We start from the raw sequence: 288358 nt of genomic DNA, 5'->3' as shown, positions 1-288358 counted from the left end.
GTACATGTTTTACTGAGAATGTCAGACTTCATTCTCACATGACTGAGAAAGATAATGTACATTTACAGAAAATATGCTCTCAGTTTAGCTTATAGATCACCTTCCAAACCTCTGTGGGAAAAGCATGAGAAAATAGTTTTCTCTCAAACATGATTCATGATATCCCAGCAGAAGGCTTTTTCACATGGTAAAATCACCTTAGAACACACCAGAATTCCTAAAATGAGTATGGTACCATCAACAAATGATTTATAATGTAACTAAAGTCCTAAAACCCTCTATTAACTACAATGCTTTTTAATGAGGTGCTATCATGTATATTGGTCCCAAGATGGCTGCCAACCCTTCTTGGATGAAGTGCTGACAGCCAATCAGATCAGATGTGTGGGTAGGCTCCGCCCAGATATATATGTGTTTTTGAAGTTAATTTTCATAAACACCACTGGAGCAATTTTCACCAAACATAGCAAAGGCACATCTGCATACCAGTCCCTACAATTTTGCAAAGTTTGGCGTTATTCCGTTCAACGGTTCGGGCTGTAGACTTGTCAGACCGTCCTATGGAAATTAACATGGGGAAAACACGTTTTGGAACCCCCCTTTTTTCTCAGCCCCCACATCACGAATCCCCCCGAAAATTTCAGGAAAGGAGCGGAGCGGAGCTGGCCAAAATTTTGGAAAATTACACGCAAATTCCTCAACCGGCGCCAAAGTTATTCCCAATAGAATGTTGCGGATTTCCTATGGTAGCTAATCCTAACTATATATACCTACTGGCTATCGCCAGTAGGTAATATATATATATATATATTATATATATATATATATATATATATATATATATATATATATATATATATATATCCGTAACTCCAATCCACCTCCTGCCGCTCCGCTTTACTCCCGGGTGCCTCCTCAACGCGCGGTGGAGCGCGTAATATATTATGAACACACAGTTCCCATCCGTGAAAACTGCTTCGCAAATAAGGACACTCTAGCCCAGTCTCTCGATCTCCGCTAGTTCATAATATATAATATATATATATATATATATATATATATATATATATATATATATATATATATATATATATATTAGACCTGGCATCTTTGGCGTGGTTTCCCCTGTCTTGCTGTCTTGCTTCTACTTCCTGTATTTTTGATGCTGTGCTCGATTTAGTTTTTGCTGATTTATATGCTTTGGGCACGTTGCCACTGCTGATCAGTGTCAAAGTGCAAGTGCTCCCTGAGTAAATTGTAAGTGTAATTGGTCATCCATGATTGGCATATTTGTATTACCAAGAAGTCCCTAGCAAGGTGCACTGAGTGTGCCAGGGCTGGTAATTCAAATGCTACTAGAGGGCTTGCACTGATTGTGCCACCCACATGAGTAGCCCTAAAATGGTGTCTCAGGCCTGCCACCGCAGTGCCTGTGTACAGTCTGTGGACTGCCCTGTCAACCTGGCCAGTGTCTCCACTGACCAGACCCTTCACTTTCTATAAACATTGGACACCCCTATGGAAGGCCCAAGGTACCCCACTGGGCAGGGTGCAGTGTATGTGAAAGGTAGAGCATGTACTAGTGCAGGTGACATGCTCTGGTAGTGATTACAGACATTTTCGTTTTTCACTATTGTAAGGCTATGTTGCAAAAACCACAGTTGATGGACAGAATGCAGAACAATGTCATACATTCACCCCAGTACAGAGATCTAGGCCTAAATCCATTGTTTTTTTGCACTCCACACCACCCCAGTTCAGACATGGCAATATGCAAATCAGTCTGACCCTGTGCCTCATGGGAACAGTCCAGCCCGAACTGCCAAGCCATGCCTTCCCTGGACCGGAAACAAGCTTCCGAGGACCGGTTTCTGGCATTCCAGCCGTCTTCAGCCCAGCTTGCTTGAATCCAGTGGTGTGGAGAGCATGGGACTCACGTCTGAGCATACCCATCCCACTCGGGGTGACAAATGCAAAAACCACAGTTGATGGACAGAATGCAGAACAATGTCATACATTCACCCCAGTACAGAGATCTGGGCCTAAATCCATCGTTATTTTGCACTCCACACCACCCCATTTCAGACATGACCATATGCAAATCAGTCTGACCCTGTGCCTCATGGGAACAGTCCAGCCCGAACTGCCAAGCCATGCCTTCCCTGGACCAGAAACAAGCTTCCGAGGACCGGTTTCCGGCATTCCAGCCGTCTTCAGCCCGGCTTGCTTGAATCCAGTGGTGTGGAGAGCATGGGGCTCACGTCTGAGTATACCCATCCCACTCAGGGTGACAAATGCAAAAACCACAGTTGATGGACAGAATGCCCATAGGCTCTCATGGGGAATGCTGTGTACAATGGTTACCTGCATATCTTCCCATAGGAGCAAGATAGGACATAAAAATCTGGTATCCCTAAACTCAGAATTTAATAACACATCTTTTAGGAAAGGTGGTTTTTAAATGCTGTGTTTGAGAACAGCACTTTCTAGAAAGTGGCTGTTCTCTTGTCTGACCTTTCTGTGTGCCTTGGCCTGTTTGCGAATTGACTGTCTGGTTTGTGAGAGGCAGGGGCTGGGTGGCTGCCAGCGGCTGAGTGGGACATCCCTTGGCTGCAAAGCTCCATCTGCATCTAGAGTGGTGGGAGGGGGTAGCACCTGGGCCTGAATATGGCTGTGCCTGCCTTCCACAATGCTGGCTCCACCTCCTGCTGGGCGGCTGACGACCCTGCCCCTCTCTCTGAAAGGAAAGGAGAAGCTAGGAAAACAAAGTGCTCAAGGAACACCCAGAACTGGTTCAGACCGGGCTCATAGCCCTCCTGCACAAAGGGAACAAAGACTTTTAGGGGTATAAGTATAGGACCACAGACTACAGAAAATTAGATCATCTTGGAATCAAGAAGGAACCTGTGGTAAATAAAATTACCTGGTAAAGTTCAATAAAATAGCTTAATCAAAATAAGAGACACAGAGTCCGTGGCATCTGAGTTTTAAGGGGTTTTATTCCATAAAATGGAATTAGTATGGTCCGGACCAGGATATCATGTTCCTTTCACCACTGGGGTTCAGGAAGGGACAGAGCAATGCTTTATTAACAAAGTACAATATTTATAGTTCATTCATGCAGAAGGCGTAACAGCTGAGAAGAGAGATAAGAATGCATGTACGTAATACAAAAGGGCGGTACAATAGGCGTGCATGAAGGCGTGAACAGGAACGTCATTTAACATGATGTCACAAGTAGGCGGATCCATGAGTGAATCCGGCAGTGTCAGCAGAAATACTTGGCAGAGATGCGTGCGCAGCAGTATGACGTGTAATGTACGTGTAACTTGAGGGGTGAAGGGGGACTTGACATTTAGCCCTACAGTGGAGACAGAAGTCTGGATGTCAGATCAACCTAATCCCAAATCGTATCTAATATCTCATGTTTAAGGAACTATTTTATCTGGAAGGGAAAGGTCTCTCGGACAAGAGGCTATTCTGTACTGACTGTGAATACGTGTATGAGCGTCTACGTGTCTGCATGAGATGCGAGGGGTGTGAGGGAGGGCATGGGCCTACCATGGAAACAGAGCCATGAATTACTTGCATAGAGACAGTGAGGCCAAGCCCTTTACTCTGCAGCTGGAAGGATGTTGACATGAAGCTACTAGACAAGAATGTATTTTCGAGGAGTGGAGCAGATAACTCGAAGGTTGAATACAGTCTTGGCAGGCAACAGGCTGAGCCGAGCACCGGGAGCCGCGCAAGAAGTAAGACAGAGGTCACGGGTACAGATGCAGGCTCAGGTTTGAGATTCAGAGTCAGAAGGCAGGAAGAGGCTCGATGGCAGATTTTCAGGGCCTACTTCGCCAGAGCTGAAAAACGTGTAGAGTATACCACAAAAAGACGTTGGCATAGCATATTTAGAAACTGAATATTCAATCCGTTCATGGCGGATCTGAAGGAGAACATGTTTACGTTGGACGCAAATGTATTTGCGTCTTCATAGCTGGCACAGGAGGGAAGTTACATGCACTTCAGATTAGTACATGGAGTCGGTGGGGTCTAAGATAGGGGACACAATCGATCATAAAATTTATATTACCTCATTCCCTCCTTGTCCCCTACGGACCCTTCATGATGTATCGATCTGCATGAACCGATCAATCTGTTCATGTAACATCATTTGCTCTTCTTTCTTCTTTTGACGTTTTGAATTTGGATGCGGAATACATGATGTGGCGCACAGGCCGCAAATCGCCGGTCCACATTGTAAACACAGGCAGCAACTGAATACTATGAGAAGGCCAATGCCTAGGAAGGATAGGATCTTCCATCCCCAAGCGGTCAACGTTGTCCAGAACCAACCGGACCAAGTCCAGGTGCCTGGATTCTGATGTATCAGACTTGCAATCTTATGGAGACGGGATATGGCTTGATATACTGACGGAGCATTTTGAAGAACAACAAGTCTTATAGCAGACTGTTCCTGCGTTAAGTTGCCTAGAGCGGAAGTAGTTTCGTTCACTACTGCTTCAAGTGTTCTGGTCAGTTTTCGTATCAATTTACTATTTGTTACAGTGCCTAAGTAGGGGAAAAAACCTTTATTGAAATCTGTGTATTGCTCCCATGCCGTTTCAGTGTAGTCGACAATCGGGAGATCTCTTCGGAGTCTATTGTTTACTAGATTGGTATTTCTGTGATAATCAGGAGGAGCTAGGAAAACAGGTGGCAGAAGGAATGCAATGTAACAGGTACCATCCCAATCTGGAGGCAATCGTATGTATGCGGTATGGCCACAGACAAAGTAGGAATGACGTGTAGCTCTAAACGTGGATTTGCCTTGATCACTGAATTCGATCACAGTAGTACATTTACTATGACCTAAGTGTATGGAACCATTCTTTCTGATACATAATTCACCTTTGACTGGTAACACTGACATAGCAGGCAATACTGGTGCGGCTTCGGACTCAACAGTTAGAATCATGAGGTTAATTGTGTAATTACCTAGTCCATATACTTCATTTTCTAAATCAGTTCCTGTTCTAGTGGGAAGTCCCTTCTTGTCAGGGTAACAGACTTTAAGTAGAACTGAGTTCAGGTTTCCCCAAACCCAATTCCCATTGTAGACAGCAATGTCGGAATCTAGGGAATTAATCAATCTAAACCATGCCCCACAGGAGCCATTGTGAGTGAACGGGTACGGAAAGAGGGGCAGAACTCCCTTGTATTTCTGGTAGGGAGGGAGTCGGCCACATATCCAGCAGTTTGTAGCATTGCTAGTCTGATGGGAGTGATGTAACATACTAATGAATGTGTTGTTGCGCAGCGCAAGTCTGTAAGGTAGCTCGTGAGGAGGTAATTCGCTAAAAGAATGTTCGGCAGTGACATTGTAATCAGATTGTGCACGCTTGAAAATAGGGTAGTACATATATAATAATATACTTGCAGTAATAATAAGAAGGCTTAGAAAAAACATAATTAATAATGTCACTATACAGTGACTACGAAGTGATTTACAATATGCACGTTTCTTTATTTGTCTCTGTCTATCTCTCTCTCTATCTCGGTCTAGGGGATACATGTCAGAAACTAATTTAACCGATTCACCTAGGGGAGGACTTAAACAATTAAACTGTCTGACTTGCTAGACCGTAATTTGGATTAATTTTACTGAGGCAGAGTTCTTCTAGAAAAGGGGATTTTGAGTCACTGGGGTCATTGTCATTTTTGGTCAAAATTAAAGTTCCAAATTGTCCATAGAATCGCCATCCTTCACGTCCTTGATAGCAGTCCTCGTGGTGTGTAGCACAAGCTTCGGCGTCCTCCAATGCGGCTTAAGGGGGCTTGATCGGTCCAAAGTTCCGCTCATAGATAACATCTCCAGGGACTATGGCAGGCTCCTGGACTTGGGTGTTGTCAGGGAGGGCGGCGGCAACCTGTGAATGAAGAGAGAGTAGTGCAGATATCAAGGAAGCTAGGTAATCTGTCAGCATGTTATTGTCAACATCAGATATTTTATTTTAGGCATAGGCGTACCCCTAATTTCGTTTTAAGTGTCTGATTATGGCTTTCTACAAGGCCTGCTACAGTATAATCTGGGACTGGGTACGCTTCTGTCCATGAACACACTAATTTGTTCATTTGGATATAATCCATCTGAAGGAACTCAAAAGGGTGGTCAGGAGGATGGAATCCACCTTGTTCCACCGGAATGCCTTTACCTGGGTTGAACTGACAACAGATCATGCAAGTACGCACTTTCTGTTTTGCTGCTGCTCGTAAATGTTTATTGAACCAAAGGTTTTGAATACTGTCTAACATGGCTTTTTCTCCTAAATGTACAGGACTATGTGCTGTGGTAATAATAACTTGAAGCATAGAGTCGGGGAGAAACCATGTGGCTTTTCCCTTCGTCATCCATCCCTGTTCTGTCTGGATCCCTCCTAGTTCAGTCCATTTCTTCATTTCGTCTGGTGTAGCATGTGTCTGTATGTCAATTACATCTAGGGCGGGATCCTTAACTGTCATGCAATGAGTTGGCGTCGGGACTATTGTCTTTGTCAAGTCAGGTGTGTGAGTCTGTGCTGTAAGCTTGGCTGTTCGGTCTGCCAGGTCATTACCCTGGGAAATGGTGTCAGTAACTTTAATATGTGCTTTACACTTCATAATGGCTATTGCTGTAGGCAAATGTATTGCTTCTAACAGAGCTTGAATGAGAGGACCGTGCTGGATCTTGGCACCGTGTGAAGTTAAAAAACCTCGTTCTTGCCAGAGGACTCCGAAGTCGTGTACAACTCCGAATGCATAACGGGAATCTGTGTATATGTTAACTTTCTTGTTCTTGGCTAAAATACAGGCTTGGGTCAGAGCAATGAGCTCTGCTGCTTGGGCTGACAGGGTGTCAATACGATGTGTTTCTATGACATCAGTTTCTGTTGTTACTGCATATGCAGCCACTAACTCTCCTGTACTTGTTCTCATACATGAACCATCCACATAAAGTGTCAGGTCTGGATCTGGTAATGCGGTGTCTGTCAAGTCTTGTCTGGGTTTCGTCGTGATGGTAACAACTTCAACACAATCATGTGCCAAAGGGTCTGTCATATTTAATGGCAAAAGTGTAGCTGGATTCAATGTGTTACAGCGTCTGATTTCTGTGTGTGGCTGAAATAATGTCAATTCATAACCTGTCAGTCGTGCTATAGTCAAATGGGAAAATAAATAAAAAATAAAAAAGCATAAAATGTTTACTGTGACATGGAGTCGCTTAAAACTGGCGCTTGACATAAAGCTTTCTTTAATTCGTCAAAAGCCTGTGTATGTTATTTCTGTGTGCAGTCCAAGGGAGGACAGTCGATGACGCTGCCTCCTGTGTTGTCAACTGTATAAGTGGCTTGGCTAGAAATGCATACTGAGGGATCCATTGTCTGCAATAAGAAGTGAGGCCTAAAAAGGCCCGTACCTCCTTTTGTGTTCTGGGCTGTGATATATTTACAATTAACTGGATACGGTCGGGTGTTAGCTGTCTACCCTCCTTGGAAAGCAAGTGTTGTACACCACTTGCTTTACACAGAAAGTGCAAGACTGTCAGAGATGCAATGTCACAGTCTGGTACTGATCCTGCTGTAATTAGAATGACGTTTATGTTGGTAGGCATGTAAACACCGTCTAGCTGTCTGTAGTGTCTGACTGTAAATGCTAGGGATCACTGTCATAAATCCAAAGCAAAGCTTCCTGCCAATTATCCTGTTTACAATACTGAGGGAAAAACTATTCATTTGCAAGCATGCTCTTATCTGCAGTCAATGAAGCTTTTAGTGCTGACTGTGAGGAAGAGCAACTTGACCCCTCCCTTACATAAACCTTACTTGCGGCTCATCAAGTTTTTTCCTCTAGAGCTGAGAACAGCTGCCAAGTTACTGAAGAGAGTGTTTGCAAGCATCCTTTATCTTCATGCGAAGGGAGCCTGAGTCAGTTGGAGGAGTGTAGCCCTCCCTTACATAAACATTCCTTGCGCGGAACGAAATTGGATGTTGGCCAATGATGACACTGGTCGGTGATTCTGTCGCTGGGAGCTATGCTAACTTCAAGGTCGAAAAACACATTCCTTGTAACTCAAAACAAAATCTGTTCCCAGGCCAGACCACTATTTCTCAAACTAACTGAAGGAAATTTAAAACGTGATGTAAAACATCCTAAATCAGTAATTAATAAAGACATATTTTTTTGGCTTTGTAATTCAGACACATGCTGGCATTTTAAGATAATTCTGTTACAATGTACTGTTACTTAAAAGTTCCACTTTCTAAAAAAAACACTTTTGTCTAACTAATGCAGCTAGAAGGCAAGACATTTGAAACATGGGCATTTATTTAGCATGCAGATTAACACACAAAAAGGGGACAATTTGATTCTGAAAAAACGAATTATCATGGACTGTTGAGTCTAATATTTCTAGATGAGAAAATATTTCTCTGCACCTATCAATTGAAATTTCTCCACTAAATGTTTCATCTGAAACCTCCTGTGTGAGCATTACAGTCTAACTGACCTCTGAATCAGACATAATAAATCCTATGTTCAAATGCTGGTGGACATATATCAGGCAGCATGTTTAAAAAAAAAGTTTGCATTATATAACAAAGAAGTCAAAATTTAGTGTGTAAGCCTTTCTATTCTACCTATTAAAAGGGCCAGATTCATACCTTTTCAAAAAGGCCATGTTTTCTAATTTTAGTGGGGACTGTTCTCTGCACACATCAGTTGAAGCAGCCTGTCAAAGTACATAGGTCAGTCTTAAAACTAAATGCAAATCAAACTAATGTAGGGGACACAGATAAGAATGGGGGAGACATAGCAATGCAGTAAGATGGTAGTGTATTATAGCTATCAAAAAGGGCCATGTTCATTAATTTCCCAGATAGCCATTTTCCTAATTGAGTGGGATAACTGTCACACGCTTATTCTAAAGGGCAGCTTGCATTGGGTTTATTCTGTAGAAACATTCCTATTTAAAAAACACACTGTTCTATTACACTAATAAAAACGCATACTATGAAGGGTCTGATTTATTTTTTCTTGTCAACCCTGAAAACATCTAAGCACCCTCTGTGCAAAACCCTTATCTCAATTCGACTGGTCTATTTACAACTTTACCGTCCTCTAAGCTAAACACATCATATCAAGTATTCCAAGACAAAACCCTTCACAAAAACACTCCTTTACCCTCCATGCAACATTTTACCATTCAATCTGCAAACTGAATACGCCCATTGGATAACATGGCAAATCGCACCCCCGCACAAAACATGCTTTTTCCACCACTTCCACAGCTCGGATCCTTTTCAAATTTTGCATCACAGTAGTCCAAGCTATTCCCTAAATCCTCACCAAAAAGCAACCGAATCCCTCCACTGGAACGGGTACGAATTTCCGCTCAAAAACACGCCCCCCCCGCAAACACCAAAAAACGCTAAAATTCCTCAACACCTTGTCAAAACAAATACTGCCTTCTCAATCCAAGAAATTAACCCTTTTTCAAAACATTTTCTCCAAGCACTTGAAAGAGATCCAGCTCTCTCCTGACTGACGTAATGATAACATGCTCTGTACAAGCCATATCCACATGGCGCTATTCACAAGCCATATTTACAAGAAAGTCAACAAGTCCAAAAATGACATGCTCTTCACAAGGCATATTTACAAGGCGAAATGCACAAGGAACACAACAAGTCTAAATGAGAATATGCTCCTCACAAGCCATATTTACAAGGAGCTATTTACAAGAAACTACACAAATCTTCCTAGTCTTAGTGAAATCACGAGCATTGAACCCTTTCCTGGTTCTGGATCATATATACAGTGGGGAATTGCTACATCTTCCACGACCTGCTGAAACTGTTGGAGCTGGTCTGCTAATAGGGGCGGAGGGAAATCTGCGTTTACGTAGTCCGGTGCGGGCTCTTCTAGATAGGTGAAAATAAAAGCCTCTGATGCTGTCGGCTTCTTTCTACATACTCTAAAGGTACAGGTGCCATTCGCGACTTACGGGGGGTTTCTGAGGGGGTCACTTTTAGCTAGTTCTTCTGAGGGGACCAGTAACAACGGCATTTCTTTCTCTATCAGCCTGTTCTGCCTTGACCTTGTCTAGTTCTCTCTGCTTGATGAATTTCTTTTTCTGTACGTCTATGTGATTCTTAACGCCATAATTCTATGTGGTACATAAAGTGCCCTGGAGTGTCCCTAAGTGGAACAGGCACTGCTTCTTCTAGAATCCCTTTTCTAGTTCCTATCTGTCTTAATTTACTGAACAGCGGCATTTTCGGACTTAATACTCAACACTTTATACTTACTTGAACTTGAACACAATGATTACAATATACACAGTAATGCAGATCAAACAATCACTCATACCACGACATAAAAACACATTTAAACATTTCGAACAGAAAACCACATATTAACTAGTAACATTTACTTGATGTACTGCTAAACAGCACAGATACACTGCTAAACAGTGCAGACTGGAATTCTTGATGCACTGCTAAACAGTACAGATACACTGCTAAACAGTGCAGACTGGATCTGTGTACCCAAACCCATCTTTACCGGATGCATAGTAACACACCCGTCTAGATACTCCCCCAGCAACGGTACTCACCGGGAAGCACAGAAAACGGAAGGCCTCAGAAACTGGACTGGACTGGACTGAACCCTGGACTGGACTCGACTCGCGACGTAGATACTTCGGAACTTCGGAACTGGTGGGCCTCAAGACACCTCGGACCTTGCACTCTCTCGGCTAGACTCGGGTTGGGATCCTCCGCACTCCTCACCGCCTCGTCTGGGTGTCGATCGCAGTCTCGGTCACCTCCATTGGCCTGAGGGAGATTACAGGAAATCCTGCGGATGCGCATGAGTGTCCGTCCGGCTGTGGCAGGGAACCAGGCCTGCAACGCACCGCCGGCGAGTAAGGTGGGGGAGGGTCCCCGACGGGGAGCCAATTTATGTGGTAAATAAAATTACCTGGTAAAGTTCAATAAAATAGCTTAATCAAAATAAGAGACACAGAGTCGGTGGCATCTGAGTTTTAAGGGGTTTTATTCCATAAAATGGAATTAGTATGGTCCGGACCAGGATATCATGTTCCTTTCACCACTGGGGTTCAGGAAGGGACAGAGCAATGCTTTATTAACAAAGTACAATATTTATAGTTCATTCATGCAGAAGGCGTAACAGCTGAGAAGAGAGATAAGAATGCATGTACGTAATACAAAAGGGCGGTACAATAGGCGTGCATGAAGGCGTGAACAGGAACGTCATTTAACATGATGTCACAAGTAGGCGGATCCATGAGTGAATCCGGCAGTGTCAGCAGAAATACTTGGCAGAGATGCGTGCGCAGCAGTATGACGTGTAATGTACGTGTAACTTGAGGGGTGAAGGGGGACTTGACATTTAGCCCTACAGTGGAGACAGAAGTCTGGATGTCAGATCAACCTAATCCCAAATCGTATCTAATATCTCATGTTTAAGGAACTATTTTATCTGGAAGGGAAAGGTCTCTCGGACAAGAGGCTATTCTGTACTGACTGTGAATACGTGTATGAGCGTCTACGTGTCTGCATGAGATGCGAGGGGTGCGAGGGAGGGCATGGGCCTACCATGGAAACAGAGCCATGAATTACTTGCATAGAGACAGTGAGGCCAAGCCCTTTACTCTGCAGCTGGAAGGATGTTGACATGAAGCTACTAGACAAGAATGTATTTTCGAGGAGTGGAGCAGATAACTCGAAGGTTGAATACAGTCTTGGCAGGCAACAGGCTGAGCCGAGCACCGGGAGCCGCGCAAGAAGTAAGACAGAGGTCACGGGTACAGATGCAGGCTCAGGTTTGAGATTCAGAGTCAGAAGGCAGGAAGAGGCTCGATGGCAGATTTTCAGGGCCTACTTCGCCAGAGCTGAAAAACGTGTAGAGTATACCACAAAAAGACGTTGGCATAGCATATTTAGAAACTGAATATTCAATCCGTTCATGGCGGATCTGAAGGAGAACATGTTTACGTTGGACGCAAATGTATTTGCGTCTTCATAGCTGGCACAGGAGGGAAGTTACATGCACTTCAGATTAGTACATGGAGTCGGTGGGGTCTAAGATAGGGGACACAATCGATCATAAAATTTATATTACCTCAAACCTCTGCCAAGGAGAAAGCTGGAAGACTGAAAAGGAAGGACTGTCCTGTTGTGTGTTTGTGAGCTGACCTGCAGTTGATTTGCTGCCAAAGAGAGGGGAAGGACTTTGCTTTGTGCTGTGGCCCCTTGCTTGAACAGATCTCCAAGGGCCTGAGTAGAGCTGGCTCCCTGTTAAGAATGAACAAAAGGACTTCACCCCCAACTTCCCCCCTGAGCTCTACTGAGAGAGTTCTGTCCTTTCTAGAGTGCTTGGGCCAGTTGTGGTGCCTCTGGAAGTTGTACCTGTTGTTGGGAAGCTGGATAAGAAGAAACTAAAGACAATCTGCAAAAGTTCATGCATCGCTCGCTTGCGGAGCGCATACCCGTCAGTGCAAGGAAATTCCCGCTGTCAAGATCGAGATCATCGCAGCGCCTGTTGCCGCTGCAAGAACCGACACATCCTTCGCTTGCGGAACACATCGCTCCTGTGCGGGAAGAGTACCATCGCTGCAAGTATCGTCGCAGAGCCTGTCGTCACTGGGTGAGATTGTCGCACCGCTTGCTTGCGGACCCCATCACGTCACTGCGAGAGTCGTCGCAGAGCCCTCGCATCGAAGGGCTGCGAGAGGAGAAGATCGACGCTGCGCTGCTCATCGCCGCCGCACCTGAGATCGTCACCGTACCGAAGATCATCGCATTGTACCTTTGCGAGACACTTCCTACGAAACCTACGCACCGGAATCCATACAAGGTATCGCATCCCTCCCCATACAGACCGGAGTCACCGCAACACGCCCGCTGCGTCCAGCGGGGTTGTTGCATCGCCTCCCCAGAGTCTCAGGAGTGACGCATCGCTTGTTTTTCAACGCTGCAGCTGTTACTTGGAACTTTTGTCGGATCTAAAGGTACTTTTGGCTAAACGGGACGCAACTGTGGATTATTTTAACGCAACCTTAAGAACTCTTTTGAAATCATATTCTTGAACTGTGTATGTTGGATTTTTGTCGTTTTGGTCTTGTTTAGTTTAGATTAAATACTGTAATTTTTCTAAACTGGTGTGTAGTCCATTTGTGGTGTTTTCACTGTCTTACTGTGAGTGTTGGTACAAATACTTTACACATTGCCTTTGATAAGCCTGTCTGCTCGTGCCAAGCTACGAAGCGGGTGAGCAGGGGTTATCTAAAGAGTGAATCCCCCTTACCCTGACTAGAGGCCAGGGTCCCTATTTGTCACAATTACCTACCTGTGCCAACTAGAGACCCTGAAATATAACTATATATTAAAAAAATATATACATATATATATATATTGTGTCCGCCAACTTTTTTAAGAGTTTTTTTTATGAATGATTTTAATGATTATGCAATCAATTATTCCCTTAACATAATGTTGGTGTGTTTTTTCTATTGTAAATACTGCTCATGTATTGACACAAAAACTGTTTACTATGTCTATTACTTTGCATTTGAAACCACCAATCATGTCTCACTATTCGTTGCACTTGCACTTTAAATAGTTTGTGTCCCTCCCTTTACGTCATGTGATCAAGGCCTCTGAGAAGGCCAAACGTTATGCTGGTGGCGATTATTGAATTCAAATAAATATTTATTCACCTCAGCCTGGGTCAACTTTCGTTTTCTGGACCGGTGGTACCTGGTGGCTACGTGGGTACGCTGGTTCATGTGGGACGAGTGCAAGTTGTATCTACACGACCTTTCCTGGCTTCTACGGTCTTCAGGTTGACCCCTACTTCCTTGTGGGTGACGTGGCAGGAAGCTGTTTCTTTCGGTGCTCCGGAAGACAAAGAAACACCGGTGAGGAGTAGCTGCGCCAGCCCCTGGACCCCGTAATTCAACCCTGCATAGCCTAAAAATGAGCACCGAGTGACGGACGTCCGGACTTTGGTCCGGTGCTCGCTGAGGTGTCAGTGCGGGGCGTACGTGGAGAGTCCGGTGAAGGAGTTGAGCTTCTCAGACAAACAACGCCATTTGGTTCTTCGGCTGTCTGGTGGGGGTGAGCAAGCATTTCTGCATATTATTCAATCGCCATGTCAGCCAATGCGTTAAGGGGCAGAGAGAAGGCAGCTCTTGACATGTTTGATGACTTCCCGGTGGGGGAGCTGACAACCACGGGCCAACCTGTTTCAGAGCAACAAACAAGCAATAGCCTTAAAGACACTTTTAAAAAACTTGAGAAAGTGATGAGATGAGAACAATCTAAATGGTGGGAGCACCGCTCTCTCAGCAGATACCTGGAGGTGGGGCGCATTCCCAGGGGCTTGCGCATTATGCTGGCGCCATCATATGAACAACCTGATCCCAATATGCTCAATGAGTGGGCGCAATTCAATTTGGATTCATCACGAAAGCTAGTAACCATCCTTGTGAAGTACGCAGAAAGTGATCGCGCACTCCTACAACAGCAGATAGATGCCCTTAATACTGAAATCCTCGAGTTGGAAAAAGGATCTGAAGCAGAGTCTAAAAAGCTAAGAGAGAACATGACTGCTAGGTTGCTCAAAGAGGAAGACATAATAAAAAAACGTAAAACTTTCAAATTCCAACGGGACAAATCTGATTACCAACACGACCGTGTATTCACGTTCGCAAAATAATATGACGCCATCAAAGTGGCAAATACCGGTGGCAAGGCAAGCACATCTTCGGTAGGGTCAGCAGGAACATCGGCCATAAGTCTGCTTTCTTCAGCATCTGAATTCAGTTCGCCTGCGGAAAGTGGGTCGGACACGGACAATGGCAAAACAAACCCGAAGTTGGGGTTTACCAAGTTCTCGCTGGGACAGGAGGTAAACTGTCTTCTGCAAGATCGGCGAGCTACACTCCATCCAAGAATCCAAAACCCACAGGTCAACAAGAGCGCAATCGCAAGCGGTGGCAACGACACAAAGCAAGCCGGAGGTGAGCAAACAAAGAAGAAATATTTCCCGAAGAAAAGATGGAACAAAAAGAAGTAATTGGGGCGGATACGGAGAAAGCTCACAAATTGGGGGGTCCAGCAGTGATCAATCTTACCCCCATTGTGCTCAACGAATCTGATGTCCGGATTTTATCATTAGGTCTCTCTTATTGTCCAGCAAATAACTTTAACCATGCACAAACAAGAATAGAACTATTCAAGTTTATTCTGAAGCTCAAGCTCAAAAAACATTTCTTGAATAACCGTTTCCTGACTAATCCAAGATCTATTCCACGGGATCCATCAACTGTGGGATCAGTGGCCAGGGATGTGGGATTACTCCAGGATCTAACTGCCTTACAAGACGAAGGGGCACTTACAGCGTCACAAGATGAACCTGTTGTGTACAATGCACCTGGATTGACAAAATTTAAACCAAAGTCAACATTTTCACCATTGACGTTACATGACAATCTTGGCATTTTTTACGACCTTACCATTGCAGGGATTAAGCAGCTACACGTTTCTACCTTGAAAATAAAACGTAAAAACAGTATTCACAATAACCAATACAATAACTTGGTAAGGAAAATACAAGCTGACAATTCAATCATTGTACACCAGGCCGACAAAGGGGGCAATGTCGTGCTGTGGCCACGAACCTTGTACCTAGAAGAGGAGGCATATTTACAACTTCATGACACTTCCTGTTACAAACGTTGTGAACTCACTGACATAAGACAGGCTCAGAATGAATTGGGGAACCTGTTAGTTAGCTGGAAAAGTACGGGCCTCTTGAGTCTTGACGTGTTCAAGTTTTTGAAAAAAGACTTTCCAGTTATGCCGGTATTCTACTTAATCCCCAAAATTCACAAGGACTCCCACAAGCCACCAGGCAGACCCATCATTTCTGCCAGGGATGGTCTGTTGGAGAATGTCACAAAATACATTGACTTTTTTCTCCAAGACTTTGTTACTGCTCTGCCATCATATGTACAAGACTCTAACGATTTCTTAAGAAAATTGGAATCTGTAGAATGGCAACCTGGGTACTGGTTAATTACACTTGATGTATCGTCGTTATATACCAGTATCAGACATTGTGACGGGTTAAGGGCTACACAATATTTCTTGGACAATAGGTCGATTCAGTTTGTTGAGCACAACAGGATGTTGATGACGATGACCTCCTTCTGCTTGAATAACAACTATTTTCAGTTCAACAGCCAATGTTTCCAGCAGATCTGGGGTGTGGCCATGGGGGCCTGTTTCTCTCCTAGTTATGCCTGTTTGCACATGAGCTACTGGGAGAGGCAGGTCCTCATGGGGTCGCACCATCTGGTCATGTCAGAGCAGATAGTTCAATGGTATCGCTACATTGATGATATCTTTTTAATTTGGCGCGGTACCGAACAGGAGGCCTTAGATTTCATCATGCAGCTTAATACCAGCACTGTTAACCTGGAATTTACCCACCATATGAGTCAGGAGAGTGTGTGTTTCCTAGATGTTCGGGTCCTAGTCAGCAACAACAAACTACAAACCACACTGTTTCGCAAACCCACTGCTGGCAACACTGTTCTCCACGCGAGAAGTCATCAACCGGCCCACCTGATCCGCAGCATCCCCTTTGGGAGATGCTGCGAATCAGACGCATTTGCAGCACGGAAGAACAGTGCAGACAGGCTCAGGATAACAGCAAGGCACGTTTTTTAGCCAGGGGTTATTCATTGACAATAATAGATTCTGCGATCAGAAAGGTCAATGCTATGCCAAGGGAGGTTGCCTTACAACCACGGAAGGGCGTAATACAGGAGACTGATGATACCATTCAATCAGTCAGACTGGTATTGACATTTAATCAGCAATTCCAGGCATTGCGTAAGATCGTGTCGAAAAACTGGAATCTTGTCAATAATGACCCAATCATAGGCCACCTTATGCCACCAAAACCCAATATCTCTTATAAAAGGGTATTTTCATTAAGGGAAGCATTGGTCAAATCCAGCCCTGAGGTGGTTACAGTTACCCCTTGGTTCAAAGCAATTAAGGGTTTTAAAAAATGTTCGTCTTGCAAAGCCTGTCAACATGGCATTAACAAAACCCAATACCTGACTCCTTTCTCTGAGATTCCCCGTCTGATCTCCAAACAACTCACGTACAAAACGGAGTATGCAGTTTATGTGCTGGAGTGTCCGTGTGCCCTGCAGTATGTGGGTAGCTCCAAGTTGCAGGTGCACAAAAGGATACTCCAGCACATCAGGCCAATTAACACTGAGGACCCTTCTTACCCAGTGGCGCGTCATTTCAAGGAACATCATGGCAAACAAAGTCACCTTCTAAAATATTTTGCCATTGACGCGATTCCACCCTTACGCAGAGGTGGTAACCGGGAGGCAAGGTTGCGGGCCCTAGAAACTAAATATATCCTTGATCTGGATACTAGGTCTCCCATGGGTCTTAACACCAGTGTTGATTTTCATACACATCTATAATCTCGATTTTGCCTTGAAGTGCCCGCTTTCAGGTTGCCACATTACCAGCAGCAAGTGCACAATTAAAACTGTATCCCGCTTTTTAGCCGTGGTTGTTTCATGACAGGACCCTGTTTTTAAGGCTCCCAGGGATCAGTACAGGCATAGTCAAGCCGTTCTAAATAACTGAAAATTCCAGCTGGCTAATTGTTGCAATTGATCCGTGGTTGTCAAGATTATTTCATTAAAACATGAAAGTGTACCCCGGGTTGACCATCATAGGTTTTTTTTTTTTCATTACAACACTTGAAGTTTATGTGTTTACACTTTTCACACTTACACCTTCTTCTCTTGTTTCATTTTATTTTACTTTACTTACATGAGTTGGTGGGAAAGCGGGGATTTAAGCCCCTTGGTTACTATAAAAGTCTATATAGTTCATAGTCTGGTGTCTAGTACATAATAGATATGAGCATACAATTTTACCCACTTGGGTTTTATCCTTATTGTTTTTACATAGGCATCACCATGACATTTATTAAATAGCGGAAACACAGTGAAACTTTATTATAGAGTTTGTGACAATGTACAGTATTGTTTTTGTCTTATGATAACAATTATTGTGTCCACCAACTTTTTTAAGGGTTTTTATGAATGATTTTAATGATTATGAAATCAAATATTCCCTTAACATAATGTTGGTGTGTTTTTTCTATTGTAAATACTGCTCATGTATTGACACAAAAACTGTTTACTATGTCTATTACTTTGCATCTGATACCACCAATCATGTCTCACTATTCGTTGCACTTGCACTTTAAATAGTTTGTGTCCCTCCCTTTATGTCATGTGATCAAGGCCTCTGAGAAGGCCGAAACGTTATGCTGGTGGCGATTATTGAATTCAAATAAATATTTATTCACCTCAGCCTGAGTCAACTTTCGTTTTCTGGACCGGTGGTACCTGGTGGCTACGTGGGTACGCTGGTTCGTGTGGGACGAGTGCGAGTTATATATATATATATATACAAAATGGCCCCGAGTATGAGCCGGCCAAAATGTACTGTGCAGGGTTGAAGGTCTAGATGACCCTGGAAAGGGAAGAGGGTACTTACAGATAGCACTATATTTAAATCTGTTCTAGACTTGAGGACTCTATGGTCCAGTTGAAGGCAAGGAGCCGAAACGCATAGACCATCCGTTTTTTGATGCACTTTTATTTTGCACATGGTGTGTAAATAAATCAAGTGAGAAACTACCTGTTGCTGTGCCGTGTCTTCATCTGCGGGAATCGTGGGGAGAAGAAGCTGAAGGAAAATTTGGCATGTGCACTGGAACGCGCAACACAGGCACTCTTGGAAGAGGTGAAGTGGTCGAGAAAAGTAATTGTAAATCCAGTGAGCTCGAAGCTGAGGAAAGACGACCGACGCCTCTGCTGTAAGCCGGGAGCTCCGTGATACAAGCGCTGTGGAAGACTCGCAGTGAAAAGAAGGTTGCGGGAAGATTGGAAAGGTGAAGGACTCGAGGGTGAGTGAACCGGCAGGGGGGTGTGTCAGTTTCACTCTACTCTGTAGCGCGGCGGAGGCGGCGTTCGGATGGGGTGAGGAGACAGCCTCCCGTCGGCGAACCAGCCTTCGGGGACGGTAGCCGGGGTGTAGCGGGAAGATATACGTCTGGGGATTGATTCCTCTCTGTCACGTAATGCTCGCCTCACAATCTGCGACCCGGCGAACACCCGCGGCAAAGCGGGACAACATCAGAAAAACACCCGGAGGGGGAGCCGAGAAACTACATCATCGGTGAAATCTTACATCCCTTAAAGGGGCCGTGCAGCATATCAGGAACTGAATGAACACAGGGTGTTCAGTAGGAGCAACAGACACTCTGGGGGTCAGCGAACTTTGCTATAAGGGAGCTGATCATCCTCGAAAATTCACAAATAAAGACACACCTGGCAATAAAAACGGTGCATCAATAAGAAGTTAATAAAGTCAACCGTGCACAGTCAAAAAATGGCAGATAAATCCAGGAATCGCCAATTAAGGGCGAGCGAGTTATTGAATGATGATAATCCCCCTACAACAACTGCTGAAACTAAAGGGGATGGAGGAGAAAAAACAAAGGAGAGAACAATTGTGAACATAGTGAGAGAATTGCAAATACAGCGAATCCAAGAAATAAATAAGTGGTGGGAAAAAACAACACTAGAAAAATACATTGAATATAAGAGAATCCCGCGAGGATTGAGGATCCTCCTAATGCCAACTTTAAATGACTTGGACATGGATTTAATCAAACTATGGCAAACAGACACAAATGAATGCTCCTTCAAATTAATGAGAACTTTAATCATCCATGCCGAAAGGAAATTAGAGAAAATCACGAATATAATAACGGCATTAGAATCTGAACTTGCAGATATCCCCACATCGGAAGAAAATAAAGAAATCATTGAGAACATGGAAAAGAAGGTGGCAAAACACGAAATGGAGGTGGAGAAACGAAAGGCCAACAAATTCACCAGAGACAGGCTGGATTATATGAATGGGCGAATTTATACATTCGCACGCAAATACGACACCCTGAGAACCAGGAGAGAGGAACTGTGTGTGTACTCTCACGCTTGCTAAGAAAATCTCCAAGGACTGGAAGAGTGCCAGTCTCCTGCTGAAGTCACAGGGCTAAAGGACTTCATCTGCTTAAAGTGCTATTTGCTGGAACCTGTGAATCCGGCACCTCTGAAAGAGCCAGCAACCTCGACGCCGGCAAAAAATAAAGAAGCACTGCAGGATTCCCCCCAGCAAACAGCACACTGGCAGAAGGGGTAGGCAAGTCCTCAGATCAGCAGGCCTCTTGTCCTTGGTTACAGGGTTCCTTGTCAGAAGTGATCTAAATTCTTGGTTCAGGGGTCCTTCTCTTATACCCCTTCTCTGCTTTGATCCCTTTGTCCATGCAGGGGAATTTCCCAACATCCTGGGTCTGTTGTGGGTGGAGCCAGGCAGTAGCACCTGGCCTATTCATTGCGCAGGGCTGGGTCCTCAGACGCCCAGCAGGAGGTGGAGCCAGCATTGTACCAGGCAGGGCAGGCTATCAACAACTATTCTCCCCCTACTCTCAACGCAAATGTCCCACTCATCCCACACTGACTCATCCAGACCTCTTGGAGCCACCCAGCTCCTGTCACACACACGCAAGACCAGCAGAAACCAGAAATGGTTAGACAAGAAAATAGACACTTTCTAAAAGTGCTATTTTCGAACCCAGAGTCCAAAAACCATCCACACCAACGGATGCGCAATTAAACCCCGAGTTCAGGGATACCAAACTCAACATTGCACCATGCTCCCCGAGCCAGCTAGGATCATTGCATTAATAATCCCGGCGACCCATTCTAACTAATGGAGAGCAGGCTACCTCGCAATAGTGAAGAACGAAGATGGCGGTTGTTCACTATCAGGACATGCCAACTTGGTCAGGCGTGTCCTACCTCACACTTACAATGCACCCTGCCCGTGGGCCTACCATAGGGGTGACTAATATGGAGTCAAGGGAAGGTTTGAGGGGCTGGCAAGTAGGTATACTTGCGCAGCCGGCGTGACAGCACGAGGCTGCACGTGGGTCTCGCAATGACCGACCCGGAGACATTCTTTTACGAGGCCGCTCCTGTGGGTGGCACAACACGTGCTGCAAGCCCACGAGCGGCATTGGTATTTACAAGCCCCGGGACTCCTGGTGCACTAGACTAGGGACTGACAGTAAACCAAATAAGCCAAACATGGATACAATAGATACATCAATTTAACATAGGGAGCACTTGCGCTATGGCACTGATCAGCAGTGGCACGGCGCCCAAAGCATATACCAGCAAAACATCGTAAAACAGTGGAGGCAAACAGAAAAAATGGAGGAGAGACTCAAGCCAATGATGTCAGGTCTAACACGTGTCCCCTCCAGCTGAAATGTGGGGAGAACTACCCTTGACCTAGGGAGTCCTCATCACTAAGGCGGAAAAATCTGGACAGACCATCAGCATTGGCGTGATCTGTACCAGGGCGGTGTTCCACCGTAAAGTCCATCCCCTGTAGGGAATTGGACCACCTCAACAGTTTCGGATTCTCATCCCTCATCTGCATCAACCATCTGAGGGGCCTGTGGTCTGTCTGAACCCGGAAGTGAGTCCCAAACAGGTAGGGTCTTAGCTTCTTCAGCGCCCAGACCACAGCAAATGCTTCTCTCTCTATCGCACTCCACCTCGTTTCCCTGGGAAGTAACCTCCGACTGATGAAGGCTACAGGCAAGTCTCGGCCCTCTTCATTTACCTGAGCTAGAACAGCCCCCACGCCATGCTCTGAAGCTTCCGTCTGGACAATAAATTCTTTTGAAAAGTCGGGTGCCTGGAGTATAGGTGCTGTGCACATTGCAGTTTTCAGGGTGTCGAAGGCCGTTTGACAGGCATCAGTCCAGATCACGTTTCGTGGCTGCTTCCTGGAAGTCAGCGAAGTCAAGGGGTGCACAATGTTACCGTAATCCTTGACAAACCTCCTGTAATAACCCGTGAGTCCTAGGAAGGCTCTCACCTGAGTTTGGGTTTTGGGCGGTGCCCAAGCCAGGATGGTATCAATCTTGGGTTGCAGGGGGGCAACCTTGCCGCTCCCTACTTGGTGCCCCAAGTACACCACAGAACCCTGCCCAATCTGGCACTTACTGGCTTTGATTGTGAGGCCTGCTCTGCGCAGGGCCAACAACACTTCCTGGAGGTGGCGCAAGTGTTCCTCCCAGCTGGCGCTGAACACTGCGATGTCGTCCAGGTAGGCGGCACTGAAATCCTCCAGTCCGGCCAAGACCTGGTTGACCAACCTCTGGAAGGTGGCAGGGGCATTCTTCATCCCAAAGGGCATCACCTGGAACTGGTATAGCCCATCTGGTGTTGAGAATGCGGACCTCTCCTTTGCCCCATCAGTCGAGGCGATCTGCCAGTACCCAGACGTTAGATCAAACGTACTGAGGTACCGGGCAGCCCCCAACCGATCGATGAGCTCATCAGCTCTGGGGATGGGGTGCGCGTCAGTCTTCGTGACCGAATTGAGTCCTCGGTAATCCACGCAGAACCGGAGTTCTGGTGAAGCACCAGGCGCTGCAGCCTTCGGGACCAAGACCACTGGGCTGGCCCAAGGACTGCTAGAGGACTCAATCACCCCTAAGGCAAACATTTTGGAGACCTCCTCCTTAATGTATGCTCTAACCTTGTCAGTCACCCTGTAAGCCTTGTGCTTCACAGGAGGGCTGTCTCCGGTGTCAACGTCATGGACACACCAATGAGTGACACCCGGAACCAAGGAAAACAGATCCGGGAATTGTCCCAACAGGTGGCGACAATCCTGTTTCTGCTCAAGGGTCAGTGTGTCAGAGAGGACCACACCATCCACTGACCCGTCTTGCTCTTTAGCACACAGGAGGTCAGGAAGAGGCTCACTCTCCTCCTCCATTCCAGCATCTGTAGCTAGGAGCATGCCCACTTCGGCCCTTTCTAAGTGGGGCTTCAAACGGTTGACATGCAGGACCCGCAAGGGGTTCCTGGGAGATTTCAAGTCCACCAAGTAGGTGACATCGCTCTTCTTCCCCACAACCTTAAACGGTCCAGTCCACCTGTCCTTGAGCGCACAAGGTTCCACAGGGGACATGACCCACACTTCCTGACCAGGCTGAAGCTCTACCAGAGTGGCATTCCGGTCGTACCAACGCTTCATCTCCTCCTGGCTGGCCTCCAGATTTGCCTGAGCAAGTTCTCTGAAGCGCCGAGTCTGGTTCCGAAAGGCCAGCATGTAACTGTATACATCCTGGGGAGATTTCCTGGGAGATTGCTCCCAGCCTTCCTTGACCAGACTCAAAGGCCCTCTTACCGGGTGACCGTATAAGAGCTCAAAGGGGCTGAACCCTAGAGACTTCTGCGGCACCTCACGGTAAGCAAACAACAGGCATGGCAAGAGGACGTCCCATTTCCGCCTCATTGGTTCTTCAAGACCCATAATCATGCCTTTAAGGGTCCGGTTGAATCTCTCAACCAGCCCATTTCCTTGAGGGTGGTAAGGAGTGGTGAACTTGTAGGTTACCCCACACTCCTTCCACAGAGACTTCATATAGTTCGAAATGAAGTTGGTGCCCCGGTCTGACACCACCTCTCTGGGGAACCCCATCTGGGAGAAAACACCCATCAGTGCCCGTCCCACCACGGGGGCCGTCACTGTTCGGAGAGGGATGGCTTCCGGGTACCGTGTGGCATGGTCCACCAAGACCAGGATGAACCTGTTGCCCAGGGCTGTCTTGGGGTCCAGGGGCCCAACAATGTCAATACCCACCCGGTCAAAGGGGGTACTGACCACGGGAAAAGGTTGGAGGGGAGCCTTCTGCTTCCTTTCGCTTTTCCCACTTGCCTGGCAAGTGTGACAAGTCTTGCAATGGATGTCTACATCCCTTCGCATCTGAGGCCAATAAAAATGGGTGACAAGCCTGTCATAGGTCTTGTCCTGCCCCAGATGTCCAGCTAACAGAACGTCATGAGCCAAACCCAGTAGGAAGGCTCTGAAGCGCTGGTGGGGTACCACCAGCACACGGGCTGACCCAGGCTCAGCAGCCTTAGGCTCGCTATACAGGAGGTCGTTCTCCCAGTACACAAAATGTGACCCTGACTGATCACCTGAGGATTGGGCTGAGGCCTGCTGCCTCATGCCCACAAGAGAAGGGCACACCTTCTGTTCTGCACAGAATTCCTCCCTGGAGGGACCACCATCCTGCTGCCAATGGGTCAGCTCGGGCAAGTCTCCCAGTTCGGCAATGTGTTCCCCTGTGGGCTCCAGGGCATCCCCCTCAGGGTCTACCTCCTCCTGGACCACGGGAACTACGGGGGCCGGTTTCCCGCGCCTCCTGCCTCTTCTCTTCACAGCTGGGTCCTGGGCCGTACTTTCAGGCTCCGGGACCCCATCAACACCCTTACTCGCTGTCATCGATCGAGTGGTTGCACACACCCACTCTGGCACGCCCAACATTTTCAAGTGCGCCTCTCTCTCCACCTTCGCCCAAGGGGAGTCTTCTAAATCATTGCCCAGGAGACAATCGACAGGCATGGCGGGCCTCACAGCAACCTGAAGAGTACCTGAAACTCCCCCCCATTCAAAGGAAACCTGAGCTACTTCACACTCTTTCTGGGAGTTGTCAGCAGCTATCACGGGGTAGAATGCGTGGGGAACCACCTGCTCTCGGGACACTAAGTGACACTTGACAGCTGTCACACTCGCTCCGGTGTCTCTGAGAGCTTCCACTCTATGGCCATTAATGGTCACCCACTGCCTATATTTACTAGTGTTACTAGGCAGAGGGGGTGGAGGGACCATTTGCATGTCTCCTAGCGAGACCAGGGACATTTCTGCGGGACCCCTCCCACCATGGACAACCATCTCCTCCCCTCCCAGGGCTACACTCGCCAACTGACGGGGGGGTGCACTCGGCGGTGCATTCGATTTCTTCATGGGACACTGGGGATCGTAATACCAGTGTCCCACCTGCCCACAAGTGTAGCAGGTTAGGGGGCCCCTATGAACAGGTTTACCCGTCGGGGCCCCTGGCTTCTTCTCAGGGGGAGGCTGGGAACCTTTCCCTTGGTTCCCTTGGGGATTACTTTGGGGCCCTTTCTGGGACTCCTTCTGTTTACCCTTGTCCCCCCCACTCTTCTGCTGGGGACCCTGCCCACCTTTGGCTGAGACTCCCACTGGACCCTTGTGGACCCTGGTACTGACCCAGCGGTCCGCCTCCTCAGCAAGTTTTCTAGGGTTAGATATCTTGCTATCAATCAGGTGCTGGCGCAGCTCTGGAAAACAGTTATTAGACAAATGCTCCCAAGCAAACAAATCATAAAGAGCTTCATAACTTTCCACTTTGCTGCCCTTTACCCAACCATCCATGGCTCTGCAAAAATAAGACACATATTCAACCCACGTCGTACCAGGCAACTTCTTATATTCTCTAAAAGCTTGTCTGTACTTCTCGGGGGTTAGGCCATACCGCAACATTAAAGCATCTTTCATATGAGCATACGACATCCTATCCTCAACAGGCATGTCTAACAGGGTATCTCTTCCCTCATTCACAAAGCGACCCCACAACCCCGCTCCCCAATCCTTCTCAGGGACCCGGTGGGCCAACAATGCTAACTCATACGCTTTAAACCACTGACCAATATCTTCGTTCCTATGATAATCTTTTATCACATCTTTCGGGAAATAAAACCTACTTTCTGCAGGCCCAGATGGAATGCTGCCACCAGAGGGATTCAATTCTAACTTCTTAGCTTGGATGTCCAACTCCCTCAACTTGGTATCACGCTCCAAAGCTAACTTCTCTCTTTCAAAATCTAACCTTTTGGTCTCCAAATCAGCTTCTCTTCTACCTCTTGCATTTTCTAACTCCAACTGCCCATTTATCTTTAGCCTTGCCATTTCCTTGTTGTATGCACGCTCCTTCGCCCTTTCTTCTCTTTCTTCAGGGCAAAGACCTTTGGAGGAAACACTGCTTCCGGGAGAGGACTCAGGCCCATTCCCTGGCGCCTCCTCATCCCCTTCCACTGGCGGTACCACCACCGGATCAGTGGGATCTCTGGCTTCCAACCAGGCCTGCAATGCCTTGAGATAGGTTTCCTTAGCCTTGAGACCTTTGGTAGGAACTTTAAACTTCTTGCAAAAGGATTTCAACTCCTCCAATCTGTAGATGTTTAACTTCGCTCTGTCGAATTCCTCCTCAACAACAACAACAGGGGTAGTGACTCCGGTGTCACTCATGGTCAAACTGGCAGTGTTCAAAAAATCAAGTTTCAGAAAAGCGGAGAACCAAAAATAGGATCCTTCCCAATTAGATTGTAACTGCGTTATGGTCTGCTTTCACTATGTAGCGTACACTAATCACTGCACATGAGTCATAAATGCAAGGTCCCAAATCCTCACCGCTGCATCCAATGTTAGAACCGGCTGTCTTTAGTTGGCAGAGGTATACACTTCTGACAAATAAGGACACACCTTTTCTAGTCAGGGCAAGGGGATCACACCCTTCGATAACCCCTGCTCACCCCCTTGGTAGCTTGGCAGAGCAGACAGGCTTATCTCAGAGGCTGTGTGTTAAGCATTTATGACCACATACAGTAATAACGTGAATACACTACAAATGGACACGACACCGTAGTATTATAAAAATAAGTATTTTTATATAAGGCTTAGCACAAGACCAAATAACGACAAAAATGTACACAATCTTAATAAATACTCTGGGAAGGGAAAAAGGATGGTTCAACGGTAGTTTCTTCTTTAGCACAAAAGTCTTTAGTATCAAAGCAAATCTTCTTCTTGGCAATACAGTTCTTAGCAACAGGGTAACCCACACGGGGGCTACACGACGTCGAGGCAAAGTTAATCCAAAGGTTCGGCGTCAACCGCGAGGAGCGCTACGTCGAGCCCGGAGTCACACGGACCCCCAACAACATAGTACCTTCGGATAATGAAGCACACGATGATCAGCGGCGTCGAGCAATCCGGCGTCGCGTCGTCGGTGTCGATCAGGCCTCAGCAGGCGTCGTCGTTGATGATGCGGTTGCACAGAGTGAGCAGCGCTCACGGCGTCGAGAGGGCACGAGGGCGATGCGATCAGCAGCGGTGCAGACACGAGGTCCCTTGGAGCTGGAGCCGTATTCCCACCCACTGGCGTTGCTGCTGGCGTCAGTCGGGCCCGGCGGCCGGTCGTCGAGGAAGCGGGACACTGGGGCCGTTACCCACTACGTCGAGCTGGATTCGGCGACGTCCGTCGGCGTCGAGGTTGCTGGCTCTTTCAGAGGTGCCGGATTCACAGGTTCCAGCAAATAGCACTTTAAGCAGATGAAGTCCTTTAGCCCTGTGACTTCAGCAGGAGACTGGCACTCTTCCAGTCCTTGGAGATTTTCTTAGCAAGCGTGAGAGTACACACACAGTTCCTCTCTCCTGGTTCCTTGGCAAAAATAAAGAAGCACTGCAGGATTCCCCCCAGCAAACAGCACACTGGCAGAAGGGGTAGGCAAGTCCTCAGATCAGCAGGCCTCTTGTCCTTGGTTACAGGGTTCCTTGTCAGAAGTGATCTAAATTCTTGGTTCAGGGGTCCTTCTCTTAAACCCCTTCTCTGCTTTGATCCCTTTGTCCATGCAGGGGAATTTCCCAACATCCTGGGTCTGTTGTGCGTGGAGCCAGGCAGTAGCACCTGGCCTATTCATTGCTCAGGGCTGGGTCCTCAGACGCCCAGCAGGAGGTGGAGCCAGCATTGTACCAGGCAGGGCAGGCTATCAACAACTACTCTCCCCCTACTCTCAACGCAAATGTCCCACTCATCCCACACTGACTCATCCAGACCTCTTGGAGCCACCCAGCTCCTGTCACACACACGCAAGACCAGCAGAAACCAGAAATGGTTAGACAAGAAAATAGACACTTTCTAAAAGTGCTATTTTCGAACCCAGAGTCCAAAAACCATCCACACCAACGGATGCGCAATTAAACCCCGAGTTCAGGGATACCAAACTCGACATTGCACCATGCTCCCCGAGCCAGCTAGGATCATAGCATTAATAATCCCGGCGACCCATTCTAACTAATGGAGAGCAGGCTACCTCGCAATAGTGAAGAACGAAGATGGCGGTTGTTCACTATCAGGACATGCCAACTTGGTCAGGCGTGTCCTACCTCACACTTACAATGCACCCTCTCCGTGGGCCTACCATAGGGGTGACTAATATGGAGTCAAGGGAAGGTTTGAGGGGCTGGCAAGTAGGTATACTTGCGCAGCCTGCGTGACAGCACGAGGCTGCACGTGGGGCTCGCAATGACCGACCCGGAGACATTCTTTTACGAGGCCGCTCCTGTGGGTGGCACAACACGTGCTGCAAGCCCACGAGCGGCATTGGTATTTACAAGCCCCGGCACTCCTGGTGCACTAGACTAGGGACTAACAGTAAACCAAATAAGCCAAACATGGATACAATAGATACATCAATTTAACATAGGGAGCACTTGCGCTATGGCACTGATCAGCAGTGGCACGGCGCCCAAAGCATATACCAGCAAAACATCGTAAAACAGTGGAGGCAAACAGAAAAAATGGAGGAGAGACTCAAGCCAATGATGTCAGGTCTAACAGTAACACTCTGGGAATACCAACGAACTTTGGAGGCAATAGCGGATTGAAAAGAAACTCTAAATTTTGTCCGCAACTCCCACCAGGCAATAAAGTGGATTTGTTTCAAGAACTGATGGTTGAAGAAATAACGAAGATTGCTGATAAATCAGCTAGAGAAGCGAAGAAAAAACAAAATCTCTCACCAGAGGAGTATAAAGCCATGGCTGAATTGGAAAATGATACATCAATCATTATCAAATCATCTGATAAAGGTGGCAATCTCGTTGTACAGGACGTTTCCAGCTATATCGAGGAAGCGAATAGGCAATTAAAAATTCAAGAACATTATGAAAAATTAACGAAAAATCCCATGGAAGAATGGACCAGCGAATATCACTCCATGCTGTTGGGCTGGAAAGAAAGAGGTCTACTTGACTTCGAGGAGTATTGCTACCTAAAAACTGAGAATCCAATCATGGCAACCATATACTTTTTACCAAAAGTTCACAAATCCCTCAAATGCCCTCCAGGAAGACTAATTGTAAGTTCAATAGGATCATTACTGGAATCCACGTCAAGATTCATAGATATTTTCCTTATGAACTATGTAACAGCTTTGCCATCCTTTCTGAGGGATACAATGGATTTCTTACACAAAATCTCTGAAAGTGAATGGAAATCAACCTATTTAATGGCAACCATCGATGTTGCCTCGCTCTACACCTCAATTCGCCAAGAGGATGGCGTGAGGGTGGTCAAGAATGCATTAAAAACACTCTCCGTGAACCTGCTAGAACACACGAGAATGTTACTGGACATGCTCCTTTACTGCCTGACACACAACGCTTTCTTGTTTTTGGGTGGTGTACCTCCAAAAACAGGGGACTGCAATGGGGACATCATTTGCACCCACCTATGCGAATCTCCTGATGGGAGCATCGAAGAGCGAGGTAGTGAGGAGAGACCAAGAGAATCCGGAAGGGCCTAAAATAAAACCTTTGTGTCGTTTTATAGACGACTTGTTCGTCATATGAGACGGAAATGAGAACTCACTAAAAACCTTTATTGGATCTCTAGAAAATAATGATTACAACTTACACTTCACCTCGACAATTAGTTCTCGGACCTTGATCTTCCTAGATGTGGAAATATCAGTGAAAGACAACAAATTGTGTTCCAAGATCCACAGGAAACCGACTGCATGTAATAGCATCCTACACGCGAATAGTGGACATCCTGTAAGATTGAAATGGAGCATTCCATATGGCCAAATGTTACGAGCAAAAAGAAACTGCTCTGAGCAGGAAGATCTGGTAGAAGAAATAAACAAAATGAGCACAAGGTTTCTAGAAAGGGGATACCCTGAGGAAGTAATATCCTCTGCGAGAACCAGAATGCATATGAAGAACAGAATTGATCTACTGGTTCCAAAAACCAAAAGGCCAGATAACAGCCAGGATCCTGAAACTAATCACGAGAATGAAGTAACTAGACTCATTATGGACTTTAACAACCAGAGCACCAATATGAAAAAAGCCCTTCAAAATCATTGGCAAGTTCTACTTTTGGATGACACCTTAAAAAAGACCTTGACGGTGCATCCGAGCATTACATACCGGAAGACCTCTTCCCTAAGGGACATCTTGACACAAAGTCATCTGGAACTATGGGAAGGGAGCAAACAAACTTGGTTAACTACACCAGGTTTCTGTAGATGCTATAAGTGCAAGGCCTGTGAGCACGGAATAAACATCAAAGACTATAAGTTGCAAAACGGCAAAACAGAAAAAATCCAAGACCATATCACATGTGATTCAAAGTGTGTGGTCTACAGACTACAATGTCCATGTGACAAGTTTTATATCGGGAGCACTATAAACAAACTGAAACTAAGAATACTTCAACACTTAAGGGCCATTAAGAACAAGGACCCATGCTACCCGATGGCCACACACTTTGCCAAATATCATCAGAACAATCCCGCCCTATTGAAATACTCAGGGATCAAGTTGAGCAAAATCTCAGAAAGAGGCGGTGATCAAACTGTACAACTAAGACGACTTGAATCGAGAATGATATTGAGTATGGAAACTGAGGTGCCGTTTGGGCACAATCTGGATGCCGAACTACATGTACATCTGTAGATAGAAATTGATGTGGTATGAATTATGAGATTGAATTCTTCACTACAGAGTTTTGACGATTAATGTATATAATGAATATGATGAATTATGTAAAAAGATGTGTAGGATATTGGATACAGCACATACCGGAAACCAAACCATTTATCAATCAACCCCACTGCCTCTGTATTCAGGATATAATCAGGGAAGGTAAACAACAATATAACATAGTGTTCAGGAGAAATTATGGGATATGGAATTGTCTGATACAGTACTTCACAGATATCATGAATACATCCATCCCCCAAATCCAGTATAATTGGTCACACAATCCGGAACTAATTGAATATGTACATAATTGTAGATAGAAGATTTAGATATCGGTTATGATTTGGAAAAGTGTATATATGCTTTAGGGAACTTTGTATGGCTAAAGTATTTGAAATATTTGAGAAATAGTTTAGAAATTAACTGTCCCTGATAAGAAAATGTTACTTTACTTAAAGAGTGAAATGCAATAGGTTTTAGTTTAAAACTCTACTGTATGAATTGCACTGCACATAGTAAGGGGTGGGGAAATGATCATGATGATTAGATAATCGTACCGTTGTAAATACTTTATTTGGGTTTGGAAAGGTTGTTCTAACATGAGTACTTTACGGTAATTGAGAAACACAAAATGGCCCCGAGTATGAGCCGGCCAAAATGTATGTGCAGGGTTGAAGGTCTAGATGACCATGGAAAGGGAAGAGGGTACTTACACATAGCACTATATTTAAATCTGTTGTAGACTTGAGGACTCTATGGTCCAGTTGAAGGCAAGGAGCCGAAACGCGTAGACCGTCCGTTTTTTGATGCACTTTTATTTTGCACATGGTGTGTAAATAAATCAAGTGAGAAACTACCTGTTGCTGTGCCGTGTCTTCATCTGCGGGAATCGTGGGGAGAAGAAAATATATATATATGTGTGTATATGTATGTGTATATGTATGTGTATATGTATATATATAGCTCAAACCCACAACTGGCCTCCATGGTTTTAGTATGCATATACAGCGACAAAAGAAGTCATCACAGAGAGTGTGTCAGTATTTTGGCTATATATATATATATATATATATGTATATATATATATATATATATATATATATATATATATCCACATCCGCGCTAGTTGAATTCTCCTCCTATGCTGGGATTTTAAAAAACCCATGCTCCATGACGAGCTGGGCTCGTCATCAGTGTGCGAGGAGGCTACGCTATGACGAGCCCAGCTCGTCATGAGCCTGGAAGGGGATATATATATATATATATATGTATCACAATAGTACCTCCTCCCTCGAGAAAGATCACCACGGACACCTCACATGGATTGCAGAAATTTTAATCATCCAACTGCACAGCAACGCGTTTCGACTTTACGTCTTGACCACGGACCGCCCGTCAGACGGCTTCTTCCATACCGGAGTTGTGTTGCTGATATATATATATATATATATATATATATATATATATATATATATATATATATATATATATATATATATATATATATATATATATATGGGTTTGGACAATACATGGACATATGTCAGGTATCAGGTGTGTTACAGCCTATATAGTGAAGCGGTAGATAAAGTGAGCAACCCAGTAAACCTTTGGGGGCTTGGGTAAAAACGTAGTAGGATAGGTAAAATTGCCTCCAAAGGAGTTTGTTGTACTAAAGAGGTTGATTTAGTTATATAACTGAATTGAATACAGGTAACTTAATTATCCTGGGTGAGATTAATTATAATAGCTTCAATGAACATTCCATATACTTAACTGGACATAACAAAACTTAACATTAAAACAAAAGCAAATAGACATGTGTATAGGCAAAAAAGTGAATTTTATCAAAATTGAATCATAAAGGGAAAAATACAAAGCATAAAGAATGTGCAAAACAGGAATACAGGATAAATGTCACGAAACAAATCAAGAATCTCTGTAAAGCCTGTGGGCGGCCTATCCAAAATAAAGGTTTTAAGAAATTTTCCTTTGGATAAAGCTGATAGTCGACGTTTCGGTCTTTATGGGTAACTCTTCAAGACCATCATCAGGACAGTGGATAAATAATATTGTAAATCCCTATGGTCTCACAAAGAAGTTAGCAATTGGGGCTTTCCCTTTCGCTTGGTCGAACCGCACTCGCTTTGTAGAGGGAATCACAGGAGAATTCGGGTAGTCAGAATTGGAAGATCTGTAAAAGCATTAGGTAGAGCAAGAAAGTGAGCAATTAAAGCTCTCTTCTTTTCATGTCACTCCTCACAAGGGTCGTCAGAGTTGGAGGATCTGTAAAAGCATTGGACAGAGCAGGAAAGTGAGCAATTAAAGCTCTGCTCTTTTCGTGTCACTCCTCGCAAGCTTGTCAAGAGGATCTCAATTAGTAGCCAAGTCGTCAGAAATGGGCGATCTGTTTTAGTTTCGAGATAGCAAGAAGTGTCTGCCGTCACTCTGCAAGCAAGAAGCTGCAGTGCGCGATCGCGTGAATTTAAACATAAACATTTTTATGTTTAAATTCACGCACTGCAGCTTCTTGCTTGCAGAGTGACGGCAGAGTGACGGCAGACACTTCTTGCTATCTCGAAACTAAAACAGATCGCCCATTTCTGACGACTTGGCTACTAATTGAGATCCTCTTGACAAGCTTGCGAGGAGTGACACGAAAAGAGCAGAGCTTTAATTGCTCACTTTCCTGCTCTGTCCAATGCTTTTACAGATCCTCCAACTCTGACGACCCTTGCGAGGAGTGACATGAAAAGAAGAGAGCTTTAATTGCTCACTTTCTTGCTCTACCTAATGCTTTTACAGATCTTCCAATTCTGACTACCCGAATTCTCCTGTGATTCCCTCTACAAAGCGAGTGCGGTTCGACCAAGCGAAAGGGAAAGCCCCAATTGCTAACTTCTTTGTGAGACCATAGGGATTTACAATATTATTTATCCACTGTCCTGATGATGGTCTTGAAGAGTTACCCATAAAGACCGAAACGTCGACTATCAGCTTTATCCAAAGGAAAATTTCTTAAAACCTTTATTTTGGATAGGCCGCCCACAGGCTTTACAGAGATTCTTGATTTGTTTCGTGACATTTATCCTGTATTCCTGTTTTGCACATTCTTTATGCTTTATATTTTTCCCTTTATGATTCAATTTTGATAAAATTCACTTTTTTGCCTATACACATGTCTATTTGTTTTTGTTTTAATGTTAAGTTTTGTTATGTCCAGTTAAGTATATGAATGTTCATTGAAGCTATTATAATTAATCTCACCCAGGATAATTAAGTTACCTGTATTCAATTCAGTTATATAACTAAATCAACCTCTTTAGTACAACAAACTCCTTTGGAGGCAATTTTACCCATCCTATATAGTGAAGCAACAGTGCCTTGGGGAGGACATGTTGTGTTGCTAGCCCTGGTTCAGGCACTACCACATAAAGAAGATAGTGTTACTGCAGCTGTCACCTGCAACACAGACGACATGAGAAGTGTAGAAAGGAAAGTTAGAAGGCCTCAACATGAGTATTTGCAGATTGAGGCACACATGTGTGAAGGGCCGTGCTGTGAATCTCTGGCAAGTGTGTGAGTATATGATAAGTGGAAGATGTTTGCTGTTTACAGACAGGATAGCATGACTTCGAAAACAAGAGCTAATTAAAACAAGAGTCACACCTGTCATAATATTTGCAATCCACTAAACAGGCAAGCTATAGATCAGGCCAGGTTGTATGGTGGAGAGGAGACGTTCATAGAAGAAAGTGAAACCAAGGCATAATCCATGTGTGTGCCAGAGCTTTTCCTACCTCTATACTAGCAAGCTTAGTTTCACACTTCTCTTCTCACCTTGCAATTTCTTCACGATGGTCCCTGCATTGTGTAACTCCCTCCCCAAAGCATTTATCATGTTGGTAACCTACCGTCACATAATCACCCTCTCATATCCACTGCCAGTGTGCAGTTATCTGTAGTGTTCTACCATACTTCACTACTATATCAGTCTCAATCTTAGAGAATGGTGTCTTTCTTTTGATAGAGATAACCTATAGCATAGTTGTTGAAGCTGGTGTCCAGCTCCACAATGTCTTTGAGCACTATGAGGAAGAGGGCAGACCAAGGGTATAGGGTATATGTATCTGCTCCCCGTAGCATTGTTTATCAGCTGTTTGTTTATTCACTTCAGATGAGTCTCGTTTCCCTGTGTGTTACCTATTTGCAATTCTCCGTAGCACAGATATAGACATCATGCCTACATATCGTAGAACTACGGGGCATATTATCAAGGGGGTTTATCTCCGCTTTTTTGGCTTTAAAAGCCAAGAAAGCGGAGATAAAGTTATCTCCCTATTACCTAGCTGTTGGTAACACCAGTTAGCGACAGCTAGTAGGAGATAGCGACCATCTAGGGCCCCGCTTTGCATGTCAGTGAAATTTATCACTAATGACATGCAAAGTGGGCGTGCCAAGATGTTAGCGACTGGAAACAGTCGCTAACATCTCTATCTCCTATTACCAACTTTTGGAGATATTCGCGCTAAGCGCGAATATCTCCAAAAGCTAACACCTGCCCCTGAGCAGTTCTTAGCCATATTATCCAATGGTAGGTGGATAACATGGCTAAGAGCATTAGCTCGGTAATGCATGAATATCGCTGACTTTTCAGCAATATTCATGCATTTCGGCCGATTTTTATCGCTTAGGAGATAAACCTTGATAATAGCAAGGTTCCTAAGTGATAAAAATCGCCGCAGCTCGGCGATAAAAATATTTCCGCTAAGCCAACATAGCGATAACTATCGCTAGTTGTTGGTAATATACCCCTACATTTCCCAGATTTATGCCTCAAGTATGCCTGCAAAAGTTCAAATTGTAAGTTTAAAATCATATTTGAGTCACACGTGCCCCCCACGGTCATGTCACGGGTGGAGACATGTACTACTCCGCCCAGAGTAGCTGAAATACATTTAGATGGAGTTTAATGCCTAGTGGTAGGCGAAAATGTAAGTGTGCTGCAATTTCTACCTGTAGATTTAGCATTTCAAATGTGTTCCCAATTGTTTTGTGCACTTAAACAGCTTTAGAAATGGTACTTGTTGCCTTTGGCTGTGGATCTCGCTTTTTAAAGTTTAGGATTGTTCGTTTTAAAATAGTCTTATTGTTATTATTCAAGTTATGTTGGCGCAACCCCCAACCTTTATTGCACTATAAAAAAGGAAACAGGAAATAACAATTCTAAGTTATTTTTAGGATATATTTCTTCGCTCACTGTGTTCTTGCAAACATTTAAGTGAATACGGCATAACATTACTGAGGTGCACACTTTATATTCATGATCATTGTTCAAGAAAATGTAGTTGGTCGTGCTGCTTGATTTGTGTTTGTCAGAGAAATACTTTGCAGATACTTGATAATTATTTGCTTTCACATCCTTGGAATTGTATAGTTAAGGGTGTTTAAGTGTGTTTACCGAAAATTGCTGTAATTTGGCGAGGTGGAACCTCCTGTGATAGCTCATGTCAGTGCAAACCATGCCTTTTAGATTTTATAATAAATGTTTTGCAGCTTGTTAAATGGCAATTTTGAAATATAAATAAACTCCAAAACCCTTGTGTATGTATGCATAATAGTTTAAAATAACTATTGGCACACTTTTGTGGTTGTCACACAATGTTCATGAAAGATAAAGATTCAAGTGATGAATGGAATGACTGAATTACACTCAGACACTGATAAATGCTCCGGGAAGCATTGCAGTCCATCATCTTGTTGCTCAATGTGCTGCTATAGAGAAAAACTAGCCATGTGAAAATCAATCTTGCCCCCACTCAAATAAGGTCAGCATGGTGACAGCTATCTATTCTTCAAACACACAAAAGATGATGGGAGGATTGATTGCAATAAGTCTGGCCACTGGCAGTCGTTTGGGCTAGCATCCCAATCGATCATTCTTTTACCCACCATGCCACCTCTGTTTGAACCCATATGCAAATCAGTCATGACCCTCTCCAGTAGGAACAGTACAGCCTGAATAGCCATGCTTCCGAGAACCAGAACATAAATAACTGAAGACTGGTTTTACCCTGAGTGTTGCTCTTTAGTTCAATGGAACTTGGCTCTATTGGCACAGTAAGTACGGGACCCATGTTTGGCTATACCTATGGCCACCTAGGTGTATCAAACACATAAAAGGTGATGGAAGGAATGTTTGAAATTAGTCTAATCACTAGCAATCACTCAGAGTAGCATCCCTCTCCATATTTCTTTTGTCCACCTTGTCAAAACAACAAGGTGATGGGTGGAATGCATGATTTAATCACAGCCACTGGCAATCACTCACGCCATATCCCAACCCACAAATTTTCATCCACCATGCCACTTCAGTTTGGACCCAGCAATATGCAAACCAGCCTTGACCCAGATCCTCATTGAAACAGTCCAGCCTGAACTGACAATCCAGGTCTTCCCGGAACAAGAATACAAGCAACCTAGGACCATGTTTGCCCTAGTTAGTGCTCTTCAGCCAGGTATAGTTTGGTTCCAGTGGGGCAGTGAGCCGGGGGGCCATATCTGGGCATACCCTACGCACATAGGGCATCAAATCCAGAAACAGCAAGGTGATGGAAGGAATGCTTGAATTAATCTCAGCCACTGGCAATCACTCAGGGTTGCATCCTTATCCATGGTTTTTCACCCACCACGCTGCCCCAGTTTGGACCAAACCATATGCAAATCAGTCTTGATCCTACTCCTAATGGGAACTCTCCAGTCCGAACTGCTAGGCCAGGCCCTCCCTGAACTGGAACACAAGCAACCTAGGTCTGGTTTCACCCTTGTTAGGGCTCTTCAGCCAGGCATAGCTTGGTTCTGGTGGCACAGTGAGCTCAGGACCTACGTCTGGCATACCCGGCACACTTAGGTCATCAAATGCAAAAACAATAAGATGATGGATGGAATACTTGAATTAATCTCAGCCACTGGCAATCACTCTGCCACATCCCAATCCATCATTTTTCACCCACCAGGACACTTCAGTTCAGACCCAGCCATATGCAAATCAGTCTTGAACCTGTTCCTCATGGAAATGGTCCAACCCGAACTGCCGGGCCAGGCTTCCCTAAACCGGATCACAAGCAACCTAGAACCAGTTTCACTCTAGTTAGGGCTCTTCAGTCAGGTATAGCTTGGTTCCAGTGGCACAGTGAGTCCAGGACCCATGTCTGGGCATAACCAGTGCACTTAGGGCATCAAATGCAAAAACAACAAGGTGATAGATGGAATGCTTGAAACGATCTCAGCCACTGGCAATCACTCAGGTCACATCCCAATCCATCATTTTTTGCTCACCATACCACCTCTGTTTGGACCCAGCCATATGCAAATCAGTCTTGACTCTGTTACTCATAGGAACAGTCCAGCCTGAAATTCCAGGCCAGGTCTTCCCTAAACCAGATCACAAGCAACCTTGGATCGGTTTCACCCTTCATACAGCAGAACACACACCATCAAACACAAGCACAACTAATGTCACATGTCCACACAACCCATTATACTCTAATATATGCTTATCGTACACTAACACACACATCATGTCCACACAACCAACACCATATGCCAAAGCACCATTCATTGTGTATCCACAAAAGCAATATCATAAGTCCACACAACTGTCATCATACAGTTGCACACCTACTATCAATTGTATACTAACATAATTGACCTACAAACCCACCATAATATACTAACATGCTCACCTTCATATTTGTGTTTACTCACCATTATATTGCAACCACCACCATACATTCACTCACACAACATCATCTATGAGAGCACACCTACCATTACATGACCCACAAAATCTTCCATACATGGCCATCAGAAAATCACACAGCCACATTTCTACAGCTACACCCACCAACAAACCTTCCTGCAAATTCCCATTATAATCAAAGATACACACCATTTATTTGACGAAACTACCAGCAGTAAACACCCCAACCCCATCAGACAATCACATAGTCACGTTCATTCACTTTCACCCGCAAATATATTTCAATGCACTTCACAGCAAATGTCCACTCATGCACCATTACACACCCTCAAAGCCACCATCATAAGCAAACACATTTACCACTGCACATCCAAACACCTACTATGGTGAATGCACACATCCAGCATCCGATACCTGCAGTCTGACCATCATGCACCAACACAACGTGCATTTACTAATGCTCTACAGTGTCACTCCAATAACTTAGAGGTTGATCTAAAGTTTAACTGATAGGGAACTTTGAAGAAGACATGACGGAGTTCCCTGTCCACTAAACCCAAGGTTAGAGAAAGATGGACCATCAGCCTTCTACCAAGAGAGCCCCTGATGACTCAGTCGATGTAACGCTACCTCAAGAGGCCCAACAGAGCAGTGGCTGTTGAAGTACAGCCCTCACACTGCCTACTCAATGCAGAGTGATTGGTTCAATGTTTTATTTTTTAGTTCCATCACCGCCAGAAAAAAGTTTATAGGCAAAAAAAAAGTTCTCCACACCCTAGGGAAAAACTTCCAGGGTGGAGAAGTCATTAGTTTTTCGTTTTTGAAAAACAATTCCCAATTTGGGAGTTTGCTTTGGGAAGATGAAAAAATGTTAAATGGTGGGTAGGTGCTTACTAAAACAGAAGGCGGCCATCCACCAAACATTTTGTATCTTGACAGGGACTGCAGTGGCATCAGTGCCCATCAAGTTATAGTGCCCATCGGTGATCCCTAAATATGCAGCGGAGTACCGTCCAAAAAACTTTACATTTGGGCCCTTAGTTGCACCATCATGCATGCTTTTGCAAAATCGTAAACATTAACAATGGAATATTCAAACACATCTCAATTTCAAACTTTCTCAAGTTATAGCAAGGAGACGAGTTAAGTTTGACTTAGTTTAGAAGGCTTGTGACAAGCTGCAAGCATTTGTTTCAAGATGTCATTAAAAAATGATATTCAATGAAACAAATAAAGTTGAAATGGGGTGTAGGAGGTCCTATCTTAACCTCATAATGCATCCGAACCACAGCACCACTGTAAGGTGCTACCTTCACCGCGTAATACAACCTTCCATATTAATCCAGCCTTTACTCCTAACCCTAGCAAGGAATATTTGAAACATCATACAGCAACACCTCCACCATCATGTATTTCTTCATACTATCAACCCATCCATCTCATAACTACTTTGACACAGCATCCCATGACAATACACCCAGTATCATACCACAATCAATAAACATCATGTATGACCACAGAAGCACCATTATATGTGCATATAAACAAATATTATGTTATGTTATGTTATTATTTATTTATAGAGCACGCGTTCACCCATGGGTTTCATGGCGCTAATGTCTGAGGTCCTGTGGTAATCCCTAATCATAGGCCTGCTTGAATAACCACGTTTTCAGGGATTTTCTGAAGACCAGGAGACTCTCACATTTCCTGAGTGAGGTAGGAAGGGAGTTCCATAGAGCAGCTGCTAAGTGAGAGAAGCAACTTCCTCCTTGCTTCTTTCTTTTGAAGGAGGGGATGGTCAACAGTTTCAGATGGGCAGAACGGCGATTGCGTTGTGGTTTGTGTAGTTTTAAAAACAATACACCCTTTTTTAAAGGTGATCCTTTGGGCCATTGGTAACCTTTGGAGTTTTTTCAGACTTGGTCGGGCTGACTGCCATTTGGGCTGTTTCCATATCAGCCTTGCCGCCTGATTTTGAACCATCTGCAGTTGTTTCAGGGAGCCAACTGGGAGCCAGAGATAGATGGCATTCGAAAAATCAAGACGAGAGAGTACCAAGGCGATTTTTAACTGCACCAGTGCTGAGTGGGTGAGTAAGTGCGCTCTTTTCCTGATTTTCCGTAGTTGGAAAAAACAGGATGAGACCATGGCTCACACTTGACCTTTCAGTGAGAGGTTGGCGTTTAGTGTAACCCCCAGACTTTTGACTTTCTCTGTGGCTATGGGCGGAGAGCCCATGTGTCAGGGCCAAAAGTGAGGACCCCAACTGAGCTCACTCTTCCCAGGCAGAACTAATTCTGTTTTGCCTGGGTTAAGCTTTAGATGATTTGAGTCCATCCACTTTTGTATGAGTGACATCGTCACCTGAAACTCTTTGACAGCGTCCGGTGTATTCAGGGGAAATATTAGCTGTAGATCGTCAGCGTAGTTATAGATGGTGACTTTCTGGGTTTTTAATAAGTATAGTAGGGGTCTCAGATAAAGGTTGAATAGGAGTGGTGAGAGTGACGAGCCCTGTGGCACTCCGCAGGATGAGGATAGTTTTTGAGCTCTGAAGGTACCTAGTCTCACAGATTGTGTCCAGTCAGAGATGAAGGACGCTATCCAACCAAGCGCTGAACCCCTAAGGCCGGCCTGCTTGACACGGTTTAACAGGATGTTATAGTTAACCGTGTCGAACGCGGCTGACAAGTCAAGTAGCACCAGTGCCTGGTGGATGTCTTTGTCTGAGTTGGCTCTGATGGTATCCTGAACTGCAAGGATTACCATTTCAGTAGAGTGAGCTGGGCGGAACCCTGCCTTGCTAGGTTCCAAAAAGTCTGATTACTCTATGAAATTCGAAAGACATCTAGACACATGGGCCTCAAGGAGTTTGGATAGAAACGGGAGGAGAGAAATAGGCCTGTAGTTTGCCGAGTCCAGTGGGTCAGCCCCTGGCTTCTTTAGGAGCGGGACTAGCGTGGCCGCTTTAAACATGCCAGGAACCTTGCCCTGTGACAGGGATGCATTCGAAAGTGGGAGGATGCTGGCCGGCATAGCTGAGCGTACCTCTTTCAGAATATGTGGGTGACAGCTATCGTAAGGGGACCCAGATTTGACCCGAGATAGGAGTTCCGATAGCGTGTTTAGGTCAATAAGAGGTAAAACGTCCAGTGTGACCACATAGTGTTATCACACAACCACAGAACCATGTGCAAAGGTAAGCAACATACATCCCTATTATGATTATAAAAGTGTCAGGCAGTCATGAATCTACACCCCCTCACACCTAAGAAGCATTCAAATACGCCAAGCACAGAAGAGTGCAAGTACACAACAACCATAATGTAGCAGCATACCCATCATTATGAGGCAACACAATGACCATTATACGTCCACTAAGCCACCATATACTAATATCTAGTGACAGAATGAATTTAAGCCTGATTTAGAGATTGGAAGACATGGGGGCATATTATCATCAACTGGCGATAATTATCGCTATGTTGGTTTTGCAGCGATATTTTTATCGCCAAGCTGCGGCGATTTTTATCGCTTAGGAACCTTGCTATTATCAAGGTTTATCTCCTAAGCGATAAAAATCGGCCGAAATGCATGAATATTGCTGAAAAGTCAGCGATATTCATGTATTACCGAGCTAATGCTCTTAGCCATGTTATCCACCTACCATTGGATAACATGGCTAAGAACTGCTCAGGGGCAGGTGTTAGCTTTTGGAGATATTCGCGCTTAGCGCGAATATCTCCAGAAGTTGGTAATAGGAGATAGCGATGTTAGCGACTGTTTCCAGTCGCTAACATCTTGGCACGCCCACTTTGCATGTCATTAGTGATAAATATCACTGACATGCAAAGTGGGGCCCAAGATGGTCGCTATCTCCTACTAGCTGTCGCTAACTGGTGTTAGCGACAGCTATGTAATAGGGAGATAAAATTATCTCCGCTTTCTTGGCTTTTAAAGCCAAAAAAGTGGAGATAAACCCCCTTGATAATATGCCCCATGGTTCTTCGTTACAAATACATCAGAGTACCCAGTACGCCAAATCCTCAGTCCTCCCACCTATTTAGAGATAAGCAGAGATAAGCTGTCCGCTGATAGAGTTTCCATTGGCTCCTTCGACTGAAAGCTTCCTCCAACAGTCCAATGGAGATGGGGCCAGCAGACAACAAACTTTACACTGCCCGCACTACTCAGGGTAGTTGGTTTAATGTCCTTTTTTATGCCTCATCAATTAATCTCTAAAGCATACCTTATTACAGACTTTATTAACCAATAACAGAGGTGGGAGTTAAAGTTGACTAACTATGGTGGAGTTGGGACATGAGATGAAAGTAGCACCTTAACTCGGACTTTTTTTAACACTTTCCATTGCAATTAAAGATATCAGTCGACTTTAACACCCTTTCAACTTTAGTTAAAAGGAACATAGATACGGTTATTTTTTAACTTTCTATTTAAAAGGTGTTTTTGGTTTGCTACTAACTTTGGCATCGTTTAACAAATTATTACAAGTTTTGGATCCAGCTTAATGAACTATAGGTTCTGACGAAGGGAAGTTAAAGGAGAGATAAAAAAAGAAGAGGGTTATCCATTTTTAGGAATTCTCAACCTTGTGCTACGCAAAACTTGCTGAAGAGAATGACAAGAAACTTGGCATAAAAATAAAACTGAAATCTTTTGGGGGGAATTCAGTGTAAATCCACTTAATAGTTTGTGACTATTACCGTTACTAAAAGATGTTGCTGAACTTCAAAAAGTTGAATATGTAAGGCTTTTGCCACAGCTAAAATGTCTTTTTTATTATTACAACTTTGGTGTCGTTTAATGAATATACATGCATTACTCTTGGTATTTCAAGAATCGTCCATCCAGATCAGTCAAAGTGGGTTGGAGTTAAGTGGGAAGTAAAAAAACATATTAATTTGCTAATAGCTTTGCTTCCCTTTGACAAATCAGCAGGATATTTGGCAGACAGTTATCACAATAAACTTACTGCACGCATCTCACGTTTTGTGCTGATCTGTCAAATGGGTCAACATTAACAAAAAAGCTTTGGTTCGCTAATGACTTTTGTGCGTTTTGATGGATCTGCACAAAATGCAAAATCTTTTCTAAATTTCATATGTATTCATCAAGGGCAGGGAAAGTTGATGCAGGCATTAATAAATAGTTCATTTGATATTATCTTAGTCTTTGTACGACAAATGTGCAAGGAATTTGGCACGCTGTTAGCATGCTGACCCTACCAATGGTATTTCTATATCTGGTATCTTCCTTTTCATGTCATCCCCCAAACAACACTAACTTTATTAGCAAATCAAAGCATATGTGAGAAATTTGTTTAGACAAATATGATGGACAAAAGCTGAAACACTTTGCAGGCCACTGCGGAACAGGTCAGCTAGTACCTGCCTTTCACCGTGTTGCCCTTGGGAACAAGAAACAAGGGGGCATAAACACAAGGAGCTATCGCCGGATTAACAGCTCTTTATTGCAGCCAAAGTCGTGATAAGTTTACCACCCTATTCACAAGCTGGTGCTTACAGCCCACAGCACCAGTTTACCAGTGATATTAGCCGTCAAAAACATCGCCACAGAGGACCACCGCAACTATCGCTAATGAGATGCAGAGAAGGCTTTCCTGTGCAAAAAATCACGAAAACACCACACCGCAACATTCACAACGACCAGCCAGATCGGCGATAAGAACACAAAACATGCAATGAGGTGCGTTAGCAGCAGGAAATTAACACCTGCTTTGATCTGGTGTAAAGTCAGACCACAGCCGCACCACAAAAGGGAGGCCAGCCCAGAGCCACACCTGAAGACAAACAGATGTCATGGAGCAACTGATCATGCAGCACGGACACCCAAGAGGGCCACAACACCCACCAACACCACCCCAGGACCACCCCTTCCTGGCACCTCCCGACCAAAGACATGCTACATCAGCTACACCTAAACATGTATGAAATATTCTGCCTGATGTCGCACAATCACAACTGGTGACATGCATGTGTTGTCACAGAAATGAGCATCACACATTCACTTTTGAAGCAAACAATGAAACTTTATTGAAATTAACACAGAAATGAAATGAAGACACATGGTGGCTTCCCTCGACACAATCTGTAGGTCACAGCCTGCAAGACAAAAACATGATGAGAAGGTGTGTCCTGCACACATCAAAGGACAGAGAGAGAGTGAAGGAGAGAGAGAAAACAAGAGAGGGGGAGAGAGAGAGAAGAAGAGAGGGGGAGAGAGAGAGAAGAAGAGAGAGAGAGAGAGAGAGAGAAGAAGAGAGGGGGATAGGGGAAGAGAGAGAAGAAGAGAGGGAGAGAGAGAGAGAAGAAGAAGAGAGGGAAAGAGAGAGAGAGTGCCGCCCCTGCTCACCCTGGCCACACTGCTCACCTGCTGCCACCGGTGTGTCTCCAACCACTTGCCGGTATGAATAGCAGTACACCAGGTCACACTTCAGAGTCAGAGCCGTCATCTGAAACAGAGTCCAGATACATGACTGGTACAGCACACACACTTGCACAAGACAACATTGCCTGCAGCCACATGCACACCCAGGCAGACACCCCAGCCCCTCCTGCTGCACATCGGAGCATGCCCGCCCATGCATACCCGGGCCTCACTGCTCACCTTCCGCCACCGGTGTGTAGACAGGATGTTCCACCACGTGCCGCTGCAAGCCACAAGACTGGTGCCCACGGACATGGCACCCTCCACACCATGCAGTCATGCTGTGCAGGCCACCAGGTCTCACGTCTGGTGCTGGGTCTTGATTACTCCATGGCATAGGACATACCTGGGCATCCGGCACCATCGCAGGCTGCAAACTCGCTCTGCCCAATCAGTGGCACTAACTATGGGTGGGTTGCCGGTGCTGGCCGCAATGCACCATGTGCCACAAACCCTGTTCAACCCCAGTCAGCATCCCGTGGCGGGGTGCCTGTGCCGGCCGCAATGCAGTGTGCGCCACAAACCCTGTTCCACTCCAGTAAGTGTCCCGTGGCGGGGTGCCTGTGCTGGCCGCAATGCAGCGTGTGCCACAAACCCTGCTCAACCCCAGTCAGCGTCCGGTGGCGGGGTGCCTGTGCTGGCGGCAATGCAGCATGCACCTCAAACCCTGTTCAACCCCAGTCAGCGCCATGTGGTGGTAGGCCCGTTCCAGCCTCAAGGCAGTGGTCCGTCATCCAGACCGCACCGGCAGAGGAGTATGTGACGTTGTCAGCCCCTTTTTTTTTGCGGGGTCACATGGCCTGTGACGCCTGTGCTGGATGGGTGTGGCGTGCGTGCAAACCTGCCCTCAGGGAGTGGCTGTGACATGCTGACAACTAGACCAGTGACCTGCACACCACCAGAGAGTACGCCTGTGACGGGGAGCATAAGTGGAGTGGTCTGGCTTGCCATACGCCGGAAAGACGCAGAAATGACTCGTGGGCACTGGGAGTGGTTCAGTCCATGTCCGGACAAGGAAGTGGCTGATGCATGTGTCCCTGTTGCGGTGTCTATGGGACCCATTACACAAATTGCTATGTAGCACCCTCTGACTGGCATCCCACAGGATGAGCATCATTGATGCTAGGGAAATCACTGTCTCTACATTCATCCACACATACATACATGAACGATGAAAGACATGACACAGAAGTGCGTCACTGGATGTTTATTGCACATCCAGTGCAGTTCTGCAGCTGGAGTGGTACAGGGCAATGCCGAGCACACTACATAATATGGGCCTGTGGGGGTCAGCCAGAGTCCATCCGGGGATGACAATATATGTGGTAGAGGAAGGATACAGTCCGCAGTCTGGTAGCCGTGTCATTTGTCGTCAAACAGGATGTGGCAGTCCATGTCGCTGTCCAAGGTGAATGCATCTGAGTGAATTAGGGGTCACTGGAAGGTCATGAGACCATGTGCGGGACCAAGCAGAAACAGGCTAGGTGGCGGAAATGAATGCCACTGAGTCCTTCTGATCACAGGCACATCCACGTCCTTGTCCCCGGATGTGTGCTCTGGCTCACGTGTGGGTGTTGCTGTACGAGCTGCAGCACTGTGTGCCACTGACACATCAGGGGCCGGAGGTGGATTGCCGGCCGCACTGTGTGCCACTGACATATCAGGTGCCGGAGTCGTTAGGCCTGCCGCACTGGGAGGCAGAGACACACCAGGGGGTGGACATGTGGACGGTGTGGCGGCAGCAGTATTCATCATCGCAACACCTTGTGGCAGCAATGCCATGATAAGTATCTGCAGGGCATGATAGATCCCAGCTACATTCCGCTGATGTGCAGTGGTGGCTGCCATCCGTTCCGCCTCCATCCGCACCATGTCCTCCATGAGGCTCCGTTTGTGTGCCAGCTCACTGCTGGTTTCGCTGGATCCCCTCTGAGCGGACAGGTGTTCTTCTCTCTGTGTCATGACTCCAGCGATGTCAGTCAGGGCTCGTTGGAGACCATGGGTCGGCCCTACACACCCAAGGATGGCGTCAAGTTTGGTTGCCATGATGCCAAAGCCCAAAAGCATCAGTTCTGTGGTCTCCCTCTGGCACTCTAGCACACGGCATTGGAAGGCCTTGTGTTGTTCCTGGGGGTCTTGGGAGAGTGGATGCCTCCTGCTGGATGCCTTGGGTTGTGGGTGGGTTCTCCTCGATGTAGCTGGTCTGCCCTGATGCTGGAGGTGAGTGGTGGATGAGGTCAATGATGTCTTGGATGGTTTAGGTGTTGATGCTGGTGTTGTCCTCCTCGTCATCAGTGAAGGATGGCTGGGACTGCTCTGCAGGCGATGTTGACGGTGCCTTTGCGATGTGAAGGGGAGATGGTGTATTATAATATGTCCACATGTATGTAGCCGCATGGTACATGTTAACATTCAGACAGCAAGGTATTGTACATTGTGACAGTATGTGGATCTGGGCGGGGACCCAGAGTCATTGTGGGTGTGCACTGTGCTCTGCTTGATTGTGCATGTGTGCCAATGTGCCCATCTCAACCCGTCCCCCAAGTACCTGGAGGTCACTCACCCAATTGCGGTTGTGTTGTGTTGTGTTGAGCAGTGTCCGCTCCCCAGACTCTGACCACAGTCTCCACACTGATGACTGCCGACAACAGCTCCTCCATGTCATCCAGCTCGATCTGTGGCACTGGGCTCCCACCTCCAGTCTGCGTTGCTGCCTTATGGTTGGCGGAGAATTTCTCCTTGGTCCGCCGCTTGATGTCATTCCATCGCCTCTTGACCTCGTCCATTGTCCTCTTGTGCTCACCGACGGCATTCATCTTGTCTACGATGTCCCACCATATCCCATTTTTGGTGCCCAATGACACGGAGGTGATGAACAGTTGTTGATGGTGTTCCATCACCTCCGTGACTATGATCCTGTTCGCCAGCGGACTGAAATTCGTCTTCCTCTTCTTCTTGTCCTTGCCCTTCCCTGTCCCCGAGGTCCCGGGCTGGTCGTCTCAGGTGCTTGTGGGGTTGCGCTTGTCCAATGTGCCTGCTCCGGCTGCCTCCATGATGCTTGGGTCTTGATCAGTTTGTGTTTGGGTGTTTTTCTACTTTTATGGTGATTTTTTCCACCTGCCAGGTGTGTGTTGCAGGCATGGCGCTGCTTATCGCTGATATCCTCCTCGGGCTTTGGCCCATCGCAGGTTTTTTGATGTTGTGGTTTGTGTTTTTGTCCCCATCGAGGTGGTTGTATTGCGGACATTGGCCGCGCTTTCATCAGACTATTGCATGCTACCGCCGTGTTGTGAATTCCAGGCTGTCACTGAGTTGTTTTCCCGTGATAGGCAGCGATGTTAAAAGTTGCGTTACGCTACTCTTGTGGTAGTTATCTTACGTTCATGTGAATATACCCCATGGTTGTTTAACAGCCACCTCACTTGTGTGTAGGTTATGTAATGCAATGGCCTACAGACCACCAGATCAGTCGCCATTTGCCCCTGCACATGCTTGAATACATGTGCACATGAGTGGTTAAGCACATCACCAGCTGCTCTTATGTATTGTCTTTTTTTTAAATAAAAACTCTTGCCATTAAGTAAAGTGATTGCAAGCATGTGGGACAAACACTACCACTGCCAAAAGGCAATATGGGAATAGCTGAGTTCATAACCCCCTTTCGTTGGACAGGGTGTGGTGAAATAACAGTGCGTACTTGAAATTAAATAGAGGCTGCCAGAATGGTTGAATCCAACAGCGTTTATTTAGGATCCAGAGAAAAAATTCATCCTCCACACTTGCCTCTGTTCCAGGCATCCTCAAACTCCTCTTATTCGAATCTACATGCCAGAGCCATGAAAACCAAGTACATTAGTTCCATGAGACCTAGGACATTTACATTCCATTGCTAGGACCTCGCACAGAGACACACACAGAGGCAAGTAGGAAGCTGACAATTCTACTAGCTACACCATAGAAAGGACACCACACACCTCCCTCTTCTTAACACAACAAAGTATGATATTGACATAAAACAACAATGGAAAAACAACATATAATTTACACATATTTCTTCAGAAATGTTGGTCTCTTGAAATACCTGGAACTTCTCCTCTCCTCTTGTCTATTTTCACCTTCCTTTTCTTCTTTATATTCATCATCCTTCTTTCTAACTTCCTTGTTTTCCTCAGAGATTTCTGATCTGCCCTTCACTATCACCACTCTCCCAGATTCCACATCTTATGATCCTCAGTCCTTACAGCAGTTCCAACCAAACAAGTCAACCTCTTTAAGGGTGGAAGAAAACTTTGACTTGGACTTCGAGAGACTCGACCAGGATTCCTAATCCTGATCACATCCTCAACCTGAATCTACGTCCTCTTTAAAGATTTCCGACTGTCATACAAGGCCTTTTTTCAGATACTCTCTTGCACTCTCTTATTACTTTCCTTTTTGCATTACACTCACTCCGTGTCCCATCTTGTAATTTACCCAAGAAGGACAAATCAATGTGTTAGATTTCCTCCTCTTAAACAATTCAAATGGTGACATTTCTATGGTAGAATGTGGCATCATCCTATAATTCTTTATCTTTCCTTGTATTTCATTCTTCTAGCATAAATTACTGGCTCTAACCCGTGGAATGGTCTCCTTTAATACCCTGTTCAGCCTCTACACCATACCATTAGTTTGTAGGTGGTACGGGCTGACCTCTTGCGCTTGATACCTCTGCTCCTAAGATATTTCTCCATCTCACATGACACCAGTTCAACATCTTTGTCCGTTAATATAGAGGTGAGAAACCCTTCCCTTTCAAAGATCTGTTCCAAAAACTTATCACATCATTTGTTTCCACTGAATTTGGTTATTCCATCCTCATGCCACCTTGAATGCAAATCAATCAATATAATTACATATTTGTCCATGTTAGAGTGGATTATCAGGCCCAAAATGTCCATGGCAACTTCTTCTCAAGGGTTCCTTCAATCTTACTTTCACTGACATCAGTTGAACTCTGCATGTAAACATTGGCACCCTCCACACACTCTCTCACACCTCTCTCCACCTGAATATCCATCCCCAGCCACCAGTACATTAGCCGGAGCATCTCCTTTGTTTATCAGATTGCTAGGTGACTCTCTTGTGCTAACAAGACTAATCCTTCCCTCAAAGAGCTAATCTAGTCCCTCTCAAAAGTTTTTCACCCTGTAAAGACAGCTCATCTTTGACTTTCTAAAATCCTTGCAGTGGATCATGAACCTTCTCTTAACCACTTCACTTGTTCTTCAGTCTTTGTATCACCTGCTTACTCACATCATCCTTTCCTAACTCCTCTACTCATTCTTCTTCCTTACTAATTCCTTCTCTGATCAAACACACCTCAAAATCCTAATCCTCAGCTCCAAAATCCTCTTTCTCTGCAGAGCTGACCTTGTATACCAACTTTGAACAACAATCAACAATGTTATTGTTTGCTCCAGGTATGAATATCATACCAAACTGAAATTCTTGCCAGGCAACAACCCAATGTCTAATTCTCCGAGACACAGCATCTAACCCCTTTTTCTCAACCATTTCTCTGAGAGGCTTGTGGTCTGTTTTTATCAGAAACTTACTGGCCCACACAAACTTCCTTAACTTCTGGCCCACCCAGAACACTGCCCAAACTTCTGTCTCAATAACAGATTAATTCAGCTCTGCCCCTTAGGTCTTCTTGATATAAAAACAATCATCCTCTCCACACCATTATGTTTCTGTAATAACATCGCTCCAAGTCCTTTGCACTGGTATCTGACATAACATTGGTTTACTGACCAGGCTCAAAACTTTGTGGACTAGAAGCCTTCATAAGATTCTTTTACATTTCTTTTTTTTTTTTGGTGCAAGATTTTTATTGAAAATTGCCATTAATACATCATCAGTACATCATGTCACATGTAAATTTTACGCAGTTAACCACCGTTTCGTACTGTTACACAGCTATTTAGCCGACAACCTTACGGTCTGGCAGCAAATATTTGGCATGATGCAAAATGCAGTGAGGATACAATGACTGAATATGTGAAATCTTACTTTTATGATATTATTGTTATAAATTAACAAGAACAAAAAACAGTAGACTCATCTTTGATATATAGTCACAATGTCACAATCAAGTTCAGTGGTAATTGCCGATTCCAGGTTCCCAGGCTGGTACCCTTCCCTCTCCGAGCACCGAACAAGTTAGAGTCCCTACCAGATAAGTCCTACCCCTTCATCCATCTCTGTACATTTCCCTCTATCTCATTCATCCATCTCCTCTTCATCTCCTGAGCTGTCGCCCTCGTCTTCCGGCAGTGGTTCACATAAATCTCCCCTATACCTGTTCCATGCCTCCCACACCTTGTTCCACTTGTTGGGGTTAGCTCTCAGTTTGTACACTGTGCGTTCAGTTAACATTAGTTTATCCATCGTCCTACACCACAGTGCTAGAGTAGGTGTTTCTGCCACCCCCCACCTCTGTGCCGTGCCGCGTTTGGCCACCATAGTCCCAATAGTGACCAACTGTTGTTGCCTGAGCGTCAAATCAGTCCCTTCCCAAATATTCAGCAGGCACATTCGTGGTTCCGGTGTTAAGGAAGTGTCAAGGGTCTGGGAAATGGTCCGCATGACTTGTTGCCAGTAACTCATTATGGCCGGACATTCCCACAATGTATGTAGTAGTGTTCCTTCCTCCCCACACCCCCTAAGACAGTATGGGGTTTCCGCCCTGTGCATTTTATGAAGAGAGGTCCTGGTGTAGTACATTCTATGTAGTACTTTCAGTTGTATGGGCCTAAACCGGGCCAAAACCCCTGCCTCCCTTGGTGACGCTAGTGCGGCATTCCAATCCGTCTCGTCCATGTCCCCTAATTCAGTTTCCCATTTCTCTCTCAAGCGTTGTAAGGGGTCTGGGAGGTTGTTTAGTAACTTACGGTACGTAAGCGAGGTAGCGCGTGTTTGCATGAAGTCCGTGAGAAGCCGGTCTTCATAGGGTGAGGATTCTGGGACAGGTGACCCCGGTTCAAGTACTGCCAATAGTGCGTGTCTTATTTGGATGTATCTGTAGGTTTCAGTGGGGCCTAGTGCGTATTGCTGCTGCAATTGCGGGAGAGGGATCACCCCTGCAGTGGTCCATAGGTCCCCCACCGTCGAGATTCCAATATTATCCCATTGGGTAAAACCTTTACTGGACCTAAGACAGCCTAATTGTTTAGTGTCCCATAGTGAAGTTAGCTTGGTAATGACTCCCTTCCATTTTAACCGTGTGAGCGCCTTATACCACAATGTTACTGTGTGTTTGGTTGGACCGAGCAATCGCTTTAGGAGGCTTGGATTATACAGTGGGGCCAGCAAACTATGTGTTCCTAATTGCGCCCTATCTGCTAGGTATGCCGGGTCGTCATGTGGGGCGTGGATCCACTGGTTAATTACTTTGAGCTGTGATGCCCAATAATAAAGTTGCATGTTTGGTAATGCTATTCCCCCGTCGTACCACCCACGATTAAGTTTAACATGGGCTATCCTGGGCGGACGTTCTCCCCACAACAGATCGGTCACTACTGCAGTCACTTTTCGAAAGTATGAGGGCGAGATCACATCTGGGGTATTTTCCAGTACATATAAGAGGCGCGGGAGTGCCATCATCTTAAATAATGCTGCGCGCCCCAGCAGCGTGAGAGGCAAGGCTTTCCAGTGACGGACATCTGCCTTCAGGCGAGTGAGCGGGGGCGCCAGGTTCTGATCGTAAAATACGCTCGGGTCACCGGTGACGTGTATGCCCAGATATTTAAAGGAGGTTTCAGCCACTACCAACGGGCACTGTTCGGGGAGAATAGGCACAGGACCTTTCAGTACGTAAAGGACTGATTTTGTCCAATTGATCGTATACCCGGAGGTCAAACCATGCTTATCACAAAGTGCTAACAGTACCGGGACACTCGCCTCTGGGTTAGATAGATAAACCAGCATATCGTCAGCATATAAGGATACTCTATCTTCCCAGGCGTCACCCCACGTTATTCCTTTCAGCAGTGGCGTGGTCCTAATAACAGAAGCGAGCGGTTCTAATACCAGTGCAAATAGTAGAGGGGATAACGGACAACCCTGACGTGTCCCCCGTGCCAGAGGGATCGCTCGGGAGATGTGGCCATTGGCTGCTACATGGGCAACCGGGTCCGTATACAGGAGCTTAATCCAGGAGAGAAATTTTGGACCAAAATCCATCCGAGCCAGGACTGCGAATAAATATTGCCACTCTACCATATCAAAAGCCATTCTGGCATCTAGTGACAAAATGGCCGCCGGCTCCTTCAGCAAATGCGCGCGTGCCAATGCTCCATGCACACGCCGGAGGTTTAACGCCGTGCTTCTATGTGGCATGAAGCCTGACTGATCCGGGTGGATCAGGTGTTGTAGGTGTGGGGTCAGTCTATTCGCAATCAGTTTCGCCAGAATCTTCGCCTCTGCGTTGAGAAGCGAGATTGGGCGATACGATGCACAATCTGTGGGCGGTTTGCCCGGCTTCGGGATGGTCACTATAGTCGCCAATCGCTGATCCATTGGCAGAGCCCCCGTTTCCCGACATTCCATGAACATGGCTAACAGCGGCAAGCTCAGGGTGTCTGACATTGCTTGGAACCACTCAATCGGTATCCCGTTAGGGCCCAGTGCCTTACCCGTATGCAGCGCACCAATTGCCATACGAAGCTCCTCCACCATGAGGTCTGCCTCCAATTCAGACACTGCCTCCGGTGATAGTGTCTCAACCTCTACCTTTTGCCGCCTCAACCGTGACCACCTCCCTCGGAGTGTAGACTGCTTGGAAGTGGTTTGCTAAGATGTCTATGATTTCAGAGGGGCGCGTATGATAAGTCCCCTCCGGATCCTGTAATTGTAGAATGTGTCTACTGCCTTCACTTTTCTTGTCCAGCCAGGCCAGCAATTTGTTGGCTTTATCGCCTATATCGTAGACCCTATGCGCAGTCGCCTCTATATTTTCTAGCGTCCTCCGCCTGAAAAGGTCGTCATGTTGCTGTTGGCAGAGGTGGAGTGAGTGGCGCGTGTCCTCCGATGGAACTGCCATATGGGTCGCATTAGCCTGTTCCAGCTTCAATTCTAGTGCAAGTAGTTCTTGTTTCTGTGTGCGTTTATGGTTCGTGATCGACGCAATCGCCTGCCCTCTCAATACAGTTTTGTATGCTTCCCACAGTGTCGTCGGGGAAGACACTGAGCCGGTATTCTCAGTAAAGTAGTGTTTAGTTGCTTTCTTTAAGGCTTTGCGGACCGGAGGAATTTTGAGATAACCAGGGTAGATTGGATAAATTCGCTTACGCGCTGTCGCTGTGCAGGACATGGTGACGGTCAAAGGGGAATGATCTGATATACCCCGGGGTCTAATCTGCACGTCATTGATTGTGAATCGGCCACCCCCCAGTGTAAGAAAATAATCAATACGGGACAGGCAATCATGTGTGGCTGAATAGTAAGAGTACTGCCGATCTTCGGGGTGTAGGTGCCGCCATATGTCAACCAGTCCCTGTGCCTCCAGGAATTCATTGAACCTGGTCGGGCCTGTGGAGATCGTGCGATTCGGGAACCTATCCTGTGTGATATGAGCCAGTGCATTAAAGTCTCCGCCCACCATTAGGTCTCCGTCCGGGAGTTCTAGAAGGAACTTTCCCAGGTCCGGAAGTGCCGATGAATGTAGTGCTGGCGGGATATACACAGACACCACATTAATGGATACGCCTTCCCACTGCCCACACACCGCAGCAAAGCGGCCATGGGCATCTGTCTTAGTCGTCTGTTGTATGAATCGCGACGTCTTCTTCACCAAAATACCTGTCCCACGGGACCCTGAAGTGAAATCTGAGTGTGTGACCATGCGGTACCCTCGTCTATCTAAGGCCCTGCTAGCTGCACCCACTAAATGTGTTTCTTGAAGAAGGACAAGGTCGCAATTTAACCTTCTGATATTCTGGAGAACCAACCCTCTCTTCACCTTGTCCCCCAAACCCCTGACATTCCACGACATTATCAGTAGCGGCGGCACAGGCCCCGCCTCGGGATCACCCGTCACGTTACTGGGCTGTGGTGGTCTTGCCATTGCGAGATCGTGAACATAAACAGAAAACCCATGGGGTGAGGCAGCAGTGTGTTCGATGGAAATCCCTCCCCCCATGTGCCTCCACCCACATGCTGGAACGATTTCAGTGTTATCAGATCAGTATCGGTACGCCCGGTGTGTGAAATTCGGCACAATGTGAATATAATGAACGTCATTGTGAACAGTAGAGCCAAACAATACAAACTAACAAACCTTAGAAACCCCCCCATACCCCAAACTCCCACCCGCCCTGCTTCCCTGCCACACGGACTCAAAACTGCCCGCCACCCCAATTTAGCAGAGTGCTTAAACCCACCCAGATAAAAACACACAGTTACTTGCTCGTTGGGGGTAAGGAGTACTCCGGAATTAGCGACCCCTCATACCCTCTACAAAGGCCCTCGGCCCAGTGTCCATGGCAGTCCCGGCGGCAGTCCCTAAGCAAGAATGTCTCGTACCTGCCGGGTGTTCATATATCCACCTCCTGGTCCGCATCAACATTGTCTCTCATCGGCGAGCTTCTGCCGTTGTCTAAGTCTTCTTCCCGGACGTCGTCACGATCTTTCGAATGTTGGCCATTTTTAGTTCGTCCAGGGCGGCGAGATTGAGAGGCAGGACGCCAGCCATCCAGCCAGTCTCGGGCAGTTTCTGGGTTATCAAAAAACCATGTCCTGTTCTCCGCCACCACCCGCAGTTTGGCCGGAAAGATCATGGAATATTGAATCTCTCGTTTCCTGAGTTCCTTCTTAACGTCCAAAAAAGTTTTCCGCCGTCTGGCCACCTCCGCCGTGTAGTCCGGGAAAAATGCCAATGTAGAATTCTGAATCTTCACAGGTGGGGAAACCCGTGCTGCTTGGAGGATGACATCCCGATCACGAAAATTAAACAGTCTCGCCAGGATCGGTCTGGGGGACGCCCCTGGTTTAGGCTGGCCGCCCGGGACTCTGTGTGCCCTTTCGACCGAGAAGAATGCTGATAGCCCTTTGGGTTGAAGGTGCGTTTTGATGAGGTCCTCCACGTAAAGATCCGTTGCTCTCGTACCCTCCGATTCTGGAACTCCGAGAATGCGTATATTGTTCCTTCTGGAGCGCACTTCCTGGTCGTCCAGCTTGTCCTTTTAGATTTTGTTCTCCGCCATTACCGCCTCCATAGCCGTCTGGAGTTCCGACACATCCTCCACCAGCGATTTTGTAACCAGTTCAAGCGACCCCACTTTCTCAGCCATTTTGTGGAGATCCGCCCGAATGAGAGTTATTTCGGTCGAGATGGAACCCACCGTCGTCTGGACCTGCGTGAGTGCTCTCATGACATTATCCAGGGTCGCCTTCTTTGTTCCCACATTGTCCACTGTTTTCGCGGAGGTGTGCCGTCCATCCGCCGGAGGGGACGCGGTTTTATCATTAGTGTACCGTTCGATACGTGTTTGGGTCGTGCCGCCTTTAGTACCCTTCCCTGCCATAATGTCCTCTTAGTTGTTGCTCAGGCCTTCGGAGCAAAGGGATCAGGAGGAGAGGGAGCGGTCACCAATGCAATGCGGCCCACAGTCTGATCAAAGGAAGAGCCCCTGTATGGATAGGGTTAACGCCACAGTATTCGTGTCGTATCGGACGGTCCGCTTCTTCCGGCCGTACACTATCTTCTCAGTATTTCAGATGGTCTCTCCGCACCTCCGACAGTGCACAGCCCTCTGTTCTGGCTCACGTCGTTTCTCAGGACAAAGACCCTGCCCGCTGGTCGTTTCGCGGGATACTTCTCCAGTCCACTTCTTCAGTCCCGACCACTTCCGGTCTTTCGTTGCCGGGCAGGGCGCACTTCTGGTCGGCTTCACTCGCCACTGGTTTCCCAGGATTCAGGCCTGTGTTCCGATCACCTCGACACTCGACGATAACTCCGCCATCCGGCCTCCGATTTTCGTCCGGGTGCTCGCCGCCAGTTCCGCCCGGTCCCGGGCGTTCGGTGCCTCCGTCTGAGGTGTGATTCAGTCAGGATTAAAGTACGGATAGTTTGAGAGGCCGCTTCCCTGCCAGAGCTAGTCCTCTATGCTGCCGCCATGTTCGGCCGCTAGCCACGCCCTTTACATTTCTTTTAACTCCATTTCAAAGACCTGTCTCCACTTGAAAAGGGTACCTTGTTTACCAGTGGTCCCATAATCTTAGTCTTTTTGGCAAAACTATTAATAAATGTGTTATTGTACACCATCCTACCATGAAATGTAATCACTTCTTCCTTGGATACCAGACTAGCTAACCTGTCAATGGTATCCCCTGGCTCATTCTTAGGTTCAATGCCCTCCGATATTATCTTGTGTCCAATATAATTGATTTAATCTAGATTGAAGCAACACTTTTTTACCTCACAGTCAGACCACTCTCTTTCAACCTTTGAAGTGCCTCACACACTCATTCATTGTGCTCCACCATATTCTCTCCATACTCCAGTGTGTCGTCTTGCTAGATTTTGAAGCCTCATGCCCCTTTCAGTACACACTCCATTACCTGCTGAAATACTACCAGCGCCAAAATCAAAAACAAATGTCATGCAGATAAATTTATATGTGCCAAAAGGGGTGACAAATGCTTTCAATTCTTGTGACTCTAATGTAACCTCACCTGATGGCCAGCAGAGGTTAGATCAACGGACAAGAAACACTTCACCCCCTTTAGCATAGGCATCTCATTTATATTTGGCAGAGAATAGTGGTCTACTATTACACACTTATTCAGATCTCCAATTGTAACAGAGACGGACATCGCCTTTAGCCTTCCTAACCATGACAACAGGAGCAAGCCACTCTGTGACTCACCTCTTCAATTATACCATTCTCTCTCAATTTTCCTAATTCAGCTTCCATCTTGTCCATGACCATCTATGGCACACCCCTTACATTACTCACCACTGGTGTTCCCCCTTTCTTTAACCTCATCTTGTGTATGTACATTTTTCTAACACACACGTTTTCCTTGAAACGCTTCAGGAAATTTTTGTTCATAGTGTGGCCTATCATTAGTCACAGTTCCAAACTCCCCCACTTGTTTGAGTTTTACTGAAGGAATCTGATTGGGATCAAGCAAAACCTTTAAATCCCTTTGGTGAAACTAACTAATAAGGGAGTCACCCCTCATGGAGTCAAGTCAAGTCAGAAACCTGTCCTTAAACTGTATGGATCCATTAAAGTAGCCCAACAAGATGATGGGTTCTCCACCGTAACCCTTCAAACATACCTTTCCAAGTATCCTTCCAGCCTATGCAGTCTTTGTAATTTGCAAAATGACCAACCTCCCCGCATCTGTAACACCGCCTCTTCTTTCCATTCTTACCCAACTTGTTTTTGAACTTTCTGGCTTGCACCTTGAGCAAAATGCTTTTGTGTTGACTGACAGGTTGCCCTCTACCTTATTTTCCACTCATACCCTCCTTTGTTATTTCCTCAACTCATGCAAGATTTTGTTCATACGCTTTTCACGATGGTCACCACTTTAGTAAGCAAGAGATTGTCATTTTGCCAAAATGGCTCTTTCGCCTTCTCTAAACAGCATCCCTACATGAATTGGTCTGTCAAGTGTTCTACATTGGTCCCCCCAAAATTACATGTGGGGGGTAACTTCTCCAACACAATCATGTATACCTCCACCGTCTCTCCAGACCCTTGCAACTGCTTGCCAAACTGGTACCTCTCCAAAACTGTGGAAACCTTGGGTAAATAGTGCAGATCCGATTTTTTCAGACACATTTCATAGTAATTCAAATTATTACTTTCACTTGGCGTAAGATCAGGCAAGTGTTCATATATTTCCTGGCCCTCATGACCTACAAATGCAGTAATAGAGACATCTTGTGCTCAGCACTTAAAAACAATGCTGCATACTCTCGCATTCTGGCAAATACAGACTTCCACTTCCTTAAAGATATTGGTGATTTGCCAAGGCACATTAGAAAAAGTGGGGGACATGTTACATTCTGCATGAACCAACCAATGACCTATAAATGAACCAATGTACAAAGTTACCTTTTCAAAGCACTTTCCTGAATAATTCTGATACACCATACACAAATAAATTATGCATACTGGACACAAAATGTATACAGATGTACCCGTCATCGAGCACAGAACAAAAAGTAGGAGTTGACTATGGAAATGCAGATAGGAAGACAACAGAGTAAAGGTGTGCCCATCACTGAGCACAAAAAAGTTATAGGCTGTGTATACTGGTGTGCCTGTTCCAGAGCAGGATGAGGTCACAGACACTAAGTTCACCTCATACAAGCTGATTTTCAAACTGTGTGCGCATGAACATATGAAATACCTGTAACCACAAACCTTTCAAGCAGTGTCAAACTAGAGTTGTGCCCATCATCGAGCACTCTGCACAAAACACCATGTAAAATATAAGGTTTGCCCATCACCAAGCTCTTCGTATCCCGATAGGTGGGACTTGTAAAGCTGGGCCTCAGGCCCACATCATACAAATGATGGACAGAGACACCATGGTAGTTAGTGTGAAAACTAGCCTCGAGCACGTGCACCCGGGCCCTTTTATTGTCGGGCCACGTCACTCGTGACACCCGTGATGGATGGGTGTGGGGGTGCAGTGTGTCCAGCCCTCAAGGGGGTGGCTGGGAGTACAGCTTCCTGCGGGACACTAGAACGTGTCCCGCAGGACACTAAATTCCTCCCCAAATTTATTGAAGAACAAAGAAAACGTTAATCCAATGTGTGGGGACAAGACAAACAGCTAACTAAATACCACAGGATCCATCAGTCTTCTGAGTCAGGTGGCAGGACGACGTCAGATATGAGCTGGTGACTTTGCTTGCAGCAGGATGTTCTCGGCGGGCACCTGTAGTTTAACCTGAGGGGTTCAGGACACGACCGCTGGCTTGGAGACGTCCGCTGCATACTGTCAGTTCACTGATGATGACATGTCTTGCGGTCTTGCATGGCTCCCACCTTGCTGACGTTGGTGATGGTCTGTTGTGAGTTCTAACAGTTCCTTATAGTGGGTTGCGTCATGGATATGGATGGAGTCCCAGGTGAGAGATCACAGAAGTGTTGCCTGATCAAATGCCTCTGTTAACCCGCTTGGCTGTAACCGTTAACCTCTCGGTGGGGCAAAGTATCTTCTCTCTCTCCCGCTTGGGAAGGCCTGTTGTTGGGATTGCTGCGGGACTGCAGGAGAGCTGCGCTGGGGCCGATTGTGTGCCAACTGGGGGCAGCTGCAGGACCGCCGAGGACCCGTTACTTAGTCGCACGCACAACGCTCATGGGTAGATGAGTCTTGGCCAAGACTTGCTCTTGCTGCAGCGATTCCGGTGTACACCAGGTTCACAGGTAGCTTCAGATTTTTTTTTAGTCGGCTGGTGTGGCAACGGTGTGGGACTCCAGTCCATCGATACTCTGGGAGTGGTGTTTGACACATGTGTTGATGGCTGGCATGATGGCGGCTGCCAGCCATGTGGTGATTCGGGATGACAGGTGGTGGTGACTTGCTGGGAGAGTTGGATGTCAGGAGGGACTTGGCAGCCATGCGTTTTGGTGGTGGCGTGACATGTAGAGTGTGTGGATCCTCTCTTGCCTGGCTTGGGGCCACTGCCGACTCCATCTTGAGGCGGTGTGAGGAAAGACACTCGGTAATGATCTTCACCTATGGCATCTGCGGTCAGGAACAGGGATGCCATTTGACGTTGACTACCGACACTCTGGGATGGCTGGTCACCGTGGGAAGCGTTGGGATGAGACGCGGTTTGGGCTTGCTGCTGCTTACGTTCGGTTCTCCCGTGAGGCTGTATCCAGAGACGTTGGTCCACTTTGGTGGCTGTCTGGTGTGTCAGGGTGTGCTCTTGGCTTACTGTGTGAGTCCTTGGTCTTCTCCCTTTGTTGGTCTGTTCAGCCCACCTGTGTTCATCTGGTGGTTTTCAGGATGACAGGGCTGTCACTCTTCTTTCTTTGAGGGTGTGGCACTTGGACCTCGAGGCGGCGCTGTTGTGGCGCTGGCTTCTGCCTTCGCCCCGGCGCGCTCCTTCCTTGCTGGGCGACGTGACGTCCGGTCGGTGTCGCTGGTTGTTGGAGTGCATGTTGCTGTGCTGGCCTGCCACTTGGATTGTGCGACTCCTCTCTTGCCTGTCTTGGATCACCGCCGACTCCGTCTTGCGGCAGTGTGAGGGAGGATACTCTGTGTTGTCTTCGGCCCAACACGGGATTACGCATGGTTCAACCGCACTTTATTGTTGAGATGTTTCTATCTCGCGGGCGACTGCCCGTGCTGTCAGATTTGCTGTCGCGGCCTTCTGTTCGTCTCTCACTTAGTGCGCTCCGTTTTCTTCTTGCATGCTCTCTTCTGGCACTTGGTGCACCTGTGGTGTGGCTTGCGGTTGTGCCTGATAACCAGTAGGAGCGGGTGATGTGACCTCTTCACCGGTGGTGGCGTTGGGCAGCCACGTGTGGTGCGTGCTCTGCACCAGTCTTTCAGGCGCTGGTGGCCACCAGTAGTGTTGGCAGAAGACTCATTCACCGGCAGGTATGGGCGCAGCTGGATATAATGAGTGCACCGCTGCTCTCTTGCTAGTGCCGGCTGGCGGTGAGTCTTTCTGCTGCGTTGTGGCAGGGTCGCAGGCTACCTAGCCGCTGCAGGCTGTTTGCTGTGCTCGCATGGGACTTGCCTGCTGGAGCGGCGTTGTGCTCTAGATTGCCACCTGGTTCTCCTCACATTGGGTGGCCTCGGCGGATTCTCGGCCTTCGGGTCTTTGACAGTGCTTTTACCCGGGCTCGTCAACCTGTTGGGGCGGTCCTTCACTGCCAGGTAGCCTCTGGTTGTATGGGCGAGGGAACTGCGCGAAGTTGCAGGGTTCAAGCTTACCCCAGGACCGCCGGTTCACTCCCTTCCCCTTCTGGCATCAGGGGGATTGAGGCACGACTGGACTCTGATTGTCGCTACATGGGCTACCTAGTGTGGCGTCATGCCAGATTACCTCTTTCGGTGTTGGTGGCCGTGGATATCACAGTGCGGGTGTTGTATCTCAGGCATGTTTCCTTTTCTTTCCGCAAGAGGGACGATGAGGTGCCTGGCTACGGGCACGCGGGGTCAACTATGCGCCTCGTCGCCAGTGTAAAGTTGGGCCTCAGGCCCACATCATACAAATGATGGACACAGACGCCATGGTAGTTAGTGTGAGAACTAGCTTCGAGCACGTGCACCCAGGCCCTTTTATTGGCAGGGCCATGTCACTCGTGACACCCGTGGTGGATGGGTGTGGGGGTGCAGTGTGTCCAGCCCTCAAGGGGGTGGCTGGGAGTACAGCTTCCTGCGGGACCCTAGAAGGTGTCCAACAGGACACTACAGGCGGGTCATCGAGCTCTTTGTATCCCATACTGCTGCATAACTTAATGGAGAGCTTACTCCGCTGCACCGGGCGATAACGAGACTTTTGGAAAAAAGTCAGAGGAGACTCATGAAAGGAACAGCTACGGGGCTTGTGAATGGAGGCAGGTAAGCCAGACGAATCTTGTGCAGGCAAATGGCTAAAGACTTAAGACAGGGCTCATGAAGGCAGAAACGGCCCCTTGAGGCAGAATGGCTCAACTAGGCAAACACAGCCCGCGTGGCTCCTTGAGACAGATAGGCTTGTGTAGACAAACAAGGCACACACAAGGTACCATGGGGCAATGTTTTAAAATATGGAGACAATTCCCTTTTTCTTTTCTTGTTAGAAAAGTTTGCTGCTCTCTTGAATTCACATACATGACTTCTACAGGAGTTAAAGAAACTAGAATGCCGTAATCCATAGTATGTCACCAAAACAGGAAATTCTCTGTAACACGAAGAAAAGGGCACAGTGAGACCAAAAGTTAAAAAAACACTCACTCAGTAGTAGTAGCTTTAGCAAACCTGTGTGCTGATTCCAATTTGTGCTTTCAACAGTATATGAAGCAGGATACTGCTCGCTGTAGAGTGTGTGGGCTGAGGTGCATAGGTTGAGTTGGAAGGGTAATCCACTCCAAGTCATTGCCAATGAAGTGAAGTACAGGGCACAAGTAGGGTTGAATCCACAGCATTTATTTTGGATCGAGGGAACACTTCAGCCTCCACCCTTGCCTCTGTTCCAAGTGCCCTCTAACTTATTGTAGTAATCCTTCTTCTCCCTTTAGTACTGCTTCCATTATGCCATCCCTTATCCCTATGGCAATAGAAAGTTGAGACTTGAATGTTCACCTTCTCTGATCATTTGTCAGTTTCCTGGAGCTGCTGACACTAACGGTCATTAAAGTATACATGTCTCTACAGTATTGCCTGCATTGAGTTTACTTCAAATTGGCGACGAGGTCTGTCCGTTAGTCTGTCTACCCACGTGTGTCACTGCTTCAGTGGTGTCAGTGAATGTATTTACCTTGAGTTTGGAACACTTAAGGTTAGAAGATTATCGTTGGCGTAAAGTTTTTAATAACTATGCTGATGGGATCCTGGATCTCAGCATATTGGTAAACAATAAGCATCTGGAAACTCAGTAAAGATTCACAGAGTGTGTTATTTATCTCGGATTTATACAAAGAAGAAAATACTCCACTTCTGTTAATTTAAAGTATACTTCGAGGAGCTACGAACTGAGGCAACATTGGAGTCATGTGAGTTCTGTGTTGGATGCATCAGTTTACAATCGTGAACATGGAAATTCAAAAGATTTGGATTTCAATGTGTCTCACCCCAATGTAGCTGTCAACGGTTTATTGTCTCTGCTGATGTTTTCTCCTCTGTGTTCAGAGAGTGAATGGTGACGTAACCAAACTCTCTGTGGTGTTGGTGAGCGAGTATATCGTCATCCCTGTCATCTTCGAATCTTCGCTGCGTGAACTGTGAGAACGCTGCTCCGGACAGCGATAACTCTCTGTGGTGTTGGACAGTGAGTATATTGTCATTTCTGTCGTCTCTGAATTTTCGCTGTGTGAAGTGTGTGAATGCTGCTCCGGATGTTAATTGTTTTTCTTTCTAAGTCTGCATCATTTCACGTCAGCAGCTCATGTCAGCAGGCTCAAAGCAACACTAACGCTGACGCAGAAGGTCGGAGGTTAATTTCAACGCTGTGGTTTGCCTCTACGTCTGCTGTGATTTTTATCAAAACGAACAAGGCAAGATTCACGTTGGTGCTGAGGTTTGTCTCTACGCCTGCTACTATTTTTGTTAAAACGAAGAAGGCAACATTCACGTTGGTGCTGAAAGTTGGAGGTCAATTCTATTAGTGTGTTTTCTGACAATTACGGAGTACACATTGTATTTTTCTTCAATGACAGTTACAGCGCACATTTTTCATTTTTCCTTATGTGATCTTTATGCAACTTAGTGATTTAATAATGTTTGTAATTGTTTGGTGCAGTTTGTGAAGGTAGTTGTTTTGTTTAATTGCTGTTGTCAATTACAGCAACTAAATATTTTTAGTCTTGTAGGTAAAGAAATACTGTAAAGACTTTCAAGAAATATAACCTTGTTATGTCATACATGTTGATGATACATTGGTAACTTGTTTTATCTAAGCTGTTTTAATTGCAGTGCTGCAGGTTTAGTGTACAATACAATATTTATTAAGAATATCCGATTAATATGCAGAATGTACAAGCTCCTCCCCCATTTTGGCATCTTCCAGTGGATCCACCTGTCAGGTCGAAAGTCTGGTTCAGAGCTTTTGAGAAATATTTAGGGGCAATGGGAGGGAGCAGGTTTAGTGCCCAGAGAAAACGGTTTATTTTAGAACATAATTTAGGTTTTGAGGGGCAGGCAGTTTTAGAACATCTTCCTCCTTTTGAAGTAGGTGAGGGTGAGGAGGAGATAGATGAGTATCAACAAGCTATTAAAATGTTACAAAAACTATTTGATGTGGAAAGCAGCCTAGTGGTAGCTAGACATAAGTTCTTTACTAAAGAGCAAGAAAAGGATGAGAGCATTGTTGCTTATGTTGCAGCACTTCGCATTCTGGCGTCTGAATGTGAATTTGAACACTTTACATCGCAACTTATTCGCGATCAAATAGTGGTTTATACTAATGACGGAAAAGTGCAAGAGAAGTTACTTACTCTTAAAAATCCTTCACTAGAAGAGACCATTTCTATAGTAAAGTGCATTGAATTGTCTCAAAAGTCAAAGAAGGAGTTAAAACCAGATAAGAATTTAGTTGGAGCTGTTAAAGAGGTTGTAGAGAAAAATGGAAAAGTTCAAGCATCATCGTTTAAGCCAGGGAATGAATCTAAAGGTGTAAAACATGTGCCTAACAAATTTGAAAGAAAGATTTTTGGTTTCAAAAAATGTATGTGGTAAATGCGGTTTTGCAGCTCATTTGCCTAATTCTAAAATGTGCCCAGCTAGAGCTGCATTATGTCACAAATCAGGTTGAGTGTACATCTACATCATGGTTTTGCAAATTTCCAAAAGTTTTTGGAAATAAATTAGGATGCATTTCTGGATTAAACATTTTATTAAGGTGAAAGAAGGTGCAACTCCAATTAAGCACAAATTGCGTAATGTGCCTTTTAGTGTTTGAGATGATTTGTCAATTGAACTGAAGAAGATGTGTGAATCTGGCGTAATTGAAACTATTGAGTCTTCTCTTTGGTTTTCTCCGTTGGTCGTGAGACGGGAAAAAAAATGGAAGTCTTAGAGCCTGCATTGATTTATGCAGTGTTAATAGTGAAATTTGGATAGATTCGCAGCGACTTCCTCGTATAGATGACATATTGTCTAAGTTTGCTGGGGCCAAGTATTTTTCAAAGATCAACTTGGAATCGGCTTATCATCAAGTTCAATTAGACCCTGCATGTAAGCATGTGACAGCGTAAAACTGTACACATGAGAGATCTACTTAAGAAAAGAGCTGTTTTCAAATGGGATAAAGTATGTCAGAATGAATTCACTTGTTTAAAAAAGGAGTTCAGGTCTTGTCAAATTCTCACACCATTTGACCCCAATTTAAAAAGTACGCTGTCAGTTGATGCTAGCTTATATGGTTTGGGGGGCATGATTTCTCAGATTAAACAAGGGAAAGAGTTTACTGTAGGGTTTGCTTCACGGGCTTTACGACCAAGTGAGAAAAATTGCTCTGTAATTGAGTGGGAGTTACAAGCATGTTGCTGGGCCATTGAAAGGTTCAAATGTTTCTTATGGGGTAGAAATTTTAATCTCCTTACAGATCACAAACCATTGGTTCCTATTTTACAAGGAAAAGTTGTAAAAGATCATACACCAAAAATGGCTAGACTGAGTTCAAAGTTATTACAATACAGTTTTCAGGTTGCACATATACCAGGAGGGAAAAATACGAGAGCTGATTTTTAATTTATCTAGGTTTCCGATCCCACTGTCTTCTCATGATTTGGATGAGAATTTTGATGAAGAATGTTTAATTGCTGCTGTAGATGCTTATTCAGTAGGATGTTTACTGAACAATAATGGTTTTTAGCTATGGAGTCTGATTCAATTCTCAAAAAGAAATGTAAAGGATTACATTGTTTCAGGATGGCCTAAAAATAAAAACATCTTGAAAATAATTCTCATCCCTTTGCGAAAATTGCTGATGAACTCACTGTAGAGGAGGGTGGGATGATTATGAGAGGTGATACGTTTATTCCACCTGAATCTTTGAGAAATCGTATTATTGATTTTGGACATGAGGGACATTTAGGACAAACTAATACTAAAAAAAGAATTTGCAGTTATTATTGGTGGCCCTCTATGGATTGTCAAATTATTTCTGTAGTAGAAGATTTTTTGACCTGATGGTCCCTGGTTAAAATTGGCAGTGGACTTTGTAGGTCTATTTAATATTTTGCCATCTAAGTACAAGTTTGCTTTAGTCGTTGCTGACTATTTTAGTAAGTGGTGGGAGGTTCATTTCATGTCTGATCCTAATTCAATGGAAGTCATAAAGTTTTTTCAGAGTCTATTTGCCAGAGAAGGATTCCCAAAAGAAATTGTTTCAGACAATGGAGTACAATTTACTTAGAGAGAAATGTCAGATTTTTTATGCCAATCGGGTATTACCCACAAACGGGTTGCTCTTTATCATCCACAGGCCAATGGTTTTATTAAGAGAACCAACCGCATTCTGGTGGAATGTATTCAATGGGCTGTATCTTCTAAAATCGATATCAAGGAGGCAGTTTAAAGTATGCTGTGGGCACATCGTACCACACCAAATACTGTCACTGAATCACACCGGTTTAGATTAATAAGAGGTAGAGAAGCATCATTTCATCTTTGTCCTGCATGGATGAAAAAATGGGGCTCTTTTATTCAGAAGAAGGATTCTTCAGAGAGCTGTGGTTTGTCTAATTTATCCAAGTTGACTGCTAAAGAAGTGAGTTCCCCTGTGAGGAATGGTTTGTCAAATCAGTCCAATTTGAATAATTGTAAAGAATTTAATTCAAGAATTAAAATAGGTGGTTGGGTCAAAATCAAGTCACCTCATAATGTACCTAAAGGTTTTATCAAAGTTTGGTTCTCCGGTAAGAGTTGATGCTCTTGCTTGATGTGCTGTAAGAGACAATGGGAAAAACTGGTGGAATCTCTCAAGAATGTATGAACTTCCTGAGAAGGTTGTGTCTCAATTAGGTCTTAATCATGATAATTCTGAAATTTATTTCACCTCCAATTCTAAAGGTAATATAAACACTGATTCAAGGTTGAACTATTTTCCACCTGGAAGGAGTAGTAGGATTCGTACTTCACCTAAACGTATGGATCTTTAATGACCCAGATGCTGCAACGACCTAGGTAAGTGGACTGAGGGGCTGGGGCATGCCGCGAGATACCTTATTGTCCGGATCACATGTTATGCAATCTTTCAGCCTTTAGACACATGGGTCTGAGATGTACACTTACTCATAGATGAAGCTACACAAGTGGGAGGGTGCCCGGGGGGGCGGATGGGGGGGGAAGAGGATCAGTACTGTTTTATTGTACAAAGGCTAAATAAATGTTATTACTAGACTCAATTCCATAGGGAAGAGATCCGCCCCATGACCATGCTATTGTGCAAGACTGAACCGACAGACTGTCATGAACGATTGCAGAACGCGCTGCACTAGGCCCTTCGCGTGCTAGTCAGATCTGTGCACAGGATCTTCACATATGTGGCGCTGTCAGCACGGCGACATGATTTCATTCTGTACTGCCCTGAGAAATTTGTATGTTAGACCGGCGAGACCGGAATGTCGTGATAAGCTGATCATTTTTGTATACTGTATTCCAAAAACATGAAATGCTAATAAAAAGATTTGACAAAAAAAACGTATAGATCTTTGATTGATTAAGCTATATAAGCACTGAACGTATGGATCTTTGATTGTTTAAGCTATAAAAGCATTGTCAATGTTATATAGATTTTTATCTGTGAAGAGATATAAGCAATGTTAATGCATTTCATTTTTTATGTAATTTGTTCTTGTATTTTTTTATGCTGATATTCAATATTTAGACATTTAGAAATGTATTTATCTTATTCATCTTCTTTTCATTTGTTTCCTAATCTAAATGTAGTTTGTTTTATTCCTGGTTAATTTAATTTTTTGTTGGGCGGCCGAGGCTCACAGGCACCATTGCCACTCACAAGGGCTAGACCGGGCCTAGAGCCTTTAACAATTTCCAGATAGACTGAGACACCTTGGCCCGGAATGTAGAGTGTACAAGAGGGAACGACCAGGAGACAGGGGGTGGGCGGGCGGGGAGGGAAGGGCAGTTGGGGTTTAGCACTTATGTAAGTCATGATTATGGTGTTTACAGAACATAACTGGGAAACATTCGGGGACTGATAAGACAAACGACTCATGATTGGAATGATATGCTCCCAAAAGTTAATGGTTAAGAAAATGGAAAAGACTGATGTGTGATATGATGAGAAAAAGTAAAGAAATGTATAACATCCTGCAACAGTCACGAATAAAGAGTTCTAAAAAAAACAAAACATTTTTTGTTGTTGTTAAGAATGAGAGAAAAAGGGAGATGTTGTAGTAATCCATCTTCTCCCTTTAGTACTGCTCCACTATGTCATCCCTTATCCTTATGGTAATAGAATGTTGAGACTTGAATGTTCACCTTCTCTGATCATTTGTCAGTTTCCTGGAGCTGCTGAGACTAACGGTCATTAAAGTATACATGTCTCTACAGTATTGCCTGCATTGAGTTTACTTCACTTATCTCATTCAAATCTACATTCCAGCTCCATGGACACCAAGTACATGAGTCCCATTTGTGACCTAGGAAGTTTACATTCCATTGCTAGGACCTCATATACAGGGACACACACATACACAAAGGCAAGTAGGATGCTAATGACTCTGCAAGCCAAACCAAAGGAAGGATACCACAGTAATACTATCACATTTGAGCCTGACAAGGGTATTAATTAAAAAATAACCTCCTGCTACCACAGGGGTTTTATATTAAACTCCCAATCAGAAAATGTTTTAAAACCTCTCTCAACATTCAGTAAAATTGGGAGAGATTTTAAAGATGTTGAGCTCGAGATTGGGGTAGCAAAAGAACAACTCAACCACTCCATTGGCTAATATTTTTTACAAACATTTTCTGTCGAGGTTCATGAACATCGAGAGAGGCAATGCATAACAAGAATATCATGTAAAAAATATTGAGGTGCATGAATATCATGTCAAAAATATTGCTAATACAAGAATTCAAAGAAGGGTACAGAAGATATTTATATAGAAAATACAGTTTCAAACCCTGTTGATGTTTACAACACCATTTACTTTACTGTAGTTGTATTAAATATAATTTTAAATACGTTAAGTATACATTAATCATTATATTAATTTTAGTTGTTATATTTAGTTAGTAATTTAAAATTTTGTGGCGGGTGTTTGGATTTGTAGGGGAAAAGATTGGGAAATTATTTAAATGATAAATTATTGTATTTATTTGAAGTCAATTTGTTATGGTAATTCAAATATTTAAATGGCAAATAATTTTGTAAAATATTTTATTGATTATCATTAGTTTAATTATTTAAGTGAATTTTGTGATCTTTAATGTTTATTTCATTCATCTATAGCGTAGTAATTTATTTATAATTGAGTAATTAGTTGTTTGGGGTTGTAGGATCAATAAGGTGAAAATGTATTTAGATTAAAACATTTTTTGCATATTAACACTGAATGTTCATTAAATAATACTTTACTTTTGATAACTTTATTTCGGTCACAACCGACCATAAAAGTACAGGATAAAATACATACAACACTATATTACAAGAGATAAATAACATAAAAACAGATCAAGGACAAACACAATCATATATATACACCTACATTACAAAAGTAAAACCATCACATGTTAAAATCGAATTAAACCATGGAAAATAGTTATCAGAAGTATACTTTGGTTTTCATAAAAGTACATAAATTCGAAACTTAATTCATCAAAAAATGTCTGCGTTTTTGCCACATCCTGTTTAAAAAGCGGGAGACAGCAAAAACGATAGGTAGGTGCTTATCATATTTTAATGCTCTAAAGGCCTTATAACATTCTCTGAAGCCAAGGTTTCTACAGATAAGTTTCACCCAGCGTTTACGTGCAGCCTGATAATGGGGACAAAAGAAGAGAACGTGGATCTCATTTTCAAGATGGTATTTGCACGCTGGGCACTCAGTGTTTTTACTTAAGTCCCATTTACTGGTAAATGACATAAGCGGTAGACTGCCCATCCTAAATTGCATATACAACTTCCTTGCCGATGCTGGATAGATCAGGTCAAGGAAGTCCTCTTTTTGTAATCCTCTTTTATTAGGAGGAACTGGGCTGTCAGTCTACCGGCTGTAGAACTCACGTAGATTGTGGTCCTTATAGCGTTGTACCAGATCGGCCCTAGATAATATTGGGCACGATACTTCTGGTGTTCCCCAAATCTCGGGTAGACCGATCCTACTACAGAGTTCCTTGATGTGATTTAACCACAGGATTTTCTTATTTCTGATTTCATCCCACACATCCCTGATCTTATTTCGATATGGAGCCAGTTCAGGTACTGACCATAGTCTTCTCCAGTAAGGAAGTGGCCTTAAGGTCACTTCCCTCTCAATGGGGATTAGCCCTGGGTCCAACCGCAGAGGTACTAGCGGGGTGCTAGCTGGCAATCCCAGCAAGTTCCTCATAAATGAGTGCTCTACCCTTGAAAGATTCCAGGGCCTATGGTGCCCCCACAGCTCCGCCCCGTACAGGAAAGCCGCTCTAGCCTGTACTTTATATATTTCTATAACCGGAGCAGCAGGCTTATACACCAATACTCTTAGCATTTTCGATATCCCGCCCACCATCTGAGTCAGCTTTAAAGCTGCCTTAGCTACTTGGGCGTTCCATACCAGATGTTCTTCGAGGGTAATGCCCAGGTATTCAAATGTCTTTACTCTCTCCAGAGGTACACCATTCAGTACTGGGTTTGGGCGTGGCTGCCTTGGAGGGTTGAAAATCATAAATTTAGTTTTTGATAAATTTATCTCCAGGCCTCCTAATGCACAGAAATCGACAAAGCCATCCAAGATGCGTTGGATACCCGTTGATGTCTTGGACAACAACAAAGTTGTCTGCGAACATCAATGCGGGTACCCGTCCTGAGGCTAATCTCAGGGCATCAATGTCCTTTATACCTAATAGATGAGCTATAAGCCCATTTATGAATAAAATAAAAAGGGTAGGGGCCAGAACACACCCCTGGTGCACCCCCTTTTTAACCGGGAAGTGGGCTGTCAGCTCTCGTGTTTCCCGCATTTCACTTGGGCAAAGGTTTCTGTATGAAGCCCAATTAGCACATCCAGGAGGTAGGTTGGGATGCCAAGGTCCAAGAGAACGTTCCACAGTTTTTTCCTAGGGACCAGATCAAAAGCAGACCTCAGGTCCACAAAAATGAGGTAGAGGCTGCCACCCTCCACACTCACTGTTTTCCAATATAGGACCTGAAGTCTGAATGTCTGGTCAATGGTTGACGTACACGACCTAAAGCCTGTCTGAAGAGTGCTCAAGATCTAATTTTCCTCGACCCAAGCCTGGACTCTTTCCAAGATTATATGTCCCGTCAACTTCTGGGTGATGTCTATCAGGCTGATAGTCCTGTAGTTGGAAGGTATCAGGGGACAGCCTTTTTTGTGGATGGGAACAATTTCTGCGCCACACCAGGTATCTGGCGGGTCCAATCCCATTTGGTAATCAATTAAGTAAAATATGTAATTGGTTATTTCATAGGTAAATTATTTTTTGTATTTTAATTAACTGTTGATTAATGGATAGGTGTATTTAAAAATAAACCTTGTAAAATCTATTATATATTTATTACTGATTTTAATTGCATTTTTAATTACTATTTTAATGCTATTTTTGTTTCGTTAATGCCACATTTTTGTTTTTGGGGAATAGGTAGGGAAGCGTGTTTGCCTTTAAATTTGTTTATTTTGATTCTCATTTGTTACATTTATTTGCTTTGATTGAGCTAAAATTGGGCCTTGCCTTACTACCCAAGTTCAGCTATGATGGTCTTTATTTGCATGCTAAAAGTTGTCGAAGGGAAGAAACACATCAATATTATACTTCCAATGCAATCATGCCGTAAAGACCACAGACTCCGGATTCTAATTATGGATTTTTATTATAAGTCCAAAAATAATTGGATATATACACACCGCAAAATCAGCTAGTATAGGTACAGAAAAATCAATACATAGCCAAATCTACGCATATAATTGATTCAGCAAAACAGACACAAAACAACAAACTCCAAGATTAGTACACAACCCGAAATGGAGGCGGAATCCATATCCCTTTTCATTAGGAATAAAAGCATGAAATATCTTTCCCTGCACTACTCTCATGAATGATGGTTCTAGTGGGTTCCCTTATCTTAGTTCTCAAAGGTGTCAGCACGTGTAGACTTCCTTAGAAATACTCACGTCAAATGGGTCAAAATATCTTAAAGCTATTGAGCTCAGTCTTATGATGCTCCTTCTCCTCCGAAAATCTAGAAGTCTGATTTTCTGTCCCTGTGCACAATACAAAAAGGATAAATTCAGTCCCCCACCCAAATGTATCACATAACAATTATTTCACTTTCAGCCCTTCAGTAACTTTCCACAAATTATTTAATTAAATCTTCTTTGCTTCTTTGTGACCTGGAGAGTAGATAGGCCAGGCACAGAAGATATCCTCCCTTCTTGCTTCTCAGACTGTTCAAAGGCATTCCAGTTTTCTCCTTCAACTAAATCCCTTCTACCTACAAAGGGATGGGAGCATACTGTTCTGGCACATTCAAAGGTACATTTAATTATTTCTTTAGTAGCTGAAGAACCGAAACTGTTAACAGATTCTAACTTTGGGCCTTGGCTGCAGCAACTTTAACACACACGATTACATTAATATGATTATGATGTCTTTCTGCACTGGTGTATTTAACATTAATTGTATCTTCTAATGTATGACAATTCTATGTAAACCACACATTACATCTCTTGTTTATCATGTAAAATAAATGCCTTTCATAAACATAATGCATTGTGACACTGAAAAATATGCGGGTGCGTGCAAATCATGAGTAATATGCACCTCTAGTCTTTAGAGTGCTTTTGAGCTGCATCACATTATTAAATCTTTGAATTAATGTATTTATAAAGGATATTTAGTTAAGTACTTAAATGTTATTTTAAAATTGATTATGAAGTGGGATTTTCAATTTTCGATTCCTACCTTCAATGCTTTCCCTTCTTTTAGTTACGTGGGAGAGGGAATAGTAAAACTTACTCCTTCAAAATTAAACACTTTCCCTACTGTTACTTAAATTAGAGTGGAAACAGTAAACCTAACCCTGCCAAAATCCAACAATGTCCCTCATTTTGCTTAGATGGAAGCAGGAATAGTCAATATGACTTCTCAAAATTCAACCAGGCTGTTGGACAGGAAGTGTATAAACTTGTATTTTTGTGTCATTCAGTGGTTGTTGTGTGGTTCTATTTGACATTGTGTGGGTGGCCGTAGGAGAGTAGATGTGTTGACATGTTATAGTTGGGGTGATAGCATATGATATTCATTGTTTGAACATATGATTGTGGGTGTCTTGGCATTTGATTTATTTTGATGATATATATTGTGTAGTCAATGTGTTGCTTTGGTTTGAAAAGGCAATTGGCATTCTGAACTGTCTATACTACGGTGGGAGTTAAGAAGGAGGTGAAGCTGATAGATGAGATGAAGATAGCACCTTAACTTTGGAATGTCATGGCTGTTCTTATAGTTTTATGGCAAAGACACTATTAAAATTAGTCGACCTCAATTCCTTTCCAATTTTAATGTTAATTAGGTAAGACAGGAATAGCACAGGAGCAGTGTTATTTTTCCTTGTATAGAACATTCAAGAGCCATTTTTAGGTCTTGCACAGGGCAGCGCATGTGTTGCCTCTCCGAAGCATTAAGTAATCAGTATTACTACTGAAACTCCACCCATTGCATTTGTCTTTGTTTTTTTGCTTGCCATAGGTGAAATCTACCTTTGTTTTTCTTATCGCTGATTGTTGGCTAGTGGTCCCATCCGTCACTTCTGTTTTCTTCAGTTTCTGCAGGAAGCAGCATCAACCAACTACAGCAAACTTATGCTGCAGGGCGGTATCTTAGAATGTAGGGACTACTTTGTTGTACTTCCCATGCGCGCCTCGCTCAATGTCCTCTATCAGCTGCTTTTCCGCCAGTGCAGCCAGTGCTTACACTGCAGAGTTCTGCACTGCCTGCACTGGCGCCCTCACTGAATGATACATAAAGGCGATAGGAATCCTGCCACGCTGAGGCTGCAGCTTGAGGTTTCGCCTACAATGTAGAGATCAGACACATTTGACCTCAGCCCAGTGGGCTTTGGAAGTAGAGAAGAGACTAGCGGCTGAGGTAGGCTCACGCATCAGCTCCACTGTCCCAATTGCTGAGCTCTCTCCGCAGCAGCCTGTCTGGCAGTACATGATTTCACGCACCGCTTTGCTGTCTTTATCTACGTTCCTTTTGTTCTTATCATGAATGCTTTGTGACTTTATTTCATGGTATTCAGCTGACTTGAAGCAAATTGACTTTTGCAGAGTGCAAACTATCCTAAGATGCACCCATCCTTAGTTGATGCTATTTCTGACTTTGCCCTCCACACCCTGCTAATTGGCTGCATAGAGTGACTCAGTGACTGACATTAACATTCTAGGGACCATATTATCAAGAACGGGCGCCATGCTTTCCTGCACCATTCAGAGCGCAAGCACGTCATTTGTTTTAACATACAGTGCGGCAGCTTTATCAAACAGCATGGCCGTCCGGCTTTATTTATTCATGCCGCTTTCACTTAAAAATGCACTGTTTGCTGGTGCTTTCGTTTGCACAAATAGGGGCTCATTAGGATGGCGGACGGAAGTGCCTCCGCAGCCCTGGAGTATGCGGAACATGCCTTTTCTGCGTCCGCCTGTCGCGGTCACTCCGTCCGCCATATCAGGATAGGAAAGATTGTCCAATTTCCTTTCGCGACGGAAGAGCACGCTCCGCCGCCCAACTACACCCGACCACGCGGCAGCCGTAACCAATCCAGAGACTCCGCCGTACGGACTGACGTCTAGGACCGTCCCCCAAATCAAGATGGCGGAAAATACACATAAAAGCGCTGCGGAAAAACAACCTGCCTGAACACTGCGGATGCCCCACAGCGAACACACCCACCACGAGCTGCTCGCCGACATGGACCCAGCACTACACGCTTACCCGATACTCTTCGCGATCCACCACGTCCTAGTCTTGGCCCACTATTGAGGACGACGCAGGTACGCTACAAACCATTCGCTGTCTGGAGGGGAGTACCTGCAAGGGTCGTGACGTTGGGAGGGGGAGTGTCATGTATCTGAACCCACTGATTTGAAGCAAATACAAATACACACCTGTATCACACACGCAGGAATGACTCCGACAAAGCACGACACATGATTGACTTGCTTTATTACACATAATCGGGGTATAATCACAGTGTATGCTTGAGCATGGGCATTGTGGCCACCACAGCTGGTACATCCGAGGCAGCACATGAGAGGGTAGACTGCAGTATCACAACAGCAACAGGGCATTGTGGGCATCAGAGCAGGTACATCAGAGGCAGCACATGAGAGGGCACACTGCAGTATCACAACAACAACAGGGCATTGTGGGCATCAGAGCAGGTACATCAGAGGCTGCACATGAGAGGGCACACTGCAGTATCACAACAGAAACAGGGCGTTGTGGGCATCAGAGCAGGTACATCAGAGGCAGCACATGAGAGGGCACACTGCAGTATCACAACAGCAACAGGGCATTGTGGGCATCAGAGCAGGTACATCAGAGGCAGCACATGAGAGGGCAGACTGCAGTATCACAACAGCAACAGGGCATTGTGGATCCCAGAGCAGGTACATCAGAGGCTGTACATGAGAGGGGCTAAGTACATCAACAGTCCATTACACTGAACAGGTACATCAGAGGCAGCACATGAGAGGGGCTAAGTGCTTCAACAGTCAATTGCACTGAACAGGTACATCAGAGGCAGTACATGAGAGGGGCTAAGTGCATCAACAGTCCATTGCACTGAACAGGTACATCAGAGGCAGCACATGAGAGGGCAGACTGCAGTATCAAAACAGCAACAGGGCATTGTGGACACCAGAGCAGGTACATCAGAGGCAGTACATGAGAGGGGCTAAGTGCATCAACAGTCCATTGCACTGAACAGGTACATCAGAGGCAGAACATGAGAGGGCACACTGCAGTATCAGAACAGCAACAGGGCATTGTCGACACCAGAGCAGGTACATCAGAGGCAGTACATGAGAGGGGCTAAGTGTATCAACAGTCCATTGCGCTGAACAGGTACATCAGAGGCAGCACATGAGAGGGCAGACTGCAGTATCAGAACAGCAACAGGGCATTGTCGACACCAGAGCAGGTACATCAGAGGCAGTACATGAGAGGGGCTAAGTGCATCAACAGTCCATTGCACTGAACAGGTACATCAGAGGCAGCACATGAGAGGGCAAACTGCAGTATCACAACAGCAACGGGGCATTGTGGGCATCAGAGCATGTACATCAGAGGCAGCACATGAGAGGGCACACTGCAGTATCACAACAGCAACAGGGCATTGTGGGCATCAGAGCAGGTACATCAGAGGCAGCACATGAGAGGGCACACTGCAGTATCACAACAGCAACAGGGCATTGTGGGCATCAGAGCAGGTACATCAGAGGCAGCACATGAGAGGGCACACTGCAGTATCACAACAGCAACAGGGCATTGTGGGCATCAGAGCAGGTACATCAGAGGCAGCACATGAGAGGGCACACTGCAGTATCACAACAGCAACAGGTCATTGTGGGCATCAGAGCAGGTACATCAGAGGCAGCACATGAGAGGGCACACTGCAGTATCACAACAGCAACAGGGCATTTTGGACACCAGAGCAGGTACATCAGAGGCAGTACATGAGGGGGGCTAAGTGCATCAACAGTCCATTGCACTGAACAGGTACATCAGAGGCAGTACATGAGAGGGGCTAAGTGCATCAACAGTCCATTGCACTGAACAGGTACATCAGAGGCAGCACATAAGAGGGCAGACTGCAGTATCAGAACAGCAACAGGGCATTTTGGACACCAGAGCAGGTACATCAGAGGAAGTACATGAGAGGGGCTAAGTGCATCAACAGTCCATTGCACTGAACAGGTACATCAGAGGCAGCACATGAGAGGACAGACTGCAGTATCGGAACAGCAACAGGGCATTGTCGACACCAGAGCAGGTACATCAGAGACAGTACATGAGAGGGGCTAAGTGCATCAACAGTCCATTGCACTGAACAGGTACATCAGAGGCAGCACATGAGAGGGCAGACTGCAGTATCAGAACAGCAACAGGGCATTGTGGACACCAGAGCAGGTACATCAGAGGCAGTACATGAGAGTGCATCAACAGTCCATTGCACTGAACAGGTACATCAGAGGCAGCACATGAGAGGGCAGACTGCAGTATCAGAACAGCAACAGGGCCTAGTCGACACCAGAGCAGGTACATCAGAGGCAGCACAAGTACGTATTCCAAGCAACCCGTCCCAAGGACCACAACAGTGGAAGTCTGTTTACAATGGACAATGTACACACCATGTGCAATGACATGTGAGTGAAGTGAACAGCACCTCACATCACACTATCAGGTGGATTGCGTGAAGTACCTGCATTGGACAGACTGCCAGCACCAGAAACTGGAGTGTGAGACACAGCCACAGCTCGAGTGACTGACACATAGGCCACAGACCCAGACACACTGCCAGCACCAGAAACAGGAGTGTGACACACAGCCACAGATGTAGTGACTGACACGTGAGCCACAGACCCAGACACACTGCCAGCCCCTGATATAGGAGTGTGAGACACAGCCACAGCTCGAGTGACTGACACATGCGCCACAGACCCAGATACACTGCCAGCACCTGATACAGGAGTGTGAGACACAGCCACAGCCCGAGTGACTGACACATGCGCCACAAACCCAGATACACTGCCAGCACCTGATACAGGAGGGTGAGACACAGCCACAGCTCGAGTGACTGACACATGCGCCACAGACCCAGATGCACTGCCAGCACCTGATACAGGAGTGTGAGACACAGCCACAGCTCAAGTGACTGACACATGGGCCATAGACCCAGACACACTGCCAGCACCAGAAACAGGAGAGGGCACAACTGATACAGTGCTAATACATGATGCATGACAGCAAACAACAGACACAGTTCCACTATCTGACACATGCGAGTCAACTGCAGCTGCGCCACTGGGACCACTGAAATGATGAGCCACAGGGCTGTATGGGCCAGGAGGCAGGGTGGCTCTGGGAGCTGGGGATAGTTGCACTTGACCAACATCGGGGTGGGCATGTGTCAATGGTGTGTGTCTACGTCTCTTGGGGATATGTGAGTGCACCCTGGACAGGACAGGACTGGCAAGTGGTTCGGACTGAAATGAAATATCACCCACCATGGGTGGTGCATCTGCTGCCGGGGGTATGCTCTCTGGGGACATGCTGGAGCCTGCTTGTCGTTTGCTGTGTGGCTGCCTTCTGGCCTCTGCAACATGTGTCATGGGGGATGCTACGACAGGGTCCACCTTCCTCTGCTCCTGACGGGCCCTGATGGGAGTGGAGGTAAGGGGTGACTCCACCGCGGAGACATCTGTATTCTGTTCCCTCAACAACATCAGCCTCAGTGCAGCAAGGGGTAATGTATGCCTGTCCTTGATAGTACCAGTGTCCATGGGAGAAGCCTTGTCCCTTGGATGTTCCTTTTCCGTAGGAGGAATGTTGTCTCTGGACTTTCCCTGTTCCCTGGATGGTGCCCTGTTCCTGGCAGCAGACTTGTCGTCTGTGGTGTACCTGTCTCCAGAACACACCTTCTCCCTGTGTGTGTCCCTGCCCTTGGGAGTGTCCCTGCTCTTCTTAGGTGCCTTTGTCTTTTGACTGTCCTTGTCCCTGCCCTTGGGAGTGGCTCCTTCCTTAGTAGTGTCCCTGCCCTTGGGAGTGGCTCCTTCCTTAGTAGTGTCCCTGTCCTTGGGAGTGTCCCTGCTCTCATGAGGTGCTTTTGTCTTTTGACTGACCTTGTCCCTGCCCTTGGGAGTGGCTCCTTCCTTACTAGTGTCCCTGCCCTTGGGAGTGGCTCCTTCCTTAGTAGTGTCCCTGCCCTTGGTAGTGGCACCTTCCTTACTAGTGTCCCTGCCCTTGGGAGTGGCTCCTTCCTTAGTAGTGTCCCTGTCCTTGGGAGTGTCCCTTCTCTCATGAGTTGCTTTTGTCTTTTGACTGACCTGGTCCCTGCCCTTGGGAGTGGCTCCTTCCTTACTAGTGTCCCTGCCCTTGGGAGTGGCACCTTACTTCCTAGTGTCCCTGTCCTTGGGAGTGTCCCTGCTCTTATGAGGTGCCTTTGTCTTTTGACTGACCTTGTCCCTGCCCTTGGGAACGGCCCCTTCCTTACTAGTGTCCCTGTCCTTGGGAGTGTCCCTGCTCTCCAGAGGTGCCTTTGTCTTCTGACTGTCCTTGTCCAAGGTAGTGTCCATGGAACTGGGAGTAACCCCTGCCTTGGGAGTACCTTTTGTGTGGGATGCCTGTGTAGCATGTGAAGGCATTTCCCCCAACACCACTTGTGGATCCCGTGTGTGAACTCCAGTGTATCTGACGTTGTCTTTGTGAACAGATTTTGCTGACCTAGGGGATGGTGTCTGAGCCCTCCGTGCCCTGACGTGCTGGCTGACACTGCTTCTAGTGTAATAACCTGTATTTGAGTCCTGGTCAGAATATTCACTCCCCCCTGAGACATCCAGTGTTGTAGATGGGGAAACAGAAGTAGCACCCAGTCCATGCTACTGTACAATGGCAGACGACACACTGCTAGACAATGACTGAACTGTCCTGTGTAGACCAGCAAGATCGCCATGCATTCCTTCCATGAATGCCACCACCTGCCCCAACTTCCTATCGTGGTCTTGGAATGCATTTATCATATTGGTCTGCCCCACACACAGCTGTCGCAGCAGATCAACAGCCTCAGCACAAAGTGCATTTTGGCTCACCGAGGCTGGGGCAGCGGTGCCGACACCGAATGCCACTCTGCTCCCCCTACTCCTGCGTGCACGAACAGTACATGGTGCAGTTGGCGGCAGTGTGGGCCCTGTGTGCTGTGTCCCGACCGAAGGTGTTGAATGCCCACTCCCAGTCTGTGACAACAGTGCAGACTCACCAACACTGTCGGAAGATGAGGACGATGTTGTCTCCACATGCGAGTCCTCAGGGACGGTCCTGTCCCCCTCTCCGGCGCTGCCCTCTTCTGTGTCAGTCTGCGTGTGCGCGAAGTCTGATCCGGATGCATTGCCTCCAATCATCTCCGCCGTCTGTGGCTGAGTGCCCTCTGCCAAAGCTGAAATGCACAGAAAAGAGGTGTAAGTCATGGGCACACTCACGTACAGTAGGACAAGGAATCCCTAATGCCATTGCTGACAAAGTACATCTAGCCCCCAACCTGCACACGGCCCACCCCTACCTCACATGAAATAAGCGGTGTTGGCCGTGAAACATGTACAGCATGCGGACAGGGCAGGAGCACGTACATCTGCACACATGTCTTGCCATGGGGTGACGGACCACTACAGCATGTGCATCAACACTCAACTGCTAAGCGAGTGGCGTGTCAACATGCCGGACCTGGAAGTGATATTTGACTCTGCCAATGGCACCAACATGCCATTGCAACGATACATACGCTACACGGAAGTCACTAATGTGTCTGGGCAACAATACATGCATTGCGCTCCCAAGCAACATACACAGACAGTATGCTTACCGCTACTTTGCTGTTGATCCACACGCAGCCGGTCGGACAGGTCAGGATGCGTCACAGCAATGATACGGTGCATGAGATGGGTCATTGAGCATCGGGCCAGACGTGGCGTTCTTGGAATCATCTCTAGTGTCACTTCCGCTACATTCTTGCTCAGCCTGGAAATGTTGTCCCAGCGTTTGTGGCAGTGTGTATGTCGTCTATTGGACACCCCCACTGCCCGTACATCACGTGCAATGCTCCTCCACACGTCCTTGCGAAGGTGCAGCTTGACCTACCATGATGGGAGACAAAAGGGTGCAAGTCAGTGGACAGTTGGCCAGTCACACAGATAGGGGCAACACGTATCTCTCAGCAGCCATGCACATTCCGACAAATGTGTTGGGCCCACAGCACACCGCCAAGATTGCAGAGGTCAGGAGTCATTGACCACCTCATGCACACCAACACGTCCCCCACTGCACTTACCACCTGTCCGGGGGCGCAGTACAGCCATCCGAAGTTGCGGAGCACACCGTCCACGAGGACATCCAGCTCCGCGGTGGTGAAGGGAAGAGACCGGATCTCTTTGACTCTCGACATGGCAAGTTCACGGAGTGTGGCACTAGAGCAGCAGTCGGTGGTCAGCTCAGCAGCAGTAGGTCGAGGTGATGGTCACAGGCACCAGTCGGTGGTCAGCTCAGCAGCAGCAGGTCGAGGTGATGGTCACAGGCAGCAGTCGGTGGTCAGCTCAGCAGCAGCAGGTCGAGGTGATGGTCACAGGCAGCAGTCGGTGGTCAGCTCAGCAGCAGCAGGTCGAGGTGATGGTCACAGGCAGCACTGGTTCCCAGCGTTGAATGTGTGCTTTTGCAAATCACACATATATAGGGCCCTGAGGCCATGTCAGTGGCATACGTCGCCAGCCATTGGTCAGCCCTGGATGCGTGTTTGGAAAAGGGCCAATGACTGGCCCTGGTGTTGCGGTGCACTGCATCCGCTTCTTTCGATTGGGCATACGCGGGCCTTGTTCCCACTTCCCATTGGCTGCATGTGCACAGACCGTCATGGTCACACATCGGCACCCGCATGTACAAGCTTCCGGGACGGATGCTTCACTTGCAACAATGTTCAATCACTGGCGCCAACATGGCTGGGCACGTATTCGGCGGGGGAGGTGCAGGCCAACACATCCTTTAGCTGATGTCAATGGACATGGCAGTTCATGACCCCCCTTACAGTCACATTGCATCATCCACCGTACACCGGCCGGCCCAGCCCGGCCCAGGACTGGCGTGCCGGCCATGTCAACCACCGCTGTGCCAGGCCCCGTCCACTACCGCCGTGCCAGGCCCGGCCCAGGACCGGCGTGCCGGCCATGTCAACCACCGCCGTGCCAGGCCCCGTCCACTACCACCGTGCCAGGCCCGGCCCAGGACCGGCATGCCGGCCATGTCAACCACCGCCGTTTCAGGACCCGTCCACTACCGCAGTGCCAGGCCCGGCCCAGGACCGGCGTGCGGGCCATGTCAACCACCAACGTTGACATGGCCTGCACGGCGGTAGTGGACGGGTCCTCAATTGGCGGTGGTTGACATGGCCGGCACGCCAGTCCTGGGCCGGGCCTGGCACGGCAGTAGTGGACGGGGCCTGGCACGGCGGTAGTAGACGGGTCCTGAAACGGAGGTGGTTGACATGGCCGACACGCCGGTCCTGGGCCGGGCCTGGCACGGCGGTAGTAGACGGGGCCTGGCACGGCGGTAGTAGACGGGTCCTGAAACGGCGGTGGATGATGCAATGTGACTGTAAGGGGGGTCATGAACTGCCATGTCCATTGACACCAGCTAATGGATGTGTTGGCCTGCACCTCCCCCGCCGAATACGTGCCCCGCCATGGTGGCGCCAGTGATTGAACATTGTTGCAATTTAAGCATCCGTCCCGGAGGCTAGCACATGCGGTTGCCGATGTGTGACCGTGACGGTCCGTGCACATGCAGCCAATGGGAAGAGGGAACGCGGCCCGCGTATGCCCATTCGTAAACAGCGGAAGCAGTGCACCGCCATGGCGGCGCCAATGATTGTATATTTTCAGACGATGCACCGTGTTGTATTGTCTGCAGTTGCGTTATGACGGTTGTGTGCGTGATTGCGTGACTTCATATGTCATGCTCTATTCCATGTGTGTCCATACTATGCCCATCGGTGTGCAAACAATGTGCAACACATGTGCATGTCGACGTGTTGACGTTGGGTATTTCCCTACACACGTTTCTAGTTCTTCACATCTACACAGTACATCCCGGATGTATCGCCACATTCTGATTCTGTTGTCAGTGTGTGGTTTATGTGAGGTAATAACTATGGTGGGGGTACACATGTATTCAGTGTATGTGTGTGCCTGTTGTGTCACCATGCATGTAATGTACGTATGCCCACCATTATTGGTGTTGCCATTGGTGCATGATGAGATGGTGTGTGTGTATCTTTATCGTTTGTGTGCATGCACTTGCATGTGTGTCTGTGATGTGGCTTCTACACATTTGGGTCATGACACATGTCTTGTTGGCAGTAATGTTGACCTGAGACTAAGTTGCATTGCACATGTTGAGACTTATCATGTTGCTAGTGGCTGCACATTGTTGCTACGGCACTCCATGTTGTAGTGACAATCAGAGATGTCACACATATGACAATTATACACTACATTTTACTTGTTGGTAGAGTTCGTTGACATGTGAGTGAGTTGCACAGCCATGCGTTGTTTGTGAATTGACTTCCATTCCATCTACTCCCACACAGGAGGGCTCCAAATGTCCATCGCCCATACACTGTGCTGGAGGATATGGTTGACGAGGAGGTAATCAGGAAATTCCGGCTGGATCGACGTCGATTGATGGAGCTTGTAGACCAATTGTCTCCTCACCCCACGAAGAACCTATCCAGGTTTCATTACACCCACAGCAAAGGTGATGGCGGCACTACACTTTTTTGCAACAGGCACCTTTCAGTACACAGTTGGACATGCCGGGGGGATTTCACAGTCAATGTTCAGCATGGTACTTCGGGATGTTCTGAAAGCCATGATGCTGTTCAAGGATGACTACATACATTTGCCGCAGCCGGCAGAGTTGGCAGCGGTCAAAGCAGACTTCTAAGCACTGGGTCAGATACCACACGTAGTGGGTTCCATTGATGGCACACATATCGCTCTCATTCCACCACGGGCACGTGAGCAGGTGTATAGGAATCGGAAGCACTTCCATTCCCTCAACATGTAGGTGGTGTGCCAGGCCGACAACATCATATCCCATATGTGTGCAAGATTTCCAGGCTCTGCACATGACTCCCACATCATGCGGAGCAGCATTGTCCCCCAACTGATGGCAAATCTGCGTCCAGCACAAGCGTGGCTTGTTGGTGAGTATGCTGCGTTGACAGGAGTGATATCTGTGTGGCATGGTGTGCCCACCAATTCTGGTAGTGATATTTCTGTCTCTCTCTTCCCCCAACATAGGTGACTGGGCTTACCCAAACAGGCCTTGGCTGCTGAGTCCCATACTTAATCCAACTACAGCGGGTGAGATGCGATACAATGATGCCCATGGAAGGGCACGTAGAGTGATTGAACGTACTTTTGGACTGCTGAAGTCTAGGTTTCGGTGCCTGGATAAGACCGGAGGGGCCCTGCCTTACTCACCAGCAAAGTATGCAGGATCGTGATTGCCTGCTGCATGCTCCACAACCTGGCTGTGCGCAATAACATAGAACTGCTCTTGGACCCTGATGAACAACAAGTTCCTCGCCCTCCCAACCCACCCATGTCGACTGATGAGGATAGTGGTGAGGAGGAAGGTGTGGACCAGAGGCGCCAGCTCATTGATCGCTACTTCCCTTGAATGTGAGTGAGCACCTCTTGTGCTGGTTGTGTATGCCTTGTGTATGTTTGCTGGTGTTGTGTGGTTGTGGTGTGCATCATCTGTGTGTTCTGCTATGTGATGTTTGCATGTGTGTGTGTTTATTTATTTGGACATGCAAGTCTCCATGATGTGTGTCCTCTCCTCCAATCATTTTGTGATGAGTGTGGTTTGTGGAATGTTGCACTGCAGTGTGTTGTGATGGGTGTGATTCTGTTTCCTGACGTGTCTTTGCTGTCTCTGTTTTTCCCTAGGTCACTCCCGCTGCGGCATGATTATGTACGACTTGGATCCCTGAACCTGGTAACGTCTGTTTCTGATACAATCATGTGAATAAACATGGAGGCAACACAACATCGAGTGAGTAAGTGGTATTTATTTACAGATTGTGCATTGGTGCTGGTGCATATTTACAAACAAGTGTGGGGTGGGGGAGTGTGAGTTGAAGGTAGTGGCAGATGAAATGCCCGTGCTGACACCACATTGGGTGGTGTCTGGCTAGTCCAGCAGACCTGTGCCAATGATTGGCTATGTGGGACTGGATAGTTTGCTGGGTGAATGGCTGGCTCTGGCAGTGTCTCAGTCATTGACGGCCCCTCTTGGGGCGTGTGGAAGGAGCATCCCCACTGCTCTCCCCCACTTCCAGCCTCGGACGGCCCCTCCGTCTTGGAGGCGGGATGGAGTCAGCTGGGGGGGCAGGTTGCTCAGGTGCCACATCCGTCGCCAGGGGCGCAGTTGACGGTGGTGTTGCTGACCGTGGCGTTGGTTGAGGGGGGGTGGGGGTGGGGGTGTTGCGGGCTATCCATTCCCTCCACACGCAACATGTTGGTGTTCTCCACTGAGTCCTGGTGGGCATGATCTGCCTGTGCCTGGCCATGCTCGTAGTTAGCCTGGACCCTGGCTAGGGCTTCCAGTGACTGTGCCACAGGATGGGGTGGGTGTCCTTCCTCTGCACGACGTTGCGTAGAACTCCTGCCTGGCTGATGTGGCCTCGGCTCTCTCGTTTGACGCCCACTCTCCCTGCGTGGCTGGGATGGCGCAGGCCCTGCATCATGCGGTGGGTTAGGCAGGGTGGCAGAGGCAGGAGTGGTGGTACTGGTGGTGGTGGAGGTGGTGGTGGTGGTGGCTGTGCAGGTCACTGTGGCCGGTATAGCAGGAATTGCACAGGCGGTAGTAGTCGGGGCTGGAATCTCCTGGGAGCCAGATGGCCCTGGCAGCCTGCTTGGGCCCGCACCATCCTCCGCACCGGAGCTAGCTGTGGCATCGTCCCAAGAGAGTCCTGTGTGAGGCGAGTCTTGAGGCCGGATGGTGGTTCCACCAGTGAGATTACGATCACCTGGGGGAAAAGATTGTGCATATCAGTACTGTGGACATTACGTGTTCTTTTCAAATTGATGACATTTCAGTGTCCAGTCGCACACACCCCACCCACCACCACCGCCCTCCCTGTGGAGATGGGGGCCTGTTGGGAGTTGTAATGCCATCCTCTCACACACCCCACCCACCACCACCGCCATCCCTATGGACATGGGGGCCTGTTGGGAGTTGTAGTGCCATCCTCTCACACACACCACCCACCACCACCGCCCTCCCTGTGGACATGGGGGCCTGTTGGGAGGTGTAGTGCCATCCTCTCACACACACCACCCACCACCACCGCCCTCCCTGTGGACATGGGGGCCTGTTGGGAGGTGTAGTGCCATCCTCTCACACACCCCACCCACCACCACCGCCCTCCCTGTGGACATGGGGGCCTGTTGGGAGTTGCACTAGTGACCTCTCACACAACCCACCCACCACCACCGCCCTCCCTATGGACATGGGGGCCTGTTGGGAGTTGTACTGGTGACCTCTCACACACCCCACCCACCACCACCGCCCTCCCTATGGACATGGGGGCCTGTTGGGAGTTGTAGTGCCATCCTCTCACACACCCCACCCACCACCACAGACCTCCCTGTGGACATGGGGGCCTGTTGGGAGTTGTACTAGTGACCTCTCACACAACCCACCCACCACCACCACCCTCCCTATGGACATGGGGGCCTGTTGGGAATTGTACTGGTGACCTCTCACACAACCCACCCACCACCACCGCCCTCCCTATGGACATGGGGGCCTGTTGGAGTGGTTTACACGTTGGTGAGTATGTGGACTGCATGCATGGGTTGGGGCCTGGGAGATGTGTCTTCTGAGTTGTGTGAGGCACGCCATGTCGTTGTGCTCGTGGTGCTTGGTTTGTACTTACCAGCCTCTTCTCCTTCCTCAATTCCTTCAAGGGACTCTGGGTGCAGTATGCCCAGCACCTTTTCCTCCCAATCGGTGTAGGGTAAGGGCTCCGGGGGTGTTCCGCCGCCAGTGTGATGTGCCCGGAGATGGTTTTTGGCACGGATTCCTTTCACCCTGGTTTTAAGGTCATGACACCACCTCTGTATCTCCAGCTTTGTCCTCGGCACGGTCCCTGACGCATTCACCCTAGTAACTATCCTGTCCCACATGTGATTTTTTTCTGGCCACGGTGGTCTGCTGGGCTAGGGCCCGAATAAGTGGGGTTCTAAACGGATGATTACATCCACCATTACCTTTATCTCTGTGTCCGTGAATTTGGGGTTCTTTTTGGGTGCCATGGTGTGTGGTGCTCAGGTTGTGGGTTTGAGTGAGTTGGGAGGTGCAGGTGTGTGGTGTGTAGGAATGGTGTGGTGGGTGTTTGTGTTGTGGGTGTGTTTGGGTGGTGGTTGTGTGTCTTCTATAGGTGTGTGCTGTAGGTACTCTTGGGCCTCTTGCTAGCAGCTATGCTGTGATGCAAAGGATTTCGGTAGTGGGTGGGAGTACTTTTATAGTCTGTGTCTTGGTCCTGTCTCAATGGTTATTGGCAGTCAGGTGCTAGGTGGGTGTGTTGACTAGTGTGCATTATTTGGTACTTGGGGGTGGGTCATTGTGTCTTATGATTGGTTTTGATGTTTCAGGTGGGTGGTAGTTCTGTTTCCTGTGTTTGCTATTTACTTCCGTCGCACTGTTTGTCATTGGTTTGACGGTAGGGATGTTGTTCGTGTTGGCCTTCCGATGTGATGCACGGTTTCTCGTTGCATTGTTACCGCAGCGGACGTGGATTGCGGTGCGTACCGGGGTACAGGCGGCGTTATCCTAATTGCGGACACGGAGCCTCCGCAGGTATAGCGGGAGATGTGGCTGTTCACGCGGTCATGTCCGTACGCGGAGGCCGGTGTTTCATCGTTTGCGTCCGCTCGCGGTGGTCTCAGGTGTACTCTGACCGCCGCGGACGGAGTTTGGTGTGCTCCGTCCGCCGCGATCGGAGTTTCGTTCACATATTATCCTAATCGCTATGGCGGTTTATCCGCGGAGCGTTCCGGAGTATCTTGCCACCTTCCTTGGCGGACGGAACACGTTTCCGTCCCCGATCCTAATCGACCCCATAGTGTGGCCCCGCTACGCATGTCTGTTTGGCTTTCTTTATTTATACATGCCCCTTTCACTTTAAAATTCACCTTTTGCGGAGACTTTCTTTTGAACATACATGCATGGAAAGGATGCTTCCCCGGGAGTGTTCTCTTAGATCACGGTACCAGACAACGAGTACCGCAGCAAATTAAATGGATTAGCTACAACAGTCAGGAGAGCTGAAGGAAAAATGGAGGTGTGGGTCTTGTGACAGGTTCAGTTTCTATTCCTCCTCCCTAGACTCTAAGCTTCATCCTTTTTTTATAGTCAAAGGTTCATCTTCGGACTCAACTGGAGATTCCGATCCGCGAGAGGGCACGTCCAAATGTAATAATCCTTTTTTAGAGAAGGGCGAAGCCAGAAACCGAGTGAGATTCAAACCACAACCGCAGTCATGGGAGATGAGAACGTGGAAAAACTACTACAAAACGTAGAAGACTCATCTATTATTAATCTCTCTGACAAACAATTGACCATTCATGAGAAGTCCGTCTTGGAATTAGGGATAATATGTGTTCCAGTAGCTAAAACAGATATAGTAAATCTTAAAATAGAATAGCTCTAGAGTTTTGCCGAAAAATACGCCTCAAAGAATTTTTTCACAACAAAGAGAATAACAAAACTAAAGAGCCATCTAACCTCTCCAACAAGTCATCGTTCATTCCTCTGGCACATAGCATCCCCAAACAAATATTGGCTTACGAACAGGCAGTTCTCTCCTCAATCACACAGTTGGGAACCCAGAAAACGTACTTTAAGAAAAATATCACAAAAGGCCAACAAATAGCCATCAGAGAATTTTACAATGACGACTCAATAGTAGTTAAGCCCGCTGATAAAGGGGGTGCCCTGGTGGCAAGGCCCAAAGATAAGTATATCGCAGAAGCAAACAGTCAAATTCTTAATGAAGAATGGTACAGGAAGTTAAAAGAAGACCCAACAAATGCCATATATAATGAAATCCAGAATAAAGTAAGAGAAGGGTTTGACAAAGGCATTCTATGCCCGAAGGAATTTGAATATCTCAGCAAAAAGAATCCTCGCACGCCGGTAATTTATTTTTTACTGAAAGTTCCCAAGAACTTGATGGAGCCACCTGGGAGACCAATCGTCTCCGGGTGTGACTCAGTTCTTGAACCCATTGCAAAGTATGTAGATGTCTTCCTAAAACCTTTTATGAATGATGTTAAATCTTACTTGAAAGACACTGCTGATTTCATTAATAACATTGAAGGTTTACCCTTCCATGATGATCAAGACCTAACAGTATCTGTTGATGTCACTTCCCTCTACACCCAGATCCCCCAGGAGGAAGGACTAGAGGCTATGGAATTTTTCCTAGAAACGAGACCGAAACCACAAAGAGTCCCAACAGAGTATACAATTGACCTTGCCGGTATAGCACTCAAACGCAATTACTTCAGATCCATCAACTCGTTCTACATGCAGGTGAAGGGGACCGCCATGGGGTGTCCTTAAGCCCCAGAGATGGCGGTTCTCTTCATGGCCCTGTATGAGGAGCATTTCGTATACCGGAACAACCCTTACCCTGATCACATATCAAAATGTTATTGTTACATAGACGACATTTGGTGCCAGCGGACAGGTACAGAAGAACTTCTCATCCAGTTTCACGAATGGCTTAACACTAGGCACTCAGACATAAAATTTAGTATTTCATACAGTCATACACGTTTGACGTTCTTAGATGTTGAAGTCTTCCCACAGGAACATAAACTGGCGACTACTCTATACCGTAAGAAGACTGACAAGAACACTATACTCCATTATGGGAGTTTCCACCCCCAAAGCTTGAAATGCAACTTATCTTATAGCCAACTACTACTCATTAGACGGCATTCCTCCAGAAAGGAAGATTTTGCGGTACATTCGAAATCCTATGCGATCAGCTCAAAGCCAGGGGTTACCCTAAAAAGATGCTGAAACACGCTACTAAACGAGCTTGATGCAGCCCTAGGGAGGAACTATTGATCAATAAAGAAAAGAAACCCCTTGACAGATTAGTCTGTGTATCGACGTATTGCCCTCATACCAACAAATTTAGAGCCATCATTTAAAAAAATTGGCACCTGGTTTTCAACCGTGAAATGCCAATGGAAAGACTATCATTTGCCTTAAAGAGAAACAGAAGCATAGGTCAACAAATCATCCGAGCTGACTTGGGCACCACAAAAGTGAAGTCTGACTTGCATACGATATGGAACCTCAAACCTGTTGAAGGTCACCACAAATGTGGGACCTGCGTATCATGCGCCGGTACAATAGAAGGTACAGTGTTCGAGTTCAATTCCATCAAATGGACACATAAAGAATTTACCAACTGTAAGAGTAAAAATATAGTGTATGCCATAATTTGCCCATGTCCAAAAATGTATATTGGGAAGACTAACCAACAAATTAATCAGAGACTGACCCAACATCGGTCAAGAATTAAACAGAAGGAGTTGACCGCTCCAATAGTTCAATATTTCTTAGGGTGTAATCACACAGAAAAAGAATTCAAATGGACTGTACTATCCGGCATCAAAAATACTTCACATGGAGGTAATGTGGAAGCAATCCTGTTAAGAAAAGAAGCCTACTAGATTTTAAAAATCAACTGTGTGATTGACGGGTTGAACGAGATGTCTCAATTACAACAAGTTATTCGCTGAGCCCCCGTAATGATGACCCCCTTCACTCAAGAATATAAGAAAAAGATAGAACCCTCATTTATGTGATTAGTACTACATCCACACAAGTCACGCAATCACTCAACTAGAATTACTACATATCCCATAAATCCCTTTGTTCCCCACGACGTAACGTAATTTACTTAATACAGGTCACAAACATGGTAAAGGTATGCGAAGCACACAACATTGCCGAATGCGGGCGGAGCAAGGACAAATGCCTGAACTATAGCGCTAAAAGTTAACTGAAAGGTGAGACGCGACTCTAAGAACTATAAACACACAGGATTGAGCCAGTTTCAAACATATTTACAACTTGCTGACTCAATGAAATCATTAATCTTTTTAGAAGACTTGGGAGAATGAAGGATTCCACTCACTGAGGCCGCCACAACTAGAAAGATTGCCAGCGCGCATAAGAATCACAATACACAGTTTATCAACGGAGTAAGTTCTGTGTCACGAGATAACTCATAATAACGTAGCCTGAATAAACATGTGATTAAAACAGCTTTGTTTAACCCCACGGTAGATAATGCTACTCCAGCCCCAACTGGCATCAAGAAACCCGAATTAGGCACAAAATTCAACAAAGACGGGACCAGCAATATATTCCCTGAGATTGCGACACCAATAGTAAGCCTGGTGTGGACGTATTATTAAATGTATGATGAGGAAGTGTAGCCCCATGTAACCCGAGATAATCGGAGCTGATCATCTTTATAATTGCAGAACCAAAAGGTGTATTAGAAAAACGCTACAAGCTTACTGACATAAGAAACAAAGTAACCCTGAAGGACAGAGGTAAATTCCTTTACCCACACAAACAAAATGTACTAATAAATAGGTGACGGCCAAAATATTTAACTGTTCCCTACTTTATTTTCCAATAGGTACCCAGTCAAGTCCTGAGGAAAAACCTGATAAACTGTTTTCAGGTTTGGAAACGCTTCGGCTGTTTCTTATAGATTTCATTATTATTCGCAGAGGGTTCCACAAGAAAATGGTTTTATGCGAAATGTTTTTTCCCCCTGTGAGATCTGTCCTGTAACAAAAAGAGTGAATGATAAAGGACTGTTATGTTAAAAAAGAACTGACATAGTGTTGCAATGTGAATTTGGAATTGTATGAAGTATGTTGAAATTAATTTGTTTATGCTTTATCGTTTAGATTTGATCCTTCACAGTTGTTTATGATTTTTGTATGTAATGTAGTGTGTCAAACTTGGACATTTGAAACCGCATAAATGGATCTAAGTTAAATGACAAAGTAATTGATGATAAAAATGTAAGCATCTAAGAATACGTTTATCTAGATGCTAAGGGTGCTCAATTCAATTTCAATTCAATTTTATTAAATATGATTTTGGAACTCCGTGGAGATCCACATATTATGCAATAACAAACGAAATATGAAAATAAAACCGTATATAAACAACTCATGCAGGCAGAAATTATACAAAGACAGTATACCGTTCAGCTAGTATAGTTCTAAGAAACATTTAAAAAAATTGAAAATTTTGTTACAAAAAATTCCATTTGGGGGACTAAAGATAGCGTCCAACAAGGCTGTTGCGGAAGAAATACCAAACTGGACACATGCCGGTTTTACCCAGAGGCGACGGTAAGTCAGTAATGCTGGACAAACTAGCAGGACGTGTTTAGAGTCTTAAATTGCAAGGTTACAGTAATTGCACACATTGGATATGCCGTACCATTTGGCCAACAACTTATTCAGGGGGAGCGAGTCTTGCCTGAGAAGTAGCCAAAAGCGGCGTAAACCGTGGGGTATGTTCCATGACAGGTAAGGTTGTACTTGTCTAATTATACAGGAATCGACAGCTTGTATGACCCCCTTCTTTTGTATTATCAAGTTCCGATCCCTCTCATAACTTAGCTTCCATGTGGCTTGTTTTAGTTGTAATTTTAATTGGTTCATGGAAAGCTCTAGAAGAGATGCTTCCTCTAAGTCCAAGAGAGTGATGGCTCTCCTATAGTTCTTTATGAGGGTCGAATATTCATTTAATGGGCCCATCAACTCTTTTGTAATAAGAGATCTGAGAGTAGTTGGCTTTCCCTTAATCAAACAAGTAACCCAACGGATAACTCCTGCAAGGCCTTGTGCCTAGCTGCTCCTTAGGCCAAGTTCTAAGCGCAGGGTTGCTGCACTACAACTGTTGTTAACCGAGGTTAAGTTTCACAAAAGGGAGCCCTCAACTGTGTCCAAGAAGCCCCATTCCGCTAGGTCAATTAATTCTACACCATAAAGCAAAGTCGGGGGGACTTTTGCCCGAAAAGCCTCCAGCAAGTGAACAAAGTGTCTTTTGCCTGTTGATTTATACAATGCTCTTAGGCCGTTTCCCTGAGACTTTGCTTTTCGGGAGCTGTTTTCTATGTGTGATTTGTTACCCAAGCTGCCGTTGACAACCATACCTAGGAAAACATACGTTTTTACTCTTTCTAATTTTTGACCTCCCAATTCCCAGCTAATGTGCTCCAACTTTAATTTATTTCGTCCTTCCAAGCACATTATCTTACTTTTGGAAATGTTTATTTTCAGGAAGTGCTCTTCGGAAAAGGTGTATAGTGTATGTAGACGGTTATTGAGACCCTTAGGAGTAAGGTCTAAAATTAAAATGTCGTCCGCATACATTAGACAAGAGATGTGTCTTTCACCCAAGCGTGGGGCAATTCCTACACATGACGATAAAGTGAGGGGAAGGTCGCTAACATAAAGGGAAAATAAGAGGGGAGCTAATAGGCAGCCCTGTTTGAGGCCGTTTGCCGATGGAATGAGTCGAGAAAGACCCCTATCTCCCCCCAACAGCACTTTGCACCATGTGTTGTCATGCAGATCCTGGACCAAACAAAAAAGTCTATGTGGCATTCCTAAGATGTGCAGCTTTCTCCACAGTACCTGACGGTCGACCTTATCAAAGGCCGTGGAGAAATCTATGAATGCCGCATAGACTCTCCCTTTTCTTGCTCTGATGTATTTGTCAATTATTACCTGGAGGGCGGTTAAATTGTCCATGGTCCCATGGTTTTTTCTAAAGCCTGTCTGTTCGAGTGGAAGAACATTTGAGGACTCCACCCATGCATTTATCCGTTTAAGCAGGCATCTAGTAAAAACTTTACCGATTGCGTCCAACAATGCAATCTGGCGATAATTCTGGGGGAGAAGACGATCGCCCTTTTTAAACAATGGGACCAGGATGCTTCCCTTCCAGGAGGGTAGGACTTTTCCGCTTAATAGGCAGATATTAAAAATTGGACATAAGAGCTTGCTCCATTTAGCCCTGTTCTGCTTTAGTACATTAATGGGCACTTCATCGGGGCCCATAGCCCCTGAACGTCTCATTTCCCCAATGGCAAGATCTATATCTTTTTCTGAAAAAGGCTCTAACGGCGGACTACTTTCTATTGGCCATACTTGGGGAGATACAGTGTGGTTTCTAGCATAAAGGTTTGAGACAAAATCCCTCCATGTATGTTCCTCGATAGGGATGGGTAGCGGACTGGCTCTCGTTCCGCACCCCTCACCTATAAGGGACCAAAATTGTCTCGTTTCCCCGTTGGTTGCAGCTTCCCTTATTTTTACCCAGATGGCGTCCTCTTTTTCTTTGCGTAGTGAGAGTAAGAGTCTTCTCCTTTTCCTTCTTAGCGTTGTTATTTGTCGTGATAAGGCGTTAGTTCTATTTAAATATTGGGCCCTTATTAATTTATTCAGTTCTATGTTGAGCAGTTTCAGAGGGCAGGGGATTATGTCGATGGACTTTTTCTTATTCTGTTTTTGTGCCCCTGTTATCACCGACTTCAGAAACAAGGAAAAAAGCTCGATTTCGCGGCCATACCAGGAGGGGAGCTCTGATATTGCTACATCGAGCATAACTTCTAAGTTTCGATGTGCCCTTGCGTTCCAGTAGCATCTTCCTGAACTGTTACCAAAGTTTATTTGGTCACTGTTCAGAGTCCATTGGTCACATTTGGGAGGGTTTACGTTCATCGAGATAAATAGGATTCTGTGATCGCTAAATATAGTATCAATTACAGCGATGTCCTTTAATAACTCAAATGATTGAGACCCTATTATGACATAATCGAGAATCGATTCCCCTTGATACGATTTGTGAGTAAAGTTTGCTGGGGAATCCGAAGGGAGTCGCCCATTTGCAATTATCCCATCTGTTTCTGCCAACTCATTTAATAGTAGTTTACCCCGTTTATTTGTTAATATATTTTCGGGGAACGTTGCTCGAGGAATATGAAGTGTTTCTTCTCTTATTTTATCGCAGAATAAATTTAAGCTAAAATTGGAGATCTTACAATTCAAGTCCCCAGTTAGGATAATAACCGTTCTTGGATCTTTCTCCTTAATACTCTGCATATGGAGGAAGATTTTGTTTAAGATTGCATTAAAACCTGCTTCAGGCGGTATATAAGCATTTATCAGAGCCAGACGAATACCGGCTAAGGGATTGCCTGACCCAAATAAAGTTACTACCTGAAAAAGTTTGCTCGGGTCCATGAAATGATCATAGTCCCAGTTTATACGGTTTGATAGGAGACAAGCTATACCCCCACTGGCGTGGCCTTTTTTGTTTGCAGTGGCGCTACCTTCCAATACGTAATAGTCTTTCCCTGTTTGGATATTTCCGCTGCACCATGTCTCCTGGAGGCATATTATATTTGCCTCTAGTGACAAAAGAAATTGTATTTTCTCCGGATTGTTTTTTAAACCTGCTGTATTCCAAGATATTATGGATAGATCTTTGCTAAAGGTACGGGTTGGGTAATGGTTTACTTGAGGATTTTTCAGCCAGTACTCTGGGGAGCCAGTTCCATTGATCACTTTCCTCTCCAGTAGTGGTTTGATAAGATAAGAAAGAGGGATTAACGTAGGATACTACTCGAGAATCATTAAACTTGCTTATTTTTAATTCTTTGATTTCCCCTAGTTTGTTTATGTTACCTGTTGCAGCTAGCAACAGAGATGTGGGGGGTTTCTGTTGGTTTAAAGATTGGGGACATTATTCTGTCTGGTGTGCATTAATACAGGGATTACATCTATTCCTCTACTCTGTAGATCTTCTGCACGTTGTAGAATAAGGTTAGCTACTAATTTGGAATGAAATTTCACCCTCGTTACCGTCCCCACTTCAGATTTTAGTTGTTGAACTATGTCTAGGTCGGCTGATTGGATAAGTTTCAAATTGGCAGATTCTTGAAAGTATTTCAACAAGAGAGATCTGTTCAGGATGTAATCAGCTTCAAAAAGGGGAGAGAATTCTACCCATACAGTGTCTATATTATCTTCCTTAGATTCTTTACACGAGGTACCCTTTACAGGTGCTCCCGAAGAAGCAGTTATAAAGGGATTGAGTGAAGAAACTTTTTGGGCGGAGGGATTTTGCTCATGCCCTAAGGAGATTGGTTTATCTGCCTCAGTAGAGCCTTGTGGGGGAACACCCATGGGGGTTGCTCCCCGGAAAACAGATGCAAAGGGATTAAGTGATAGAGCAACTTGGTTAGGGGGGTTTTGCACCTGACCTAGGGAGGTTGATTTGTGTACCACTATTGTATCCCTATTATTGTTACCTTGCTGACCGAAGGTGAATATGTCAGCTATTGCAGATGAGGGGGATGTATGGATGGATAAGGGGGCTGGCGTTGCCTTAGATGGAGAGGCAATGTTTTCTTTGGCTGACATATTATCGAAGTTTTTATTTTTTCCAACTGCCATCTGTACTTGGTGTGTCACTTTCGGTAAGGGAGAGTTTAGATGTTTTCTAAAGAGGATTTTCCTCCTCCTATTTTTTTCTATCCGTCTTAACAGTTTCCTCTTATTCTTTCCGTTCTTTTTTATTGTCTCGATTTTCCCTTTATTATCATTTTCTCCCAGGATAGCTTCCTCCTCTATATCCCCATCCCCCTTCTGCTTCTTAAAGATCGGGAACAGCTCATTTCCAGTTTTTAGCGGGATTTCCCCAAGAGGTTTTGTTTCAGAATCATTACCTGACAAACCATTTAGGAAGGGGGGAGGCTGGGAAACACTTATTTTTTTCTCTTCATGTGCTTTTTTTGTAGTGATTTTAACTGCTGGAGATTGATCTTCTATACCTATCTTATCTGGGGCCAAAAAAGGAGAAGTGGGCACCTTCTCGTCCACGTCCTTCTCCCTTTGGGACCTCAGCAGGACTTTTAGAATTTGAGTCACTGTATCCAGCACACAATCAGATCCCCCTACAAATTTTTCCAGTAATTGTAAAATGGATGCCAGTAAGTGTTCTAATATGTGGAGGGAATCGGAAAACGGTTTATCAGACCCTTTACATTGGAAGGTATTTATTCCAGTCAAGTTTAAATTTGGGCTTGTGGAAAAGTGTGAATGTGAGGACTTAGATGGGGTACTGCTGTAGAGATGTAAGCCGGCATGATTCGACATTACCGGGGTGTTCTGGGGTATCTCTACTTTTGTCGGGTCAGACTCTAAATACCGTTGACATAGGTCTTCATCTAAGATCATTGGGGACAACCCATTGTGAAATGACGTTTTAGTTGGTGAACTGTTAGCTGCCTGGATGGCATCATCGTGAGGTATTATCACGATATTTAAGTTATCTTGCTCTATGTCTTTTTTTGTTTTTATAACTACCTCTGGTACAAAGTCAATGTTGTTTTTCAAAGTTGAAAATAGGGGGGGTGAAAACTCACACTTGGGGGGCGCTTGTGTCGCCCTTGTTGTCCCTGGACTCATATCCACAGTTATCTTTTTAATTTCAGGGCTCTCTCGCGAGTTATTGGGGACAGGATCTAAATGGATATCTTCAGAGTCCTTAGAGTCCTTTGCTTTATTGTCCACCTCCGTAGTTTTGTTCTTACCCGTTTCCCAAAAATTAAAGAGCTGACAAGTGCTTTTCATACTAGAGGCTTGACTAAGTTTGTTTCGGAGGGGATTCGATCTTGTTTTAGTGCCTGATCTTCCTACTATTATTTTCCCAGACCTTAGTTTCTTTGTCATCATCGCAGGCAAGCGATATCGCGGTTAAGCAGAGAAACAACGAGGGCAAGATTGTTATAATAACACCAGGACTAAGCTAACTGGAAATATTTCTAGGGTCTGTTAATTAAATGCAGGGCCTGCAACAAACCGACTAAGTCTACAAAATCAGAGGGGGCAATGCAATCCTACCCAAACCTCTTCACAAGTAATATATGACAGGTGTGTGATTTACCGGGAGTAAGTGGGGTGGCCTAGCCTGGCCTTCTCGTGCCTCTGAGGGCCTCAGAGGGCCCGCCCTTGTCCCGGGCTTCTCCCGGGCGCTACCGCGCTGCGGTATGCTGACACTCTATTAGTAAGTCACAAGGAAATAGGGGCGTGGCCTACAGGGAGAGCGTCACCGGGTGGAATTGGTGATTGAGACTGCTGGGACTCTTGGGAGACTGAGTCCAGCAGTGCACACGCTCGCAGCCCTGTTAGCCTACAGCCCTGATGAAATGACAGCAATGGGCAGCTGTGAAGCGGGACCCGCGGAGCGGGTCCGGCGAAGAGTAGCGCCTTGCAGAGCGCTTCCAAAGGGCCGTATTGCGCTTCCTCAGACCACCAGCGCCAAACACAGTCACGAGGTCAGCAGGTACAGAAGGAGTGGTATCCGCAGATTAGACAAATCCGGTGCCTTTTCTCCAAGCAGCAGGGGGCGTGGCCTACAGGGAGAGCGTCACCGGGTGGAATTGGTGATTGAGACTGCTGGGACTCTTGGGAGACTGAGTCCAGCAGTGCACACGCTCGCAGCCCTGTTAGCCTACAGCCCTGATGAAATGACAGCAATGAGCAGCTGTGAAGCGGGACCCGCGGAGCGGGTCCGGCGAAGAGTAGCGCCTTGCAGAGCGCTTCCAAAGGGCCGTATTGCGCTTCCTCAGACCACCAGCGCCAAACACAGTCACGAGGTCAGCAGGTACAGAAGGAGTGGTATCCCCTCAGGGTGCTCAAAAATAAATAGAGTAGCCCAAAACAAAATCGAGACCGAGTCATTGTTCTTTGACGGCATTTCTATATGTCCTACTCGGTTCCGTAAGGACAAGACCCCTTCTTAGTTTAGAGTCAATAACTTCTTCAGCATTGCTTGGTCTCCGAGCCGGAGCTAAAAAATCTCCTCAGGACACGCTGGTTGGTATGCTCCACGTTTGCCTCCGCTGTGGGTTGAGAGTATTGCAACTCCTGAATCTCCTCAGCACCCCACTGCCACTTCAAAATTTTAAATACATGTTGCGTACCCAAAAGAGTTTTCATTGAGGCACACTTCTTTCTGGCTGTGCTTGCTAATCACAATTTCACAAGAGAAGTCAAACAGATGCTAGTGCTGCTGAAAAAACTGGCCAAACGTCAATATCACTCTGCCAGAGTTAAAGAATGAATGGGTGTTTAAAAACGTCTTGCGCTGCCACCCAAGCTGTTCATAAGTCACTATTTGAAGCTGCCTGGAAAGAATTACTGAGCGGATGGCCAAACTTATATCTAGGTGATCTAGCACCACACTTTGTGAGCTCTCTCACTGTGAATAGGCGATGAACTCTTACTTTCACACAAAGAGCAGCCTTCCTTAAGTCCAACTGAATGAAGTCCCCTAAGCACGCTCTCTTGAGCACATAGACTGTCAAGAACTAAAGTCACAGGGGTGAAGACGTCTTCCTGTCCCCGGCACAGCGTCACACCCTTGTCAACATTTGAACAAGCATTGGCAATGCAATAGGTCTCGCATTTGCAAGAGTTTAAGCTATTAGCATTGTAAATTACAATGCCTTTTATTTATGTTTTGAAATCCAAAACAAATAAAAGACATTGCAAATAACAATACCAATAGCTCAAACTCGCGTAAATGCGAGGCCTATTGCATTGCAAATGCTTGTTTCTGTTGTGTTACTGGTCACTAGCTACAAGATGGCATAAGTATTTTCATGCACTGTCAAGTAATATTGCTGACTGGCTACATAGCAGTGGCAGAGGAAGATGTTCCAGCGTTTGATAGATTTTATTTTCTTCACTTGCTCTTTAGGACGTAAGACATTTTCTTCAATACATTTGAAAAAATGTTTCCGCTGACCGGATGGCGCAGCCGACCCTAGAGGGAGGGCGGCTAACACCCACCCCGTAGGCGCAGACAAAAGGTTACAGCGGCAATAGGGCGCACTCTCGCACCAAAGAAAAGGCCAGTGCGTGACCAGGAAGTTTGAGTTCAAAGGGCTCAATTAAGAAGGAGGGGCGGGGTCACAAGCACAGCCTAAAAGGCACCTGGAACAAGCAATTTCCAGCTTGATTGCCAGAAGAAATTGAACGCTAGATATTTGGTAGCAAATTGAAGCCTCAAATCCACAACCCGCTATACCAAGTAAGTGACAGAAGTAGAGCTGTCATGGCAGTTGGAAGTTATGGTTATTAATATTCAACAATTTATATGATGTACATTGTATAACCTGGTACAAAATGCCTTATGTTGTAGTACAAGATGAGCCAGAAACGAGCATGTTGATAACAAGTGTGTACCAACTTATAATGTGAATAAACTGCGGCCGTTCCAACACCACAAAAGATGTTGGTGTATTTAATTGATGGGTAAGAAAGAATGGCGGGAGGGCCTGTGAGTTGCTCGAACAACAAAAAGGGGGGTGGGGGGGGGGGGGGGGGGCGGGTTACAACAGCATGCACAGTTTAGCCAGAAATAGTTTTTGCGGCAGTGGAGCCCATCAACCCTCTTTGTAATGGCTGAGATTAATTTGTATGTATGCCCACTGCAATATACACCTGATTTTTAAAAAATAATCCTAGCACTTAGCTCTTGTCATGCAGTGCAGTGCGGGAGGATAATTTGATCGAACAGTGAAATTCATCACAGCATTTGAACAATTACGAGCTGTACAAACCGGAGCCAACTTGTCAAACCCAAGCCCAGTCCTAAATAAAGGAACTCTCTTTACTCAAAATGCTGCTGTTTTTATCACCATCCCGTCCTGCTCACCTCCTCATCTAAAGAATACTTTAAAGGTGGCACTACTGCAGTGAGCAGTGAAAAACCAGGAAAGATAATCATATTCATTTATGGACCCCCTTTTCCCATGGCAGGATCCCTAGTCCCTACACCACTGTCTGTCTCTTGGCTGCACTGCCCCCCATGACCTAACTTGCCTGTTCTGAGCTGGCACCCATCCAGCATGTTATATATTTATCAAAAGCAACTGTGAACAAGACTCATTGCTATGAATAGCTCTGTAATGAGCGTAGCCAGAGCCTGTCAATGGAGGCTCAAAGCATTAAAATGCATTCAAACCGACTCCATGAGGAGAGCTGAACAAGAATGGAGAAAAAGAACATTTTGACTGAAGAGGAGGCGGACATAAGTGTACTTATATAACATGAAATATCATTACTAGGCTTCTGTTTGCAAAGGGATCCAATTATTTTCCATGGATGGCTGCTCAATAGAAAAATCCACCAACAGTGCATGCACCTGGGCGTCTTTAGACACCAATAAAACATCTTGAACGCAGCAGTGTTTTTTTTAGCTTCAATTCGGCATCCTGGTCTCAGCTGTTGACTCTGCTTTCGCAAATGATGCTCAAAACGGAGAGCTTACTTCTGTTTCTCCTTTACCTTACTGCAAGGAGGTAAAGGCCTCCCGCTTTGGCATTTACTTCATACGTTGTGATCACTTTATGTATGATGGATAGCAATGATTTGATTATTTTGCTCAGCTCACAAACTTTTGTAAAATGCATTTGGAAATGAATGTCTCCCCTAGGCTTACTGTTTCCAGTCGAGAAAATCTACAATATTCGAAGTTGTTCTTGAGTGCTCAAATGAGGGTTTAGCCTAACATGGGGAATTGTACAATGCTGCTTCTGTAAATGTTTTGCTTCTCCAAAGACTACAATACTTTCCCTCATGAAGAAACCGCTCCTACACCGCCCTTAATATGAGGGGTTTCCTTCTTACATCCTCCTACCAACAAATACTCCTAGTCCTGAGCTTGATAGGTGCAAATTTGTGTGTGCTTCCTGCATTAGGCATAGCTCTAGGGCATGTGTCTTCTGATGCCCCATTGCACCTTATTACGAATAACTAATGGGTATAAAATGCACATGTTGCAGAGTTCCGTGTGTGTCCAGCAGTTTTCAGGCGACAGTAAAAATGTCAAGTTTACTCTGCTGATTAAGGTTTCTGCTTTAGAGAGATCTTGCCTAGGGGCATTTTTGATTCATCTTAAAGTAGCACAGAGGGTTCCAAAGGCTACTGTAGAGAACGTGTACCATGCAGATCACAGAACTGTATTTGATGTGGCTAGCTCAGTGGGTTACTGCTTGTATCACAGAGATGTTTTTGGTACTAGCAGTTCACAAGTTACAGCCCTAATATGGCACATGGATCTATGAACTGTCATAAAGGAGCAGAATGCAAACTGCATGGTATAGGTTAGAACATGATGTTTCTTCCCATTTCCCATCTTTTATTACCTTAATGTCGATTAAAAGGGTTTTTTTGGGTAGTAATACATTCTTTTTAATAAACCCAACCCCATCCACTGTGATTTTATATTCTGAGTTTTGTGCTTCTCCAGATTAAAAACTCTTAAAATATACTTCCTTCTGGTGTGTATGACATGTGACTCCTACACCTTTCTAATCCTTATTTTCTTATATAACATTTCCTTTAGGCTGATTTACACATTTATGATTCATTGTATCTGTAGAATGTGTGTGTGATGTGTAGTTCTCTGACACCCTACACTGGTATGAATAGCACTATAAAACAAATTAAGTACATGTGAGAGGGGAAATATAGATAGATTAGGGGCACTGGTGGAGCGTTGTAATGAGGGAATTCTTGGAGAAGGAGGTCATTGGAGGCATAAAAAAAAAACTGGTGCACTGGGTGCCACCAGCGCTTAAGCCAGCCCTGCCCTGAGAGAAAAACCACCTTCTACTTGTTTGTGAATACATATAGGCCCACATGCATCATTGTAACATTTTGCGATTTCTTAATTACGAAAATTAAGGAATCGCAATTAAGAAATCGCAAAATGCTATGCATTAAAAAATCGCAATATTTATTGCGATTCAGTATTTTTCCTTAATTGCGATTCACAATTTGCGAATCGCAATTAGGAAAACCCTTCCCATTGATTCCTATGGGCCAAAAGGCCCATAGGAATGAATGGGAAAGCATTCACATTTTGCAAATTTCAAATTGCGATGAATGCAATTTCAAGGGTGCAGGGGGTCCAAAGAACCCCTCCCTGCACCCCTGAAATTTAACTTTGAATGCAATTTACACACACACATGCCCCAAGGGCATGTATGTGTGTAAGTTAAAAGTTTCAAAAATGCAATTTGTGCATATTTGAAAGTTTTCGGTAAATTAGCATGAAGTTCAACTTCATGCTAATTTACCCCTACCAAAGTGCGAATTCGCAATTTAAAAATAATCATGCATTGCATTTAAGAAATCTGAAATTGCGATTTCTTAAATGCAATCGCAATTTTAGAAATTGGAACATGGTTGCGATTCCTAAAATTGGGAAATGCCTGATGCATTCCAAATTAGTCAATTGCATTCGCAAACAGCTGAAAATTGCGATTCGCACCGTTTGTGAATGCAATTGACGTTGATGCATGTGGGCAATAGACCTAGGATTGCCCTACTGAGGTAATAAACCCTCCGCTTAACTCTGTGTTTGCAAATACTGAAATTCTACCTTACTGCCTTACTTTCTGTATTATAAAGTTCTGTGTTAGACTGTAGTAGTTTGCAATTAGGACTCATTTTGTCATAGGGCCTGCAACATCCCATCATTTGGCTCTCCTATCAGTGGGGGTTTTGGGGTAAGAGAGCAGCAGTCCCATTGGCTGTTCCCAAAGCATATATGGCCCAATACAAGTGAGCAAGGACAAACGCAGGTATTTACCGTCCCTGAACTATCATGTGGTGGGTTGTTTTAGGACAATAGAAAGTACCTCATATTCAGAGATTTTCATCAGGAAAATTAGGGATTACTCATGTATAGGAATTTATCGAATGTGGTCACCTGGTAAACCAGCATTCATCAGAAGGAAATTGTGTTGGGTGGAGTAAAGGTTGTAATTACCTTAAAGTTTGGAATTCCGAAACTTATGCAAAAAGGGATTTGCAAAGGGATCGAATTTGCTGGAACACCTCGAATCGGGCCTATGCAGGATCTCAAACATGAGACGTGTGTGACCGATAAAACTCGTAAACCTACAGCTGCTCCTCGCCGCACCCATGAGTGACTCCAGTCCTTCCACCCCCATCAGCCCAGGGCCCAGAGTAATCTTCGTTCCTCATTGCCTTAAAGCTTTTTAATTGCAGATTTTTTTGTCACTAGCTAGCTCCTTTCCCCGCCCTGCTTCTAATTGGACCTCAACTTTGAACGGTCTCCATTTAATGGTGCTCGATCTGCAAACTGAATAGATGTAACAGAGTCTGATCTTCTTAATAAGCCCGGCGCAGGCCCTGGATTTCAAATACAGCACCCTTTAATAGGGGCTTATCTGGAAACTGTCAATGTGCATTAGATCCTCGTTTTAGTCCCCATACCTTTAATAGTATCTCATGGTTAATGTTTGTACATGTGTGTAGTCTTACGCTTCATCTAGCTCATGTGCTCGTTCTCTCTTCTTTAATGTTCTTCTTCTCTGCCTCTAGACACTCCCTCAGGTTACTAGTTTCATCGCTCTGTACTCCTTCTATCCTTGCTCTTCCCTATTCTCCCCTTCCCTCCTCTCCCTTGCCGTCCCCTCCTGTTCTCTCCCCTCCTATCTTCTCTCCTCTCATTACCCTACCTTACCTTGCTTGCCTTCCCTTTCCTTTCCTCCATTTCGTGTTCCTTTCCTTTCATTTCCTTCTCCTTTCCTTTTCTTTCTTTCATTTCTTCTTCCTTTCCTTTCCTTTCCTTTCCTTTCCTTTCCTTTCCTTTCCTTTCTCTTTCCTTTCCTTTCTCTTTCCTTTCCTTTCTTTCATTTCTTCTCCCTTCCCTTCCCTTCCCTTCACTCCTACAACACAACCCACATATTTTAGTTAAAAATAAGAATTTTATTGAAGGTATAAAGGTGTCAATATACAATACATATACGTATTCAATAAAGAATACATCATATACTCAGTCAAGCAATAATACATAAAGAGGGTTATTCAATAGAACAATAACTGTAAGTAAGGGTAAGATTAATCTAACAAAAGATAAAGTAGAAATGTAGGAATATCTGGGAGACTCATGGGGATTTAAACACTTCTTGTTGGGCATGAAGCAACGAGGAAGTTCGCTTAGCACATTTATCAAAAAACATTGTTACAGGTGACCATAACTTAATTCGTTTTGTAGACATATGTGTAGGGTAGGTAAGAAAAGTATCCAGTCTATGATTATGACAGATATCATACCACTATGCTTTGTAAGACATTTTTGAAAAATCCTTCCAATTTCTTGTTATTGGCTGAAATGCAACCGCTATTAACAGTCGATAATCTTGACATTAAGTGAACATATGTTCCATATCGGTGAAATGCTCCCTAAAAGATGTTAATGGTAGAGAAGGGAGCTCTAGTACCAAAAATTGAGTTGATTTGAGACCACACACGCTTCCAAAAACTATGCACTAATGGGCATGAATATAACATATGGAATAAGTCAGACTTTGGGGATGTGCACGTTCAACAAGTATCTGGTACAAGGGAAAATCTTTTATTCAAGTCATTTGGGGATAATAAAGCCTATTATAGATGTGGAACAGTGTTTGTGTTAGACTAGCTGCTCTTGTAGATTTACGTATCTTGATCCATTTTCTACTCCAAATGGAAAGAGACCAAGATGTGTTAAAATTTCTTTCCCAAGCTATCTCTATTTTCGATTTCTGCCTAATGTTGTCAGGAGTTTGCAGGAAATTGTATATTGTGCTGCTTTAGGTAAAGTATGTAGTAGAGTGGAAAGATCTGTAGGTAAGTACAGGTCTGAAGTGTAGAGGAAGTGTTAGCTAAATGGGTATAAGTGTCAAGAACAGTGTTCCTTAGAACGTAGTATTAAGATAGGAATGAAGTTGGCAAATCATATAATTGCGCAAGTAATGTCAAGGAAGTGAATTCTGAGTTTGTGAATAGTCGATGAATCCAAATTAAGCCTTTTTGTCTCCAAGTTTTCCAATAAAAGGGTCTGTTGTGTATTAATAGAGTTTTATTTGCCATATAGTTGAAGCAAGGAAAGAGTCTAGAGTGATGTGTGTCGAAGGGCATAATGGGTCAAGAAGTTTAGAAGTAAATTTAAATATGGGAATAGAAAGGGTTTGAGGTTTGCGAGAAAAGGATAAGTATTCTTTTTTTATGTTTGAAAGCTTTATTGAAAGAAATGGCAAGAAACTACAATGTGACATCAACATATAAAATAAAGTGCAGAGCAAACACATATCGAAAAACCAAAAACATACTGATGACAGTACTAAGAAACCAAGCATTTTCTGAGTTTTCTAAAGGGAGAGGAAGGGGACAAGGGAAGGAGGGAATAGAAAACAATGTTATAACAAAATAATGCTTCTATAAGATTGTCAGCAGGCGAGACAATTGCACAATGAGTAAGAAAAAACTACACAATATCTGAAAAACCTTACGTTATAAACAAAACTGTGAACAGTAGTAAATAAAACAAGGAGAGAGTAAAGATCCTTCAGGGAGGCTTAACATTTTCTGAAGAGAGAGAAATGTATCTCTTTTTAGCGGAATGATCTAAGTATGTGGTAAGGGGTAACCAATAAAGTTCAACGTTACGAGAGGGTTTACAGGAGGAGGCAAATGCAACATCAAGTCTATGGAAATGACATAGGGAATTCCACCAACAACGTATGGAAACCTTGGTAAGAGACTTCCAACTAGAGGTAATATGCTGAAATGCGAGAGCAAGTATAAGGTCGAAAAGACCAAGTGAGTGTGAAGGAAGATTTAAAGAGTCCGAGAGACTCCCAAAAACACAAGGGTAATGGAGTAAGGAATAGAGAATGTAAAAATGTGAGAAATATAAGTCCAGACTTGCTTCCAAAATGCAGCTACAGAAGGACAGAAAAAGAAGAGGTGAAGAAGATCAGCATCAGGTGTACCACATGTCCAACAGTTAGAGTTAGAGGAGGAAGTAAAGTGAGAGAGAGAAAGAGGAGAAAGGTAGAGTCTATGATACAGAAAAAATAAAGATTGAGTAAGGGAAGTGGAACGAGAAGTTTTCAGGGTTTTGGGCCATAGTTTATCCCATAGAGTAACAGGCCATGAGCAACCCAAATCTTTTTCCCAAGAAGTCTCCAGTTTCAGTCAGTCAGTCAGTCAAAATACTTTTATTCGATAAATTGATATAATAAAAAGACACAATACAATTATACGAACATTATTTACACAACATTCACCATAGACATCATAATATATATTTTTTAAATATAGTGACATAAAAATTTCATAAAAACAGGATAAAAACTAGGATAGCCTCTATTACTTATCATATCTTTGTTGGTGCCGTGATTTAGATAAAAGAAAAATTTTAAATTCATTCTAACCCAAAATGGCTAAGGTGAGTGGTGCGCTAATACTCCTGTTCCTGATTCGTACAGCAGCTACTAAAAAGCTTGCGACAGAGAAAATTATACAATGAGTATTTAGTAGTTGAAGATACAGAAGGGCTGGCCTAACCTATGTAAACCCAGCCTCCCTCAGAATTGGCAGCAAGAACTTCTTCCTAATATTACTGTAACAATCGCAGAACATAAGGAAGTGTAGAGTGTCCTGCGTCGAGAAGTCATCACATCTACAGGGGCTAGCCTTGTCTGGGGTGCACCAATTGTGAAAATAACCTATCGAGAAATTAATCAAATTAAAACGGAATCTCGTTAAAAGGTGCCGATGATAGGGGCGGTTCACTATAGTGAGGTAGAACTCAAGTCCGGGGAAGCCAACTAATGCATAGTTCGCTCTCACAGTTGGTTTCCTAATTTCTATCTCCTCTGTCTCTAGGGATAGCAAGTTCATCATAGCGTTTTTTGTCTGTGAGACGTCCGTTCTTGTTATCGTCTCTGGTGAAAGAAAAAGCTTGGGCGCCCTATTTTTGCCAGGATAGATTTAATATAAGCGAGCCAGGGAATCTTGCTAACATTATCCAGTAGAAGACAATCTTTAAGAATGATATAATTCAGGGAGATTTCGTGGTTGCGCCAAGACTTCAACCAGCATGTTAGTGGGGCTGTTTTTATCAGATCCGTTACATATCCCACCCCCATCTCAGTGTGGATCGTGTAGGTTGGGCTGGACTGGGGGACTGTTAAGACTGATCTCAAGAATTTGTTTTCGATTACCTGAATTCTGTCTTGAGGAGTATAACCCCATATCGGACAGCCATACATTGCGACAGCGAGGGATTTTGCTTTGTATACCTTGATTATTGCCTCTACTGGCCTAGCCCCCAGCTTTTTTACAAAACCCAAAAGAGCTGATGTAGTTCTAGCAAATTCGATGCTTCTACTGTTGCATTGCGGGCCCCAAGTTCCTCTCTCATCAAATAATACCCCAAAGTAGGGGAACGTGGGCACCCTACTAATTACATCGGCACCACAGATAAAAGTTTTAGCTCTATTTTACCTGGAACATTTCCCTGCCAACATAACATGGGACTTTTTTGTATTTATTTTTAAGTCCAGGGTCTCTATAAAACTTCCAAAGGCATCTAAAAATCTTTGTACGCCTACCCCCGTACGAGACAAAAGAACGGCGTTGTCAGCGTACAGGAGACATGGTATAACCAGATCTCCTATACCCGGTATATCCTGTGATGTTGCCCCTAAGGCTGGCTCCAGGGCGTTGATATATAGGGTAAAAAGAAGGGGGGCCAAGATACACCCTTGTCTGACCCCCTTTCTGAACTAAAGTGCTTGGTGCAACGCCCCTCAGTGGTGACCCTCACTGAAGCTAAAAGACCAGAATGAAGGTCCGCTAAAAAATATACTAGGGTCGGATCAATGCCCATATTTAATAAAATCTGCCATAGCTTTGACCTGTTGACCAGGTCAAAGGCAGAGGAGAGGTCCATAAACCCCATGTACAATGACCCCTCCTTGGCTTTTGTATACTTATCAATTATGAGCTGGAGATTAAGGCATTGATCAAGTGTACCCCTTTTTGCTCTAAATCCATATTGTGTGTTAGACAGGACCCCTTTGTCTTCAACCACTCCGTCAGTTTGTTTAAGATGACACGACCCAAAATTTTTACGGAGGAATCTATCAGAGAGATAGGCCTGTACCAAGAGGGATCGTGCCTATCCCCTTTTTAAAAACCAGGACAATTATGGATTTGAACCAGGAAGCCGGGAGACTGTTTGTGCCCAGGACGTTAAACACATTAGTCAGAATTTTTGACCAAAATTGTGGAGCCGCCATGAACAGGTTGGCGGGCACCCAATCAGGGCCTTGTTCTTAGTCATCTCCCCTAGCGCCCTTTCAACCTCAACAGCCTCAAATATCACCGGAGTGACTATAATCTCAGGTAGAGTGGTTTCTATGCCATTCTCCTTATTTGGCAGGCTATATATTTTCTCAAAATGGGCTATCCAGTCATTGTCTGGGATATTACAGTCGAGGGGTGAGTTCGATTCAGTGGCGAACAAGGGTTGGTTTATAGTAGCCCAGAGTTTCCCACTGTCTTTCAAGACCTCAGGTGATGAAAGTTTGGACCACGCTTCCTCCTTTAATTCCAGTTTTGTAGCATGTATGGCTTTTTTATAGACTGTTCTTAGGCTCGAATAAGCCCCCCTATCTTTAGGGCTGGCCTTCAGTGCTCTAAGGAGGACGGCATGTGCCTTGCTACAGCTATTATTAAACTGCCTTTCGCCGGTGTTTGTATTCTGACTTCTCCCGTTCTGTAGACTTTGGTTAATAAGACTACAAATGGTGTCGAAGGCGGCAATCATCTGAGGACCCTGGGTCTTGTTATTCAGGCATATGTCAACCTCCACTTCAGACTTAGACAGAACTTCCTGCAGGAAGGTTTCTGGAACTACTTTGGCCCATTTTAATCTTCTCCCCTGATCTTTCAGGGACACATCCTTCCCTCCCTTATGAGGAGCATCCTTAAAGCCCAAGGCGTCCCCTATCGCCATCTCAAGTATCACAGGGTTGTGGTCGCTAAAGACAGAGACCATGGTCTTATACCTTAATACCCTAGATAAAATAAAAGATGTTAAAAAAGTATAATCAATAATTGTGCCTGCGTCTTTCCCCTTAAACGTTGGGGCCCTATGACCACCCTCCCCACAGGCTGACTCGTAGAGATTCCAGATGGCCAAAAAATGTTCCAATTCATCACCCTGTGCTCAAAATGAGTGAGGGCAGAGTATAAGGGCCCTCATAACCCCTACTAGCACATAGTTGATCACAAGGATGAGTATTGAAGTCCCCATCAGTATGATCTCAAAAGTATTTGAATTTAAGCTTTATACAGACAAAAAAATTCTAATGAGGCTAAATTATTATGTTCATCAATAGAATTATAAAAATTAATAAATAGTGTTTTGTAAGCATCAGTTACTGTCATTTTCACTATTAAACAATTGTGACAGCCTGAGTCAAGTTGAATCAGTGAGCCCTTCAACTCCAGGGTAAACAAACTAATTAAACCCCCCTAGGCTCTGCCCACCTTACTGCGTTTTGCCGGTATACAGAAGTGACTATAGCCATCCAGCGAAAAATTGTTTAGGGGCGTCCCAGTTCTCTTGAAGCACTATTATATCGTATGTTTTTAGGAACCTCTCCCAGTTTTCATTACCCACCTTTGCTCTTATTACTGCTACGTTCCAGCTCACAATTCTGCACTTAGGGACTTGGGTCTCACCCGGTGGCCCTGGCTTGTCCCCTAGTCAGTCGCCCTCCCCCATTTCAGAAAGCGGGGAAAAACGGTTGGCCAGTGGCAAATCTGTGTCCATTGGGGTTTCAGATGTCCAGGGTAAGATCCGACTGCTGGAGCTGTCTGTGGGCAAAGTACTACATTCTGATGTAAAACAAGGGATTTACTATGTCCTATGATTGGATACTATAACCTTTTGGGCGGGAGAGGAGTGAAAAAACCCAATGGGAGTGGCCTAATGCCAGAGTTTAACAATTCTGAGCCATCCCAAATAGACGTTCAGCAATGTTTTGTGTGTTAAAGTTTACAACGATACAGTCCCCTTCTATAAACTTCTGACGAGGGCCAACCCATCCCACTCTTCTAACCATGCTTATACTAGTGGATATGTCTATATCCCCAGTAGAGTGATGGCTACACCAACTTCCTGGTTTTTCTCATAAGGTCCTGAGTACTTTCATCGACATTTCGCCCCAAAGGGGGGACCCCTGTAAGGACTGCCACTAATGGGACCGCTTCAGGTGGGAGGTGTAACTTCGTTTGACAGTAGGCAGGTGTTAACCTATTTACTGGCTGGTTCAGTTCAAGTGATTTTTGTTTGTTTACTTTTTCTGGGGATTTACCCAAGGGAGGGAGAATCCTCAAGGATACGTCCGGAGCAACTTTAGCATCAGATGCATCTGTACTGGGTTGGATGTTACTAGGACTAACATTGGCCATGGACATATTTAGCCCTACTCTAGTTAAGGACTGTTGCTGTGAGGAAGTCACTGCGCCAAACAACCCACGATATTCTTGTACAAAAGCTTCTAAAGCTTCACATCTCTTAAGTAGCCCAACAACACAAGTGTTTAATGTATCCACAATGTCCTTGCCGATGCTTATCAGGACCGGCTCTAAATGTGAGCTTATCATTCCTTCGATTTTTGCACAAAGTCTGCCTACTATGACATCCTCCCAGTCAGTCGGTTGGTTGCTCTCATGTTTAGTCCTTCTTTGTGAGTCTACCCCTCTTTGCTTGTTGTGCAGATGTACTAGGCCCATCCTCATGAAGGGGCAACAATGTCTGATTCACACTGGCTCAGGTACTGCCAGTGTGGTGGAGCTTACTCCAACCGAGGGTACTGGTAGTAGGGGTGAAGTATCTTGATTTTCAGTTCAGCTCCCTTGACCCCGAGGGAGGCATGCCCAGTTCTTTTTCCGCGTTCGCTATTTCTTTTCTTATAACCCCCACGGCTGAGGTCAGGTATGAAATTATGGTGTCAGCTTTTCTTGGCCCCTTGGCTTTCTGGCCCCCTTGACCCCCATTGCATAGTTGTTTCCTCTTACCCATTTGTGGATTATCAGGGGGGTGGCCCGGCCTGGCCTCATCCGTCCCCGGACGGCCACAGATGGCCCGCCCTTTGCCCGGGCTTAGCCTGGCGCCCGCCCGCGGGCGTCCCCGGGGCGGGAGGTTTTCCGCGTTCTTGAAGCGCCTCCAGGCGCGGCGGGAGCGTCACGAGTGCGCCAGGCCCCCGGGGCTGCTGGGTGATGTAGTTCTCACAGCAGTGTGAGCCCCTGGAGTAGCGTCGCGTTCTCCTGCCCCTCTCTGCTGATGGCGGTGTGGTGATTGAGCACTTGGAATGCGTGGCCATTCCCATCACGGCTACCTCACTGCTCGAGGTAAGATGGCTTGTGACCCCTCCAGTTTAGTTTTAGCACGCTCAGGATTAGGGGAGAAGAAACGATAAATGAGAGAAGCTTGTCGCTGATGGCGGCGCGGTGATTGAGCGCTTGGGATGCGTGGCTGTTCCCCTCACGGCTACCTCACTGCTCGAGGTAAGATGGCTTGTGATCCCCAGAGCACGCTCGGTGCTCCGCTTTCTTGAAGCGCCTCCAGGCGCGGCGGGAGCGTCACGAGCGCCCCAGGCCCCCGGGGCTGCTGGGTGATGTAGTTCTCACAACAGTGTGAGCCCCTGGAGCAGCGTCGCGTTCTTCTGCCCCATCTGCTGATGCGGCGCGGTGATTGAGCGCTTGGGATGCGTGGCCATTCCCCTCATGGCTACCTCACTGCTCGAGGTAAGATGGCTTGTGACCCCCAGAGCACGTTCGGTGCTCCGCGTTCTTGAAGCGCCTCCAGGCACGGCGAGAGCATCACGCGCGCGCCAGGCCCCCGGGCTGCTGGGTGATGTCGTTTTCACAGCAGTGTGAGCCCCTGGAGCAGCGTCGCATTCTCCTGCCCCTCTCTGCTGATGGCGGTGTGGTGATTGAGCACTAGGAATGCGTGGCCATTCCCATCACGGCTACCTCACTGCTCGAGGTAAGATGGCTTGTGACCCCTCCAGTTTAGTTTTAGCACGCTCAGGATTAGGGGAGAAGAAACGATAAATGAGAGAAGCTTTAGGAAGAGTGGCAAGTATTGCGAGAAGAGAAGATGGAGGGGAAGGCGAAATTAAAGACAGAAGAGAATAATAACGGTCAAGAATGATTTCCATAAGAATATGATATTTCTGTGAAAAAGAACGAGGGCAATGAAATCGCGCTTGAAATTGGGGGAAGGAACAAGGCGAAGTACCATTGAAGAGTTGATTAACCCAAATAATATCCTTTGATCTCCAAGAAGTCCAAGCAATAGGTCTGTTATTCAGCAAGATAAGTGAATTATACCAAATGGGTGAGAATAAGAAAGATTCACGTGAGGCAGACAATGGAGAAAGCAAAGGTTTCAGGAGAGAAGAAGTGTGTCTGAACAAACGGGGAGTGGTATAGGGGGATTTGGTAGTAAATCGAGATACGTCTTGAAATGAAAAGGGAAGTAATAAGGAATGTTCAATGTGAAGCCAGAGGGGGGGAACGGGAGACTGCTCTGACGACAACCATCTAGAAGCCTGACGTAAAGAAAAGGATTTGTGATATAGACGGAAATCAGGAAATTTGACTCCCCCCTCCGATTTGACCCTGCGGAGAGCCAACAAAGACATGCTAGCTTTTTTGTGTTTCCAAAGAAATTTGACCAAAGCCGAATCAATACGAGTGAAATAGAGAGTAGGAATATGAACAGGAAGCATAGAAAGCATATAAATGAGAATAGGAGCAATCATCATTTTAATAGAATCAAGACGACCCCACCAGGAAAAAAATAGGGGATTCCAGAAGGAAAACAACTGTTCTATCCCGAAAAGAACTGTAGACATATTCAATTTGATAGATGATGAAATAGAATTGGAGAACAAAATGCCAAGGTATTTTATTTTAGTGCTATTCCAGGAAAAGCCAGTAGAAGAGAAGAAATGAGGAAGACAACATTTAGTTAAAGGGAGAATTTCTGTTTTATCAGAGTCGATTTTGTATCCCGAGACAAGAGAGAATGCTTCAAATTCAGCCAATAAAGAAGGGACAGATGTTTCTGGGTCCGAAATAAATAAGAGGATGTTGTCAGCATAAGCAGAGAGCTTTAGATGACGATCCCCATATGAAAAACCAGAAGTAGATGAGTTATTACGGATAGAAGAAAGAAAGGGTTCAAGGGCTAACACAAAAAGAAGAGGGGAGAGAGGATAACCCTGACGAACCCCACGCTGAAGGAAAAAAGAAGAGGAAAGCTGACCATTAACGAGAACTGAGGCTTTGGGCATAGAATATAACAAAGATATAAAAGAGATAAATTTAGCACCAAAACCATGCCACTTTAGGGAAGCAAATAAAAAAGGCCAATCAATTCTATCGAAAGCCTTTTCAGCGTCTACAGAAATCGCTGCTAAAGGAATAGAGAGAGAAGAAGCTTAATTTATGACATTTAGAAAGAGTCTAGAGTTATCAGAAGTGAGACAACCTTTGACAAAACTGCAATGCTCTTTTCCAATGAGGTGAGGCATGAAAGGATCCAAACGTAATGCAAGCATCTTAGCCAAGAGTTTGTAATCAACATTGACTAACGAAATTGGGCGGCAGTTTTTACAAAACTTCGGATCACGACCCTCCTTAGGAATAAGACAAATAGTACCGTCTTCAAAGGAGCCTTCGGCCACACCAGAAGAACAAAATGATTTGAAGAGAGAAAGAAGTTTAGGTAACAGAAGATCAGAAAAATGTAGGTAAAACTCAACCGGAAAACCGTCAGGTCCTGGGGTTTTACCTTTGGTTAGAGAGGACAGAGCAGTGGCAAGCTCATGTAAGGAAAGATCTACCTCAATATCAGAGAAATTAAGTTGAGGAGTAGAAGGTTTGGACAAATTGTCAAAGTAAGATTGAAGAAGAGAGGGCGTTGGTGGAGCTTCCGGAGTATACAAGGTTTTATAAAAAGATTGGAATTGATAGTTGGCCAAGAGCTTGCCGGATTTATTGCAGCCGCCATAAAAATGCGCACTGCTGCCAAGAAGAAAAGAGGAAGCAGAGTCAGTAGTGAGTTTATTGAAGGCAATCTTGGCATGGAGAAGTTCAGGTGAAACGTGAATGGTAGAGGAAGTATAGAATTGATGTTCCTAGCTTTTTATATGGGCTAAAGCAACGTTACGCTTCTGAATAAATTGTTTCTTTTTTTTAGATACAAAATCAATGATAAAACTACGCGCCGTAGCTTTAAAAAAGTTTCAAGGGACGTGAGTAGAGATATGAGGATCAAAGTTGAGCTGAAAAAATTCATTAGTAAAGGAACGAAAAGAAGAAGAAAAGTTAGGATCAGTAAGAAGTGAACAATTAAAACGCCAACAAGAAGGTTTAGGAAGAGGAGGAAGCAAGTCAAAGTCTGTAAGAATAGGAGCATGATCCGAAATCACAATAGGTTCGATAGAAGAAGACAATAAGTTTTGAGATAGGGATGGGGAGAGAAAGATATAGTCTAAGCGAAAAAAGGAGGCATGAGGTGGAGAGAAAAAGGAAAAGTCTAAGGTGTCCGGGTGAGTGAGTCTCCAGGAGTCAGAAAGATGTGTTTGTGAGATGGTATCCAAAAATTGTTTATGGGGCTTGTGAGGGATAAAACGGACCGAGGATTTACGATCCAAAAATGGTTCATCTGATTGCAATCGCCTCCTAAAAGGAAAAAATCCTCTTTATGTTGGATACCTTTGCTGGTGATTAATGGCCAAAAGGAAGGATCAAGTTGAGTAGGGCCATAAACATTAAACACAGTGATAGGAATTGCATTAATAAGCAACTTAGCTAAAATCCATCGACCATTAATGTCTTTTTCTTCCAATAGGATTTTATATTTTAACTTCTTATGAATTAAAACAGCAACACCATTTTTTTTGTTAACCGAAGGAGAAAATAAGACAGAACCAACCCAATTTCTTTTCAATTTTAAAGATTGAATGTCAGAGAGATGGGTTTCTTGTAAAAGGATAATCTCGGGGTTATAAGAGGATAAATGAGAGAGTACTCTCTGCCGCTTAATAGGGTTATTAAAACCTTTCACATTCCAGGAAACAACTCTAAATGTATACACATTTAAACATAATAACTTCAAAGGTGCAAAAGAACAAGCAAATACGAAGAAGCCGAAGAATCAAATACGGAAAAGGGAATGGGAGGAAGAATAAGTACAAAGAAGCTTTAGGGAGAAATGAGGTAGGACAAAAGAAAAAGAAGTGGAAAAGAAGTAGGGAAGGAATAGACAGAAGAGACAGTACAAATCCAGAAGGATGACTGCACAAGACATACCTGAGGGGGATATACAAAAGGAAGGTGGGGAGATGGCGACACTTAGCAAGATGAACCAGCTGAGGAGCAGGGACACAACCGCACCAGGACATCATAAAACCATAAGAAGGAGGGAACGAAGAATACAAATCTGCGGGAGGGAAGAAAAATGGTTAGAACCAAGTGTAGGACAACAAAATACATTATGAAAAATACAACAATCACTACGACAAAATGATAAACAAGAACAAATATAGCACAAGACAATCACTTAGAGATAAAAGTGCAAAGGAAATTCATAGAGAGCAACAACAAAACACCCAAGAAAGAGAGCATGAAAACAATTACAAAATATCAAACAACATCAAAAATCATCCAAAGACTGTTCAGCCGTTAGAAGAAGAGGAGGTTTCCATGCCACCGTTGGTTTGTAGAAGAATGAAGTTTCTAAGTTCACCAGGATCCTGAAAAGTCCAAGTCTTATTTTGATGAGTAACTTTGAAAATGCAAGTGTGGAACAGGCCATAACGCGCCCCAAGGGAGCGCAAAGAGGGGCGAAGAGAGAGGAATTATTTTCTTCTTGCTGCAGTAGCATTAGAAACATCTTGAGCGAGGAATACACGCTGACCTAACCAGGAAACTTGATGTTTGGCTCTAGCTGCAGAGAGGACCAAAAGGAGATCAGTAAATTTCAGAAAAAGGATGATAACTCCACGTTGCTTTGTAGAGGCAGCTGAGCGCGGGCCAAGTCTATGATCTCTTTGAATACTGATGGCAGTGGATGGTGGCATGTCTAAGAGCTTTGGAAGAAAGGAGGTGAAGAAAATCACCGGGTCGTCCCCTTCAAGGGATTCTGGCAGGCCATAAATACGAAGGTTGTTCCTTCTGTTCCTATTTTCCAAATCCTCCGTATGCTGTTGAAGGGAAAGAACAGACTTTTCTAGAGAGGAAATACGCTGTGAATTGGATTGTATTTCAGGAACTTTCTGCTCAACTGAAGTGATCCGGGCGTCCATGACCGACCTTCTTTCTTTCAAGAGTTGCATGTCTTTATTTGTTTCCTCAATAAATGGACGCAATGCAAGTATTTTTTCCAGAATCAACTCCATGGAGGAGGGAGACGATGTTTTGTCAGGGGAGGGAGGATAATACTTTAGGCGTTTGGAAGAAGACGCAGGAGGTGAAGATTTATTTGAAGTAGACTGCGTAACAGAAGAGCGATGAGGAGCCGAGGCAGCCATTATTGGTGTTGAAATGGAAGCACACAAATACGCAGAGGAAGACTCTTGAGCGCTCGTGGAGGGAACAAAAATAAATTTGGGTGTGCAAAGTCTAACCATATGAATAAAATATGATCAAAATGTATCCGAAAAATTTATAGAATAGACACCTGGCACTCAAGCAAGGATAAAGGTCTTAGACGGTAATAAGTCATGTGATGGGGGGAGTGCGGTGCAGCAAAAATAAGTTAAGCACAATAAAACACGAGGCATCCAATTGATATCAAAGGAATCCTATGAGGAAACATTCCCAAAGACATCTGCTTGTAAAAGAGCCTTAGTATTCATGAGTTATAAATATCAATAGAAGAGCCTGGTGGAAAAAACAGTCCTTTATAGAGCAGATAGAGTTAAAATGGAAAGGCAGGAGTAATGCAACATGAAGGAAAGGCCCCAAGTGATCAGCAGCTGAAGAATTAAACAGCAACAGGAGGCAGCATAAATGAACAGGTGCAGAGCATGAAGCTTCAAACTGACAATGAAGAATCCTGTGAGGGGGCATTGAAATTTGCCAACAAATGAGGTAAATAGTAACAGCTGCAAAGCATACTAAAAGGAAGCGTTGCTGAAGAAGCATTCTGGGGTATAGTATGCACAGGGAGTTAGTGGAGTCAAGATGCAAAGGTAGTTTCAGGAGATACATTAACGTCCATAGGAAGTTAATAGTTCATTAGCGAGTGCATATAGGAGGCAGACCGCCACAAGAACATCGCAGGTATGCTGTAAATTGCGTGCTCACCAGTGCAGATAACAGTTCTGAGGAGCGCTGAAAGATGGTTTCAGGAGATACATTAAGGTCCATAGGAAATTAATAGTTCATTAGCGAGTGCATATAGGAGGCAGACCGCCACAAGAACATTGCAGGTACACTGTAAATTGCATGCTCACCAGCGCAGATAACAGTTCTGAGGAGCGGTGAAAGATGGCACCAACTGGTGGGAAGAGAGCGCACAAAATGGCTGCGGCTCGCTCCGCTGTGAGGAGAACGGGTCTCGTCAGCCGAACAGCGCTGACAGGCAGTAGAGGCACAATGGAGGTCTCTGTGGAAGCCGCTCACATTCCGACGGCTGTTTCAGTGTCCCAAGTCGACAAAGAAGGGCAGGAAGCGGACAGAGTGTCAAAAGTCCTCCCCGATGCGACGGAGACCCAACGCTAGGTGACCATCTTCATCGGCACCGTAGCCACGCCCCCTCAGGATAAGTATTCTTGAAAAGAGAATGACGTTAACAGCGAATGTTCAACTAACGTCCATAAAGGGTAGTCATCTGTGGAGTCCAATAGCCAAAATGAGGCTTGACGTAGTAAAAAGGCTTTTTGGTAAGCACAAAAGTTGGGAAAGTTAACTCCTCCTTCAGCTTTGGGGCGGATTAATTTGGAAACGGACATACAGGATTTCTTCTTGTTCCATAAAAAGGAGGAAATGATTGAGTTAGTAGACTTAAAGAATTTTATTTAATTGATATGCGAACTGGTATGTTGGAGATTGTGTATAGCACTATGGAGAAAAGCATCATCTTTATGGTGTCAAGGCGACCCCACCAAGATAAATAAAGGGGATGCCATTTAGTAGTAAGTTCCGAAATTTTCTGAATGCATTCATTCATGCATGATGTAACTGTGACTGAAATCGTAGGTGCGAACTGTAATCCTAAGTATTTAATGTGATTGGATTTCCATGTAAAGTTAGTTGGCGTAAAGTCTGCTTTAAAAGTGTATTTTGTCAGGGGAAGAATTTCGCATTTATCACTATTCAATTTATACCCAGAAATAATGGAATAGGATTGAACTTCTGCTAAGAAGGCATGAGTTGAATGATTGGAGTTTGAAATAAAAAGCAAAATATCATCGGCGTATACCGCAAGTTTGACGTGAGTTGAGGGCGTTTCAAAACCAGTGTATTTTGACGAATTCTGGAAATAAAGGGTTCAAGAGCTAGGTTAAAAAGAAAAGGAGACAAGGGACATCCTTGCCGCACTCCTCTGCCAAGATCAAAAAAAGAGGATGTTAAACCGTTAGCGCCTACCGCAGCGCGTGGATTTGAATATAATAGGGAGATTAGGGATATAAATTTAGGACAGAAACCAAACCATTTAAGGGTGTAAAATCAGTAATGCCACCCAACTCTATCAAAAGCCTTTTCGGCATCTAGTGCTAATGCTGAAAGAGGGTGTTTTATATGTGAGGTCTTACATAAGATATTAAAGAAGATTCATGTGTCGTTAGGTGCCATTGGCACACAGTGCGGCTGACAATCCACCTCCGGCACCTGAGGTGTCATTGGCACACAGTGCCGCAGCCAGTACAGCAACACCCCCAGATGGGGCAGGGCACACATCCGGGGACGAGGACGTGGATTGGATTGTGATCAGAAGGGTTCAGTAGCATTAATTTACGCCACCTGGCCTGTTCCTGGTTGGTCCCGCACATGGCCTCATGACCTTCCACTGACCCACAATTCACTCAGATGCACTCACCTTGGACAGCGACATGGACCACCTCATCGTGTTTGATGACCAATGACACGGCGATCAGACTGCGGACTGCACCCCTCCTCTTCCGCAGTACTTGTCTTCCACAGATGGACTGTGGCTGGCCCTTCTCGGGCCAAATAGTGTGGTGTATTTGGCAGTGCCCTGTACCACTCCAGCTGTGGAACTGCAGTGGATGTGCAATAAACATCCAGTGATGCACTGCTGTGACATTTCTTTCATCATTCATGTATGTATGTGTGGATGAATGTAGGGACAGTGATTTCCCTTGCGTCAATGTTGCTCATCCTGTGGGATGCCAGTCAGAGGGTACTACATAGCGATGTGTGCACGGGGCCCGTGGACACCACAACAGGGATACACGCACTAGCCACTTTGTTGTCCGGAAATGGATTGAACCACGCCCAGTGCCCACAAGTCATTTTTGCAAGCCCTGCGCTGTTCCGGCGTACGGCAGGCCAGACCACTCCGCTAACGCTCCGGGGGGGATGGGTGCCTCATTGCTACCCATCACAGGCGTACTCGCTGGTGTTGTGCAGATCACCGGTCACTGGTCTAGTTGTCAGCATGTCACAGCTACTCCCTGAGGGCAGGTTTGTACGCACATCACAACCACCCGGCACAGGCGTCACTGGCCATGTGACCCCTCCAATATAAGGTGCTAACAACGTACCCCTCTGCCAGTGGTGACTGGATGATGTACCCGAGGCCTTGAATCATGCACGGGCCTACAACCACGTGGCGCTGACTGGGCTTGAACAGGGTTTGTGGCACATGCTGCTTTGCGGCCGACACAGGCACCCCACCATGGGACGCTGACTGAGGCTGGTCAGGGTTTGTGGCACACGCTGCAGTGCGGCCAGCACAGGCACCCCGCCACAGGGCGGTGACTTAGGGTGCACTGAGTCATTAGCACCTTGAGTTGCTGAGTGGGGGTGCAGCCTGCAATGATGCCCCATCCCGGCGGCCCAGACTGCTCAGGATTAGTGTGCCTTGCTGGACCGCAGTGTTGGCCATGCCAGTGGACTGCGTGGTAAGCATGGGCAAATTTTGCGAATCTCGCGTTCGCGAATTTTGCGGATTTGCGAACTCGCAATCCGCAAAATCCGCGAATTCTTGCGAATTTGCGGATTTTTTTTTTTTTGTGTTCGCAAGGATTTCTGCCAGTTCGCGAGGGTTTCGTACCAGTTCGCAATTGCGAACTTACATTTCGTCGCGCAACAGTCGCGAATTATGTTGTTTCTACGTCTGGTTCATCATCACAGGTTCCCAGCACCCTCTGTTTCACCACTGCAACCCTCTGTTACATCAATGCCACCCTCTGGTTCATCATTACTGTAGATTATGGGGGGGAAAAGCAAGCACACCAGCCCTGCTTCAACTGAGATGAATTAATTTGGGGTTAGTTTATTAATGTGTCACTGTTTTAAAATTCCAGTCTGGCACCTGCTTCCTTATCTGTAATTTTGCTTTCTGTTGCAGTGCATTTTTTTTCCCCAGGACCTTCTTTGTGGCCTACTTGTAGCTATTGTATGAGCCTGCTGTGAGGGTCAGAGCAGGGTCATACAATTGTTGCAACTAGCAACTGAATTCTGTAGGGGCCCCAGTCAGGAAGCACTACCGGGAATTGTTACTAATGATGAGTTTGAACTCTTGCCCCTGCCGAGTGCTTTCAGTTTTGAAAAACTCGTTTTTCTGCAATTTCGCGGGGTTCGCGGGGTGCGAACACGCGCGAGATCGGATTCGGAAGCCGCAAATTCGTGCGAATATGCAATTTGTTTTTTTTGCGGCGTGTTAGTTGGCAAGGTTTTGTGCGTTTTTGCAAGCCGCTCGTAGCGCAAGACGCGAAGTTACCGTCACGGTCGTTCAAGGGCGCAGCCATCTTGTTTGCCTGACGTATTTCCGTTTCCGGGCGCGAAGTGTAATCTCGCAAAGTCCGCGGCTTGCCAGTACAGTCTCGCGCGTGTTCGCAAGGAAAATCTTGCGCGAACTTACCCGCGCGGTCGTGAATGGGCGCGGCCATCTTGTTTCTCATTCATTGCTATGGTTCTGGGCATGGTCTTTGTATCCTCTGTCAATCTCTGCCATCCTTTGCTTGTTTGAAGTTTTTTTTGATCTATTTTACTTATTATCTATCCCTCTATTTTTCTAGCCCTATATTTTTGTGTTTACTGCTACTTTTGGTTAATTTTAAACTACTTTTGTAAACTCTTTTCTTTTCTTCTCTTCCCTATTCTATTTTCTTTATTCCTTTCCGCCCAGACCATGGTGAAGGGAGCCGGGAAGCATCCCGAGAAGGGGAAGGGTCCCGCACCCCGCACCCCGTGTCCGGCTCCCGTGCGGGCGTTTGAGGGGGGAGCTAGTGATGCCACCCCGGAGGAGGTGGCCCAACTCATTTTTTATGTTCAGCGCCGCCTCCCCAGGACCATCATGGGAGGCGGCAAGATCAGTGCCGGGTACGGGGCCCGGGAGCGCCGGAAGCGGTGGGAGAAGGTGTGCCAGGCCATTTACCACCACTCTCGGGTCTGGCGCACCTACAACCAGGCCACCCACCGCTGGACGGATGTCCTGACCCGTGAGCGAGATCTGATCGACCTCCTTGGCCTTGAGATCCCCGGGCTTGGTGAGTAGTAGTAGCTATGTCTTTACTACTATGTTTTCTCCTGCTGTGTTATTATATTGCAAATTTTTGTTTTTTACCAAGAGCAATAATGCTGCTCATTACATTGTAGGTAAATTTTATTTCAAAATCTTCTGTGCATTTCAGGTACACTGCTCTCCTTCTTCTCAGTAGTGTTGCTACTATGCTTATTTGTTTTAGATTTTGTGTTCATTTCATTGGCCTGTGAAATTATGTATGAGTGTAGTTGAAAGAACTGCATAATGCTACACACTAAGGTTCAGATTTTTAATTACCGGCGCATCCCTGCAAAGTTGCAGGGATGCGCCAGTAATTGTGCGTCACGCCACCATCACCCATGGTGCGCCGTATTTACAATGCGGCGCGCCATGGGCCCAAAACGTCACCAAAGCGTTACGCATCTGTGCCGTAAAGGCGGCGCATTGCTGGAGTTGCGTCGCAACGATGGTGCAGCTCCATCAATGCTCTGGGGTGCCCTATCTCCCCAATGCTGCGTCAAGCCGTACGTCTGCTTCAAGCAGGCGCAGGGTTTGAGTCACGCATCATTGTCCTCAAAGTGACTGATTGAAATCTTGTAGATTTCCCTCAGCCACTTTTAGGATGCGTTCCTGCGCAGGAACGCCCTCCCTTGCGCCGGAACACCCCTATTGGTGCAGGGCTTTACAACGTGATGCATCTCCCAGATGCGTCACGTTGTTAATATACGCCGCACCATTGCGCCTCTTTTGTGCTGTCGCTGCGTCACAAAAGTCACGCAACAATGGAGCAAAAGAGCCGCAAGGGCCTTCTAAATCAGCCCCTACAGACTCAAGTCCAGTCCTTCCTTTGTACACATGGCGATAAGAAGAAATAGTGGTGGTGGATTAATAGTTTGAGTATTTTAATGACTGGTGAATGTAGTAGGAAACTTTAGTGTTGTCGCTGATCTTCAATCACGATGGACTTTGGCTGTCACTTTGCGTGCTGCGGACTGCTGCCTGCCAATCCTAGGCAAACCTTTTTAGTACTTTGTTTAGTGAATTACAAAGGGTAGTTTCCAATTCGACGGTCCGCAAATCAAGCAATACTAAAGTAATGACGTAGTCGACCACATGAGATTGGTCAATAATATATCCCGTGGAGTCGTTCCCTATTTGCTATTTCGCAAAAATATTTTGTTACTTTGTTAGTTCTTTTTTAAATGTTTGATTTGGTTGAGAAATATCATCCATGTTTTCTGTTTTTCTTTCTTTCATGTTGTACATCAGCTTCCCCCAGGGGCAAGAGGAGGACACAGGAGGAGGAGGAGGAGGGTGGTGTTGTCGATGCAGGCCAGGACCGGGCAGTTGAGGGCTCCTTTGCTGGCCCCAGTAAGTTTTAATTTTAATATAGAGTACTTATTTTTTCCTAGCGTTCCTCATTCGATTTTTTCTAAATCGTCTTTGATCTTCTTGTAGACAGGATCTAAATTCTTATCCTGCCTCGACTATGACTCCGTGTGGTATTACTAGATTATTCTTATTAGTCTGTCTGTGTAGCTAACTAAGATTGCACATTTGGCATTTCCATTGGACTCCCATTCTAGTCAGCAATAGCTCTATGCACTGAGTGTAGTCCTCTGGGATTGTCCATAATGTCTTTTCAAGTATTCTAAATGTTTATGCTTTGACCATTGCCAACAATAAAAAGGTGAATGACCACCACCAAGAAAGAATAAGATACTACTTTACTTTTGGTTTGGATAGGAGGACAATCCATTCTACTACTGTTGCAGGGACAAATCTGCACAAACAGAACTATGGACACTAAATAATGCATCGCTTAGCTTATCAATTATAATAGGTGCTGTAACTGTTAGACTTTCCACATACCTCAGTGATAACAGACTTTGTAGTTGAACCCCCAATCTCCTTACTGACTAGATAGTGTGGCAGAGTCATTTAGCTCCCAAAGTCACCGATGGCAGAGGCACGGACTCATGCTTGCAAAAATTCGAAAACCTTTAGCTCATCCACTCTAGTCTGGAGGACCAAAAACCACAGAGTCTATTTAAGTTTAAAAGCTTTATTAAAAGTAAACACATTTATTAAATTCAAGTTTGTCATAAAAGTGAACGTGTAACTGAAAATGGAAAAGTGCTTAGTGCTGACGATTAATTGGACACATTTCTTGTGGTCGAGCCGAGCTCTCACCTGGTTTGAACTTGATCCTGCTCGTGTTCTTAGAAGTCAAGGTTCTGTCTGTTAGGAGAAAAAGTGGTGCGTGTTAAAAAGTAAAAAGCAAACATTCATCAGTTGTGCCAAAAAGTGCAGCAAGACAACAGCCTTCCCTGGAAAAAGGGACATTTTTACTCTAGAGTACACAGTCAAAAATTATTAAATTGTACACTTTTTTTCACATTTCTTTCTTCCTCCTAGACCAAATATTATATAGTAGTGAGTGGTGTATTCTAACATTATTAAATGTACTTTGTAGGTGGAACATCTGGAGACGGGGCCAGCGCGGAGGTGGTGGCGGCATTGGACGAGGAGGACAACTCTGGGGAGGAGGCGGTGCAAGTGCCGGACAAGGACATGCCTGTGAGGGTTCACACGGTGGTGGCGGGCAGAGGTAAGCTATACATTCCTTAGTCATTGAGATTGAAGACTGAAGAGTGTGCTTTCTGCACGGGTGTATTATAAAAAAAGCAGGTAGTAGCCTCCTCTAAATGTACTTCGACTTAGCTGTGAAGTTTTTGGCGAGAAGAATCCCAATCAGATCTGAGGTGAACTTGATGGATGGGATGAACGAAAAGCGAAAGAAGGGTGTAAGTAAGTGTGGAAGCACGAGAAATGTAATGATGACTGGCAAAGAAGAATGATATGTGTTTGCTTGGTCCCCGAGGTGGCTGGGAAGGTAAGAAAATGGTATGGTGCATGGCTGGGTGAATGATGAAGCAAGGATGGGTGGAAGGAGAACAGCCTGGGTGGGTGAGACAGAAACTGTATGTGTGCAATATACTTTGAATGGATGGATGCCTGGATCATTCATGGTACTATCTGACTCTTAGATAGCATATGTGAATCTAGAGAGAGTAGACGGTCACTGGATGAACTAAGTGTTACTTTGAAGAGCATGTAACACCGCACCCGCACGTCCGTTCCAGTGTAGGAAAAGCAAGGAAAAGAAGTTGTAACGTTGTCCAAAGACTACCATGAATAGTAGCAGTAGTTTGTATTGCAACTGCAAGCACAGCATACATCCAGTTATTACGGTGGACACTCCCTACCTCCCTTAATAACTTTAGTTTAGTAGTAGTACGTCATTCATGTGTGGGGGTATCACTGTTCACTCAATAATAAGCAAAGCACCAAAAGTCATCCCATATGTCATCAAATACATCCCATGTGAAGTGATAGATAATCAGATAATTTAGCTTCTTCATTTTCCTTTTCTAATACTCATTTGCACTGTAGGGTGAAAGCTAAATTAATTAAGCAGTAGCCCTTTTAAAAGAGTATTCTCAGTGCCACCCGTAATAGAAAAGTAAGAGCTTCACCACCTGCATGTACTGGACCGGTACAGTAACGCAAGTCTGTCTCACTCACCATGGTGTGCGTCTGTTTTTCTCGGTGCAAGTTCACTGCGCTGGCATTATGCCGGCTTGCATAAGATAACGTACCAATTTTCCTAAACAAGAGAGAAGAAGAAGAATAACAGTGGTGTACTGTCATAGTCGACTGTAATAGAAGTCCATAGTGCTCGTAGAATTTGTTCCTTAAACTCCCACTAATGTTAGAGCAAGGATGAAGAAGTCGGAGGTTACATAGATACTGTCCTCAATAGTTATGCACTGTGCTTTCAATTTGCTACTTGTACTGTGACAACTTTCTGCTCAATCATTTTGTGTTAATCTTAAGGAGCATTGGTTACAGACTATGTCTTTCTTTTTTCATGTAGTTGCTCCTTCCAAATCCAAGACACCATCAAGGAGGAAGGAGCTGGCTCGAATGGCCCGGCAACGGAGGCTGGATGCCACTGTTGCTGAATATCGGCGGCTGGTGGCCCTGGAGGAGGAGGAGACGCAGTCTGGTACAACAACAACGTCCACTGGGACAGCTGCATCCTCCTCCGTGCGGGCTGCCAGCCAGCGCAGTGCTCCAGCGGTACGGAGCCGGGCTACCAAAGCCAAACGCCACCGCCCAGCAGCAAAGAAAGCAGCTGCCCCTCACAGGATTTGCAAGGCACACCGGCGCCGCTTATCCCTCAGACTGTCCTACCTGGAGCAGGAGGTCCATAACTATAAGAACGTGGTGGAGGGCCTCCGCTTCGAACTTGCCACCCTCCGCAAGGAGCATGATGCCCTGGCTGCTAATTCCAACAGCACCCTGCCATAGTGTCCCTTGCCCCTTTTTTAGAGACTTTTGGGGGGTGGGAATTGGGAGTTGTGATTTTTGGGGACTTTTGAAGGACAATCGTTGGGGTTAGGGAGGGTCTTGCGGGAGATTCTTTTGTTAGGGCTATAAAAATATACTTTTTGAAACTTTATCTGACCATACCTGTTTTTTACTGCTTTTGAGTCTGGTGGGTGGGGGTTTAACATAACAGTAAGTTTGTTTTCCTGAATAGTCCTAGGACTTTAGTAGTACTACCGTCAATCAAATCTCTCGTCTCTCCTAATACTCCATTATACTACCTCCAACCAAACGCCTATCTTACCTGTAATTTCTGTTTGCAAGTAGGGCTAGGCCCAGGGCTGGCTCCACGGGAAACAGCAAATAAGGTTGGCAATCCTGGGCGGATAAAATTTCCTCATAGCGGTGGTACTAGTGGTGTGACACAGTGGCAGTTGCTTGCCTATGAAAAAAAAGAAAATGAAATCTGGTTTGTCCTCCTGAGCAATACAAAGGTACAATACAGAATATAGCAGGTGACAGAAGTACACTAGAACAGTGCCACATGTAGCCTAACAAATGTTAAAGTATAACTAATTCGGTTGAAGTTCTTTGACATTAGCCATGGGTCTTTGTCAAGCAGAGTAAGAATATATCCTCGGATTTCTTCACCAGCCTGTTGCTATCACCTTATCCTCCCCAGCAAGTGTGTGGATTTATTGCTGTAATTTAGTCACACATCAATCAAAACCACACAGCCCGGGGGAAGAGGGTTAGGGTTTGAAAAATGGATGGGTACGGGGGTTTTTGGGAAAGGTTTTGGGAGACAAGAAAAAGTAGCACAGCATGGACAAACAATTGTGAACATAAACAAATCTTTGGGTACAAACCTATCCATCAATCTTTGAAAGTGCATACACTACTGCATGCATGTCAGTTAAAAGTAAGTAGTACTTTCGACAACTGTGGAAGAAAGAATGCGACAGTACAGGGCGTGGGTGGAAATATTGATAACTATATTCAACATAAGGTCTCTGTAGCCAGATACCTGAGAGCCTTGCTGGTCACTATAAGTCCATTCACAACAACACTCAATGGGGTTGGTCTGGAAGGTATAGTAGATAGAAAAGGAGAAATTGCTTTTTTTCTAGGTGTCCCCTCACTCACCAGGGTTGCCCCTTGGTGACATGCTTCATCATTGGGGCCATCCCAGTCCTCTACGGGCTGGGGCGTGCTGCGACTTGCGAATTACGTAGGAGCACTTACAAATGACTATGTGTGGTGCAGATGTGATAGTGGAGTGGACTAAGTGATGTGTTAAGGGATCAATTTAGAAGCAGAGAGAGATCCAAGAAATGCAGTCACAGTCAGAGAAAAAGGCAAGGGATACTGTATCTATGTGGTTGTAGTGGTCCTGTTGGAAGTGGTAAGTAAGTTGCCTGCAGAAAAAAAATCCTCCTTTTAGCGGCACTCCTCCATTGCAGCCGACGCTTCGTCCATCGATGTTGGTCACCAGAAGACACCCTGTAAAAAAAAGCACAGCATAGACAAACAATGGAACATAAACAATTCTTTGGGTACAAACCTATCCATCAATCTTTGAAAGTGCATGCACTACTGCATGCATGTCAGTGAAAAGTAAGTAGTACATTCGACAACTGTGGAAGAAAGAATGCGACAGTACAGGGCCTGTGTGGAATTATTGATAACGATATTCAACATAAGGTCTCTGTACTTAGCCAGATACCCGAGAGCCTTGATGGTCACTATAAATCCATTCACAACAACACTCAGTGGGGTTGGTCTGGAAGGTATAGTAGATAGAAAAGGAGAAATTGCTTGTTTTCTAGGTGTCCCCTCACTCACCAGGGTTGCCCCTTGGTGACATGCTTCATCATTGGGGCCATCCCAGTCCTCTACGGCCTGGGGCGTGCTGCGACTTGCGAATTACGTAGGAGCACTTACAAATGACTATGTGTGGTGCAGATGTGATAGTGGAGTGGACTAAGTGATGTGTTAAGGGATCAATTTCGAAGCAGAGAGAGATCCAAGAAATGCAGTCACAGTCAGAGAAAAAGGCAAGGGATACTGTATCTATGTGGTTGTAGTGGTCCTGTTGGAAGTGGTAAGTAAGTTGCCTGCAGAAAAAAAATCCTCCTTTTAGCGGCACTCCTCCATTGCAGCCGACGCTTCGTCCATCGATGTTGGTCACCAGAAGACACCCTGTAAAAAAAAGCACAGCATAGACAAACAATGGAACATAAACAATTCTTTGGGTACAAACCTATCCATCAATCTTTGAAAGTGCATGCACTACTGCATGCATGTCAGTGAAAAGTAAGTAGTACATTCGACAACTGTGGAAGAAAGAATGCGACAGTACAGGGCCTGTGTGGAATTATTGATAACGATATTCAACATAAGGTCTCTGTACTTAGCCAGATACCCGAGAGCCTTGATGGTCACTATAAATCCATTCACAACAACACTCAGTGGGGTTGGTCTGGAAGGTATAGTAGATAGAAAAGGAGAAATTGCTTGTTTTCTAGGTGTCCCCTCACTCACCAGGGTTGCCCCTTGGTGACATGCTTCATCATTGGGGCCATCCCAGTCCTCTACGGCCTGGGGCATGCTGCGACTTGCGAATTACGTAGGAGCACTTACAAATGACTATGTGTGGTGCAGATGTGATAGTGGAGTGGACTAAGTGATGTGTTAAGGGATCAATTTCGAAGCAGAGAGAGATCCAAGAAATGCAGTCACAGTCAGAGAAAAAGGCAAGGGATACTGTATCTATGTGGTTGTAGTGGTCCTGTTGGAAGTGGTAAGTAAGTTGCCTGCAGAAAAAAAATCCTCCTATTAGCGGCACTCCTCCATTGCAGCCGACGCTTCGTCCATCGATGTTGGTCACCAGAAGACACCCTGTCCACTGCCTGCCTGATGCTGAATTGTGGCTCGCTACTGTGAAGCCTGACTCCATCCTTTTTTCCCCATTGCAGAGACTGAAACCCGGCCTGTAATTATTCAACGAAAATCAGGAAGTGATATAATATTACAACACCACTGATAAATAAATATAAGGTATGTAGGCTGTGGAGTGCAAAAAGTCACAATTTGATTTTCCTAGTAGACAGTACAATATTTTTGAAAGTGCGTACTCTGAGTCACCTTTTGAAGGATAAATAAGTATGGGCAAATTAATGTAGCGGATCTTGCCCCTCAAGCTAGGTGTACTGTAAACTGTGTTTTAGAACAAAATTAGATCTTCCAAGTAGTGCTCCCACCCAGACCCTTACTAAAGCCAGTCACAAAAATGTAGAAGACCCCCAATCAAATCTCAAAAAACGAGGCCTAGCAGAAAACTGGTGACAAAACTTACTTTGAAAGTAAAAGTAGGCCGAAGTACCCCCTTCCTAATTACCCCTTACCCACCGTGGATTGCATTCAAACCACTTGCAAGCAACCAAGCAAAAGTAGCCATAGCCAGCATCGCTCCAAGACTCGAAATCCCCCCCACTCAAACACATGCAATAGAAATACTGCTAACCCTAACGAACCCTAAGTTAAGAATAGTGGCAAAGGCTTTCTTTAAATATGCCAAATCCCCCCTTTCCCACCATGGATTTTCTTCAAATGACTTGCAACCAAAATTACACATTCTCACGAGTGCTCTAAGACCCCAGAACTCAGTTGGAAAAATCTAGAACACCCCGAAACACATGCAATCCTGCTGCTAGGGCTAACCCTAACGAACCCTAAGTTACAAAAAGTGCCAAAAGGCTTTTCCGCGAGGATTTTGTCCCAACCACTTTTACCCGGTATTAGACCTTCCCAGGAATGCCCCAAGACACGCCAACCCACCCGCCAAGAAGCATAACACCCCCAAACAGGCCAAAAGCATAATCTCATACTTGCAATATTTCTCGGCCTTCGGTCCAAACGCGCTGCGTAGCTAGGCCATAAGTCGGGGTTGCCACGACGGATTTCCTGAACAGCAAATGCAATCAAGATTAGAGTGTCCCAGCAGTGCTCCCAGACCACGAAACTCACCCACAAACACCAGGAAGCCCCCCAAACAGGCCCCCGAAAACGCTACATTGAGCAAAATGCCAGAAATAGCTCCAAAAAAAAAATCGGCCTGGATTTTGTCCCAACCACTTCTACCCGGTATTAGACCTTCCCAGGAATGCCCCAAGACCCGCCAACCCACCCGCCAAGAAGCATAACACCCCCAAACAGGCCAAAAGCAAAATCTCATACTTGCAATATTTCTCGGCCTTCGGTCCAAACGCACTGCGTAGCTAGGCCATAAGTCAGGGTTGCCACGACGGATTTCCTGAAAAGCAAATGCAATCAAGATTAGAGTGTCCCAGCAGTGCTCCCAGACCACGAAACTCACCCACAAACAGACGGAACCCCCCCTAAGAGCACCTCAAAGGCAAGCAAGTCATCAAAAACACAAAAAAATTTCCGCCTGGGATTTGGTCCAAAACACTTTTATCTGGTATTAGAGCTTCCCAGCAATGGCCCCAGAGCCGTCAACCCAGGAGAAAACGAGTAGAAGACCCCCAAACAGCCAAAGAGCAAAAGTAAAAAAATGGGGACTTAGTCAATTTTTCACAAATTTCCCAAATCACTCCGCGCGCGCTCTGCAGCTAGGCCCTAACTCCCCTCTGCCACCATGGATTTGCTTCAAACCTCTTGCAAAGTAAAGTATATATAGCCAGCAGTGCTCCCAGACCACGAAACTCACCCACAAACACCAGGAAGCCCCCCAAACAGGCCCCCGAAAACGCTACATAGAGCAAAATGTCAGAAATAGCCAAAAAAAAATCGGCCTGGATTTTGTCCCAACCACTTCTACCCGGTATTAGACCTTCCCAGGAATGCCCCAAGACCCGCCAACCCACCCGCCAAGAAGCATAACACCCCCAAACAGGCCAAAAGCAAAATCTCATACTTGCAATATTTCTCGGCCTTCGGTCCAAACGCACTGCGTAGCTACCATAAGTCGGGGTTGCCACGACGGATTTCCTGAAAAGCAAATGCAATCAAGATTAGAGTGTCCCAGCAGTGCTCCCAGACCACGAAACTCACCCACAAACAGACGGAACCCCCCCTAAGAGCACCTCAAAGGCAAGCAAGTCATCAAAAACACAAAAAAATTTCCGCCTGGGATTTGGTCCAAAACACTTTTATCCGGTATTAGAGCTTCCCAGCAATGGCCCCAGAGCCGTCAACCCAGGAGAAAACGAGTAGAAGACCCCCAAACAGCCAAAGAGCAAAAGTACAAAAATGGGGACTTAGTCAATTTTTCACAAATTTCCCAAATCACTCCGCGCGCGCTCTGCAGCTAGGCCCTAACTCCCCTCTGCCACCATGGATTTGCTTCAAACCTCTTGCAAAGTAAAGTATATATAGCCAGCAGTGCTCCCAGACCACGAAACTCACCCACAAACACCAGGAAGCCCCCCAAACAGGCCCCCGAAAACGCTACATTGAGCAAAATGTCAGAAATAGCCCAAAAAAAAATCGGCCTGGATTTTGTCCCAACCACTTCTACCCGGTATTAGACCTTCCCAGGAATGCCCCAAGACCCGCCAACCCACCCGCCAAGAAGCATAACACCCCCAAACAGGCCAAAAGCAAAATCTCATACTTGCAATATTTCTCGGCCTTCGGTCCAAACGCACTGCGTAGCTAGGCCATAAGTCGGGGTTGCCACGACGGATTTCCTGAAAAGCAAATGCAATCAAGATTAGAGTGTCCCAGCAGTGCTCCCAGACCACGAAACTCACCCACAAACAGACGGAACCCCCCCTAAGAGCACCTCAAAGGCAAGCAAGTCATCAAAAACACAAAAAAAATTCCGCCTGGGATTTGGTCCAAAACACTTTTATCCGGTATTAGAGCTTCCCAGCAATGGCCCCAGAGCCGTCAACCCAGGAGAAAATGAGTAGAAGACCCCCAAACAGCCAAAGAGCAAAAGTACAAAAATGGGGACTTAGTCAATTTTTCACAAATTTCCCAAATCACTCCGCGCGCGCTCTGCAGCTAGGCCCTAACTCCCCTCTGCCACCATGGATTTGCTTCAAACCTCTTGCAAAGTAAAGTATATATAGCCAGCAGTGCTCCCAGACCACGAAACTCACCCACAAACACCAGGAAGCCCCCCAAACAGGCCCCCGAAAACGCTACATTGAGCAAAATGTCAGAAATAGCCCCAAAAAAAATCGGCCTGGATTTTGTCCCAACCACTTCTACCCGGTATTAGACCTTCCGAGGAATGCCCCAAGACCCGCCAACCCACCCGCCAAGAAGCATAACACCCCCAAACAGGCCAAAAGCAAAATCTCATACTTGCAATATTTCTCGGCCTTCGGTCCAAACGCACTGCGTAGCTAGGCCATAAGTCGGGGTTGCCACGACGGATTTCCTGAAAAGCAAATGCAATCAAGATTAGAGTGTCCCAGCAGTGCTCCCAGACCACGAAACTCACCCACAAACACCAGGAAGCCCCCCAAACAGGCCCCCGAAAACGCTACATTGAGCAAAATTTCAGAAATAGCCAAAAAAAAATCGGCCTGGATTTTGTCCCAACCACTTCTACCCGGTATTAGACCTTCCCAGGAATGCCCCAAGACACGCCAACCCACCCGCCAAGAAGCATAACACCCCCAAACAGGCCTAAAGCAAAATCTCATACTTGCAATATTTCTCGGCCTTCGGTCCAAACGCGCTGCGTAGCTAGGCCATAAGTCGGGGTTGCCACGACGGATTTCCTGAAAAGCAAATGCAATCAAGATTAGAGTGTCCCAGCAGTGCTCCCAGACCACGAAACTCACCCACAAACACCAGGAAGCCCCCCAAACAGGCCCCCGAAAACGCTACATAGAGCAAAATGTCAGAAATAGCCAAAAAAAATCGGCCTGGATTTTGTCCCAACCACTTCTACCCGGTATTAGACCTTCCCAGGAATGCCCCAAGACCCGCCAACCCACCCGCCAAGAAGCATAACACCCCCAAACAGGCCAAAAGCAACATCTCATACTTGCAATATTTCTCGGCCTTCGGTCCAAACGCACTGCGTAGCTAGGCCATAAGTCGAGGTTGCCACGACGGATTTCCTGAAAAGCAAATGCAATCAAGATTAGAGTGTCCCAGCAGTGCTCCCAGACCACGAAACTCACCCACAAACACCAGGAAGCCCCCCAAACAGGCCCCCGAAAACGCTACATTGAGCAAAATGTCAGAAATAGCCCAAAAAAAATCGCCCTGGATTTTGTCCCAACCACTTCTACCCGGTATTAGACCTTCCCAGGAATGCCCCAAGACCCGCCAACCCACCCGCCATGAAGCATAACACCCCCAAACAGGCCAAAAGCAAAATCTCATACTTGCAATATTTCTCGGCCTTCGGTCCAAACGCGCTGCGTAGCTAGGCCATAAGTCGGGGTTGGCACGACGGATTTCCTGAAAAGCAAATGCAATCAAGATTAGAGTGTCCCAGCAATGCTCCCAGACCACGAAACTCACCCACAAACAGACGGAACCTTCCCTAAGAGCACCTAAAAGGCAAGCAAGTCATCAAAAACACAAAAAAATTTCTTCCTGGGATTTGGTCCAAACCACTTTTATCCGGTATTAGAGCTTCCCAACAATGGTCCCAGAGCCGTCAACTCACCTGCAACGAGGTACAACAACACCCCCACAAGTGCTGAGTCTTTCTTCATTGGGCGTAAACCAGCCCTCTGGTTTGATGGAAATAGGAGTCTGGAGGAGGAGGATAGAGGAGCATGTTCTTCTGAACTTGTGAACCTGAGGAATGCAGACTGCGGCAACTTCAAATCAATTAGCAAACCAGCGAAGACAGTTCTGCTGATGGGCTTGATTTTGTGATTATCTGATTAAAGTTTGAAATATATTAACTGTGCACAACAAAGAAAGACAGACACACAGGAATAAAAATGAATAGGGACGAAAAAGAAAGTTATTGATTCGTTGTCTCATTTTCAGGGCTCGGTATCACGGTCCAGGAATGAGAATAAGGCTTCGTCATCATACTCTGCGAATTCAGGCAGGGTGAGCTCAGTGTCACCTGACAGAGTAGAAATTCCCTCATCTATGTTGCTGGCCACCTCCTCTTCATCCGGCACGCTCTCTCGTACTCTGAAATCTGGTGGTATGAGGTGCTGATTCATCTTGATCATTGTTAACCTCTCCACATGTTTGGGCGAGAGGCGGCTCCGTTTGGGAGTTACAATCCCACCAGCCGCACTGAAAACCCGTTCAGAAGACACGCTTGCGAGTGGGCAAGACAAGTAGTTTAAAGCCAGGTTGGTGAGCTGTGGCCACAATTCTTTTTTCCCATGCCAGTACGCCAATGGGTCAGAATTAACATAGACCTCTGTTGAGTCATTCAGATAGTCCTTCACCATCGACTCAAGGTCCTCCTCCAAGGTTCCTCCACTTTGCTTAGCTCTTCCTGTGCCTCTGACCTTTTGAGAACCAAACCCACGCAGAGCTAGCCAATCCTCTTCAGCCTCCAATGTTTCTGTTGTGTTTCGTGCAGATGATCCGGTTGCCGGTGTCTTTAACGGCTGAGAGGTCACTTGTGCCACAGCCACAGGTGCAGAAGTGGATTGTTTTGACTGGGGATGGCCTGCTGATGTACTGCCATTTCCTTCAATTTCCAGCCGTTCTGTTTCAAACCTCTTGGCTGACAAGGCTAGCCAACGTTTGTACTTTGCAACATGTTCATCATCAAAAGGAAAGAATGCTTGGCCTGCCAGCGCCTTTTTGTAGCGTGGATCCAGAATAGTAGCACAAATGTAATGCTGTTCTGAGTGGATCTTTTTAAGACGTTCATCACCTTGTAGGAGCTCTAATAATTGCTCAGCCAGAAGCAAAGAATCTTGGTTTTTGTCATCTTTTCCAAACACAGAACACACCTCCTTCAGTTGGTCCTCCAGCATGTACAACAATGGGATAGCTTTTCCCAAATTAGAGTCCTCCTTGCTGACTGCACGCGTGAAGAACTCAAAAGGACGAAGCATGCGTGTCAGGCTTTCAACTATGTTCCATTGCGGCCCACCCATCCTCAGCTCCTCTGTACCCTCTTTAAGGAAATATTGATCGAGTTCCATATACTGCTCATACAGACGCTCAAGCATGTAGAAGGTTGAGTTCCAACGTGTTACCACCTCCTGGATGAGTGCTTTCACTGGCATTTGACGTTGATATAGCAGGCTCCTCAGCTGCTTCCGGGCCTTAAAAGAATGGCTGAAATGCTTGCACATTTTTCGGCAGGTGTCCAATACACTGTACGCTGCACTGCCTTTATTACCCAAGAATTTTTGGACAACCAGGTTTATACAGTGCGCCAAACACGGCACTCTGAAATAGTAACCGTCCCTCATGGCCTTAACTATATTGGCGCCATTGTCCGTGGAAACATAACCAACCTTGCGTTTTAGTGGGGACAGCCAGTTAAGGACCTTTGTGTTAAAGACATCCAAAATGTTTTCTGCTGTGTGACGTTTCTCCAAACCAAACATGGCTAGTGTTGCATGTTTCCGAGCAGCTTTAAAAACAATGTTCGTGTCAACACCTGTGTTTAGCTTTGCTTTAGCCCCTGAAAAAGAGACCCAGTGTGCAGTGATGCACATGTAATCAGCGCCTGCGCCACTGGTCCACATGTCTGTTGTCAGATGTATAGTGTGAACAGCACTCTTCTGCAAAGCTGCCCCAATCACCTTCAGAACATCTTCATGTAGTGCTGGAACCGCAACTCGGGCAAAATAGAACCGGCTAGGAACCTTCCATTTAGGGCAGAGCGCTGCCACTAATTCTAGAAAACCAACCCCTTCTACAAAAGAAAAAGGGAGAAGGTCCAGAGCTAGCATTTTAGCCAGCTTAGTGTTATACAGACGCGTCATTGGGTGGTTGCGTTCATATTGCGCTTCTGTAAACAACATCTTTTTAATGTTGCCCTGGACCAAGGATTTACGGGATGATGATGATATCTTCGACCCAGTTACGCTCGCTGATGAACTTTTCCGCATTGATGTCTCACTCTCTCCCACACTCTTAGTGTGGCTCACATGGGGTGTGCTGCTGACAGGGGTACTGGGTGTAAGTGAAGTGTTTGAATCGTCTTCTTCCTCCTCGTCATCATCAGATGAAAAATCAACGTTTTCATTGCGTGCAATTCGGGCTTCCTTGATCGCGTGTAGGTGCGCAAACCATTGGACATCGTGCGTTCTCCTAAGATGACCTCTCTGGCCTCCGGTACCATAGTTGGTACCAAACTTACCACGACTAACTCGAAGCTTACAAATGCTACAAATGGCTACGTTTTCCTTTTTTGGGCAAACACTAAAGAAGTCCCAAACTGGAGACTTGAAATGTCTTTGGGGGCCGGAGGAGGCGGCGATACTGGTGGTGGTGGTCCTGCTGCTAATGCCAGATGAAGTGGAGGATGTGGATTGCCGAACTTCAGTACGTTTTGCACTTTCACCACCACGAATTGAGGTCGTGGACGAGGTGGGTACCTTCTTGCGAGGAAGAAATATGGAAGCGGTAGGTTTTGGTGTACTACTTAACTCCAAATCTAATGATTCCATTTCCATTGCCTCCTCGCCGACATCATCATCACGCTCAGCAGCTTCTCGGGATAGGGTCAAAATGTCTCTTTGCTGCATGCCTGGTGGGGCTGCAGTGACCTTTGTGATGACTGGCTCGTCGTCATCGTGAGAGGCTTCATCACCAGCAGTATCTGTCACTTCTTGTTGAGCCTCATCACACTCCATAGGTTTGAGTTTTTGGACGACCTTCCTTTTACGCTTAGGTACCGGTGTCAGATCATGGTGTGCCTCACTGTCAGACCGCAGTTGTGGTTCCCAAGACAGATCACTTGCATCAGAACGCGATGGGCTTGAAGAAGATGTAGACACCCCCCTTGATCTTTTCCTTGCTAGGGATGTGGAAGACAATGAATGATCATCAGGAGGAGTGGCTTCCAATGATACCTCGGCTTCATTGTCGATTTCCTGATGTGCCCCTACTTCGGGAGGAACAACTATTGTGGGCACTTGTGAACCTCCATGCACCTTTGCTTGCGCATCTCCTTTTGCTGCCTCTCCTTCCACATGTACTTGGGTGTGTACTTGCACATGGTGTTGTTGTTGCGGCTGTGGTTGTTCAACACTTGTCAGATGAGTTACAACAACCTGTGTTGATTCAGGGACATTGCTGCTACTTTCTTGCGATGAGCCAACATCACTGGTCGATGGTGATTGGAGAAGTACACTGACTGCCACTGGGCTTTGACTTAAGTTGGCGTGGTGGTGGAGGCACTGAACCCAATGGAGCAGGGGTGCTGCTCCCAGCTTGGTCCCCAGCAGATCCTGCTGCTGCAGGCGTACTTTTTTTTTCTCCCAAAAAACGTGGCGGGTGGAAGACAGAGGAACATCAGTTCAGTTATAGAGCACAAAAAAATCGAAAACACTGCAAAATCAGCACAATCCCAATCCATCCATGCCCTCCATAATGTTTAAATTCAAGACAACCCACAGAAAGACTAGGCCCATGCAAGACTCACTACCCCTGGGCATAAATAAAGGTTGAAAAGTAGGCAAAATGGTTGGAGGCCTAACAACAAAGCCTGCATTCAAAATGGCCACTTGCCTGCCAGCACATGGCCAGTGCCTGTAGCTGCACTCAAAATGGCCACCAGCCACATGGCCTGTCCCTCCCCATGAACACCCCCAAAAATCGAAAAACACTGCAAAATCAGCACAATCCCATTCCATCCATGCCCTCCATGATGTTTAAGTTCAAGACAGCCCACAGAAAGACTAGGCCCATGCTAGACTCAAATACCCCTGGTGAAAAGGCCACAAGTACAGGCCCAAAAAACGAAAATCACTGAAAAATCTGCACAATCCCATTCCATCCATGGCCTCCATGATGTTTAAATTCAAGACAACCCACAGAAAGACTAGGCCCATGCAAGACTCACTACCCCTGGGCATAAATAAAGGTTGAAAAGTAGGCAAAATGGTTGGAGGCCTAACAACAAAGCCTGCATTCAAAATGGCCACTTGCCTGCCAGCACATGGCCAGTGCCTGTAGCTGCACTCAAAATGGCCACCAGCCACATGGCCTGTCCCTCCCCATGAACACCCCCAAAAATCGAAAAACACTGCAAAATCAGCACAATCCCATTCCATCCATGGCCTCCATGATGTTTAAATTCAAGACAACCCACAGAAAGACTAGGCCCATGCAAGACTCACTACCCCTGGGCATAAATAAAGGTTGAAAAGTAGGCAAAATGGTTGGAGGCCTAACAACAAAGCCTGCATTCAAAATGGCCACTTGCCTGCCAGCACATGGCCAGTGCCTGTAGCTGCACTCAAAATGGCCACCAGCCACATGGCCTGTCCCTCCCCATGAACACCCCCAAAAATCGAAAAACACTGCAAAATCAGCACAATCCCATTCCATCCATGCCCTCCATGATGTTTAAGTTCAAGACAGCCCACAGAAAGACTAGGCCCATGCTAGACTCAAATACCCCTGGTGAAAAGGCCACAAGTACAGGCCCAAAAAACGAAAATCACTGAAAAATCTGCACAATCCCATTCCATCCATGGCCTCCATGATGTTTAAATTCAAGACAACCCACAGAAAGACTAGGCCCATGCAAGACTCACTACCCCTGGGCATAAATAAAGGTTGAAAAGTAGGCAAAATGGTTGGAGGCCTAACAACAAAGCCTGCATTCAAAATGGTCACTTGCCTGCCAGCACATGGCCAGTGCCTGTAGCTGCACTCAAAATGGCCACCAGCCACATGGCCTGTCCCTCCCCATGAACACCCCCAAAAATCGAAAAACACTGCAAAATCAGCACAATCCCATTCCATCCATGGCCTCCATGATGTTTAAATTCAAGACAACCCACAGAAAGACTAGGCCCATGCAAGAATCACTACCCCTGGGCATAAATAAAGGTTGAAAAGTAGGCAAAATGGTTGGAGGCCTAACAACAAAGCCTGCATTCAAAATGGCCACTTGCCTGCCAGCACATGGCCAGTGCCTGTAGCTGCACTCAAAATGGCCACCAGCCACATGGCCTGTCCCTCCCCATGAACACCCCCAAAAATCGAAAAACACTGCAAAATCAGCACAATCCCATTCCATCCATGGCCTCCATGATGTTTAAATTCAAGACAACCCACAGAAAGACTAGGCCCATGCAAGACTCACTACCCCTGGGCATAAATAAAGGTTGAAAAGTAGGCAAAATGGTTGGAGGCCTAACAACAAAGCCTGCATTCAAAATGGCCACTTGCCTGCCAGCACATGGCCAGTGCCTGTAGGTGCACTCAAAATGGCCACCAGCCACATGGCCTGTCCCTCCCCATGAACACCCCCAAAAATCGAAAAACACTGCAAAATCAGCACAATCCCATTCCATCCATGCCCTCCATGATGTTTAAGTTCAAGACAGCCCACAGAAAGACTAGGCCCATGCTAGACTCAAATACCCCTGGTGAAAAGGCCACAAGTACAGGCCCAAAAAACGAAAATCACTGAAAAATCAGCACAATCCCATTCCATCCGTGCCCTCCATGATGTTTAAATTCAAGACAACCTACAGAAAGACTAGGCCCATGCTAGACTCAAATACCCCTGGTGAAAAGGCCACAAGTACAGCCCCAAAAAACGAAAATCACTGAAAAATCAGCACAATCCCAATCCATCCATGGCCTCCATGATGTTTAAGTTCAAGACAACCCACAGAAAGACTCAGTCCACCCACCACTGAGTACCCCTGGTCAAAAGGCCCCAAAACAGCCCAAAAATCGAAAATTCCAAAATTTTAATTGCAGCAACTGTAATGCCCCAAACAAACTTACTTGTAAAATTTCTAATCCAACAGTGATCCAAAGAAAGTCAAAAAGGCCTCAAATCCAAATATCCAGCAGCATCCACAAAAAGTAATCCTTCCAGCTCCAGACCCAAATGAAAAGTGACCAGGAGATGGACAAAGCACTGGGAGGAGCCTGCTGAACAGGAACAGGAAGTTGAAGACTGTGGGGCACTTCCTTCCTCCCACCCCCCTGCCCCCCTCCCCAAAATGGACTCCTCGCTAAAAAAGTGCAGGCAAATGTCAAACTAAGGAGTTATTCAGATAAAAATCATCATTTCTAGAAGGTTTATGCTGCTTGCTGGTGGATTTCTTGTGCAGAATTGCAAATTTTATATTTTCGCTCGCCGCATCTCAAATCTCGCAATTGCGAAGTACTGCGAGACGTGATCTCGCCGTACTCGCGTTGACAAACTATCGCTGGCAAGCCGCGATGACGTAATCGCGCTCGCCAATTCCCGCGGGATCACACAGCAAGATCCAAAATGGCGCAGCACTCGCAAACTATCGAGAAAAACAACTCGGCAAACGATGATAAACGCCGCGCGCCGCAAAAATTGTATCACCAACGCCGCGCGCCGCCAAAAAAATCCGCTGCGTGCGAATTTGCGGATTTTGCGGGAAATTCGCAAATCTCGCGGATTGCGAATTTCCCAAAAATCCGCAAAATCCGCGAGCGTAACGGATTTTCCGCCCATGCTTACTGCGTGGGCCTACCGCCATGTGGCCTCGCTTCCGGGATCACAGAGTTAGTGGCACCCATTGGGCTGCGCGTCTGTGCAGGCTGCGATGTTGCCGGGTGCCCTGGTATGTCGCACCCCATGGTGTAATCAAGACCCAGCACCAAACGTGAGACCCGGTGGCCGGCGCACCATGGCTGCATCGTGTGGAGGGTGTCATGTCCGTGGGCCCCGGCCTTGTGGCTTGCAGCGGCACATGGTGAGACCTGCAGTCTACATGCCGGTGGTGGAAGGTGAGTAGTGAGGCCCATGGGTGCATGGGCGGGCATGCTCCGATGGACGGCAGGAGGGTCTGGGATGCCTCTGCCTGGGCGGGCGGGTGATATTATCTTGTGCAAGTGTGTGTACTGTGCCAGTCATGTCTCTGGACTCTGTTTCAGATGACGGCTCTGTCTCAGATGTGTGACCTGGTGTACTGCTATACGTACCGGCAAGTGGTTGGCGACACACCAGTGGCAGCAGGTGAGCATTGTGGCCTGGGTGCGCAGGGTCGGATCTCCCTCTGTCTCTCCCCGCTCGCCCTCTTCTCTCTCTCTCTCTCTCTCTCTCTCTCTCTCCCTCTCTCTCTCCCCCCTCCTCTTTCTCGCTCTCTCCCCCTCTTCTCTCTCTCTCTCTCTCTCTCTCTCTCTCCCCTCTTCTCTCTCTCCCCCTCTCCTCTTCTCTCTCTCTCTTTCTCCCCCTCTCTTCTCTCTCTCTCTCTCTCCCTCCTCTCTCTCTCTCTCTCCCCCTCTTCTTTCTCTCTCTCTCCCCCTCTCTCCCTCTTCTCTCTCTCTCCCTCTCTCCCCTCTACTCTTCTCTCTCTCCTTCGCTCTCTCTCTGTCCTTTGATGTGCGCAGAACGCATGCTTAACATCATGTTTTTTGTCTTGCAGGCTGTAAACTATGGATTGTGTCGAGGGGAGCTGCCATGTGTCTTCATCTGATTTCTGTGTTAATTTAAATAAAGTTTTATTGTTTGCTTCAAAAAGTTAATGTGTGATGCTCATTTCAGTGACGACACATGCATGTCAACAGTTGTGATTGTGGGACATCAGGTGAATTATTTCGAACATGTTTCGGTGTAGCTGATGTGGGCATGTCTTTGGTCAGGGGGTGCCAGGGAGGGGTGGTCCTGGGTGTGGTGTCGGTGGGTGTTGTGGCCCTCTTGGGTGTCCGTGCTGCATGTTCAGTTGCTCCATGGCATCTGTTTGCCTTCAGGTGTGGATGTGGGCTGTGCTCCCTTTTGTGGTGCAGGCTGTGGTCCGACTTTACACCAGGTCAGGGCAGGTGTAAATTTCCTGCTGCTAATGCGCCCTATCGCATGTTTTGTGTTCTTATCGCTGGTCTGGGTGGTCATTGTGAATTTTGAGGCGCGGGTTTTGTCACAGGAATGCCTACTCTGCATCTCATTAGCAATAGTTGCGAGGGTCCTCTGTGGCGATGTTTTTTGCGGCTGCTATCATGGGAAAACTGGTGCTGTGGGCTGTTAGCACCAGCTTGTGAATGGTGGGGTAAATCTATCACGACTTTGGCTGCAATAAAGTGCCATTAATTTGGCGATAGCTCCTTGTGAATATGCCCCTGAGTATTGTGATGACCCTTACAACAATATGCAGCAAAAAAGTCCTTCGATTGTTAGTCAGTGGTACATTATTTTTAACAGGTGGTCCAAGTACTGGATTCTTATGGATTCCATTGCCTATTGAGGAAGTGACAAAATCATTTAAGGATCTTGGCAAAAGAGACAAATATTGACATCCAGACTAGAATAATCAGCCAAAAGCTGAAAAGAAGAGCTTACATTTCTAGATGGCAACTAAAATGCACAGGAGTGTTGGGGACTAAACATTTAAAAATTCTAAAAGGAATATGTTTAGCTGCAAACCAGATGCAGTATATTGACTACAAATGGGACAGTCTATACATTGGGTCCACCAGCTCATGGATATGCTAACCAAAGAAAACGATCAGCATCAATTTGTCTTGTCTTAAGTCTTAAAAATAGATCAATGACATACTTCAAGGATTGCAGTGGGTGAAAGAGGTTTTCCCAATGTCTTTCTGAGGGAATGTTATGTACAGTGGTGCTGTAACGATTTTCAGAGTGTAGGTGCTGCTATCAATGTTACAACACTGAAGTCATGGAGTCTGTGAAAAACCCAAACGTCACACAAATAATAAGTATATCAAATAAGCCATGCTCAATCAGCAAGAGTGGGGTGTGGGTGTGGTCGGTAGCGGTGGTGCATTTTTGAGCATACTGTCACAAAACAATTACTTTAATAAAAAGATCATTTTGCAAAAACTCACACTGACAGTCAGTTTATTGATAAAAACATAGCGCACAAACAATAATGTCTGAAAATTGAGTTTCGGCAAATATTTATTGTCACTTTTACCTACTTTATCACTATAAGTGCTCAGATATTGTTTCAGCCTCCAGCCAAATTAGATTATTTTTACATAAAGGACACAATGTTTATAGAAAAATTGAACATTGCTTTTGAAAACCTTGGAATAATATATGTGTACTGTTTATGTAAAGTGTGTTTACATTAGTATCTCTCATAAGGAGGCGACAGAAGCAATAGCAATAGCATCACACACAAATTACCCACTTGGGGATGTGTACCAGAATTTGTTCTGAAGGAACATCGGGCATTTGCAGCTGCTTTTTTGCAACCCCAAGGCAATTTGGTATTACAGAAGTGGTTGCAAACACTTGGGCAGACTGTCTGCAATATGGATGGTACCGCTGCACATTTTATGCCTGTGTGCTCCCAAAGCGGAGTTCTCAGATATCGTTGTGGGTGTGATCCTGTGCAAATGAGGGGCACACCATTGCTCTTGTGCATGTGCTCTATTACAGAAAAGAGCAAAAAAAACAAATGATGGACAGAATGCTGAACAAATCAAACATTCACTCCTCAGGCACAAAGATCTGGTTTAAAACCATTGTTCTTTTATTCATCACACCACCACAGTTTCGATCCAGCCGTATGCAAATCAGTCTTGAACCTGTTCCTCATTGGAACAGTCCAGCCCGAACTGCCAAGGCAGGTTTTTCCTGGACTGGAAACAAGCTTCCTGGGACCAGTTTCAGGGTATCACCCCTCATCAGCCAGGCTAGCTTGAATCCAGTGGCGCAGTGAGCACTGGACCCACGTCTGGGCATACCCTTCATGGAGGAATAACTGAACAATGCAAACATTCACCCCAGCACAAGATCTGGGTTTAATCCATCATTCTTTGGTTCATCACACCACCCCAGTTGGACCCAGCCATGTGCAAATCAGACTTGATCCACGTCCTCATGGTAACAGTCAAGCCCAAACTTCCAAGCCAGGTGGTCCCTCGACAGGAAACAAGCATCTTGGGACTGGTTTTGGGGTATCACCCCTCATCAGCCAGGCTAGCTTAAATCCAGTGGCGCAATGAAAATGGGACCACTCGTCGGAGGCTTACCGACTGACACAGCAGGTTTACACTCCAAGGGCTGAATTTCAATGCCAGCGGTCGGAGTGCAAACATGAAGGCTCTTTCACTTTATCAGGCTGGCTTTAAATTGAAGTGTAGCACAATAGACCAGGTGTTCAGGCTCACTATTATCCTTTTGAAATACATCAAAATGATTGGTAGTCACTTATATGTTTCTAAGAAAAGAAAGTTATGCTGTTGCTCAGTAAAAAATGTCTGTGCAAGGGAAGTGACACCAACCTGACAGTTTGGTTCAGAGTTTGAAATCCATTTGTTGGATTGTAATGCCCTCACACACCCAAATGGGTGACATGCTTAATCATCTGGACTACCCCTCGTTGGGTCGGGGGTGCACTACCCAACAGGCTCCGTGTAGTAGGGCCACTTTAGCGGAGACCTTTTGCCAAGTGCGGTTGTGGGGCCAGAACTGTGCAGATGTATGGTTTATGTGTGTGGTTTAAAATAGGGCTCGGAGTACCCGTGTGAACAAATTGGCGGCCTTCGAGGGTAAACTCAGCTTCCATGAATCAAATCCATACCGGTCTAATATAAGGCTGTGGAAAAGATTCCTAGTCGATATCCTCATTTTCTGGACGGGGGACTCACACAACTACACAGAATTCTTCAGGTGAATCAACGATTTGAACCCATACCTTAAATTCACCAGCACGGTTTCACCCACACAGATTGCATTCCTGGACTTAACCATCAAAGTTGAACAAGGTGGTCTTGCTACAAGCATGTACAGGAAAAGCACAGACCGCAATAGCTTGTTACTGTACAGCAGCCACCATCCACGAGCCCTAAAGGAAAACCTCCCCTTTGGGCAATTTCTGTGGGTAAGGAGAAATTGCAGCATAACAGAGGAATTCAAGTCAGAATCAGAAATCCTCGCAAAAAATCTAGCAGCAAGCGATTACCCAGCCCGCAGTATAGCCCTCTCGAGGAAGAGAGCTAGAAATAACAACCGGGAGGGTCTATTTGAACCTAGAGAGAGGACACCTACGGAAACCCTAAGCTGTGTGACCACATTTACACCAGTTTCCAATCAAATTACTAAAATCATACAAAAACATTGGGGCATACTTAACACTGGGGACATGACACTGGAGCTACCGCGCTTTGCGTTGAAACGCTCCAGGAATCTCAAAGATATGTTGATCCACACACGGCCGAAGGCATCCACAGCAGGTCAACAAAGAACACTGTGGCAATTACTACCTGTAAAGGGCCATTATCCATGTGGCACTTGCACGGCTTGTGCCTACACCATAATACAGAAAACCATCACCTTCAAAAACAATTTCACATGGGATATAAGGTCACAAACAAATTGCAATACACCCAACTGCATATATCTAATCACATGTCCCTGGAGACTATATTACGTTGGGATAATCAACATGTCTAATAAAACTTCGCATATCAGAACACCGAATTAATTTTCACCTCCACAAAAGCAACACGAGAATGTGCACACACTACCTGGAGAAACACCATACACCAGAAGCACCACAGTGGTGTGGTTCTGGAGGCATTTTCCAAAATGTCTCAGAATGCCCTGTTTGTAAAAGTGCAGAGGTGAATACACAGATTGTGCTCACATATAACAGGATTAAATGAGGAAATACCCAGGAGCTCACTAAGAATCTGATATCAAGGGATTAACTATGGGCATATAAGGGACAGACTAGCACAACATAACCCTGAGATCAAAAACAATAGATAACAACTATACTGATAAAGGTTACCCTTACTCCCACGCACACTCGCTGTACATAATGATCCAAGGGGCTTTTACCAATAGCCAGACCCCTGCATTGAGCATCCGACACACTCAACATCATTAAACAGATATTGCAGGACACTATGATCCTAAGGGGCTTTCACCAGTTGCCATCAAACCTCCCGGGCACTATTGGTTGAACGCTAACTTGATAACATTATTTTCGACTACTGACTACAGTGGTTATTAAGATTAATGAGATGATACCAACACCCCTACACTAAACATCATCAGGGTTACACACCAATAAGCAAAACCCTCAAACCCACCAAACCCACCACTAGCTGATGGCTGTCAATCTGCAGCATCGCACTCCATAGAAACTCAGAAGGAAGAAAACACCAGCCTAAGATGTGTGCCAAATTAAACACCTTTGCGACTAGGATACACGCACCAGCCAGAGTGTGAGGAGAACGCCTACCAGTGACAGAGGGGTAGGACTACAAAAGAAGATGTCTCTTTGACCACCTCACCTCCCAGACCCGGTAGACATGGGTAGGTCTTTTAGGACCTAGACAACAGCGCAACAGTGAGTAATACTGCAGGGCGGACCAGCACCCCCCCTCCCCATGGCCCCCTCCCTTCCTCCCTTTCTCCCTACTTACACCCTATTGGATCTCAGCTAAGGGCTTGTTTAGGGGTATAGGGAACCAACAGTTAGCGTGCTTCACTGGGGCACAACACCCTGAGATGCCGTTAGAATGCATCTAACATAATTAATATACGCGCTAGCTAAAGATATCCCTGTGGATACCTATAGTAACAGTGCAGATACTTGAATTAGTTCTAGCAAAATGCTCAATCGGGGGCACCGATAACTAGCAAGTAATGGGCTACACTCATACTATAACATGCTGAGATGCCCCAAGAATGCACCTAACACGATTACAATAACGCGTTGGCCAGTAAAAGGCACTTTGACTCCACGCATGCTTGTAGAATGCACCTAACATGATGACAATAACGCACTGACTGGTGAAATGCACATTAACGCCACGCATGCCTGTAGAAATATCTCCCGAGCACTGGAACGGCTACCCGCTTACTCCACGCCCTCTTCTCTTCAATAAAGTACTACAGTCGAAGAAGCCAATTGATTTAAAATTAACCAACTTATGCATAATACACCAGCTTGGACATAAAGACCTACTGAGTACATATTGGCCACTGATGCGGTTCACATTGAGTGTTTTAATTTTCTAATCCATAAGATCTGTGCACTTTAAAGTATATACTGATAAGCATGTACGTGTTGAGATCAATAAATGTCATTGAGAGCCTTTGTCTGGAATGCACAAATGGCCCACGTATCTAGTATGAATGCACAAAACCAAACTGACCTGACCAGTGTGACCAAATCTCTGTGCACCGTACCTGTGTTTCTCCCCCTACCAGAGCTTGTCTAATACTAGAGGAACTCCTCTGGTTTGACCTACCGGGTGCTTATGACGCCTGGTTAACTCACAACATTGGGTGAGTACGATTGCAATAGATCTGCTGCATTTTATATATGCCTCGAGGGTTAGAGCTCACGCTAATCCATTATGGGCACTCACCGTATGGCACTGCTTTTACTGGTTTTAATTTCTTCACAATTTGCATTACACATTCACAGAAAAGCCAACTTAAGAGTCACAAGGGAAATGTAACTGCCTATATATCGCAATATGTACCTTATGAGCATGATCAATGTCAACCTTTTTCTCGCCATATTGGTAGTTCCAGGTCTGACAGGTACACATAAAGGTATTTATTTGGCTGATGTGAGAGTGTTGCCATATCACGAACCATAGAGTGTAGATAGTCTTCACGATAGAGGTTCTGATGAATCGCATGTAGACATTTACGTTGAGCGAGAAACTTATTGACCACATTATACTAATAGAGACGCTTTGACCTGAGACATTATACTTAGCTAAGCGCCAAACTCTTTATTTTAATTAGGGTAGGAGAGTCATTGATTAAAATGTGTTCACATGGTTCCTCCGAGCTCTATTTCAAACCACACACATAAACCATACATCTTCACAGTTCAGGCCCGACACCCGCACTTCACCATAACGCAGTTGGAAAAAGATCTCAGCTAAAGTGCCCCTACTACAGGGAGCCCGTTGGGTATTGCACCGCCAAACCAACGAGTAGCAACCCAAATGAGGAAGCATGACACCCATTTGGGTGTGTGAGAGCATTACAATCCAACAAATGGATTTCCAACTCTAAACCAAACGGTCAGGTTGGTGTCATTTCCCTTGCTCATTGATCCACATTCGGTCCATCACTTGTTGTTTTTGCAATTGCCGCCCTAAGTGCGCTGGGGATGCCCAGACGTGGGTCCCAGGCACTCCACACCACTTGGAGTCAAGCTAGCCGGGCTGATGAGAGGTGTTACCTCGAAACCGGTCCGGTCCTCGGATGCTTGATTCCGTTCTGGGAAGGACATGGCTTTTGTAGTTCGGACTGGACTGTTCCCATGGGGCAACAGGGTCAGAGCTGATTTGCATATCGCCATTGTCTAACCCAGGGTGGTGTGGAGTGCAAAAAAACGATGGATTTGGGCCCAGATCTTTTGACTGGGGGAATGTGTGACATTGATCCACATTCGGTCCATCACTTGTTGTTTTTGCACTTCCCTTGCACAGACACTTTTTTACTGAGGAAAGGCATAACTTTCTTTTCTTATAAACTCCAACTGGGGCGTGTTGGACTTGGCCCTTAAGGCAGGTTCACCCCTAATCTTTTTTATTTTAATCTGTATATGCGTGGATGATTTTCTGGTCTGTGCGCACTTTTTCTCTGTGTCCCAGAGTAAAGTGCGTGCATGTAGTTAGGCTGGCCTGCTCTCCCATAGGGATGCATGGGGAATGTCTGTGTCCCTAGTAATTCCTGATGTGTGGGGAGTGCATGCTCGAGTTTGGTATGTGCGTGTTCGTGGGAATGAATGCTTCGCAATGATGTATGTTGCGTGAGTGTGGCATGTGTAGAAATGCCATTTCTAGGACTTGGCATATTACTGTAAAATATGTCTGCAGTGTGATTGGCTGGAGCTGGCTGGTGAGCCTGGCTCCAGGAAGGCTGGATGGGTCTGCCCGGTGGTGAGTGTGGGATCAGCATGCTTGATGGCTTGGGAGGAGTGCACTTGGTCCCTGATGGGCCTGGACTTTCCCCAGACAATGCTGGCTCCACCCCCTGTAGTGCGACTGATGGCCCTAGCCCTGCCAGTGAATAGAGAGGGTGGTTGAGGTAAACAGAGTACTTCAGAACCAGCTGCGACTGGTTTTCCCCCACCCTGCACCCTTGAGACAAAGGGATTTTTCTGTATAAGAAGGGGCTGTGTCCCCATACAAATTGTCCTGTTCTTGGTTCTGCCTAGGATCTTGCCAGAGGGGGCTGCTGCTGCTGCAGGGGCCAAGAGGACCGCCACTTGGCTGTCTCCCTGCCTGGAGACCCAGTGTGCTGGCTCTGGCCCTGCCTTGCCCCTCTGCCTGCCTCCAGACCCTGCTGGAGCTGTTGCTGTGCCTGGAAGCGCTTTTGATTGATTTATAGCGCTAGGAGCGCTTTCCTTGTGCCCCAGCGCTTTGCTTGTCTTTTTAGCGCTGAGCGCGCTTCTCCTGAGCCCCTGAGCGCTTGGGAGCGCTGTATTTTCATTGCCGGTGCCACCCGGCATTGGGACCGATATTGCCGATTTTTGGTGAATAGCGAGTGCCACCTCGCTTTATCTTTTAAATTGAAGGCCGGTGCCACCCGGCATTGCCCTGTGGTATTTACTTATTTTCGAGCCGGTGCCCACCCGGCATTGCCCAGGAGATCACCGCCGCCGCCCGGGAGCACCGAGAATTGTTGCCGGGCCGCCGCGCTGCCTGCAGCGACCCGGAAGTCCCGCCTCCTGACCCCCAGGACCGCGCTGCCATTGGCGGCCCCGGCGGAAGTCAGGCGGCGTGCAGCAAGACGAGGCCAGGCGGGAGGCGAAGGAAGCAGCCTACCGCGTCTCGCCGAGGCTCCCGAGTGGAGGGGAGCCCGCCCGCGGTCCCAGCCGAGCCGCCGAGGAGCCGTCCTGCCGCTGCAGAGAGCCGGTGAGTGCAGGAGGGCTGGGGCCTCCCCATTGAGAGCAGAGCGGCCCCGGTTGGCAGAGGGCCGCTCCCACGACGCCCGCATCCTTGTTGTGTGGAGCCCCGAGGCTCCTGGGGGGCAATTTGTTCTTTGAGCCCCGAGTGGCTCTACAGTTGTTCTGGGGTCCCCCGAGAGGGGCCCCCCCTGGCCACATTAGCGACGAGCCCTGAGAGGCTCTGGGCATTGCTTGTTCTGAGTCCCCCGTGAGGGACTCCACCGTGCCGCATTCCTTTGCGATTGGAGCCCCGAGGCTCCTGGGGGCCATTTTTTCATTTAGAGCCCGAGAGGCCCGAGTGCCCATTTCTTTCCACGAGCCCAGCGAGGCTCAACGCCCACATCGCATTGAGAGCCCTGAGAGAGGCTCTGGGGGCATTTTGATTACCTTGAGAGCGCTGAAGCTCTATTTGCGCATTTTTGCTTGGTGAGCCCCTGAGAGGCTCCTTGCCCACTTTGTTCTTGAGCCCTTCTGGCTCCAACGTTGTGCATCTGTATTTAACAACTGTCCAGCACTTAGTGGACAGTTGCCACGTTTAGGCTTTGTGTCTGTGCTGCCTGCACAGACCCCCTGACAATGAGACTCAGGGCATTCCGCCCCTTTCGAGGCCAGTTGGCCTGAGGGACATTTATGAGTGTTGTGCTTTGTGCACCCCGCGCATTGTAATTTCTTGTTATGTAATTCTTGCGCATGTGTTCTAACCTGTGCCTTTTCTAAAAGTGACCTGATTGGGTATTCTTATGGTTATCCCTCTTTGCTAAAAGTAACCTGCATAGAGAAATGTTGATTCCGCTTACCTTTTCTAAAAGTGACCTGATTAGGTATTCTTATGGTTATCCCCTTTTGCTAAATGTGACCTGCAGAGAGGATTGTTTATGTTTATCCATTATGCTCAATGTGACCTGCATAGTAGATTGTTGATGGTTCATTTTATGTTTAGGTTTCCTTCCCTTTGCTAAGAGTGAATTGCTTAGGTGTTGGTATTCCTTCCTTAGGTCCTAGTTACCTGCGTGATCTACCTACAGTGTGTTAGGGTTGCGTAGGAGGTCCTTAACGTTCCAGTGATTACTGGATGAGTGTTGCATTTATAATTTTGGTGCTACTCATTCTATGTTTACGACATAAGTGTATATCTACCAGTATTATTATCTAACAAGTGCCTACCCCTGACAGTGGTCCAGGTGGCCCTGTCCTGTACATAATTCCCCTTGTAAATTCTGCCCGTGCCTCTGGCACATTGTACAGTTTGCGTGTGTTATCTAATGTGTTTTGTTTATTATAAATACAAAGGCTATTTTTGATATATATCCTTGTGTAGAGTCTTTCTTTGTGGTGGGCCTTGGGTGTTGTTGCTGGGGTGCGTGCGCAAATACTTAACTCATACCGCCTCCAAGTTTAGCCTAGACTGCTCGCGCCACGCTACCTAGAGGGCGAGTGGGGGTTGCCTTGGTGTGTGACTCCCCTGCCCTGACTTTAGAAATGGTGATCCCTGACTGACCTCGACGCGAGTCTTGGCCGGCCAGGGTCCCGTTTCTAACATTGGCGGCAAGCGGTGAGGATAAGGATTTGTGTTTGCGCTGTACCACAGTGGCGACAGGCCACACTTCAAAGCTCTGCATTTTTTAGATAACCACATTTTGGGGATTATTGTTTTTTAGGTGAAGTTCAGTTTTGCTTCTCCTGAAAGGTGTCATTTGTATTTTGTCCAGTACCTTGTTCCCCGCCCTGCTCCCAGAGTTTGGTACCTGTGTCACTAGTGGTCAGGTTGAGAGAATCAGGGGTGGTAGAAACTGCCTTACCAGTCCGAGGGGAGGGTTGTGTGTGAATGAGTGTGTGTTTAACTGGACAGTGGAGTGCAAGTTCTGAGATAGGAATCTTGCTGAATTGTGATTGTAATCTCCTGTTTAGCTCAGACCCCCAGGTTCCCTGTGTCAAACTTTTCCTGAGAACGTCCGCCAAAATGGAGCCAGTTTTTGATCTCTGTAGTCTGTTTAGGTACAGTAGGTTAGAGCTGGTCAGATTCTGTGAAAAGGGAGGCATAGAGGTGAGTGAGTTGGTTACTCAGTCCCAGCTTAGGGACAGCCTGATCCTGTGGCAAAAGGGTCAGTGGGAGCTCGAGCACAGTGAGAGAGATAGGGCCCGGGCCGCACGCCATGAGGGATGTGAGTCTGTGGGGAGCCCTGAAGATTCTGGTGATGAATGTGAGTTGGATGGTGATGACAGTGTATGGATGTCAGCAGAGAGTGATGACCCCATAGATAGGGAGTCCCTTGCTGGGTCCATTGTCAGTACCAGCGCCCCATCCCTTTCTCTGTCCCCAGAGGAGTGGTTGGATAGGAAGGAAGAGAGGGAGTATCAGCTAGCGTTGGAACAGCTCAGGTTGGAGCATGCCAAGTTAGAGGCTGAGAGGGCCTTGTTCAGGGAGAAGGTAGCCCAAGAGAGTAGGTTACCCCCTGAGTGCATGTGTAATTGTCTGGATTCCCCAGGGAGGGTGGAGTCCAGTGGTGGCAGCTTTTTAAAGATTGGTGTTGACAGTCCCACTCCCAGTTCCCCGAGTACGGTTCCTGTTTCCCCCGCAGAAGAGTTTGGGTTGAAGTTCAGGAGACTTAGGAAACTGCCTCATCAGTCTTGGGAAGACTTTGAGGATGAGTGTTGTGGAGCACTGTTTGATTGGGAAAAGGCTCACGTGAACGACAAGTCTGGCGGATTGTTTTGCATGGTTGTCACAGAGCACCTGCTCAGTTATTGTGTGCCAGAGTTGCGCCAGCACCTGTTGAAGTTTGGATCGTTTAGTGCATGTGAGCTTGCAGAGGAAGCAGACCGATGGGAAGGTGCAAGAGGTTCCTTAGCGCCGCTAGCGAGTGATTCCAATAATAGTGGGTCAGGTTTTCTCCAACCCAGCGTGGTGGAGGAGGGTGAGAGTAGCCCAGCTAGGTCTCAGTATAGTGAGGAGGGTGTAGGGGCTTGCTGTCTGTCTCAGTGGAGCGGAAGTGAGTGTGAGACCGAGAGTCCCCAGATGCCCGAAGCCCTGCCTCAGAGCCTGGATGGTTTCTTTAGGGAACACCAGGGTGGGGACCTATGCTTACCTGTTAGTCCACTTGAGGGAGATCTCCTAGTGTGTGGAGGACCTGGAGCATCTGTGAGCGGAGCTTCTGTAGTTGTGGAGTCTGGCAGTACTGCTCCGGGAGGGAGAGTACAGAAGTCCAGTGAAAGGAGTGATTTGGGAGTGACCTGTGAGTCCTCAGAAGTCCTGGAGTGCCAGGCAGTGATTCCACCAAAGGTTCTAGACCGAAGGTTGGAGGTCCAGGTTCAGGGTTTGCCTGACCTGAAGGGTGGGAGTACTGTAACCAGTATCCTAACCAGTTCTTTCTCCAGAGGTGCCGCCCCGGTTGGGAGGGAGCAGGACTCTGGAAGGGGGTGCAGAGGGTGGGAAAGCCCACCTCTGACCCCGGTACCACCTGAGGGGTTAAACCCTAGGTTGGGAGAGTGGTGTTTAGAGGGTACCCCTCGCAGGAGGAGGAGGAACCCTAGGAGAAGAGGTAAGGGGAGGAGAGCCTTCCCTGAGACTCCTGGTCCACCTAAGGTTGTAGACCCTAGGCTGGAGAACCAGTGGCAGTCTAGCCCTGTCTTGCAGACAGGAAGAGTGGAGCATGGCTGTTATGTGCCAGGGGTTACTACCCCCCACTTGGTGAGTTGGCAGGAACCAGTGGCACCTGGGTGGCCTAGGGCCTGGTCTTCGCCGAGGGCAGCTGGAGAGTACCAGTGGGGTAATCCAGTGTGTCCCTACAGTAGCTTTAGAAAGAACCCCAGGGGTTCACAGTGGCATAAAACAGGAGGGTGTCCCTGCAGTTGCGGGCCCGTGTCCGTGTTTTATCGCCCCAAGCAGGTAAGTCCATCACGGTGGTGATTGGTCTGCCCTGCGTTTTGGCTGGAAGGGGGTTGTGTTGGACTTGGCCCTTAAGGCAGGTTCACCCCTAATCTTTTTGATTTTAATCTGTATATGCGTGGATGATTTTCTGGTCTGTGCGCACTTTTTCTCTGTGTCCCAGAGTAAAGTGCGTGCATGTAGTTAGGCTGGCCTGCTCTCCCATAGGGATGCATGGGGAATGTCTGTGTCCCTAGTAATTCCTGATGTGTGGGGAGTGCATGCTCGAGTTTGGTATGTGCGTGTTCGTGGGAATGAATGCTTCGCAATGATGTATGTTGCGTGAGTGTGGCATGTGTAGAAATGCCATTTCTAGGACTTGGCATATTACTGTAAAATATGTCTGCAGTGTGATTGGCTGGAGCTGGCTGGTGAGCCTGGCTCCAGGAAGGCTGGATGGGTCTGCCCGGTGGTGAGTGTGGGATCAGCATGCTTGATGGCTTGGGAGGAGTGCACTTGGTCCCTGATGGGCCTGGACTTTCCCCAGACAATGCTGGCTCCACCCCCTGTAGTGCGACTGATGGCCCTAGCCCTGCCAGTGAATAGAGAGGGTGGTTGAGGTAAACAGAGTACTTCAGAACCAGCTGCGACTGGTTTTCCCCCACCCTGCACCCTTGAGACAAAGGGGGTTTTCTGTATAAGAAGGGGCTGTGTCCCCATACAAATTGTCCTGTTCTTGGTTCTGCTTAGGATCTTGCCAGAGGGGGCTGCTGCTGCTGCAGGGGCCAAGAGGACCGCCACTTGGCTGTCTCCCTGCCTGGAGACCCAGTGTGCTGGCTCTGGCCCTGCCTTGCCCCTCTGCCTGGGCTGGGATGGGGCAGTGAGATAAATAACGGTGATGGATCAAGCCCTGATCTTTGGACTGGGTAAGAGTGGTCTGTTTAACTCAGACACTCTGTTCATCACCACCCCCTTTTCTAAATCGTTCCTTGTGCCCCAGCGCTTTGCTTGTCTTTTTAGCCCTGAGCGCGCTTCTCCTGAGCCCCTGAGCGCTTGGGAGCGCTGTATTTTCATTGCCGGTGCCACCCGGCATTGGGACCGATATTGCCGATTTTTGGTGAATAGCGAGTGCCACCTCGCTTTATCTTTTAAATTGAAGGCCGGTGCCACCCGGCATTGCCCCGTGGTATTTACTTATTTTCGAGCCGGTGCCCACCCGGCATTGCCCAGGAGATCACCGCCGCCGCCCGGGAGCACCGAGAATTGTTGCCGGGCCGCCGCGCTGCCTGCAGCGACCCGGAAGTCCCGCCTCCTGACCCCCAGGGCCGCGCTGCCATTGGCGGCCCCGGCGGAAGTCAGGCGGCGTGCAGCAAGACGAGGCCAGGCGGGAGGCGAAGGAAGCAGCCTACCGCGTCTCGCCGAGGCTCCCGAGTGGAGGGGAGCCCGCCCGCGGTCCCAGCCGAGCCGCCGAGGAGCCGTCCTGCCGCTGCAGAGAGCCGGTGAGTGCAGGAGGGCTGGGGCCTCCCCATTGAGAGCAGAGCGGCCCCGGTTGGCAGAGGGCCGCTCCCACGACGCCCGCATCCTTGTTGTGTGGAGCCCGAGGCTCCTGGGGGGCAATTTGTTCTTTGAGCCCCGAGTGGCTCTACAGTTGTTCTGGGGTCCCCCGAGAGGGGCCCCCCCTGGCCACATTAGCGACGAGCCCTGAGAGGCTCTGGGCATTGCTTGTTCTGAGTCCCCCGTGAGGGACTCCACCGTGCCGCATTCCTCTGCGATTGGAGCCCCGAGGCTCCTGGGGGCCATTTTTTCATTTAGAGCCCGAGAGGCCCGAGTGCCCATTTCTTTCCACGAGCCCAGCGAGGCTCAACGCCCACATCGCATTGAGAGCCCTGAGAGAGGCTCTGGGGGCATTTTGATTACCTTGAGAGCGCTGAAGCTCTATTTGCGCATTTTTGCTTGGTGAGCCCCTGAGAGGCTCCTTGCCCACTTTGTTCTTGAGCCCTCCTGGCTCCAACATTGTGCATCTGTATTTAACAACTGTCCAGCACTTAGTGGACAGTTGCCACGTTTAGGCTTTGTGTCTGTGCTGCCTGCACAGACCCCCTGACACTGAGACTCAGGGCATTCCGCCCCTTTCGAGGCCAGTTGGCCTGAGGGACATTTATGAGTGTTGTGCTTTGTGCACCCCGCGCATTGTAATTTCTTGTTATGTAATTCTTGCGCATGTGTTCTAACCTGTGCCTTTTCTAAAAGTGACCTGATTGGGTATTCTTATGGTTATCCCTCTTTGCTAAAAGTAACCTGCATAGAGAAATGTTGATTCCGCTTACCTTTTCTAAAAGTGACCTGATTAGGTATTCTTATGGTTATCCCCTTTTGCTAAATGTGACCTGCAGAGAGGATTGTTTATGTTTATCCATTATGCTCAATGTGACCTGCATAGTAGATTGTTGATGGTTCATTTTATGTTTAGGTTTCCTTCCCTTTGCTAAGAGTGAATTGCTTAGGTGTTGGTATTCCTTCCTTAGGTCCTAGTTACCTGCGTGATCTACCTACAGTGTGTTAGGGTTGCGTAGGAGGTCCTTAACGTTCCAGTGATTACTGGATGAGTGTTGCATTTATAATTTTGGTGCTACTCATTCTATGTTTACGACATAAGTGTATATCTACCAGTATTATTATCTAACAAGTGCCTACCCCTGACAGTGGTCCAGGTGGCCCTGTCCTGTACATAATTCCCCTTGTAAATTCTGCCCGTGCCTCTGGCACATTGTACAGTTTGCGTGTGTTATCTAATGTGTTTTGTTTATTATAAATACAAAGGCTATTTTTGATATATATCCTTGTGTAGAGTCTTTCTTTGTGGTGGGCCTTGGGTGTTGTTGCTGGGGTGCGTGCGCAAATACTTAACTCATACCGCCTCCAAGTTTAGCCTAGACTGCTCGCGCCACGCTACCTAGAGGGCGAGTGGGGGTTGCCTTGGTGTGTGACTCCCCTGCCCTGACTTTAGAAATGGTGATCCCTGACTGACCTCGATGCGAGTCTTGGCCGGCCAGGGTCCCGTTTCTAACAGGGCGCTTATGCTGGACCCCCTCAGTGTGGAGAGAGGAAAAAACCCTGCAGTCCCCCCCTTTTTTGTATATTGAATTTAGCACGGCTAAACCCTGTGGGACTTGATTGGTGGGTAAGACCTGTTCTATCTCCCGCTATCCCAACCTATCGCCACTACATTAGAGCAGTAGTTCCTACCTTCCTTCTCATGCCCTGACAACCCTAACATGGAAGGTCGGGGTCTCAGCTACAGGAAGACCTAGCAGCAGAGATATTGAGGTCCCATCAATTCTGGGAGCAGATAATGGGGGTGCCAAGGGAATCCAGTCAGAAGATTGGCAATCCCTGTCATCCATGAAAAGAGAATGGGTTTGAATAACCCTGCACGGAGCACTAATGAGGAATACTTAAGGGCCAATATATCACCTAACGGTCTAGTTGTCAAGAACTTCCCAAGAATCTACTTAGAGGATGTTTTATTCAAAACAGAGATTGCTGAACATAAGGAATACCTTGTGTAGCAAAAGGTGATCAAACTGCAGAAAGATGTCCGGCGCTTTCACAAGGAGAAAGTTTACCCATACCTCAAAGAGGATTTCGTACCACCATCCTCGAACAATCTCTCAGACACCATCTCAAACATCCAGTAATGGTGACTGCAGCGGAGAGAACTGAAATGCCATTCAAACTAGAAGAGGTGGTAGACATGGGGTACCAGCCACCACACTACCAGGGACCAGCTTACTGGCAATACCCCCTGTTCCCACAGGGCCCACCCCAATTTGGCCCCCTGGCATGAGCCAACCTTTTTAGGCAGAGGTTGGGGCAGAGGACGTGGGCGAAGAAGAGGAAACCAACAAAAAAAGTGATGGAACCTCAACAACGAGTGATGAAAACCAGGATCTACACCAAAAAGAGAACCTATTAGTGAATCTGTCTCCCCGGGCATTGACTATAGTGTAAGAAAGAGTCTTACAAAATTGCCTGGGCTTTGTTCCCACACCCAAGGTAGACCAATTTCAGCAACTGTGCGAATTACAATTATTTCGCTAAATTTTGACAACAAACCCAAACAACAGATTAATGAGTCAGGATTACACAATCCCTCTACCTTCACCACTAACATCAGTATGATACCCAATGAAGTGGTAACTTTTGAACAGGCTGTCCTGAAAGACATACGGGCAACCAATATTCAAAGGAACTTCTGTAACATCCCAAGGGAAGAACTAATTGCAGTTAAGACCCTGGCGAATGACCCCACTATAACTGTTAAACAAGCAGACAAAGGGGCGCCACGGTCATCATGGCCACCGTGGATTATGAAACAGAATGTTTGAGACAGCTGAGCAATAGGAAATACTATACCCCAATTTGCCAGCAGCCACTTGACAGGTTGACTTAGGCCATCTCAGCTCTAGTCTTCTCTGCAGAGACCCAAGGGGGGTAAGCAAAAAGGAAGCCTCCTTCCTTACCAAACTGGAACCCAGGACCCCTTATTTCTACATATTTCCTAAGATCCATAAGGGGATCAGCCCGGTACCGGGTCGGCCAATTGTCTCGGGCAAAGACCCTATACTGGAACCATTGTCACAATTTTGCAACATTTTTGCAACCACTGGTCAAGCTAACCCCATCCTATGTCCAAAACTGGAACAAACTTAAGCTGGATGAGTTTTTCCACCTCCTATCGGCTGACCCGTTTGACATCTTGGGATCGCCTGATCAGGTCTATGACAGGTTTTGCAACTGGGTATCCAGGGCTTTGGACACCCTTATTCCCTTGGTAACCTGTAAAACTGGAGCTGGTAAGGCCAGCCCCTGGTACGACGACTCACTGCGGGCTCTGAAGGTCTCTTGCAGGCGTGCAGAGCGGGCTTGGCGTAAAGCCTATAACAGCACGAAGAAAGCTCTATATCTGTCGACTGTGAAAGTGTATCATCGGGCGGTATGTAGAACTCGTGCCGCATTTTATGCTGCACAATTCAGGAATAGCTCGAACCCGTCTAAGGCTATTTTTAAGGTATTGAAAGACCTCACTGCCAAAAAAGTCACAATGACACACCAGAGCTCTGTTGAGCATTGTGAAAAATTGGCAGAGTTTTTCTTGGAAAAGGTGAATGCCATCTATCGGGCCTTTCCTTCGGTCACTCCCTCGGCTAATCCATCTTCTAAGCCGTTACCATCTGAGGGACTACATTCCTTCCCTATGTTAACATCAGATAGCCTAGACACATTGGCCCGCAGAGTGAAGTCTGGGTCCCCAGAGGATCCACTTTGCCCTGATGTGTTCAAGGACCTAGCGGTACACGATATCTCACCGCTATGTTCCTTGATCAACTCGTCGTCAACATCTGGCGAGGTCCCACTGAAGTGGAAGCGAGCCATGGTTCGGCCTATTCTTAAGAAACCCAGCCTGGACGGTAGCAAGCCGGAGAGCTATCGGCCGATTTCACTCTTGCCGTGGCCGGCTAAGGTTATGGAGGCGCATGTAAATGCCGTCCTCTCGGAACATCTTCGCCGCGCAGATATCCTCGACGCAACGCAGAATGGGTTTAGGGCTGGTCATAGCACAGAGACGGCTCTGCTTTATATGGTGGAGCATCTTCGCTCCGTGCTTGACGCGGGACAAACGGCAGCGCTTGTGTTATTAGATCTAAGCGCTGCCTTTGACACCGTCTCGCACCCTATCCTTCTGCAGCGCCTAGAGGAGGCTGGTGTCACCGGTACCGCTCTTGAGTGGTTCCGGTCGTTTCTAACCAACCGGGCCTTTAGCGTGACCGTCCCACCTTATCAGTCCAAATTCCATCCGTTAAACCTGGGGGTCCCCCAAGGCTCCTCGCTGAGCCCTACGCTGTTTAATCTGTACGTAAGGCCGCTAGCTGAGGTTGTCAGGCAATGGGGTATGACCATGGTGTCATACGCCGATGACACCCAGCTAGCGGTTACGATCAGCGGGGATGCCGAAGTCGATGCCCCCAGGTTTCAACAAGGACTGCGGGCGGTCGCCAGCTGGATGACGTCCAACTGTCTCCAGCTGAACGTCAGTAAGACCGAGGTCATGGTTTTTGGCAGACAGCCGGAGCTGTGGGGAGAGAGATGGTGGCCGGGGGATCTGGGTCCTGCTCCCATCCCAGTCGCCGAGCTTAAGAACCTCGGGGTCTGGCTGGACCCTTCCCTCACGTTTGTGTGCCATACCAAACGCACGGCAGCATGCTGCTTTGGCATCCTGCGCGGGCTCCGTCCTGTGCTCAAGTTCTTCGATGCCCCCACCAGGCAACTCATGATCCAAGCGACTGTCATCTCCAGGCTGGATTATGCGAGTTCCTTGTTGGCTGGTCTGAATCAGGCAGAGATCGGGCGCTTACAGAGGATCCAGAACGCCGCAGCTAGAGCGGTGGTAGGCCTCCCAAGATTCTGTCCTACCTCCAGTACCCTGCGGTCACTGCATTGGCTTCCGGTGGCCCAGCGGATCCAGTTTAAGGTCCTCTGCGTCGCCTATAAAATTCTGAAGGGGTCCCCAGCAACGATCCTCGCGGCCCTCCTTGCCAACTACATCCCAGCGGGACCCTTAAGATCTGCAGACCTTGAACTGGCCGTTGTGCCACGCTACAAGCGGAGTAGAGCCGGAGGACGCTCGTTCCGAGTCCGTGCGGCTGCCCTTTGGAACTCCTTGCCCCCGGCGATTCGCGCTATGAGAGATTTGCTTTCCTTTCGCCGCGTGGTGAAAACCTTTTTATTCCCTTAGTTTGTATACATATGTTTGTTTTTGTTTTAGTTGTGTTGTGCAGCTGCCTTGTCGGGCGCCAGGACGCTCCTTAGCTGGAGCATCTGTGCGCCAAATAAAAACGCATAACATAACATAACATAACAAAACACCACTGACGTGCTACGTCTACTATATGAACTTCAACCCATCAATAACATTGAATTCCTCATCACGCTAGGCCTGGAAGCTTTCTAAACTAATATCCCCCAGAGAGCCACACTAGACAGAGGATGAGTTGAACTCAGTGACATGGGAATCCCTTAGACCTTCTAGTTTCATCATGGAATGTGCAACATTAGCCCTCACCAAGAACTTTTTCGAGTTTAAAGGCCAGCTCTACCACCAAACACAAGGTACTTCCATGGGAAGTACCTTGTCTCTCAGTGTAGCCTGTCTATGCATGGCGGCCTTCGAGGGTAAACTGATCTTCCATGAATCGAATCCATACCGGTCTAATATAAGGCTGTGGAAAAGATTCATAGACAATATTCTCATTTTCTGGACAGGGGACTCACACAACTACACAAAATTCTTCAGGTGGATCAATGATTTGAAACCATGCCTTCAATTCACCAGCTCGGTTTCCCCCACACAGATTGCATCCCTGGACTTAACTTTCAAAGTTGAACAAGGTGGTCTTGCTACAAGCATGTACAGGAAAAGCACAGACCACAATAGCTTGTTACTGTACAGCAGCCACCATCCGCGAGCCCTAAAGGAAAACCTCCTCTTTGGGCAATTTCTGCGGGTAAGAAGAAATTGCCGCACAATAGAAGAATTCAAGTCTGAATCAGAAATCCTCTCAAAAAATATAGCAGCACGCGATTACCCAGCCCGCAGTATAGCCCTCTCGAGAAAGAAAGCTAGAAATAACCAGTAGGGGCTACTAGAACCTTGAGAGAGAAAACCTACGGAAACCCTAACCTGTGTGACCACATTAACACCAGTTTCCAATCAAATCAAATCACTAAAATCATACGAAAACATTGGGGCACACTAAACACTGGAGACATGGCACTGGAGCTACCGCACTCAAACGCTCCAGGAATCTCAAAGATATGTAGATCCACACACGACCAAAAAGCATCCACGGCGGGTCAACAAAGAACTTTGTGGCAATTACCACCTGTAAAGGGAAATTATCCATGTGGCACTTGCACGGCTTGTGCTTACAAGACAATGCAGAAAACAATCACCTTCAAAAACAATTTCACATGGGAGATGAGGTCACACACAAATCCTCCTTGGCAGCGGTTTGTGGTGTGTGCAGTGTCCACCAGCCCCAGCTCCAACTGAGCCACAGTCTGTATGTCGTCTCTCAGCCCTCTATGCAAGGTAGGTAATGCGCCTCAGCCGTGCTTGGGACCGACCTCAGAGGTCATCTGCTAACCGTGTGAAAGGTTATCTTCTAATGCTCCGAGAGTGCTTATCTGTACTGAAGCATTTCAATCTAACATGCTGTTCCCCAGACACCACGAAAAAGGTAAATGTCAGCAGAATGACTCAGCCAACACAATTACACTTTTCTAATATACAGCAGGTCCGGGTTCTGCGTGTCTCACGAGAAGAGGAAAGTCAGAGTCGGAAGCATTATCATCCAACACAGAGCAGACTGCAAGCAAGTCAGCAGTTTATCCTTCCTCACAGTCCGCTGTCAAGATGCTCTGTACATAACCTTGCAGGTTTGGTGTATGCCATAGAGAACATAAATCAGTATGGCGTTTATTCCACGACCAGGGCATGGGCAGTGTGGGCAACTGCCCAGGGCCTCGCGCTCAGGGGGCCCCCTGCTTCAATGTGAAAGGGCACGCTTTTACAGTTAACCTCCAGGGCCCCCTGCCCCACGCAATCAAATTACAAATGCGAGGTGTCTTGGCCTTGCTGTCAGGGTGTGATGGCATTCCTGGGTGCACAGGGGTGGGGGGGAAGGGACAAACAAAGTAGGGACTGCACCCCAACTGGGCGAGCAATTATGTGTGCTCACAGTGTCAGAGGGAGGCAACACCTCTGCTAAGTACCGGCCATTGCCTTTCTGCATTTTGTTGCTAGGTGACAGAAGGCCCCCTTTGTTAGCAGAACTAGCCAGACACAGGTATGGAGGGGTGGGTGAGGGGAGGAGGGAGCAGCCAGATCAACTGGCTCCTGTTAACTTTTGTATCCCCTATTTTATTTTATGGGAATGTGCATTTAAAATGTTTGTAGAACTGTCACGGTAGTGTTTTACGAAATGCTTCTTTACTGCTTGGAGGCCCAGGGGAGGGGGCTCCTGTTCCCTGGGCCTCTAGGCACTAGAGCAAGATCCAGGTGTGGGGCTCCCCTCCTTGTGCCCTGTAGCCATTACTCCCTCTTTCCTTTCTTTGTCCCCCCACCAAAAAAAACATGCTTGCTGGAAAGGTTGTCTTTTTCTGACATTTTTCACTTTAAATGTGCTCCCTCGGGACGGACAGAAATAAAAGGTTAACATTGAAAAATAACTAAAGCAAGACAGAGTGAATCGAAAAATGTGACAACATTGATTTTATTCAAACCCAAAGCACATTAGCACCACTTTAAAGAGTTTGCCAGTGAAGCGCTAATTTTGTTTTTATGAGATGGGGCAGAGGCAGGGTGACAGAGGCAGGGTGACAGACGGAGAGACAGACGGAGAGAGACAGAGGGAGAGAGACAGAGGGAAGGAGAGAGATAAGGAGGGAGAAAGACAGAGGTAGAGAGACAAGGAGGGAGAGAGACAGGGAGGGAGGGAGATAGAGGGAGGGATACAGAGGAAGGGAGACAGAGGGAGAGAGAGAAAGAGATGTGGGTATGCTGGTCTGGTGGCTCAGTGGACAAAGGCATCTGCTGCAGGGACCTGTGTGAAACCTCATGGTCACAATTTTTTTTTGCTTTCCCCCTCTGACCCCGCCCCCACCGGTGCGGCCCTCGGCCAAAAACCACACTGTAAATTTCCCCCCCCCCACCTGAGAAAGTTTGTGAGTTCCCATGCCCTAGATCAGGGGTCTCCAAACCAGTCCTGGAGGGCCGGATCCATGCCGGATTTTTAAAATAACTACATGTATCTCAATGGGGATATCCCAAAAATCTGGCATGGATTCGGCCCTCCAGGACCGGTTTGGAGACCCCTGCCCTAAATGGTCAGTAGCCCAGTCATTGAGGTCACAGGACCCTTGAGCAGGGAGGCTCTAGGGCGGTGGGACCGGTGACATCGCACTGAGCGCTCACTTCAGGTGGGGGCGTCATCTTTGCAAGTATATTATGTTTTTAAAAGCACTTGCTGCCTCCTTCCTGGCCTCCAGCAATTTTCGGCAACAATAAAAATGTCATGATAACTCCAGTGATTAATGTTCCTCCTTGAGAAAGATTGAAGTTTAGTCTAGTGGAAGTTTTGACTCGTGGAAAGGTAGAGCAGAGGATTAATGTGCCTGCTGCAAAGAACATGAACCATGCAGATCACAAAGTGCACATATTGTAAATAAGTCAGTTAATAAGTCAAAATCCTAACTGTTTGACCCGGCCTCGTGGCGTGGTCCTCGCTGATCTCCGCAGCCCCAGATCTACGGGTGGAGCTGACTCCCGTCCACCCAGAACTGTATATGACACTCCTACACTGGACCTGAGACGATCCCCAGACCGCGTGCCTGCACCCGTGCACGTGACCATCAGACTCCATGTTTGGCCACCCCGGCCGGCCGCCTTCTTTCCTTTCGGCAGCCCCTGGCCTCTCCTGGCTGCAGCGGGGCCTGCGCGTCCGGCGCGCCCAGATCTACCCGGGGGGTGAACGACTCCTCAAGTACCCGAAACCAAGACTTCCATCACACCTCCGGCCCCCTTCCGAGGAACTGGTTTCCCTCACACCTCTGAACTATCCCTGGGGGCTGGTTTCGATTGCGCCTTGGGCCTCCTAGTGAGCTGGCTCCAGGCCCTGATGGGCGTCTGGGATTCCCTGGGCGCATGGTCCAAAGCATCAAAGAACCAACCGCCCAGACGATCAGGCGCCTGGCCCTCGGACCTCCGGCCTCCTGCCTCTGAGGGTCCGGACATCAAAGAGCTCCAGTACTATAAGACAGCCTGCCTTCCATCTAGTCGGCAGTTGTATCTTGGACAAGAAAGCCCTGCTGATCTGATCGCGGCTGACCTTGAGGAGAACAGACTCTGACCCACTGAGCCCTGCTGACGTCGTCGCGGCTCACCCTCGAATCTACGGAACTGAACCATCGGAGCCCTGCTGACGCTGTCGCGGCCCACTCTTGAGAACAAGACCCGAACCATCGTAGCCCTGCTGACGCTGTCGCGGCCCACTCTCGAGAACAAGACCTGAACCATCGGAGCCCTGCTGACGCTGTCGCGGCTCCCTCCTGAAGCACAAGACCTGAACATCGGAGCCCTGCTGACGCTGTCGCGGCTCCATCTGCTTACGAGTACGACGGAGTACTCCTGCCCAAGCCCTGCTGACCTCGTCGCGGCTTGACGAACTCTCTGGTCCAGCTGCACCGTCAACGCTACCCTAACCGACCATCTTGAACCAGAAGTGAGTAGGACAGCAAGTCCCATCGCCAGCCCCCGTACCCCCCAGTTCGAGGATTGAGAACTGTGCGCAGGGTGCGTGGCGTGCCAGCTGGCATCCTAAGACTGTCCCGCTTCCCCGATCCCTCGTTACAAGACTTTCGCGATCCCTCGATCGCTGTGTATTGCTCCCTACTTTTAATCTTGATAAAGTCTTTCTTGATAAAGAATCACGGTGTGGTGTCCGTTCATAAGTGTGGTGTGTCGACAGTGTGTACGATCAGTCCTCCCCGGCGGGGACTCCCCCTCGATAAGACTTGGCAGTAATTGTGGGAGAGGAGGTTCCAGGCGGTTAGGAGAGTCCTCTTGACCCCTGGGGTCACCGCCTTCCAACACTAACATTGAACAGTGAGCTATTAACTGTCATCTAAGAGTTGCATGCAAACTTCAAGGTATAAATTGGAGGATTATTTTTTTTCCCCAGTCTTTGGTTATCTTAATGTTGCAAAAAGGGTTCATTGGGATAGAATTCAATTCTGGCTATTAAAGAAAACCTCCAACCATGGTATTACGTTCTAAATTCAGAGTTTGTGTTTATCCAGACCAATAACTAATAAACTATAATGCCTAGTAACATGATTGTCTGATGACTCCTACACCTTGTAGTCCTTTGTCTTATGTAATATTTCCTATACAGTGATTTAGACATTTATGAGAGATTGTCTCTGTATAATGTGTGTGATATACATTTCTCTGATACCCTACACTGGTATCAGTAGCGCTGTAAATCAAATTATATGCATCTCAGTGAGAATGTGGTTATAGAGACTCGAGGGGCACTGTTAAAGGGTGGTAGTGAGGGAATCCGTGGCAGAGGAAGTAATTAGGGGCACTAACAAACATTGTTGCATAGGGCTCCACCAGCGCTAAATCCGGCCACTTGCATTTCTAACACCAAATCAAAAACGTTGATTTAAAAAAAAAACTTAAATCTGCAGCATACCTTAAGTCAATGTATGATTTAGTAGTGGTCTCGGTTGTTCTAGGTCTTTTTTTATTTATGTACAATCTTAATTTGTTCGCAATGGTGTCTTGTAATTTTGTATTATATGTGTTGTGTTTTTGCACTCAACATAATTCAGGCAAGTAAAGAGCCCACATACAAAAAAGATTGTCCTACGACTCTTAGCATGTGCGTGTGGTATACTGGTGAGAAGATTTACGTTAAAAGAAATTACTTAGTATTAATGTCATCCTAAGGTGGCAGCATAATGACACAAAATGGTAAGGGAGACTTTTGAAATGTGCGAGGTTTGCTTTTATGTAATTTTATATTTTGAATGATCCCGCCCCTCATTACCTCAACAGGATCTCCCCCCTTTATGAGACAGAACTGGAATTTCTATCAAGCACTCATCTGGAAACGATCAGTTAATATTGAGTGAAAAAACATCCATCTTTCTAAGACCTGGAACTAGCTTTTCCATCCAATGTGACAAATGTAATCCATTTAATACAGTTTGAAAATATATGGACTTATTTCATTTGTATATTGATCTTTTTGTCATTGTTACTGATATCCACCTTAGGTCTCTTCGGTGATACCAAATAAGATCAATAGTCCCGCAATGTCACTTTCTGTGGTCACTTCTTGTGATGTTACATGCAAATTAGAGGGGCCACACATCTTCCCTTTCGCCCGGGGCCCCAAAAGTTCTAGGACCGGCCCTGTCCACGACATTCGACGAATGAATGAATGAATAAATGAGTGAATGAATGTAGGCGGACTCATATCCTAGAACTGCACTGAAAGTCCCCTCGAGGCACTCCGTGATTGGTAAAATATTTTCCTATCCAATTTGGAAAAGATGCCTTTTACTTAATTTTGTGATTTGTCTCGTTACAAATGGGCCTAAGGAGATTGTTTCGAAATCCATGGTGCGCTTTCGTCTGTCTTCTTTGCCTCCGGAGCATTATCAGTATGGTCCTAGTGCCAAGAAGCTCTTCCACGTAGTTGGCCTCACAAATAACACCCTAAATCCAATCATATCGAGGCTCCTTCCCTACTCTCCGAGAAGAAAAGGTGTAATTTTATCTTCAGTTTTAATGTAGACCCCCTTATGTGAAGTTGTTTCTGGGAGAAAGGAGTGAGGTGCATTCTCAATGCTTACATAGGCCTCGATTATGCCTCGATTTGACCCCGCTTATTTCCCTGTTGTTGGATACCTCTTACCACTGGTACAGGTTTTGGGGGAATAACATGTGGGAATCCATGTGTCCTTGCCGACTCGTCCATGTTTATTACCTTCGTTTTTCACTTTGAGATTTCCGTAGGAAAAGCAAATCTTGTACTTCCAGAATCACCGAGCCCTACTCTTTTTTCATATCCTAAATCAAAAATAATGAAAAACGTGATTGGTTCTGCACAAATGTGGGAAGTTGAATCTCTCAAGCGAGATTAAAACAATGGAAATGAAGGAATTCAGGATGGCTAACAGAACCAGATAGCTCTTTCATTCTAATTGGCATTTCCTCAGTGGGCTGGAGTCCTTGGCCAACGATTTTAAAAGCCCATGGCCTCTCCTAGTGTCCCTGTCCCTTTCCCTAGCTCAACGAGATTAATGACAGTATCTGCAGGGAGGCTTCAAGAGACAAAGGGCCATATGCGAATTTGCTAAATGGGATGTATGAATGAAAATCTGGTGCAAAATAAGGAATCGCAAAATTTGCGATTCCATATTTTGCAATTGCATTTAAGGAATCGCAAATTTTGCGATTCCTTAAATGCAATGTATGAAGCTAAAAAAAATTGCTAATTGTCCCTAAGGAATCGCAAATTACCACCAACTTCAAGTTGGTGGTAATTTGCGAATTTCTTGAAAAATGCCCATTTTTGCATTTTTCTAAGTGCCATGTGACGCACATACGTGCCCTTAGGGCATGTATGTGCACCACAGGGGCACCCATACTTATTTCAGGGGTGCAACAGGGTGTCCTTTGGACACCCCTGCACCCTTGAAATTATTCTCAATTTGCGATTAGCAAATTGCGAATCGCAAATTGAGAATAAATTCCCATTCCTTCTTATAGGCCAGGAGGCCCATAGAAATGAACGGGAAAGTATTCCTTAATTGCGAATTCACCATTTGCAAATTATCAAATAAGGAATATCAAGAAATCACTAAAACTTTGCGATTTTCTTGATACATACCAATTCGCGATTCTGAAATAGCGATTTCTTGAAAATCGCAATTTTTAAGCAAGCATCACAAGCGGGCATAGCCCCCAACCAGTGGGCAGTCAATGGGGTTGGCTAGTGTAGCGGTTGGAGAAGAGATGGTGCCAGATAGTCTGGCGGAAGTAGCACAGTTGACCCTAGTGCCCCTGGGAGATAGGGAGCTGGTACAGAGGACCCACATGCCTGACAATAATAAGTACAGTCAGTGGGTCTCTATCAATGGGCAGAAGGTGGAGGCTCTGAGAGACACAAGAGCCACTATGACAACTGTCAGGTGTCATCGGCTGTCTTCAGAGCTGTTAGTCCCTAATGTCTCCCACCAGGTCATTGCAGCTGACAGTTGTGAGAGCCACTACCCAGTGGCTTGTGTTCCCTTTGATTGAGGGGATGGGTCTCATTTCTGCTTAAGGTAGCTGTGAATCCATCCATGCCTGTAGATTGTCTGCTCTGTAATGACCTGGAGGATACAGCCTGGAAGGAGGTAGAGTTCAGGTCCCATGTGGAGATGTTGGGATTGCCTGAATGGGTGTGCCTGACCACACAGTCCTTGGCATCCCGTCAGGGTGGTCAAGAGAACCAGCTTCAGCTGGGAGGATCACCTTTGTCACCTCAAGGAAGTGCTTCAGACTTTGGAGGGGGCAGGCCTGACTATCAAGGCCAGTAAGTGCCAGATAGGGCAAGGATCTGTGGTCTACTTGGGTCACCAAGTGGAAGATAAGGTGCAGCCTCTCCAGGTCAATATGGAGACAATTATGATATGGGAACCCCAAGACCCACACAGAGGTGAGGGCCTTTATAGACCTCACTGGTACTATAGGAGATTCGTCAATGGGTATGGCACAATTGTTGCCACCTTGACGGACCTGACATCCAGGAAGCACCATGTCAGGTAATCTGGACAGACACACTGAAGAAGTCCATGCACACAGTTCCTGTACTTAAGGCCACTGACTCCTACCAAGAATATATTGTCTAGACATATGCCTCATAGTATGATGTAGGGGCTGTCCTCTCACAACTAAATTAGGAGAACCAGGATCAACCTGTACCCTTCACCAGAAGGAAGCTCCTTCCCAGGGAACAGAAGTGGATCACAATAGAAAGAGAAGTATTTGCTGTGGTCTGGGCGCTGAAGAAGCTAAGCTCATACTTGTTTGTCACTCACATCCGGGTTCAGACAGATCACAGGCCCCTCAGATGGTTAATGCAGATGAGGGGTGAGAATACCGAACTGTTGAGGTAGTCCATCTCCCTACAAGGAATGGGCCTAATGGTGGAACACCATCCTGGAACATATCACGCCAATGCTGATGGTCTCTCCAGGCTATTCCACCTTAGTGAAGCGAACTCCCCAGAGGTTGGGTAGCTCTCCCCACTTTCAGCTGGGGGGGACACATGTTAGACCTGACATCCTTAGCATGGTTTCCACTGACTGTTATTTTCTTTCTGACCTCCTCTTTTGCTGACTTCATTTTTCCTGACTTTAGGATTCCGGGCACATTTTCACTGCTGACCAGCGCTCAAGTGCACGTGCTCTGTCCCTAAAACATGGTAACAGTTTATCCACAATTGGCATATATAATTTACTTGAAAGTCTATAGTAAAGTGCACTACATGAACCCAGGGCCTGTAAATTAAATGCTCCTAGTGGGCATGCAGCACTGATTGTGCCACCCACTTCAGTAGTCCTTAACCCCTTCCATGCTCATGACGGAACGGTTCCGTCATGAGCGTCGGTTGAGCTGTGCTCATGACGGAACCGCTCCGTCATGAGCCGATAGGCTCATTAGAACCTTCAGCACAGCACGAAAATTTGCGCCGCGCTGAAGGGGTTAAGGGACTTGTGGAATTAGAAGAGAGATCTTAGCAGAAGGCCAAAACAGCTCTGGAGAAAGAGTGCCAGACCGAGAAAAAGCAAGAAGAACTAGAACTGTTGAGGAGAGGCACAAAACCAGAAGAGTAAGAATTTAAGGAGATAAAGTGCAAATCACATAAAACTGGTGCTACTGATGAGTGATACAAAAGAGTACAGAAAGAGGAACAATTAGAGCATTTATCTTTATCCTGGGTTTAGCAAGTGTGGGAGACAAGGAAAACAGAAAGGTTTGAGACAGAGCTGCTTGGGTAGAGCATTCCAAAAGAGTACAATTGTACTGCAGAAATGGCTGATAACACACCTCTTCCAGAGGCCTCACATTAGCCATATAATAGGAACCCCCGGCTACTCTGGCCCCCTGGACCTATCTAGTCCTTCATTCAAGCAAGTGATTGAAAGTATTGAGTCCCACACTAATTTTTGGGGTTCAGCACTTATTTCCATCATCAAACTTTGAACAAGAGAGAGAAACGCAGAGACAAGAGAAAGATGATGGAAGATAAATATAGTAACTCAATGACAAACAGAAGAAAACAAATAGAACCTGCCAGTGTGAGATAAAGATACAGGAAGTGGAGGGAGTGATAGAAAGAGGCATGAATTAGACTCAAGCTTAAAGAGCCCTAGTGTTCTGCTATACCAGCATTGGTCAACTACTGCCATTTGGAAGCATAAGTGCTTGGCTTCCTAATAACAAATTTACCCCCATTATTTTTTTTTACAAATTAAGCACTGGAAAATAATATCTTTCTTGCTTCTCCCCTGCTTACAAAGTTGGATTCCAGCCTCCGCCACCACATCTACCATCAGTCTGGAGTAGCGAAGGCCTAGGCCTTGAGTCTAGAGTAGCATTTCGAGTGGAACGAAAAAATATTGTTTGGCATGCTACAGCGAGTGATTGCCAGTGGTTACACTATTTGCAAGCATTTGTCCATTCACATTTTGGGTGTTTGATTGTAATTAGTATGCTTGGAAACTTGAGACTGACGTAGCTTTCCAGTCCTACAACTGACAATGTTTGTGAATTTTAAAAAGTAGTTAATTTGCATCCTTTCAATGAGTACTTCCAAGTGAGCAAATGTGCTACCCTCTTTGTAAACTGGTTACTATATATAGTTAAGTGCTTAATCACAAAAAATTAGCAAGGTAAAATATCGTAGTGAAATGAGAACGACAAGAAAAAACAACACAGACATAGCAGACCCGACCCAGGGCCCAAGCTGAACTACCTAACCAAGAATGCTTTTATATGGGGGTGTCACGCTATAAACCAAGCCCCTTAAACTACGTCCCTGCTCACCCCCTGGTACTGCTGAGGTCCTCACGTGTTCTGGCAGCACCCTGCTTGACACCTATCACACCTTGATGCTGTTAAGTATTTGGGCATAATTTTATCCATTGGTCCATCTCAGAATGCATCCACCCCATAGCTGTACATGAAGGCAGTGCCATAATAAAGGCAGTGGAAGAAGGGAACAAGGGGACCCTACTCACTGGGAGCCTGGGTATGAAAGCTATTTAAGAAAACAATGGCTCCTGTGGAATGGTACAGAAAATTTCTAATAGAATACACACACTGGCCATGCAAAGGGTTGGAGGGGTGTCAGAAAGAAAGCTGACTACATACAAGCAAGGTTTGGTCAATTAATGAAATTATTTATATAGAAATCAAGTAAATTCCACATTCCATATATGAGCGTTCAGGTACACAAATATGTTTGTAACAAAAGCTAAACATTTAGACAATAGTGTATGGTGTCCCAGTGAAAGTACAATTGAACCTACGCTAAAAAAGTGACTTTAAAAAGTGACATATGAGTAAGGTTTTAATTTTCAAACAAAATAGGCGACCATGGAAGTTATATTCATGTGAACGACAACACTTTAAACAATCACGCAATGTTACTATTTGGTTCGCCTCTTTAAACTGTCGACGGCGTTTCGACCCAGTCGGGATATTGGGTCTCTTCAGGACCTGGCAGTGTAGGTACACCTAAAGGAAATAGTAGGGTCATAAAGTCAGCGTGTGGCCCTTGAAATGAAACACTAATGTTGAAAGAAAATTCTTAATAAAGGCCGTGGCAGCCTCCACAATGCAGGGGGCCCAAGCTCCAGGGGCCCCCCTCAGCACAGTACCCTGGCCGGAGAGCTCCTGATTGTGGTCGGAGGGGGCTTCATACATGTACTTTGCATGGGGGGCCTGCGAGTTTTTTTACGCACTGCATGAAGGATGGAATCATGAAGGAAATAAATATACATTTCTTTCAGAGCTTGCACCTTTTACACAATGAAGGCTGTTCCTCGAGTAGGGCAGTTGGTGAGCCCCCTCAATGGCACGTAGATCCCTATTGAACCTTAGTGAGTTTGAAGCTTTTTAAGTGCCAGCACCATGAGAAATTGCAAAGAGAGTAAAAACTGGCAAAAAATAGGAAATAATTGTGGATACTGTGAGAAGGGCAGCAGGGTTGGGAGTGGGAATCAGGGACAGCAGAAACTCTGCCATGCACAAAATATCCTTAAAGGCCAAGTTCATCAGCGATGCTATTAGGGATTGCGCGGTTTCGAGTGACAGAAAAGGATGTGGCTAATGGCAGTTGCCCTTGCATTTGCCACTAATTGACAGATGAGTGCAGAGCACTGGAAGGTCAGAAAGTGCTGCCAGCGTGGCTATCAGCAGCAGTTCAGTAAACAGTTTAATAAAATGGATTCCATTTGTAGCTTTGTTGCAGTGAATTGACTGCTGGAAGCTTGGGCTGGTCCTTAAATCCCAATTTATCTTTACTAGCACCCTCAGATCCCAGAAGGTAAGATGTCTCAGAGAGAATGCCCTTAAGAGAGAATTTTGTCACCTGATTCAGAGAGCAAAGTCCTTTCAGGCACATGTTCCAGTTAGCTGAGCCCTTAATGTGAAGCAGGCCTTTTAATCAAATTCAAGGTTAGATGGAGTCGACAGCGCCACACTATCTCTAAAGTCAGACTTTGAGCCTCTTCTTTGTCAAAAAAGTGTCAAACAGTTAGTAGAATAGACAGTTAACAAATCTCCTTTACCACCAAAGAGCAGGTAGATGTGTCCTAAGGGTTGAAGCTAACCATTCAGGAGCAGGGAAACTTGGGTGGATATTTACAATGAAATGGCGCAGCGGGGCGTTGCAAGCAATTTTGCTGTGCCGAGCTGTGTCATTTAAAAAATGCAGGGATGTGTTGTATTTATAAGAATATGGCACACACCCGTGCTCTCCCCTGCACCAGTGCACAAACAGCAGCCGTGCCCCAACGTAGGCACCCTTGCACCATGGTGCAAGGATGCCTGGTTGCAGGGGTGATTGTATTTGTGCAGGAAGGGATACCTCCCTGCACAAAAACAATTTTTAATGGCATTTTACCCCTTCTATATGTGCTGCAGATTGCAGCACAAATAGAAAGAGCAAAAAACTAAGAGAAATAAAAGTATTTCTCCTCGTTGCACCACTCTAATTCCTAAACTGGAAAGGCGTTCGTTTTTGGAGCTGCCTCAGATTTACAAATCCTTGTAAAACTGGGGCAGTGTCAAAAAGCCATGGGTGTTGTGTGGGAAACACCTCAGTAACACACATTACACACCACTTTGACACAGAGTACTGAGTGAAAGAGGGTCATATTTACAAGGCTGTGTAAAGCCACGCATAGCGACTTTACGTGGCCTTGTAAATATGGGCCAGCACACAGCGCCACTGGAGCGTCAATTTCTAAAATAATGTGTAGTGTACAGGGCAGGGCTGGCCTTTTACTCTATCAGTCATTGCACCTGAGGGCAGGAGCCCTTGGATACAGGTTTTGAAAGCCCAGGGGCGTGAAAGTGCCTCTGTCACTACCTTAGATCCCAGGGTTAATGCAACAGGCATGTGGGGGCTTCAAGAGACAGAGAGGTAGGTAAAGAGAAAGTAATCAGAGAGAGAGATGCAGACAGACTGCATTAATGGATAAGTATAGAGTAAGGAGAAGCAGACAGGGAGTGGTGCTGGATTGAGCATTTCCACCAGGGCTGCTTTTGATTTCCCAGTCCAAAGTAATCCAGTGTTCATCCAAAGTGCTCCAATGGCATTGTGTCAAGTTCCCTCTATATGAATCCACAAAAACCTTAAACCTAAATAGGTATCCCAAAACCATGGAATAAGAGTGCCAAAGTTAGGAAAGCTATCACAAAGAGTGTTTTTGCTGTTTTACATAGCGCAGTGATACACAAAGTACAGCCCGGGGCCGTTTGCGGCCCTATTAACATTTACATGCGGACCACCTGGTGCTGCTGTTTAGTTGCTGAGCACTAATATTTAGAAACAAATGTTAAATAAACGGGCAAGCTTTTATTAACCTGCAAAGAAATGCTTTCATGTTTATTTATCATTTCTTAAGACCTCCTTACACAATCTCTGACACACTCATACCCCCTACTGCCACCCTGCTGGCATCAGTGCAGCCCTGGGCCACACTACAGACTATACTTTGTGGTCCCTGGGCAAATGTTTGTGAGTACCTGTGATATAGCATAAACCGGGACAAAGGGCAATAGAGAACTTTGCAGGAGAAATAGACCAGTTACACATTTTTAGGCACAGGAGGTGGAGTTAAGCGATTTGTGCAGAATCACAGGAGGTTGAGCCGAGACTGGGATCCTCGTTCCCCATTTTGAAGGTCAGCTGTCCTGGCTATTAGGCCGCACTGTCTCCCCAACATCTGCCCATACATTCCTTTAGGAGACCTTGCCATGGAAACAACACCTCTTGCTCACTATCTCCTGGTTTGCTCAGGTAGAGGACAGAAACTGCAGCTGCATTTTCTCAACACATCTTTTTTTTCTACGAGCCCCATTGGTAATTAATGTGCCGTTTCATATATTATGGTTATCACACCAGGACAATAAAAAGGCTGCCTTCTGTGATGTCAGAACCGGCAATTTAATAAGTGGTGCAGAGCAAAAGCTTTTAGAGTCATCAAGTCTTTAATTTGCCTTTTTGTCGCCCTCTCTACTTTCTCGTGTCTCTCTCACACATAAGGGACAGAAGGGACTGCCCACACACTACACTGTGCATCCGACTACTGCATAGAACACCAGTTTCCCCAGTGCTTAATTTGTAAAATAATATGTGCCGGGACCAAAGATTGGCTCAGAAACCGGCAGCTGGCTCTGTTGAAGGTCAGGGTGGTGAAACCCAAGGCTGCATAGTCTTGAATCCACCTGATGCCTCTTTAATTCACTACCAGATATTTTCTCACTCTTTCATGTTCTTTATCATCGCTGCTTTCTCTCTCTGTATCTGTATTACTGTCTTTCCCTCTTCCTCCATCTTTTCCCTTTTCCCTTGTGTTTATTTCTCTCTCCTTCTCTGGATCCAAGTCTGTTGAGGAAAAATAAATGAGTCTCCAAAAATTAGTGCTAGTGGTCCCCATCTGCAACCACCAGCTCAAATTAAGCATAAAGGCAAAAGGCACCCATTATCACAGTAGTCCCAGGCACTGAAGGAACTACTTTGAATGTCGATGTGAAAGAGCAGAATACCATCACTAACAGTGAAGTTAACCAGTGGCTGAAGTGAGTTGATCTATTGCCACATGCAGTATACTGTAATGGGAAGAGGAAACGTGTGATACGACAGACCAATCAATGGAGATCTTTGGATGAAAGCCCTATTAGTGGGTTTTATTATTATGTACTAGCAGCCCGTCCCGACGTTGTCCGGGTATGTATTGTGCCGGCCAGTAGTATATTGTTTTGTAGGATTTCGTTTTGATAACATATCTTATCTGTGACAGGCCTGTGAAATGCTCCGATTCACAGTGCACTGCTGATGCACTTAAGAGTGCGCGTTCAGTAGTGTGTGAACTCGAGTTTCCCTACTTTATTTTTCCTTGCAATATTATATAGTGCGAACTCGACAACATGGCATGAGCACAATTTACATTACAGAAGAACACATTCATTTGTGGTAGGCATGGGGAGACAAAGTTATTTGCCTGGAATCACAGGATGTTGAGCTGATGCCGAGATTCGAACGTAGCTCCCGGACTCTAAAGTTCGCAATTCTAGAACCTGTGGCGGGAGGTGTGTCTAAAAGTGTATGTCGGTGCTGGCCATTAATGAGAGAGGCCTGTGCATTTTTCAAATGGGTGGTGAAAAAATATGAGTATGTTGCTGGAGATGTGGGCCGCCGTGCCACCAATGTACTTACCGGGGGAGGGTAAACACCCATTATTCCGCAACTTTCTTTCCGCATACCATCACTCTGCATACTTTAATTACGAAAGTACCATGACTCCGCAATGCCATTATAACGCATGGCATTACATTTTATATGCTTTTACCACGCATACATTTACAACGAAATTCGTTGTAAATGCATGAATGGTAAAAGCCTGTTTTTAAAAAATGTTTGGATAAGGTAAGTATGGGTATAGGGGTATATGTTTTGGGGTACTGAGGTATATGTTTTGGGGTGTTTGGGTATTTTAAGGGTTCAGATATAGTTTTGGGTTATGGGGTACAGGGGTAGTTTTAGGGTTTATGGATAGGTATGGGTTTTGGGGTACAGGGGTATTTTTAGGGTTCAGGGCTAGGTTTGGGTTTTGGGGTATAGGGGTATTTTTAGGGTTCTGGGGTAGGTTTGGGTTTTGGGGTACAGGGGTATTTTAAGGGTTCCGGGCTAGGTTTGGGTTTTGGGGTACAGGGGTATTTTTAGGGTTCAGGGCTAGGTTTGGGTTTTGGGGCACAGGGGTATTTTAGGGTTCAGGGGTAGTTTTGGGTTTTGGGGTACAGGGTTATTTTTAGGGTTCAGGGCTAGGTTTGGGTTTTGGGGTACAGGGGTACTTTTAGGGTTCAGGGGTAGGTTTGGGTTGTGGGGTACAGGGGTATTTTAAGGGTTCAGGGCTAGGTTTGGGTTTTGGGGTACAGGGGTATTTAGGGTTCAGGGGTAGGTTTGGGTTTTGGGGTACAGTGGTATTTTTAGGGTTCAGGGGTAGGTTTGGGTTTTGAGGTACAGGGGTATTTTAGGGTTCAGGGGTAGGTTTGGGTTTTAGGATACAGGGTTATTTTTAGGGTTCAGGGGTAGGTTTGGGTTTTGGGGTACAGGGTATTTTAAGGGTTCAGGGGTAGGTTTGGGTTTTGGGGTACAGGGGTATTTTAAGGGTTCAGGGCTAAGTATGGGTTTTGGGGTACAGGGGTATTTTAGGGTTCAGGGGTAGGTTTGGGTTTTGGGGTACAGTGGTATTTTTAGGGTTCAGGGCTAGGTTTGGGTTTTGGGGTACAGGGGTATTTATAGGGTTCAGACCTAGGTTTGGGTTTTGTGGTACAGGGGTATTTTTAGGGTTTAGGGATAGGTTTGGGGTACAGGGTAAATTTATAGGGTTAAGATAGGTTAGTGTTTAAGGGTGTTGGGGTATTTTAAGTAGTAAGGGTGGGTTATGATTATGGGGTGTAGGGGTATTTAAAGGGAGCAGGGTGGGATTAGCACTCAATATGAGACATGGCATGAAGGGCGGAATGTACCACACGCCCCTAGCGTTTGTCACGCCCCCAGCACATGCCCACAGCACAACGCAGACACGCCCACAAGGGACTACTTTGCTGGCACGGTTCTTTTACCTTTTAAATGTATATGGTGGGCGTCTGCATAGCCTACATCCTTTTGCTGCACCTGCCTTTTCCAATGCTGTATTGGGTGTTGTGATTGGTGCTGTGGTTCCTGAGATTACCCGCCTCAAAGGTTTGGGCTCTTTCTTTATATTATTAGTATGGATATCATTTTAGTACAATCAAAAAGTCATGCACAACATCAAATCTAAAAAAGAGATTTTAAGTGGTTGATTAATTATGAATATTCCTTTCCTGTTGCACAAATTATGAGAAAATCCAGTACTTCCCAACTTCACCTTTATCTCAAGAGAAAATGTCTACTTGGGTAACTGAGCATACTTGGTTATCTTATTTTATAGGAAATATATGAGGGTTTTTTCAGCACATTGTTAGATTTGGTTAGACTGGACCATTCCGAACTAACACATAGATTCAAAGAGGTAGCTGGCACCTCAAAGTTAGAAAAAATGATTACTTGTTGGGAATATGTCCAAGTTTGCACAGTATCCAAATAAATTCATCATCTCCACGTGAAACACTCACTGACCGCCAAAAGAATGGTTCTTTGACCTTTAGGGGTATATCCTGTGAGAAGGTTGGAGTCTTTCACACAGTGACAGCCAATAGCAAGGAATAGCTTCCAACGAAGGAAGAGCTAACATCTTCATTTCCCCAGCTCCACCTGTGAGAGAATGGCAGTTTTAGAAGGATTCTCTCAGTGGTGTGCACACCCAAGCTGAAATTTTGTGACCGCAAACTTGTGAAAGGAAGAGGGAACGCAGAACTTGCTATAGGATTTTTAGCTGCAATACCAAGTCTCCACAAATATGTTTTCCCAGCATTAGCGGCTGGGACATGAGTTCTATTACATAGACAATTGTTTTCACTTTATTAAGGTCCCTGGTCTTTGGCTCTTATGGCCCTCTCCAGTTGAAAGCCATCATCTCATGATAATATCAAGAGATCAATTAACCAGGGACCTGCTAACTTGCACGATCCCTCCAAACAGTGAGTCAGATTGGTCCAAAACCTCGAGGTCTTTTCCACTTAAATATCAGCAGAGCAAAACAATATTTACCAGGCGAAAATGCCTGGAAAAACACCAGGAGATGCAGATTTTGTTGAAAAAATCACCAATACCTCTATTGCCAAGTCAAAAACACGTAATAGGTGATATTTATCCCACCAATTTAATTCCAAAACCCTGAGGTATTGAGGAAGTCTGTGCAGAGATTCCAGGTGGCTGGAATTTTGGTAAAACCCCTTGGTATGGGGAGTAACCTTGCGGACCTGGAATTACCAGGCGGAATACTGGTAGGCATTCCTGGTAATGGGTGGTTTAATGCACACATTTACCATCTGCTTCCAGAAAGGAGTAAATGTGATCAAGGATTCCTGGGTGGGGTGGGAAAGTAGGAGAGGGGATGGAAGATTGGGGGAAGGGAGAGGAAAATGTTGCCTGGCAGAGCAAAGTGTCGGGCATGGGGTGGAAAAGGGATCTGGGCTGGAAAATGGATCTGGGCTGTAATGCAGCTTTTTTCCCCAAAACAATTTTCCAGCTGAGTTTTCTGGTTGGAAAAATCGGTTCCCATGTTCCCACTCACATAACATCCACGTGCAGGAGCACCAGACAAAAGGTGATTGTGCAGAGCGTAACCCCACAAGGGAATTCCGCTCTGCACATATTGTAATCTGGACCTAAGTATAAATCCGAATGTCAATAATCTCAAAACTAGTTATGTCATTAACACAGTCAATAGCTGGGTGGGTTTGAATGGTTTATCCATAAACCAGCTAAAACTAAGCCGACGATTAAGGATTCTAGCCATCAGATACAGAAAGTCCACCTCTTTACAATAACATGCATCTTGTAGCTAAAACCATCTTTATTGACCTTGTCATCATGACTCCAATGCGCATAAACTCAATTACTGCTTTGTCATTTTCATCCACACTAATCCTCCCACAGAAGACATTTTCTCCTCCTCCTAGGCCCTTGTTTTCTCTGAATGGAAGCCCATGGAGGTAAAACTCTGAACTAGATAAGATCAAGCTTTCATCATTAGCAATTTATGCTTTGAAGGAGAATTAACACAAGTTACCGTCAATACAGCTTGCATTGTGACAGTGTGACTCAAGCGTTATTACAGGAGAGGGGTAGTAAATTATTCGTGTGCATTGTGAATTTAATGCTAGAACATGGACCAGCTAATCCTTGAAGGTCTACCTCTGGATCTCTGCTTTTACAGCATTTTGCAAAGTGGGGTACACAACCAAACCTACTTCACTACTACTATGAGTGAACCGGGTGCTCGACCTTATGCAGAGCCTTTTTGTGCATGCGAGGTTGTGCAAATGAAGAGGGTGATTGTGGCGCTAGGTGCTAGGCAATGCTAGGACTGCATTGTGCTGTGATCAGTATTCTTTCTACAGCAGACCCACACAAACTCTAAGCATCTAATCCATTTCTTCCAGACAATGGATACGGTGCACTTCTCTGTACCCAGCCCCCTTCTCTCCCTCCCTCCCTTCCTTCCTTCCTTTCTTCCTTCATTCCTTTTTCTTTCCTTCTTTCTCTTCTTTCTTTCTTTCTTTTCAATTCAATTAATCGTTATTCAATTATGCATCATAATCATAAAAGATAGAGACATAAATACCACATAAAAACCAAAAAAAAAATTAAAATATATTGTCCACTTTAATTTGATCAAATCGCACATTCTATAGATATTTAGTACAGTTTAAGAAACAGCAAGCCAACCTATCATTCACATCATTATAAGCTAGGCACACATTATTTTAATCCAGTATAGGGCCCCTTTCAGATAGTCGGTGTCCGCCGACATCATCACATGATCAGGTAATACCTGTAAATGTAAAAAGGCATGTCAAAATTGAATAAAACCCCTTGATTTAAAAAGTGGTAATAAATAACTCTTACACAGAGAATCATAAAATTTACAGAATAAGCCTTGGGGCCAGATGTAGGTCGCCTAATACCGGTCGGTAACAGGCAAAATTTCCGAATTTCAGCCGTTACCGACCATTATTAGGCTACTGAGATCTAGGTGGCCTCAATTACAAATTCGGTAATTTACCGATTTGGTATTTTAAGGAATCGGTAAATTACTGATTCCTTAAAATACCAAATCGGTAAATTACCGAATTTGCAATGTAGGGAGCACTCAAATGAGTGCATTGCATAGGTAAGGATTTGGTATTTACCACCAACTACAAGTTGGTGGTAAATATCGAAAACCTTTGTAAAAAGCAATTATTTTGCTTTTACAATAGTGCGATGTGGCAGACATGCATGCCCTTAGGGCATGTATGTCTGCCACATTTGCACCCATGCACTATTCAGGGGTGCAACAGGGTCAATGACACCCTGCCACCCTTGAATGAGTTTCCCATTTTACCGAATCGGTATTTACCGATTCGGTAATTCCAATTCATTCCTATGGGCCTGGAGGCCTATAGGAATAAATGGGAATTACCGAATCGGTAAATACCGATTCGGTAAATACCGAATCGTACCGATTTGGTTATACTTACCAAATATTTACCTACATAGCATTTACCGATTCTAAAATACCGAATCGGTAAAATTCGGAATTTTAGAATCAGTAAATCAAGATTACCTACATCTGACCCCAAGTGTCTTAAGGTTTGGGGCAAGTGACCGTCACAAGGACAGGTTAAAAATCATGCTGACCCAGGGAAAAACAGATCAATGTATGAATAGAACACAATCGCAATTTTGTGGGCAGTGATCTGTCCCTACGATGTCAAACTGATGTATGGTACAGTTCAATGGCAGTAACTGTTTCCAGGAGCAAGGAGGATCTTTTGGAGTGTTTCTCCAGTGCCCTAGCTTTCCTCTCATCTTTCAATCTATTTGAAAATAGTTCCCCAAAAAGTCTCTGATCTCCTTATTAAAGAAGATGTGGCCTGTTAAAAATGTCCATAAAGTCTAGGGAGTGGGCAGCGGTTTTAATATAATTTAACCGCGGTATCTTGTGGCCATAGGTACACAGCAAACAGTCCTCAATCTCACTCCTGTTGAACCTCAGTCTCTCATCAGCCCAAACTGAAATCCAAAGTAACAATGGGGACAGTTTGACCTGACCTTCACATATTCCAGAACCAATTCCTCATGAGCAAAGAAGGATGCACTATTTAGACCCAGGCCCAATAATTTTCTACAAAATCGGTCATATTCCTGAAGGATCACCTTACAGTAACGGTACCAGCCATATGGCTGCACCATATGTCAGGACTGGAAGACATTTAATTCTATAGATTTGCAGTCAGGGCAGAACAGGCTTATTACTTAACAAAGAAAATATAAACAGGGCACTACAAGCTTGACTAAATTTAGAACATTGATTAGAAATACAGGTATGTCAATTGTGCTGTTGGTCAAATAAAACTCCCAGGTAAGGAAAAGTAGGAACTTTAGTAACTTTTCGCTCCTTAATGTCAATAGGTGTGGTTTTAGCAACCTTTCTCAAACAAAGCATATAATGAGTCTTTCAGAGGATTGTGTTCAGATCTAAATCATCCATAAAGTTGACAAACTTATCGACCAATAGCTTTAACCCATTTGCCATTCTAGCCATCAATACTGCATCGTCGGCTTAAAGCAGGGTGGGCACACTTACTGACTTTATCTTGGACAGGTCCATCCAATTTTTAATCGAACAGGTGTTCAAGCTATTTGTATATAACAGGAACAAAATTGGCACCATCACACAGCCCTGCCTTACCCCCATGGTAAGCTAAATGATTGGGTTGTCTCCCCCTCCATGCCATATCTGACACAAGCATTTACGCCCATGTGTAAGACTCTAAGGACATTGACCAAAAGCACTGGTAGTCCCAATACACCAAAGATATGTAAATTTAAATGTATGTATACTTGTAAAGCGCACTATCACCTTTCAGGCATCCTGGCGCTGTATACCGCTGTGGAACCCTTCCTGGCTTTCCCTGTGAGATGCCCCCTACTGGGCACCCCCAAGGTGAAGCCAGGCATCCCAGCGCTTTTCAGGGCCGTTGTGGAGATTAAGCAAGCAATTGCCCAGAGTTGCAGAGTTTGACCCATGATTAGAGTAGGCACCGTGGCGAGAATTATCGAGTCTGTGGACATTGAGCCCAAGACCCTGCACCGTCGGGAATTGAACCCTGGTCCCGGGTCAGACCTCTGGATCAGGGTCTGCCGCTTCTAACCAGCGAACCACACTTCTCCAGAGCTCTGACCTGTTCACCTGATCAAAGGTGCTGCTGAAGTCCATGAATGCAAGAAAAACGGACCCCTGTTTTGTCCACTACATATTTCCCTATTAGGAGGTTATACTTATTCACGCTATAAAGCAATACAACCTACCACCTTAACAACTGAGTTTAACGGGGAAATCAGTCTATTTAAATCCATAGGTATCCCATCTGGACCAGGAGCTTTATTGGAGGGGCTGCGAATAATAGCTTCATAAACCTCCTTGTGATCCAACCTGATCTCAAGGCCACCATCATTACTCTTAGCTATGGTCACAACTGTATCCAGTGGGTACACCTTATGGTAGTGGGCCACCCAGACACCTGTAGAAATGGAAGAACCAATGTCATCTTGGACAGCCATATTGGGCTGCCTTCCATTGACCTTGGCCCAAAAACCCCTAGAGACAATAATGGTACAAGTAGACACAAATCATTCCCAAGAGGCTTCTTTGAGCTCAGCTTTCTGTTTCCCAATAGCTAATTTGTAGGCCCTTCTTGCTTCCTTGATAATATCCCAATTATGGGGTTTGGTGTTAAGGGCCTCACTCAGGAGGTTGCAAGCCTGCCTGCATGCTTTATTAAACTAACCCAGTTTTGTACCCGTGTTTGCTCAACATATCCCTCATAATAGCAAGTGTGGAGTTATTTAGCTGTTCAAATGCATCCAAAGTTAATACAGGTGATTTCTCAAGGGCTAATAAGGGCTCCATGATAATTCCTATGTTAAGGCTGACTACAGACTTAGTCAATGTTGGAATTGGAAGGTTGCGCCACTTCTCCCTAAGTTCCCCATCTTTCACAATTAAACCTGTCAAGCCTGGTTTGGAGTTTACACCCGGACTAGCTTTTACTCCTACCCTAATTTCTTTCGGGTTTTGGTCACTGAAGCTGGTTTTGTGTACCACCCAGGGCTACATAGTCGTCAAGTGACCTTAAATAAAAACATAATCAATAATCGTCCCTTTCCCTCATCCAACAAAGCTGAGCATTTCCCTGGACATACCAGTGGCCATGGACATAGCAATCCTTAAACCAACCTGCCCAAGTGCCTCCCATAGCTTGCAACCCTTTTGGTCAGACCCTGAGTCACTAGTCAGAAAATCATCAGCCACAAGGGGGTTGCGAACATTTAAGTTATCACCTAACTTAGCGTTAGAATCCCCACCTATATTAATATTAAAAGATTTAAAATAGGCATACGATCTAACCTCTAGGAGTAAAACTGCTTCAAAAAGCACCTCAATTTGACACCCAGGGTCATTAATAGAATTATAAAAATTCTCTAGAAAAAAAAAATGGAAATCTTTAAAAACAATCACCCATAATATCGGTATCCCACTATGTCTCAGGGAAATTGTAAATACCCTTAGTTGCCTTTAGAGTCGAACCAGGGTGGTTACCCCCCCACACGACCTATGACCAGGGGAGGGAATTGCTGCCACATTGAACCTTCCTTAACCATCCCAGCCAACCGGTTTCAAGGCCCAGGTCTCCTGGAGCATAATAACGTCAAAATCAGTGATAAAAATAAGCCATTCAGGGGCCACCAACTTATCTCTTATACCAACAGTATTCCAGCTAAAAACTCTTAGCACGGAGCCCAACATACTTAAGGGTGTAGACTCAGGGGGTTATTTTCTAGTGTGGCAATTGGCCATGCTAGGGGGGCTATAACTGGATGGGCACGGAGGAGTAACTGGGAGTCAGTCGTTTTTGTCCAGATCAGACAGGGGAGGAAATCTATTTGCAACAGAGTTAGCTGGTTGTCCAATAGACATAGCTGGTAGTCTAGGAGGGCAGTGATTCATGATAACCCTCGTTGAGGGATTAGGCTGTAAGCAACAATTTAAAAAAAAAAGCAGGAGGATGGTAATTCATGTATCCTTGATGGTCAATGAATCAAAACTTTGGATTAACCACTTAGCCAAAACAGGGAACCTACAGTTGATCGCAATACAATTACCGTCTAGGGTTTTGGGAATGGGACCGATCCACCGCACCCTTCTGGCAAACAAAATATCATCATAGTCCTTATAATCAAAATGTGCGTTTTTTGCTAACCAATGACATACTTTATTTTTTAGTTGGCTGGTAGATTCTGTCGTATAGGCACTAATACATGGTACCCCTGACACAATAGCTACTTAGGGACATCAATCAGGAGGTAGAATTAGGCATGGATACCCAGCATCCCTCCTTCCATCGATCCCCCTGACTCCAATTGAACTGTTCATCTACTTGGGTTCCTGTCCTCTTTCAATATATTCCTATCTTTGGACAATACCGGAGGTACAAAAGACTGTGGAGGCAACTGGGATTGGTTAGAAGTACAAATAACCAAGCCTTCCAAGACTGGACATTGAGACAAAGTTTCTCTCCCAATGGTATTGTTCGGACCCAGAACTTTGGGCCCACGTTGTAAAAGGAGTTAGTAGATTCCTTAATTGGCTCAATCCCTTTAGTCTATTTTGTAACAGCAGACCCCAATGCGTACAATCTTTCAATCCAATGGGCAATACTTTGCAGGATCGCGTCCTTGAATTTGCCAAGCACTGTCTTCCAGTCCATATTTACAATTCTCACTGTCTCCGAGTTATCAGGGCCAACCTGGTTTGTTGGTATATAAGAGGAATATTTTGGCTACTTCACTGTTCCCGGACGTTAAGTTTGCCCCTTCCTTTTGGGCAAGGGTGAGCAAATACTAATGTTTGGAGTTTCCAATATGGCAAAGTCCTGGGGGTGATCCACTAGAGAGATGTTGGAGAGGCTTTGGTTATCTGCACCGCTGAGTGGACTTGAAGAGCAGACTGTTGATCATGCGTTACTGCGGCCGCTAATATAGTGTTAGCCCCCCGCCTCCATCAATAATCTGTGTTCAGCCAGGCCAATCTCACTGGTAATGACCCCTACTGCTTGGGACAGAAAAGAATCCAAAGTGGTGCTGTTTTTTCAATTTTATGGCAGTCTCTTTGAGACCAGGTGCTTTACGCTTAACCATTTTGGTACTATGTCCACCTCCATCCAGCCTTGTAGTACGAAAATTGAGCCTGATTAAGCAGCCAATTCGTCCAGCAAGCCTAAAGAACAAAATATGAAATGGATAAATCTTGTATTGGGAAGCAAACATCGGGCCTGCCCTGCTGGCTTCTCAAGTGAACCATGGGGGCCCCGCTCTTGGCCAGGTCTTTGCCCAAGCCTTGCCCGGGCACGCCCCTGCGCACGTCCTGTGCTGCAGGACTCCTCTCTCTTGTTTATGGTACTCCTGCACCTCCTGATGATGCGGCCTCCAGGCCAAGCAGAGCAGAGGGTGGTGGGAGGTGTGGTCTTGCTCTCTACTAGCACAAGTCAAAGACTGTATTCAAAGGGTCAGTCTGATGAGGATCCCATGCTGCGGGACTCCTCTCTGCTGTTTATGGTGCTCCGGCACCTCCTGATGACACAGCCTCTGGGTCAAGCAGACTAGAGGGTGCTGTTCCCCTCTCACACTTTGTGCAGCACAATTCACACACGTTTCATTTCCCAGTACGCAGAGGTGTTTTGCACCACTCCAAAAGCTTATACAGCTTTTGTTAGCCTTACTGGCCAACTCTCCTTCTTAAGAACTGGCCCGATAAGAAACATATGTATACAGCACTTGTTTGAAGCCACAGCCCTCCGGGACTGTGATATTTGGATCTACAGCACCTCCTTCTTCCTGGTGGCTGTGTAAGCGTGCTGCTACGATGGGCGTGTATCAGGATTGCGTTGTCTGCTTCGCCTCTCTTTGCCTGGATGGCAGGCTCCCTTCACCTTCAAACCTCTCCATCAATGCCTGTATGGTGCACTGCTCTGTACCCACCCACCTTCCCTCCCTCACCTCCTTCCTTCCTTTATTCATTCCTTCCTCTTTCTTTCTTTCTTTCTTTCTTTCTTTCTTTCTTTCTTTCTTTCTTTCTTTCTTTCTTTCTTTCTCGAAGTGCCTTTATGTGATGACAATATATTGACCATTCGGTGGATTCAATGCTTTTGCTCTGTAAGACTCCCATCTTGAAATCCCAGTGAAGGAGTAGTTTGCAGGTTTATCATTTAGAGTGTGGGCCACATGAAGTGAATTAAAATGTGTGAATAGATTTCAGATGGCCCACATTTTACCCTAGCTTAGTGAATTTAAATGAACATCTAAGGCTGCAAGAGCATTTCTGTATTGTTTAGAATCTATAAAGATTACTATGAGCAACACATGATCTAGAGAAGTAACAAGAAGAGAGAGTGAGAAAAGTGCTTTCTCACTTTCACATATTAAATACAACAATCAATGAAAAACAAGCGCACTACCATGATCCATAACCTATATTAGATGCCCTTCTCACATCTGTCTGTGGTACAATCTCTTAGGTTTTTTAAAAGAACCCTCACCCAGTAATGCTAGTTAATGGCATGCTTCATTACAGGGTTCCCACTCGAGATGCCTAGTGCATCTGGGTGTACTATGATGCCTGATTAAAAGCAGAGCAGGATTTGTTTGGTCAGTTCCAATTGAGGTGGAAAAGTGCTTTTAAAATTGCCAAGGGTTAACCATCAATGAAGGTAATTTTAGTGCTGGTAACCTAGTGCTAAGTATAAAGGCAATGGTGGATGTGCTCTGAGATAGTGATGATCTCTCACATCCCACGTCTACATGTTTCAGCCATATTAGTTTGAAAGCTCACAATGAGCCACCAAATCAATGATGCATCCATATCTTGCTTCCACATGCTCCACCTGCTTCGAAAGACATTCAGATGGATCCCTACAGAATCCAGAAAGATGGTCACCCAAGCACTCATCACCAGTAGACTTGACCACAGTAACGCACTGTATGCCGTCATTACCCAGGAACTCCTCAGACATCTACAGAAAGTTCAAAACACCACAGCCAAACTGGTCATCAACATCACAGCCACATCACAGAATACCTTTGAGAACTTCACTGGCTCCCACATCCCGACAAAGCTCTCTATGACGCAGGACCAGCATATTTGAACCAACGCCTCTCATTCCACGTATTTGCGAGACACCTTGCTCCGCCCAACTGGCCCTAGCCACCGGCCCATGGATTCTCAAGATGAGAACCGGAGAAAGAGCCTTCTCTCACCTCACAGCAAAGACCTGGAACAACCTGCCTCTCCATCTCAGGTAATTCCCATCACTGACCCCATTCAGGAAGAATCTCATGACTTGGGTCTTCGACTGAAACCCTACGCCCAGACAGATCAGCAGCCCCCACCCCCTCTCAGTGCCTTGAGACCCTTACGAGTTAGTAGCTGAGCTGTAGAAACACTTGATTGATTGATTGATTGATTGATTGATTGATTGATTGAATGCCAGTAGGTTATGTATATATTTATTCAGGACGAGTGACGCATGCGTGCTAAGCCATGTGGTGTTTATATGACAATTTTTAACTTACGATTGCTGTGCCACTTTTCTTGAGTTTATGTAGTAAACAAAAATAAATTTAGACATCATAGTTATATGGTAGCCATTGAGTATGTGGAGTATGGCCCATGCACTAGCAGTGCATTTAAACTATGCACTGTTTCCTAAATGCTGGAACATCCGCATTCCATCGAGAAAGATCTCATTGACTTTCTCACTTCCCCACCACAATCAATGTCAAGTAGTGAGTTCAATAATATCATATTGACAATGCAGAATGCATGAGTCTTCTCGCATTGTCAATATACGCATTCTTATAGGCAGCGAGATATGTGAAACATGCATTGCGTTAAAATGTGCGGGCTTAAAATGTACATAAACAAATCTATAAAAATGGCGATGTTGAGAACCATTGCGTTACCCTAACATTCCGAGTGCATTAAGAATAGTGGTTATCTTGAAATACATAATTGTTGTGCGGTACTCCCATGCAACATTGAAGTTCCAAAGGGTTGAACCTAGTAGTCACACATTTAGCAAAGGTGCTCATCCGCTAGGTACCTACTTCAGGTCCTGATCATCTAACTTCCCCACCCAGTTTCACCCAACTATATACTATCAGTCGATAATGGCGAGGGAAGCTTTTGGGTTTGTGAAACACTGTGAGAGTGTTGCGCATTTACCAATGTTCATGGCCATTTGTCTATTGGCATGGATGGAGTTCTTAGTCCCTCCTCGAGGGGCGAGTGTAATTTAAAGTGATACTTAATGTGGCACCGAGTTTAAACAAAGAAGGTGCATTAAAAAAAACATTTAAAAACAAGCTGCACAACAAATCATGGGTCATTAAAAGATGTATAATTCACATGGGATGTGTAGAATTACAACAGAGTGAACAAGAGGCCCATAGTTCTTACAGGAGGCCTCATCCTATAATGCTGTAGAACAGAGCATTTAAAACGTCACTAGCCTCTCTAGTGCGAAACTGGTGACTAGGTCTATCACAGTTCTATGGAAATCCTGGGGATATTGTCATTCAGCCCTGCCTTTTGTGTGGATAACCAGTATATCCAACACTGTTCTTTTTCAAACAGTAATAGCTATGTGTTGCCTGTGTTGCTTTACAGCTGCTCTATAATAGCCCAATTGATGACATTGGTAGTGTGACCTCCTCTGAGGAAATGATCAGTCATTTTTGTGGTGTTGGGTCTGCACCGGACGTTGCTGCGATGTTCACATATGCATGTCTTTATTTATCTAGTAGTCATTTCTATGTAGTGGAGACTGCATGGGCAATTTATTCGGTGCACCACAATTGTTGTTGTGTGTTTCCCACTTTTCTTATCGTCCACACCCACACAGGCTCCAGATTCAGTATTTTTGTGGCAAAGTTCAGGTGACAAATGCTGAAATTCCCACAGGCATAGTGCCCCACAACATCAGGAAGCCCCCAAGTATTGTGATCATTTGTTATTGGTTCCCATACTTTTTTTATGGCGGTGGCCACTAGACTGTCCTCCAGGCTTCTTAATATTTTGATTCAAAATAATGTTTTTTTCTTATCTCAGTTTACATGTTTGCAGTATTCCTCAGTGTTTGTTTATCAAAATGTTTCACTTTTATGTATATTGTGTGTTGATTGTAACACACATGAGTAGGGTAGCAGTGGTATTATGGGTATGGTTCTCCAGGAGCACCACTCTGTTTTGATTTTTTGCATGTTTTCGAGTGCTTTTTATCACTCTTTCAGGATGCTGCGTTTACATGGATATTGAAGTCTGATGTCTTACTGAAATTTCTCCTCAATCCGAAGAATTGTGTAGTGATGAAGGTCCACACAGGAGGTAGTAATTCAGGATGTTTTATTCAATGTAGTTAACAAGTAATAAGGTTCAAAACATCAAGTAAATATGTTGTAGATCAGAGCCCCACCAGGAGCTGCCTGTCAGCTGCTCAGACCATGATCAACTGTCACTCTGCCTCTCTCAGTCCCAACATTCCGAGGCATCATCAGACTCTAACATTCAAATGAGTCAGAGTACAGGCACTGGCTGAGCAGGGGAGGTAAAACACCTTACAATATATATGCAGGATACTACATATATCCCTTTTCCTTCTAATATAAAAATTTGATAAAAGATAATGAGAGTGAACAAAGAACAAATAGCAAGAAAGGAACAACAGAGTGGCAGTGAGAATGTCGAGGAAAAGTGTGAGCAAGGCAGAGCGAGCGGTCAGGTAGGAGAAGACGAAAAAGAAGCAAACAGCAAGAATATACAAGTGGGAAAGACCCAAACACTTCAAAAATTAAACTAATACGGAAACACAGGAGTACCGAACAGAAGAGAGAGCAGAGATAGGTGAAAGAAGCAATGAATGAATAAGAACGAAAAGGTAAGATGCATACCCACCAACAAAGGGTAGGAAGGAGAAGGAAGCAGAGAGGAAAAAGAGAAGTCAACAACCAGAGAACAGAGAGACATAGACACACCAAGGACTAACCCCCGAATGCACCCACTGGCCAGGAAGGCAGGAAGGGAAGGAAGAAGAATGCACAACGCAAACCGGACACCAGCCTACACAAATAAAAAGAAGTGGGAATAACAGATCTACCCCAGAACAGGGAAGAAATGGAATGAAAATACAAAAGAGGGAAGGCTGGAGACAAAGAAGAACAACAAGCAGTATAAATCCAGAAACCAAGGATGAAAATATGTATAACACCACGAGGAAAGATGGACATAAGAGAAAACAGAGAAGAGGAAAAGAAATACAAAAGTGCAACTAATCCTCTGCCAATTTTCAAAAAGACAATTCAAATCAATAATGAGAGTAACATTGCGTTGAAAAACAGCAATATGACTTAATGTAGAAAGACAATATCAGCCGACTAAGATCCAATACCATCCTCTGCTCCTACGCAAGTGTGAGGAGCAATGTAAATGGGACTGTGTGAAAGCCCGTGAAAGAACAGCCCGTGTAGACATCATATATAGAAGAAGAATGGGACAAGGACCCATAAGACGCACCCTATGTGAGGGTAACCATGTAGGTGTAAATGGGACTGGAGCCCATGAGACGGTGCCCTGTGTAAGGGTGAGAACCGTGTGTAGCCCATGTAGGCAAGGGTATGTGGGAAAATGGGGCTTGTACCCATTCCCATCCCTGTGTAGGAAAAAGGGAAGCGTTCAACGTGAAGTAAGCATCAAGGGGAAAAAAACCTTAGTCCTCAATGTGTAGGGAAGTCAGACGTGTATGGTGTACATGTGAAGTATACAAAAGAGCCTCAGGGAGATGTGTACTCAGAGTCAAAGAGTGTATGACCCATCATGCAAACCCCTGTAGGATAAGGTAGGAGAAAAATATTTCATAATGTAATGAATTGCAATCCAAAACATGTAAGAATATGTTGAAATCACAGCCGCGGTATAAACGGCTTAAATTACATGACACATTAAGATTTACTTTGCTGACTGTTATAGATAATGGGTGTGCGTGTCACCGTAGTGCTGTGACACCCACTGAGGTACGTAAGGAAAATATGGGCATTACCATGTTGACCGGCAGTCTAAGAAGTAGCAAAACAGGCATATATCGGCATGTAACCATGCTGTAGAGAGAAGACCAGAGGACCAACCGCAAACTGTACTCACGCTTAATGACATAAACGAGTGAGAACTGTAAAGAGAGCTCCACAAGTGACGGAGTCAACAGCAGAATAGGAACCAAACAATGAGATTAACATCCATGGATGACAAAAGGCGCTTGTAAGTGGTGCTTTGTCCGAGTAGATTAGGCCAATCAAAAGATGGCCGCACGCAAGGCACGCCGTGCTCTATGGCTCACGGTGCGCTCCTGTGCCAAAAAGTGTCACTAGAGGGTTCTTACGTTGTGAGAGGTGATTTCGTCATGATGCATCTACGAGGAGATTTGCACGGCACCAGCAGTGAGGTAAGAAGCATGCGCATCCCTCACCATTTGAATGTGGTGCGCAACAGACAAATAGTAATACAGGCCCAACTAAAAAGCGGTCTCAGATGAGGAAAATGTTGAAGGTAATAACTGACTCACCAGCAAAGTTCAGCAATGTTGAATGAGGCACAACGTAGGCAGAAGCAAAACGCCACATATCCTTGTAGATAGGAGGGAAAAAGACACTCACCATTCCCCTCATTAACAGATAAATTAAGATGGCGTTCTGTGGTGAAATCACGATCAAGGTCAGTTATGAAAAGACTGAAATGATGCCATAGACATCATCTGAGGTAACTCCTTATGCTTGTTACCAGAAATGTGTTCCCAAGTTCTAAGACGTTATTGATTGTCCAGAATTTCACGCTTTGAATAGTTAGAAGCATTTTATGGTAGTAACTAGATAAGCTTTAAAACTCACTCAGTAGATGAAAGAATCAAAGTCCACTATTCATAGTGTAGATGTGCACAAGGTCACACAGGTAGGCAGCAGGTGACAGAATTCCAATTTGTGCCGAATTGAAGTAATAATTACACAAGGTTTTTGAGTGTGCCAGGAAATGCATAAGCGTGACTGAAAATAATTGACTTCCTGTAGTGTTGCAGTGGTAGAAAATTCAGGCAAAAAAAGTTACCAGAGTCCAAAGAACATAATGTAGATGAGCACAGCACGCCTGGGCTACGGCTGGCCGATGGTGAGGCAACTGGTGGGGCTTTAAGGCGTAGTGCTTAATGCTTACTTGTTTCTTGATGTCTTCTTTTCCTTTCTTTGTAGAAGTTGTTTCTTCCTTGTGGTTATCTTTATTGTTCAGTGTAAAAAATGGCTGTTTCATGTTCGTAGTTAATTCCTCTTGTGGATACCTCCTCTTGTGAAAATTGTTGTAATAGCTACTGTAGTCTCAGTTGATTTCGCCATCTCCAGGTCCACTTGTTTGTCAAGAACCTAAGATCTGCTTGTAGATGTAGGTTCGTCACCTCGTCGCCAAAATATGTAGTGATGAAGGTCCACACAGGAGGTAGTAATTCAGGATGTTTTATTCAATGTAGTTAACAAGTAGTAAGGTTCAGAATATCAAGTAAATAGCTTGTAGATCAGAGCCCCACCAGGAGCTGCCTGTCAGCTACTCAGCCCATGACCAACTGTCACTCTGCCTCTCTCAGACCCAACATTCGGAGGCATCATCAGACTTCAACATTCTAATGAGTCAGAGCACAGGCACTGGCTGAGCAGGGGAGGTAAAACACCGTACAATATATATGCAGGCTACTACAAATTGCCCATAGGACATGCTTTCCCTCAGAGGACAGGGATGGAAACTGTCAAACTTAAGTAACGTATTCCTGTCGGTTGGTTTTTTAAATGTTTTTGTGTACAGCTTTCCTTGTTCTGGAAAAATTATTAATCCATGAAAGTGATGGTTGTTCTGGCAAAAGAGTGGGTGAACTTTAGGTCCTTGCTGCGGTCATTGATCATTCCAGGGAAGGGAGAACCAAGGTATATATCCCCTTCTCTGGTGATAAGAATATAATCTATGTATCACTTCCACAGTAAAATGTTCTATTTGAACATGTTGTTTTCGTGTAAGATGTATGTGCTTTCAGAATTATACATGTACAATCCTGTCACACTTGGGTGAACTTGCTGCCCTTTGAAGCACCAAGGTACCATGTGCCTACACACTTGAAAACGTTTTTAGTCAATGCCAAACATTCACATTGAAGGATAAACTCCTTGAGTGTATTGTATTGCCATTCTCCTTGTTCTAGGGCATCCTTGATGAGAGTTAGAGTGTCCTTCTGTGGGAGGCTCGTATAGAGGCTTTCCCCATCCAGACTGAGGAGGATGTTCCTCTCTGGGTCATAATTGAAGTCCCTTAGCAGACCTAACAGATCTTTTGTATCTTTTAAGTATGTGGATGTCCCCTGTACAGTCTCAGATAGAAATCACAAAAGAGGTATTATGGCTCCAATAGAGAACCTATCCCTGATACTATTCAACAACCTGGGCAGTGGTGTCCTGTTTTTATGGATGTTCTGGAGTTTGTAGAAACGTATGGTATTTTATGTTTGATTGCCACAAAAAAATCTGCCTCCGTTTTCGAGTTATATCTATCACCTTCTGCCGTCTCTATAAGGTTCTTAATCTCTCTCACTTGTTGTGTGGGATCAGTGGTGAGGATCCTGTAGTTCTTCCTGTCTCCCAAGAGATGGAGGCATTTGGTATTATAGTCCTGTTTGTTTTGGATGGCAATCCCCCCTTTACCTCCTGGTTTTATGATGATCACTTTTTCTGTTCTCAAATCTTTAAGTGCCATTGATTCTTCCTTGTTCATGTAATGGAAGACATCTCTGTCTACCTCCTGTAGTTGTTCTATTTCATTGAACACAGCTTGTTCAATTGTTAGTACTTCTAAGGGGAAAGTGGGGACAAAATATGGATTTTATTTTTAGGTCTGTACAGTGATGGCCGGCAAGGATCTAAATTGGGGAGAGGAGTGGGGAGGGCAAGAGGGGTCTAAAATAAAAACAATTACTTACCTCCTGCTGCGTCTCTCATCCATTGTCCCTCCTTGTTGTCAGAGCAAACAGAAAGCAGCCAGGTTCCCCTGAGCCAATCTCAATGCTGCAGTGCAGCATTGTGATTGGCTCTGGGGACCCTGTGTGCTTACCAATCACAATGCCATTGCAGCATTGTGATTGGTCTGAGTTCTATGGTTTGGCACTCAGCCTGGGAATGAAAGCCCTGGCATGTTCTCCACCCAAGCTGTAATGCAGCCTGGGTGGAGAACATGTTAAGTGCACATGATGCTTTGACCAGCCCCAGAGGGCCGACCAAAGCATCATGCGCACATCAGGGTGTTCATCACTCCTCCAGAGCAGCCCGCCCCACCCCGCAAAGCTGGAACAAATAAAATGCTACTAACATCAAGTTATCATTTTATTTTTCCTTTCTTTCACTGCTGCAAAGCAGTTTGAGGTGACGCTCCTCCACCTTACCGGAGGAGGCACCACTGGGTCAGTATCACCCTTCTCTGTGTCTGCGATAGGTTCTGTTTTCTCAAAGAAAGCATTTAGATTGAGTTTTTAAAAAAACAGCTTGCAATGTTAGCAAAACTTGTCCAGGTGGGCCATAGGTACAAGCAAAAGTCCTTTATTAAGGACTCTCCTTTGTGTTTCTGTCAGTGTCATGGTCTATAGATTAGTCGCTGTGTTGAGCTCCTGCTTGTCCCTGGCAGTGTTTCTTTCGGCACACTCCTGGTGTATACTCCTAGTGCCTGGTCCTCCCAGTGTACCTGGTTGTCTTCCGTGTTTGTTTTCTTCTTTCACTTACTCCCCCTGATAAAAATGGAACTTCTGGTTTTGGGGGAATTGCAGTGGGGGGCCTTGTTGAAATAGATTACCCCAACTGAAAAACTGATGGGGTTGTGCGGGAGGGTAGGAATGTTGAGGTATCCCCATTTGGTTCTGAAAGGGGTTAAATCCTTGCCAGTTTTGCATCCATGGTCTATTTCTGTGTCTTCCCCACTGTTTTCCTCTATTGTCCTCTCCACTGGTTCAGCTATCTGTGTCTGAAGATCTCCCATCAAAAGAGTTAGTGTCTGTGGTGTCATTTTGTCTTTCAGTGCTAGTCTAATCTGGAGTGGAGTAGGGCAGCAGTGGCCGGTAGTGGGAGTACCAGCCGGGCGGTGACGAGGGGAGGGTCAGGGGTAGTAATGTATGGATTACAGACTTTAACAGGTAAGTAAACATAAAAATAAATAAAACGAATTTCGTCGCGCGCACTGCATCGCATTTTGTGATGAAGGCTCCCTGCCTCCTGCTGGAACTGGCATTGCTTTTCTACACAGGGAGCTGCTAACATGCAGCTCCCCTTGTGGAAAAGCTCTCGCTTACAAAATCCAAACCAGAGTTTGCTATGTCAGGGCGGGAGCAGCACGGCTCCCACCCTGCCATAGCACAGAGAAGTGTCTTGGGGTGGGTGCCCCAGGACACTGCAGGAGCTGGCCCTGGGGGGTGATGGTCCCCAGGGCCATCAAGGACTCCTTGAGTGGGGTAGCACAGCCTCCCTCCCTTAATTTTTAAAGCCCCGGGGAGGTGGTGGTCCCCGAGGCTTGCGGGTCTGTAACGGACCCCCAAATTTAAATATACAGTGCCCCCGGGAGGTGGTGGTCAATGGGGCATGTGAGGGGGCTCATGACCTCCCCACACATTTGTTTTCAATTAAATAACGAGCCCCCCTGGTGGTGGTGGTCCCTGGGGCTGAGAGGAGGATGCTTGCCCCCGCAACTCATAAATGAAGCCCCGGGGAGGTGGCGGTCCCCAGGGTAGCATGGGGGATTTTTTTCAGTGCCCCCAGGACATGGCCCACCCGGGAGCTTAAATACAACGAGGCGCGGGAGCCCACGCTTTTTTTTTTTTTTTTTTTATTTTCTCAGGCGAATTCTCGACCCCAGCGTCAATTCCGCCGAGTTAAATTTTTTTTAATGCTTTTTTTTGGCCATGGGGTTACTTGTGTGGCCCCCTCAGCAGGCCTAGAGGGTCAGGGTGCTTCTACCCTGCCCCCTTTTCTTGTTTTTTCACTGTGTTTCACTGTTTTCTTGAGACTGTTCTACCGAGTCACAAGATGGCTGCCAACACTTCCTGGTTTGGAATGTTGGCAGCCAATCACAGTGAAGCTCATGGTCAGGAGGGTTCCCGAACCCACCGCGACGGCCATGGATATTGAAACTTTTTCTTTTTCTAATTTCTCAGGAACTACTGAATTGGATTCACACCGTTTCACAAAAATGCTACCTGTTTGCCAGGTTTGGTGTAATTCCGTACAGCGGTTCGGGCTGTAGCTTTGTCTAAAGTTTCCAAAGGAAAATAACATGTGAAAAACATGCTTTGGGACCCCCCCTTTTTTCTCAGCCTCTGCTTGACAAATCACCCTGAAACTTTCAAGACCAGGGCTGACCAGAGCACCTCACTAGTTCTGAAAATTTCGCAAACATTAATCAACGGGCGGAAAAGCTATTTGGGAAAACAAAAAGCGCTTTTCCTATGGAAAGTAGGTCCTAACTATAACTACCTACTGGCGACCGCCAGTAGGTAATATATATATATATATATATATATATATATATATATATATATATATATATATATATATATATATATATATATATATATATATATATATATTACCTACTGGCGATAGCCAGTAGGTATATATAGTTAGGATTTTTTCTCTATGGAACTTTTGAAAATTCTATGCCTAATAACTTTGGCGTTTGTGGACGGAATTGGCTGAAATTTTCAGGAAAATGGCACATTTTGTTTCTGAGCAGCTCCTGGAAATTTGGGGGGGGTTCGTCAAGGGGGGGCCGAGAAAAAAGGGGGGTCCCAAAACGCGTTTTTCCCATGTTAATTTCCATAGGGCGGTTGGCCTCACTTTTACCCCGAACGGCTGAATGGATTTCCACGAAACTTGGCAAAATTGTAGGGACTGTTAGCCCGATGTGCCTTTGCTAGGTCTCAATATATGTGCTTCAGTGGATTTTGAGAAATTAACGTTTAAAACAAGATATATATCTGTAACAGCGCTCCGGGTAGCGCTCCGGTTCGCGAACTTTTCGCGTATCGGAACTTTGCGAAGCGAAGCTGATTGGCTCTCCGGTGTCTGTCAACATTCTAAACAGTCCGGAGCGGCCGCCATCTTGTCTCTCGGTAGGATCGAGAGACAAGAGGAGGCCAAAACAAAGGGGGAAATGAAGGAAAGGGGGCAAGGTAAACCCCTTCTGACCCCCTAGGATTGATGAGGGGGATATTATAGAGCCACGCGGGGCCCCAAAAAAAAAAAAAAAATTCCGATTTTTTCGCCGTAGAGACGCGTCTTGGTACGCGAACCGGGCAGCTAACCGGGAAGCTAACCAGCAGTGTAACGGGAGTCTGAGGAGTAGCTGATTGGCTGTCAACATTGTAAACAGTCCGGAGCGGCCGCCATCTTGTCTCTCGGTAGGATCGAGAGACAAGAGGAGACCAAAACAAAGAGGGAAATGAAGGAAAGAGGTCAAGGTAGACCCCTTCTGACCCCATAGGATTGTTGAGGGGGATATTATAAAGCCACGCGGGGCCAAAAAAACAACAAAAAAAAACGATTTTTTCGCCGTAGAGACGCGTCTTGGTACGCGAACCGGGCAGCTAACCGGGCAGCTAACCGGGAAGCTAACCGGCAGTGTAACAGGAGTCTGAGGAGAAGCTGATTGGCTGTTATCATTGTAAACAGTCTGGAGCGGCCGCCATCTTGTCTCTCTGTGGGATCGAGAGACAAGAGGTGGAAAAAAAAAAGGTGTAAATGAATGAAAGGGGTAAGGCAGACCCCTCCTGAACCCCTAGGATTGATGAGGGGGCTATTAAAGTTCCCTGCGGGGCAAAAGAAAAAAGAATTGCGATTTTTCGCGGTAAAGGTGCTTCCTGGTACGTTAACCGGGCAGCTAACCGGCAGTGTAACAGGAGTCCGACATATTGTGTTTTTTTAACGTTTGTAATATGTGCACGTGTGGATTTTGTCTAATTAAGGTTAAAAAAATATATATATATCTTTAAGCGTGTTCTGGCGCGCTTACGTTTTGGGTTTTGTTTGCGCTGCAGAGCCGATACGTCACGGTTATGCGACGCGTCATGAGGCGTCTCACGGGCTACGTGATACGTCACTTAATAAAGAATATCTTTTACAGCTATAGATATTAGCTTTTAAAAAACCAATGAAATTCACAGAAAAAAACATAGGTTATAGACCATATATAGTTAGGAATTTGCATTTACAAAACCTTGAAAATTCACTGAAAAAACCATAGGTTATAGACCATATATAGTTAGGGATTAGCATTTAAAAAACCTTATTTTATTTGCACAAAACCATTGAAATTCCATATATAGTTAGTTGCACTAACTATATATCGCGGACCCGCAATCCACTGCTAATGATGTCACATATTACATCATTCATGACATGGTCAGTGACATCACTGATGACATCACTGATGACATCTCAAATGACATCACTGATGACATCACTGATGACATCTCAAATGACATCACTGGTGACATCACTGACATCTCATTTGACATTACTGATTACATCACTGATGATATCATTTATGTGATAATACATCTTCAGACTCTAATATAACCTTAGATACACTCAGTGTAAACAGGCACTCACAGACTGTCACACATCCATGGAGTTACTCACACACCTAGTCAGTCATGGAAAGAATCAATCACATCTCCATTTCCTCAACTATACAGTTATACACACCTTACTTATTCAAACATATAGTAACACATATTTACTCTCTTATACAATCCTTGATACAAGTTCACAATGATTCATACAGCCACTCACACATTCACTGGCTCTTATGTTCAGTTATTTATATATGTCAACTCTCACATGGAGTGTGTTTTACATATGTACTTACTTTGACATGTAGCACTGAGATATCCATTCACTCATCAATATACTCATGCACACAGTCAACTGTCCATACAGCTGTTTCTACATGCACTTTTGAACCCATACACCTAGGGAATCAACTGCTCACACATCTATGCACAGAGTTATACACCTCTCAGCCACCCACACACATACTCAGTCTCCCATACAAATACTTGGGCAACCATTCAATAACCCATATAGTTACTGATATAGCTACTGATTTAAACATGCAGCAGTTTACAGAACAACATAAATAATGATTGCCAAATTAAGACACTTTAATCACTAACCCATACACTCAGTGAGACACATTTAATCATTCTCTCATACACCTACTAAATCCTTCATCCAGACACTTATACATCCACTCATTCTTCAATATGTAAGACATATTTTAACTTTACAGAAACATACAGTCACTGGGTGTTGTCATCAGTGATGTCATCAGTGATGTCATCAGTGATGTCATTTGAGATGTCATCAGTGATGTCATCAGTGATGTCACTGACCATGTCATGAATGATGTAATATGTGACATCATTAGCAGTGGATTGCGGGTCCGCGATATATAGTTAGTGCAACTAACTATATATGGAATTTCAATGGTTTTGTGCAAATAAAATAAGGTTTTTTAAATGCTAATCCCTAACTATATATGGTCTATAACCTATGTTTTTTTCAGTGAATATATATATATATATATATATATATATATATATATATATATATATAACCTACTGGCGGTCGCCAGTAGGTAGTTAGGATTGTTTTCCATAGGGAATCCGCAACATTCTATTGGGAATAACTTTGGCACCGGTTAAGGAATCTGCCTGTGATTTTCCTGAAATTTGCCTCGCTGCGCACCGCTCCTTCCCTGAAAGTTTGGGGGGGATTCGTCAAGCGGGAGCCGAGATAAAAGAGGGGTCCCAAAACGTATTTTCCCCATGTTAATTTCCATAGGGCGGTTGGACTCACTTTTAGCCCGAACGGCTGAATGGATTTCCACCAACCTTAGCAAAATTGTAGGGACTGGTAGTCCGATGTGCCTTTGCTATGTCTCAAGATATGTGCTCCAGTGGATTTTGAGTAATTTAGGTTCAAAAAAATATATATATCTATAAGCCCGGTACGCGCACAGGGGCGCGCTCCAGCGGGCTACGCGAGTTCGTGAGCGGAAAGCTGATTGGCTCTCAGGTGTCTGTCAACATTCCAAACAGTCCGGAGCGGCCACCATCTTGTGTCTCAGTAGGATCGAGACACAAGAGGTGGCAAAAACAAAGGGGGAAATGACCAAAAGGGGGCAGGGTAGACCCCCCCTGACCCCCTAGGTTTGATGTGGGGGCCCGCGGGGCAAAAAAATAAAAATGTTTTTCTTCGATTTGCACGTACCTGGGAGCGTACCATGGGGGAAAAAGAATGACAGAGTTTTTAAAAAATGTAGCATTTTTTTTATAAATGGGAGGTAGTTCTAAAAAGAACTGTTTTTGTATTCTTTTTGTTGTTTTATATTTTTTTATTGTTTTTTGGGAACATTTTTTACTTTTTTTGGCTTTTATGAACAATTTTATATTTTTTTGTTATTTTTATGGGGACAAACAAAAAACAGGGAATTGTAAACGGCTCAACTGGAGAAAAAAAAATCTGGAAAAAATTAAGGGTTTTTTTGGGCACTTGTGCTTGTCACCAGCACGGTTAAAGAGTTTAATGCTTTGCTCACCATAGGTACTTGTTTTTCCACAAAATATACAAACGATTTTGAATTCTCCAAACTTGGGTTGGATGTTTGGGACCATCTCCCTTGTCTCTGGACCCGATGGATTGGGTTGTTTACTTTGGGAGGTGCTGGGAGAAGATTGGGGAGGGTTTATGGTCAGTTCTCGGACCTCTGCCGCAGCATAGTTGTTAGGGTGCCGGCGTTGCATGTGGCGAATCATGGTGTTATTGCCAAAAGAGTACTTTTTGTTAGGGTTCCCCCTGGAAAGTACAGTGCCACAGATTAGACAAGTAACCTTTGGCGCATTTACTTTCTTGAGGTCCTTTGGGATTAAAAAAAACTCCCAGATAATGTGCTCCTTTGGCTTATATGGGGTAGTATCTTCAGACAGGAACCTCCTCCTCTCCTCCTCCTCCTCCTCCTCTTCTTCATCTCCACCACTGTGGTGTTGTGGTGGTCCTTGTGGTGGTGGTGGTGGCTGAGATGCATGTAACACAACTGGATGAAAAAGGGTCCTAGGGGTAGTAATATTTATAGACCACTAACAGCCTAAACCCCCAGTTCAAACCGTTATCAATAAGAAAGGCTGTATAGGGTCAGTGTAGCGGACTGAACTTCTCAGAATGGTGAGAATAAAGAAAATGAGAGAAGGTGGAATAAGAGTTAGACATGAAGGTGCAGAAAAGTGGAAATGAATCCCATCAGCCCACCCATATGGCGGAGCCTCGTCATCTGGGATTAGTTGGCAAGGTCCTGGTCCAGATAAGGAGGCACACCTGATGAATTGTGTGTTCACTCCAATTCTCTAGGACCACCCAGGCGGATCCGACCTCACACTCAGAGAGAGGGTAAATGGTGTGAGAAATCAGGAAAAATTTGCAGTGCAACAGAGAATGTGTAAACAAAAATTCATTGTAGAATGTGAGTTAAAATTGACTACCATGATACAAGGGAATAATTTTATTGGGGAGAGAATCATGGGGTCAAGATTAAAAATATATAGTGTAAGACAGTGCAACCTAATAACTGTCCTAAGAGGATGATATAATGGTCAACATGTTTCTGCTATCTCAGGGGCAGCTCCCCTGCTCAGCTTTCATCAGGACCAAGTCTTAGCAATACACTACTGCAAATGAACAAGGATATTTAACCCAAAAATTATGAAAGAACGGTGACATACAAATGACTTTGTGAATGTTACCTAATGGTTTTTCTGACTGTAAGTTTCTACGCAATGTACTCACTGCGCCTATTTCGTCAGATTTAATCTCAAGGGATTCTTTCCTGTGGAAAAAATGAGAGTGAAACACTCAGTATCTATTGTGCACCTCAAGCTAACTCTGATAACACCAACTGAGGAATAAAGTACAATATCTTAGTCCACTTGCAACAAAGGTAAAAAAAAATCATAAATTATATCAAGTGATTCATTTACTTACCCCAGTAATCTAGGGAGTAAGCCTCACCTCTCCTGGCACCGGCTCAGGGATAGGAGGCCCCGCTCTGAATCATGTGAAAACAACAAGTAACAGTCAGGATTTAATTTTTTACAATTAAAAATCCTTAGTTGTGTTTTCCAACTAGTGTGCGTTAGATATAAAGCACAGAACAAACGTTGGTATAATAACAGGGCTTAAGCAAACAGACTGAGAACAACAGGATGGTAGGTAGTCAGTTTTCCTTACTATAATTGCCTATTAAATGTTAATACTCTGTAGAATGGTCCACGGGCATCCCTGCATTCAAAAGTTCAGGCAGCATCATGGAGCAAAACGATGTAAAATGCCCTTACCTGTCCGTCGGTACCTCTGGCCTTCTTCCTGAGGCTAGGGGGGAGGTACCGAAAGGACATCGTGATAGTGCTAATATACTCACTGGTAGGCCGCCATTGGTTGGATTGACTGGCGGACCTAAGTGAGAGCATACATGGTTAAGAATAACAGGCTGCGCGCATGCGCGAGACAGCGTGTTACCGTTAATATATGGGCTGATTTTTCTTTTCAAACTCTTATAAACATGGCAATAGCACATATATTTATGCCGTGCTTATATAGTAGTTTGTTGACCGATGAACCGGGTGCGTTTTAAAAAGAAAAGAAAAGAAAAGCACGCCCGGGAGTTTAACTTGGTTTTTAACACGGCCTCCGATTGGGTACCTAAGACTAAAGGGGACACCCATTGGACCACCATAGGCCAATCAAAATACCGGAAACACGATGTCGTGGGTTACGTGTTTTTTAGTCACTCGCAAGTTTAGTATGTGCAGCAAAAATGAATCGAAGTACTTTCGTCACTCATCAGTGTTGTAATACATACTGTGTAAAGATCTATTCTCCGCGTGTAAGGTAGTTAGAGTGAACTTGTAAAAGCACCGACTACACGGAGACAGGCCCCAACATAACGTCAGATAGCCTAATACGAGACAAACCCTCTCATTGGATAATTCCAACTTAAAGTAAAATAGATTGGTTGTGGGTGGGCCAATCCAAATGTAGAACGCCAATTTGCCAGTATCGGCAAAAAGGAGTCCAACAGCGCTCATTCCTTCGGACATGACGTTTTAGTATAACGTGGTGGCTGCATGGCTCTATAGAGAAATATCCAAAAACAGTGGTAAGGCTGCACACCAATTAGTTGGTGCGTTTATACTGATGATGATATCAAATATAAATCTAGAGCGTGTCATGCCTGAGAATGTAATAAGCTCGAGTCTCTAAGGAGTGTCCCTATTGTTATAGATACAAGGTGTCGCCAGGGGTTATTATGGTCACTGGGAGTAAGTCGAACAGGGCAATAATATGATCTTGTCCTGAGTGAGTGGACTAGGAACTACATGATTCTTTATGTGTGCTGCTGGAAAAGGTGCCACTGTAGAAGGACAGGGCATCATCTGATGATTGAAATCTGTTCATTCATAATTCTGAACCAAGATCAAACAATCTATGGTCCTTAGATTGATGTCCAGGGAATGTCATCATTCAATCCTTCCACGTCACTCTTCAGACGAAAAATCCATTTCTGTTCCTTCAAAAAGAGGAAACGTGACACATCGGTGATATGGGGGGGCACAAAAGGTTTCTCCAAAACCGTCCAGCGAATGTCCTCTGGGAAATGTCTCATTTGCAAAAAATGCTTGGTGAGTCTGGTCGCCTGTTTGTTACATCGTATTGTACTTTTGTGTTCATTAATCCGCAACTTAATCTTGCGAGTTGTCATACCGACGTAACGTAACAAACAGGGACAGGTGATAAGATATATTAGCTTGTCACTGTTGCAGTTTGTGTGACTTCGCAAAATCCAAGGCCTTGAAGTTCCTATGTCAATGGAGACTGTCTTCTCTGTCTGTGGGCATGCTGTGCAGACGCCACAAGGGAAATGCCCCAATCGTGGGGGAAGGTTCCACAAGGTGTTGACTGGGACCACACTAGCGCATCTGGGCCGTGTATGGACCAGACTGTCCCGCAGACTTGCACCTCTTTTGAAAGAGAAGAGGGGTGTCTGAATTGAGGATCCCGCGATGTTGAGGATTTTCCAATTCTTTCTCACCGTCTTCTGTAGTTTATTCGACAAGGTACAGAAAGTAGTCACAAAGGTGAGTCTGTCCAGTGGTGGCTTCATAACTGGAGGACTTAACAAGGCATCCTGGTTATTATTGAGTGCCCTCTTTTGTGCTTTCTTCACCAGATGTTTTGGATAGTCTCGGTCTCTTAGTTTAGAAGTTAGGTCTTTAGAAAGATCTAGAAAATCAGAAGTTCTGGAACAATTTCTGCGAATTCTTAGGAATTGTCCCACGGGCAAGTTGTCCCGCAGCGCCTTTGGGTGATGACTTGTATAGGATAGTAAAGAGTTGCGGGACGTAGGTTTCCGATATAGCCTGCTGCCGAGATGGCCATTATCAGGAAAGATGGTAATATCCAGAAAGGCTAATTCTTCTGCACTGTGTTCAATGGTGAATTTGAGAAATGGATTTTGTTCGTTTAGCCATTGTTGGAAAAGCACAGCTGTTTCTGGTGTTCCATGCCAGATGACAAAAATGTCATCTATATAGCGCTTCCACACTAACACCTGGTTGAAGAATGGATTAGTGTGGTTCAGGACACATTTCTCTTCAAACATATGTACGTAGAGGTTCGCTAAAGATGGGGCAAAAACGCTGCCCATAGATGTACCTGATACCTGTAAGTACAGATCATCCTCAAAAGCAAAAAAGTTTTCGGTCATGGCCAATCGAGCACATTCCATAATGAAATTTATTGGAGTGATGGAATCTAGGTCTGAGTCCTCAAGAAGACATTGTACTGTTTGTAGTGTTTCCTGCTGTGGTATGCAGGTGTACAATGATTCAACATCGAAGTTGACCAATAGGTCAGTCTCAATATTGAACTCGATCTCTGGCAACAGCCTTAGTATGTCCGCGGTATCCTGTAGAAAGGTCGGCATTTTCTTCACCAGGGGCCTTAAAAAAATATCAACAAAAGTAGATAATGGCTCTAAAAGTGAGCCGATCCCCGAAATAATCGGGCGACCAGGTGGTGGTCTTTGAGCCTTATGAATTTTAGGCAGGTTGTAGAAGTATGGTACAGTGGGGTTAGGTGAGATCAAATAGCGTGCTTCTGCTTCAGTGATCCAGCCCTCTGCTGACGCTTCTTCCACCATGTTCTTTATCTCATTCTGCAGTCGAGTGGTCGGATCTTCAGTCAGGAGGCGGTAGTGTCTTTGGTCTCTGAGCTGCCTCAGGCATTCTTCCCTGTAGATGTTAGAATCCATAATTACAGTTGCTCCGCCTTTATCTGCTGATTTGATAGTTATAGTTGGATCTTTTGTCAGAGCTTTAATAGCCGTTTTTTCTTCTCTAGATATATTAGAGAAGGACTTTACTTCACTGGTTGCCAGACAATTGAGATCGTATATTACTGCCTTCTCAAATGCTCCCACCTGAGGTGGCACCTGATGTAATAGTGGAGTGAAGGTTGAGGATTTCTTAAGGCCAGTGTTAGATAGAGTGTCATCAATTTCCATAGGTTTGTCTCTGAAGAAAAAATGCAAACGCACTTTTCTGAAAAATTTTTCAACTTCACATCGAAGTTGGAAAGGATCAGTATTGTTCGTGGGCACAAAGCCCAGTCCTTTATTCAGTACTTGGAGTTCCAACTCAGACAGAACTCGAGAGCTTAGATTTACTACGAGACTCTCTCTGTGCTCGTTCCCGCCTGTTGTGGTGTTTGTTGTCTGTTCTTGGAGGTACTCCTGGTGTTTGGGTAGTTCGGTTCGTCTTCCCATTGCACTGTTTGACCTCTTTTCCGGCCCCTGCCTCGTCCACGGCCCTGGCCTAAAAAAGACGGATCATAATACCATTGGGGTTGGGTCTGAAAGTTAGGCATCATTTGTGGGTATTGGGGTTGATGAAACCCCCATGGAGTTGGTGGCCACCATGGTGCCCCTTGAAAGGACTGCATACCCCGTCTATTGCCTCTTCGGCCTGACCTGTTGTACCCTCCGCGGTTGTATCTATTTGACGTATTGCTTGAAGATGCGTATGAATCACTTGAGCCTTGGTCTGAGGAAGATGTTGAATAATTAGAACCGTGTTTCCTGCCTCTGTTGTTATACTCAGGAGGCGTGTAGTCTTCACTCGTATAGGGAAATACTTTGTCCATGGCAAATTTTGCCAGATCTTTACGGAATTTGTCAATTTTAGCGAATAGAATAGACTCTTTGTATTCTTTGTTTGTCATTAGTGTTGTCGTCCAATTGTTTCTTATAGACTGTGCCTTTAATGATTGTGTTAATCTTCCCTTCTAAGACCTGGATTTCTATTAAGATAGCATCTGCTACAAAGAATACAAAGAATACAAAGAATACAAAGAGTCTATTCTATTCGCTAAAATTGACAAATTCCGTAAAGATCTGGCAAAATTTGCCATGGACAAAGTCTTTCCCTATACGAGTGAAGACTACACGCCTCCTGAGTATAACAACAGAGGCAGGAAACACGGTTCTAATTATTCAACATCTTCCTCAGACCAAGGCTCAAGTGATTCAGACGCATCTTCAAGCAATACGTCAAATAGATACAACCGCGGAGGGTACAACAGGTCAGGCCGAAGAGGCAATAGACGGGGTATGCAGTCCTTTCAAGGGGCACCATGGTGGCCACCAACTCCATGGGGGTTTCATCAACCCCAATACCCACAAATGATGCCTAACTTTCAGACCCAACCCCCATGGTATTATGATCCGTCTTTTTTAGGCCAGGGCCGTGGACGAGGCAGGGGCCGGAAAAGAGGTCAAACAGTGCAATGGGAAGACGAACCGAACTACCCAAACACCAGGAGTACCTCCAAGAACAGACAACAAACACCACAACAGGCGGGAACGAGCACAGAGAGAGTCTCGTAGTAAATCTAAGCTCTCGAGTTCTGTCTGAGTTGGAACTCCAAGTACTGAATAAAGGACTGGGCTTTGTGCCCACGAACAATACTGATCCTTTCCAACTTCGATGTGAAGTTGAAAAATTTTTCAGAAAAGTGCGTTTGCATTTTTTCTTCAGAGACAAACCTATGGAAATTGATGACACTCTATCTAACACTGGCCTTAAGAAATCCTCAACCTTCACTCCACTATTACATCAGGTGCCACCTCAGGTGGGAGCATTTGAGAAGGCAGTAATATACGATCTCAATTGTCTGGCAACCAGTGAAGTAAAGTCCTTCTCTAATATATCTAGAGAAGAAAAAACGGCTATTAAAGCTCTGACAAAAGATCCAACTATAACTATCAAATCAGCAGATAAAGGCGGAGCAACTGTAATTATGGATTCTAACATCTACAGGGAAGAATGCCTGAGGCAGCTCAGAGACAAAAGACACTACCGCCTCCTGACTGAAGATCCGACCACTCGACTGCAGAATGAGATAAAGAACATGGTGGAAGAAGCGTCAGCAGAGGGCTGGATCACTGAAGCAGAAGCACGCTATTTGATCTCACCTAACCCCACTGTACCATACTTCTACAACCTGCCTAAAATTCATAAGGCTCAAAGACCACCACCTGGTCGCCCGATTATTTCGGGGATCGGCTCACTTTTAGAGCCATTATCTACTTTTGTTGATTTTTTTTAAGGCCCCTGGTGAAGAAAATGCCGACCTTTCTACAGGATACCGCGGACATACTAAGGCTGTTGCCAGAGATCGAGTTCAATATTGAGACTGACCTATTGGTCAGCTTCGATGTTGAATCATTGTACACCTGCATACCACAGCAGGAAACACTACAAACAGTACAATGTCTTCTTGAGGACTCAGACCTAGATTCCATCACTCCAATAAATTTCATTATGGAATGTGCTCGATTGGCCATGACCGAAAACTTTTTTGCTTTTGAGGAAGATCTGTACTTACAGGTATCAGGTACATCTATGGGCAGCGTTTTTGCCCCATCTTTAGCGAACCTCTACGTACATATGTTTGAAGAGAAATGTGTCCTGAACCACACTAATCCATTCTTCAACCAGGTGTTAGTGTGGAAGCGCTATATAGATGACATTTTTGTCATCTGGCATGGAACACCAGAAACAGCTGTGCTTTTCCAACAATGGCTAAACGAACAAAATCCATTTCTCAAATTCACCATTGAACACAGTGCAGAAGAATTAGCCTTTCTGGATATTACCATCTTTCCTGATAATGGCCATCTCGGCAGCAGGCTATATCGGAAACCTACGTCCCGCAACTCTTTACTATCCTATACAAGTCATCACCCAAAGGCGCTGCGGGACAACTTGCCCGTGGGACAATTCCTAAGAATTCGCAGAAATTGTTCCAGAACTTCTGATTTTCTAGATCTTTCTAAAGACCTAACTTCTAAACTAAGAGACCGAGACTATCCAAAACATCTGGTGAAGAAAGCACAAAAGAGGGCACTCAATAATAACCGGGATGCCTTGTTAAGTCCTCCAGTTATGAAGCCACCACTGGACAGACTCACCTTTGTGACTACTTTCTGTACCTTGTCGAATAAACTACAGAAGACGGTGAGAAAGAATTGGAAAATCCTCAACATCGCGGGATCCTCAATTCAGACACCCCTCTTCTCTTTCAAAAGAGGTGCAAGTCTGCGGGACAGTCTGGTCCATACACGGCCCAGATGCGCTAGTGTGGTCCCAGTCAACACCTTGTGGAACCTTCCCCCACGATTGGGGCATTTCCCTTGTGGCGTCTGCACAGCATGCCCACAGACAGAGAAGACAGTCTCCATTGACATAGGAACTTCAAGGCCTTGGATTTTGCGAAGTCACACAAACTGCAACAGTGACAAGCTAATATATCTTATCACCTGTCCCTGTTTGTTACGTTACGTCGGTATGACAACTCGCAAGATTAAGTTGCGGATTAATGAACACAAAAGTACAATACGATGTAACAAACAGGCGACCAGACTCACCAAGCATTTTTTGCAAATGAGACATTCCCCAGAGGACATTCGCTGGACGGTTTTGGAGAAACCTTTTGTGCCCCCCCATATCACCGATGTATCACGTTTCCTCTTTTTGAAGGAACAGAAATGGATTTTTCGTCTGAAGAGTGACGTGGAAGGATTGAATGATGACATTCCCTGGACATCAATCTAAGGACCATAGATTGTTTGATCTTGGTTCAGAATTATGAATGAACAGATTTCAATCATCAGATGATGCCCTGTCCTTCTACAGTGGCACCTTTTCCAGCAGCACACATAAAGAATCATGTAGTTCCTAGTCCACTCACTCAGGACAAGATCATATTATTGCCCTGTTCGACTTACTCCCAGTGACCATAATAACCCCTGGCGACACCTTGTATCTATAACAATAGGGACACTCCTTAGAGACTCGAGCTTATTACATTCTCAGGCATGGCACGCTCTAGATTTATATTTGATATCATCATCAGTATAAACGCACCAACTAATTGGTGTGCAGCCTTACCACTGTTTTTGGATATTTCTCTATAGAGCCATGCAGCCACCACGTTATACTAAAACGTCATGTCCGAAGGAATGAGCGCTGTTGGACTCCTTTTTGCCGATACTGGCAAATTGGCGTTCTACATTTGGATTGGCCCACCCACAACCAATCTATTTTACTTTAAGTTGGAATTATCCAATGAGAGGGTTTGTCTCGTATTAGGCTATCTGACGTTATGTTGGGGCCTGTCTCCGTGTAGTCGGTGCTTTTACAAGTTCACTCTAACTACCTTACACGCGGAGAATAGATCTTTACACAGTATGTATTACAACACTGATGAGTGACGAAAGTACTTCGATTCATTTTTGCTGCACATACTAAACTTGCGAGTGACTAAAAAACACGTAACCCACGACATCGTGTTTCCGGTATTTTGATTGGCCTATGGTGGTCCAATGGGTGTCCCCTTTAGTCTTAGGTACCCAATCGGAGGCCGTGTTAAAAACCAAGTTAAACTCCCGGGTGTGCTTTTCTTTTCTTTTCTTTTTAAAACGCACCCGGTTCATCGGTCAACAAACTACTATATAAGCACGGCATAAATATATGTGCTATTGCCATGTTTATAAGAGTTTGAAAAGAAAAATCAGCCCATATATTAACGGTAACACGCTGTCTCGCGCATGCGCGCAGCCTGTTATTCTTAACCATGTATGCTCTCACTTAGGTCCGCCAGTCAATCCAACCAATGGCGGCCTACCAGTGAGTATATTAGCACTATCACGATGTCCTTTCGGTACCTCCCCCCTAGCCTCAGGAAGAAGGCCAGAGGTACCGACGGACAGGTAAGGGCATTTTACATCGTTTTGCTCCATGATGCTGCCTGAACTTTTGAATGCAGGGATGCCCGTGGACCATTCTACAGAGTATTAACATTTAATAGGCAATTATAGTAAGGAAAACTGACTACCTACCATCCTGTTGTTCTCAGTCTGTTTGCTTAAGCCCTGTTATTATACCAACGTTTGTTCTGTGCTTTATATCTAACGCACACTAGTTGGAAAACACAACTAAGGATTTTTAATTGTAAAAAATTAAATCCTGACTGTTACTTGTTGTTTTCACATGATTCAGAGCGGGGCCTCCTATCCCTGAGCCGGTGCCAGGAGAGGTGAGGCTTACTCCCTAGATTACTGGGGTAAGTAAATGAATCACTTGATATAATTTATGATTTTTTTTTACCTTTGTTGCAAGTGGACTAAGATATTGTACTTTATTCCTCAGTTGGTGTTATCAGAGTTAGCTTGAGGTGCACAATAGATACTGAGTGTTTCACTCTCATTTTTTCCACAGGAAAGAATCCCTTGAGATTAAATCTGACGAAATAGGCGCAGTGAGTACATTGCGTAGAAACTTACAGTCAGAAAAACCATTAGGTAACATTCACAAAGTCATTTGTATGTCACCGTTCTTTCACAATTTTTGGGTTAAATATCCTTGTTCATTTGCAGTAGTGTATTGCTAAGACTTGGTCCTGATGAAAGCTGAGCAGGGGAGCTGCCCCTGAGATAGCAGAAACATGTTGACCATTATATCATCCTCTTAGGACAGTTATTAGGTTGCACTGTCTTACACTATATATTTTTAATCTTGACCCCATGATTCTCTCCCCAATAAAATTATTCTCTTGTATCATGGTAGTCAATTTTAACTCACATTCTACAATGAATTTTTGTTTACACATTCTCTGTTGCACTGCAAATTTTTCCTGATTTCTCACACCATTTACCCTCTCTCTGAGTGTGAGGTCGGATCCGCCTGGGTGGTCCTAGAGAATTGGAGTGAACACACAATTCATCAGGTGTGCCTCCTTATCTGGACCAGGACCTTGCCAACTAATCCCAGATGACGAGGCTCCGCCATATGGGTGGGCTGATGGGATTCATTTCCACTTTTCTGCACCTTCATGTCTAACTCTTATTCCACCTTCTCTCATTTTCTTTATTCTCACCATTCTGAGAAGTTCAGTCCGCTACACTGACCCTATACAGCCTTTCTTATTGATGGTGGCTGAGATGCACCTGCTGCTGCTACTGGAGCCATTTTTCAGTGCAAATAGGTACAAACAGGTCTTCCTCACTCAAAGTACAAAGTGAGAATGAGGAAAATAGGTGGGGGCTTTCATCATTTGGAAAACAAAACTGTCCTGAACCAATGAAAAGTGTTATTTTCAGGTCACATGACTCGGGCTTTCATCATTTGGAAACCAAAACTGTTCTGAACGAATGAAAAGTGTTATTTTCAGGTCACATGACCTGACGCGCTTACGCTACACGACCCAGGGCGCGCCCCGGGGCTAGCCCCGGGGCGCTTATGTAGCGCATTCGTATGCGCGTGGGTGCTTCCAGGTGCGCTTACGCCGTGCGTATCACGCGGACGCGGCTACGCGATACGTCATGATGATGTTATCGTTCGCGGCAATACCGCTAACGGGACGCTCACCGGTACACGCACCGAGGCACGCCACAAGACTGCGCTGACCGGCGGGCTCACCGGTACGCGCACCGGGAGCGCCCCAAGGAAAAAAAATTCAAAATTTAAAAAATGAAGAATATACATATAAAAAATAGTATTACATAAATATACAATATAGGATTCATTATAAAAATATTATATTTGATAGCAATAGAAATTTGCGATTAAAAAACCTTTGAAATTCACTGAAAAAAACATAGGTTTGAGGCCCTATATATAGTTAGGAATTATCATTTAAAAAACCTATGAATTTCACTGAAACAGTTATAGTTAGGAATTATCATTTAAAAAACCTATTAAATTCACTGAAAAACCATAGGTTTGACACCAGTTATAGTTAGCAGGAAATTTTACTAACATAAAACCATTGAAATTCCCACGTTATAGTTAGTTGGACTCACTATAACTTGCACACCTGCCGATGACGTCACATATTACATCACTCATGACATGGTCAGTGACATCACTCATGAAATCACTGATGACACCATCCAGTGAATGTGTGTCTTTCTGAAAAATAAATATGTTTTATATATGTATATGAAAAAGGTCGATGGAAGAATAAATGTTTAAATAAGTGTCTTAATGGATGTTTTTTTTTTTTTTAATTGATTGGTTAACTGGCTTATTAAGTGTATCTTAGTGAATACCTATATTAGCGAGTAATGTTTAAATATTTAAATATATGTATCAGTGTTTCACTTTGTGTATGAGTGGCTGCATGGGTTGGCGAGTAGCTACATGTGTGTGTATATGGATTATTAAATGTTTTTTTTAGTATCAGTATGAGTGTCTGTATGGTTTGGTGGGGGTATTACCTAGCACATAGATGCATCAATGACTGATAAATAAATGTTCAATAGTTTATTTGCATGTGTGAGTATGTGTGTGAGTAACTTTTGGATGACTGTCGATGTGTAACAGGATGTATATGTGTATCACTACATATGTAAGTGAGTATATGTATGAGTGACTATATAGAACTGTTACTGAATGAGTGGATGTGTATATAGATGGTGGAATTACTGAATTGGTTGTTGTAACTGGTATGGGTATCTCAATTTTTTTGAAAATGTTAGTTTCTAGTTTTGAATATGTGTTTCAAGGGTTACATTACACTGAAAGGAGGTCTGTCACTCTGTCACAAGGATGGTGTCATCAGTGATGTCATGAGTGTGGTCACTGACCATGTCATGAGTGATATGTGACGTCATCAGCAGTGCATTGCAGGCGCGCAAGTTATAGTGAGTCCAACTAACTATAACGTGGGAATTTCAATGGTTTTATGTCAGTAAAATTTCCTGCTAACTATAACTGGTGTGAAACCTATGGTTTTTTCAGTGCATGTAATAGGTTTTTTTAATGCTAATTCCTAACTATAACTGTTGTGAAACCTATGTTTTTTTCAGTGAATTTCATAGGTTTTTTAAATGCTAATTCCTAACTATAACTGATGTGAAACCTATGGTTTTTTCAGTGAAAATATATATATAACTCACACCACAAAACAAAGGCAAATATACTTTACACATGGATGTAAGTAATTTCGGAAAATTATAAAATGTAAAGCGCCCGAAATTATTGAAATGTATTTCACAATGCCTTTATGAATGTGATTTCTGAAATGTTAAAGTAAAAAGTAATTTACTATGTAATATCGCTTCTCACGGAGGTAAAACGTCAGTCCTCTTTCTATGTGCATGCAAAAATGCGATGAGAAACTTTTAAATGCGCTTCCTTCCGTGTCAATGGTAGACACTGACGAAGGAATACCGAAACGCGTTTGTCTGCTGAGCGATTAAAAACATATTGAACACTTTCCCTGCGAGTGCCGTAATTTCTTTCCATGGGATGTGAAAGAAACTTGGAGCCGTAATCTATTACGTGGGGCGCCGCCACGAGAGGCACCCGCCTGCGAGTGACCCGGATCTTGGTGCAACGGAGCGGAAATACAATACGGGGCACCGCGCTCACATGAACCAGCAACACCGAAGACCACGCAAAGAGAAACCCGACACAGCGAGGCTTCGCGACCGGGTAAGTGCGTGTGCGTGTAGGAGTGCTGAATACATTTGTGAGACGCAAGGCGAAGGGGAAGTGTTGACAACAATACCAAACTATGGAGGATGAAATGTTTGGTGACAAGGCTCGGCAGGAAGCAGCTTCAGGCATGTTCCAAAAACGCCAGAAGGAGACAGAGGGTGCTAAACCTAATGGGAAGACAAGTCAAAATGGTAAAGGTATACTGATTAATCTGTTTACCAAACTTGAGAGATTGCGCGAAAGAGAGACTAGAAAATGGTGGGAAGCCACCTTTTTACAAAGCTACGTGGATGTGGATAGAGTGCCGAGAGGCCTTAGAATATATACTGTCCCGGCATATGAAAATCCAGACCCCCGACTGTTGGAACTATGGGCAGAACATACAGCCCTATCCAGTCAAGGGATGTTAAAATTGCTGATACGATTCGCATGGAGCGATAGAGAGAAAGCAATTAATGAAATCAAGGCATTGGAAGACGAGATTAACAACGACACGAATACCCAAAGGAAAGACGAGTTGAGATCTGGAATGAGAAAGCGACTCGAGAAATATGAATTGAAAATCCGCCAAAGGAAACAAGAAAAATTCGAGCGGGATGAAAGAGATTATTCCCTAGGCAGAATACTGACATTTGCAAAGAAATTTGACGCCCCACGGAGAGAGATGAAGAAAAGAGCTGCCCGTGCGGCCCAGCCAAGAGTAGAAACTTCGGAATCAGAAGTAACTGAAAATGAACAATCTGGGGATGAATTGGCAGGTACTTCACAAGAGAAGACCCCTTTTCACATGGAGTACGACCTAGTCCGGTCAACTTGGCTAAGGGGAGGAAAAAGCAGACCCCCGGAAGTAACAGAAGAACCCGAAGAGGGGGCTGGAAGGGGCCGAGGCAGAGGCAGAAACCAAGGCAATTTCACGCCGAGAGTCACGAGAAGCAAAAGAGGAGCAAAATGGTAGAGAGCCAGGACAGTTTAACGATTGTAAACCTGACCGACAAAGTCCTGTCACCATTGGAAGAAAAAACCTTACAATTGGGCTTGTCATTCTGCCCTAATGAGAGACTCGAATTCACACAAACTAGAATCGATCTGTTTACCTTTGTGCGAAAAATGAAATTACATAAATACTTTAAACTAAAACCATCGTCTAAAGAAACAAGACAACTAAGAACAAGAGAGACTGATATCTTGACAACAAATGATATCACAACCTGGGAGATCCTGGAAGAACTAAGGACTGAGGAAAGTGGTGATGTAGAAAACATAGACTCCATCACCCAACGAACCAGAAGGATTGGTGTTGAACAAGAGGCACCAACAACAAATTTCAAACCTCCCTCGACATTCGTACCAATTATGCCTTATGATGCTATTGATGCCTTTTCAGAGGCGGTAACCAAGGATCTAGTGAAATTCAAAGCGCAACAAAGAACAATGACACGAAAAACACCAAATATGACAAAGGAACAAAGAGAAATACTCAAAACCCTTGACAACGACCCTGACATTATTTGCAAGCCATCAGACAAAGGTGGTAATATCGTGGTGATGTCAAGAGCGCAATATTGCCAAGAAGCACTTAGGCAATTGGAAGATCCGACATCATATGAAAAAACAACCAGAAAGACATATGATGAAAGCATTGCCAAATTTCAAGCACTTATCAATAAATGGCACAGCAATGATATGCTGGACACTGATGAGTATTTCTTTTTGAAAAATAATAATCCGACTGTGCCAACCTTTTACCAGTTGCCCAAGATACATAAAGACAGCAGAAACCCACCTGGCAGACCAATAGTTTCTTCGATAGGAAGTGTATCTGAAAACATGTCTATTTTTATTGACCACTTTCTTTTTCAGAGTGTCCTACAACTTAAATCTTACATTAGGGACACCAAAGACTTTGTGAACAAGATTGAAAAGGTGAAATGCAACTTCTCGTGTATCTTAATAACTATGGACATTACCAGCTTATACACGAGCATTGATCACAACCAGGGACTATTGGCAATGAAATATTACCTTGATAGAAGACCTATGAAATTCAGTAAACACAGTCAAATGTTGCTAGAATTCATTGAATATTGTCTCTTTAATAACATTTTCTTGTTTCAAGGGCAAATGTACAGGCAGGTCACTGGGACGGCGATGGGAACCTGCTTCGCCCCCAGCTACGCGAATTTATTCGTGGGCTGGTGGGAGGAGCAGGTGACCCAAAGCCCTGGGTTCCAGAAATGGGCAGGAAACCTGAAAGTCTGGTATAGGTATATTGACGACCTCTTTCTAGTATGGGAGGGATCTGTGACTTCAGCAGAAGATTTTGTGGCATACTTAAATCTTAACAACTTGAATCTGAATTTCACTGCAGATATTAACGTATCAACAGTGAATTATCTGGATCTGAAAGTTAACTTGACTGGTGCGACAATTGAGACTGAACTGTTCAGAAAAATAACAGCTGGCAACTCGGTTCTACATGCCGGAAGCAGCCATCCCCCGACCCTAGTCAGAAGTATCCCTTACGGAGAACTTCTTAGGATTAAGAGAAATTGCTCTAAAGATGTAGACTTTGCAAAAGCAGCAAGAGAAAGCATTGATAGATTCCAAGCTAGAGGATATGACAACATACTTCTAGAAAATACCCTGAAAAGAGTGGAACGAATCCCTCGAGACCAACTCCTAAAAGAACAAACTAGGAAATCAGAACCAAACAAAAATGATGGAAAATTCAGGTTAATAACTACCTTCTCAGAAGATTCTAATCATCTGAGAACCATCCTAAAGAGGAGTTGGCACATCCTAAAAACGGATCAGGTTATAGGAAAAGAGATCCCAACTTTTCCCTTAATCACCTTTAGAAAAGGAAGATCCATCAGGGACAAAATTGTACATAGTCACTTACCAGAAAAAATCACAGTGACAGGCAGAATTAGAGACATGCCAGGTTTTTATCCTTGCGGCAAATGCAAGGCCTGCGAGAAGAGCAAGAAAAGAACAACATTCGAAATACCAGGGTCAGGACATAGTAAGAAAATATCCAAGTTCCTCACTTGTAACACCACATACGTTGTTTACTGCCTATTGTGCCCATGTGGACTGAAATACATAGGCAGCACAGTGAAAAACGTCAAGTTACGTGTACTGGAGCACCAACGTGCGATCATGAATAAGGATTTCAACTATCCCGTAGCTAAACATTTTGCCCTCAAGCACAACAGCAACAGGGAACTCTTACAATTCTTTGCGCTAGACCATATACCTGTAGACCCAAGGGGTAGAGATAGGCTGCGGAAGTTAAGAAGGCTTGAATCCCGCTACATAATTGACCTCCAAACAAAGGCTCCCCTGGGACTAAATAGGAATGAAGAATTGGCCTCCCATTTAGGAAAAGCATAAACTCTGTAAGTAACGAGATCCATTATACCCCGTGAGCAATTCCGATCCACGGCTGAATAACTCACACCACAAAACAAAGGCAAATATACTTTACACATGGATGTAAGTAATTTCGGAAAATTATAAAATGTAAAGCGCCCAAAATTATTGAAATGTATTTCACAATGCCTTTATGAATGTGATTTCTGAAATGGTAAAGTAAAAAGTAATTCACTATGTAATATCGCTTCTCACGGAGGTAAAACGTAAGTCCTCTTTCTATGTGCATGCAAAAATGCGATGAGAAACTTTTAAATGCGCTTCCTTCCGTGTCAATGGTAGACACTGACGAAGGAATACCGAAACGCGTTTGTCTGCTGAGCGATTAAAAACATATTGAACACTTTCCCTGCGAGTGCCGTAATTTCTTTCCATGGGATGTGAAAGAAACTTGGAGCCGTAATCTATTACGTGGGGCGCCGCCACGAGAGGCACCCGCCTGCGAGTGACCCGGATCTTGGTGCAACGGAGCGGAAATATATATATATATATATATATATATATATATATATACATATGTATATCCCACATTGTCAAATTGCTGTATACAGCAAATGCGCACTCAGAGGCAGGTTTGCTTGAAAAAGTTAATTTATTCCCAAAATAACGCTACGCGTTTTGACACTGACTTGTGTCTTGATCACACGAAATGCTTCAACATCAATGGCATGTTTAAATAAACACAAACAAAGGGTGGCTGCATAATTTCCAGGTCACATGCATATACCAATCCGCCATTGCTAAGTGGTGAGAAACCTCAATACATGGTACCATCATTGTTCTCTAAAGTATACTTTACTTCAAAACATAGGGCGATAACACAATAAATAAGTATATACTGGCACTTATTTATAAAACCGCAAGAACTCCTTCGTAAGCAGGCGGTTATTGATTTTTGTTTCGCACTCGGTATAGTACCTTATATCAACAATACGTGCATATGATAAATACATTCCACTCGGTATAGTACCCGAAAAAAGCCCAGTCATCCCAAAAGTTTCAGGACGAAAAATTACGGTTTCCCATCAACAAAACATATTAGAGACAATTTCAAATGAGGTAAGATGAAACCACTTAAAACAAGGGGGTTGTGTCGATCTATTCTCATGCCAGGATATTCACGAGGAATTATCAGCTCACTCTTCCAACATCATTTGGTTGGGTGAATCATGGGAAGGAGTGATGTAAATCCTTAAGCCACGTGGTACCATTTCTTTTTCCACATAAGGGCTACCACTTTGCGAAAGATAAATTCAACCTATCTAAGGAACAGAGGGAATTCATTTTCTCTTTGGCAGATGATCGCAATGTCATAATGAGACCTTCTGACAAAGGGGGTAACATTGTTTTATGGGGTAGGGACTTGATATATAAAAGAGGCACTGAGACAACTGGAGGAGAACATTTTATTGTAGAAGTAATATTGGCGACTACAATGCAAGTGTTATAGATACTTGGGACAAACTAAATGAATGGTGCAGCAAAGGTTTGCTTACATGGCATGAGTTCAGATTTTTGAAAAATTAATATCCTGAACTACCTATCTTCTACCTTCTGCCGAAGGTTTACAAAATCCCCGTGAACCTCCCGGCAGACCAATAGTATCCTCTATTGGAAGTGTTAACGAAAATCTATCCAAATATATAGATCACTTCCTTAGGGAATACGTTTGTCGCCCTATGTTTTGTAAAGTATACTTTAGAGAACAATGATGGTACCGTGTTTTGAGGTTTCTTACCACTTAGCAATGGCGGATTGGTATATGCATTCAGTCATGTGTCCTGGAAATTATGCAGCCACCCTTTGTTTGTGTTTATTTAAACATGCCATTGATGTCGAAGCATTTCGTGTGATCAAGACACAAGTCAGTGTCGAAACGCGTAGCGTTATTTTGGGAATAAATTTACTTTTTCAAGCAAACCTGCCTCCGAGTGCGAATTCGCTGTATACAGCAATTTGACAATGTGGAATTAATTTCACGGCTTGGGGTTCGCCGTGTTCATGCGCCACCTGACTACGGGAGGACGATCTCAGAAGAACCCGAGTGTTTGGATATACATATGTATATAAATATATATGTATATATTCAGATATATATATGTAAATATGATATTTATATCAACAGACATTGCAGAAGTCAATTCACAGTTACACCACCACGCTTATTTCCACCCTGTAGGGCTGCATGTTAAAAATCCTTTCTTTCCTGACGCGTTTCGGCAGTGATGCCTTAGTCATAGGTGTAGCGGTTTTGCAATAAACAGAAATACAAGTCTTAGGATGCATCAGTATTGTCTTTAATGTATCTCTCTACTGGAATGCACTTTCAATACTGCTAATTAGCATTATGTCACCCCATCTAAAACAAATTTCTTAATGAGTGAATCCAGTTTCTTCAAGTACACTGGCCAAGTGCAGTTTGTGAAGTGCAGTCTTGGCTTAACTTTGTCTGCATTCAGGTAATCATTTTATTTCCAAGATATTAATAAGAAATATATTGGTTCCTTGTCTGGTGAATTTTATCTCCTTTGTACATCCTGATAGTTATACCATGAACAAGAAAGTTTCTGCTGCTTACTAACATATGCACCTAAATCACCACAAAACACCCTCAAAAATGAATCTCATTGTACATTCACACTACCTCACACAAGCTGTTTCTGAAACCTAGCACCAAACAAACTATCAACTTACCACAAACACCAAAACAGCATATAATATCGTATGATGACTCCTCCAGTTCACTTCATTGTAAACAATGGTGTCTGGCATTATACAAATGCAAAGTAGCATAACATAACAATCTCAACAGATCTTTTTTTTTACCAGAATAACTCTTTTATCCAGAAGTACAGCATTGTATATTGAAAAGCCTGAGCCTTATGTGAACAAATTGTTATTCAGATATTTCAATTGTCCTCAAAATTTCAAAATAGTGACAGGTTATGTACAAATCGACTAATAAATTGTAGCCACTTCACATTCACGTTGGAACTCGGATCTTCTGCCTGTTATACAATCCCCTTTATTTGAGGCATTTCAAAGCTCCCCTGATCCATCATAGTGGCACACACACTAGAAACATTTGCCTGGAGCACACCAAGGGCCCAATTACAATGCAGGCAGGAAGGGCTCCTGCCTGTATCGTAATAACCGATCCGGATGCCCTTCCAACCGACCCATTTTGATGGGCTCGGTCAGAAGGGAATCTGAATCAGTCTTCCGAATGGCTTATAACGGTCTCAGAGAGCCCGTCCGCCATTCGGAAGGCCCACAGTAATCCACAGTCCTGCTCTTTTGATGCATCGAAACACCAACTACAGCCGATGCATGTTTCGTCATGATGACTTTTTCAAGGCTGTAAAGAATTGTGTTGAATTTTGGACCAAAAATTTAAAAAAACAGTACTAAGACTGGCTACACTGATGTAATATTGTAATCTTTTTTGGATACCATTACTGTATTGCCCTGACAAAGTCTGTTAACAAATCATTTATATCTCCTCATGTATTTTCATACTGGATGAAATTTAGATGTCCAACTTTCAGCATGTGTAAACCATTATAAGCAAATACTCTTGGTGTGCTCCAGACAAATATTATTATTGTATACAGTGATGGTTCTATCATCTGATTACACTTTCTGGATAGCAAAGGTTTTGTCTTTTGGAGTGCTCACTTAGCCGATGTATTGTTCTAACTGTATATCTCTAGCAAAACATACTAATTAACTGTGATTCAGGATTGCACTCGAAATTTTCCACTGTACTAGCTGCCTCACATGCTAGCTCTGGTCATGCTATGACCCATTTACTGGAATTTGAATGGTGGAGTTCGGTTCATGCCCCACCCAACCCTAATATTGCTCGAACGAAGCAGGTTTCCTAATAAAATTACCCACAACCCACACTTTTTCCCTCATGGTAGTTCTAATGTCATTAACACTCTTTCAATATACTCCAATTAGCTTCAAACTTTATGATAAATACAATTTCTTTGGTGGATCCTAACCCAGATAACAAAATAGGTTGAAAGAAAGCAATCTGAATCTCCACCTCTATTAAATGCCATTTTTTTGGCAAAGGGTCAATTTTATTTTGGTGATGGAACAATTGAAACCATGTGCTTCTTAAGTCTCTGCACTAAAAACTTGGGGGCAGATTTATGATGCCCTTGCGCCGCAATTGCGTCACTTTATTTGACGCAACTGCGACACAAACAATGCGCCCTATTTACAACGTGACGCATCTAGGAGATGCGTCACGTTGTAAAGCCCTGTGCAATAAGGAGGCGATCCTGCGCAGGGGGGGGCGTTCCTGCGCAGGAACGCCTCCTGAAAGTGGCTGAGTGAAATCGATGAGATTTCACTCAGTCACTTACAGGCCAATGCTGCGTCAAAACCCTGCGCCTGCTTGAAGCAGGCGTAGGTCTTGATGCAGCATTGTGTAGATGCGGCACCCCCGAGCCTTGCTGGAGCTGCGTCGCACTTGCGACGCAACTCCAGCAATGCACCACATTTCCGGCACAGATGCGTCACGCATCTGTGCCGTTTTTGCACCATGGTGCGCCGCATTATAAATGCGGCGCACCATGGGTGGCGGAGCTGTGGCGCACTGTGGCGCACGTTAACTGGCGCATCCCTGGGGATGCGCCAGTTAACATAAATCTGCCCCTTGAAGCTTAGGGAAATTGATGCACATTGCGCCCCCCCCCCCTTCCCCTTCTTGCCATCCATCGCCGTTATCAACTATTTCATTCACTTGAGGTTGTTGAGGGGAAAAATAATCATTTCTGTATTGAAACAAGAATGCTGATTTTCAGAATGTCCTGTTTCTGTAGTTTTTTTTGTATGTATCCTTCCTCGCAATCAGCGCCTCCCTGCCCACAGAGAACGCCCCTGGAGGGAGGTGATTGGATGTGAAACATCCCACTGAGTGACCTCATTTAAACTTCAACTTTTTATGCTTTGCTTCTTTCCAAGGCTGTCAGAGCATTTCTTTATGATTCTTATTTGCATTTTCATTCGAGATGGCAGACCTTGAAAGCCTTGTTCCAATTCTAAGAGCATGGATACAGAAAAGAAGATACATGTGCCAGCATTTTATTCATGCAGTTAGACATCATGCTAGGGTGTTCTATCCACAGCAATCTGAGTGGGGGTGGAGCACAAATGAGGAGATTCAAAACCGAGACCGAGCAGTCTTGCTTCAACTCCTACTTGGCAGTCAGCCTGAGGCACTCCGATTGATCCTTAAAGTAGTTGTCAGCGTCATTACCACATATGGCACCCTTTTGTCTGCAAAGAAATCTCTTTCGTGGATAATTTGGAGGACTATTTTTGCCTTCGCAAAACCATTGGTTGCTGTCTGCTAGCTGCCTGCTACCCGCCTGCTACACCCCTGCAGCAAGTTCTATGTTGTGTTCGATGATATCTGGATAGAAAAAAACCTGAATTGTTGAAAGCATTCCTGACGTCTTCGAGCAAGCACATTTCCGCAAAACGTTCATAATGAGTGCCACTTACCAGGTTGACTATTTATTTATTTATTTTTATTTCCAAAGATATTATTAGAAGAATTTTATAATACAGTACAGATGTAGTGAAGGCAATACTGGTGTCGGTGTACGCCGGTGGGGTTACAGTAGGCGTCTCAATGGCATGATTAGTCACATGAACATTAGATAGACAATCACGAGCTTGGCGTATGCTGCCATTGGTGGTCTTATATATTACCCTCGAAGGGCGGAAACAAAAGTGGGAAAAGAGAGAAGGAATAGGGGACAGGATGGATAGCGCTGTAGTTAGATGCCACATTTCCAGAGTCTGCTATGTGGGGAGGCTGTGTGCGAGGTTACCGAGCCCCGTGACCTGCCTATGGAGGATTGTGCGAGCCCAGGTAGTTGTCCAGGGAGTGACACATCTCGCCCTTTGGGGAGGGTTTGGGTGATTGTTTTGATGTTATGTTGTCTGCCCCTCTTATGAAGGTGATCCAATTGAATCAGCTTTTGAAAGATGCTTTCCTTGTGTCTGTCCAGTTGGCTAGGATAGTTTTAACAGCCGCTGTGAGCAGGAGGTCTATCAATTCGCTATCATTCTTAGATTGAATTTCTGGAGTCATGAAGGCGGTGACTACCCCTAGAAAGTCTGGTTGCCGTGAGTACACCATTATGCTATTTATGAATTCCCTTATTTTACACCAGAATGACTTGACCTTGGGGCAGTAAAAGATAAAGTGTGCTAGGTCTCCTTTTTTTGTTTATGGCAGTTCCAGCATAGGTCGCTGTCATGGAGCCTGACGGTCACCAGGCGGGCTGGGGTCCAGTACGCTTTGTGGAGGAGCCAGTATTTAGTTTGCGCTTGGGTGACTTTATTTCTGGCTGCTGAGGTCCAAAGGCGAATCTTTTCCCTCTTGCTGAAGCGCCTAGTGTGTTGGGCTTCCCAGTATTTTAGTGTCTTGACGTTTAGTCTTGTCGATACCGGGCTTAGGAGTTTGTATAGGTGCTACGTTTGGTGGCCAATATTGTTTAGGTTTGCCAAGTACTGCAGAATTGATGGGACCTCCTTGTTGACATCTGCTCTAGGGAGCGCCGCCCTTATTTTTAGTAAGCTATAAAATTTAATATCTGGTAGGTTGTGCAGATGTTTTAGGGTATCGAATGTGAGCGGCCTACTGAGCTTTTCTAGCTGATTGGGAGTGGAGATGCCCCGTTCGTACCAGGAGTTAATGTTAAGTATCTTGTCTTTGTACTTTATTTTAGTGTTGAACCAAATGGATTCCCATCTCATGTTTTTAATGCTCCTCTCCATTCTTTTGTCAACTTTAAGGAGGGCGTTCTTGGTGTTTTTAAGTATGGTGTTGTTGGCCTCGGAGTGTTTATTGGCTGTGGGTAGGGCTAAGGGGTCGAGACCTTTTAGGATTGCTCTCTCTAGCGCCAGCCATGCCGGTGTATAATCCAGCTCTGGCGAGAGCCAGTGCATCCCTTGTTTGGCTAGGCATGCTGTCTGAAATGGTTTGAAGTTGGTAAGGTTGAGACCTCCTAAGTTTTTGCTTAGTTTGAGTTTCTGTAGGCTTATCCTGAGTTTTTTGTCTCTCCAGAGGAATTAATTTGTCAGGATATCCAGCTTTTTGTGGAAGTCCTCAGTGGTTATGAGTGGGAGCATACTGAGCAGGTAGTTAACCATGGGTGTTATCATAATTTGTATTGTTTCCACTCTGCCCCACCAACTGACAAACTTTGGTGACCATGTGTCTAGTTTCTCTTTCAACTTGTTTAGTATTGTCTTTTCGTTGTGGTCGAACGTTGATTTGAGATCCCTCCCGAACTAAAGCCCAGGATATTTCAGGAATCCTTTTTGCCAAGCCAACCCTGAGGTTCCTAATACTACCCTAGTTGTATGCACATTTAGAGGTTTGCATTCAGATTTGTCCCTGTTGAGTTTATAGCCCGATACCTGTGCGTATTCCTCAATGGTGGACATTAGGGCTGCTATCGAGGGGTCAGGATTCTCTGTTGTGATGAGTATGTCATCTGCATATGCCTCTAACTTAACCATATTCTCCCTGATTTGGATTCTTTTTATTTCAGAGTTGAAACTGATCATGGACAGCAGTGGCTCCAGGGAGAGTAGGAAAAGTGCTGGGGAAAGCGGACACACTTGTCTCGTACCTCTTCCTAGGAGTAGCGGCTCCGAGGTGCTCCTTTGACTACCACCGGGGCTTTCGGTTCGTTATAGAGTGCCATCACCATTCTTCTATAGTTTTCTCCTAGTCCGAACTTTTGCATGCATTGGTCAAGGAAGGGCCACGATACTCTGTCGGCGTCGAGTGTGATCATAACTGCTGTTTCGTTGTTGGAGGAGGCGAGGTCTATTTAGTGACATAAGAGTCTCGTATTGTCTTGGGACATCCTGTTTTTGAGGTAGCCCACCTGAGAGTTATGGATTAGGTTTGGGAGCTACGCGTTTAGCCTCGCCGCTAGGACCTTAGCATAGATCTTGCAGTCTACTTTAATTAGGGAGATGGGACGGTAGTTTTGTGGGTGTTGTGGGTCTTTGCCCTCTTTTGGGATCACTATTATGTTGGCCTCTGCCATTGAGCTTTTCATTTTCCACTTATGGATACAGTGTGTGAAGACATCTTCCATTGTGGGCTTGATTAGGCGGAGGAAGTGCTTATAGAACCCTGCTGTGTACCCGTCAAGCCCGGGAGCTTTGTTATCTTTGAGGGCTGCTACTGCTTTCTCTATCTCTGCCCCCGTTATGTCTTGTTCTAGTGATGATCTTTGTACATCCGTCAGCTTCGGTAGGTTAGCTTGTCTAGGAGGCTGGCCCCCCGGTCTGCTTTAAGGTTTTTGTCCTCCCTGTATAGGCATTCATAGAAGTCTTTAAAGAACTTGAGGATTTCTTTGTTAGACGTTTGTAACTTCTTATTAGTGTCAGTTATCACTGCAATCGTGTGTTGCTTCTGTTTGCTCTTAAGTATGAGGCTAGTGCTTTCCCTGCTCTATTCACTGTACATAGGTTTATTGCTTTATATTTGTTTATCCACGTACCCGCCCTCTTACTTAGAATCCTGTTGAGTTCGTATTTCTTCCTGGTTAGATCTGTAAGGGTGTTTTTGTCTGCTAGGTTGGTAATATAGCACCTTTCCAGGTCTTTAATCTGCACTTCGAGCTCTATTACTTTTTTATTTCTTTATTTGTTTATTCTGGACTTGATGCTAAGTATTTTACCCCTGACTGTGGCCTTCAAGGCATCCCAAAGGGTGCCTCTATCTGTGCCTGGGTTATCATTGAACTCTAGGTAATCTTTTATGGTCTTCTCTATTTCGGCTACATTAGCCGGGTTTTTAAGGATGTCGCTGTTGAATCTCCACCTGTGGCTTGCGTGCTCGTTGTGCCTCCCACTGAATGTTAGACTGATGTGTGAGTGTCTGATATTGTTCTTGGTGCGATTTCTGTGTGGTCTATAAGGTGTGTGTGAGAGGCTGAAATGAGGATGTAGTCAATCCTGCTGTCTGAGTTATGTGGGTGAGAGTAGAAGGTGTAGTCTCTGTCATCTGGGTGTTGGAGTCTCCAGGGGTCCCTCAGGTTGAGCTTGGTGCACAAATTCTTCAGGGTATTTTGCCCTTGCGAGCAGTGGCTGACTCTTTGCGGGTGTCTGTCTATGGTATGATCTAGTACTTGGATGAGGTCACCAGCTACTATCAGGAGGTCATCTTGGGGGAGCTTACCCAGTCTGTTCTCAACATTTCCCCAAAATGCATTGTCCTCTGAGTTGGGCCCATATATTTTGGCAATGTGAATCATCTCCTCCCCCCGCTTGAGGCTGGTTATTAGGATTCTCCCTTCCTCGTCTGCGTAACTCTCATGTAGTGCTAGTCTGGATTTCTTGTTTATCAGTGTGATTACTTCCCTCTTTTTGTGAACTGCTGGCGAGCAAAGCGATTGTCCTATCCAATTCGCCCTCAGTCGATGTGTGTCTTCTGCTGACAGTTTAGTTTCTTGGAGCACGCACACATCGCTTTTCATTTTGCTTAGGTACTCTATCACTTTTCTTCTCCTGACTGGGTGATTGAGCCCTTTCAAGTTGAATGAGACTACCTTAATGTTTGGGAGTGTTTGGTTTTGCGTAGTTTGTGTCATTCCTTAAACTGGGTATCGCTTGTTGGTGAGATGCCCTTGTATGTACCTGGCTGCCCTGCATAAGGCCCCCGACCTTCTTTAGTTGTTGCCTCCCTGTGGTCCTTGCTTTGTCGTGCTGGATGGCCCAGTAAACGTTTGCATCTGTCCGTGAAGAAGAGGGAGAGGATAGAAGAAGAGAAGGAAAAAGGAAAGAAGGAAAGCATAGAAAACAACTGTACTAGGAGGCCCCCCTCTCCCCCTGGCCCCCCACCCCCAAATGATTGTATTACGAGCGAGCGACAGCAAAGTTCCCTCCCCTCCCTCCCCCCGAGGCTTGTGTTGAGCTGAGTCCAAGCCTTCTTTGAAGCTATCGTCTATATGGCAAAGTTTTGATTGTTGGTGATTTCCATTGTCACCTGTGTCAGTAGCTTGGCAATTAACACCGGGGAGCACAATGAAACTTAAAGGATATATGAGAGATCCTGCTGCGCTGCGGTCCCTCTGGCCGCAGCTCCGTGCGGTGCGTCCGTATTGTTGAGGTAGATTGTTGTGTCTTGAGGTAGGTCCATTACTTTAGTCTGTGCATGGCTCATACGCTATGATGCCTTATAGCTCCAGTTTAGCGATGTATCTGAAGCCACAGTTGTGTTAGTTGTCCTTAGCGCCTCCCGCCTCGGTGTTGTCTGCCAATGCTCTCCTTTTTGCCGCTCCTGGGCTTTGGGCTTCCATGTCTATTGGTGCCGGGCCTTGGAGGTATCTTCTCAGTTCGCTAGGGTCATCAAAGACCAGCATTCGCCATTTGTCTGTGATTCTTAGTCTAGCTGGCCCCGCAAAGCTGAAAGTGACATTATCGTTTCGCATCCTTTCCCTTAGTGCTAGGAATTCCTTCCTAGTCTCCACTGTTTGCCTTGAGAAGTCTTGCATAATTATTATTTTGTTGCCGTTCCATCTTAGGTTCGGGTTTTTCCGTGCTACTGCAAAGATCGCCTCCATTTGGTTTGATCTTAGGGGCTTGCAGATGATTGGTCGTGGGCCGCGACCTTGAGGCGGTTTGACTGCTGGCACTCTGTACGCTTTATCTACTTCACATTGTCTGTCAAACTTGATGCCTATTAGTAGTGGTATTAGCTCTTCTATTAGGGTTGTGCAGGATCCAGGTTTGTCTTCTTCTCCCTCTGGGATCCCTAGCAGTCTTATGTTCCCCCTTCTGCTGCGGTCGTCTTGTTCTGCTAGCCGTTTCTGGAGTGTGCTGGAGGTCTTGGTGATGGATTGTAGGGACTTATTTGATAGAGGGGTTTCATCCTCTATGTCGCTGATATGCTTCTCCTTAGCGTCTATCCTGCAGTTCGTTTTATGCTGGTCCGCCCTTATAGCTGCTGGCTCCAGTTGCATATTGTCTATTATCTGTTTAGTTGATTTGGCCAGGTCGTTACCTTCGTTAATTTTTTTGAGGATAATATCCAGAGTTATCTCGTTCTTTTGCTTTAGTGATGAATCTGGTGCGTCTTTTCTGTATTTCTTAATTTCGTTGGATAGTTTGCCCTCATGTCCTGCCATTGTTGCAAAGCCTCTTCTGGCTAGGTATCTAACTAGTCTTCCGTCTTTATGCTGTGTGGTGAGGAGTTTGGTTGGCACTCCTCTTGATTCTGGCTCACCCCTCCCTGTGACTTGGCGGTCTAGTCTACAGCGCTACGAGACTCAGGGTAGAAGTGCGCTATATAAATACAAACACATTTACATTTACAGTTACCTGCTTGGTTCCCGGATGGTCCTTGTCCTGGTCTTTGCTCCTGCCAGTTCCACTCTTGTGTCGCCTCGCTCTGCTTTGGCTGGTCTCTTGCCCTCTGTGAAGGCGGCTGTTTGGGAGGCTTATTTGCGGGGCCCTTGTTGTTTGCCCCTATGACCTTGCTGATTTTTCAGCGCCTGTGTAGGATCGCATATGGCAGTGCTTTGTTGATTGGTAGGCCAGTAAGCTTGCTGCAAGTGTCGGCCTTCTTTCAGTTGTTAGTGCCCCTCCCTTATTGGTGAGAGGGTGTGGTCTGCTGTGGTGCTTGTGCTTGTGGTTCTCCTGCGCAGCTTGTGACCGAACATGGGGTTACGGTTGTTCCTGCACGCCAGTCTCAGTTTTGTCCGTTTGACCATTTGTGGCCTATTAGTGGCCTGATCGCCTTATTGCACCTCTTGCTGTTGCTCTGTGCGTGCTGAGCGCTTGAGCCTACCCTTCGAGAGGTGGATTTCTCTGCACTGACAGGTATTCGATGTTTGGGGCCGTGTTAGCACTTGGCCGCATTTCGTTGACCCTCTGGCCGCTGTTGTTGTCGATTGCCGTGTTCTGGATCTAGGGCAAGATGGCGGGTCCCGCCGGGGGACTTTCTGTTTCGTTTTTGTTCCTTTTATTGTGCCCGGTTTACCCGCTGGCGAGGGTTTCCCCAGTTCGATCTGTGGGCCCTGTCCAACACTTCCTGTGCGCCTCTTCTTGCTCCTCTCATTTGCCTACTCTGCGGTGCCAGTGGTCATTCGGCGGAGTCTTGCTTTTTACGTGCCGCTGTCGGTCGGCGGGAGTGAGCTGTAGTTCCGATCAAAATGGCGGCCCCCAGCAGTGTGCTTTCGGTTTCAGGTTGGTTTCGTTCATGTCTGTCGCATTTCCCGCGAAGCTGCCACCACCCTTTCGCTCGTCTGGGGCTTGCTTGGCTGCTAGCTAAAACGTTGGGGGTTTTACTGCGCGCTTCTAGCTTCTGTGGCACTCACCGCATCTCTGGGCCACCAGCCTCTCTCCTCTCTCCCGCTGCTATTCTGTTATATCGGGGGCGCCATTTTGCAGAGACCTCGTCCGTGTCCCCCTCTGCGAGGAAGTGTTGGCAAACTCTTTCGGTGTTTAACTGAGGGGGGTTCCGTGCCACCGGTGTGTGCCCCCGGTGTTCCGAAGTCTTTGTGACCTCTTCTAGCTCCGGACGGTGCTCATTTCACTGATAAGTTCTCCGTTGTTTCCCTCGGGGTTGTGGGGGTGACGGACCTAGGCGCCCGTCCTCTTTGCCGTCCAAGCCACGCCCCAGGTTGACTATTTAAACCAGATAAATGCCCTTGACTCCTAATGTGATTTTAAACCATTGACCGCGGCGCGAATTTCGCCGTGGTACGGGTAAATTAATGAGTGGGCGTATTTCGGACGGCCCCAGCACTATGCACCCATGCACCAAACGGGTTAAAAAGTAGAATTTATACATCTGCGCTTCGATTAGTCAATTTTGGCGCGGGCCCATTGAATTTCCGTTATCTTTTTTTCACTGCCCTGTGCCTCTTCTCCATCCTGTGCGTTTGGCTAACACATACCTACAACTGTGATTTACTGTTTTAGTTCTGGTCTAGAAACTGTATTAGCTGTGTCGCCAACCTGATGCAATCCTAATAATTCATACACAGAAATGCATACATATAACCATGCATCCAGAGGGGATTTGGGTGAAGACAGTATGTCCATAGGTAGTTTAACTGTCATTCTTATTTTGATTTCACCAACCACAGCATGTAGAATGGGGGAGTGTGCCAGCCCACTTCATCCATTGGCTGTCCTGCATTGTGAGTGATGGCATTTTGGGTGACTATGTGTGAATATCGTCCAAAATGAACTACACTTTGCTACCAGGGCTGGTGGGTCAATGTTTTATTTGGCCCATGCAGTTTTCTTTGCATCCCATTCTCATTTTACCTTCTTTAACCACCTGCGTGTGTTTTTCTATGTCTTCAGGTTACAGTAATTCAAAGCTAATAGTTCCTTTTCTTTGTGCTTTCATTTGATGCACATTGAAACTATAAAGGGTTTCTACACCTGTTCTAGGTACACCTGACTGGCAGAAAGGACTTCTTTTGTTGTATTGAAACATGGTGGTGACATTTTGTCAGCAACACATTTATTTTTCGCCTGTCTGTTTTTGTGTGCCCTGGTCTATTTATCTATGCCAGGGCCTGCTTTCCCTGTTGAAACGAGGAAGGGGTATTCTATCTATCTATCTATCTATCTATCTATCTATCTATCTATCTATCTATCTATCTATCTATCTATCTATCTATCTATCTATCTATCTATCTATCTATCTATCTATCTCTAAACGCCCCGGTCAAGGCCTGTTTTCACTGTTGAAACAAGGAAGGGGGAATACTGTCTATCTATCTATCTATCTATCTATCTATCTATCTATCTATCTATCTATCTATCTATCTATCTATCTATCTATCTATCTATCTATCTATCTATCTATCTACCGCTAAACGCCCCGGCCAAGCTTGCATTTGACCTGCTATATAGTCTAATTTCTCACTCTTCTCCTGTCCCCCAGGTCCGCACTTGTTTTTACGGTTTTTAGGTCTAGCTTGACAAATTTTCCTATCAGCAATACTTATTGTTAGACAAAGGGGAATATTTGATATTATTTTACACAATGCGGGACAGCAGGGGAACTTTCTGCGCTGCTTTGCGTGAAAGCGATAGAGAAAGATATGGAGCATTTCCGCTCTTTCCTTGCACTGACGCACTGTGTGCTGCCTAGTGCCATAGCAGGTGCCCTTGCACTATGCATTATGGGCAGGATTATTTTTGTGCAGGAAGAGGTAACTCCTACACAAAAACAGTCTAAAGAGGCATTTCCCTCTTTCTATCTGTGATACACAATGGGGAAGGGGAAATAACAAGGAAAAAAAAGATGTTTCTCCTCGTTACGCCATCCTCTGGGAGACATGTGAATTTGACGCAATCCTAGGTTTACAAACCTTTGGTAATCTGGAAATATATGTCAAATTCGTGGGTGAATGTACAGGAACACTAAATGCTTTACCCATGGAATGCCTACAAACTCGAAATGTAGCGTAAAGTAGCGTTGCGCTTCATTTCTTTCCAAAGCCACAGAATGTGGAATTATTCGCCCCTCGCATGGCATGATGCACGGTCAGCATAAGGGCTTAGTAAATCTAGGCCAAGGAGTGGTCTTTGGATAACCTCCCCCTCCACCATTTGCTTGCTAGGGACCGCCCATTACAGCCTTTTCTTTAAAACATTATTGGCAGGGGCGGCTCCTCCATTAGGGCGGGGGAGCATCGCCCACTGCTTTCTTGCAGTGCGAGAAGCAGAAACACAAAATTGTATTTTAAATACCATTTTGTGTTTCTGTTTTCTCCCGCTGTGAAAAAACAGAATGGTATGCCTGGTTAGGGGCGGCTTGATGGGCAGGTCAGGGAGGAGTGGCTTGCTCACAATGAGTGCCTTGACTGTTGGGCCGGACCTCTGGGGTTGATCAAACCAGTCATGCGCACTCTCCATTTTCTCTAAGTAGCCTGCATGCAGCCTACATAGAGAAAATGGCCTCCCTACAGGCGCCCGGCTGGGTGCCTTCCGCACCATTCACAACGCTGCTATTGCAGTGTTGTGATTGGCGTAGGAGAGGGGAGGGAGGATACCTGCTTCCTGTTCCTGCCAGAGGCAGGAGAGCAAGAAAGGAGCAGGAAAAGGTCGGTGCAGGACCTTGCCAGGAGTGAAGGCGGCGGAGTACACAGTAAGGTAAGTTTGTGGGTTTTTTTTTAAATCACCCCCGCGGGACGCCAACCCGCGAGTCATGCGAGCTGTGACTGATTATTAGTCATATATTGACTCAGCCCAGCAGTCTATACTGCTGTCACCTCATGCCTTTGGTTGATTGGTGTATTATTCGGTGTCCAACGGAGTGCCCCCACTGCAATGTATGAAAGGCATTGCTTTCTGCATTTGGCAGTAAAAAGGTGCTGAAAGCAAAAGCGGTCTTGAAAAGAAGATGTGCCCCTCGAAACAACACATTTTCAAATCATCTTAAATGATTACTGAAAGTATTCACCTCAGCAAGCATGTAAATGCTCCTTAATAAAGTGTTTGCTTGCAAAACAAATGCCACATGTTTTTAACAAAAGAAGTGATTACATAAACGAAATTGCAAGCATTGAGGTGTTTTTAAATACAAATATAGTAAGTATGTGTTTCCTAAAGCAGATTCTGTGGCTTTCAGTCCAGAAGCCTCACTTGTAACATAACTTCCCTGCTTCTCCGTGTATTGCCCCATAGCTTTTTCCCAATCCCGGGTGAGCACCTCCCTGTCCGCATCACATTCTTCCTTTCATAACAAACTGTTCGGCACCTGCTTATTTTGTTTCTTGTTTGCAGAAGTGACAGCAGCAAACATCCTGAACATCTGTAGCCCATGTTGCCTCACCGATGGAGCCAGCCTCAGCAGTTCGCCTCCCTTATCATTCATATAATGCCATCAGGGGCGGCCTTAGGCATGTGCAAGCTGTGCAACTGCACAGGGCCACCAAACCCCAGGGGCCACCACGCCAATATATATCCTTAATATATTAATCCTCTGAAGATGGATACATATTTGCGTGGCGGCCCCTAGCAGGGATTTGGCGGCCTCCTGCTGTGTTCCACTTCCAAACACTCTGACCCCCCCCCCCCCCCCCCGCCCCCCCCCCACTCTTCACTGGCCTCCGAGCACCGCCCCGCCCGGACCCCCTCTTCCGGGGTCCCCTACCTACGCTCCCTGCCCAGGGCCGCCATGAGCCTAACGCCGCCCCTGATGCCATCTCTGAATAAACCTTTTCTCTTTCTGCTAATGAATCGATCTGACAAACAGATGGGGGAGGAATTAGTTTGACGGTGAACATGCCTATGCCATATATGTGAGCTACTCACTCTCGGGACACCTTGTAACAGGCTTTAGCACTGCAGTCTTATGCTGCTGCCTCTTCGGACACCTGTCACTGGCAAAGGAAATACAACTGGTGTTAAATCGGTGTTGTGGTAAAAATAAAAAAACTGAAACGGCAATTCGAACACATATGTATCCCTTACACTTTTACACCTCCCTGTATTTTTTAACCCATTTTCAATTTCACATTTTAAGGAATTGACAGAGTTTGGAGATTTGATAATTAATCTTCATCTGGGATTTATGATCGGGTCTGCTTTTTTGTATTTGCCCTTTTTTAGTGGCAATGCCTACCAGTCAATATGGCTTTTCATCAAATATGACTTTGGCAAGTTTATTTTGCTTATTTGAGTTCCATCCAAATAAAGTGATCTTCAATACCTGTTGGCAATCAGGTGCCATTACTACATGCTGAGAGAAAAATGCATCTAAACTATGCCACACTTTTTTTCAGCTAATCAGCACACCTGTACTATTATCTTTGTTATAGGCAAATCATACAAACATGTCTTTTGGTGTTTCATATTCCGTTTTTGTGCACTATCCGTATTTGTATCATGAGTAGTTCATTAAACGTCTTCAAATTATAGGTGACCTCCCACCAGTGCTTAATTTGTAAAAAAAAAGAAGTGCATGTGCTGAAAATTTTGCCAAGGAGACCACCGCTCAGGTCTTCCTCTGGTGAGCCCCACTTTAAACACTCTCACTGCCTCAGTCTCTATCTTCTAACCTTGTTCTGTTGTCTGTCCCCTAAGTCTTTGCTCTAAGAGTCTATCCTCTTACCTCTCTAATTGTTTTCTATCACCTTTGTCACACCCTTTATTTCCGATTTGCCCTCTATGAATTTTAGCCCTGCCCTTTTTTCTCTTCACTTTTATCCCTGCTCTGCTCTCTCTCCCCTTGATCTTGGCTCTTTACTATCACTCTCTAGCAGTGATTAGCAGTGTCTACATTTTATCATTTGTCTGCTTTTTTTCCTCTGTCCTGTACTCCACATCCATTCATTCTATCTTCTCCCTTCTTAATGCTCTATTCTTCACATCATGGCTGCTTTCTCTTTGTATCTGATTTGCTCTCCTTCTTTTCTTCTAATTTTCTCCGTTTTATCTCTCTCCTCTCTTGTTGTTTCTTCTCCTCTTTACTCTTGCTGTCCCACATCTCTAACACTGCTGCTGCCTGTGACCCCTGTCGTCAGCCTGTACATGTCCCTGCTATTTTGAACACTGCGTTTTCCTGTTGTCATTCCTAAAGAAGCGGAAGATGACGTGTTTTACTTTCTTACCTACACCGAGTGCAAAAACAAAATGAAATTGCTTTTTTGCATATATTAATTAGTGTGGTATGACTGGGTTTATTGCGGGACAGGCGGTTGCTTGAGCACAGCAGGTCATGTCACTGCTAGTGCTGCCTGTAATTAATAGGTCCAGGGATGGCGATGGCATCGGCTTCCACTGCTCAGCTTGCTGTGATCCTGCCTGCTACAGCACAGGCATTGTCCCCAGCAGTAATGTTGCCAATGCCGGTAAGTATGGCTGTGGTGCCTACTGGACTCACTCACGCTCAGCAATTACCATGCTGGGGTGCAGCGCACAGATTCTACTGGTGACGCCATGGCGCAGAAAAGTTGTGTTGGGCCACAACTGCATCACTCACATATAGGATAGCAGCAATGCAGGGCTGCCGGATATGCTACTCTGGCTACGCAACGAGTGGAAAGTCCACACTTGCTTTAATTTATTCTTCCTCAAGAGCCCTCACTCCAAAGTTCCAAATGCGCTCTTGAGCGTCCCTGCCTCAACTCTGTCATGAGCCAGCCCCCAGCTACAATTATTCAATGGGAGGTTTAGGCTCAGGCAGTGGCAGGGTGCAGCAGACTAGGGGAATAGAATACAAGCCATAGTTTGTCGATGACTTCTTGGATTTGTGAACAGCGTGATGACATCATCACTAGCGTGGTGATAAACAATCATGCCTGCCTGGACAGGCGTATGCCAGCCTGCCTAGGAACATTTACCAGCTAGTCACCATGCAATGTATGTCATTCTTTTTATTTTGAATTGAACAATTACTATTGAGACCTCCATCTGCAGGTTCAGAAATTGTAGCCCTTGTGAAAGAAGTGCAGGTGCTGAGCACCTGAAAGCACCTGCTCAAATTAAGCACTGCCTCCCACCTTGTAAAGGAATTATGCAAAATAGGCGCAGTTTTGAGGATGCGTTGGCTTTCAAGTAGCCATTCGCCATTATAGGGGTTTGAGTATCCCCTCTTAAAATACATATACTGTTTCTTTAAGTTTTACATATATAACATTTGGGATTTCATTTGGAGATGCATTTTTTAGGCCGTTTTATACAGCACGTACTCGACCCGAAGGAATTGGAGCGCTTCACAGGAGCACCAGTCACATTACACAAGGACACATTCATTTTTCCGTTTTGCTTTTTAGGCACAGGGAGATTAAGTGATTTGCCCAGAATTACAGGATGTTGAGCCAACACCGAGACTCCAGACTAGTTCCTTAATTCCCAGCAGTTCTGGCCATTACGCCACATCCTCACTAATTAAATTTAAACAAAATTTGCCAATTTTGTGTTGAATTCTCTATGATTTAGTTTGGTCACTTATCACTTCTAAACTTCGGAACAGAGACATTTCAAGGTACAGTTACTAAGATTTTGTGCTGAGGTTGTATCACTTTTGTGATGCAGCCCGACTCAGAATCATTTTTATTTTTCTAATCCGTACATAGCTACTTTGCGTGGCTGTGCATGGTTTAGTAAATACAAAGTGATGTTAAGCAGCACCTTGTGTTACCTTCTATTGAGAAGGCTTTCCATGGGTGGAGCATGGGGATTCCCATTAACGCTCCCAAGGTTTTTGGTGCATACCCAGATTTACAAAGATGTGGAAACCTGAGTATGTGTCAAAAGATTCCTTCCCCAGTGAGGCGAAATGAGGAGAAATCACTTTATTTCTCATCGTTATTTTCTTTTTCCTGGTGTTCAGCGTTTTGCAGCACACATAGAGGGAGAAAATCGCTCTTGAGGATTATTTTTGTGCAAAAAGGTGTACCTTCTTGCACAAAAACAGCCCTGCCTTTAATACAGTTGTTGGTTCTTGACCTCACACAGTGCACCAGCACTAGGAGGCAACAGAAATGCACCATATCTTAGTTGATATGGAGCATTTCTGCTGTCTTTCTTTCACGAAACCCAGCACAGCAATTGTGCTTTCTGTCCTGCTTTTCATGAAAAATCAGCAAATCTGCCACTGTGTGTCTGTGTTGCAGGTTTACAGTAACTGCACATGCCCATGGACTAGACTTCTCTTTAGTAGACTTGTAAGCTCCAGAGACATAGGGGCCTATTCACAAGCTGCATTGTGTAGTATGTTTAATAGCCCCGTTTAGTAGTAGTGGCCATAGATGGTGCTGCATTTACCCCAGGTCTGAGCAGGAGTACATTTACTACTGCTTTGGGTCTGTCACAGAAATCTTGCCTAATGTGCAGTAACAAGGAATGATCCTTTTTGCGAATCCTTCCAAATGGCTGCATATGCAATAATGGGTGCCTGCAAGATACAGCACAACTTTATCACTGCACTCGCCTCTGCAGTCGCTTTAACAGAATGCCTTCCAAATGGCTGCATATGCAGTAATGGCTGTCTGCAAGATACAGTACAACTTTATCACTGCACTCGCATCTGCATTCGCTTTAACAGGACGCCAACATTGCTACAAAATAATTAAAAACTTTAGCCTTTAGGCCCTTATTGGCCCATTTAAAGGGGAGTCAGACAGATGTAACAACATTCCGCTCCAAGAGAGTTGTTCATAAAAGGAGAGAGGTAGAATGTTGAATGTATACAACTACACAAACCATCACCAAGTAATTACCGTATGGAGCTCAAACAGGTTGAGTAATTTTCATCCCAGTATCCGCCCTTGTCCCATAGCGACCAATAAGAGGAGCAACACTAACTTAGGGGTGGGGGGGGAATAATTCTGATTAGGAGATTTTGTCAGCTTGGATGCAGGATTTAGTGCTTCCTAGGCCACACTAATCTGCATCCAACACCAGCGTGTGTCATGGAGGGCACACCACGTGCCAGTCTAAGCTCCAAGCCCGAGACTCCCTTCGATCAGTGAAGTATAGTGCCATATGTGCATCTTGCGACACGTCCTGCCACAAACCCTGTCCAACATAATCCAGCGAGCCGTGCTGCCACAAACCCTGTCAATGCCATCCGGCGAGCCGTGCTGCCACAAACCCTGTCCAACGCCATCCGGCCAGCAGTGGATAAGGGACCAGGACAACCCTGAGGACCAGTAGGTCCCACATCCAGCACCTAGTTGTGAATCACGAATGGCTGAGTCCACACTCATGGACGCATGGAGAGGAGTAAGAGGAAGATGCAGCTCAGTCCAGACGAAAGCCGGGTCACAGTCACGGATGTGACCAAACACGTGGTGCCACTGAACCTGAGCTACGCAGGCCGGTGGGGCCACCAACCTATGCCGGTGACACTCTGTGAATGGCCTGTGCTGTCCACTGCCTCCAGCCTACACTGCTCTCGGCCTAGGCTGTGCTTGAGTAGGCCACAGATTTGGAACTGAACATCGAGTATGCAAGGCAGATTACACATCATTGCACGCCAGGAGAGGCCTAAGAGGATGTCACCTTGCAACTTGAAGGGGAGAAAAGGATCATCGTTACGGAGGTGTTCGTACACTACCGACAACTGCCTTGGTGTCACTAGCGCTGTGCATCGCAAGCCAAAGACACGTGGTTGCTGACTGCTGCCTGTGGCCTACACTGCTGTCCAGTAGGTCACAGGGTCATGATTCAGCAATGGCGGAGTCCATATCAGTGTACCGGCATTATCGCAGTCTGCATCCCAACTCAGTGCCGGTGCCACTAAGTCTGTTCCCCGATAATCATGGACACTCTCTGTTCGAACAGTGGTGCCGTCTGAGCCTATGGACTGGGGGCAGTTTTCACCCTCATGTAGCTGATACGGAATTGGTGGTGGCAAAGGGCTGTCGCATTCCACACCTCCATTTGCTGCTTACTGATATAATCAAACCTTTCGGCGTCTTGCCCTGGAGGACACCTTCCACTGTCCCACAAAACACTCCGAAACCTACACCATGGACAATGATGGTTACCCACTCAGGTCGCATGGCCCATCTGACTGCACCACAAGTCACTGTCCCGTGGCTGGGTGCCTGTGTCGGCCGCAGTGCATCCGGGGCCACTAACTCTGTGCTGGTCAAGTCCGGGACCCCTTCTCCGGAGACCCAGGCTAGCCCCTGAGGCATGGGCCTTGGGCTCATCAATGCCATGACTCTGTGACCTTGTGCTGTACGCAGCCTCCGGGCCCAAATGCATCCCACCAGGGCTCACACACCAAAGCGAGTCCAGACCAGCTCGGACAACGCATCACCGCAGGAGGCACATGCCACCACCGCAAGGACCACCTCCAAACGCCATCTGCCAGACTTGAAGAGGTGGTCCAGGTAGACTTCATGGTTGCTCAGGCCTGTTGTGGATGCCATCGTTGGCCTGTTACCCTGCTCAGCACTACAGGTGCCAGTGACTCAGTGTTCCACAGGTCATTGTCCGTAGCTGATTGTGTTTTGTGCTGTAGAGCAGTTGCGTAGGTATGTCACCTCAAACAATGTGGGGGCCTAGAGTTGTTGATGGTGAATATGATACAGGTTTGATACACCCCACTGCATCTGCATCAGGAATATATCGAAGGGACACAATACAAGACTTTTTCTGCATATGAGCGCGCTCATCTCTAGTGTCCACAGCCCAGTGCACTGCGACTCATGGACACTTCTGTTTGCATGTTGGATGTCCTCTGTTGCTCATCAGTTGACTCTGTGTTGCATGTGTTTCCTGTTTGCGTTGCACTGGTGTCCAATGTCCAAGTGGTTGCCAACACCAGACATTCCGTGAGGGTTGGCTTACACTCACCCCACACACATCCAGCACAGGCGTCACTGTACATGTGGCCCTGCCAATAAAGGGGACATGCGCATGTGCCCATAGCCAGTTCAACATGATCTGCATGTGTCCCTGTGGTCTTCTAGTATGCATGTGGTCCCTGGGCCCTACGACTTTACATTGTGAGGTGTACCATGGATGCAGACATGTCCCCCGAGGCAGCGGGTTGGGACTGTCGTCACCCACTCCATTTGTGAGGGGAGTGGACAGGGCCGTCGTACGCACAACCAACATGGGTGTGTGACTGCTAATTTTGCCCTCCCGGGCGTGGTTCTGTGCTGTGCATGTGCATCTGCATGTGTCTATGGTAGCGTGGGTCTCCTTATTTGGGTGTGGGTGGGCCCTGTAGGGTCATAGACCCCTAGGTATGTGTCCTGGTTCACATTCCATGGGTTTGGTCTGCTCCCACACCTGTTGGGCCATCTCCTTTTGGCGTACTGACACAGGCCATTGGGGAGCCATGTGTGTGTGGGTGAAGTATCGTGAGCTAGCTGTGCCTGCGGGTGCTTCCTGCTGTGTGGTCTGTTGCAGGCTCAGTGTTCTCCTGTGAGTATCTTGGCTGTCCAGGTCCTGGTGGGGGGTTAGGTGGGATATCCATGGGCTTTTGTAGGGCATCGGTGTCAACGGTGTGGTGGTCCTCTCCGGCATTGCTCATGCGTTGTACTATGTGTTCTGCTGCAGGTTTTGTGTGCCCCTCTGCGATGTGAAGGGGAGGTGCGTGTTGCTTTGGTGTTGGCATATATGTTGGTGCATTGTGCTAGTTTGCATGCAGACAGTATGGCGGTGTACATTGTGACTGGGGAGTGCTGTATACGTCTGCTAGTGGGTCAGATGCTGGTAGTGTTCTGTCACCTCCATGACGCTGGTCTTGTTTTCCTGCAGTCTGCACCCCATCTTCCTCTCCCTCTTCTCCTTGGCCTTCCCCAACCCCGTTGTTCCTTGCTGGTGGTCTGTGGGGGTTGTGGGGTTTGAGTAGGCCTCTGCGCTGGGTCAGGGTGCCTCCATGTTGCTACATGTTTTGGCATGTTTTCTGGTGTAGTTTTTTCCGTGGTTTTTATGGTGCAATGTCCCACCATAAACGCGTGGGATTAGCAGGCATGTGGCTGGTTTTTTCTAATATTTGTACCGCGATTGGCCTTGTCGCATTTATTTTTCCTTCGCGTTTAGCATTTTTGCGGCGTGGTGTAGATTTTCAGGCTGATTTTTGACAAGTTATCTGGTGTCTATCGCATGCTACCATCTTGCTGTGAATTCCACGTTGACACGGGGTTATTTTCCCGTGATGGGCTGCGATGTTGAAAGTTGCGTTACGCTACTCTTGAGGTAGTTATCACACGTTCTTGTGAGTATACCCCTTAGTATTTTAATTTAGGGAAGGTGTTGCAGTACCACTGACTGGCCACATGTAGTGCTGAACTTACTCTAGCCCTGAGCTTGAGTATACTTACAACTGTTTTGGGTCTTTTTTGGCTGTATTAACCATAGATGTGCAGTTTGTGAATGAGTCGGCTTACTCTTTTGCGGTTGGGTGCATGTTTCTTCTTAAACCCTCCTTAGCTCTCTCTTAACCCCTCCTTAGACCTCCCTAAGCTCTTCCCATTTATTCATAAAAACTCCCCATTTTCCTTCCCCTCACCCGTCTCTCCCACATTTACCATTAAAGGATATACCTACTTGTATGGAGACCTCCACGTTTGAGGCAGCTGTGTACATAAAAGATAGAAGAGGCTGAGGCGTGGTTCTCAGCACATCGGGGCAGACATCTGTGCACATAAACTCTAATAGAGGTAGCAGCGTAGACCTCAGCACGTAGGTGTGAGAGCTGTTTCCTTTTTCCTTACTTTAAATGCATTAGAAACTAAGCTTACACTAACATAATTTCTGGTTACAATGTCCTCCTTCTTGAATCACTACCATAATATACCACGTGATTACTTGGACTGTTGTCTCTTCTGCATAATAAATTGCAAGTTTACTCTAACAAATAAAGAGCATCCCCAGAAACTACTCCCAGCACTGTGCCTAACCAAGGGTGTTCAAACTGTCCCAGGCTAGTGATATACAAAAAACAGCAAGTATGCTTGAATAATATGTGAAAATGACTAGATTCCAATGCAATGCTACTATGAGAGAATCCTCAAATGTATTCTGTGGCAAAAATATTCCACTTGCTTCTTCCTCATTGGTGCATAATATGAGAACCATGTACTTGAATATCAATTTATGAAAACCATTGCCTAAAGTCCTATAAAAGGTCATGCTTTATCCCGCACCCAGAAACACCCCTACTTCCCACCATGAGAAGGTGAATCTATGTCAGATTGAATCTAGAACTTTACTGAGTTCTTTGTACTTATAAATTGTATGCTTTGCTGATAAACGTATTGATGGCATATTTCATGTACTTTGCCTATTAATTCCTTAAATACATTTTCAAACCTCAATCTGTGTCTGTCATTCTTATCGACAATTTTACAGTCCTGATTATTGAACTTGATCTCAAATGTATTGTTGACCGTCCAATCGAGGAGCACCAATTTATGTATCGGGACTACACCGCTCCTAGCCATTAGCGTATTTTAGGTATGTTCATTTAGGTTAGTTTTGCTCACGGACAAAGGTTAGTAAAAATAATTTTGTAGTACGTTAATATTACTATTGTAGTACTGCTAAACATTCAACAAAATGCACTATGTCAATATTCCCCAATGTCTATAGAGAAGAGCATGAATGGGAGGGGAGTTCGTCACTCCATTCACGCGGTTGCTTCTGTCAAGATGGCAGGGAGTGAATTCTGACTCCATGTCATTTGAGGCAAGGGCCACTCATACCAGGAGTTCCTGTAGAGTTTGTAATTATGACCTTTGGTTGTTAGTAGCTTCCTCAGGGGTCTTTTACTACTTGAAATGAAGAGAGAGGTGTAAGAGATAACCAGGGCTGTAACTTAAGCCCCTGCACCAACCCAACCCTTCAGGGGTCCCCAATCCATCAAAGGTGCCCCATTCCATCCCAAGGGAAATAAATATCTATGCAATATGGGAGATTCAGGAGTCCCTCCTCACATTCTGCATGGGGGCTCCATAATTTAAATTTATGCCACTGAAGATAACAAGACCACAGGACTATCTCTTGTACATTTTGCCTCTCTCCCAACTCACTAATAGCCTCAGCAAAATGGGGGTTGTGAATACATTTATATATCCCATATGAACTGCCTATGAAAAGAGCATGACATGTTAGGAATACAAATATTCCAAAAGCTGTATTTGGTGTGAGGCACTCAGAGCATGTTTGCCCTCTTCCCAGTACGCTTCTCTGCACTTTAATGTTGCCATCATCTATACATAATCTGGCCCTGTCAAAACTACAGCCATGCCTCTGTGGTTATCTACATATTCGTGGCACTTGTTCTGCACGGAGATGACAATGGCAAAGCAGGCTTTCCACCTGCTGGCATTTAGCATGACAAGCAACCCTGTATCTGCAAAAAGGGAGAGGTCATTTCAGCATTACTTTGACATTAAAGTAAGAAGTGAACTTTGCAATCTTAATTGGGTGCTGGTATCTAAATTAAACCCTAAAGCAGAATATAATTAGCGTATTTCTTTTTTCCCCAACCAGCAAGCAAAACAATGTGCATTTCTCTATTAGGGATCGTATCAGTGTTGAGAGTAAAACTCAGTCCCTCACCAAGGATGGAGAAATAACCCTCACTGCCCATGTCATGGTCCTGAAGTGTATGAGCCCACTCGTTGTGGCAGTGCCACGTGTCCCAAGAACACAGCCCTTACTCCAACGGCAGAACAATTTCTCAAAAATATGTTACAAATTCCCCACATGGCTAAGAGAAAACATGCATTGTTAAATGAAGAGAAAGAAAGAAGGAGCACTCTAAGAGCATCATAAAAGGAAAGTTTGCAAATCAAGATATGGAGTGAAGGATCTTGGCCTGAATATGTAAGAAGTGGATTATTAGTAAGTGGGGGTCTTCACCTTCACCTAGTAATAATACCACAATCACTAATAAAGTCCAGTCATACCTTAATAAAGTATGCTGTGATCAAACTTTTGTATTTTAACAAACAGGCAGTCAGGTTTAACTTAGGAGGCAGGTATATGGAAAGCATTTTAAAAATAGTGAATAAGGAAAGGAAAAAACCCAAGAAAAATCAAACACCAATTTATAAAAATAGAGAATATTTTTTATCTTTTAAATGACAGCAAAATGACAGAAATTCAATGTAGAAAACCGCAGATATTAATTTTTAAAGAATACATCAACAATTGTGCATTCTAGCACCAAAAACCTTAAAGCACCACTAGGGGTCGGACTGCCCCTACTAGGCTTCGGGATGTTTCCCCAGGAGGCTGGAATGGTGGGGGTCTGTTTTGTTACTGGGGGACGGTTATGCAGCGGTGCTGCAATACCGAGCCCCAGTAACAAAAGCAGCAAGACAGCATAATCCACTCAACTTCGTTTCCAGCCTCACAGAGTCAGCCAGTGCTTTGCATTTGCACTAACTCCCTGCCCCCCAAACTCCCCTTGTAGTGGTCACGCTTGCTCACTACGCACCGTGAAGGGCTGCTCCGACAAAATTGCCAGGGTTCACAGTCCAGCTCTGAGCGCCAAGTGTGGCTATATGGTTGCGCTGGAAAGGGAAAAAAGTCAAGGTTTGAGGCCAACTACGATGGAGTGCGGGTCAGATAGGTTGAGCGCTAGATCTCGGTCAAAAGTTTAACTTCGAACTTAGTCATTCTCTGGGACCTTTTTTCTCATCCACGGGCTCTTCAGTGGGTCCTCTGGTTTCCTGGAGCCAAAGTTCGAGTGGACTGTGGCTTCAGCGATACCTTGTTGAGTCTCTTGAAGTCTTTGTCCTTGACGTTGATAGAGGGGAACTCTGGAGCTTTCAGTGTGTCAAATCAGCGCGGTCAGGCCGTTTTTCAAGTTGAAGGCGGCGGTCGGGTCTCCTTCTAGTGCTGTTTGGCAAAACTTTGTAGAAAGATTCAAAACTTTCAGATCGTGTTCCTTGTTGTTTTCTTTGGGGAGAAAAGTGTCCATCAGCACCAGTCAAGGGTTCAGAGACTCGGGATTGCCTTTTGGCAGCTAGGACTCAATCTTCCACAATGCACCTGTGCAGTCTAGGAAAATCCAGTTGTACCTGGTTAGTTGAGGTAGTCCTCTCTTTCTCTGCTGCAGATTACTTCTTTCAACACTCTTGTACCTCTTGCTGCTTAGGGAGTCCACTCCTTTGCCTTTGGGTCAGACACAGTCCCTTCTTTGTGGAGCTTTGAAAGTGCCGCATGTGCAGTTCTGTGTGCCAGCCTTCTGTGGTGCAGTGCAAGGGTCCAGCAGGGCAGTCCTTCTTCTGAGTTTCCAGGCAGTGATCTGAGGAGATCCTGCAGCTCTCCTATATTTATTCTCCATTCTGAGCTGGCAAGAGAGGGAGACACCCCTAACCAATAGTGGCAAAGTTACCTCCTTCTGATATGACCACCTCCTGGGTCATATTTTAACCCAGAAAGCACTGTTCTCCCAAAAATCTGTTGGAGGAAGAATTTTTAGCTGCACAGCTATCCAAGGACACACCTGTCACCTGCACAACATGACCCCTGTGTGGGCCCTGCTGTTTAGAAGTTACAGGCCTCAGTTACGTTGCCCTGAGCACTGCCATTTTCTCTTAGCTTAAGCAGAAGCAGAAAGCAGGTCTGACCCAAGCTTCACCCAGCTGCTCTTGTCTGCAAGGACCCGCACCCCTACCAGGCCCCACCTCATTGTATATTTCGCACACACTGTAGAAGTCGAGTTCCTCTATAAATCTTGCAACATGCCCCATGTCCCCCACCTAAGCCATGAATAGAATAAGGGAAGTTCCCACCACAGCTACGTCAAGCAAGATATCCGATAAACTGAGGATAACGGTGGCGAAATATTATCGCAGACTGCCTGATTGACACATGAATAGAACCCTTCAAAGCAATAATAACACATTTCTGATTAATGACAAACTTCCAGTCAGAATGGCAGGAACTCAGTCTAGGCTAGCGTACGTGCCACACAATTACAAGAAGGTAGTCACATCTACACTAATGATGGGAAAGTCACCAGGCAGGGGCGTGAGAGGCGATAGAAGGATATGTGGTTCGAGGTGACGTAATATAGCGTGACCATAGGCCCCTCACCCCTGAACAAGTATAAAAGGGTGGTCCGCCCGATTATCGTTGAACTACTCCCCGTCAGCACATGGGTGGCGGACAAGAGTTTTTCCCAGGGGTTACTCGAGATAGCCCTTGTTTCATGTACTTAGGTTTCATGTACTTAGATTCTGCTCCATTGTATATTCTGCTGTAATGAAATGCTTTTTCCTCTAAAGTTATATTTCACTATTTGAAATGTTATGTTTTCTCTGACTTTGTTTTATCCACACTGCATTTAAAGTCTTTGAACTAATACTTTCAGGACATCTTACATGTAGTGGTGAGTGTGCCCAATAATATGTGCTTAACCTTTTCTATGCTATCTACCTCAGCTCAAAAGTGTACTTAAAGCAAAGCCTCTCTCCTCTCATAGCAATGTTAAACTGTACTATGTAATCTCAAACTGGTCCATGTGACTTTCAAGAGAATGCTGGGTACAGGACCAAGTACTATGTGGTTTTTATGCTATCATTGATTATTTCTAGAAGCTGTGTCTTCAAATAAATTGTACAACTCTCAAAGCTTCAGTCTCCAAAGCTCATATGTATGCTTTTTTTCCTGTTTTAGTGCAAGAGGTCCAGGACTGCCCCGGTGCAAATTAAGCCGCCCTATTCCCCTTAGTTCTTTCACTCACGGTCTCCCAGCGCGGCTTCTAAAAGCTGCTGCACTGAGTCCCCCTGGCCCCAACTGCCCGTAATAAATTATCCCCTCCAACAAGTGGTGACCTTTCGACGTGATAATAAGGAGTTAAACTGACAGGATGCAGCTGGTTCCTAAGGAGGAAGTGCTAAACTGCTGAACGACTCTGCAGCCGTCCTGCTGGACCATTGTGAGAGGAGCGCAGCTGAGGGGTAAGCATACATAATATTGTGTCTGCCCGCCGCTGCGCTATCTCTCTCTTGGGTGCAGCCGAATGGTGTGCTTTGTTGTGATTCAGCAGTGCTTCTACCAATGGTCCAGGCTTCCTGTCTGTTAACCTTGTTATTTGATTCCGCGCAGAGGAAGGGATTGTGTGCTATGTGGAGACTGAACCTGACAGTTGGGTAATTACTGAGATACATGTGCTTTTTGTTGCTTGCTAAAAGCAGCTTCATGTTTATGCTGTTTTCTCTGTGATTGCTAAAAAGGATTGTAGCAGTCGAATTGTCAAGGCTTATTCTATATTTACTCTTAAGCACGGTGCCTCTCTAGAGGGAGGGGACCTTTAATACATCTTTTAGGCTTTTTTAAGTGACCCTCTGAAGTTTCAGGGAAGGAGGACCGCACGTGGCAGGTCTCTCAGCTATTGTGAAGCCTCTACACAGGGGGAGGGCCTTTGATACATCTGCAACAGGGTGTCAAGGAAGGAAAGGGTTGCGTCTAGCATCTTTTTCAGTACATTCGTGCAAGTGGTCCTCTGTTTGATAGGAGTGACAGAGACGAGGTAATCTCTCATGTCAGTAGTCCATGAGAAAGAAGGAGTTTCAGCAGGTCCGATTAGCTACCGTGACCTTTGATCTTTCCTTAATTTAGCGGTGAAATCCCCTGCTGTATGTCAAGGGAAGAGTTCTGTGTGGGACTAAGTTTATTTGCTCATATTATAGGCATTATATTTTCGCCAATCTAAATGTGGTTTATTAATTATTGTTGGTACTCCTCACATGTATAAAGAACACTCTAGCACTCTAATGGCCATAGAGCGTGATTTATGAAAAATAATTGTTAAAGTGTTTACATTTTACTTTCCTCTTTTTAGATACCTGTTTAGGCACAGACCTGCATGTTAGCGCCTAGTGTTTAATGGTGAATGTATTTTTAGGTTCAGAGAACAAACTTGTGGGATTCTTATTGTTTTCATGGTCTCTTTTTGTTGGGAGTCACTGGCTGGCACAGAGGCTGACCGTAGCGAGACTATACTATACTATTGATATATAAGCACATTGTGATTGTTCATCTTTCCTTGACTAATTATAAACTGTGAACATCGAATTTCTGTTTATCACTGTGGTGTCTGCCCCGTACCAATACTATCACTTAAGGGGGGGCTCGCTAAGTAGGGACTACTGTACACAACTGTGATGTCTGGCCCCGTACCATCATTATCATTTAGGGTGGGGGCCCGCTAAGTAGAAGCTGCTAATATATTTTGTGACCATCATTTGAAGACTGTTCTTTTAGCGAGATTCAATAACTAGGGAGATTGTAAATGCATTTTTGTGTATCCCATGTATGTTGATCTGCCACTGGCTAGCTGAAGAGAGTCTATAAGCTACGGTATTTCGAGCCCCACGGTTGTCACATATATATATATATATTGCTTTCCTTTTTTTCTTGCTGCTGTTCCGCTGCGTGCACTTCTGGCATTCAGGATTTCCCCTTCCCTCTACAAGCAACTGCAGGCTTCACGAGGGAAGTCTCAGGGAATTGCACTGCGTTATTTTTAGACTACAGATCGTTTAGAATGAATAAGTAATGTTTCTTTTTTAACTGCATTCCACACAAATGAATAGAATACATGACTATAGGACATACAAAACAACACACGCCATACACGTGCAGGTTTTTATGACAATACCGGGATTAGAGATACCAGTTATTGTGACATCATTGTGGCCTCGTCACCCTCTGCATAGCAAGATCCTTGAGGCTTGTTTTGGTAACCACCCTACTGCCCTGCACTTTCCAGACAATTGCCCAGAAGGTATTTACAACGGTCCAGAAAAGGAAGAAGTTAGAGAAGCATTTTATTCTGTCCTTATAGAAGCATTGGGTGATGAGCTTGTGGTAAACAGCCCCACCCCAGGAAGCAACTGACAGGAGGTCAGCCAGATGTCCGGTACATATATATACATATAACAAAAGAAAGTACAGATGAGCTATAGTGGACAACAAGTTGAGGTAGTCCTACACATATTGAACAATAAAATTGTATCAGTGCAGAACGTGAGCGCACAAACTCATAGAGAATTTAACAGAAAGGAAATTTCCTTAATATCTAGGGCATGGGACTTGTTGGGAATCCCACTCACACAGGGTACTGAGATAAGGGCATCCACATTGCATCTAGTGAAACTGTGCCTCCCAGTGCCAACGTATACATCCCCCACTGATGACACACAACTCACACTCCAGTCAGTAGGTAGTGTAGTAAGTAACGAAAGACTTGATACTTCTCCTCAGTGTTCACTCACACCTCCCCCTCCAAGCACCAGCTGCCAGGAGGGGCAGGGAGATTCACAGGATACCCTCACTCCACTAGGCTGTGAGCATAACGCCCACGAGTTGCATGACCAGCTGCAGCAGCAGCCATCACAAAGACTCACAGAACTATTACAAAGACACCTTTCTACAACACATTATCCAGAAATTTGGGCATATTAACAAAGCCGCATGTTGAAAGGAGATTAGTTTCGCCACATTCACTGCCACAGATAACCTACCTCAAAGATAACTCGACTCTAGGAGATGAGCAGACAGCCCACACAAGATCCAAGACTACAGATTACGGTACACATAGTGAACGGCTGTGTTGTTGCCCTTTCTGAGGATACAGCAACATCCCCTGAGTCTGTCTCACCCCTGACATGTACAGTCATTTTGACGCTAATCTCAGCCCTAGGAATTGACATAACATACTTACAGCAGGTAAGGCTGACAATAATACCCGGTGGCGTTGCACACTTACGCCAGCCTACACACCACACAGAAGGATAATGTCTAAACCCGCAGCACATCCACCCGCCTATGACGCTGATGACATTAATTTAGGACGGGGTATAAAGACTGACATAATACTCTTATCAGATGTCCAGGCAGCCGTAGGCCATGACAATGCCTTAGCCCCAGACATCTCAGATAATTCACAAGATAGTACACCAGAGGGTACATCAGGTCAGCTGTCCCTAAGCTCCCAAAGCCCAGTACTGCAGGATGCAGCTTCAGTAATGCCAGGTCAAATTGACACGCTATTGATAATAAAAATGAGACGTGTCCAACTCTGCAGCCCCCAACAGGAAGAAAATAAAGAGAGCCATGAGGCCTCTGGTGGTTCACAGCACAGCTCCTACATGACACTCCCCAGACTGGACCGCCCAGTACCCACTTCCCTCACTGAGGATCACGATACCCCAAGAACAAGACATTATGGCCCATTCCGATTCCCGAGCCACCAGCATTGCAATACACAGAGTCAGTATAATGAGTGGCAGCCCCTTAACACAGGTCCTAATATAGAGGAAGAACACCTGCTACAATTCAATGAAGTAAGGAAAGACAGGGAACAGTATCCCTCTGAGGTAGTAACTGAGGGAGACATTGGCAGGAATAGGACAGAAAGTGACCTATGCCAAAGAACAGGTAAAGAAGTAGGGGACGTGTCACACACACAGTACTCAAGAAGCCCCACAGAAAATACAGCAGCACTCCAGCAACTGTCATTTTACATAGCCAGTATAGGGGATAGAATGACTGAACAGATGGGAGCAAAGAAAAAACAGGCACCAAATGAAGTAGCTAGTAGTGTGAAGGAGGTAGAGCCACACAGTGGTGGAGTCCAATCTATCATGCCACAGCAAGGGCCATGGATAGACTTACATCAGGAAAATAAAAGTGCAGCCACACCACAGATAAACATAGCAGCTTCTCTCACAGCCAACTTAGGTGTGCCCCAAGCTCCGTCTACAGTCATTAATTGTAACACTCAGGTGACACGACCACCTATGCCTCAGACATCACCTCCAGTGGTTACACCACATAGGCTAGAGAGACCACAGCTAGAGCAAGACAATTTGGATCTGCCAAAAATGTTCGAACAGGCAGAAGAGAGGAGAAGGCAGAGAAGAAGAGAGATAGGAAGAATTGCAGTACTAGGTGACTATGGGCGATTGGATGACGTCCAACAGGAATATGATGCAACAGGTACAGCAGGTCTGCACACCGCCAGATTTGGTGTACTGCACCATATGACCCTTGACAGGCCAAGACCGCCACTGATCAATGGTCTGACGCCAAATGAGATAGTAATACTTGGAGAAGGGAGTGACCTTTATGTCAATCCATTCTCAGATAAATTGGCAGACTGGACAGAAGCTAATGCATCTCGAATGAAGGTTTGGCCCCGAGAGGGTTCCTTTGAGCCAGAGGAAATGGCCACTGCTGAAGAATGTATATTGCAGGGAAAAGGAGATGACGATTGGAACTATACTTACATGCGCGAAGGCCTAAGGGTCTGGAAGAAATACGCACGCAGGTATTGTCACACAAGACCCACAGGGGTAACACACCAGCTGCCCCTGCTGTCCAAGGAGGTCAATGACCCCCCTACCTCAGTAACTTGGTCCCTAACGGACAAAGAAAATTTGAAGAGAGAACTCCCACCCCTCACGGAGGGTGCGGGAAAGTGTTTAGAAGCCTTTGAAAATGACACTTCAAGTGTGTCATTGGCTATTTGGGATATGAAAAGCCTACTCACATCCCTGATTGGAAAGGATGCAGAGGATATGTTTTCACGCATCAACACAAGGCTTTGCACCACTAATTCAGAATTAGATGGTAATCCTTTCAATAAAATAAGATCAGCGCTATGGAACGAACTGCGCCAGAAGTTTCCAGATGTCTCAGACATCGGATCTCTAATGTCACAAATAAGGCAATTAGCTAATGAGAACACAACTGCTGAATTAGAACAGCAGAAATTAAAGAAAAGAAAGACTCTTGATGCAGTTAGGCTAGATACACCAGTGAGTCAAGTGACTACTGTCACCAATGTTTCACAAAGTGCCTTAAATGTGCCAAGAGGTAACACACAGGTAACAACACATCAGATACAACAGGTACCTCAGCAACACATGCCTGTGTACAAAGTGGTGCCCCAGACACAAGCCCCGATACCACAGGGAGCTTCAGTTCTGCCCCCCATTGATTTGGTTTCACAGGGCACCATCCAGCAGCACAAGGCTGGAGGCAATTCAAGTCAGATAAGCCCACAGACAACTCTAGTGTGTCCCTTTTTGTCATGTCTCACAGAGATTAGAGTGGACCCAGTTGTGAATGTCATGATTAACAACAACACGTATAGTTTTTTGATTGACACAGGTGCCACATTCTCCTGTATCAAAGAGAGGGCACTGCCCATTTCCAACTAGAGCATAAAAACACTAGATTTCTCTGAAAAGATATTAAGGGTCCCTTTTACAGAACGGGTACAAATAGAGACAGGAGATAAAGGTGTTGAGGAGCGTCTACTTTATACACCACAGTCCACATGATCTGATGGCCAAGCTAAAAATGAGAATATATTTCGATGAAAAAGGCACAATGCCCTTTTCGGTTCCCGAGTGCACGCAGACTGTCAGTTCTATGTTTGCATTTTTGTTCAGAAATAGATAGTTATGTTGTGAATGGTCAAAATATAATTCACACTGTGTATTTCGCCAAATATTGCAAGACTGAGCAACTAAATAAAATTATTTATTCTTACGTCCCAAAATTCAGCAGCAGCTGACACAGGCACAAGAAAGATAAAATGATGGAATGGAATGCACACTAGTTGCATCGCATTTCTTTTCAGATATAGACACGAGATCATGTGCTGCTAGGCCTATTGAGCATTTCATCCTTCTAAGGTGGATTCAAGAAATACCTTGAGTTGGGGACAATAGAGATCTGCTGTTTATCATCAATATACCATTCTGAGTGAACATGTGCATTACAAATAAGTCACCTTTATTTCTATAATACGATTCGTATATTTTACATATTGCAAATAGAGACAGCACATGTTTTCAGATATTAAAAAGAACTGAAAAGCCAACGGGTTGTTTTTTTATTTTCGGATCGCGTTCACAAGTAGTTTTCCTGGCCAAGTGCATATTCTGGGCGTAGAGCCAAACAGGAAAAAGGCTTCCTGTAGTCGACAGTTAACAATAAGATTGATGAGGAAGGGAAAAGTATTGTGTAATAATACGTTGGTCTATGGAAATGAGCAAGAGAAATGAGTGGCCCAAGATCACACAGTTAGGTGAAATAAATAGTAAGGAATATGTATGTTAGGTTGGATGAGAGGAGATAAGGAATACGTTTTCAGATATGCACAGCTGTACAGTAGTTACTTCACACAGGCCCAGTGCTGGGAAAGTAAAAATGAATGCAGATATAAAGTAGATTTCAATGTTAAGAGGACGTATGCAGGGAGAAAGCAATGCTCAGTATTAAAATGTTGTCAGACTGAAATGTGCGGATTTTAGAGGTGGTCGTATATCTGAATTATGAATATGAAAGCAGTAGCCAGAAGGCCCGGACATGCACCATCTCTATCCCCAGCACAAACTGACTGTGCCCCCCATTCTGCTTGCCCAAAATACACCCTCAACAGTGCAAGAAGATACATCATGCCCATACACTATTGGTAATACACAGCACTATGATTTCCTTAGAGAGACACAGAGAAGTGCCCCACCTGAAGAAAAAAGTTGAGGAAAGAGAGGGGAGTACAACAGGATATTTCATATTTTATTTCAGTCAGTTGCACCTTCCTACACAGGCCTCTCGTGATATCATGTCCACAACTTTGCAGACAGAGTGGTTCATCCCCAGTGCACATGAACAGATACAACCCTTTGTATCCTTTTTAGGGTCCTTTTTAGAGCTCCACATTAACTATGTAGACATGATTGACAGATGCCTAATAATAAGACACATCATGTTAGTGGTGTGCCCCTTTTTCCCAGTGGATTTAAGTTGGACCATGTGTCCATTATGACGCAAAGGCCGCAGCTAACTTCCTACTTCATGAGGTCATATGTCACTGAGGATTACTGGATGCCATTGCAGTGACCCGCAGTGACAGTGACAGTCATTTTTCAGACATCATTCTTTTGAACAACTGCGACAATGTTAGGCCTGTTCAAAAGCCAAGATCAGAAAGATAAGTGCCACAATTGGGAAGGAATGGCTCTATTGCCTTCTCGTTGCTCTGTCTACACTTAGAAACACTCCCAGCTCTGATCATCACATCACATCTCATCGGCTTGTCACTGACAGATCAATGAATATGGTTGTTCTCTCCACCAGACTTAAATTAAGATACTGGCCCTCTTCTGATATTATAAACGATGAATAGTTGTTCATTTATGTGCACTAATGCGTGCTCCAAAGTTCCTTTCCATTCAGATATCGAAGAAAAGAACAAGGGTCCTATCTCTGATGAACTCCCGCCTATCTGCTTTGGGACACACCTCTTTGTAAAGGAGCAGTCCGGAAGTGGAGAGACTTTAAATTCAACGAACACTTGCAAATGAACTTTTTGAGGTTCCACTCGTCACCATCCAAGATCTGAACATTGAAGACATCATGTACCCACAGACTTTACAAGAATGTGAAGATCGTATGATGGCCTACGGACTGAGACGCAGCAACAGAACCACCCTCCATGTCAAGATTTTAATTAAAAAGATATGTACAGCAATTATTTTCTTTATTATGTTTATAGCTTCAGTAACAGCATTCCACTGGTTAGCAGTGCGATCAGAGAGAGAGAGAGAAGTTACTAGCAATATTAGATTTGTAACGACCACAGAGCTTCCCATGCACAAGACACTTCCTGCTAACAAGCAAACTGGGATAAGCACCAGTAGTAACTATGACACCTCCGTGCCTGTCTTGACACCTTCTGTACCCCATGCTGACCCTACAGGAAGGGACTTGGCACTCGATATCATCTTGATCCCCACTGTGCCAGGTACCCCAAGACGATCCCGCCAAAATAAAAGAAGTCTTACATATAGAATGAGTCGCGAGATAGTGACAGTTAGATATAGATCGCATACCCGACTTATGGCAGACTGGGTTAGTAATCTCCAAGACACAGTTGTTTACACCTTCAACCAGCATGCCTGATTTTTCCTCCCAGCGCCCTGGTGTGTCAATACAGAATGATGGTACCCATAACGCATTGTTAGATAACATGTGGTACAGAGACATGAGGGAGGTGGGAAGAAAAGCCACAAATGAGTCATGCATTGTATGTTCTCACATTCCACACGCTGTAGCCACAGATGAATTGATCTTTCCTAAAGAAGTCCCACCACCCACAGCCAAATGTCTTTTACACTTGTTTCTTTGCCGCATACATGGTCAGATACAGCTCCACTCAGCCAAAGTGGATGATACATTTGTAAATACAACAGAGTGGGATGACAATTATGAGAACATTTAGGGACATCACTCATACATTGGAAATAGAAAGGAGAATGGAGGTTTACTGTGATATGAAAGTACCTACAGACATAATGCAGGATTGGGAACATCACTATAAGAAACTAGGGTACTTCACTTTCCCAACACCCCCACCGAAATGCCACTCACCTGAACATCACCGATGTAACTACACCCATGACACATGCCCTTGTCAGTGGAGACATATTCTGCACCTGAAGGCCAACATTTATTTCGACAATAAGTGGAATGGTCCACATGACATAATATATAAGGCAGCCTCCTTAGGTAGCACAGCTATAGGACAAAAGCACAAACATAATTTAAATTTGGAGATAGAAAGGGAGTGTGCTGAGATATGGGGTAGGGAAACTAGAAGATACACGTCCAGTGAGGGTACACCATACACACAGGAAAAAGAATACAAGCTAAAGTCTCCTCTCCTTTGCTTCCTAGGTAATGGGACGGTACCTGTGGGCAGGAATGCCAATTACAAGAGCACTAGTACTAATTCGGACTCGAAGTACAGCACGTCCATCCTCATTGGCATCTATTGGATATGCGAAGAAAATATGTATCTGCAGCTGCCTCCCCAATGGCAAGGACTTTGTTCTATCTTGACGATGCATGAATGGCATCTCGTCGTCCCAGCAGTGAACATTTCCCGCATCCACACACACCCAATGGCAGGTAATGTCACCCTGCCCCACCACCGAAAAAGGGAAGTCAATAAGTACTCCTCAGATGACACATTCCATGAGATTCCGGAAGATTTCAACGATGCTGAACTTTTCTTTGGGGGAGCGATCCCCATGTTCCAGACAAAAGCCAATGCTCAATGGCTCCAAGTAACGAGATATGAACTGATGCAGCTTGTTAACAACACCCGTGATGGGTTCAACGCCGTGGAAGAAGAACTACGACCTTTGAGACTAATGGTTCTGGAACAACGCTATGTTCTAGACCAGTTAATTGCGATGAATAGTGGTGGATGCGACAGAATGGGAAAATCGTCCTGCTGTGTCTTCATTTTGGCCGATGATGCTGATAACGGAACACTTACAAAGGCCATTGAGGACTTGGACAATTTGGGGAGACAGATGCCTGAGGATGGAAGTGCAAAAGCAGATGTTTTAAGTAATTGGTCCAATATTGGACTGGATGCCTTCATGGCTATCTGCAGTACTAAAATTTATAATATGTGTGCTTGTGGTTGTGTAATTTTGAACACAGGTTATGTTGCATTATGTTGGAAGATTAAGGTCTAAGATAGTTGAGATGAACTACACAGGTACACGCTGGGGACAAGGGGAGGATGTAGAGATAGCAGTGCTGAACATAGAGCGTACCATCCCTGACCCTCCCTTAGCGCAGGTCCCCTCTGAAAGTCAGTTCATCCCTATGAGACCATGTGTAAGAGATTGGGCCAGAAGAGGGTTTGGGAACTAATTCTTCATAAACTCGCCCTGGCCACCCCCCATCTCCAGCTAAGTATGCAGTTCGAATGGGGTTTAAAGATGTTTGATTAAGTTCGAATTTCGAACTTGAGGGGGGAATGTTGGAGGAAGAATTTTTAGCTGCACAGCTATCCAAGGACACACCTGTCACCTGCACAACATGACCCCTGTGTGGGCCCTGCTGTTTAGAAGTTACAGGCCTCAGTTACGTTGCCCTGAGCACTGCCATTTTCTCTTAGCTTAAGCAGAAGCAGAAAGCAGGTCTGACCCAAGCTTCACCCAGCTGCTCTTGTCTGCAAGGACCCGCACCCCTACCAGGCCCCACCTCATTGTATATTTCGCACACACTGTAGAAGTCGAGTTCCTCTATAAATCTTGCAACATGCCCCACGTCCCCCACCTAAGCCATGAATAGAATAAGGGAAGTTCCCACCACAGCTACGTCAAGCAAGATATCCGATAAACTGAGGATAACGGTGGCGAAATATTATCGCAGACTGCCTGATTGACACATGAATAGAACCCTTCAAAGCAATAATAACACATTTCTGATTAATGACAAACTTCCAGTCAGAATGGCAGGAACTCAGTCTAGGCTAGCGTACGTGCCACACAATTACAAGAAGGTAGTCACATCTACACTAATGATGGGAAAGTCACCAGGCAGGGGCGTGAGAGGCGATAGAAGGATATGTGGTTCGAGGTGACGTAATATAGCGTGACCATAGGCCCCTCACCCCTGAACAAGTATAAAAGGGTGGTCCGCCCGATTATCGTTGAACTACTCCCCGTCAGCACATGGGTGGCGGACAAGAGTTTTTCCCAGGGGTTACTCGAGATAGCCCTTGTTTCATGTACTTAGGTTTCATGTACTTAGATTCTGCTCCATTGTATATTCTGCTGTAATGAAATGCTTTTTCCTCTAAAGTTATATTTCACTATTTGAAATGTTATGTTTTCTCTGACTTTGTTTTATCCACACTGCATTTAAAGTCTTTGAACTAATACTTTCAGGACATCTTACATGTAGTGGTGAGTGTGCCCAATAATATGTGCTTAACCTTTTCTATGCTATCTACCTCAGCTCAAAAGTGTACTTAAAGCAAAGCCTCTCTCCTCTCATAGCAATGTTAAACTGTACTATGTAATCTCAAACTGGTCCATGTGACTTTCAAGAGAATGCTGGGTACAGGACCAAGTACTATGTGGTTTTTATGCTATCATTGATTATTTCTAGAAGCTGTGTCTTCAAATAAATTGTACAACTCTCAAAGCTTCAGTCTCCAAAGCTCATATGTATGCTTTTTTTCCTGTTTTAGTGCAAGAGGTCCAGGACTGCCCCGGTGCAAATTAAGCCGCCCTATTCCCCTTAGTTCTTTCACTCACGGTCTCCCAGCGCGGCTTCTAAAAGCTGCTGCACTGAGTCCCCCTGGCCCCTACTGCCCGTAATAAATCATCCCCTCCAACAAATCAAAATGGAGAAACTCCCTTGTTGGAGTATATGTCTGTGTAACCCAGCCCAGAGGTGTGGCTAATATCTGACTGCACTTCCATTCCATCTCCTCTCCTAATCTAATCAAGGGGGCTCCAATCTGGCTGGGAATCAAGGAAGTGGGGGCTGCCCCGGGTCCTGTGGCATCTATTCTCTTGCCTTTGAATTCCAGCTTGCCAGTCCCCTTTCTCTTTCTGGTTTCTCCACAAAGAAGATCTTCTCCTACTAATTAATTGCCCCAGGCCTCTTCACACCTACTCAAGTAGCAGCTTGGATGAGGCTGAGAAAGGCTGACCAATCAGAAGAGCTTGTTACAGGGCTGCTTAGGTAACTTCAGGATAATGGATTCTAAAGCTACTTTCCTGCAAAAGTTGTAATAAATCTGATCTAGACAAGTTGTTGGATTTATTGTAGCCATTATTATGATATACTGAATGATATTTCTGGCTAAATCCAATTAAAAGTTAGACTTCATTAAGTTTAATAAAACATTCCCATCTTAGCCTAAGGTGCTAGCAGCACTACAATAGAGGAACACAACGTTGGCTGTTTTTCCCTACCACAGTTTACATCTTTTATATTGCTGCTGCTTATTATACCAATGCACCCTATACTTGGGGCATCCAGGGCAGTTTTGGAAATACTTATTATTCCAAAGTCAAATTTGGACAAGGGCACTTTTAGAGTCAGTAATCATCAGCATCAATCTCAAATGTGGGTGATCAGGGCGAAAGGATGACTTTCCTACAGAATAGAACTGTAATTATAGTACGATAAAGTTTTAATTGAAATTTGTAAATAAGCTTATGACTCTGAAACTATAATAACCAGAATGCATCTGTCTGGTTTACATATTGCACTATATAAGGGTGACATAAAAAACGGACTCACTACACCGTGACAAAGAACATCTGATGTTCGAAACTTTGGTGGGTGGTGAATGGTGGCGGATTTCATCATGCTTGAAAAAACAAGCTTCACAAAAGTTCCTCTTTTCTGGAGTGCGATCTTTTTGATCCTAGCTGCTGAATATATATATATATATATATATATATATATATATATATATATATATATATATATATATATATATATATATATATATATATATATATATATATATATATATATATTACCTACTGGCGGTCGCCAGTAGGTAGTTATAGTTAGGATTTTTTTCAATGTTAAATCTCAAAATTCTATTTGGAATAACTTTGGCACCGGTTGACGAATCTGCCTGAAAATTTCCTGAAAATGGCCTCGTGGCGCCCCGGTCCTTCCCTGAAAGTTTGGGGGGGATTCGTCAAGCGGGGGCCAAGATAAAAGGGGGGTCCCAAAACGCGTTTTCCCCATGTTAATTTCCATAGGGCGGTCGATTTCACTTTTAGCCCGAACGGCTGAATGGATTTCCACCAAACTTGGCAAAATTGTAGGGACTGGTAGCCCGATGTGCCTTTGCTATGTCTCAAGATATGTGCTCCACTGGATTTTGAGTAATTTATGTTCAAAAAAATATATATATCCATAGCAGCGCACCGGTACGCGCACCGGTGCGCGTACCGTGCGCGCCACGCGACTTGCGTGAGGAAAGCTGATTGGCTCTCGGGTGTCTGTAAACATTCTAAACAGTCCGGAGCGGCCGCCATCTTGTGTCTCGGTAAAATCGAGACACAAGAGGTGGCCAAAACAAAGAGGGAAATGACCATAAGGGGGCAGAGTAGACCCCCCCTTGACCCCCTAGGTTTGATGTGGGGGCCATAAAAGGGCCCCGCGGGGCAAAAAAAAAATAATTTTTATTTTTATTTTCGCGGGGGGAGCGCCCGGTACGCGCACCGGTGCGCGCACCGGTGCGCGTACCGGGGAGTGTACCATGGGGAAAAAGAATGACAGTTTTATAAGTAGCTGTTTAAAAAAAAAATGTTTTGTTGTTTTTTTATACATACACATACATATATAAATGCATATGCATATATATATGCATATATGTGTATATGTGTGCGTGTAGAGAGAGGTAGAGAGGTAGAGGTGTAGAGGTAGAGAGGTAGAGAGGTAGCGGTAGAGAGGTAGAGATTAGTAGAGAGAGAAGAAGAGAGAGGTAGAGAGGTAGAGAGTAGAGAGTGAGTAATAGAGAGTAGAGAGTGAGTAGTAGAGAGTAGTAGAGAGCAGTAGAGAGAGTAGCAGAGAGTGAGTAGTAGAGAGTAGTAGAGTGAATAGTAGAGTGAGTAGTAGAGAGTAGTAGAGAGTGAGTAGTAGAGAGTGAGTAGTAGAGAGTAGTAGAGAGTAAGTAGTAGAGTGAGTAGTAGAGAGCAGTAGAAAGTGAGTAGTAGAGAGTAGTAAAGAGTGAGTAGTAGAGAGTGAGTAGTAGAGAGTAGTAGAGAATGAGTAGCAGAGAGAATAGTAGTGAGTAGTAGAGAGTGAGTAGTAGAGTGAGTAGTAGAGACTAGTAGAGAGAGAGTAGTAGAGAGTGAGTAGTAGAGAGTAGTAGAGAGTGAGAAGTAGAGAGTGAGTAGTAGAGAGTAGTAGTGAGTAGTAAAGAGTGAGTAGTAGGGAGAGAGTAGTAGAGAGTGAGTAGTAGAGAGTAGTAGATAGTGAGTAGTAGGGAGTAGCGAGTAGCGAGTAGTAGGGAGTGAGTAGTAGAGAGAGAGTAGTAGAGAGTAGTAGAGTAGTAGAGAATGAGAAGTAGACAGTGAGTATTTGAGAGTAGTGGAGTCGGAGAGAGTAAGTAGTAGAGTGTAGTGGAGAATATTCCAAAGTTTGGCACAGCACCACTTTCACAATGAGTCCAATCAAATCATATCACTTAGAGTCCTTATTGAAGCGCTGAATCTTGGTGTATATTCAAATGCTTTTATTTTCCTTAAGTTTATGTACCACAGCCAGCCGAAAGGTTTCGTTCTGTACAACAGAACTTCTTCAGGGCGTTCTTATTTCCTTCAAGTTATGTCGGTATCCAGTTGTCATATAACTAGATATTTCTTCCAAATGTTAGACGAGACATAAGTATATTCTTATTCAAAGTGACTAGGTATCAATTTTACCCACACAATTCGGGCAGACTTGAGTAATTTATAGCATCCTCAAAGTCAGTCTTTCAAAAATTCCAAAGTATAGGACATGATAATCCAAATCCAAATGTTTCTCAAGAAAAGTCATTTACAATCGTTCGGAATATCGGTGTTTGCGCAGATATGATCCAGGGACCCCCAGTATGCAAGGGGAATTAGTCCCCCCTCTGCAAACGCGCCAGTGGCCTGCATTGCAGAGAGGTGTAACAAGGGTGTGGCCTCATTACACTTCTCTGCAATGCAGCTCCCTCGCGCATACTGGAGGCTCCTGGTGGACTAGTTGACCCCAGGGACCCCCAGTATGCAAGGGGAATTAGTTCCCCCTCTGCAAACGCGGCAGTGGGCTGCGTTGCAGAGAGGTGTAACAAGAGGCATAGTCTCATTACACCTCTGCAATGCAGCCCCTGGCGCATACTGGAGGTTCCAGGTGGGCTAATTGGCCCCCAGGGGCCCCCAGTATGCAAGGGGAATTAGTTCCCCCTCTTTAAACATGCACGGGGGTTGCGTTGCAGAGAGGTGTAAAAAGGGTTGTGGCTTCATTACACCTCTCTGCAATGCAGTCCCCTGGCGCATACTGGAGATTCCTGGTGGGCTTTCAGGTCTTATATAGTTAGGAATTAGCATTAAAAAAACCTTTGAAATTCACTGAAAAAACCATAGGTTTCACACCAGTTATAGTTAGGAATTAGCATTTAAAAAACCTTTGAAATTCACTGAAAAAACCATAGGTTTCACACCAGTTATAGTTCGGAATTAGCATTTAAAAAACCTATTAAATTCACTGACAAAACCATAGGTTTCACACCAGTTATAGTTAGCAGGGAATTTTACTGACATAAAACCATTGAAATTCCCACGTTATAGTTAGTTGGACTCACTATAACTTGCGCGCCTGCAATGCACTGCTGATGACATCACATATTACATCACTCATGACATGGTCAGTGACATCACTCATGACATCACTGATGACACCATCCTTGTGACAGAGTGACAGACCTAATTTCAGTGTAATGTAACGCTTGAAACACATATTCATAAATAGAAACAAACATTTTCAAAAAAATGGAGGTACCCAAACCAGTAACAACAACCAATTCAGTAATTCCACCATCTATATACACATCCACTCATTCACCAACAGTTCTATATAGTCACTCATATATCTACTCACTCATCATATGTAGTGATACACCTATACATCCTGTTACACATCAGCAGTCATCCAAAAGTTACTCACACACATACTCACACATGCAAATAAACTATTGAACATCCATTTATTTGCATATACATTTATACACACACTACCACCTTACTTCTAAGGAAACTTACACATACTTACTCTCTTAAACAATCACTTATAGAAACACATACTTATTTAAACAGGAACTCCTACAATCTCTCACTATATATACTATACTCACTTATATACATCAATACTCACATATACTAGATTAAAACATATGTCGTTACTAATGAAGACACTAGTGAGACAGTCATTCACTCACTAACACACACATATACACACTCATCCACCCATACAGTCCTGCACATATGCTGTCTTCAAAACACATACAAACAGTGAGTCAGTCACCAACCCCTGCAGCCACTTATACACAAAGAGAAACACTGATACAAACATTTAAATATTTAAACAATACTCGCTAATATATGTATTCACTAAGATACACTTAATAAGCCAGTTAACCAACCAATTTTTTTTTAAAAATCATCCATTTACATACTTATTTAAACATTTATTCTTCCATCGACCTTTACAAATACATATATAAAACAAATTCATTTTTCAGAAAGACGCACATTCACTGGATGGTGTCATCAGTGATGTCATGAGTGATGTCACTGACCATGTCACGAGTGATGTAATATGTGATGTCATCAGCAGTGCATTGCAGGCGCGCAAGTTATAGTGAGTCCAACTAACTATAACGTGGGAATTTCAATGGTTTTATGTCAGTAAAATTTCCTGCTAACTATAACTGGTGTGAAACCTATGGTTTTGTCAGTGAATTTAATAGGTTTTTTAAATGCTAATTCCGAACTATAACTGGTGTGAAACCTATGGTTTTTTCAGTGAATATATATATATATATATATATATATATATATTTTGTTTATTGACTGAAAAAAACATAGGTTTCAGGGACGTTATAATTAGTTGGACATTTCACTCATATAAAACCAGAGTGATTCGTCCGTTATAGTTAATAGAGCTAACTATAACTCACGCCCCCGCAATGAACTGCTGATGACGTCACATATTACATCACTCATGAATTCCTAGGTTTTGCCCCTGCCTCTCCAGTCAGTGGAGCGCTGCAGTCAAGATAGGATGGAAAGAAGAATCAAATGTACTTTTCAAAAAAACCTTAATTATGATGGCACACTGACTGCTACCTCTACCAACAGGCCGTCGGGGTGGTCTGCCTGTCATCTAGGGCAGTGGTCCAACCGCTGCATTACAATATAACCGTCGGACCACAGAGGTGGTGGGTAGGACCGCCGCCTCCATCATGATAAAAATCTCATTGGGACAGCGGTCTGATTCCTAATTCCTACAATGGGGGCTGAGCCTGCGCAGGCACCGCCGTAGGGCTTAGGTTATCTCTTTCTGACCGCCTGTTCATCGCGGTCCTATCGCCATGAACAGGCAGACAGAAAGCAACTTTTGGTCCCTAAACAGGACCCCCGTCCCCAGTTTGCCATCAGAATATCCAGGGGGGGGGGGGGTACATGTGGTGACCCCCCAAACATCCATGCACCATTTGCCAGGCACCGCATGTTGCCTGGCGCATGGTGTCTGAATGTTTAGAAGCATTCCTTTTTCAATTGTGGCTTGTGCTGCGGCCGTTTTACGGGCTGCAGCCAAAGCCGCAATTGAAAAAAGGATGTTTTCAATCGCCTACACGGTGGTCGCATCCTAATCTGGCAAGTGGGACCGCCAACTACTTGTCGTCTGAATCCAATCCTGCAATGATGGTGGTCAGATGCTCATCCAACCGCCATCGTAATAACCCCCATAGACTAGTACCTTTATTGTAAGGGGAGATAGAGGGACGTAGTTAATGGTTGTAATCTATACAAAAGTTTGTATTATAATTTTTTAACCAATTTTCAATCCCCATGTAGGTTGTTTTCATATGTGCACATTGGGACTGAACTGTTATTTTTATAATAAAAGTTTGAAAAAGAAAATCAAAGACGATGTTTCTTTTTTAAAACCTATTTTATTAAAATATGACTTTGTTTGTATTTGCACTGTGTTTTTTATCAATTCTCTTGACTCCAGGAAACAAAAAGTAATCTCGGGCAATAGAGGAAATGGATTTTGGTCTTTAGAAATTTTACAGTGTTTTTTGTTAACTAACTTTACATATTTATTTTTTGAATTTTGGTGTTCGAAATGGATTGCAATTAAGGAAAACCAGGGGATAGATTTTTTTAAATATATTTTTTTGTTTAAATCTCTTTTATTGAATTTGTGAGCAAAAAGAGAACATTAACAACCACCAGGCAATAAACAGCAGTAGGAGGCAGAGACGGAAAAATGACAGTGTGTACATCGTTGGTCCACAGCAGTGAATCTATAAAATTACGGCACATCATATAGTCATCAGATACAAAGTAGAAGCAAGTGAACTCGCTATGACAACATGCATAATAAAAACCCCCACCCAGCGCAGAATCGTCAGTACTGACCAGGCAGAAAGGGGTCTCTCGGTTACCTGAGCCCAGGTTACCTGAGCGAGTACATTCGAGTCCACTATAGCCCAGTAAGGAGTATAATACACAGATTTCGAGAGCTATATAGACAGTAGTATGTTGCCAAGCAGTAAGAGTAATAATAGATTGCATAGATTGCAATGATAACAACACCAATAAGAGTAACCTGACTGTGGTTTATCACTGCAGGCTCAAGTGGTACGTAACATAGCATTGAAAGCAGTATAGGCTTGTCACGGTCTGGTAATGATCATCTTATCAAGGACCAGCGGCCACTAGAGGCACAAAATACTGCCTTTAACCAAAGATCTGGGGAAGGTCCCCAGTTCTGCCCGCCTGTGAAGGGCAAAAAAAGACGAAAACCATTACAAGGATACTAGAGAAAGAAAGAGAAGAGAGAAAAGAAGAGAAAATAAGAGGAGGGAAGAGGAGACGGTGCAGCATTTCACTGGCATAGGCGAGCCATGGAAGAGGGGAGTGAGACCCCGGTTCATAGCATCATGCCCAGCCCTCCCAATGGAAAGATTGTGTTCCCCACTCCTCTTACCACATTTTGTCCTCATAGGACTCTCCCCTAGGGAGCAGGGGGTCAGCAAACATTTGGAGGGCTCCTAAGTAGGAGATAGATCGAGCAAGTTCCAGTTTAGAGAGGTGTAAAACTAAGGGCTGCCAAGTATGCTTCATTTTAGCGTCAGTGTGGGCTAGACGATGAGAGGGGAGCTCCATCGCCATGACCTGCCACAGATGAGTAAGCCATAATGATGAGGGGGGTCAAGGCCCTCTTCCAATGGAGAGCTATAACCTGTTTCGCCGCAGTAAGCATGTGAAAGATCAAGTGCCAGTCCAAGTGTGTCATGGCTTTAAGGGCTCCCGGTCGGAGTCCTAAAATCACTACCCCAGGGGTACTGGGGATGGGAAACCCCACTGACTTCCTAATGTGGCTCAAGACCTCTTTCCAAGACCTCTTTCCAGGAAATCTTGATAAGGGGGCAAGACCACCATATGTGCATGAATGAGCTCTGGGCGGCTTGGCAACACCAGCAGATGGGTGTGGAGTTGGGGAACATATTTTGCAACCTAGGGGGGGTCTAATACCAATGGGTCATGAGTTTGTAAGCTGTCTCTTGTTGCGCAATGATTTTAAAATGCCTGGACTTTCCCACCACAACTGTTCCCAGTGTTCAGTGGGAATATCCTCCTCGAGCTCTGCTTTCCAGAGGTGTTGGTAAGTGGAAGGTGGTAACGCATGCGAGTGTTGAAGGACCTTGTAAGTCCTGGAAATCAGATAGCGGGAGCTATTTAAAGAACAGACTAAGGACTCAAAAGGGGTGAATTGACGCGTAGCACCCTCCGTATATGAAGGGGTGTGTAGCTAATGGAAAAGTTGAAAGTATTCTAGATGTGCTGTGTTGGGGAGGTGAAAGTCCTTTCTGTATTGCTCAAAGGATTTAAAAATCCCCCCTTCAAATAGATCTGCTATTGTGCAACACTCTTCAGCTGCCCATGCCGGGAATGATGTGGGTTGGAGGGCCAGCAGGAACCCCTGATTGCGCACCAAAGGTGTGTTAGGGGAGGGAAAGGAGGTAAGTCCCTGGGTGACTGCTATTCTGTCCCAAATCTCTAAAACAGTTCTTGTCAGGGTGGCAATATAGGCCTACGATGGCGAGCACCCCTTGGTAACCAGGCTAGGTCCCACAGTGGGTGGCAGGCCACAGCTCTATCCATGTGGAACCAGCGCTTCTCGCTTTCGCGGGCCACCCACTCCGAGACATAGTGCAAGTGAGATGCCCAGTAATATACAAGAAAATGAGGGCATGCCGAACCTCCCAGGTCGTGAGGCAGCATTAAAATTTTGGTAGAAAAATGCGGCCTCCCCCACCCCTGATGAGTGCAGTAATCTCCAGCTGAAGACTCAGGATGTCCCTTAGAGGGATAAGAGTTGGGCCTGAAAAAGGTAGAGTACCTTAGGGAAATGGCCATCTTGACCGCATTGAGGCGGCCCAACCGGGATATGGGTAGCGATTTCCATCGCTGGACGTCGTCTCGTACCAAATTTCTACAAACAGGTCATTTTGCCTGTGTCCACGAGTCCAGACTCCAGATGCAAAAAAAACTATTGATGAACAGAATGCAGAAAAATGTCATATATTCACCCCAGTACAGCGATCTGGGCCTAAAGCCATAGTTTTTTGCTCACCTTGCCAATTCCGGTTTGGACGCAGCCATATGCAAATCAGCCTTGACCCTGCACCCAATGGGAACAGTCCAGCCCGAACTTCCAGGCCAGGTCCTCCCTGGACTGAAAACAAGCATCCTAGGACTGGTTTCGGCCTTTCAGCCCTCATCAGCCTGGATAGCTTGACTCCTGTGGCTTGGAGAGCACGGGACCCACGTCTTGGCATACCCGTCCCACTCAGGGTGACAAATGCATTGATGGACAGAGTGCAGAACAATGTCATACATTCACCCCAGTACCGAGATCTAGGCCTAAATCCATTGTTTTTTGCTCACCATGCCATTCCAGTTTGGTTTAGCCATATGCAAATCAGACTTGACCCTGCACCCAAAGTGAACAGTCTAGCTCGTACTGCCAGGCCAGGTCCTCCCTGGATTGGAAACAAGCATCCTAGGACCAGTTTCTGGCTTTCAGCCCTCATCAGCCAGGATAGCTTGACTCCAGTGGCATGGAGATCAGGGGACTCAGGTCTGGGCATACCCGTCCCACTCAGGGTGACAAATGCAAAAAAAACAATTGATAGCCAGAATGCAGAACAATGTCATACATTCACCCCAGTACAGAGATCTGGTTTTAAATCCATCATTTTTTGCTCACTATGCCATTCCAGTTTGGACCCAGCCATATGTAAATTAATCTTGCATTAATACCAAGATAGCGTATAGATTGTGGGGCCCATTGGAAGGGGATACAATCCCCAAGCTACTCCAGCTGGTGTGAGGGAAGGTTAAGATTAAGCACCTGTAACTAAGCAAGATTGATTTTGAGCCCCGAGATCAATTCAAATTAGGAAAGTATATCAAGCAGCGCTGGAAGAGAACTTGTGGGGTCAGTAAATGTCAAAAGGAGATCATCAGCGAAGAGGGCGATTTTGTACTTGCCCACCCACCCCTTAAATGGGAGGCCTCGTATTTATGCCGATTGGCGGATGGCAATCGCCAGGGACTCCACGGCCAGATCAAAAAGCAAGGGTGATAATGGACACCCCTGGCGTGTGCCCCAATGGATTCAGAAGGGTGAAGTAAGGAGACAGTTGACTGTGATCCGCACTGATAGCGCTGCATGGGGAGCCATAATACGGACATTCATGACCGGGCCCAGGCCTATCTTCTGCAATACCACCCTAAGAAAGGACTAATCGACCCGGTCGAAAGCCTTCTTGGCATCGAGGGATAGGAGGAGAGCTGGGATATTACAGCGTTCGGCCTTTTCCACCAGGTGGGCTACACGACGGAGATTATATGCCCCTTGCCGCTCCTGTATGAAGCTCAATTAGGCTAGTTAGATGGGGAGCTAAACGTTGGGCCAGTATTTTGGTGTATAATTTAACATCTATATTTAACAGTGAAATGGGGCAGTATGAAGCGTAAGATGCTGGGTCTTTCCCCAGCTTGGGGATAAGCGCTATCTTGACTCCGGCCATGGTCGGTGTGACCGCCATTGTATCTGGAAAGGAATTAATAAGTCGCAAAAACGGGGCTTGCAATTCAGGGAGAAAAAGACAGTAGAATGGTAGTGTAAGGCCGTCAGGGCCTGGAGCCTTCCAAATGGGGAAGCTTTTCAATGCTTTTTGAAGCTCTGCAGCAGTGATGGGTTCCTTCAGTTGCTCCTTAAAAAAGGGGTTAAGCAGCGCCCAAGGACTGGAGGTCAGGAAGGGGTCTATCTTGTCCCCGCAGGTGTCACCCTGGGTGTATAGTAGGGAGAAAAACTAGCTAAACTCTTGCTGCTTGACCTGTTCTGAGGTGGCCCACCCCCCTCCAGGTAGCACAATTTTGGAGATGTGACTACGGGACACCTGGAGGCGAAGACGGCGCGCCAATATGGAGCCCACCTTGTTGCCCCTGCCATAGAGTTTCTGTCTGAGAGCTAGGAGGGAATGTTCCACCTTATTGACCCGTAGAGCTTTAAGTTGACCTCGAAGCGAGGCGAGCTGTCTTTGGGTCTGTTTAGTGGGTGCCCCATGGCCTCTTTTTTCAGTGACTTAATGTCTCTAGCAAGATTGGTTTCAACCAGGCAGGCTTCATGTGTGCGGGCAATGGAAATAGAAGTAAACATGCCTCGGATTGTGTCCTTGAATACATCCCATAAGGCGTGAGTGGGAAGACACCACTGAGGAACGGAGCAGGGGTTCCTACCCATACCCGACAATGTAATCTCCAAATGGTCATGGTCAGAAAGCAATATATCTGAGATCGCTGCTGATTCCAAAGAACGAATGAGTGATTGGGGCATAAATAAATAGTTGATGCGGGAGTAAGAGTGATGAACATGGGAGTAACAGGTGTAGTTCCGAGTCCCAGGCTCTTTGTATCGCCACGTGTTAGTGAGGCCCAAGCCTTCAGAGTCTTGCTTGAGTGATGCAGACATGGCTCCAGTGCCCTGGAAAGAAGAGGTAGTACGGTCTAGGCTGGGGTCCCACACTAAGTTAAAATCTCCTCCGAGGAGGATAGTGGGACAGCAAGTCTTTAAGTAAGGTCTGAAGTATAGTGTCTTGTGCATGGTTAGGTGCATGAACATTGGCAATCATGTGTGTCCTACCATGAATAAGGAGTGTACATTTTAAAAAGTGCCCCTCCTTGTCGCGCAAGGCCCACAAAACATGTACGGGACTGCCCGCCTTAAAAAGAATAGCCACCCCTGCTGTTTTAGTCTGCGCTGATGCCCAGAGCTGCTTGGGGAATCTAGGGTGGGTCATGTGGTGGGTATCTGTACATAAGAGATGGGTTTCCTTGAGGAAAATGACGTCTGTCGTTGATAAGGAGGTATCGCCAGACTTGTTTTTTCTTGTTTATTTATTTATTTATTTATAATATTTATAGAGCGCTGCATATACCCTTGGGCGTCTTGGCGCTGATAAATCATTTGTTTGAGTACGAAATGTGAGGTTAAGAACCAGATAATTAAGGCGGACTGTAAAAGAGTGATAAGGTTATTGAGTGAACAGCCAGGTTTTTCAGGAGTTTACGGAACTGAAGGAGGGTGGTACTTTGCCTGATGTTGAGAGGCAGGGAGTTCCAGAGTCTGGGGGCCGCCACCAAAAAGCGACGGTCTCCCCAGGTGACTGTTTTGGTGCGGGGGACGGCCAGTTGATAGAGAGTGGCTGATCGTAAAGCTCTGGTGGGTTTGTAGTATTGTAGTTGGTTTTTTAGGAAGTGTGGTCCTTGATTGTTGACTGCTTTGAACACAATACAGAGGGATTTAAAGTGAATTCTTTTTTGTACAGTGAGCCAATGAAAATCCTTTATATTTTTGGAGATAGATTCAAACTTTGTCTTGCCAGAAAGCAGACGAGCCGCCGCGTTTTGTATCGTTTGAGCATTAAGAAATAGCCCATTGCAATAGTCCAAGGATGAGAGGACAAGGGCAGTGACTAGTGTCTTGATGGCAGAGTCAGGGAGGAAAGGACGTATTTTCCTGATCATTTTTAATTTCAGGTGTGCCGTAGACACTGTTTTGTTAGCGTGGTCCATGAAGATAAGACCGTCATCGAAGATGACTCCGAGGTTCCTGACCTTGGTGGTAGGAGTGGGAGGGATACCAAAGGTCTCTGGCCACCAACTAGTTGGCCAGGCTGGTAAGAGAGGTCCAAAGATGAGTACCTCGGTTTTTTCCGAATTTAGCTTTAGGCAGTTGGTAGCCATCCATTCTCCTATATCCAGGAGCCCTTTCTTAAATTTTTCGGCTACTTGCTCTCCATTCCCTTTGATTGCCAACACTAGTTGGGTGTCGTCGGCGTAGGAGGTTAGGCTCATCCCATGTGCTTTGATGGTCTTAGCAAGGTCCGACACATAGATGTTAAAAAGTGTCGGACTCAGGGATGAGCCTTGAGGAACTCCACAGGGAGCAGAGAGTTGGGCCGATTGAAAGGGACCTAGAATGACAGCCTGCGTTCTTTTGGCAAGGAAGGACGCAATTAGGTCTTTGGCAGTGTGGCCGATGCCACATCCCTGGACACGGTCGACCAAGATGTTGTGGTCGACCGTGTCGAAGGCCGCCGATAAATCTAGCAGAACCAGGATGGCAGTGCCACCCTGGTCCCTGATTACCCTGATGTCATCGGCGGCTTTGATCAGGGCTGTCTCTGTGCCATGGTATTTCCTGAACCCAAACTGCGTGCTGTCCAGGAGCTGGTGTTTTTCTATAAATTCGGAAATCTGGATGTTCATGATTTTTTCTATCACCTTCGCCATGAAGGGGAGGCTAGCGATGGGGCGGTAGTTTTTTAGCTCACTTTTGTCTAGGGAGGGTTTTTTTAACAAGGGTTTTAATAAGGTGTTTTTGAGGGGGTCCGGGTAATTGCCTGACAAGAGAATCGAATTGCAAATCTGCGTGAGTGCCGGTATGATAGAGTCCATTACCGGTCGGAGTACGGAGAGAGGGCAGGGGTCCAAAGGTGATCCTGATTTAATAGTGGATAGTGTATTTTTTATTTGGTCAGGGGTGACCGGTTGAAAGCTGAGGAACATATTAGCTGGGGAAGAGGTAGTAGATGTGGTTGTACTTCGAGGTGATTTGGTGGAAAAGGCTTGGTAGATATCATCTACTTTGGTGAAAAAAAAGGAGGCGAGAGAGTCACACAAAAGTTGCGACGGAGGGGGAGTGAGGTCGGGGGAATTACCTGATAGTGCTTTAGTGATTTGAAAAAGTTGTTTGCTAGAATTCTTAGCTTTCTCAATTTGATCACTATAGTATTCTTTTTTTGCTTTCGCTATCATGGCTTTGTAAAGTGCCAGGGCTTCCTTGTAGACTAGTTTACTGGTTGTGTCATAGTCTTTCCTCCAGATTCTTTCCTTGCTACGATTAATCTGTTTTTGTGCCCTTAGTTGTTCGTTGTACCAGGGGGCAGTAGGTTTGGATCTGTTTTTAGAGTGTTCTTTGGAAGGGGCTGATTGGTTTTTAGCCTGGCCCAGCCAGTCGTAGAATTGCTGGAGAGCTAAATTGGGATCTGAGGCAAACGTGGGACGTGTTTGTTCCAGTATAAGTTGCAGCTCATCATGGTTTATGTTTTTCCAGTCTTTAAAAGAATGTTTGGGCATGGGACATGGATTGGTACTGCAATGATTATTAATGGATATGTTTGCAAAAATTGCAAAGTGGTCAGTCCAAGGCATAGGCAAGATGTTGGTAATTTGCAGGCCTTCTAGGTTGGAAAAGATGGGGTCCAGGGTGTGGCCCGCTTGATGTGTGGAGGACGTTGATGTTAGGGGCGTTGAGAGCTTTTACATTGAGGGACAGACATTTAAGTTGTACCATTGTCTACTACGGACAGAGTGGAGCGTGGCCAACTATGTAAGCCACCAGACCCATCTCCCATGGATCTAAGCCCCAGTGGGGTTAACATCGGGTACAGTTGTAGAGGGCTCAAATGGGTAGCAGAATAGGTCCCTTCCCATGCCTAGAAGCTTCTGCGCCAAGGATATAGGATGCCATGATGTGTTTGTGCTCTCCCCCCAAGAGTCCAGAAAAAGAGAAGGAAAGAAGAAAATAAGATATAGAGGAAAAAGGAACAATAAGCCAAGCAACCAGAAGGCCAACAGGGCCAGAGGGTATCATTCCAGTCAAGGAGCAGCCTAATGGTGCTAACCAGGGTGGCTCTGAGGAAGTCACTCCCCATAGGGACTAGAGGAATGGCGGGTGTGCCAGTAAGTATAAGAGAGCAGCCGCCGCCCACCCCCCAGTGGCCGACCCGCTACATTATGAATGGGGAGGTGAAAAGACTCCCAAGGAGTACGTTCAGAGTCCCTGATCTTATTGCGGGACCATGTCCATGCCTCACAGCCCAAGGCAAGATAACAGTAGCTCTCCTGTCTCAGGGGCAGTTCCAACAGGTTCGAGCTTTCATGAGAAGAGCAACTGGCTGTGGCTCATGGTGCAGGGTCTTGTACGTGGAGAGCCTCCAGAGACCAATATCAAATGTTCCCATGTCGTCAGGACAGTTTTAGCAGATTTGTAGTCTCATGAGTGAGGTACGGGGCTGTGCCAGCAGGAGGAGGAAACGCTCCCCTCCAGCCCCAAAGGGTCCACATCATGTCAAGGGGCCGCCACCCCGGTGCCAGAGTCAGAGGGGGAAGGGGGCCCGACAGGGAGCCCCGTCCTTCTGAAGATTGCAAGTCCTCTATAGATTATAAATGGTGTATACATGTTTAGCTTGGAGTGACATCTCGCTGGCTTTAGAGGCTCTGGTGCGAGGAGGCAGAACCTTTGACCACTCTGGGCGCAGAGGGGTCCGGGGTTCAGTGTCTGCAGATGCAGGGGTGGAAAGCTGAGGGTCGGGTGAGAGATGAAGCAGCTGAAAGGCTTTCCTGAGGGATCTCAGTGATCTGCAATTGCCCTCCCAATGGAAGATCAGGGCGAAAGGATGGCCCCATTGATATTTGATGTTCAACTCTTTAAGTTTGTCTGTCACCTGCTTGAAGTCCCTGCAGTGGTGCAGAGTGATTGGAGAGAGATCCTAAAAGATTTGAATGCGGTGGCCTTCCTATGTCAAATCCTCAGTGGTCCGAGATGCTCGAGAATTGCCTCCTTCTCCGTGAAGAAGTGCACCCGGGTCAGGATGTCAGGGACCAGATTGGCCTTCCCACGCGGGGTGCTACTCAGTGTGCTCTGTCCAGAGTTAGGGGTGAGGCATCATCATCCCCCCCGGATCGTTTGGAGGAGATCTGCAAAATAGGTTATGATGTCTTGACCTTCTGCTCCTCGTGGGATTCTCCAGATGCAAAGGTTTTTCCGGGGGCTTCTGTTTTCTAAGTCCTCTTGCCTGCTTTGAAGTTCCACATGCTGTTCTTCAAGTGCTATCACACAGAGCCAGAGTTCCTCCTGGTCTTCCGTTTTTGTGCCGAGGCTTCGTTCGAGGTCATCCACTCTTGTGCCAATTTTGACCACGTATCGCCGGATGTCTTTGACGCAGGTTTAGACCTCTGTTTTCAGAGAGTTAATTTCATACTTTATCTCCTGAAGGAAGTTGGGCATAAAGGCTTGAGTGACAGGGCTGGCGTCAGCGGCCTCCGTAGCGGTAGCCATTGTGAGATCCTTTTGAGTAGGTGTCGGGTTAGTTTTAGCCCACCGATCCGCCACTGATGCGTCCTTGGCTGTTGGTTGTATCGTGGCTTTTCGCGATTTGGTGCTGTCAGGACTTGGTTAGAGGGGACACACAGCCTGCAGAAGGTTCTGCTAATGCCCAGCATGTGTGATTCCCTCTGGAAGGGCACCATGCGCAATGATGAGGGGGGGTTGTCAGCCAGGGATAAGCTCAAGCAGAGCAGAAATACTGTAGATGGGTCTGGGGCTCCTTCCACAGTGCTAACTGCAGGCCTGTTACCCTCCTGGGGGTATTACAGGGGAGCCATCACTGATGAGTGGCTGGGCGCAACATGAGTCCCCCCGCACAATCCTACAGGGGGAGCAAGGGTATAGGAGCCAGAAGTCAGTGATGGCCACCTCCCTGGGCCAGGCCTCGACGAATGGTGAACAGACGGCCCAAGTGGAGGTCTTGCCACCTGGGACCTGCAGGATCAGTGTCTCTTTGAGGCCCAGTTGTGGGGAGCTCCACCCCAAGTGCTGCAGAGGAGTCCTCCCGCAGAAGATGGACGGACCAGAGCGCTGGAGGCAGTATCTCTGGTCGCAAGCCCCAACGTGATCACAGGGAGGCGACCTGTATGTAGGTCCAAGCCCTTCAATACTCTGGGCTGAGGCAGAGGCGCAGGCTCCCAACCAGGCCCGAACCTCAATACCACCCCGTTCTTGCAGATGTCTGAGCTCCCCCCAACCAGCCAACTAGGGTAGTCCATTAGGGGGGAGCAGGTAGAGAGTGACCTGAAATGCTGGGGTTAGGCGTGAAGGCAGGGAGGCAGCCTGTTGATAGGCCCAAGCCCCTCGATCCTCTGGGCTCAGGGAGGGGAGTAGAGACCAATCGAGGGTCCAACCGCAATAAAGCCTCTCGGGTGCATGCGCCTGGACTCTCCCCCACTAAGCCAATGCAGTCCAGGGAGGGAGCGAGTGAGACGGCAGAGGAGGCCCGGCAACTGTGTTCCGCAGGGCCCAGGGATGCTCTGGTATCTTGCAGGTCGATGCGTCCAATGTACTTTCCCCAGGGGGGCTGCACCTCTACTCTTGGTCCCAACCTCTTCGCTGCTCTGCCAGGCCCGCCTCGCCACACCGGCCCACCATCCTCCTCACCTCAGGGCCAACAGCAGGAGTCCACAAATGATGGTCTCCGCAGCCTGTAGTCAGCATTTGACCCAGGGCTCCACGCGGTTCACCTCGCAGGTTGCTGCCAGTTGAGCAAGGCTCTGCAGGAGCCCCTGGAGAGGCATACAGTCAGGCACAGGGCTTTGGTCATGGAAAGCACCCCTATAACCCTCTGAACCCCAACAGCCGGCCCCCACTGCAGGGTCTGGGGCTCCCACAGATTGCAGGCCTCTCCTGCGCCCGCAAACAAGATGGCGGGCGGAGCGTCTCACCAGGCCCTCCGCTCTGCTCCGGGACAATCGTTACAACGGAGTCCCTGGTGTTCCAACTGGAAGACACAGGGGGTGAAGAGACACTGGGGGGGCAACAATCGCGCCCCCCCATGCCGATGAGGACTCGCAAATACCCACGGTCGGTAATCTGGAGGACGGAGCTCTTGCAGCGCATGTCTCACTCCATCAATCAATCATTTGTAAAGCGCACTACTTACCTGTGAGGGTCTCAAGTCTCTGGGGGTGGGGGGTGCTGCTACTGCTCGAAGAGCCAGGTCTTGAGGAGTCTTCTTAAGGTCAGTAGGTCTTGGGTCTGTCGTAGGTGGGTGGGGAGGTTGTTCCAGGTCTTGGCGGCAAGGTGGGAGAAGGATCTGCCGCCGGAGGTCCCTCTTTGGATGCGGGGGACTGCGGCGAGGGTGTGGCCGGTGGAGCGGAGCTGGTGGGTGGGGGTGTAGAAGCTGAGTCGTCTGTTGAGGTACGCTGGTCCGGTGTTGTGGAGTGCTTTGTGTGCATGGGTGAGGAGCTTGAAGGTTATCCTCTTGTTGACGGGGAGCCAGTGCAGGTCTCTCAGGTGGGGTGTGATGTGGCTGTGGCGGGGGATGTCGAGGATCAGACGTGCAAAGGCATTCTGGATGTGCGTTTCCGTAGTCCAACCTGCTGCTGATGAGGGCCTGGGTGACCGTTCTTCACATTTCGGTGGGGATCCACTTGTAGATCCTGCGGAGCATGCAGAGGGTGTTGAAGCAGGAGGAGGAGACGGCGTTGATCTGCTTAGTCATGGAGAGGGTAGAGTTGAGGATGACCCCTAGGTTGCGTGCGTGGTCGGTGGGTGTTGGAGCTGTTCCCAGTGCGGTCGGCCACCAGGAGTCTTCCCAGGCCGAGGGGGTGGATCCGAGGATGAGGACCTCCATCTTGTCCGAGTTCAGCTTCAGCCAGCTGTTCCTCATCCATTCGGCGACGGTCTTCATTCCTTCGTGGAGGTTGGTTTTGGCGGTGTGGGGGTCTTTGGTGAGGGAGAGGATCAGCTGGATGTCATCGGCGTAGGAGATGATGTTTGAGGTCGTGCTGTCGGGCGACGTGGGCGAGAGGTACCATGTAGATGTTGAACAGCGTTGGGCTGAGGGATGAGCCCTGGGGTACGCTGCAGATGATCTCAGTGGCATCAGAGCGGAAGAGGGGAGGCTTGTGCTCTGTGTTCTGCAGGAGAGGAAGGAGGTGGTCCAGTCCAGGGCCTTCTCTTGGATCCCGGCATTGTGGAGGGGTGTTCGTAGTGTGCGGTGGCAGACCGTGTCGAAGGCGGCTGACAGGTCCAGGAGGGTGAGGGCCGCTGTTTCTCCATTGTCCAGCAGGGTCCCAATGTCATCGGTGGCGGTGATGAGGGCGGTTTGGTGCTGTGATTGCTGCGGAACCCGGACTGGGATGGGTCCAGGATGCTGTTCTCCTCAAGGTAGCGGGTCAGTTGTTTGTTGACGGTTTTCTCAATGACCTTCGACGGGAACAGGAAGATGGGCTGGAAGTTCTTGAGGTCCTTGGGGTCTGCCTTGGGTTTCTTGAGTAAGGCGTTGATCCCCATCGAGGTCTTGCCACGCCCCCTGAAATAATTTTGTTACGTATTAAAGAATATTTTGGGGGATTCAGTTTGGATTGATATCTTTTCTTCATAGGATTACCGGTCTTTTTTGGTGAGTGGACTTCATGAAAATCACCAAAAGTAAAAAAAAAAAACACTTATGCATGTAGAGTTTATAATTCTTAATTTATTTAAAATGTGAAAAATGGCAATTTAATTCATTACAATTTAAAACAGGAGAATAATCACCATAAGTTGTATATAATTTTAATATTGTAGAATATACACTAGGATTTCTAGGTACTCTAAAGCACCCATCAATGAAAATTGGGGATTTTTTCCCAATAGTCTCTCTGACATTTCTTTACCTCTATAGAAACTCTGGGATTTGGAGTACTTGACAACGATTGAGCCAGTCTTACTTCTTGGAAACTTTGTTCTTTTTTTAAAATTTCTAAGAAATTGTGTAGATTAAGTTGGGGTTTCCCATTACTTCTGTTAAATTAATATGCCATCCTTCTATTGAATTGTTGTTTTATGAACCTCTCTCTAAACAGGTTGGGTAACAGTTCCACTGCTGAAGTGGAGGACGTAGTTTCCTTCTGTGACCTGACCTGTTTGGATGGCGAATCCTTATAGTTTTTTTTTGTTCACATTGTAGCTTATGAATTGTCATTTATTTCTCAACTAAGAAGATTTTTTTATTTCTTCAAAATGCCTGGGAAAAGTTTTTTTTAAATCCTTGAATTTGGGTACATGTTAGTGATAGTATTTATCATTTGTAATTCGAAGTTAATTATAATTTTTTAGGACTTTTTTTGTTCTTTTTGGTTTTTATAACTGATAAAAAAAATCAGTATATGTTGAGGAATGTTTGTCAGGCAGTAAGCTGTAAATTAAAGGGATGGTAGTAATATTTATATTTGCATAACTAGTATAACTTTGGCTGAGTGGATGGGGTGTTGATTTTAAAGTTCCATCCATCATCCAAATTTCACTATTCTCAAGCGTAACTATATTATGAACCGTACTGAAAATTTGTATGCATTTGAGAGTGTTTTCATTGATTAAAAGTAGGAAAGGTATTTTGTGGGAAGATTTTAGTAAGTTCAGGATAAATGTTAATATCTGAGTAGGTCCTGGTTTGCAAACAAACTTCCAGTTGCATTTTGAGTCCTTTGGTGATACATTCTGCCACTGCTTTACTCATCATGTGATGAGGGTGTTTCCTGCTGAAGATAGACTCACTGAGCTGATGCGGAGATGGACGCTAGGCTCCAGCTCTACCCTCCTGAGCCATTCCTTGCCTCCTGCCTGGACTCCACCTTTGGAGCGCCGCCTTTCAAGGAACTGTTGCTCCTTTACTCCCTCACCCTGTGCAGCCACAATGGCATCAGAGGTTCTGCTCCCCACTATGTCCCAGAGTGCTGCAGCTATTCCAACTTATTATAGAGAACAGTGGACCCTAGTATTAAAAGGATTAAGGTAATGATAGGCATACACTAAATAGTACGTATGTCCTTTGTCCAGCCGGACAGGATTTTATTCAGTGAATATAAACAGTAGCACAATTTTTTTTAACATAAATGACACGTGGGCACGGCCCGTGACCCACAGTGAATAAGACAGAACAAACAAAGATCAGGCAAAAACGGACAAGGCGGTCTGTGTACTTGTACTCAGTGGACAGACTTAATTATGTTTGAAACACCATTGCACAAGTCATTATTGGACATTTCTAGTACATATGGTGCTAATTTGTTGACGACGTTTCGATGCCTTACTCTGAATACACGGCATCATCTTCAGGACAGAGATGCCTGAGTACACAGACCGCCTTGTCCGTGTTTAGGGCCTGATTACGATTGCGGTTTTCCCGCATCCTCTGGGCCGGCGGAAGCCACCGCCGGCCCGGAGGATGCGGGAAAAGTGCTGCGGACTGAAAAAGATCCCCCGCCAGATTAGGATGGCTGGGGGATCGTTTTTCAGTCCGCAGCTTTTCCGCCGCGGTCGCCTTCCGACCGCGGCGGAAAAGCTTTAACATGGCTGGCGGTGTCTATCAGACACCGCCAGCCATATTAGGATGTCTGCGGAAGGATGCCTTTACACTGCGGCATTTCCGTGTGTTTGGGGGCCCGTTGCGGGCCCCCAGGGGTGAAGGGGGGGGGGGTGGGGGGTGCACATGGGGGGTACCCGCCGCTTTGTGCATGCAAATGCACAACTTACATTTTTATGATTGCGGCGGGTGCTGCTTCAAGCAGCACCCTCCGCAATGATAAAAATACAGGATGTGACCGCCAGGGTGGCGGTCACATCCTAATTTGCACGGAGGGACCACCGCAACCCCTGCGGATGGTCCCTCCTACTCTATGGTGGCGGACGGACTCAGGTCCGTCCGCCATCATAATCGGCCCCTTAGTGTATGCCTATCATTACCTTGATCCTTTTAATACTAGGGTCCACTGTTCTCTATAATAAGTTACTACCCAAGGTCCTTAGTGCATTACCTTGTTTTCTTGTAGCAGCAGCTATTCCAACAGCCCATATCAAAAGCTTCCGGACTCAGGGCTACAACACAGTGACCATAGAACAGGAGCGGGAGCGAGCGTGACAGAGCCTGAGCCCGAGTCTGATTATGAGTTTCAACCAGAGCCTGAGCTAGAGTACAGTCAGTCAGAATGCTGAGGACCCATGCACAGCAGGAAATGAGGTGCGTTCTCAAGAGAGTGAGAGTGTGAATGGACAAGGGAGGGCAAGAAGGCAAGCAGGGGAAGATAGGTGGTTAGTCCTGCTGCACCAGGTTGAGCCACCTGATCGCAGAAGCAGCCCGGGCTAGGCTTGGGTGCGGCTTGAGGCTGGGGTGCACTACCACACCCAGCGCCTGGCCATCCTAGCTCCTATACATCACTGAGCCATTCAAGGTGGGACAACACCACCCAGACACTAGCCACGGGCTCACTGCGCACCATCATGCAGCGCCTAACAATGGGAAAAGGATCAACAGCAGCCAGGACGGACACTGTTTTTTCGTCACTTATTCCCCGCCTTTGTCATTCTATGCGCACGCCATCACTGTCTTTCTTCTCCAATGACATGGAACTCCTGCAAGGAGAATCAACAGGCAATCTGCTGGAGCCCTGATGCCAAACCCAGTAGTCTGGGTGGAACAGTCTCGCAACAGTCGAGAATCCACCTAAAACACATAGCTAAAGCAGTAAACCCTGGCTGAGCAGGCCCCAGCAAGAGCTAAGCACAAGCAAAAGCCCTGTCACGTTCCATCAAGCTCAGGCTAACCTAGCACCAACTTTGCCACAGCACCACCTCAACTCAATATTCAATATGCAATCCAGTAAGACAAGGGGCCCCCTGACAACACTTGCAAAAAGGAAAATTACTTTGGCCAGAGGGTAGGCGTGCGCTGAGACAATCATTGTAGACAACTCAGCACCATCACCCCAGGTCTAACTTCAGCAGCAGACAGTCCACAGCCAATGTACCAGCAGTACTGGCTAAACCTGGGGCAAAAAAGAAAATGTCCACCTATGAGGAAAGCTCAATGAAAGAGTGCCAGCCCAAAATTCATAGCAAGTTCTTTTTCCTCAAAGACCAAGCAGCAGCCATTTTTTCTTCCAACTCAAACATCCTGGGTCAAGCATTCGCCTTACAGCCAACCATCATCAATCAAATTGCTGCATATGGTATTTCTCAAGGTGCATCACAGAGCTCCCTAGATGTGTTGGAAGTCTTGTAACCCAGATTAAACAGTACAGCTACAGAGTTAAAGCATTCCTCTGCCATAAAGCTGACCACGATCAACCTGTCTGCATCAGTGCATACACTGGAGATGGGAAATGCTCCTCAAACGGCTGCCGAACCTCTTTGGCCTGGAGCACCACACCTCCACAACCAGCGAGTTAAAGCAAATGGAACAAAGACTCTCATCCTGGATTTACATTCTCTGTGCAAGTGTATCTGCGTGCAGACAAGATTGACACTCTACCGAGCCTTCCTGACTGCAGGGACGACCTTAATTCCACAGTTCTAGTGAAAGCAACAAGAAGGTAGGCAAGGAAACTGATTTTGCGCTCACCTGCTACCTCTGCCACCCCTTAGTCGTTGGTACAGGAGCCCACCCTTTGCTACACAATAGGCGCCCAGTACAATAACAGCAACAAACAAAAGTGCTGCCAATCCAACCCAGTGGTATGCATGACCCAGAAGTGTTCTAACTGTGTCCATCCCAGAAGTCCTATCAATTTGGACACTCATGAGGTTAAACCTTTACAAAATGTTTCCTCGCTCACCTCCATAGAATGAGAAGCCATAATAGCTATGCACAGTGAGGACCAGCTGAACTATACAATCTCACCTCCAGTAGCACTCCATGAACCGGCATCCCATGGCGTAACCAGAGAGCAGGCCAACTCTGCAAATAACTCAACAGATTTTTTAGCAATTCGGCTAAGAACGCTGCAACTAACAGTCGATGTCCTCAATTATCAACCAACAAAAAATGGACACTCAGAGTACCTTAATGAACTCATTGGCAGTCTTCACCATGGGGATCTACACAAAATTTGCTAACCTCAATAGCCTCATAGCCAAAGTTAAACAAACGGCTGAAGTCTCGGTGTCGGACGGCCTTTGCACCTTCCCCCCGATCCTAGATAAACTAGAGACACTTCCAGTCATGATGAGTGACATCCTTAGGGGCCTCAAGATGTCCTTGAAACCCACAACCTTGACAAATGGTCCTCCATCGAACACCACAACCAGTCCTTCTCAGCCTGCATCACACTCAGTGCCCACACACAATAATCACTTCTAATGCCAGCCAGGGTCTCCTTCACACAGGCTTCGTCATTGCTGACCATGACATCCTCTCCTGTGGCAATAACGGAGAAAGTGCTACAGTGCTACAGCTCTACCAGCCGTTAGACGGGCCCACCCCTGAAACCAACAGTGGCTCCAATAGCAACTCTCCTGGCACTAATTAAGACTCAAAGACAGTTCAGAATTGACAGCCAGAAGGACAACTGAGGAAGAATCAGCACAAAGCCCAACAACACAGGGGACAAAAATGACAAAAGAAGACCATATACTCCTTCTTTGTCAATTGAAGCTACAACCCAAATTTACATAATAGAAGTAATCCACACGCACAATAGAGCATAGCAGACCCTGCTGATAACAAAGAGCCCCAAGCAATCAGTTCATGCACAGTAGCCATACAGGAGGACACTGGCGACCGCACTGAGCAAAGCCAGGAGGCAAAACTGAATCAGGAAACAATAATCCAGACTTCACAACACCTCCAGTAGGTTCCCCAGGAAAAACCAGGGCAATGAGACTGCCCGGCCCAGCCCAACTAGCAGGTGGTGTCTCCATCCACAGCGGCCAAAATTCCAATAGGTGAGCCCCGGGCTGTATCAGTTCCGGTTATTGCTTTGACAAAAAGCATGCCACATTGACTAAGCAAACTTGGCCCCTGAGGAAACCAACAAAACGGATGCAACAAATACTGTTGCAAGGACTACAGATACACAAGGAACAAGGAGTTTAGCTACCACTACTGAGGCAAAGCAGCTCCAAGTCATTGAACATGACCACACTGATCAAATACCAACCTTTCCGGGCACGATCAGAAAACATTCAGTTCTAATGTTTCTGGAGTTTAAATCAAGAGGCCCTTTCGACCTTCTCAACCAAGGCAACATTCTTTGCTTACTGAGTCAAATTCCAGAAACCACAAATCTGTCAGCAGTCAACATTGTCTCGATAGAGTTCCTACTCCCTTCGCCAGGGTACACAACCGAAAGCACCAAGGTGACTTGGGCAACCAGCCGTCAACTGCAGGTTCCCTGACAAAATATTGAAGCTTAAAATATAGTGACAGAAGTATTGATGTCAAAAATATTGTCATCCTATACTTATAATGTAAATGACAAAAATATAAGATTAAACATAATGTTGTCACTAATATCGTTGTACAAAATATCATTTTAATTTAAATATATATAAATAATAAACATTAAATGTATTAAAAAGTAACATTAATATAATACAAATTAAATATATTTAATTAATTTAAAAATAAAGTAACTATTATGCTTATTCACAAAATAAAACACACATTTATATTAATATATATATTTAGTTACAAATATCTATTGTTAGAAAATGTTATTAAACTAATATTTTCAATTTATATTATATTTTAATAATTTATTTCAAGTGCAATAATATAACAGATAAATATATATAACCAAAATAATATAAATGTAAACAATATAAACTAAAGTGTACCATTCTAAAAATAATTGATTTACCATTCCCACTCCAATGTATACAACAACAGGGAAAGTGTTGGACTAAGGAGGGGTAACTTTTTCTATTCCCATTCCACGCATTTCAATAAAATACAATAATCTCAAAACTGTACTAAATAAAAAAATTCAAATGTAAAATATCTATATATATTTTTTCACAAATATACAAATGTCATATTTATTATACTTTTTAATACATATTATAAATGAAAACAAATATTATGTGAATGAAAATACCAAACTATATTCTTAAAATAATAACAACGAATTAATATAATGGGCCTGATTACGATAATAATATCATAGGTTTCAGTCCGACCACCGTATAAGGATGACGAGGGTCGAAGTGAAATCTGCGAGGGATTCTGACATATTATTAATTATGAAAAGAATTACACAATAAAAGAATAAATAATTTGTAATTAAATAATTCATTTTAATTAAACATTAATCAAAATTAATTTACTTCCCACTCTATACCCCTACAAATCCCACAACCAGCACCTGAAACTCAACTTTAATAAAAAATTAATTATACAATTCAATCAATCAGTGATTTGTAGAACGCACTACTCACCCATGAGGGTCTCAAGGCGCTGGAGGAGGGGGGGAGGTTGGTCAGTTCCAGTCATTTGAAAAACCTGGTCTTTGGGCTCTTCATGAATCTGGTCATCTGAAAAGCTAGGTCTTGAGGGTCTTCCGAATGCTTGAAGTGTGGGGCTTTGTCTGATGTTGGGAGGCAGTTTGGTCCAGGTCTTAGCTGCGATGTAGGAGAAGGATCTGCCTCATTTTTTGGCTCTAAAGATGCGGGGGATTCTCTTGGGGGCATAGAAGGTATTGGGGTCCGGTGATGTGGAGGGCTTTGTAGGCGTATATGAGCAGCTTGAGGGTCACTCTTTTTTTGACAGGGAGCCAGTGGAGGTCTCGTAGGTGCTGGGTGATGTGGTCTTGTCGTGGGAGGCTGAGGACGAGTCTGGCTGTGGCGTTCTGGATGGTCTAGAGTTTGTGGAGTAGAGATTTATTGATTCCGGCGTAGAGGGTGTTCCCAAAGTCCAGCCTGCTGGTGATGAGTGCGTGAATGACGGTCTTCCTGGATTCAGGGGGATTCCATTGGCAGGTCTTGTGGAGTATGCAGAGGGTGTTGAAACATGCGGAAGATACAGTGTTGATCTGTCAGTTCATGGTGAGGGAGGAGTCCAGTATGATGCCAAGGTTGAGGGGTGGTCCATGGGACTGGGAGGGTTGCCGAGGGTGGGGAGCCACCAGATGTTATCCAACTCGGGGTGGATCCAAAAAGGAGAACTTCTGTTTTCTCCGAGTTGAGCTTCAGGCAGCTGCTTCTCATCCAGATTGCAACGTCATTCATTACTTGTTGGGTTTGTTGGTGAGGGAGAGTATGAGCTGGGTGTTATCGGCATAGGATACTATTGGGAGTCCATGTTTCCTCAGGAGGGCTGTGAGGGGGGCCATGTAGATGTTAACCAGCGTGGGGCTGAGGGAGGATCCTTGGGGTACTCTGCATCTGGTGTCTGTGGGTTCGGAGAGGAAGGGC

This window comes from Lissotriton vulgaris, chromosome 7 (genome assembly GCF_964263255.1).
Source record: "Lissotriton vulgaris chromosome 7, aLisVul1.2, whole genome shotgun sequence".
NCBI lineage: Eukaryota > Metazoa > Chordata > Amphibia > Caudata > Salamandridae > Lissotriton > Lissotriton vulgaris.
Note: the sequence above shows the minus strand (reverse complement) of the source record.